Source organism: Pangasianodon hypophthalmus, chromosome 7, assembly GCF_027358585.1.
Source record: "Pangasianodon hypophthalmus isolate fPanHyp1 chromosome 7, fPanHyp1.pri, whole genome shotgun sequence".
Lineage (NCBI taxonomy): Eukaryota > Metazoa > Chordata > Actinopteri > Siluriformes > Pangasiidae > Pangasianodon > Pangasianodon hypophthalmus.
The window spans coordinates 25061295-25349652 of NC_069716.1; the positions used below are offsets into that span (position 1 = coordinate 25061295).

Genomic DNA, 288358 nt, shown 5'->3' on the forward strand with positions numbered 1-288358 from the left:
TCCTTGGGGGGTAAGCTATGCATCAGCCACAGGCACGCTACATTTTGTAATACATGCCTGTTTTATGCCTGCTGCATTAGTGCGTCAGTTTGTCATTTTCTTTAAAAAAAAAAAAAAAAGCAATGTTAAGGAGAAATGGTATTATGTTAAATAAAGGGCCATATTAAGTATTACACCTCATTTCTTTTAAAATCATCATATGAGCTGTCTGGCATTTCACCAACAGAGACAGTCTGGAACAACTTTCCAGCCCATTTACTTAGAAAACAGTGGAACTGTAAGAATTTATGCTATTTTAGTGTTTACTGCTCAATTATTATACTTATTTTGAAGGCATCTAGGTGATCTTTTTCCAACCTTCAGAGTTTTAGTCTCAGAGTCCTGTTCTTGGCTGACAGGAGTGCAACCTGATGTGCTCTTCTGCTGCTGTAGCCCATCCACCTCAAGGTTCGATGTGTTATGAGATGCTTTGCAGGTGTTCCTAATAAAGTGGACAAGGAGTGTATATATCTGGACGTAAGAACACCATTTTTAAGAAACATATTCCCTCACTTAATTAGGTATTTTAACCTTTAATTCCCTTAATTAGGTATGGGATTTGAAATTTTGTGACTGTGAAGGCCTTTTATCCTCTATAACAGTCAACTCCGTAATTATTGGCACCCTTGAAAAGAATGGGTAAATACAGCAAATCCTACACACAAAGATTCATAAAGGTTCTCTTGCTCGAACAAGCAAGAATACATTTTCAAAAACAACATCTTTTAAATAATATAATTTTATCTAAAAATATACAGTGGGATCCAAAATTCTGAGAGCACTAGTGAAACTGCTTCTATTTTGCATTCTTTTCTAATTTAATACAACAGTTTTCATTACAAATTATATTATTGACAACATCTTTAGTGAGAAGAAGAATTTTTTGGAATATCTACATGAATTTCAGAGTTTCTTAAAATTTGGTGTGTCCCCTTTTTGCTTTAATGACAGTGTGCACTCGAGCTAGCATGGACTCCACAGGTTTGTATAAAACCTGTGGATCCATTTTAGATCAAATCCATCAGTGTGTCGTCTGAAGACACGCTTCAGTAGAAAAGATTATGCATGAGGAAAATCTGACCTCTTGCTTACATATAAATAGGGAGCTAGAAATAGGGCAGAACCTTGAATATTAAATATTAAAAATATGGAACATTTACTTTCTTTGTTTTAAATATTTCAAAATTCTAAAAACTTGTTTATTTTCAGATTTTCAGATTCCAGATTTTCAGTGTGGTGTCAGACTTTTGGACGTCACTGTATGTGACAAAATTATTGATACCCCTAAAGATCAAAGACAAAAATGATGTGATGTGATGAATGCCAACCAACTGCATATGAAGACCTTCTAGACATAGCACAAAGAAATAATAATGAAAGAAAACTATTTTAAAATTGGTCTCAGTCTCCATAAACTCCATAAATAATAAATAATAACACAAAGCTGCAAAATCAGTTTGGTTCCAGCACTAAGATGCTGCTGTTCCTTTACCAAGAACTACTGATGCCATGGGCTTGGCCAAACTGACTACCATAACATGACATGAGGTGTGAAAATTATTGATGAAAAGTTCATTACCTATCCCTTGTTCCGAATTCGTAAGCGTGAGACCAGGTTGATTTGTGTTTACATGTATGCATCGGTCAGATGTTTTATTCTAGTTGTGTTCCAAAGTCACTTACAATGAGGCAGAAGACAGATCTAAGCACAGATCGCTAACAGAAAGCTGACACTGATACACATGATACGACCTGACAAGACAGTTGTATCGGGTCAGGTGACACCCACTGTGCGCCAATGAAGTTGTGTTAGCATTAGCATTAGCGAGTACATAGTGCATGTGTGTGTGTATGTGTGTGTGTGTGTGCTCAATTCATATATTGTTACACACACGTTTCTGTAGAGAATTGTTGACAGTAATTGAGCCGTTCCAGCCAGGGATCATGCTTTTGAACACATCAAAAAAAGAAAGCCAGATCTCTGTGATTTTCCCAGAACAGAGAGAAAGTGAGAGATTGAGAAAGTTCATAAATCTCCAAATTGGTATGGACCTCACTAACACACCAAAGCCTCTCAGACAAAGCGCTGTTTGATTTGCCTTCTCTGTTTGCCGTTTCCAACCTCTCTTTTGTCGTGCCGAGATAATCTTAATGACTTGTTTGACTCACCAGAACTGCTTACAAAGAGGGATATTAGTTACTCTGAAACAGACATTCTTACACATGGGGAATGTTGTAGTGTAGATGTTGTCACTATTCAAACAGTTTATAATTCAAACAGTTTATAATTATGATGAAGGCGCTGTGGGTGTAAATAATTAATTTACACAAGATTAACACAATCAAAGGCTCCATGCGAATTCAATTGAAGAACTGTGTATACATTGGTGTGTGTATTTGCACCACTGTGTGTGTCTCAGCCCAGCCCTGAACGAGGACCCACCACAGCACAAAAACATAGTTTCCCCCAACGTCAGTATCAAACGCAGCTCCAGCACTGCTGGATCGGTCATCATATGAATAGGACAGCATTAGCCGAGCCCTTAATGCCCGTTTACCAACATCTGTAATAACTGTTAGACGAGTGGTAATCCCATAATCTCCGGCTCCATTAACATATCCTCCATTAGCTCATTCAGAGCTGAAGGAGGCCGCTTCTCCCTCCTGGAGGTCTCCACGCCTGCTCTCGGGCTGCCTGGGTGGCTGTGAAGTCATGCTGCTGAATGTGATATGTACATGTATGTGAGGGATTAGCGCTAGTCTTGTCGATGTGAACCAATCGAGCCATATTCTCAGCATAATTGCAATGGGCGGAGAAGAAGGGGATCCATTAGATTGTTCTGTTTGCTTAGCAGACGTACAACTTTTCATTTTGTCCCTCTTTAAGCTCTGAGGGACTTTTGTAAAGAGGTGCATTTGTGTGTGTGTGTGTGTGTGTCTTAGAAAAAGAGAGAGAGAGAGAGTATCAGGGATTTTTTTTGTCCCAAATCTTCTGCATGCTAACCAAACTAAGCACTACAAAGCAAATGCCTTAAAGTCTTAGCACAACAGACTCGCTGAAACCGCGCTGGACATTTCAAGTGATGCTCGAGAGAATGGCCCGATCGGACCACACAACTCTGAGCTCCGCGAGAGAGCCGTTTTTATAAACCTATAAACACTCTGAAAAGGCCCACTCGTATTTCTGGAATCTCATTTCGACACTTTCTGGATCAAACATGCCGAAAAAGTACTTCAGATCAAATGGAAATGTTCGAAATTGTGTCAGAGGAGAAAAGGATTACTGACAGGCTTACACTACAACTAAATAGTTTCTTCGATATGGCAGGTTTTTCCTTTTTTTTCACCCTTTGAACAGCTGATTGAACTGTCGCATTGGAACTCGTGCTGAAGCTGTGGCTCACTTTTAAACGATGGAGCTGAATTAATTCTCTGAAATCATGAAACTCTGGAAACATACTGTATGTGTGGTTTAAAACCAGAGGTTTAGTAGCCAATAAATTCTACATACACTCATCACAGGTTTATTTTAATAATAATAATAATAATAATAATAAAAAGAAGAAGAAGAAGATAATCCCAAGTGTATCTGAATATTGGGATTATCTTCTTCTTCTTCTTCTTCTTTTTATTATTATAAAAAGAAAAAAAAATTAAAAATTGTGTGAATTTTTTAAAATTTTGCAGATGTTATTTTTAGTTTTCTCACTTGAATGTTTTTTTTTCTGTTTTTTTTTTTTCAGTTCAGAAAAAAATGAAAGTTGATGCAGTTGTTTTTAGTTTTATCATTTTCCCCCGTATATCAGGCTCATTATTTAAATAGTAAAATTAATAGTATATTTATTAGAACCATAGAGATTTATTTTATATTCTTTAATTTTCCACCCTAGAATACATTAGATCCAAGTTAACACTGTTTATAGGAAATGCGTTTTAGAGTTATTGCATTAAACTTTGCATTAAATTTAACTTTGCATTAAATCTATTTAGTCCATGTGACTAATAACAGGCTAATAACTATAGGGTTAAAAACTTTGATAGGGTTGGCTGATTTCCACCACTGTCCCCAGACCCCACTTTGAGAACCACAGGTTTAAACTAAATGAGACTGAAAAAATATATAGATTTAAAAAATGATATTTCAGAATGAGGTGTGACCTGAAATATACTACAGGATTTTAAAAATAGTAAGTGCTGATATTTGGATAAAAAAAATGAAAAGTATTTCTGCATTGTTCTGATAATCTACTAAACTATTCTCTTACCCCTAATTTCCATTTTCCAATTTCACCTCTATTTCTGTTCAAACACTTTTTAACAGAAGCAAAATCCTTTAAGGTTTGAGGAATGTGATTAGACCAGAGCAGGGTGGCCATTATTTTAACCACCAGACATCAGCTACAAGAGTCAGTTCAATAAAATCTTAACTGTTAAGTTATGAAAGCAGCTGAGATATGGAGTCAATTTTTTTTTTTTACTTTAATGGTGAAAAAAAGTAAAAATGATGCAATCTGAGAGGAAAATAGAATCAAAAATAAACAGTAGCAAAAAAAAAAGGTGTTAAAAGGGGATTATTTTTCTCAATTGCCTGTTTTTTTTTTTTTTTTAAAGATTTATGTAACTTGCTGAAACATCATACATTTTTGTCACTATTAAAGTCCACATTTTTGTTTTCAAAACCAACAATCCAAAAAACAAAACTACTCTGTTCAAGTATAACATCGTGTTTCACTTCTAGGCTTAATTTCATTCTAACATCTAATAATGTTATAAACTGGGGATTGTGTTTTAAATCAGGCAGATTGTACTGTTTTTTTTCTCGTATTGATTGCTATACTGTGTAAATCCCCCTCACTTCATCACTCATGGAGTTGAGGCTTGTAGCTTTTAGAGCTGTAGTTTGTATTTCAGGTCTGTAAATGATTCAGTCCTCCAGCTCCAGCTCTCCGGCTCATGGCTCATGTGTTAACTCTGCTTTAACACATCTGCTGTAAGCAAGCAAGAACACTTAACTTTCTTATGTCCTAATTAATTAGCTTAATTCATGTCGAGTTTACACTGTGTCTTAGCTGAACACAGATGTGGTGACAATTCAACATTGTAAGTTTCCATGTCTAGAGACATTGAGTGTATTAAATTTTTACACATACTATTGAATGAACACCTACATTGCTTAATACAGTGCTTCATGGACCGATTTTACACAGTGTGTTTCATTTTTTACACTAATGACTGTCCAAGTTAATTCAGTGAAGGTGGTAATGCAAGAGTGGCAAGAAAAAAACTCACTTTTTTCCCCCTTCACCCTAAAAATACTTTTCCTCAAACCAAATAAACTTCCCTCTTACCTTAAACAATGTTTTCCTCACTCCAAATAATTTTTTCTTCATCTCAAATCATTTTCTTTCTCTCCAAATAATTTTCCTTCACCCCAAATATTTTTTCTTCACCCCCCAAAAATTTTCCTCACCACAAATAATATCTCTCTGTCACCATAACTGATTTTCCCCTTTAACCCAAAGAATATTTTCCTTCCTGCAAATAAATTCCCCTTCACCTGAAAGCATTTATAGTTCCATCTTGAGCCTGAAATCACTTTCTTTCCTAGCACAGAGTTTAATATCACTTAGCGACAGCTTGTATCACATCTACATAGTAAAGTTAGCTGTCTGTCGTGTTTATATGAACGACATACATGCACGCAGTACACTTGCCGCACAAAATATAAAAAGCATAATTGTATGTGAAAGCTACACATACATATGACCATATATCCATTATTTAATTTATATTATATAATTTTGTTGATATACAGCTTTTGACTGTGATTTTATGAAACTTCTTATGTACAAACTGAATACTTAGTCAAATAATGTCTTTTGAAATGAGTGTTTGATGATTTAGTAACGTAAATGCACAATGAATGCTAAACTGGCTTCCTAAAGGCTTTCCTTGCTTGTTAAAAATGTTACCAAACATGTTCTCATTTGATTAACTAGCCTGTATTTTTTGGGCTAAGGGATAAACGTCATTGTAATTTTCATTGTTGGCTGAATTATTCCTTTAACTGAATATTGCATGAGTTAATTAACCCTGTACAAGATTTTTACACAGGAACTGGAACGTGACTGATTGGATGTTGAAAATTGGATGTTGACGACTGAAAACCTGGTCCTTGGCCCCTGTATCTCTCTCTCTGTGGGTGGAGCGCTCCGGGTCTGGCAGGGGGCAGCACCACCCGTGAGCGACAGATCCGAGCAGCTGGTACGACTCAGTCATGCCTCGTTAGCCTGCGCCGGTGTGGGTGTATGCTGGAGGGAGGGAAAAGGGTGAGCAGGAAAGAAACCCCAGCTCTGCATTTCTTACATCACACCAACTGTTCGCATTTTCAACGGCGACCCCTCCTTTCTCCTGCTTTCTGATAATGCGCTGGTTAACAAAACAGTTTACAAATCACGGGTGATGCATTATCCCACTGGTCTATGGCGAGATTTATACGTAGCAGAGGGTTGGGTGAAGACCATATGGAAGCCACAACATCCTCATTGTTTGACTTGTCAAAGAGAGACAGCAGTTTAAGGATTCAGCGTTTAACGCATAAAGACTCGTACAATGCAGCACAGGATGCAGCCGGACGCTGTGACTGCCAAACCCTAGCAATGACAGACAGGCACTAAACTTACTCACAATGTCAGTGTGTGTATATAGTCATGATGGAAATACACATTATAATATTAATTGAAAAATAACATCTGAATCAGAATTTTGCTTGGGACTCACTGTAGGCTGTGAATGAAGTCTTTGATGACTATAAATGGGTAGGTTTCATGATAGGATATATGCATAACACTCACTTGGATCAGTAAATATAAAAAGGAAAAACATGACAACTTAGGCTAATATCACATGTAAGAAATAAAACACAGCAGGGTGTGTTGTAATAGGAAAATGATTAAAGACAAGGTGAAGTGGAGTTACTGAACACCAAAGTTTCCTACAACAGCACAAAGTGTTTTATTCCTTTTATACCACAGCTATTAGCCAAGGGTTACAATTTGTAATTTATTTAAGTATTTTTTTTTATCCATTTATAGTTACATTTAATTTTACGGGACGTCCATGAAGCAAGTGTCCTGTGAATGAGCTGTTACTATAGAAAAGATAACATAGAATAAGTGCATTAATCTGAACCTGTGACTTGCCTTGAAGCCAGAACTACTGTCAGAGCTGCTACTGTAGAAAAATAATCAACCCCCTCAGACAATTCAACAGCACTGATGTATAAATCTATATAATAAGTACACTATATTACCTGCTAATGGCTCTGTTCCAGTCTTCAGGGTTTGAAGCAAAAGGCTAACAAAGAATTAAGGCTAGTATCTCATTTGCACCTATTTGTTTTCATTTGTTATAAGAATCAATATCCACTATACTATGCTAGCTCATAACCAAGTCTGGAATTTAAACAGGCGTTAAAGTGATGGTTCATTCATTACAAAATAAGTGCAAATCAGTGACAGCTAGCATGGTTAGCACCATCCATTAGCTTTCATTCATTATTGGCAATATTAGCACATCCCCTATAATATATACTGTACATTAAATATATGTTTACTTAACTCATAACTGGTCATGTGTAGTTCTACTTTAATGATAGCTCATGAGATTTAAAGGAGATTATAATAGATATTTCATCTATAAAATGGTGATTTGGCTAACAGTGCATGAAGATTAGCGTGTCACATGACAACATTCTTGTACCAATTTTCACTAATTATTAGCAACCATTAGCACGATTACTATAATATACATTATGTATGTTTACTATAACTCAGTACTTGTCCTGGGATTCAAACGAATATTTAACTAAAAAAGAACATGATCTGGCTAACATTGAATACCAACAATGCAGTCACATTACAGGAAACTAGCTAACTAGCTGGCTGGTGCTAACTTTTATTCATCAACTGAATGTTTGTAAAATTGGAATAGATGGAGGAGGTATGTGTGTTTTACTGATCAGCATAACAACATAACAAGAATTTTCAATAATCTTTTTTCTACCAAGAAGATTCATGGTAGTGAATATTATGAGTTTTTTTTATTAATGTGACCTTTGCAGTGATTAAACATTGCAAACATTTGCAAGTAAAATTAACCATCAAGCTTAAATCCTAAAACATGTACGGCATAACACTATGGTATATTTTAGATGCATAAATGCCATCACTAATAATGGCGCAGTTTGCATGTAATCAAAAGTTAGCTAAGCAGGGGTTCTCTGTGAAGTAAAGTCCGCTAGCCGATCCATCAAAGCCCATCTCCATTTCTCTCTGCTACGGCTAGTGGAATAACGTGACTTTAACTGGATCATCTTTCTCCTCCTTTCAGGGAGCCAGGAGCCCTGGGGAGCTGACAATAGAGTCTTTGAGAGGGTGAAAGGAGGCCCGCGCTGGTCAGAGGTTAACCTGGGCTTTTGCCTGATGATAAATCACTGGCTAATGAGGCCTGCATTGTGGCTGCTCACTTTCAGAGGCGCTAGCCTGCGCTTGTAAAGCCGACAGAGCTAATGAACTGGCTGCTTTGAAGCGGGGAGGGGGAGCAGGAGGAACAATATTGACTGGTTGCACGGAGCAGATGTCTCAAGCCGAGCGACTAGTAAATGTACATTTGATGGAGAAAGACTCTCGGGGTCTTTGGAGGAGGTGGGGTCCGATTCAACGGGGGGTGAAGCTGAGGCTTTGGGGTGGTGGACTCTGGACTTAATGAAACCACTTAGGGAAGTTCATTTTAAAACAAAGGGGTCTGACAGTGAATTGGGACAGGGCAAAGAGTGAAAGGTGCCGTGTTTGCTTTTTTAGAAAGCATCCTGCTAATGGTTAGCCTTAACATCGAATGCTTACTTCCTCCTAAAGTTGTTAGCTTTTCTGTGGAAAGTCCTAAAACTGCTTTATATGTAAAGATGCTTTTTATTTATTTTTTTTAACAAAATAATATCTACACTTTTTTGTAGCTCATAATAAAGGACACCGTTTCCAACACTTTATTTTAACACTGATAAAACTACAAATTTGCTTCAGATCAAGAACAAGTGACATCTTTATCTAGATTTGTCAATTCATAAAAGGAAATTAGCTCAGTGAGCTTTAATGAGATCTAGGCACCACAGATAAGCCACATCAGTGTGCATTTCACATTGACATTTCGTAACAAATTCTTATTTGACACACATCTAAGCAGATTTCCCTGTGTGTGAGTGTGTGTGTGTGTGTGGCATGTCGCTTTAAGAGGAAGCAGGCTGGTCCTTTAGCCTCCAGTGAGACAGACGGATGGAGCCGAGCCAGCGCCGAGTTGAGCTGATTAGCATATAATTGCTCCTTTTGTATTAAACACAAGGAATTAGCCTAATGTTCAGCCTGCTGTTAAGGACTGGTTTCCCATTCATTCAATCATTCATTCATTCGGCGAGAGAAAGACAGAGTGAGATGGAGAGAGAGAACCTGCTGGGCTCTTGTAGAGATCTTTTTTAGAGATCTGCCACTATAGAATTAATAATACATGGTGAAATAATGCTACGTGTCAAGGCTATGGACGGAAAATATCTTCATTGTCACTTTGCAGAGGTCAATTTTAGAATAACTGCAATAAAAGTGATGTGTAAAATGTTAAACAATTTCATTAAACGTGTTATAAAAGGTAATAAGTTGAAGCAATGAAAGTTTTATGAAACTCAGAGAAAGGTCAGATGGGACCTTTAATATGTACAACATTACTATAATAATAAATTATATATAATATATTTCTTTCCATGTGCCAGGTTCAGAGACTGAAGCATAAAAACAGGCAGAAAAACAGATGTATAGTATATCTATATTATATAAAGTGTTCTATGTATAGTATATATATGTACTATGTAGTATATAGTAATATATATTAATATATACTATAGCATGCTGGAGTAAAAAATATTCCAAATCAAGTTAATATTTTAGCAATAGTACAATGAGATGCCCTTGTGCCTTTTCTTTTTTTTTTCTTCTTATTCTTCTTATTCAGTTTATTTCTTTATTGCTTATCATAAGCATAAAATTACAAGTGGCTTGATATATCTGATATAACTGTAACACCTCACATCAGAGCAGATCAAAGTCTTCATTATTTATTAACATTTAAACAAACATCAATTAATACAGTTACATTAATTACCAATAAAACTGCTGAAGTGATGCAGAAATTGTTCATGATAACGAGTGCAGTAACTAGTGCAATTAATAAATTAATCAACAACAACAACAATAATAACAATAATAATAATAATAATAATAATAATAATAATAATAATAATAATAAATGTCATGTGTTACCAGTAGAACATTTGTAGCTATACATTCGTTTTAAAAGTTTTTCTTCATCTTCTTCATTTTCTTTTCTTCGTTGCTTCTTCCCTTTCTTATTTTTTCACTTTCTTTTTATCTTCTATTCTATTTTCTTCTTGTTTTTCTTCCTTTTATTTTTAATCTTTTTATTCTTTATTTTTCATCTTCTTTTCTTCTTCTTTTTAATTTATTTTAATCTTCTTTATCTTCTTTTTCATCTTATTCTTTCTTTCTTTCTTTTTCTTCATCTACTTCTTTTTATCTCCTTTTCTTCCATTTCATTTTCCTATTTTGTTTTCTTTTCCTTCTTTTTTTCTTTTTCATCATCATCATCATCTTCTTCTTTTTTATTATTATTATTATTATTATTATTATTATTATTATTATTATTGTTGTTATCATATTTGAATCTTTCAGGAAATTTTTATGACACGTTTATGGTTGAGGTAATCAGCAATTAATACTATGTGTAATCTATGTATATAAAGGATTATAACATTTTACAATACTTTAATACTAAACACTAGTGAGCACTTGCACCATTTTGTCAAACTCACTTATTTTTTTTTCAGGGCACCAGACAGTTTTTCTCCGAGGCTGTGTGTCTGTGCGATTACTCATCACACTGACCTGCGCTGCATTTCCACGCTGTTGTAAATGTGTTGTAACATGCTGTCTCTGCCACGGTCCCTGCAGCATAGTTGTATGGTGAGTGTGTGTGAGTGCGACTCTAAGCTGTGCGTGTGTGTGTGTGCATGCGTGTGTGTGTGTGAGCTTGTGGTCAGTCGCAGCAGGGGTGCTGTGAGGTGTATGTGAAGGGGGTTTGAGGTGGACCCATGCCAATTACAGCCTTTTGTCCTGTCTGACTCGGTGATTGACACCGGCACTACCCTTTCCCTCCGGCCTCTGTTTGGGCCCGGTGGCCATTCGCTGACCTGCGCAGAGTCGTCAATGCATTTAAACGGAATTAAACCTCTCAGTTGACTTCTGCCTGTGTTAAACAAATCCGTACTCATGGTGGTATCCCTTGTGTTGGTTTGTGTGAAGTTCGAACTTATTACAGAGTGTAACTTTTGGCAACTTTTCACCCATTACGTGTTATGGTCACATGACCACTGAAGTTTGCGGAAATTCCAGTTATGGACATATGAACACACCCAACAGACACACACACACACAAACACACACACACACGTCTCCCCCAAAATGACAATGACATGGCCCACAAAATGCTCTAATTACTATTTGAGATCTCTTTCTGTCCAATTTTTCGATCAATTTATAAAAGGAACATCGCCTTTCTGCGCTTCCCTGCCAGCGAGCGTTTTTCACGCCAGCCTTTGTTTTCATCCCGGAGACAGCTGAATGAACGCGCTGCGAAATGAGAGCATAATGACCCCAGCAACGGTGACAAAGCCTAATTGGTCACGGAGGCCAGTGGCTAATGAGGTGAGAAACCGAACCCATGGGTGTGTAACGACTGTATTTTCCTCCGCTTCTTCGCCTTTCGTCACAGCCCTGTGTGGCATTTTTAGCCAACTAAAATGGCACCAGATGCAACAGGGCTCAGACATTTTGACTTGAATTGGGAAACCATATGTTCGGATAAGTCATGGTTTCCCCTTTCCCACAGGCAGGGGGACCAGTGCGTCTGTGAGGAGAGTGCTGGTGGCCAGGAAGCATCTTTAACACTCGCTAAGGCTGGATGGACAGGGTGAAGGAAAAAGAAAAGTTAGCTGACAAACTCAAAATTTTTTGTGTAGATATTTTGTACATTCTACAGCTTGGCATCTAATTTAGAAAGAAACATCTTCAACCACATCCTATCCAAAATAAATCTATATTTTTTTTTACTTATTTAATTGTTTATCTCCGAAAAGGCTAGTGCAAAAAAGAATCCAGAAGAACAAAGTTTTTTTTTGTGAAGACTGCCTGCTCACTTGAGCGTCCTCGACTCCAGACAAGTGAAGTTATTCTCCCCCTTTTTTTTTAATATACTGCACTTGTTGCCCTTGTGAACCTGTCGAGAGGCACTGAATGGAGTGAGAGGAGTGTCGCTGGCTCCTGAAAACACTGCTGACCATCAGGGGAGAAAAGGGGGACTCCTCTCGCATTCAGCGCCTAAGATAACAGCGCACAGAATGATAGACTTCTCTGGATTGTTTGTTCCCTCCGTCTATTGTCCGCCTTCCTCACCCCCCCCACCCCCCCTTCTGACTCAGTGGCTCTCTTAGGCGCACTTGAGGGGGGCCGTCACAGGTAGGAAGGCGAGCGAGCTCATTCCTAACGCATGCTTGATTGCTCCCTTACACAGTCGCCCTCTCAGGGCTGTGAAAAGAGCCCGCGGCGGGGCTGGCTGAATAAACTCCTACTCGCTTCCATAAACTTTTTCTCATCCCTGAATTTTCCGAGGATGTGAGCAGCGCCTGGCGGCTCCCAGGCCCGGCTCGGGGGATGCGTTTGAAAAGAGAGGGGCCGTTGGGGAACCAAAGCCCCCCCAACCCTAAAGGTCCATCCCTCCCTGCACACACACAAAAGCAGAGGGTCATTAAGATCCAACAGCAACGAACACTGAAACGCTACACTATCTTCTTCCACTTGCAGGTAGAAACCCGGCTAAACACACATCCAACAACTTACACCCAAGTTACTCCATTAAAATTGTGATATTATTTACAAACAGAGTGTCAAATAACTGAGTGACCTATATCATGTGTTTGCACTGCCGTGCTTTTGATTTCACTGAAACGTGCAGGTGGAAATGTGCTCATCATGTCATTACATTTAAGCTGACAGTGTGTTATTACTGTGTTATTACTGTTATATAATAATTATATATTATTAATTAGAAGGAATAACACACAGCACAGTCCATAGTGTGTTATTCCACTTATACCACAGCAACTCAGTAACAATTCCATTTTAAATTCATTAATTAAACAACACACCACTGTTTATAGTTAGATTTAATGTAACTATCTGTATGACAAGTTGTTATCTTATTATCGCTTATGTTATAGCAGCTGTAAACAGTCGTTCGCTCCCCGGCCTCTCCTGTATTCTCTCAAGACAAACTAACAAGACAAAAAAACCACCAGCTTGTCATATTACCAACAAAACAAGAATCTGTAAAGTCTTCTGTCCTGAAGACAGCATCAAATTTTACGCGTTATATGAAAATCCAGACTTTTTCATTGATCAGTCAGGTGTACATTGAACACTGAACCCTTTTTTAAATGTGCATTTTAAATGAATTCTTAATAAAAAGGACACTTTTCAGAATTTTTATTTTTAACATTTTAATTTGCAAGTTTTCTAGCACAAGTATAACCTGCTCAATAAAAGTTCAAACGCATCATTCAAAAATGCGACAGCGTCTAACAGTGACGGTCTTGGGGACAAGTGAGAGCTACACAATGCTAATGGCCCCCCGCTAGCTGTCATTCATTATTGCCCATGTTGCCTTTTAAAGGCTACAGAGTTTATAGGAAACACATCGCTGTTTGTTTGCTTCCTGTTTGTTGGTGTTCTCTTGTTAATGAACACAGCGAGACAGCAGAACTTGCTGTGCCATACAGGAGGACCATTAGCATACGTTAGGGAGAAGTTAACCATTATCGCCAAAGTCAAAGGAGTTTTAGCTCGCCTTCCAAAGCTAACGCTGACCAAACCCACTTTAATGGACTTCATGGAAATGGATGAATTGTGGTTACTGTCTCCAAAGAAGTCGATCCATCTATCCATTTATTTTGCATACTGCTTATCCTACACGGGGTCGCAGGGGAGCCTGGAGCCTATCCCGGGGGGGACACCCTGGACAGGGTACCAAAGCTCATCAGATGATGATGAAAAGGAAGAAGAGACGCCAATTTTACCATTGCACCTTTAACGGGAATGTACAAATCAATGTGAGCTAGCTAGCCAGCTAGCCGATGGGCTGTAAAGTGAGTGTAGCTTCTTTGGGATCTAGCTAGTAGAGCAAAAATAAACAGAACATTTGGCCCCATTGTGTCTGAAATGTCGCTTACACAATATTAAATTCTTCTTTATAGAACTGTTATATAAAAGCAATATCACACTTACACTGAGCTACAGCACTCAGCCTGTGGGGTCATGCCTACGCTGAATCACAGCCGTGCAGATATTCGGTATAACCACACTGTGATATTGCGTAAGTAGCTTATAGAATTCGGACAAGATTTTATTGGGATCATGTCTTACAGTGGGACAAGTTATAGTCTTAAAAGACAGCTGAAATATTATATGCCATATTATACCTGTTGGTTGAAACCTTTCACAACTGCTTGACTGACTATACTGAACTAAAAATATATACATATTTATTTATGCATTTTAAATACTTTTAGATCTGTTCCGCTTAAATTTAACTCAAATATGATGTTTCAAGGAATGCTGCCTGATGCTTGGCGAAATCCCTCAGGATGTGTGGATGTGTGTCACACTGAGATCAGAGATGGTTACATACACGACATAGTGGAGATTTATTCATAGTGGTGACCCGATGCTTATTCAGATCTATTTCAGCTCAGCTGGAAGGGGAAACATTAGTAGAACAGAATTTCTATAGATGTAGTGCATTGCTGCCTCACAGCTCCAGAAATCCCAGCTCTGTCCTGATCTCAGGTTACTGCCTGTGTGGAGTTTCACTTGTTCTCCTAGTGTGTATGTCTGGGTTTCCTCTGGATTCTCCAGTTTCCTTGCACCTCCCAAAAACTTGGATTGTCGGATTGGCTATTCTAAAAGTCTGAATGTGTGTGTGTGCATGGTTCCCTGTTATGAACTGACTCCCCAGAGTCAGGAAACAGAGCTCTTTACTTCTTTACTTGACCAAATGACCCATTGAAAGCAGATTGCTTCAAAACTGATGAGCACGAAGAAACAAATCTGTTGATTAGTTGGCCCATAAGTGCAAAAAAAAAAAAAAAATCTCAAACTCAAATCTGGAAATTTGAAAACATGACATGAGACAAGAGTTAACAAGAGTTAATGTTGACTGTTGTGTTTTTGGTTCGTTAATGTGTTTTGCACTTAACAAGCTACCGTAGAAATGATATTGATCATTGAATATTGTTCAAATGAAAAACACTGGTACACACTGCACTTTTTCTCCTTATGCATTGCTTAAGGAACGATGCCACAACGTACACGTGATGTTGACACTATCAGTGTTGGGCGATGAACTCCACTTAACCAGCAGCTTTATGTGCAGCCTCTGTGTTTAGCTGCTGGACTGTGACTCCTCCATCTGCTCACGCTAATCTAGCCATTATTTAGCCACTGACTGCTCCCTAATGCTGCCGAGCCCGCCCGTTCCTGAGCCAAAGCCGACCCTGAATAGCAGCTTTCACCCTGAGTCCTGGCACAGCTCACATGAAACCGACACCATGATGTTGTCAGTTCCAACTTGTTTTTAATCCAAGGTTTTTTGGATTAAATTGGACAATAAAATGATTTGATGATAAATTTCAGAGGTAATAATTCAATTTATCACTGAGTAAAAATAGCAAGTAGAAATATGATATTCCCATGTTAATGATTTTATTAGTTAGTTAGTGATATATTAAGGACACTTTGACATTTTTGTTTGGAACATTTTCCAACTTGTTCAATTTTTTTATACAGTACAGTGCAAATGTTTTAAGCACATGCAAAGAAATACTGTAAAACAAAGATGCCTTCAAAAATAATGAAATTAAACATTTCTACATATTAAAAAAATCCACTATAAAGAGCAGTAAACAGTATAAACAAAGTCAATATTTCACATGACAACCCTTTTATTTACCCTTTAATCCCCTTTATTTATACTTTGTGCAATTTTATAAGGACATTTTCTGGTAGGTTTTACTGAGCATCTTGGACAATCTGCCACAGTCCTTCTTGAGACTCTGAATGTCGTACTTGCTTCTGTTTCTGCAGATAAAACCTGAATTATCCTTTTTTTTGACTGAAAAATGGTGTATTAATAGTGTTTAATATGTTAAACAATAAACTGATAGTGTGTCCCTAATATACCACTTATAAGATCCATGTTTTGTTGGAAAAGTAGCATTTGGAAATCAATTTTTTTGTACAGATTCAATAACGCAAAAGTACTGTACAGTACTGTACATGCTCCGAACAAACATAAAGACATTATCTTTGAGTATAAAGACAGAAACTGCCTTAAAACCCATGAGCTTTCGCATAACTAACAGAAACTAGCAGAAGTAAAAAAAAAAAAAAAAAAATGTGGACTTGATGAGTTGCTTGTAATTACAGACAAACTTTAGCTGTTTCATGTCTGAATTTCTATCTTTATGTGGATTGTTTCTCAAATTTTATTCTTTTGTTAGTTTACATTAGACTTGCAGTATTCTACATTGTAAAACCAGTTTCAATGCATCAGTGAGGTACAGTATATGAAGGAACATAAGATGCTACATTATCATCTGTCTTTAAACACAAACTTCCCCTCTTCCCAGAATCCTCTGCCACATAACGAACTACAAGACTTTTATACCTGATCCATCACATGACTTTGCTAATCAAACACACTTGTTCCTAGTCTTTGGGGCACTACAAATACACACCACAAACCTCGGTTCATCGTTAGAGCTAATCACGAGTGATGTACCAGGCCTTTACTATTGAGTGCAGTCTCTTCTATCCAGCATGGACCATTCCCGCAGCTTGATCAAAGCATGACATTGACCGTGTGAGGAAAGTACACCGTCCTAGCGAGGTTTAAGACATGTTTAAGCAGTGTTTTTACCACTTAATTTGTTAAACTTAGTCCTTATACAATATGACTTTTGTAGGAAGATAGTCTAGGCAAGGTTAAAAAGTTTTAAAAAGATCATATACTTATGATTTCTTAAAGATGAGGTGCCAAGGTATGTTAGTTTAGCCGAAGCTGGAGTTTTTAATCTGTTCTTTTTGCCACAGTGACACCCAACAGATTTTCCCAGATATGACACATAAAGAGATAGCTAGCTAGCTAGCTAGATAGATAGATGGATAGATGGATGGATGGATGGATGGACGTACTTTATTGACCCCAAGGGGAAATTTGGGAAGGGCTTTACCATTTGTACAAATTTTAATTAGAGGAAAATACATTAATAAGAATGCTTTAAGGTATGACAATGGAACTTATGGATCTCCTATGAGTGTATTTTGGGAAACGAAAATGTATCTACAAAGTCAGTGTGGATCTGATACTCACATGGGAATAATGCCATGATTCCCATATGAAATGTACACCTGTAGAGCATGTGTTTTTAATTTCACATTTGATTTTATCACATATATGTCACATATATGTCATACGGGTTTTATTTTACACATGATTTTTATTTTCACATGATCACATATTACTCACATAGTCACATAAGTGGAAAAACTCCTGATCAAATATGTATGATTTTTCCATAAGAGTGTATCAGGGGCCAGTTTCATTAAAAACATAGGAGAAGGTAAATCTAAAAATTTAGTGTTCAACGTGATGCTTGTTCCTTTTCAGGAGATGATTTTGGGAATCAGAATCTTTATTTACCAAGGACAAGATGTACTAAAATTATCTCAATGTACAGGTGAAGATTTAAAAGTTAAAAATACAGTAAAAACATAGAATGAGTGAAATAAAAATTGGAAATAGTTGAGAAACATGTGCTTATTTTCAGAGATTTCTGGATAGTTTAGAGTCTTGTTCAAACGACGCGTGAACACCATGAGCAGAGGCTCGGCCCTCCCAAAGATCACAGAACTCCTGTGCTTTAAAGCCACTGATTCATAATCTGACTTGTCACTGAGTCACTCAGGGGTGGCGCGAAGGATTAGGACAAGTCCCATAGAAATATGAGAGACAGAGAGGGAGAGCAGCTTTTCATGCTCATTATTATTGGCCTTGACCCCATGTGTCTCTTAACCTCAGAGAGGCTCAGTAAGCCTAGATCAAGGCAGAGCATTAGAGAGGGACAGAGAGGGATGATGGAGGCAACAAGAGAGAGGAAAGACACAGGACAGACGAGAACAGATTCATAAAAGCACCAGGTGCTCAGGGACGGGATTTACACACCGTGCAAGCTGCTGTCCTTTGCAACGGAAACGTCTGTTTAAGTTGTTTAAGGTTTAAGCCATAAGACTTTAAAGTGATAGCTTGAATAGGTTTTACATCCAGATCTTTACATCCAGACTGCTTAAAAAAAAATTCCAGACTTTTTATGTTCAGGATTTTATGTCTGGAATAAAACATGACAGGACATACTGTTACAGGAAAATAATCAACAACAGGCCTATCAATATAGCAAAAAGTGCTTTATTCCTCTTATACTACACCTTACATGACAATTTGCAAATGCTAACACGTTTTATTGATTAATGAATGACATGTCATGCTTGTTATCCATTTATAGTTACTTTTAATGTTGTGGAATGTAAAAACAAATGTTGTGGAATGTGTAAATTTGAAATTACAACGTTTCCCTTCTGACTGGTACAAAGTCCTGACACTGGAGACTTCTTCCAAAATGTCATATAAACATCTTCTCAGAAAAAAACGCATCAACAATTACACATTTCTACGCATTTATGTGGAGCATCTGCCAGACAAGTCCCATGCAGTTGTTGCTATAGAAACGGTAACACATCAGAAAGATCACATTAATATAAAGCTTGCACCAGGAACTACTGTCAGAGATGCTGTTACTGGAAATCAATCAACACCTTCTGACCAATCAGAATCAAGAATTCAACAGTACTGTGGTACAGTATAAAGGTCATTAAGTGTATCATGTGAGGGAAAATGTGAAACGATGAACAAGGCTGAGTTAGTTCAGGAAAAAATTAGGAAAAACATTTTCCTAATTTCCATACCAGAAATGTCGGAAAGTGAATCCCTTTTAAATCCCTTTTTGAATCCCTGTTTATTATTATTTTTTTTTTAGTTTTGCACTGGAGTTACTAGGCTCTAACGTAGCTAACAAAAAAGGACAGGAAGTGCACACTCCTAAATCTAAGTCATCACACACTCACTAAAACCGGCTTTGTTGATTTGTTTAGTACCTCATACTTGTTCAAAAAGGAACAAGTAAAGGAAAGGTTATCTAATAGTTGTCAGTATGAAATTATTATATAACAAATATAAGACCTTTAAGCTTATTTCTAGACATATTTACTAATTTCAAGCTTAAAATGGTCTCATTCTATTAGCAGATAATTTTGCTTCTTTCTAGAAATAAATGCTTGAATGCTTTATTTATTAAATGCTCATTCCGCTGTTTTATGATGTACAACTGTGTTGGTGAGTGTGTGATCATTTACACGTGCAGAGTGCTAAACTGTTAGCTAACTGGTAGGTAAGAGAGAAAGCCGTGTACATTTAATTTTTGGCTGAATTATTCAATTTTCAGCTAAGCTGAAGAGCTGTAGATGAATATCTATTGGTTATGTAACACTGTGTTTAGTACCATTAAAGTAAACAGCGGTTTTGCAAATTGCAGAATGAACTCAGGAAGCCTGGCCTAAAGTCTGAAAATGAAAATTCTATTCTATAAGTAATTCACATAATAATATAGTCCCAGTTTCATTTGTATATCTATTTTTAAAATACATATTGTATGAAAATTCATGCATAATTGGTATAAAAAACTTTTACGCACTTTATAAAACTCACAGTTTGAATGATACTAAATTAGCACCTATATCTATCTATCTATCTATCTATCTATCTAGATAGATAGATAGCCAAAACAAGCACTTTCAAAGGTGATAAAGAGGAACCTATTTCACAAAAATAATAAAACAGAAAAACAAAGAAAAAAATTGCTGATTAATTACTGCTGCATCTAGTGGCCACTGGTTCACTGAAGTAAATGACAGAACCCTCTATCCACACACACACACACACACACACACACACACACACACCTCCTTATCTCATTCAACTAAAGTTGCCCATTAATTAATCTCTGTTTTTCTCTCCAAACACCCCTTCTCTCACTTTTTCTCTCTCTTTTCACACTTGTTTTTACACACACTTCTGAGCACCTCTATGGGAAAGAAAGCTTCCCAGTGCATCTCGAGTGTCTTAATTAAAGCTGGGAATAGCGAGCAGGCCCAGCTTATTTGGGGTTCCTTTCTTACTCTCTGAGAGACGTGAGAGGGAATTGTTCGGTCGCACTTTCAGAGCCGCACTTGTCCAGTGAGGCTGGTGTAAGGTCCTATTAGGATGGACGACTCGGTGGGAGTGGGTCTCAAATTAAAAACGGTGAGACCTCTCCATGGCCCACGTCCTCTGCCCTCATTATTGCCAATGTAAGAAAGGGAAAGCGAGAAGAATGTAGCATCTTAAAAGTCCTCCTTCACACAACACTTGTTGGTAATTAACAGAGAGGCTTTTTATAGAGAGCTTGTGTGTGTGTGTGTGTGTGTGTGTGTGTGTGGGTTTGTGGAGAGGATTTTGGCCGAGGGCACTCTAAAGGAGTCACACTCTTTGTTCTCCGTCCAATAGCTGTGATTTAAACAGTGTTTCATTCCTCCAGAGAAGATTCCACTGATTCGGACAGATGTAGATGAGACAACTGGTGCAGAATTAATAAGAACACAACAAAGGCCTTTTCTACAGATGCACAGACATGTTAAAAGGTGCAGAGACATGTCATGCTGGAATTTAACACCAAACTCTCAGTGTGATGATGAACATCATCATTAAACATACAATATAGCAGTCTTTACATTTTATTATACATTATTTTTTACTAGAAAATACTACGCAGATTTATCTCAGAATTGTGACTTTTCTTATCATTTCATGCAACTATGAGTTTTTTTTTCTTACAATTGCAAGTTAATATCACACAACTGCAACCTTTTTATCTGATCTTATCTTTTTATCTTGCGACTTAGTGCTTCTGTTGTCGAAAATCAAACAGGAACAAAATGCGGAAAGTCTCTGTATTCTCAAAAGCCTAAAAAATTTACAGCCTAAAATTCTAATATTCGCATTTTGAAAATACCCGCATTACCCTACCATGTTACTATGTGTCTTGCAAGCCTGACTGTGTTTGTAGTGAAGAGGTTTCACAAGCCCAGTAAGTCTAATCATATGTCGTGAAAAAAGCACAAACTTTACACATGAAGTGGGCAGCACTCAATATGTTAAAAAATAGCTAAAATAATTTATTATATATCGATCTTAATGAAACAGTGAGGTGGTAGAGGTTAGCTAGATTAAAACAAGTTACAGAGCATACAGAGCATTCGAGTTTAAGTTTGAAACCTTGCTATGCAGCGTATGCTTATGAATGAACGTTGATATTCAACATATAGGAGGTGATGCACATAAGTTGCATGCAAACTTTTTACTGTGAGACTGGGTTACAGGAATAGGAAAGCATGTCTGCCATGTTTGTGTGGCTTGGTTAGTGGTAAGGGATAGCTAAATATGCAGAAGCATGAAATTGCACTATCTCACAATTGTGAAATAAAAAGATATACCAAACTGTGTGATATATCAAAATTCTTTACTCAAATCACACACTGATTTTAGTTCCTGATGGTAAATTAGTGCATCTTTCACCAAGGAACCAGTGACGGTGTGTAAAAATGACCTAATCCTAACTAACAACAACTTTATTCCTAATCTCTCAAATGTTAGCTAGCATTACGATACAAACAAGCCGAACGCTAATAGCTAGCTGTCACAATACTAACTTAGAAAAACAGACTTAAGTTCTGGTTTTTACTGTACTTAAGTCTGTTTTTCTAAGTTAGTATTGTAAACAACTCCTGGTTTTTCAGTTGTAAAATTAATGAACTTAGGACACCAAACAGATTTTGGCTGATTGACTACTTTTGGATAAGAGGGAAAGTTGTGTATATTTCATTTTTGTTCATTCATTTCATTCTTCGTTAAATTTTCAACAGAAAATTGTTGGATATTAGCTGAAAACAAACGTCTCTTGGTTCAGTCACTCTATGTTTGGTTCCTGTAAAGTCACACAGAATGGCAAGAACGCAACTTGGCTCCAGAGTAATTACATCCTACAAGAGTAAAGCTCCTCATTCATAATACAGACTTAATACACACTTTCCTTTGCAGAGGAATCATCCGTTTAAGTTCCTTAAGGTTTAAGACATAAGAATGTTTTTTTAAAAATTAAGTGGTAATTTAAAATTTACACCCAGATTTTTAAAAAACGTTTCCAGACTTTCTCTGGCTTTCAAATAAAGAAAAAAAAAAAAAAACACAATGGGGCTTGTTGCTATAGGAACAAAATCAAAGACAACCCAAATGTTTTATTCCACTTTTAATGCAGCAATTTGCCAACCATCACAATTTTACATATGTTAAAGAAAAACATGTAATACTTATCCATTTTCAGTTACATTTAATGTTGTGGTGCATCAGCAAAACAAGTTAGGTCCTGTTATGACTTATGTGTCGATACAGTCCTTTCTTTGCGCAGTCTTTTTTTTTTCTGTCTCTTGAAACCAATGCCTCAAATCTTCACTGTTAAAAAGTAACAATTATTTGGATGACAATGGAGAGCCGGGAGGTGGTGGCCTGCAGCGTGAATGAGAGGAATCACATTTTGCGGGGGCATTACAGAATAATTACACATATGGCCGGATTGGCGGCATTCACGCTCTCTGACAATATTTTAAGGATTAAAGATGTTGGCGCGGCCCTCTGCCAGGGGCCGGGCTCTTTGACGCATTCAAATGCAAAAGCACAGTGTTAGGCAGGGGCCGCTCCGTCTGTCTATACGGCCCGATACCCGTTTGGGAAGAGTGTTTCATCCACCAGACATCAGGCACTTAATACCCAAATCTATTCTCACACATAAAGCAGTTAACAAAGACACCCAGGCTCTTTGGTGTAAAAGTAATTATCTCTAAGCTAATGGAGGCACTTCTCTCGAGCCAAACCTTCTGTCAGCTGTAACAGGTAGCAGCTTTTTTCCTCTGCTACAAAACCGTAATCTGGAATGTCGCATGCATGACATGGAGCAATTTAATTTGAAATACTTGTTGAATATGAAAGCAGTGAATGGATGGGTGAATTAAAAACGATATAAAGGAAAAGAGTAAATATTAACAGAACTTGAAGTATTTTGAGATATTTTGTAGGCATTCATGTAATGAAGCTTATATAGGGCTGTAGCAAATCTATAGTTGAAAATTAAAAATCAGGCAGTGATTTTTTTTTTTTTTTTCAAAATATTATATTGTAGATATATTAGGCTTATTATAAAAGGTATATTGAAATCAAATCAGCACCCTTTCCTCTATGTGAGTGCATGTTTTAAACATTCCTACGCAATTAATTATAGACAGAACTAGATCAAATATTCTAGTTTTCATTAGATTTCATCTTCACATGAGTTCTGGCCATTTTGGAATACATTCATTCTTTTTTTCCATCCCATCCAGCCTGTGTTTGAGCCATGAAATTCCCTTTTTGTTGATGTTTGGACATGGAAATTTAGAAGTATTCATGCCAAATACAGGCATGAAAAATTGATGAAATTACAGTCTGTTTTGGTGAAAGGGCTCGAGCGGGTGCTGGACAAAAGGCCTTGCGGGTCCGATTGGTGGAGTGCTAACAGGTGAAGCACTCCGATGTGTGCCGGTGGCACGTGAATGTGGCTGGACAACAGGCCTCCTGCTGGGAGGCCATAAAGGGAGGGCACGCACCATCAGCATGGAGACACCAGCCGAAACGAGCGCTGCTTTTCAACCCCTGCTAACCTTTGGACTTCATCGGGTGTTTCAGATACGGCATGTTTTAGCAAAGCAGAGACTGGCCAATGGGAGGCAATGAGACGACCGGATGCTTTAATTCGGACAGGCCGTGTTTCCGAATGGGCCTAACACGCGAAAAAAGCGTGCGGTGCACAGGAAATATCCACGGGTTCCCCCCTTTTTCCTTTTTTGCCGTTTTGTGCAAGTGGGTGTGTGTGACTACGGCTCTTGTGAAATCTTGGAACAAAGCTAATTTGAAGCTGAGTGTGGATGAATGGAGGACAGGTTAAGCGTGCGACTCTAATCTGAGGGAAGTCATGCCGAACACTCTATGGTTCTAAAAATGAATAACAGACTTCTAAGCAAAAGCTGTTATAGTGTGAGGAAAGTCACTGTTGGTTTCGTTTATCTATGGTGAGTCTATTAAACTTGGCTTGTGAAATTTGCTTTATGGATGACTGCATCATTTCAGCCACTCTGTCTGTCTTCCCAGTCGCAATCAAATCAAGGTCTTTCTGAATGTAACACTGATGAAAAAAATACATCACCTGAGAAACTCTCATCATAACATTCACACTCACCAATGGACAAGATAAAATGTCGAGGGATATATCCTTGGAACCTGTCCACTGCAGAAGAGTCTCATAGTAGTAAGTCTAGTAAGTCTGCTGCTCATACAAGGAGCTTCATCAGCTATATCTCCTATAGACAACTTCAAATCTTCAAAGAAAAGGTTCTGCTGTAAATGACCCAAACCAAATCTCAAACCAAATACCTTTAATACAATAAACATCAAAAATGATATCATCATTTTCAGTAATAGTACATTTGCATTGGCCATTACCAAAGTGTCAATTATCAATACTGTTCTTTATAATTAACTAATGTAATTAACTTTACAGATATCAACTGGATTTATTGTTGCTGTTTTTTAATCACCATCATCTTCAGTGAGTGCTTTATCCTGGTCAAGGTTACAGTGGATCCGGTGCATATCCTGGGAAGATTTGGCATGAGGTGGGAAAACACTCAGGCTGGGACACCTTGCCTTTTACTTCTTCATTTTATTTGTAGCGCTTTTTTGTCCAACATCACCTTTTTGAGTGAAACTGTGCACACTTGAGATAAAGCCACCTGTTAAGCATGGGACATCCATCACGACACCCTTACCAAAGCTCTGGAAAGCCATTTTCTGTAGTGCAAGGCAAACCAGAGAATAAACCAGAGAATAAAAAATGAGTGTCTCCACTATTAAGGGTTTCCTTCAACCTCTATTCCGATGACCTTTGCCCTCCATGAATACAGCAAAGTCTTAAAATGAAAGTTTTCAATCTTTGCATCTTGCTCAGCCATGGGGGAGAAGGGGAGGGAGAAAGTCTTCCTTTTTTTAACAGCTTCCCCCATCAGTCCCTTTGTGTTCCCCCTGCCACTAATAGTCTTTAGATTCACCTCTCTCGCAGTGAGGGTTATAGACTGCTCAAAGACTACTTTTGTCACAAGTCTGAAGAGTGATAAGGGAAGAGAGTCAATAGCTAAAAGTAGCTAATGAAAAAAAAATGGGGACATTTTCTGAATGTTGGCATCTGCAGAAAAAGAACAGCTCATACCTGACACATTTGCACAATACACAAAACTGTCACAGATATAGCAAAGGAGGGAGATCCATGTTTTATTCAGAATCAAATTTAGTATCTGGGGTAGAAAAGGTCCCATAAAAATGTTGGGAGGGTCATTGGGAGCCCCCTTGGCCCTTTGTGCACGGGACCCCTCCTCATCTGAAGGAGGAATGATTTCATGACTGACTGAGAATGAAAAACGGCCCTCGAGATGGTCACTCGAGAAGCCGAGGCTCCGTTTCTGTGACTCTCTCTCTCTCTCTCTCTCTCTCTCTCTCACTTTCTCTGTCTCTCTTTGAGCTGTAACACCTACATTGTATGCAGAGGGGCAGAAAGCAGTGAATGGCCTCAAAAAGAAAAACCCCATTCACTTCAAGGCAGCTGGGCAGGCCAAGTGTTCATGACGGCCTCTTTACTCATGGATGGGTTTTGTGCAAAGCTTGATGCGAAGGCCTTCGACTCTCCTATTCTCTGACTTAAGACGGACTATAAATTCATCTTATAGCAAGTGGAATGGTGCCCGTGGCATTCTCTCGGCTCTATCTATGGCCCATGGTGAAGTTCTCTACTGAGATGCTTTTAAGGCTCTTTGGGCTGACTTCACCTCGGTTTTCATCAGGACCTCTGACAGGGGTCTGAATAAATAGTAGGCTTTCAAAGGCGCTCTTGAGAACGTATTCCAGAGTTCAATAGGTCCTGCTGAAATCTAGGAGACCTTCCTGCCCTCATTCTTGACCATCAGTGGACAGGAGAGCATCACACTCAGTCCGAAGTGGCTGTTCACTTCATGAAGTCCCTGAAAAGAACTCAAGTTCCTTTTTTCTTTTCAATCTCTGCCTTCACTTTTAAAGCATTGTGCTTCACTCTACTATGTGACTACTCTTTATTCTTATCCGTTCTTTTTTAATCATCTTTTAAGAAAGAGAGCTGCATGACTGCTGCAAAATTAAATATTGGAAATTCTTTTGCAAAAATGCTCAAATGATTCCAATACCTCTGAGATCTCTTTGTATCGTGTGATTTTTTTAAGCAAATCAAGGCTAGTGAATAATACACTGGTGATGATTAAGGTCACATATGCACCTGTTGAGCTTTCTTTCTTTCCTCTTGAGGAAATATTGCTTGCAGAGATTACCATTAATCTTTCCTGCACACACAGACATGGTGAAGTGGCTGCACCTTTTGATGTATGGAAGAAACAAGGCTTTGGGGAGCAGGAGCAGCTTGTTGCCACTCTTTCCCCCAGAGCTGAAGGGGTGGGAAGCCAATATCAAGGCCCTCTACAGGAAGTGTGTGTGAAAGCATAGCGCTGTGGGCATTCCTGCTGGATTCGGCATTATCCTTTCCGAGACCCGAGAGCAGGAGATCCGAGAGGCAGCCAGAGCACCCCTGCCGATAATGGCCCATGGCTTTCAACCCCGCACCGCACAACACACAGGGGGAGATTAGGATTAATCTCAGGTCCGGCATGCTGATATTTACACCGTTTCTCACTCCTCGAATGGAGAAGCCATGCGGTCAGTACTGAAGACGAAGGTGGACAAAATGAAAGTCTAGGTTGTAGATTAGGTCCAAAGACAAAAGCCAGGTTCAAAGGCCTGTTATTTTACAGGCAGCAAGGATGGGAAACTACTTTGGCAGCAGACACTGCAGTCTGGCAGCTGTCTGCATCACCATCTGTTTGAGTAATTGTGAATATTAGAGGTCATAAAGCAATCATATTCAGTTTAGAGAAAGCCCTAGGAAGCCATAACAACATAATTTAGTAACGTCCCTGCTACAAAAAAGCCAATTCAACTTTTAAAGCATATATCTCATGGATCTGGACAAATATTTTTTGACTATATATTTTGTTTGACAGATTTTGTGACTTTAGTATTATAAGTTTCTCACTGAGGTTAACACTGAATGTCAGATAGAATCAAATAATACTAAGGTCCGAGTATCCAGATATTTGTCTGGCACATGTACAACCACAAAACTGCTCCAGCATTCACACTTCATTAGCTTCATTTTATTTTGCTAATTTATTAAAGTTATTCTTACACATTTCCTTCTTAAGACTTGAGTTAGCAAGCCTTGGACTAATGGGTTATAGGAAAAAGCTGTACCACACAGACCCAGCTTTTCAAGTGACCACATACCTAAGAGTTCCTGGATCCTTTCTTCTAGGGTGGTCTGGGGTTAGACTGGTCTTAAACAAGAACTCAAACCCCAACAGAACTCAATGGTTAATAAAAACAAACCCTCACTTAGACAGCAATACAATACAGTTAATCACTCACTTAACTATGAATAACTTTACCTTAATAATGTAACTATACACAACTATAAATAACCAAGGCTTTAAACAGTGTGTTTGCTGTGTTAGACAAACAGATGGTCTGCAAAAGATGGAGTGATGAAATGGTGGTCAGAAGACAGAATAAAGATCATGACAGCTGATTCACGTTCATCAAATGAAGTGTTTGTGAGATGTTGATGTGTGCCAGTGAGACCTGTAGTGCGATGGGATTATGATATAATACTGTCTTTTATTATGACATGTGTGTTATGGTTCAACACAGCAAGTATAGAGATAACAGGTATAAATCTGTTGGTAAAGAAACTGTTAAAATTATTGATAAACATAAATACAAGTTAGTGTGTCATAATAAACGTAAATATTGGTGTATACGGTATAAATATATGGTTTTTAAAGTGGTGTTGTAGAATGATGCTGCAGGTTGCTACTGTTTACAATACTGCAGCAAGTCATTGAGATGCTACATAAAGTCACTGAAACCTTGCTTTGAAAATCCTGCTCTTTTCTATATTGACAGTCTAGAACAAAAATACAACAAAACGGCACAGAAGGATCTCTACTTCTGCCCACATCAAGAAATCCAAATTCTATAACTACACAAATTGGAAACTCTCCCAGTGCTACATGGCTTTTCATAGGATCTTTGGACAGTTAAGTGTTCTTAGCTCCATGAAGAGGTCCTACTTTGAATTATTTCTGAAACACTCAGTTGTAAGGTTCTACATAATACTTTTATGGGCTCCCCAGACCAAACAACCGAAGAACCCTTAAGTGTTCTAGATTTAACCTTTTTTTTTATAAAGGTTAATAAACACGTTATAAATGTGTGTTAGTGTGTGTTTGCACGTTTGAACCTAATATTGAATATAATAAATAATGCTATTTTTCCAGTGAAATTTTCCAGGGAAATCTGTGTGTGCTAGAAGAATAAAGGGAAAAAAGTTGTCATTTTTGCACTAAAAAAGATTAGTGCAACAATTTTGCATGTATATATACATATATAAAGTTTTGGAGAATTAATTTAAAATGTTTACCAACTGTCCAAAATAATAAAAATGTAATTGTACTAAACTTTGCTATACTCATATGCAGCTTTAAAAATGTTTCTACTTTTAAAAAAAATAGTAACATCTAAAGTACATAATTACAACCAATATACATACATCATAATAAATATCAGTGCTTCCTGAAATCAGAATAGAGTCATGAATGAATTCAGCACAGAAGAGACTTTGAAAATAGCGAACAAAGCCTAATAATGTGGGCTGTGTGTGAAATGGCATGGTGTGACAGTTCACATCATTAAAGACCAATTACACTGCCATTGCACATTTAGTGCTGCTCCTTCAGCGGGAAAGAAGCTAAATGTTATTGTGTGGCTTCCCTCTCTCCCCCCTGTTTGCTTATCCCTGTGAGAAAACCCATTTACTTCCCACTTTTGCTTACATTTTCCTCATATAGTTTTCAAGCAAGGGAACGTGGAGAAAAGGAGCACACACACACACACACACACACTCACTAGGCCCTACTCACTCTCCTGCTTACACCCTGAAAAGGCAAAAGTTCTTCGCTGTTATGCAAATACAGCGATCTGTAAATGCTCGAGTGAGAATTATATTTGAATTAAATGAGGCTTTGCCTTTCTGCGACAATGAATTGCAAGCCGTGTTCTCAATGGCCGGTCCCTGAGCCGCGACCACGCTTATTATGGCCCTGACGAAATGTGAACTGACACAAATGCCGCGGCTCGCTTACAATCCGATTACTCGGCTAAAACGCATCAATGCTGGCCAAGCCACCGGGCGCTGGCGTCCCCCCATTCAAGCGCAAGGAGAACAAGCCCGACTCCTCCTCACGAACGCCAACGCCCCAAGCCTCGAACTCACGCTCAGCCCATCAGCCCGCCTCAATGGCAGCCTTTCGACAAGGTGCTTTTCCCCCTGCTCAGGTCTAAAACAAAGCAGGAGATTGTGCTGATGGACCCAAACAGGCCTTCACAGGTTTAAATAGGGAAGCTCTCTTTCCAAAAAGGCTGCACTTTGAGTGAGTGTGTGTGTGTGTGTGTGTCTGTGTGTGTCCCATTTCTCATTGAGTGGCTTTGCCAAATGCTACCCCTATTAAAGTCGTACTAAAGAAGAATGCCTCAGGTTAGCATGACCCGGGTTCATTTTCTTTGCAGTAAGTGATCGCCTGTTCAGAGTAGGCCCTTAATTTAAAGCGATGTTGACAACCACAAAGATCTCTCCTTTTCTGAGACTGCGTGGCAACGCTATGGCTTTCCCCAAACGCTATTTAACTGCTGACATTTACATGTTCTTTTTTCTTTCTTTCTTTCTTTTTTTTTTCTCCACCAGAACCTGCCAGGTGGTGGGCACTTGGATGAAGCCTACAGGAGAAACGTTAGAAGATTCAAATGGGAAAAATTGCATTAGTGTGCGACATTTGCATGTTGCGCACTCTCAGGACTAGTTTAGATATGATGCGAAAACATCAGGGCTTCTTTTAAACCTCTTAATGTGACATTAATTAAATATCAGATATAATAAGGGCACAGAGATTATGTGATATAAAAGGATAGAAGAGGCTAGAGGTTCCAATATGCAAATGAAGACTCGGCAACAACGATTTACAAGGGGAATGAGGTCAAGTTGTTTAGAGGTGAAGGCATTTCCAATTTAAAATATCTAAATATGGATTTTTAAATGATGGTAAAATTAGCACCTCTGTGCTTTTGTGGAATAACTGTATCAAGAATGATATTATTATAACACTAAAAGAAGTTGTAGGTAACTATATAGAGTTAAAGAACAGACATTGTCAAGGATTTTGATCTGTGACACGGTGACATTTTGAAATGCCCATAGAGCCTGCAAGTGGAAATACACTGTGTCATGTAGATGAGTCTATCATTTAGTCAGTCTCACAAGGGTCCTAAATGCATTATAGACTCCTTGCTTTGTGTCGTTCAGATTAGGACTAAGCCTATGATTCAGTTCCCAAGATTTGCATTTGCATTATAGACTGCAAATACAAGAATGCTTTTCTAAACCGTACAATGGTTTTGGTAGCTTTAAAAACAGATATTGTTTATATATCTTTACATAATTATATAATATCATTCATATATATATATATATATATATATATATATATATATATATATATATATATATATATATATCTGTGGGATGTGTTGGTGATGTGGACAGCGCTCGCCAACGCCATCATCAAAACATCAACTGAAGGAAAATCTTTTGGAAAAATGGCGTTCATCACTCTGGTCTAATTCCAGACAATTGTAGAATTGTGTAGTATGCAAACCCATAAATAAACATATGTCTAAAATGTCTAAAATAGCTCAAAAATGTCTAAAATATGTATAAATATATACATAATAAAGTATATATTATTTATATGATATATAATATATGCTTCCTTTATAATATATATAAAGGAAGCAGGCAAGACTAAGAAAAATCTATAATAAAAAATGTTATTTTTCTTATGGTGAATATGGTATTTAAAAAACACAGAATTTATTTATTGATTAACTTATTCATGTTTATTTCTCTCTCTCTGTGTGTGTGTGTGTGTGTGTGTGTGCATCATTTTCTAAACAGCTTGAGGGTTAACCACACAGTGATAATTTTAGGAAAAGCTCATCATAACATCTCCCAGTACAGTGTGTTTAACAGTGTAGGAGAAAGTACAGGGTGAAGAGAAAGCACAGGCTGACAGGGAAGTACAGGGTGAAAAGGAAGTACAGGGTGAAGAGGAAGTACAGGCTAAGGAGGAAATACAGGCTGATGAGGAAGTGTGAAGAGGAAGCACAAACTGAGGAGGAAATAAAGGCTAATGAAAAGGTACAGGCTGATGAGGAAGTGTGAAGAGGAAGTACAGGCTGAGGAAGATACATAGGCTGACGAGGAAGTACAGGGTGAAGAGAAAGCACAGGTTGATGAGGAAGTACAGGGTGAAGAGGAAGTACAGGGTGATGAGGAAGTACAGGGTGAAGAGGAAGCACAGATTGATGAGGAAGTACAGGGTGAAGAGGAAGTACAGGGTGAAGAGTAAGTACAGGCTGAGAAGGAAATACAGGCTGATGAGGATGTACAGGGTGAGAAGGAAATACAGGCTGATGAGGATGTACAGGGGGAAGAGGAAGCATGGGCTGATGAGGAAGTGCAGGCTGAGGAGGAAGTGCAGGCTGAGGAGGAGGAGGAGAGGAGAGTGTAGCAGTGTAGAAGGAGGAACAGGTGCAGTGCAGTGGATCAGGATGAAGGAGCGTTAGTCCTGCGCTCTCCGGGTTTAATGTGTAATGTGGAGTTAATATGGATTTAATGGCTGTCAATGCAGAGCTGCTCTCCGGCTCCAGCTCTAATCTCCCCAACACACACACACACACACACACACCGAGGCTTAACGTGTTAAACCCCCTTACATTGCATGGACAGGATTATTATTGTTAAATCAAAACCTACTGGATACTATAATCTAATATAAAAAGATTTTAGATAGATAGATAGATAGATAGATAGATAGATAGATAGATAGATAGATAGATAGATAGATAGATAGCCTGATGATCACATCTATCTGCGCAACAGAGTCAGATCCCCCACTCTCTTGGGAACAAAGTGCCATTAGTCACAGGCATTACAACATCCCACTGGCCACGCACTGATTATTATTATTATTATTATTATTATTATTATTATTGCTGTTGTTGTTGTCAGACATTTTACATTTTTATATGTTAAAAAAACCTCTCCAAGTAAGTAATGCATAAATTACACATAAATCAATTAAGAAACATTTGCAAATGACAGAACAACAGATAATATATACATAAATAATATGAATAATATTAACAATAAATAAATAATATATATACAATAATATATATACATAAACAAATAAATATACATAGTACAATTTCTTATAGGTAACTACCTTAACAGAAGCTGCCAATTATTATTATTATTATTATTATTATTATTATTATTATTATTACCATTATTATTATTATTTCAGCACTGGTTATTTTTGCTTGTTCTCCACGCTGCTGAATCAGACAGCAAGGCCTGGGACTGTTCATTTTTAAAGCCCATTTATTACCAGGCGACTCGTAAAAAAAAAAGGTCTGGGATTAGTGCTCTTTCTCTTTACGTCTTCGCATGAAATCAAACCAAATCAGCCGTAAATTCTGTGAATCAGCAGCTCACACACTGGAAACAATGTAAACAAACAAAAGGAAACAATGTACCTGGAAAAGATGAAGAAAAAATGCTAATAACAAACTAATAAATAAAATACAATTATTTATTGTAAATAATACTTTTAATAAATAATTATAATTGATTTAATAAATAATACTATTCATTAAATAAATGATATTTATAAAATACTATTTACAACTATTATTATTATTATTATTATTATTATTATTATGCTGTTTTAATGATCTTTTTTTCCTTTTCTTGCCACAGCCAAAGATCCAGCCTCCTCTGGGCTTTTATATACATTTAAACTGCCTTACATCTGTATAAAGCTGTTAAACAACGTGTGTGTGTGTGTGTGTGTGTGTGTGTGTGTGTGTGTGTGTGAGTAATTAATGAATCTGATGACTCCACTCAGTGCTTCTGAAGTCTCATCTGTCATAACTTACTGCACTTTCAGTTCTGGTCCAATCAGCGCGCAGATGTGCGCGTGAAGGCGCTCAGGGAGGAGAAACTCTGCTGAACTTCATTGTTTGGGGCTTGAAAAGGCTTGAGTAAGCTCGTGCACTATAAAAACCCCTCTTAGAGAGAGACAGGCAGAGAAACAGACAGAGAGACAGACAGAGAGAGAGTGAGAGAGAGAGAGAGAAAGAGAGAGACAGGACAAGGCTGGAGTTCTTCCACTGCAGCGTGTGAACAGCAGCAGCTTCTTCTGTTTTTATACACTCTTTCATATAAATATATATAGATTTTAGTTGTGTCTGTTCTCGGGGTCGGTGCAGAGATGTTGCCCGGCGTTATTGCTCCTCCCGCCATGTATCCCAACCTGCTGTCTCTGCCGCGGACTTTGCGCTCGGCCTTCACGGCGCCGTCCAGCTTCCGGGTGGAGGACCTGCTGCGCATCGGGCGCGAGACCTTCCCGCCTCCGCTTCCGCCGCCCGCGAGCCCCAGCTCCCCCGAGACCGCGCGCGCTTCCTCCTGTACCGACAGGAGCAGCTCACCGCCGCAGACCACCGCCATCAGCACGACCACACACACCCACACACACACACACACCGAGCCCGGATACCTGAAGTTCGGGGTGAACGCCATTCTTGCACCAGATACCAGAAACGGTAAGGCTGTGACAAGTTCATAACTAGTTACAAATAATAATAATAATAATAATAATATGAAATTAATAAAAACCTCATAAATAAATAATGAAACAATTAAATAGATTATTTATTAGCCTATACAGGTAATGTAATAGATGTTGATAAATAAATAAATATCATGCACACTTTTTATTATTACTGCATAGATATAATGGTAAATAATAAATAAATAAATAAATAAATAAATGTAATAACAGACTTAAAGTGTTTTTTGTATGCAGATAATAAATATAAATATAATAAATATATATCTCTGTAAATGAATGAATGAATGAATGAATGAATTATTAATAGATTATATAGTAACTTGATAAAAGTTAGTTTAAAATTGAATAATCAATTATAGATAGATAACAAAAAAAACAAATATTTTAATAGATATATAGTAAACCAGTTAGTTTTATGAGCCTTATGAACACAATTGCTCATCATAGTTAAATAAATATATAAATACATACAAATTACTAATGCACTGATTCGTAAGGCAAGATTTAGGTTTTTATTTCGTCACATTGCTAACTGAAAACCCTGCACTGTACAGTACACACTGATTGTAATCCTGTGTGTTTATGAAGCTTATTTTGTGTGTAACAGCATCGTCTCCACCTGCACTGCATGGCATGAGCCCTAAACACTTTCCCTTGCCCTACTTCGACGCGTCATTCCATCCGTTCATCAGAGCTGCCTATTTTCCCGGTGAGTCACTTTATTCCTTATTTTATTACATTTCCTGAACAGTACTCGTCACACAAATGGCTGCTTAAAACAGACTTTAAAAAAAATTCTGCTTTTCAAGTTAATTAGATTCCTCAGTGATGCTGATTTCTTGATATAACACAGTCATCATGTTTATACTGACTTACTGATTGCAAAAGAAATCATAATTATAAAGCAATCAGGACATTTTGAACATTAACACAGCTCCTGACAGCACTGGAGTTTTGTAAGGGCCATGATCGTGAAATCGTGTCTCGCCAATTTCCAAGGCCCTGTTTAGCAAAGTGCAGTGACTGCTGACATTTTGTCCTCCTGATCTACAAATTAGTCCAGATTTTCACGGTCCAAATTTAAGGCGGGTCCCTTCTCTTCATCACCGCCATTTTCCCACCGAGCCAAACGCAGATCACCCACAAAGCTTTTAGCACTGTGACCAATTAGGGCAGCTCCCTCTGGGAAGCCACACACACACACACACACACACACACACACACACGGTATAACTAGAAGCTGTCAAACACTGACATGTTAAGCCTTAACTGTGTAGAGGTATGTGTATGTGCTGCATTTATATGATAATGTATGAAAGATGTAGAACAGTCACCTATATCCAAGATTTCCTCAGTTTTCGATGATATATAGCTACATAGCTGTCAAAATAGTACCTCACTAGCTTTAATAATCTTTGTTCAGATTGAGATTGGGCTATTTTGATTAAAAAAAAGCCCAATTAATGAGTAGTTAGCTTAGGCTGCGCTATACACCACTAAGTGGAACAGTAGCCAAATAGAGCGTTAAGCATATTTTTGTCTCACATTAGTGCTAGCATGTTCTACATTACCACACGATATAAGTTTTTTTGTTTTTTTTTTTACCATCACCTTGGGAGTCAAGCTCGGAGTTGCCTACAATGCCTTCATCAGCGTGACCAATTGGGTCAGATCCCCTTTAGCAGCCCCCCTCAAACACACACACACACACACACACACACACACTCACACACACTCACACAGCGTTTCCTTACACAGTACTGCTGATGGGCATTTACCAGTCATGGACTAATACCCTATTAGTCGCTATTCAGGGCTACAATCTTCTCACAAGGCCTTCATAGGACACCTAAGCAAACACTTGATGCTAAAAATAAAACCAATTCTTATAAAATGGATACAAAAACAAAACTTGGTTTAGCCAGAGAATGAATGAGTAGCGTTGTCTGTCAGAAATGGAAACTGAACAAAAACCAGAATAAATCACAACTAGCTCAAAGTTCTTTTGAAGCACATAAGATTAGCTTGAATAACAGAAGTTTGCTAGGATCCCTTAAGAATATTAGCCATTTGCTAGCTATCTGTGAATGTGTATTAACAAATAAAGCTGGATAAGAAACATAGCAAAAGAATTACTCTTTCTTGGCTCGATATAACAATATATCAAGATAATTAGGAAAATAGGGATCCCTGTTTATGACAGAAACATTTTTAAGCATTTAGTGTTAAAATAAATTATGGCTAGTTTGTCCATTCTGTGATTTTCCCTTAACAAGTTAACAAGTCAGCAAAGGAGCCAGTTAGAATCGACTATTTTTGGTTTAAAAAAGGGTCATACATTCATAGACCACATTTTAAAGTACTTGAAGTGCAAAAATATAATATAATTGAGTAATCCGATTTATTTAGGACATTATACCCAGCTTGCTGATTCTAATGAATGGTTAAAAAAAACATAGCATCAGGCTTTTGGAGGCTGTACAATGTAGGTTTAGGTCTATATCACTCAGCCTATAGCTGATGCAAATAGACCTTTGAAAATAGCTTGGAATAGGCTGGTATAAGGCTAAAATAAATCCCTGCCATCAGTATTCTCCAAATGATCTTGGCATGCAATTGTGTTTAGTTTCGAAGTGTAAATCCCCTTTTTGTCGCCATAATATATGGCTTTAGTGGCCTGTCTTAAGCCTTTTTTCAGTTAGTTCATTACTACACAATTACCGTGCACGCTTCATTAGCGCTTTGTATCCTCCACCGGAGGAGACTGAATAGCTACTCGGCCTTTTTTACCATACCAATGCTTTTGGGGAGCCAAGCAAATGTGCTAATTAGTTGCCTCGTTCCACTCAAATGGATCCCCTTCAATAAGGTTAGAGCAGGAAGAATTGACTTTGTATACATCTGCCTGTCTCTATCTGACGGACTCAATGATGCCTCTTTTTTAACAGCTTCAAACTCAGTGGTTCCTATACCGGGAACCTTCTCATGGCCACTTTCGGCAAGGGGAAAGCCGAGGAGAGGCATGCTGAGGCGGGCCGTGTTTTCCGACGTGCAGCGCAAAGCTTTGGAGAAAATGTTTCAGAAGCAGAAGTACATCAGCAAACCGGACAGGAAGAAGCTAGCCGCGAAACTCGGCCTGAAAGACTCTCAGGTAGGTCCTACATGAGATAAATGCTAGCTAGCTAAGAAGTGTTTCCAATTCTCTGAGCAACGTTGTTTGAGGCAAATCTAAAATCTAAACTCCTTCATATTATGTTGACCCTCCTAGGTAAAAATATGGTTCCAAAACCGAAGAATGAAATGGCGGAATTCCAAAGAGAGGGAACTTTTGTCTTCAGGTGGCTGTCGAGAACAAACTCTGCCAACGAAGACAAACCCTAACCCAGATCTCAGCGACGTTGGGATAAAGTACGAGAATCTCGACAGAGACAGCCCACATGGTGCTTTCTACCATCCTCACATAGGCAAAGATCTCGAAAACGGCTCCGATTCACTCCTCACGTCTCCGTCACACTCCAGCAAGAACTCAGACTCATCAGATGATGAAGAAATCACCGTATCGTAGCCACACAAAAAAACAAAAAAAAAAACAGACTGTGATTTGTGTCGAATTAATCCTCAGTTCCAAATGGGAAAGATCTTACAGGGGGGTTAGACTGAATCAAATTGAGAGACATTCAACCCTTGTTGAAAAGTTTTGGCACCCATGAGCAGATGGCTAAATAAATGTCATGCATCAATGTTAAGATTTAAGAATATCTTTAAAATGTTAAAGTGATAAAACCATGAGAGATGTGTTTGCTGATCTGGCAGAATCATTTTTTCGTTGCTGGCTTAATTTGCAGTGCAGTCTACAGATTAGGGTTTGCATTTGTCCCATACATTTAAGATCTTGCACAAGATGTGATTAGGTGACAATGGGAGGACTTAGAAAAATTAGTGTACTTCATAGTGAATCAGAGACACATCCATGTTACCAATGAACAGCTATTAATTAGCTATATCTTTACACTATACGGAAATTAACATGATGGAAAAAAGAAAACAAAAAGATGAATATACATTAAACATTCAGGCTACTAATTTAATGGCCTTTACTGTGGCTGCGTTTTTTGCAGCCGTAACATTTTGTATACTACTTTGTATGAATATATTTGGAATATTTTGTATGGAACGTTTTATAGCCGAACAAGATTCATGCCTTTCCTGCTGATATTTTTTTCCTGTTTAGATTTTCCATGTTTAATCTAAACTATGTAGATGCTAAATGTATAACTTAAAAGTCATATATTATTTTGTATGTTGATGTTTGTAAGGATGAAATGTATATACTTGGGGAAAAAATATTTTTGCATATTAAAATCCAAAGGGAATGAGGTTGGGTTTTTTCTTGAACATCTCTCAAATCACTTCAAGAACACATAATAAAAATGATAATAGCATAGTGGGTATTTTGACACAAAATACTACACAATAAATCTTTTAAACAACAAAATAGCCAAAACATTGTATGTATTTTTGAGCAAATTGGCAAAAAAAAAAAATAAATCAAATTAAATTATATGCAAATATAAATGGGCAGAATCAAATTAGGCTTGGGCAAATGACAACATTTCTTTTTAAAATATTTTAATCAAATAGGTCTAAGCATGGGACAGCTTCCCTGGTTAGTTAGATGAGGAATATTTGATAGACCTTTATGTTTTATTTGTTGATTTTATTTGAAACAAATCATAAATCAGCACTCTAAAGACTTCAGATAGGAAAATGAAGCATAGAATATCATTCACATCCTTATGAATATGAGATGGGTCCCAAAAATGTTTCCCAAAAGCCTTGATCAGTCATCAGGATTCTGATCATGTGGTGCTTAATTATATGTTTATATAGGGATGGAACTGTGTAATAACCACACACCCCAATATTACAGGTGTCAAAATGAATAGCATTAAATAACATTTAAAATGTTTTGCTTAGGGAAACCTCTAGATTACTTTTTAATATCCTTGTGTATATTATACACCTGTAATTATGTTTTAGGCGACATCATATTTATTCCTCTACAGTATAACCATAAATAGTACATTTCAGATTTTATTATCATATTATATCATAGTATACTCTATTATCATGTAAGCTACAAATGTCACTGAATAATGAACAAATGAGAGAATCATCACCTTTATTCTCCAAGGACCAACAATCTGTTGAAAAAATAAAACTGAACAAGCTGTACAAGGCAGTAGAAAAGACAACTGTACATCATTTACTCTATTTACTTTAAAGAATTGTTAGACAACATCTTGAATTTCTCAAACAAGGTTTAAAATTTACACACATATTGTACAAGTGAAAGTATACAAAAAGAAAATTATGGCATTATAACGTTCAGGATATTTCACAGACTTTTGCGAATCATGTTGTTTCTTTCCTCTTCCATTTACTATCTGAACATTTATAAAAAAAAAAAACAAAAACAAAAAAAAATGTGTTTGAAAAAGAATTATTAACAAAATGGTGTGCTAAACAATGTGTCAGTATGAGAAACCACAACTATGACAGAAAAATTGCATAGTGTCTCTTTAATCAAAAGGTCCGTTGAGAAAAGCTCAGCATCACAAGTCCGACGTCGTGCGTCGCATGAAAGCTCGAAAAACTTCATTTCTCGAGCGAACAAAGTGCAGACGTCTAAACAAAAGCAGTGCAGAGTGCTCCTTTGAAACTGCGTGAAAGTGGACGGCGGGATAATTCTCCGGATCGGGCCACTAGACACGCCAGCACTCGGCTCTGGAGAAAACAAATCACTCTGGCTCAGAGGACTTTAGATTGGGCAAAAGAGTGCCAAAGTCTGTGTGTGTGTGTGTGTGTGTGTATGTATGTGTGTCTTCAAAGTGCTTCTGTGTATGGAGACTTAAAACAAGAAGTCTTTTTTCTCCTCTCTTGGCAATTCACATAATCAATTCACACAATCACACTCTCCATTCAAACAAAGGAAACTCTCGTAAAACAGGCAGTTATCACTGTCTCAGAGAATTAGTTGAGATTAAAGGAGCAGTTTGTAATTTTTCAAAGTGCTTCTAGACCTGTAATAATCATATAATTTCTATGGAACCTCTGAAAAATAGTCATCTGCAGTATTGATACTGATATTGAACTGGGTGTTTTCTTAATTTTTGAGCTTCTGTTTATATTTTTCCGGCCCAGAAAATGGCTCTAGAACTGTTCGACGTACGCATCACGCAAGGTATATTAAGTTTTCACAAAACGAGTGAGCTTTGCTGAGGGTGGAGGAGAAGATTTGTAAATATTGGAATTGAAATTGCAAATCACAGTCAGAAGACAGATCTAAAATTACCAACTGCACCTTTAAAGCACCATAATATGAAGAAATTGTTTGAAATTTACCACTCTACTAGAAGCATTAATGATGTAAGGTATTCCAGCATTAAAATACCAACACCCTGTTTAGAGAGGTATAACATAGCACCTTCTATTGTACTTCCTCACTCGTCATGTAAACACAAAGCTATTCTGATTACCTCATGTTCAATGAACTCATATTACTCTTATTGGCTTTGATTACAAACGTGTCGCACTCAGACATACCACTTAATGTTGCTAACACCGTGGTATTCTGGTGTAAACATTTCCAGCATTTAAGATTCCTACTGTAGATACAAAAGTAGTAAGGCATTAGGAAACATTAGCACCACATACGATGTTCCATATTGTGCACGGAAGCTCATAGAAGAGTCTATATGATAGTTTCCTTGATTGCGCATGTAAAAAATTAGTTGAGTCTAAACACGGAGTGAAAAATGGCCTTAAATCTGCACTGTGATGTTATGAAATGCATTTCTGGAAAACAGTGAGAGGCTGAAAATAGTGAGAGACTGCAGTGCAAAGAAGTCCTGAGAAACTGCACCGAGAAAGAAACACGGTTATGGCGGCACCTAGTGCGCAACTGCACAAAGTACTAAACCTCAAACTTCAATACGTTTTTGAACACACCCTCTGTCGATTTTTTACGTTAACATTTCTGTGTGAGATTCCCATCAGTGAAATTTGTTAGATCAACTCAGTATTGCTGTATACTTCTCTGATGTATTAGTTTCTTTTCAAAACTGAAAAAAGTGAATAGATCTTATAAAAATTAAATACATAAGTCAACCAAAAAATCTTCTGAAGAGCATTAAAAAAACTGATATGGTAGAAAATGCCCTAAACTCACTGCGAAATCTATGAATATGCAAATCAAAATTCAATGAATATGCAATTTGAACAATTTGGCTCTTATCATTAATGATGCAATAACACCTCACTTTCACATATTCTGTAAGACATTTGGTAAAACTGCTGCAGTGGCAGTTTTTGCAGTTTGACTAATCTGTGCACTCAAATGAATTCCCCAGAAAGGTTTTAATTATTAAACAATGATTTAAAACTTTAAGGTGACTTTAAATATTCAAAATTATTATAATAATTTTTTTTTAAAGCCTGCTCCTCCATTTATACACGACATCACACCTTATATTTTTGCTGCGTTCGACTAGAGGTCGCAACTAGTAATTCCCAACCTCCAACCAGGAAATGCAAAAGAAAACACCCAAAGATCATCAACATAAAGACATATACGCTCGTTAAATCTAAAACAATAGTATGCAGTTTTAAGGAGGAAAATATACATCAATCATTACAGTTAACTGGCTAGTTTGTTGCTAACAAAAGACGAACCTAGAAGTGTCTATGTTTTTCTTTCACTTCATATGTTGAAACACTGAGGTTGAAAATGGCGTAATTCCACTTATGAGGTAAGTCGAACGCAGCATTATTGTGCTGGCTAAATTTCAAGCTAGCATGATGGCTAGTTATAAAGGCAGGGCAGCTTTATGGCACTTTGTGTAAATATAGTTGACAGGAAACAGGGTGTGCAAATTGCTACAGAAATCGATATTAAGGGTTTCTGTTATACTATCTTTGTGCTGCGAGTGATCACGAAGGTCATGGTATTGAGCAATTCTGATTTGTTATGGAAAGTCAACATGGACGTGTTTAAAACAACGGCTAACTTTAGTAGCAACGACTCATGTGCTGAAGTGTTTAGTCCACAGTGAGATTAGCAAACTGCCCGATGCTTCTAAATCAATCCAGACCTATTTTTTTGTGAGTCATATGTTTCCTACACAGATTGTCCTGTTCTATATGCTGTTACTGACAGTAAACTCTTCTCTTCATGGAAGACTAAGACATATTGCTGTGCTGTTCACAGTGTAGAGTCCAGCAGTGGATCCTGGACGTCCTCGCCGTCACTGCTGCTGCTGGGAGTCGCTGTCGTCGCTCGGTGGGCCGCTGCAGTGAGCCGCCTCCTTTAGCCTCATTAGCATATTCATCTATGATGATAAGGAGAGGTCAAAAGGTCAAATTGTCAGTGTAATCCGCAGCAAAAACAATGCAGAAATAATGTTTTATTCCTCTTATACCACAGCAATTGATCAGTGATTACATGTTATCACTTCCTTTACAGCAGCTATAAACATTGTCCTGTCACCAACCACTCTTTTTTCTAAAATGCTTTAACTCTGACTTTTACAAAGCTCTGACAATGGAGACTTCTTCCAAAAAATGATAAATAAATGTCTGTATATAAAAAAACTTCACTATAGAAATATTTTTTGTGGCGTGTCCACAATGAAACGCCATCGAAAGTGTGATTTGTCATGTAACCGTCACTACTGTCAGAGCAGCTGTTATAGAAAAGGAATCAACACCTTCTGACCAATCAGAGTCAGTAATTAAAGAGAGGTGTGATATGAGAATAATTACATATCTTCACATAATGAAGATTTATTTCTGTGCAGCCCGAGGACCTGAATCATGTCCCAATAATTGTTGCTAAATATTTAATATGGTAATATTTGCATCAAATTAGACATCATGGATGTTAGATAATTAGAGTAAAAGGCAGGCTGTAATCTCACCAGCGGGTCACGTTCTGCCCCCTCCGACGTGATCTCTGTGCCCTGTGTGCCGGGTTCTCTGGGGAAGCCGTCAAAGCCCACGTCCTCACGCCGCAGCTGGAGCAGAGCAGGACACTGGAGCTGGTGGAGCCCGGGTGGCCACGGGTACGTCTCTATCACCCAGAGAGACGGGTCCTCCCATGATGCCTTTCTGCCATACAGCTACATCACACACACAGACACACACACACACAGGCTAATTTACTAATGCTGCTATGTTACTTAAAAGAAAGATCTGCAGTCATGATGAGGTATAAAAGATGTTCAACATGACAGAAGTGTCAACGTGTGTTGCGTGTTCTTACCTGCAGACCCTCACGGACTGCCTCTAGCATGTAGGGAATGATGGAGTAGTTCCACAGGTCTGTAAACCAAACCTGAGAACCCTCGACATCCATGGGACAGGACAGGAAGAGGCGTGGTCCTGCAGAGGAAGAAAGAAGTTGAGATAACCTGCATTCCAACACTGATTACCACACCCTTGTCGACTTGCACTTACTATTTCATTGTGTTACACACAAGGGAAACTCAGGAGCGAAGGTCATCGAGGGCACATTCATTCAAAATGACCTACAATGTCTTTACACGGCTTTATTTATACACATTAGGATTCATCTGACTTGCTGTAATTGAACTCACCGATGGTGACATCAGAGGAGCTGTGTGTCTCCAGGAAGCGGTTGAGATGCTGCCAGACGCATGGGATCCACTCGGTGATCTTCACCAAGTAGGCGTTACGCACGCGACTGTTCATCTCAGTTTCCAGAAGCTTCCGCCTCAGAAAACGACCCAAGAAGCCCTTCACTGGTTCAGTGTGATTAGCACAAAGCAGCCATCTGAAACAAAAACATGAAGTTAAAACATCAAGGTATGAGACCTGCTTAAAATGTACTACAAGGTCGACGATTCATTTCAAAAGTTTGCAGACCCTTCTGGGTAAAAGAATGAAATGTACTTCTATTTTACAATTTATATAGTAAAAACATTTAAATTTCAATGTTTTAAAAAGGAAATGTGTGTGAATCCAGAATAACTGCTGATCTCTAGACACATTTAATCATATCAGAGTCTGTTTGTATTCAGATACGGATTTTGTCTGAGTGCTATAGCATTATCCAGAGACTATGTAAATCTGAATTTAAAAGGTTCATTATTAATTATCATTAATTAAATTCATAATTATAAATTGAATTATGAATTTAATTTATAGCTCAGACAGTGTGTAAAATGCACTTCTGTTAATCTATATATATCTATATATCTATAGCACCACATATGTATATATATCTATATATATCTATAAAGGCTAAGACAAGATAAATTACACCATTTAATAATAGTCTGTGCGGATCAAGATGGAAGCTAGAAGCTAAGAACAGTGCAGGACAGTGCCCTCTTGTGGAGAGTTTGAGAGGCACCAATAGACTGTGATAGACATTCACTGAGGTTCCAAAAGGGGAGTATAGAATAAAAGATAGACATGCAACAAATACAAAAGGTCAGGCTGTGGAATGTGTGTAGTAACAGTGCACCAAAGAAATCCTACCTGAAATTATGGTGAAGTTGCAGATTCGGGGCGGACGTGGATGATGACGTTTGGTTCATAGTGCCGATTATATAGGGGCTGTGAACACACAGAGATTGATCATTTATATTATCCCCTCAAAAAAAAAGAAAATCACACTGCCATATTAAGAGGCAAGTGGCTGAACTGGGAGTTAAGTAAGGAATAATACATTAGGGGGGATGCAGTTAGAGGAAAGTAATCAACAGTTGAATGGGGTGATGAGGCCCAATGAGAAGCAGAGTTACTTTTACTACCTTGCAGTGTTTCATTCCTCCTACACCAATGAGGAACATTTAATTTATTAATGAATGACATGTCATGAATGAGACTTTTTATCCATTTGTAGTTACATTTAATGTTGTGGAATATCTGCAAAGCAAGTTAGTTCTGATTATCACTTATGTTATAACAGCTGTAAATAGTCATTTCCTGAAGACTCCTTCCACTCCTCACAGAAAGATTCACCATATCAAATATATGCTATTCTTTATTAAATAAGAACATATTTAAAAAAAAAAAATTATTATTAGACTTAGATAATGCTGCATATCCTCTGTGCAAGTCGCTGTGAATGATTACGACGAGCACATTAATGTGATCTGCCTGTGATTTGTCTTGCCGAGGGAACTACTGTCAGAGCTGCTGTTTTCGAAAATGCATCAACACCTTCTGACCAACCAGATTCCAGACTTCAAAAGTGCTGTGGTATAAATCCAAGGATGATCTGTAGTGTCTAGCTGTACACCTACAAGTTAGGTGTGTGTGTAATAAAGTGAGCAGTGTACACAGTGTACACAGTGTATACATGTACACAGTGTTTTGAAACCCCAATGCTGCTGCTGCTGCGTCTGATACACTCGTACCAGCACCACAATGCCACTGTATACCTCTAAAGTGACCTACATGGTGTGTGTGTTAGTGTAGGTATGAAGGTAAAATGGATATAAAGCAGTGTGATCCAGTTTTTCCAGTGGTACTACTGACCAGCAGTGGTGTTTGCAGTTCAGAAAGCCGTTGAAGATCTCGCTCAGAGAGCCGACATGATGCAGGTTTTCTACGATGACGACTTGAGGCACACCCACGGCCCGTGTGCTGCTGCTGCTGCTGCACTGCTCAGTCAGGTTAGACAGGTACTGCTTCAGCTCCTAAATAACATAATTTCACTGTTTAGCTTTACACCAATATCTAACAACAGACTCTGTGTAGTATTCAGATCAGTGCGGTATACAGGTACATGCAGAAAGAGTGTAACAGCTGAAAGGAGGGAGTGGCTAGGAACGACCCTTTCATGATTAAATACGCTAAATGTGATTAAATACAAATAAATATTTGTCACAATTGCATCTGAATTCATTTTCATAAAAAAATTAATTTGTGGTGAATTTGGCAAAGTCATAGATTGCATAGATAGTTACATATTTTTTAAAAAAATGTTTTAAGTCTGTTTCACCTTGCTAGACTTGTTATCCACATTGAAAGTCGTGATGAACTGTTTGTTCAGCAAGTATCCCTCCATCAGCACCACATGCTCAGCCAACCTCGCGGCCAGGAAGCTCTTCCCGGTGCCTGATGGTCCAGACAGAACGATGAGCCGGTGCTCCTGGAGCTGAGAAACGTAGCGCTGCAGGATGGGCTTCGGGATGAGCGTCTCAAACACCAACGCATCCTCACTGTGCTGCTCAACACCTACAGAGGGACACAGAGAACACCATATCCAAATTATGCTTCTATAGTTTATATACATCTACAGTGCATTGCAAATGTTTTCACCCCCTTGAACTTTTCCATATTCTGTATTTTTTACAACCTGGAACTGAAATGGACTTAACTAGGATTTTCTGGCATTAATCCACACAAGACAACCTATATTATAGGTTATAATATAGTTTTTAAAATCATTTACAAATTTAAAAGCCGTAAATTAATTATTCTGGAAACAGAGTATTTTTCATTAACAAGCTACAATTTGTAGCCTGTTAATGAAAAATTATATTTTTCATTTATTAGTACATTTTGTCAGTAGCTATTTTTATTGCCCTGAGTGGACTGAACTATTTTGGCCTCTAAATGGAATAATAGAGACTATTTTTTAAATTAATTTTTCAATTCAGTTCTGGTCCACATTATTCTGGTACACATTATTTCCCTTGGATTGACTTTCAAAATTTAGAGTACTTTAAATGAGGTAATTTGAAATAAAATGCTAAAATAGAAGGTGTTCAAAAAACTTTGACTAGTGTAGCTGTATATATAGCTAGCATGATGGTAAACTTAGCTTTAGGCAAATTCTGGGAGGATCCGAGACCATAGGAAAGGCTTTTGGTGCTCCATTTCCATAAATATTAATTCTATTCATAAAAATCAAGGTAAATAAAGTATTCTAACATACATGTGACATCTGCAGTGCTATAAATTCTAAGTAGATGGAAGATAGTGCTGTCTTTCTTTCCTGTCTTTCAGTTTACCTTTCAGCCTGACGGAGATGGTGTCACTGTCTCCCACCAGGTAGCCACAAGGCAGCAGCTCTGGTGTGTCGGCTTCGCTGGTGCGCTGAACGTCTCCGATACCGTAGCTGAGCACACTGTCTGTGTTCAGGCCCAGCTGTGAGACTGGGTCTACATGGATAATGTACTCCTGCAGGAGAGCCAAGACACAAAGCCAGCATCAGACACACATACACACACATATACACACAAACGTGAGGGAAAATCTTCCCTAAATGCTCTATCCACCTTCATACCACATTACTGCTGAATTCTTGATTCTGACTGGTTCGAAGGTGTTGGATTAATTTTTGGTTAATTATGCTGAAGGTTTCTTAGAAGCTTACTGCACCTTGAAGAGGCGCCGGACGACACCATCCAGAACCTCCCATTTGGTTTTACTGCTGACGCCGATGCAGCCAATCAGGAAGTCGTGCTGCCTGAACTCCTGTGAGGACGAGATACAGAAGCACGGCTGAAACAGAGACCAGTAGATCACACACTCCATCAGTTCAGTTCCCACACACATCTAATCTAATGTCCATTATACAACTAGCAACACTGCCAGAAACTGCTGCCAATAACTGCTTTTTTCATCGTCTTATTTCTCAATCTGGGATAATCATATTGGCTTTACTATCTAGAGGGTAATTATCTGATCATAGACTAATCATAGACTAGAATTCCATAATTTGAACATTTCACTTAGCGAAATTATTTAGGAACAAAGGCCGCATTCCCAGATGGAGGTGACCTTTGGGGTAACATTGCGAACACATACAGCTCTGATATTTTTTACCATTTTATTTCTCTAACTGGGAAAATTACATACACCGCACCATCTAGTGGTCAAGATTCTGTTTAATACAATTTCACATTATTTAAGGTTTTAATTCTTAATACTGACAATGCCTGACAAAAAAGAAATTTAACTGAAGCAAAAAAAAAAACAAAAAAACAAAAATCAGTCATTTAAATAAGATGGTAAATCATCAGATGCTAAATATTTACCCGGTGAGGTTAACTTGCTAAACAGCTACAGATTAATCTTTAAGAAAAATTATATAAAAGTGACAGTTACTGCTGCTGCTGATGGCAATGCTGTCTCAAAAACATCTTACAGTTTAAATAAGATGGTGTTAGGATTTCTGTGCTGAATTTTAGAAACTAAACTCTGTGTGTAATGAAGAGACGAAAAAAAAAGTCTGACCTCTTTCCACTCCGGGCCTCTGTCCAGACTCACTACCACCTTAACATGGTGTCCCTCTTTACGAGAGCCGCCATCTCCACTGTCCTCCAGCAGCATGTCTGAGAGTGTGTGCACACACACGCACACATATACACACACACATAAACACACACAAAGTCTGTCAGAGTGTATTAAAATAACATTTACAACCACACCGATTTACTCTCTCTGAGCATGTGTGTGTGTGTGTGTGTGTATACCTAGGCTGGTGGACTCAGTGAGGCTTGACTGAGTGGACAGGCCGAGGCCCGAGGGACACACAGATGCCTGTGATGTGGTTGTGCTGCAGCTCCCCCTACTGGCTGTTCTCAGACGCTCATTCTCCACTTTCAGCTTCTCCATCTCCACCTGCACAAACACAGCACACAAACCCAACTCGAAACGCCACGCTACACACTTATAAAAGCACCACAAAGCACACATGCTTAAGATTATTTTACTTCCTATGAGCCCAGACTACAAGGCTTCCTTTTTAAAGGTTTGACTGATAGGAAAAGTTAGTCATCAATACTAATATCAATTTTGCCACTTAATATAAAACTCGTGGGGGCTTGCTGTCATGGGAAAATAATCAAGGACAGGGTGGTGTAACATGGGCTAATGTGAGACCGGATACTGTTACCACTGTTATCACCTCCTGAAGTGTGTTTTCCTCTCATACCACAGCAATTTGCTGATGCTACCATGTATGATGTCATAGTCTTTTTCCCCATGTATACTGACATTTAATATTGTGAAACAGTGTAACAGCCTTTCCCTCACCAGCCTCTCTTTTTCCTCTCTTGAAGATAATAAGGAAGTTAATTAACCTGCATGCGGTTCATGGACTCTCGGAGCTGGTCCAGCTGATGGGCGGAGCTTAGAGCCTCCAATCTGATGTCAGTCAACTTCATCTCCTTATCACGCAGCTCACTGCGCAACTGCATGACCGTCTCCGTCTCACAGTCTGTACACTCCGAGATCCTGGTTCACACACATACACACGTACAGACACACATACACACACACACAACACCAAAGATTCATCACACCAAAGATACATCACAGACAAATACAAACACACACAAACAATACAGCAGCTGTGTAGTAGGTTCTCGTAGCACACGATGTTACACATCCTGCAGTTAGTAATCAATTAAAGGCACATAATTAGTGCATGTAATTATGCAAATCATCAACACTTAACACGTATTAGTAGGTCAGCTGAACTTTCAATAATTAGACTGTTTCACAATAAACAGGTTTTAAAACACAGTAGGGTCCAAAATTCCAAAAAAAAGTCCAAAATATATATATAATGCTCTTTAGTATTGCTCCTTAGTCAACATAATGTCATATATTGCTGACACGAGAAGCGCACATGCAATATGTATCTGATTTTCACCCCATCCTGCCAAAATAATATAATAACACTGTAGTATCTTTATGACTAGAAGCTGCTGGACTCAGAATTTTGGACCCGGCTCTAAAATGTGTTCACTTCTGGACATTTAGCAGTGTCGTAATAAGGTCATGTGATCACACCAAAACAGGAGGCACATCCTAGTGCTTTATTACGCAAGCTTGCAGGGAAGTGTGTCATCACTGAAGTACATGATGTGGCACAATACTGCAGCAGCTCTCGTGATTTATAAAGACAGATTTTGATCAAGTTGTGATTAAATTTTTTATTTTAATTTAAATTCTTTTTGTTTTAGTCTCTGTTACCGTGCCAGAGAGCTGGTCCTGATGGGAGCACTGTTACAGCCCCAACCATTTCCATAAATGGAGAGCGATGAAAGGAGAGGGCTACACATACACACACACACACACACACACACACACACACACGTACGCATGCACAACACAACTGTGAGCATTAAGGACCATCAATGTTATATTAACATATACAGACTTTAGCTGGCGTTATATAGTTTTGTGCTGATAATATATTTTTATATCACCACTAATGACCATGCTGCTTTTTTATGTGACATTTAATTAGTTCATTTGTGTATATTACACACCATTTCTCAGTTCTTGGCCAGTATTGGGGTTCCTCAGACTTATCGACACTGGTGGAAATTACACCATTATAAATTACATTATAGCTAAAGCCCATTATAGCTAAACCACATTCAGTGTCATGCTATTGAACCCCTATAGCACTAAAGCACTATAGTGGAGCAAAATATAACACGTTGTGGAGCACTAGTTATAGTTATAACACTAGGGGGCACTAGTTATATACTTAAAGTGATTTTTTGTGATCATACACAGTTGTGCCTGAAAGTTGAAAAGCCCAGGTATGTGTGAGGATGAAGTCTTACAGTGAGTTGGAGTGTGAGTGTCGGATCAGTGATGTCCCAGTGGAGTGGCAGCTATACGGAAGTCTGGGTGATGAAGGCACAGAGGACTCATCCATCTCCTCAACGTCTGAATGAGACGAGGCCGACTTTGGTGCCTTTTTCTTGCCGAATGCCTGTTTGAAGGAGCTCCTTAGCTGAAGGAGAGAAAATACGGCTCATTCTAAAGCTGCACTGGTGTTCAGGAGAAACCGAGTTTCTGTAGCTCAAACTAAAATTCCTAAACATAGGAGTTAAAAATAACCGTTCTTCCTAAATGAGTGTAAATAATAACTCTTAATACTGATTGATTTATTGTGCTGCACAATATTGGCTCTTTAAACATGTTATTATTGCAACATCCTGTAAATTTCTTCATGTTGCATAAAAACTGGTTTCAAAGGTCGCAGGTAATCACAAACATAAAAGACAGACTCATGCGTGTTTCATAAAACTGCCCAAACTTGTCGGACTTACAAACAGCTCAACGGTGACTAATCAATCATGATCTACATCTCAGTGCCATGAGCCAGATGCAAAAACTTACCTCACAAACCTATCCGATGAGAGGTAAGCACAGAGAAAATGAGAAAAGTTCAATATACCACATTTAGCTGGAGCCGTTAAGAGCTTATGTTATAATGGAAGAATGCATTGTGGGTGTTTTTTTACATTGAACTATGGTGAGATCAGAATTAACAACAGAGCTGCTGATCCATGAAACTGCAAAACAGCTGAGTTAGGAGAACATATTTAGACTTTATATAATCTTTCTAATACCTGTGTAATAAATATAATAAAATGTAACCACAGGATGCATGCACATGTAACTACAGCTTATGCAAATACATTTGTAACACGGGGATTATAATTATATTTGTATAAACTACTGAGAGTTTTCTTTCCAGTTGCATCAGGATACGTGTAATATTCTACCATAAATATTGTACAGCTTTAAACAGTGTAACTTCTATACACAAACAACGGTCAATAGAAAAGTGTAGCAGAAGTTCATGCAAACGTAATTACTCAGTCAATATAGACTTGCGTAAGTCACAACATGTACACAAGTCACAACATGTACACACACTGTGATCAAGCTGTACAGCACAGACCTCCTCTGTAGTTACACAGTAGTTGCATGTGTACTTATGTGCATTATAGAAACCACTAAGATGCACTGAATGGTGGCCGTGGGCCAGAAGGAGTGATGAAGGCTCACCCAGTTCTTCCTCTTCTTCTTGCTGTTGGCGTCGAGCTCCAGGCTGGAGTGACTGGTGAGGCTCGACACGCTGTCAGAGGAGGGCTGGCGCTGGATCTGCTGATCTGCTGCTGCTGCTGACAGAGGAGAACCAATGGAGGAATCTACAGAGAGATAGATAGATAGAGAGAATTTGTTTAAACAAAAAGAATAATACTTCTTTAAATAATCCAAACTGTTACAACATCGGATTAAACCTTTGTTCGGGGTCTCTGGTGTGTTAATGATTCCGCTGATGGCAGCCTGAGCGACTGTGTTCTGCTTCTTCAACAGCTCGATGGTCTTCCTCATTTCATTCAGCTCTGTGTCCTATACACACACACACACACACACACACCATACTTAACTCGGGCTTTATCAGTGAGCACTACATATACTGTTACACACATACACATGAATGTACAATAAAGTGAGGAAAAACACACTTCAGGGTATGATGCTATAGGAAAATAATCACCAGCAGGGTGGTTTGACACGTTAATAATTTTTTTGATCAGTTAACAGTTACGTTTAATGTTGTTAACACTCATAAAATGTTAGTTCCTGTTATCCTTTACGTTATAGCAGGTGTAAACATTTGTTTACACACCTTGCCATGCTACTGAGAAACCTCAAAGCGCAAAGCCCTTTGTCCTGAAAACTTTCCCATTGTGCAAAACTTATAGTTTTACCTCAGGTACAAAGCTCTGACACTGGAGACTCCTTCCACCAAATACTAACTAATACATCTCAGAATTAAGAATTCAACAGTGCTGTGGTAGTAATAATTGTTAAAACACAGTTACCTTCTGTTCTGCTGTCGTGGTTAGGCTCTGCAATCTGATTGTCATGTTGCCCAAGCTCTGCTCAAACGCCGCCACCAGGTGAGCCTGCACACACACACACACACACACGCACACACACACACACACACACACACATTATTGTTGTCATCAAACAACATAACAACAACTCATCCCTGTCTGTCCAAACACAGTTGGTTTGTTTGGCCACAGGAGCATGCTGGGAAATGATAACCTTTTGCAACCTGCCTGAGCAAGTACCAGCACACACTCAGTCCTCTTCCTGCATGGAACATTTTGTCTTGTAATGAACAGCCTTCAGCTCTCAGCAAAATTACAGCATTCATGTCCACTTAAAGTGGTGCAAGATGGTTCACTGGCAGAGGTTGTGCCAGGATTGTGAGACTTTATTCTGTTCTTAAAGTGGTTCATAGATAATAAAAAGGCATTTTATAACTATCTTGTGTGTATTTCTTGCTATTATGAGCTCCAACATGCTGATAGTCCAGTATTGAGAGATTTTGCTTCATAGACACTCAATTGACAGCTTTATAGAATGCTCTAGAATGTTCTTCTCTTACGAGGATATATTCTTCCTCCAGATCTCAGCTCAAATACTGTTGAATGCAAAAGTTTGCACACCCTTGTTGGTTTCCACAAAAGTTAATTACTTCATACAAGCTACAAAAATGGTCAAATATTATATGTTAACAAATAATTAGTAAAAATATGTACTATAACTATCAGTTTTCATTTATAAGTGTGATATAAATAACCTCTAATAACTTGCACGTCCACCCTTTTCTTTGCTGACTGACGTCATCCTCTTTCATATTCTTTGAACAGTGGTGAACCTGTGAGTTTTAATATTTTCCCCCATCATCCTCATTAACTTTTTAGATGTCTGTAGACTGAGATGGTCAGGTTAAAACTTTGTTTCCAAATATTTGCAAACTGTGGAACTGCATATTTTAGATTGTGGTCTTGCTGCAGGACATATCCACTGTGCAATTGTAAGATTTTGTCTTTTTTTTTTCAATAAACTTCAAAATCAATGATAATATCTGAAAAGATGTCAGCAGTGCTCCATCATTCCTTTATCTCCTGAAAATGCTTATTTCAGTTCTCAAAACCGAGCTGCTTCATAAACGTTAATCTTCGATGTCTTCATGATCATTACAGCAGACGATGTTAACGAGGTCCTGTCTTCTGCCCTTCATATGCACCTCAAACTCTTCTCGAACTGTCTCTACTCACTAAGAAAAATAAATACAAACCACAGAGTAGATCCAGCCAAAAGCCTCACGCTAACCACCGAACAGTTCCTCGAACAGTTTGAACCTCATTCATTCAATGAACAATACACAGTTGGATTATATTTGCCAATACATAATCACGAACAGCATGACTGTACAGGGTCATCAGTAGCCTGGGCGCCTGGGAAAAACAGTTTTCATTCAGAGTTTCCCCTAAGTAGGTTCAACAACCAGAAAAAAAATAAACCCAACTCTTACTGACTTCTGCAAAACGACATTTTTATTTAGTATGCATCTTTAAATATAATGTGTAATGAACAATGACTCTGTATATGGGTGGACGTCTTAACAGGAATGGAAGAGTGAAGCCAAAATGTCTCTGACGTCCTCTAGTGGCTGGCTGGAGTACAATTTTTAACCCCACCCATTCCAATGTAAGTGAATGGAAAACAAGTCAAACTTACATTTTAAGCCAAACTTACATCGCCACAAATTATGTTCGGGAACAGTGTTCTACTGTGTACAAGTTCGGCTGACCTCGATATCTCCACTAATACTCCCAAAATAAATGGCGCCCTGTTGTCCACCCATATACTGTATACAGTCATTGGTATCAACACACCACCACTTGCTACACTACGCACATTGTCCGAAGCGCAATCTGATTATCGTTAGAACAGTTTTTACAAGGTGGATTAATTAACATGCATGGATGACAGATTCATTTCAGTCCAGTCCAGCGCAAAGCTATCATCTGCAACAAGCAATCAACTCAGCATTTAATATAACAAGAGAAAATAAAGAAGCTAACCAGATACAACTATCATTTTTACTTGGGATGCAAGAACAGAACACCACGGCTTATAGCCAAGATGTTCACCAACTACTTGCTGACTTTTTTCTCAAGGTCTCAAACATACTATGCTACTTTAGAAACTTTATCAGGAGAATAATAAGGATTATTGCTGAGTTGTTCCCATTAGTCTGTATTAAGGCACTTAACTAGCTCACCATACATTATTACATTATGCTAGTCAATTAGGTTTGAGGCGACCAAAACATTGGACTGGGCAGCGCACTGGAGTTTCCACTTGCCCACTGGGCTAGCTTCTAAATTTATGATTTGTCCACTACAGAAACACAACTAAAACTCACTAATGCATCCTGATATCCAAGTTAAAAAGCTCAGAAATAAATAAATGCTAGAAGGGCTGCATAATAATGGGTAAAATGTACTTGGGAAACAACCATGCCTTCATCTCAAACAAACACACGCACACACTCACACACCGACAATCCTATCACACATTATTGAGAGGTGTGTTGTGTTTAGGCACGCTTGTGTGTGTCATGCTTCAGACGACCTAAAGCAAACTCCTACAGATCTCCACACTGCCAGGAGACGAGGCCAAGAAGTAACACTGAGTACATTGTGTGTGTTTCCTCTTCTCGCTCTGGGTGATAAGAGGCATTTCAATATTTATAACTAACCCTAACCCTAACCCTAGGTTTGTTTATTTCTGAATAACAAAAGGAATAATTAGCTTACACCCAGACAAATTATGCCTGCTTCTTCATACAAACAGAGCCACTTGTTTTTTTTTTATTTACTCAAAAAACAAAACAAAACAAAACAAAAAAACAACCACCAGTGGTGACACACTGTCAAATTAACACTGCGGAGCAGATGTACTTGATTGGGTGTTAGCCTATTACGTCATCGTGTACTATAGAAGCTCAGAGGTACCAACAACACTAAAAAGATTCTAAAAAAATTTTTAGAAAACAGAAAAACTGAATTTGACCACAAAACCCCTAGTGTATTATCAGATAATGATGCAGTTTTAGGAGATTTCAGCAAACTCCTATACACGCATCACAGTGTGTGTACTCACGTTGGCACTTAGCTGTGTGGTGAGTGTTGACACCTTCTCCTGAGACGCTTCCAGCTCTCTCCTGAGCTTTCGGATCTGAACAAACAACAATGAAAAAAATCCAATGAGTCACATATAAATAGCATACTCCAGTGTTTCCAGTCCTGTTCAGAGGAAACCCAAAGCTTAAGCATTTTTGTGTGATCAAGATTGTGAATCATCCAAATCATCAGTCACACTCTTGGCACACTTGAGACATAAGGAATTTATTTAAAAAAATATTTAAACAAAAAAACAATTCAAATTCTGCCATGATTCTGTAATAAAAGCCTCTGATTTTTTATTTCCTCTAAAATATTTTTTAATATTTTAGAGGAAATATTACTTGTCTATGCTTAACTGTATAGAGAAAAATGGGCAGAAATATATATTATCTCCAATTGGAACAAAATGTTTGATATGTATGGAGTAAAATTTGGTGGTGTGCTGTTATAGGAAAATAATCAACAACTGGGTGGTGTGATGCAACCTGACATGAAGCGGAGTTACTGTAACCACCCTAAGCTGATTATTTTCCTATAACAGCAAGTCACATAGTATTTGATTCTTCTTTTACCATGGCAATTTTCAGAAGATTATACTTTTTTATTTATTAAAAAACAACATGATATAATTTTACCCATTTTTAGTTACATTCATTGTAGTGGCATATCCACAAAACAAGCTATTTTTTTCTGCTGTTTTTCTGTGTCTAATTCTTCTGCTACTGTTATATGGAAATAATGCACACCCAGTGGGTGTGATGTGGAGCAACGCGCAACAGAGTGCCGCAACCTCCCTGAAGTGCGTACTTTCGTATAACAGCTGTTGCTTGTTATTCCACTTATATCACAGCAATTTGCCAATAATTACAATGTTTATTAATGAGCAACATATCACACAATTTAATAGTTTATTGTTAGATTTAATGTTATGGAACGTCCGAGAGACAACAGCTGCGATAAACAGTCATTCCCTCTCTCTCTGTCTTAATTATTAGCCTTAGATTATGTGGAGCATCGGCCATACAAGTCCCTGTGTATGAGCTGTTACTATAAAAACAATCACCTATTAGAATGAGCACATTAATAATATAACCTAATCTAATCTAATGTAATCTAATTTAATATAATATAATATAATTAATAATATTAATAATAATAAATAATAGACCTGTCGTTCGTGTTACAGCTGGAACTATGGCCCGAGCTGTTATACAAAAATAATCCACACTTTCTGACCAATCAGATTCAAGAATTCAACCACACTGTGCTATAACGACAATTAATCAACAGCTTCTGAGCACTAATGTCTATTATTAATTCAATTTGATCTACAAATATATTCTTAATCTGTTATAAAAACTACTACGTCCTCAGTCTTGCTGCTAATGGCCTCTTTGTGCTTATAATAAGGTCAGGATTAGAGGCTCGTGCTGGCTCGGGCTTAAATAACTTCAACTATGTACACAAATCCAGGAAACACATAGTTTCTGTCAGCTAGTGTTAATATAGAAACTATAAACAGGGAGATATTAAAGAGTCACACAGCTACAAGAAAGTGAGTATGACATACTAACATTCAATAAAGCACAAACAGTGTTCCAATGCTCTGAATGTTCTAATGTTTAACAGCAGTAATTAAATAAATAATAATAATAAGAAGAAAAAGTTAAGGATCTCACCTCTGACTGAGACTTCTCTTCAGGCTTTTGAGGAGAAAGAGAAGTGAGACACTGATTATTTATAGAGTTGAATTTCTGCCCACTGGGCCTACTTAATGAAATCGTAGAATAACTCTTTATTATATGATCTCATCATGTAGGCTTAACGAAAAATTTAATGTATTAAATTTCACCCTGGAGACATGTACAAACAAACATCTCTTTTATTGCATTACAGGCAGTGATATTCTGTTACATTTAACCCTATAGGACTGAACCGTATGAAGAGTAATTTAGGGATAGGTTAAATTATTGATTTATTGATTTATACCAATTTTCCCCTTATCCTAAATAAAGTAGTCCAGGTAAGGTAATGTTTGGGTACAAATTCTGGTTCATTAGTTTTGCACTGTGGCTACAAGGCTAATGTACTGATAGAAGAATCTCAAACAGATGTGCCTGGGTGGTTTCTGAATCTATGACACAATGTTTTGTATTTTAAAAAAATTATATAAATATATATGTATTTAAGATTATAAAAGCAGGTATACTCTGATATTTTATAAAATGGTTTATACATAAATAGCGCTTGCGTGGACAAATCAGTACAATAAGTGGATGTAAATTACATGTCTGTGCTATTTGTTTTTTATTCAAAGTTGCCTGGTGGATAAGTAGGGGCTGTAGGCTTACAGACACCAGCATTTTTTTTCTTCTCGCATTCAACAACCAGAACTACAGACGTGTCCAAAACCAAAGTGTTTATTTGGTTGTATATTTAAACAAAATGAATTTCACAGTGATGCGACACACCAATAGCATACAATACTCGTTTCTGCCACTTTTACTAGTCAGATTAATTAGCTTGCACAGATGACATACAACCTTAGACTTGAAAGTCTTTTATGTGCGATGGAAGGACTTACTGACTTTTTGTCAAGTACATAAACATGACTTGCTACCTCAGACACTTAGAAAAGGATACTGGCTATAGCAGAGTTGTGGCCTATACAAGAATTTATATATTTGTTTGCCTCTGTATTAATAAACGTAATTGGGCAGCACATGGGCACTTTCACTTCTCCAAACAGGTGATAATTTCAGTATGCTGGTTACTAATTTCAGTATGCTGATGCTAATTGGTGGTCATACGCTTCCAGTACATTTTTACAAATATTTGGCTTGTAGCTCTTGTGGAAAACTAATGAAGCACCATTTGGACACAAAACTCCTTGACACATGTAGTCAGGCTTTTTAAAAATGAACACTATCTGACACTAGCTGTTTTTAATCACAAAATCAAAACAAAAATAACCCCACGCTTCATTGTTTCTTCCAAGTAATAGATTACTAAAGATATCTTCTATTATCAACAGTACAAAACCTACTCATTATATACAACAACATTCATCATCATTTATCTAGGACATGTTTTGACAGAAGTTACAGGAGTGTCTGTCCTGAGCGTGACTCACCGTGGAGTAGACAGAAGACGTGTTGGACACCAGAGACAGAGAAGAGCCATGCACTGAAAGACAAAGAGAGCGAATGTAAATGAAGTGAAAGAATCAAGACCAAATGCCTGATAACATTCATCTCATGACAAATTCAATAAGCATGAGTGAGTTTAAAGAGAGGCTACCACATGCTGACGCGTGATGATGTACGTCAGTGCTTAGTCAGCTGCTGGTTGGAAAATGATAGTGCATTAAAATTCCATCTTACTAATGACCTGGAGAGTGTTGTGTTGTGTATACATCATCGCGAAAATGGATGTCATATGGCCCTTTAAAAGAAACTTCCCAATTAACCTGCTAAGCAGACCAAATGACATCATCGACCAGTGACTGGAATAACAGGGTTTATAAACCCCCTCTTCAGAGACGGCCACACAGATTAACAAGCCGATAAACCTTTTAATAAAAAGGAGAGAACAAAAGAGCTCATTCAGCACGGCGAGACACAGCGACACGAGAGTGCAGAGCCACGATACAGCTTTAAACTTCACAAACTCTTGATTTTTTTTTAAAGCCTGGCATTTGTTTCATTGAGAGTAACTAAACACGTGAGGATAAGGTTGTGGTCCTGGCAGCATTCTGAAATAAGAAAGTGAACTAAAACCTATGAGAAAATAGCAAACTGAAATCAGATCTGTTTATTATCAGGCTGTGTGTAGGCCAAGTCGAGTCGTTCAATCAGTAAAAATCTGTAGGGATTATAGTGAGTGTGTAGTTCAGTGTAGTCGAGTTACAGGATTTGTTCAGCCATTAGAGAAAATGACAGAGAGGTGAATAGCTGGAAAGGAGCTAATCCGTCTGCATCTGCACAACCTAACGAAACCTCAAACCTGCCATCGGCCCCTCGGTCACAGAGGAGTGAATCACGCAACAGCGTCTGTTCTGAAGCCTCACTGCTAATTTTAGCTAATGTAGTCAGCTAACCTGACAGAATTTCTGATAGTGTTTCCAAGCCATTCTTATAAATATTCATAAACGTTACTGCTAATGCTACCAGACAGCTAATGTGAAGTAACTAGGAAGGATTGTAAGAGGATTTTTAAGTCATTATTACAAGCCTTCATAATCTTCACTAGCTAGGTAACGTGAGGATTTCTGAGAAGAATTTAAAGTCATATTTATAAATGTTTTAAGTGCTTGACTGTAGCATGAGCATACTGTTACTGCCAGACAGCTAATATGAGCTGAACTGACAGGATTTCCGACAGTGCTTAAATCATATTCATAGACTTCACTGCTAATCCTGCCAGACACCTATCATGAGCTAACCTGACTGGATTTCTGAGAGGATTTTTAAGTCATCACCACAAGTCTTCATAATCTTCACAGCTAGGGTTAGCCAGCAAGCTAATGTGAGGATTTGTAAGAGGAATTTAAAGTTACATTTGTAAATGTTCATAACAGTTGCTCCTAACAGTAGCTAACGTAAGCTCACTGCTATTGCCAGCTAGCTAGCTAACATAAACTAACCTGGTATTAATTTTGTAGGTTATATTCAGAAATATTTGTACTATTCATTGTTATGGCTAGCCAGTTAGTTAAAATGAGCAAACCTGACAGAATTTCTGAACGTATTTAATTCATATTCATATATATTCATAGACTTCACTGCTAATTCTGCCAGATAGCTAACATTAGCTAACTAGAAATCAAAGATTTCTCTGAGAATTTGTAAGTCATTATAACAAGTCTGCATAATAGTTAGCTAAAATGAGCTAATTTGACCAGATTTCTTAGAGGATTTCAAAAGTTATTCCTAAATATTCATAATCCCCAGTAGTTAGCTAGCTAACATGGCAGTAAATCTTTAGGTCACATTAGTAAATCTTTGTAATTTTCACTGCTAAATCTAAATAGAATGCAGGGACAAAGCCTCTCTGAGTTTGCTAATCCATGGGCACAGACTCAATGTAAACAACCAATACAATCATGTCTGTGTTGTGCGATCAGAAATACTACCATTGCATTTAATACAACATTAAACATTCAGTTTTTTGTCAGCTATATGATGAGCCAATAGAAATAAGACAGCATGATTAGTGGTCCTCAGGAATTCATCATTTTCTCTTGACATACAGTTATCTCATCAGTTTGATTTGATTGTGAAAAATCATTGCCTAGAGTTCATCATAGCTGAGCTAATGCTGGCATACACTAGTGCACTTTTAGCAAATATTAACACAACTACAAATAACCTGAGTTTTGGAACACAGGTCATCTTGTTTAGCCATACATCAATGTCCAAACCTTTGCTCCATTTAGCAATAGTTATTAATCTTTCTTTTTAAATTCTCACTCTGAGATTGAGCTCCACTGTTCATACTTTCATAATTATGTTGGCAATTTACAAGCACAGATTATTGCCACAAATAAATTTTACAGATTTAAAGCTTCATTTACAAATATCAAGGTAAATGTAAATTTGTGGAGATGTTTTACAAAAAAAATATGTATAGATGGAGATCAACGACTGCTCTTAGTCCTTTATTATAAGTGAAATTACCATTATATCATTATAAGTGAAATTCTAATCACACACATCCTGCAGATGTGGTAGATTAGGTCAAAACAGCTGGAAAATTCCTTTAGGGTTTGTATTTATATTACCCAATACTTACATGCTATATAAGAATATGTATTCTTTTTTAATTATATAAAATTATTATTATTATTATTATTATTACGCTCAATAATCTATTTTGTATACTAATATATGTAAATGAACTGAATGTGTCACTATTATGTATAGACAAATTTCTCTTTGACTATAGATAAAGAAGCGTAGATTAAATTATGTAGATTAAAGGCAGGTCTGACCTTCCTCCAGCACCTCACGGAAAGATCCGGAGCCGCTCATGGTGCGGTTTTTCTCCACCAGAGTGAGTGTGGCATTGCGTAGACGAGAGTCGCCGTGCTGCTCTTGTGGCCCGTCCTGATTGGCAGAGTTGCCTGAGGGCCGCTGGGTTGCCAGGTTTATCTGCGCAGCTATGGTGGGACTGCCTGAAAGGGCAGAATGATCATAGAGGTCAGAGCTCACACAAAGAGGTTCTCAGTCCAGTCTGTTGACAATTGGACCATCTATATTTTTGTTTCCTTCCAGCATAAACATCCCAAATGTTTTGAGTGGAAACTTCTGATGTAGATTTTCAAAGGTCCAATACCAATAACCTTATTACACTGAATTTCAAAAAAGATTGCATCATTCTTCATTAATATAGACCAGAATAATGTGTGTTTATTGACTGCATGTAGTGGTGAGAACTGTATGAGGTCAATATCTGGTGTTCAGAGATGACAACAATTCACTCTGTGTTAGGATATGATATATATATATATATATATATATATATATATATATATATATATATATATATATATATATATATATATACACATATATATATATATATATATATATATATATATACATATATATATATATATATATATATTCTGTACAGGTCAATATTAATAGAGTTTTCTTTTCCCATCATGATTATTCATTATTGTTATTCATAATTCACATAAAGGTCACGAATTGCATGGAATCTGTAAATATTTCTTTCTGTAATTTTTTAACTTTAATATTGATCTGCTTAAACAAGTACAAAGTGCATAGCTGGCTGTTTGACTGGAAATGGAATTGTACTGTATATTTTCCCATCATTTTTGTTTGCCACCAAATCATTAAGAATGACCATTTGATTAAAAACAAAAGGGTGGTCTCTGACTTTTACATAGTCCCGTAGTTCTTGTTAGACCCTTCGGTTTATCAAACGGAAATCTGGTCAAAAAACTTAAAAGCATTCTTGCAATTGATTGTTTTGCTTTTTGTTTCAAGCTTTCATTTACATTTTTTGCCCTTAAATGAGCTTGACATCCAGCCAGAACAACCGCTCAACCCCGTAAAGGCAACTCACGAGTTATACATAGTTGTAACAGAGAGAGTAAGGTCGGTTGGAGGTAAAGAAAGGCTTGTTAAATGTTTTTATTGCTTCAACTTTAGTTCACCTGGCAGTCAACAGAGAACAAAAATAACAAACTGCTCCTTTAATCACTTTCTCCACTTGTATTTTAATCTGGTACAAGTCCTCTGTGAAGCACACTGAAAATGTTTGGTGGTATATAAAAAATGTTTTAATAATATAGTAATATTAGTATTAGTATTAAATTTCTCTAAATGTGTGTTTGAGAGTGTAAATTTAGTGTACCAATGGTAGTGAAGTTGAAGCGTGTTGCTGAAGGTGAGCTGAGGGTGGAGGCAGGTGAAAAGGGGGAGGAGCCTGGTGAGTCCTGAATTCCACCATTGGGATGACAGTTCAGCCAATCACGTGAGTCTTCTGTGCCCCGCCCTTGTGGCAGGTGAGCATACCTAATGAAAAAGCACACTGATTGGCCGGGTTAAGTACAGAGAACTCTCTCTGTCTCATATACATATATTCAAATACTCTGAAACAAAAAATGCAAACGGTAGCTCCAGGACAGGGACACAACTTCCACAGTATATGCATAAGCAGTGGGCTTTTTGTTCTGTTTGTTCTATTTTCACTACAACACACATTTCTGTTTGCTTCATAAACAAGAAAGCCAGACATTCGCGTCACACAAATTTTAGGATACACATAAAACACAAGCAATCTTTAGAGCAGCAGGCCGGTATGACCACACACAAACACTTTTACCTGTTCTGCCTCTGCGGCAAGATGTTACAACAATTTAGGGCTAACAGCAGGAGAAGAGAAAGGGCTATCGGGTACATGGGGTAAGGGTAGACACAACAAGGAAGTAAAGAACGTCAGATAAAGAAAAAAACAGATGGATTAAGATTAAAAAAATAAGGAAAAGAGGATGAAAGATCATAAGCTGATATAAGTTGTTTTCCATTGCACCAACACCTGAAAGGATCATTAGTGCGGAATATGCAGCATCATGTTCGGCCACAACACATGTACAGCCAAGACCAAACAAAGACAGATTAAAGACATTTACATGAAAAACGAAAGAGATAATATGTCATAGGGGTCCATTACATGACTTAAGAGGAACAAAAATTAAAAGAACATAGTGCAAATAACCATGAGGGCTAAGACATATAAGAAAAGCATTCCTGTCTTTCAGGTACCACTACATATAGGTGCACCCTGGCCATCAGTGGAAAGGAACCACCACAGGACCACCGCTAAGCAAATATTATGTGGGTGGTGGACTATTCTCAGCAGTGAGAAATGATATGGACGTGTGTGTGCTGCTGGTATGAGTGGATCAGATTTTAAAGACATCAGTGTCACTGAGAAACAGACCACCAACACAAAATCTCCAGCCAATAATAGTGCTATGGTCGGATTGTGCCACATACCCTGTACTAAGGATCTAACTGAATATACATACATTATTCAGAATGAACAGATCATTTGTTCTAAAAAAGATACAAATATAGATATGAATGAGAGGTACACTACTGTTTTTTTTGCCAGAAAGGTTCAGAAGGTATCTGGTTGAGACTAGACATGTTCATTGGGTCTGGGATTCCGCAGGATGAAACAAAAAAGCCGCAGTAGCAGAAGGTTTTTTAATTTCGAGCAAGTGGCCAAATATGACATTCATTAACATGCCATGCGTTTACAGCTTTCATTCATTCTTCCTTAGCAACTGCCTGGTCAAGGTCATGGTGGTTTAAATTAGGCTACTAGTTTGTTTATATTTTGAGAAACAGAACCAAGTAAATTTGTTAGAAATTCAATTTGTTAAAAAGGAAGGTACAAGCAAAAATTATAACGTGAGCAGGATTAAAAAGAAAACACTGAGCACATCTATAGTTGAGACCAATTAGGAAGTTGATGCAACTGAGGTTGAAGAACTGTTAGACCAATACATAATATATCATCATAATATATCATGGAAATTTGGAGGAGGAAACAGATAAAGATACATATAGTGCCACTGTGTTATATCCCTACACTGTACACTGTGCTGTGCTTGTTCAGTATCCTTGATGGATGTGGTAGAGGGCTGCTGATGTTTTTGGTTGTTATGTAAGTACCTTCAATAAACATTTCAAATCTATGGCTCCTGTCTCACCTGTCCGATTGGCCAGTCCGGATGGTGCCAGTGCGGTCAGAGCATGTCATAAGCGTCTCCTCTCTGCCCAGAGACGCCTTCATGCTATCACTGCTTGTTGAGTTCTGCATAATTGGTAGATTTTCACCATGCAGGAGACCACGTGTGCTTCCGCTACTGACTGGTGGTGCCTCAAGAGTGCAGGTCTGGATGGAAGTTGTGTGTGGGTTGGAGATTATGGTGGAGTTCTTCATGTTCTCAGAGGTGGTGATGGCGGTCGGCTTGGTGCCTGGTTTACTCCCAAAGAGTCTTGTGATCAAGGAGTAGATGAGGAAGAATGGAAGAAATATTGAGATGTGACAGCTAAGTGAATGTCCTAATATTAGAATTGAAACTGAATCACTAAGCATTCAAATTAAGCAACACCAGAACTTAAACTGGTAAAAGTACAATTGTTAAAGGTATAGTACAGTGGTATTATAGGGAATACACACTGTCCAGAAGTCTCTCTGGCTCTTTATATGCAGGCTGCACACGACCGTACACAAGGCCATTTCCTTTCAAAGTAAAACATAAGACCAGAAAGACAACATGGCCAGATAAGTTAAAAAGCGACCACTTTTTCTCATTACTTCATGAGTCGTCTGGTCGATAATATCAGCCTATCTTAGGTCTGGTTCACCGCTGATACACAAAGTAATCAGTCAAAGCTTAAGCAAATACTGGACTCCAACTCTTAGCTTCTATCATAGCCCCTTCCACTGCTGACTAAACACACGCCAAGCTAAGCAGACAAAAAATCTAAACGAGTCAAAGGATGTTGAAAGTTCTCTACAGGCGCTTTCACACCTATTAGTCTGGAATCCAAATCAGAGCAAAATTTGCTACTTTTGGTTTGTTTCTTATTTGGATTGGTTTGTTGGCTCTTTGCACATAGTTAAACAAACCAAAAAAATAAAAAATAAAATAAAAACATGGTGAGGGGCATGTAGAGCTGAAAATGCACCTATAAAACCCCTCCATTCACTGGTCAGATATAAAGAAATGGAAAAGGATAAACAAACCTTTGCCAAATGCCTGTAGCTATCATAAAAATCACCTAAGCACAAAGAACCTAGAGCTAGTGCTCAATAAGTTGCTAGATAATTATAAAAATATCTAGTTTAAAACATTTGGTGTACCACCATTTATCTTCTCTTTTTGTTCATTGGTCCAAATCTCCACAACAGATGGCATATCAGTGCCTCATGGCTCAGTTTAGAAGCTTGCATGTACCATGCTAGAGTTTGACTGGAACTAGATTGAGACCACTTTGCTCAGATTTTGGTCTATACCTGAGTGTGATTGCTGTGTGACCTGTCTAAAGAACGGCACCAAAGAGGAAAACAGACTAGGGTTCGATTCAAATTCACTAAACACTGCATAGGTAAAAGCACCCTAAAAGTTTCTACTCTACTAGTTCATTTGACTTGGTCAGTGCTTTTTATGGCCTTTGAATATTACAGTTGGTGGTATGATCTGTCTTTCATTCAAACTGACAGTAAAAATCTAGTAGGGTAAAATAGTGGTGACTTATTAAAGGTGATGCCAAATCACTAAAGGTTAAATTTATGGCTTCTTTGGTTTGTCACTCTGTTTGTTACAGAACCCTACAACAGAGGGTTTTCCTTTCAGAGAGTGCTCCAAATGGAATCTGTTTAGGAAGCTGGGAGCCCTAACTATCTAATGAAACCTTGAGGAACCTGTTTTTCTAAGAATGTAGAGGTCCCAGCATCGCACAGTTTATTATGTGCCACTATTTACACCTTATAAACTCATCAAGTGATAGCAGTTGATTCAAGAGAAATGTGTGAAAAATGTGAGAAATGTGAAGCGTTTGACATTCATTATGTAACTGCAGATGAGCAACACGATTAGTGCCAATTAATTTAGTGATAACCTGTGCTTAAGAACCATTGCCATTTTAAGGTATTGGAATTGCCAGTAACTGCAAGTAACTGCAAGTTCAATATGAGTAGCATATTTGGGATGAAAGGTCTCACCTGCGCAAGGTAGGGGATGATGTATCTGAGCTCTTCCCTCCTGCCTGTCTACCTGGCAGGCATTGAGCACCACCACTGGCTTTATTTAGTGGTCCCAAAGCTAGGCTGTCCGTGTCCGAGAACACTCCCTTCTCCCGGTCTGTCTGGTTGGCACTGGACCTGGCCAGGCTGCGGCTCTTTGGGTTGGGTAGAGTGGCTGTGCCTTTGCTAATGGGGCTAGCATCGATGGAGCGACCGGTACCACGGGTAGTGCCTGTACTGCTGTTGGAACGACTAGGCCGAGGCAGACTCCGGTATTGGAGGGTGGTTCGAGTACTCGGCGGAAGGTACCCGTCATCGACACTAGTTTGCTTACTCACTAGACGCGATGAGCCAAAGCCTATGGACTTAGGGATCTTCCCCAGAGTGGCAGAGCCACTTGTTAGTACTGCACCGCTGGCAGTTATTGTTGCTGCACTGGAGGTTTTCTTGAAGCCGAATGTGTTGGTGGGTGTGTGGGAGCCGGAGCTTGAGGGCAGCTTCTTGCTTTCATATGTAGGTATCTGTGGTGAGAAACGACTTTTCTCTGACACTTTGGCATCGTCTGTTTTGCCTGCAAGGAGATAAACAGATCACAGTAGCATGAGCAGAGTTGGAACATGCCTGAACCTCACACTTCACTGATGCTGACAAATCTATCGTATGCAAGCTGCAACTGCCACACGTTACACAATGTAAGGATTACAGTGTCAGATCTGATGGGTATCAGTGTGGACAGCTCTTGTCTGCTAGGTAATACCTCACATGAAGGCTTGTTTTTTTTACTCCTAGCATGCAATTTAATTAAAAAACAAACTTGAAACTGACAGACCACTTGTCTGAAAGAAAAAAAAAAATCAAGCATAATCTTAGGCTAACTGTTATTCCACACTAAATATCTTCTTTAATTTCTGATCTACTCCCAGAAATTGAATTTTTTTACAAATGCTTGAGACATGCTCAAAATTATTTATTTAATAAAAATTTTAGCTTCTTGTTACTATTTTGCTTTGTTTTCATTATTACCCCAAGCATCTATGTCATCTGCTAGCTAGACATAGCCATTGTTTTATGCAATGTTACATACCATTACTGTGGATTTTCAGTGGGCTGCAGTTCACTGGAGTCGGAGTCTTAGTCCTTGGACAGGTGATGCCCAGCTGGGCGCTCATGCCGCGCCTCCAAGAACCTGTTTGAGATATGGTGTGCGGTTTGCGCCCAGTTAAACTGCGCTCTGATTCGTCTGAGAAATCAGATGGGTTGCACCACTTTGCGCTGGTCTCCATCTCAATGCCTGGGTCTGAGCAGCCGTCTGGGCGCCTGAGGTCGTCGTTCCAGGTGGAGCTGCATCCAATGGCAGAACGCTTCTCGGCGTCTGTCTGGAGCTGATCAGGAAAAAAAATACATGAGAATTTCCAAAGATCATTTTCCTTAGTCGAACTATTCTAAAGAAATTTCTCATCTGTTAAAGCCAACAGAACAAAAGCTTAAAGCTATTTGCTGGAGGTGAGGAAGTGATTCATTCAATCAGCGTGTTAGAAATGAGTCACAAGAGCAGTGTTTCGAGCCGGATATTAGCAGTAACAGCTAATTTGTGTCTTGCATCAACACGATCAAATGCCATTGCAGGTTTAGATGATGTGGTGCAAAGCGGGAGCTCCCAGGCCCCTTACATAGCTCGTCAAATAAACAGTGCTGCTATATCTCAGCACTTCTTCAGACCTGGCCAAGATTACATCATCCCGCCTCAGAGCAGGTCATTGTTCAACTGCTACTGAAAATACTCATAAAACATCATTGCCAGGGAAAGAATTTTAATGGCCTCCAGTTGTTATCAGGCCAAATCCAAAACACTGTTATCTCAACACTCATATAATAAATTCAGTCTCTGGCTCAGGGGGAAGGAATGAGGGAATGCAAGGGAGCTGATAGAGAGAGAGAGAGACAGACAGAGAGAGAGAGAGAGAATAAGAAAGAAAATCGAAGAAGGGTGAAAGAGAAGTAGAGAGAGAAATATGGAGGTGAGAGGTGAAAGATTTTTGGCTCGAGTTTAGGTTTGCAAGTGTGTGAGTTTTAAATCATACAGTATGCTGGCACTCGAAACAACATCTGAGACCACGATGCCAGGTAAATCTAAACATGGTGGTGTCTGTCTTTTTTCTGATTGGAGAAGTTGTGTTACAGGCAGGTCTACATTATATGGTGATGGCTGTATGCTAACAAATACATTGCATTAAGGACAGAGGTTCATCACAGTCAAGTATTTATAGACAGCATAATCAAGACCAGTGGCTGTAAATAATGTTGACATTCTCAGTGTCAAATAAGGGCCTTATATATATATAGCCATCCTACTAAACGTGTGGGTTTGTGACTATTTAACTAACAAACCAACCCACAATAAGTAAGCTTAAGTAGAAACACAAGGCCAGTGGTACAAGTCCTTGATACAACAACACACAGATGGATTGTGCTTGTCTCCACTGCATCAGCCAATTAGCCCCGCATATGCTGACCTGCCCAGATCTCATAACGGAAGCAGGTAAGCCAGTCAGATGAGTCATGCTAACAAAGTCAGCACATGTACCAGACACAGTTGCTGATAAGAGCCCGCCAACGTTTAATCAAATAAGTAGCACCACCACCAAACCTCCACCAGAGCACCTCTGAGGAGATCAAAGCCAGGTTTGTACTGTATGTAATAACAAACAGAGACGATCCTGATTAAATTAAAAGATTAGACTGAGAACAGTTAAAGGTTTATGATGCCTATCCTGTCTCTAAACCCAAATCAAGTTTCCATTGATGACCAATCCGAGATAACTAAAACCAGCAGTAAACAGATGGAAGCTGAGACCACACGCTATTCCATTGGGACTCCTTAGGGGAATGAAACCAACAAGTCCAGATTTGTGGTTTATTTGACTTCAGGTGTTGTTAATGTTGGTGATGGGAATTCTGGCTCTCTTCAGTGAGTCAGATTATTTGACTCAGCTCACTGATAAAAGGCTCACTGGCATTTTCTTTTAAGACCGTATGACAAAGTATACAATATTATGACCAGCGATTGTTTTTTTGGCCTAACTATGACTGATACTGTTAAGACTGATACTGTTAAAACTGATCGCCTCACCTAATAAACTCATTACAGTGCATCTTTAACCTTCCTGTCATACTGCCTCATACACACAGCTGAGAGTCAAACACACGGCTCACCTTTCATGCTAACGAAGGTTCAAGGTTCATATATGTGAGTTGGCTCTTATGGTTCACCCAAAAGAGCTGGCTCAAAGAGCAAACTCATTTGCAAACAACACACAAATGACTAGTAGATGTACTCCAGGTGAACTCAGGACAGAAACAAAATCTGGGTATCAAAAAATGCATTGAAACTTGAAAAATGACCTTAAAAGGAAAACATGGTGGAGCAATGGTCTAATGGGCCTGCATGGTCTGACCAGCTAACAGCTGCCAAAACACAGACCGAGCTGGTCATGCTGGTCGACCATCCTTGCCAGCTGGTAAGTAATTTTCCAGCTTCCTCATTACTTGCCCATTATGTTTAGGTTTTCTTACTGCCTTACTGCTGTGCTATTTTTTTTAACAACAACTTGTCGATGAAGTTGCATTAATAGAGATCATTTAGGATGATCTCTACTAATTATCCAGTTACTAATTATCTTTTTTAATTATCCAATTAGACCAGCTCAGCCTGTGCATTTCCAGCTGGAAGTCAGTCAGACAAAGTTGGACTTTTCAAAGTTTGCCCTACTGTGAGTTTGAATCCCAATGATAGCCCTCTGTGATTGGCCCTATGAATGTGAATGTCAGTATGGACATTCCTCTTTCCAGTGTGTATACAGAATATGTGTGTATACTTATTCATAAACAATAGATTAGTTAGCATTCTCCTCCAAGCGTGTTGAGCAGTTCTGTACTATTACATAGTGTTGCATTCTAATTTTTGCTTTACATGCTCTGGAGGAAGCACATGTTAGCCTTGACCATCCCAACTTAGAGGCTGTGTGATAGGGGAGAATGACTAAGCTGAATGGAAAATTGTGTAAACATGAACAAAAAAAATGTGACTTGTAATAAAATCTGTCTTTGTTTACAGTAGTCTCCACTTTGGTTTTGGTGATCAGGAATTACATCCGTTGTTACCCTGCCTACTGAGGTTTAGAGTGACCTCAGCTGGCAATTGAAATTGGAGTTAAATTGTTCAGGAGCAGAATTTGCAATGATCCAAATCTTTTGTTTTCTTTCAGCCTATACTGTATGAACTGTAAGTGACAACGACAGAAGTCTGTTTCCTATTACAATTCATGTACATTCCGGTTTAGACAGTTGAACCAGCATGATGTGATGTCTGTGCTGTGTTATTTCCTTTGCTGTATTACATGTATTATATGTACCAGATGGGCGCATATAAAGAGGATTTGTGTCTGGGAAACAAGGACATCTGGTCGTATGCCAGTTAGGCACCAGTGAGTTGTCAGGTAAAAAGCTAGCTAGCATAATTACATCCTAAAAATTATGATACTTGATGCAAACCTCATATTCCTGCATGGCAATGCTGGAAGTCACTTTGTACCCTTCTATTTGGTATTCTGTCTTCACTTGAAAGGCTGATGTAATGACTTTTCTACAGCTATCAAGCTTTTTATTTAGTCCTCTGTAATTCACAGCCCAGGTGTATGTTATCTAGCACAGGTGTGTGTGTGTGTGTGTGTGTGGAGCAGGTACAGAATAAAATGTGGACCAGCTGGTGGTCTTTGAATATCAGATCAGCTTTTTAGAATGATTGGCCAAGGTGTGTTTCTCAGATTTGTCCATCACTCACCTGCTCTTCTAGGTCCCTGCGTGGAGCAGATGGAGTGTTGACGTAGGAGCTGAGAGACGAACTGGTGTTGAGTTCATCTGTGTCTAGAGCGTCGCTGATCCCACTGCTGACTGAACTGCTGTCGTCCCAGCTTAGAGAAAAAGAGGAAAAAACACAGAAATTAATAATGCAGTCATGGAAAATTCAGTTATTGAACATTAATATTATTTACATGCTGTGTTTATGTTAAAAGACAATGCATTACAATGCATTGACACTTTATAGAACAGAAAATGTGACTCACAAATGCACATTTTTGTGCAAAATAAAAATAACAAAAAAAAGAGTAAAAAAGCACAGAATTAAGAAGATGCAAGTGTCATTGCTTCTGCACTCTGCTTAAGAGAAACTACTACTTGAATTTCTACATACTTGTGACATTAGGCCTGTCTTTATCCTTCTAAACCATTCATTTAACCCAACACATCATCCTCTCAGCCTGTTTTACAAGACGCAGCCTGTCAGGATCCAGTAAAATATTCAGCAAAGTCCACAGCTCCTGTCAAACAGGACAGGTGCTGTTTCTGTTCCATATGAAAGCCTATATTCACACTGACAGATGCAGGCAGATAAGAAAGGACCACGTCAGCGTGTACTAAAGTCCTGATTTATTAAAGCCTATATAGAAGTCTGCCATAGTAAAGATCAACTAATTCAAACCTGATCCAAACTGATCCAAACTAAACCCCTGTCCTGTACATTTTATTGTTTTCCATACTCTAACACACTCACATAGACTCTGGGACTGGTAATTAGCTGATTAGTTAATTAGTTGTGTTAGAGCAGAGGCAACAACAAAATATTTAGAACAGGCGCATTCCAGGACCAGACAGCTGATTAACTATTTTTTTTTTTGTGAGTTTTTTTGCATTTCAAATGTTTCAATCAATAGGTTGATTATTCATTTACTCGTTCATCATCAACAAGTGCTTGTCAGTATTGCTTATCCCAGAAACACTGGCTGTGAGGTGGGAATGCACACTGGATAGTACTATCCGCTAGTCTATCACATGGCACCATGCATACACACGTTCACACACTCATTTACAACTAGGGGCAGTTTAAAGCAGCCAATACACATACTCGTTCAAGCAGCCAATACACATACTGGCTTGTCTTTCAGAGGTGGGTGGAAGCCAGAGAACTCAGAGGAAACCCATGTAGATACAGGCTGGGATACATGCACAGAAACTCCACACAGACAGTAACCCAAGCTCAGGATCGAACCAGGGACTATCTTGTTATGGTAGCTTAATTATTATATTGATTATTATTAATAAAAAATATCATTAACGAAAATATCTTTATACACCATGTGTGTAAGGACTAAGCATTCAAATGAGCATTAATTAAAAGAATAAAATCGAACCAACTTGTAGTAACTCCTAACACTGTTTTAGCTTGATGATATCCGTAATCCCTGACCTGTTTGCATTAGCATGAGGATATGTTTTTTATGGAGACTAAAATAACTTCTGTAAATCACTCAAGATAATAATAAAAAATATGAAATGCATTAAAAATTAGTCTGGGTCAGTATTGTCAGGGCTGCAGTTACACCCTCTGGCCAATCAAAATCAGGAACTCAAAAGCAATGTGGTGTAAATGATTGCAATTATTGTTTTCACTGTTAAAAAGTGGGCTGAGTCTACAAGAGAAACATGTTAGACTGGTGTCATGTGATATGGCTCTTATCCTACCGAGTAATATAGAGCTATACTGGATCTCCTTAAGACTGTTTAATCAACTAAATTATTTGGACAATCCACTGACTAATCCAGTTATTACTAATTACTAATAGGTTTGGATAGCTCTAGTTATAAGGCAGTTACATACAATTCATCAAACAAGTCAACAATTTAGAAATCATTTCTTGTTGGTACTTCAGGCAGAGCATTGTAAAGTTCACTATATACTGCATAAAGACTCGACACCCCAGTGAGAGCCAGTAAAAGTTGTGAATTAGTAGCTACACATGCTAGTGTGAAGAACATACTGGTTATCCATCCACTGAAGCGGTTAAACATATAACAATGCTAGCTTATGTCAACATCTGTGCTAGCTGCTAATCCTGTCCATTAGTCGGAGGTATTTATGCACAATGTGTTGAAACTTTGAGCTAATAAGTGCCAAGGATTAGCAAACAAACCTGCCTTTTAGTCATAACACAAGAGTGAGGTGCCACAAGGGTTCTTATTCACATATTAGCACTTTCAAAAGAAGTACAACCCAACATGCCCATAGTGAATTTCCCAAATCCATCATGTCTATTTTTTATTATGTCTTGAAGAAAGTGCCCTTGGCTGACGCCTGTCAAGGAAAATGCTACACTTCGCCAACTGCAGAATAGCACGTCTGCCTGGCTTCCCTGTTTTTGCTGTGTGAAATGCTGTCCCCATAGGGGCTATTTCTTTCTTTCTCTTTGCATGCAAGTTTGTTTTGGGTCCATCGGCCATCACGTGTCGTGTGCCGTCAGGTGTTACAGACACAAACAAAAGCAGTGAGGGGGAAATGAGATTGGGATCAAGAGAAGCATACTTTGGGAGTATATTAGGGGAAAAAAGGACTGGAGTATGTTGAATGCAATTCATTTAGACACATTCAGAATGAGGGTGCTTTTCAAACAGAAGCCTGCGGTTGTCCTTTTCCGGTTTGGAGAGTTCTAGGCACATATTAAAAAAAAAAAAAAACAATCTGTCTTTTCATTACAAAGTGAAAAAGAAAGAGGAGAGAGAAGAAGGTGTGGGTGTCAGAGATGCCAAAGGTGGGTCATAGAGTGGTACTTTTCCACACATTTGAAGAATTCACCCTCCTTTCTTCCCATCCGTCTCCTGTCTGTCTCTCTTTCTAATATGGCCAATAAACTCTCTCGCCACTCTGCCCAAGAACAGCCGAGCCTCAAGTATGCATTCGAAAACACCGAGATGAGAGTATATATTAAACTCTGTTTGAAGTCTTTTCAAACCTCGAACTCAGAGATGAATTCTCCGATGAGGGAATTTCCTGAAATGTCTGACTGTGCATATATAGGTTAGTTGACAGGATAAACAGTCGAAAAAATGAACCAGTATTACTTTTATTATACGGTAAACCTGAGCTCAAGGTATTCTGAAGCATCTAAACAAACAAGACAGACCACTATTCTTTGTAAAAAAAAAAAAAAAAAAAACTCTATCTCCATTCAACCTGTCAGGTCACCCATCAACAAAACCAGACATTACTCAATAATATGCATCATAATGAATCAGAAAATTAATTAACTCTGCACCGGCAGGGTAGACAGGTGGTCAGATGCAGTGCCATACTGACGCACAGGAAAACACACCTACCTCCCCCCACACACACCTACTTCAGGAGACAGGATTAGTGCCATGCCCTAAAGTCAAATCCAGTGAAAGCATGACGGGGGAGTCCATTGGGCAGGAAACGGGGGAGGGGGTCTGCTTTGTTAAAGAGAGTTATTAAAGATCCGGCAAGTTCCAGCCACACTGCCCCGTCTGGTTTGCTTTGGATGGAAGGTTAATTAGTTCTGCACCGATCACCATCTCTCAGACCAGAAACAGCCTGAATAACCTTTCCAAATGTGTCAGGATCCACGATGAGAATCTGCACACAACTTTGGAAGTTTCACTACAATGGGCTCAGAGGAACAAAGCTAAACAAAAGGGGAATGAATAACAGAGAAGCTAGAACCGTGCGCAGTTGAAACTCACATGGCAAAACAAATGTCACAGCACTTGAGGATATTTTCATGATACATAGAATGTATCCAAATTAATTTTGGGGGGGTTTTGTTAAGAATACAGCAGAGCCACATAAAGAAATAACTGCACGTTCAGAGATTTTATATGTAACATTTATAAAAAGTTAAAGAATTTAACAAAGGAGAAGGAAACAAAAATAAAACATAGATGTTTTTCATTCAATGAATATCAATGAATAACTACAACAAATAGATGCTAACATTCACGCAATCCGTTACTTGTTACGGTGAGTAACAATGTAGTTATTAAAGTACTGACATCTGTCAATAACCACAACATGAAGTACATAAACTGTAAGATCAGTATCATATCAACAGTGTCATATGTCCTAGCCCTATCCAAGGCAATGAATTTCAAACTGTTTAACATCATTTGAGGATAGAAAGTTCTTGAATCTGTCAACCAAAACACATGAATAAGCTGTCAAACTGTCCACTAAGCCTCATAAAACTATCTGACCACTTGTACCTGAATGCAAGTTTTTAAATTATATACAGTCACAATCAACCCCAGAGAGGTCGCAGGTATTTAGGACACAATATTCAGTTTTCAGTACTCACTACCCAATACTCTGTACCCAGTATTCAGATTGCAGTATTGAGTACTTGGTTTTCAGGATTCAGCACTCAGTATTCACCAACTTCAAGTACTTAATATACAGTACTGTGTACAGTAGTCCATACTTAATGTACAGTACTCAGTTCTCAGTATTCAGCAATTCATCCCTAATATTCAGTAATTCATGCCTAATATGCAATATTCACCATTGAGTACTCAGTATTTAATACTCAATACACAGTCATTCATATGTAATATTCAGTCTTCAGTTTCAGTACTCAGGACTTAGTACTTAGTCAGTACACACACATCTGTACTCATTAAGCAGTACTCAATATTTAGTATTGTGATGTAAATACAAAACTGTTGCATTAAAGTAATTTAAAGCAAACTACTAAACTCAACTAAACTAAACAACATAAACACAACAGAAGAGTCAAAATGAACAATGCCATCAGACCCACTCACACTCCTTCTTTCTCTCTCATGCACACACACACACACACACACACACACACACACTACAACAGTCCCACGTGGCAAAGGAAAGCGTCCTCATAAATCACTGAACAAAGGAAAATTCCTGCTCACTAGTCCGGAGAGACGGCGGTGGAGCGGCCGCTGAAGCTGAGCTGCATGCCGGGGAGCTTCATGTGTTCACCTCCACTCTGTCTCTCCCCTTCCTTCTCTCCCTCCCTCCCTCCCTCCCTGCCTCTCTTTCTCTCTCTCTCTCTTTCCCACTATCTCTTCCACTCTCTTGCCTCTCTTTCTCTCTCAATCCCTTTGCCTCTCTTTCTCTCTCTCTAGAATGAGAAATAGAGAGAGAGAGAGACCTAACCTCCCTTGACACACGCGCATACATACACACACACACACACATACACACCAGCAGGAGCCAACCACAGGTTGAGGGGTGTGGCTTGAATGAGAGAGAGAGAGAGAGAAAAGGAAGTAATCTGATCTTAGAGTTAGTAGAGTTAATTCTGATAGGGATCTGATCGGGTTTAATAAATCACAGATTGCTAAAATCATAATTTAATCGCATCAGAAAGACAAAGCAAACCTAAACATCTGGAACATCAAGTAGATTTATATATATATATAGTACTCATGCATCTACTAATGGTGGAATTGCCTGATTAAACAGCCAGTGAGTGTAGCAATGAGACGTGTACTTAATAAACTGACCAATGGAATAAAAGCTACAGGAGATTCATAAATACCACTGCAAAAAAGTGTGACATGTGTAAGACACTCGAATCACGAATACTTCCTGAAGCTCACAGCTCAGCTCTATAGACAACGTAACATCTGGAAAGACAGTGCAGTGCAATAAAATGTAGTGAACAGTGATAAATAAGTCAGTGACCATCTACTTTTACACCTGACATAAATCTAAAGTGGCAGTACAGGTTAGACGCAGACGGGTTCTTACATGATGCAGACGGTAAATAAAACAGGCAGTGTGGATGTGAAAGTGAAGGTCAGAGAGAGATGGAATTTATTCATTTATAAAATAAACAGGTTGCTTCATTTAGCCCTTTAATCCTTGTATTAAGGTCTTTAATAGCACAGCACTGTCGAATTCTCAAATCTGACTGATTTGATTAGTTTTCTATAACAGCAGCTCTGACAGTAATGTCGAATTCTCAAATCTGATTGGTCAGGAGCTGTTGATTAGTTTTCTCTAACAGCAGCTCTGACAGTAATGCTGAACATTCTGTGAGGAGACATTTAATTTGCATTTTTGGAAGGAGTCTCCACTGTCAGTGCTTTGTACCAGTCAGAACTAAAGCTGTAACTTTACGTTTTCTGACACTCTAAAGCCTTCAGGATGGAGGGTTTTACGGTTTCTGGGTAACATGACAAGCTGCTTTTTTTCTGTTCGTAATAACTTTGATAGGGAGAAAAAAAAGGGATGGACTGTTTATAGCTGTTATAATGATGGACTGTTTATAGCTGTTATAATGTAAGTGATAACAGGAACTATCTTGTTTCACAAATGTTCCACACCATGTAAATGTAACAACATATTGATAACAGCATGGCATGTCGCACTTTAATAAATAAAAACAATAAATGACAAGAAATTGCTGTATTACAAGAGGAATAAAACACTTCAAGACATGCTGTTATAAGAAATAATCAGCTTTATGGTGGTAACATTAACTCACCACCCTGTTGTTGATTGTTACCAATGGTCACTAAATCAACTTTATTGACATAACTTTGCTTTTGTGCTTAACAAGTTTTTGTTTTTCTGCCAGGTAGGACGGAAGGAAACCTGTCTGTAAAAGGTGGAGTACATAGTCGGTCAGCCTCAGACACTATGTCCTTATCTGCGAAGCATATAATACCTTTAGTACACAAATAGGTTACATTGTAATTGGATATTTGCACATCCAGTTTCCAACTAGAAAACTTTTGGCAAACTAGAGTTTTCTTTGAATACGTTACTGGGGAGTACGCATGATCATTTACAATTCAAGCCAATTACCTCTTCTGAAGAAAATATATTTTTGGCCATGACTAGTATTAGGTATCAGACTCTCTAGCAGAAGCTAGAAGTCTGACTTGCCAGACTATATTGTCAACAAGCCAGACTAAGGCTGAGTGAACACTACACAACATTCAAAATCTCTGACCCTTTCACACAACATGAATCTCTTGTGACCAGCTGTTTAGTGTTGTAGGGGTGGATGCCAGGATTTGTGGCACAATACAGCAGATGAATTTGATTTCGTCCCGGACTCTCATTGGCTGTTTCTCGTCACTGTACTAGCTACAACAAGTCACAGAGGGGTTCACAGTACATAATTCAACGCTGAGAAAATCAAATCAATCTGAGCCTCTAAAAATCGCAATGTGCAGACACATAGACATATAAGACATATTCACTGTGATAATCAAAACTGATTCATAGACAAAACCATACATAAACTGTCCCTTTTTAATCTAAATTTACACAGTAATTTGACACAGGAAGGAAATGGTACACACTCAACTACTCAAGTCACGGTTCTAGTATCATATGAACAAGACTTAATGTCTTTCACACAATAAACTGGGAAGCTGAGATTCCCGAAAAACAATAACGAATTTCATCTGGTCAGTGGGATGGCCTCTATGGCATGGTTAACACAAACATTCAACCAATAAAGTTTTATTAATATCACATCAACTCATGTCTAGTTTATTTAGAGAAGTTATGTGTCATGTTAGCATCATTTCTGACTACCGGGAAATAGACAGTAGATACCATGGTGAGTTAAACATTTATATAAGCATGGCTTTTTTATTTTTAAATATTTAAAACTATGTGCTTTCTTAAAATTCAATATGTATACATTTTTTGTCTTTACAATTTGTGTAATTCTGTGTTGTTCTGAGTAGCATAAAGTATGGACTAGTAAATATTTAAGCTGCTTGGCTCTATAGAAACCCAGCCCAATTAGTTTGCTCTACAAAATCTCGTTTTTTTTTTTCCTAAAAAGGACTTTTCTGGGTCACTTCATTTGGTCAAAGGTCAAACTCCCCTAAGCGTTGGTGGAAGAGTAGGATTACCAACAAACGTTTGGGACGCAGCTCCGTTGGAAATGTTTACGGCAAAAGCACGCAGTTTTGGGTTTGAGTTTTAAACACTGGCGATGGATAAAGATGGACCAAGAATGCAAAGTTGTTTTAGAAGCATAAACCAGCATGAAGGCAAAAACAAAAAAAAAAAACACATCAGGATGTAATCAGGCAGAACATGCAAACAGTTACTGCTGTATATTTAGCGACGTTATGAGGTTTTCGCCATCATAAAACAAAACAACCAGGCACGGACACACACACACATGCATAAACACAATCTAGTGCATGCGTCCAAACCTCCTCAGCCAAGCATGTGTAATGACATAGATTCCAGAGAGCCGAATGAGTGTGTGGAATCCAGAGTAGTTCCTGTCTACGCTTTGTCTCTGTCTCACCCTCTTCACCACTCCAACAGGTCCCACTCCACGTTGTTCTCATTTAAAGACTTTTGCTCTCTCCTCTCCCTTCTGGGAAAGGCAAGGTGTAATTTGCATACTTAGTCCGTTGTTCTTTTGAATATGGAAACTGTTTGGAAGAGACACTGTTTACAATGGCACGGTTTCATGTGGCATCATTTCAAAATGACCAGTGGGAGCGTGGTTTGAGCTCGGCTGTGCTACAGTGGACCATCTTCGAAGGTCGTACCCTGGGGAACGCTGGGGAACAATGATCCATGCTGTATTAACACAGGCTAGCAGTGTTGAAGGTCAGCATTTGCATTGGGTGAAGAAGAACGTTCCATATGGTGGCCTGATGCTGTGGCTGTATACTTTGTGGAATGAGAGTGTACATCATTTAAACAGCGGTCATTGTGGAATGCTCTGCTTTTGAAAAACCTTTACACTAACATGTCTGAGGGTGGCATGGTGGTGCAGTGGGTAGTGTTGTCATCTCACATCTCCAGGGTCCCCTGTTTGATCCTGAGCCCAGGTTACTGTTTCTGTGGAGTTTTGCATGTTCTCCCCATGCCCACATGGGTTTCCTCTGGGTTTTTCCGGTTTACTCCTACCTCTCAAAAATGTGTGTATGTGGCTTGGCTGTAAATTGCCACAGGTGTGAATATGTGTATATGGCTCCTTGTGACAAACTATGTGTCCCATCCAGTGGGTACTCCAACCTTGTGCCCAGTGTTCAGGCTTCATATCCACCAGAGCCCTGAGCAGAAAGTCGCACTCACTGAAGATGAATGAATGAATGAATGAATGGCATGTATTTGGCACATATCAGAGACAGGTCCACTTGATCTTCTTAGCACTTAATGGTTTTGCTGAATGACCCAAGCTCTAGGAATTAAACTCAACCTCCTGAACACTACCTCAGATCCTCAACTACCGAGCCATCATAGAGATTTTAATTCTTTATGCCAAGATGCATACTCTGCCTCTTGGGAAACCCTGGACCAGTTCAGGTTTAAGGGTTTTGCTTAAGAACCCTGCTAATTCTGCTAGGACAGCTGATTGTACCACCAATCTCCAGACTATGAAGTATGGTGGGAACTGGAGTGCAACCTTCAAATCAGACTTGGACATAAGCATTTAAGAACAGGAAAATCCTCTTCTCTGTCAAATCTTCCTGCCATTTTATTTGGACAGACAACAAAATGTGAACTTTCACCTACTACTCCCTGTTTACTATCCCACCAGTCCCTTTGTTTGAAAGACAGCCTGCAAACAGTTTAAGAACCGAATGCTCTGAAAATTTATGAAAATTCCAGACATTCACATGTTCATTTCACTTTCTGGCCCTTTCAATTTCAACTTCTAACTAAGAACTTTAGCCACAAATCTACCAAGGCTCAAGGCAGTGAGTCTTGCCAGACTTTTTGTTAACTGGTTAAGCTTGGTAGGATCATTCAGTCTCAATAGAAGCCATCAGTAAAAGAGACTAATGGATTAAAATATAAATGCAATGGAAATAAAACATGTCTCTCCACAATACCCCTGTCAGTTGCTTTCTTTTACAGAAGGTACTTACCTTATATCCACCGAGAAAAAGTGTGAACAAACACAAGGCTTTACAAGTCATATGATACAACTGGACTCACTGGGGGTGCGAAAGGACCTTCCTTCATTCCTTCACTGTCTCTTCTTTATTAGCACCTGAATAGGCAGTTGGGTGGGCTGGCACTTCAGTGTTATTAAGCCTATTGTCTGAAGGTGCTCATTAGCACCGCCCAGAATGTGAAACCCTTCCACTGTCTCTTTCTGGAGTGTAAAGACGACACACAAAACTGGAGTCAGGCTGGACTTTGTGTGTCTCATCATCAGATCATGGGGCCTGTGGCTGTGGAAAAGCCAGCATGTGTCACTACCATCCAATCTTAACAACAAGAGTCTGAAGATTACTATAAGCTTCTTGCAAGTCAGTACTGAATTCCATGCTAATCTTTAGTAACTGCTTTAACTTGGTTAGGGTGGTGGTGGATCTGAAGCATATTATTTGATGTGAGGCAGGAATACATCCTGGATACACTCTGGTGTACACACATCCAAATACCCATTCATACCTAGGGGCAATTTATCTTAGGGAATCCACCTACTGGCACATTTTTGCTTGGTTGAAATAGACCAGTGAAATTGGAAGAAACTCACAGGAGAATATGCAAAACTTCACAGACAGTAACCCAAGCTCAGCATCAAGCAAAGGATCCTGGAGCTATGAAGTGGCAACCCTACCCACTGCAACATGCTGCCACCTAGGGTTTTAATTCCAGCTTATTTTCCACCAATGTGAGAGATGACAGTAAAAGTGACAAATGACTGCATCATCATTATGGCTCACAATGAAGCCACTGTTTAGTCCACAAAAAAAGTGACTGCATTAACATTTTTCTTTCATCCAATCAGCTGTTCTTATATTAGGTGTAAAAAAAAGTCTACGATAATGCCAAGACAGTGACAAAAACAAAACAATTTTATTCTCAGCTGATTGCTGACAAGTTCCACCGTGGTGCAGCAGGTAGTGTTGCTGCCTCCTAGCTCTGGGGTCCAAGGTTGCATGGGCTGTGTGGGTTTCTTCTGGTTGTGTGGGTTTTCTCTTGGTTCTCTGTTTTCCCCCTACCTTCCAAACACAAGCCAGTAGGTGGACTGGTGACTGTAAATTTCCCCTAGGTGTGAATGAGTCGTGTGCATGGTGGCTGCAATAGACTGGTGTTCCATCCAGGATGTATTCCTAGTGTTCCTGGAATAGGCTCCGGGGAGCAGTTACTGAAGATGAATAAATGAACAAACTGTTGACAAAAATAGTAACTATTATAAAATATTTAAAAAAATCCTCATGTTGCTTTTGATGGCACAAACTTAGCAGCAACAAACTACTTTCCTACATTTTTCATGTTTGTATGTATGTATGTATGTATGGTTCATATAACCATCAGAAATGAGCAAAAATCAGTGCTGAAAGCCAGCCACTGAGTACCATTAGGTCCTGTTGGTGCTAAGCTTGACTCATACCATAACTCATGCACTTGCAACCTTTTGTATGAAACTGGTGGCCAACAGAAAAGTTCTAATACTTCAGATAGTCGCAAGGTTGAATCAATAAACAGCTATCCGGTTTGTAGCAGAATCAAATTTGCAGCATTTAGCTACTTTACAGAAAGCCAGATTCACTTATATGTATCCTATATATCTATATCCTTAAGCAAGTGTTAAGGACAAAGGAAATGAGGAAGAAACATTGAGAGGAACCAGACTCTCAAAGGGAAACCATGGAGTATAGTAGGATTATAAATCATTCCAGTATACAGGTGTAGACGGGTAAAGTCAAACGGTACTGTGATAAATGGATCTTCAGTATGAGCATATTGTGATCAAGGGTCATAAGATTATAAGATTAGTAAATGACTGACTACTTTTCTTCAACAAAACCAAATAAGAAACTCCCACAGCCTCTACACTTGCCCTGTAAATGGTGTTCATTTGCATTGCAAGATTTAAATCTGATTAGGAGCTGATTGATGACGAGCTCTGAAGTGCCTCTGCCTGGCTGTCACTCATTCAGAATAAGCATCAGCAGGGGGAGAGGAAGAGGCTGAAGAGGCCATTTCCTCCAGCTGATGACAGATAAGAGGGGTCACACTGCCTCATTCTCTCCATCTCTTTCTCTCCTGGTTGTTTAGAGTGGAGGTCCACTGTGCTATGTTTGCTAAGCCCCCCTCCAGAGCCGCTCTCTTTCATTCGTCCAGAGTTATGCCACAGGGGGGAAGTTAGCTCCCTTTTTTCAGTTGGGTTTGTTGCCCTTATCTTCGGTTCCATGACCAACAGACGTGCAAATGCGCTCGGGATGTATGGAGAATCTGTTCATCCGAGGCTGCAACTCATCCAGAGCAAAACAACATGTCGGACTGTGTGTGCCATCTTGCTTGTTTCTCGTTATTCCAGTTTGAACTCTAATAAGCTCAAGATGCTTTTCTAAGACAAATCACAACACAAAAAGCCTCTGTCTATAGCGAGGCTTCTTCTAAAAAATTTTTAGAAACAACGCACTGCAGTGAATTAAGAACAATCTCTCAGGATCTCTCTCTCTCTCTCCCTCACTCTCTTACTCTCTCTGTCTCTTCAGTTTCTTTCTCTCTGAAGCAGTAACAGTAGCTTTAGGGCTTTTTGTCTCAGGCTCCAGCCAGTATTAGCAGCATTCGGGGTCACCCTCCTCCCACACACACACCCTCACAAGCCCACACACACCCTCACACCCCAACCCACATCTGGATCTGATCGCTTTAAGGATCTCTTAGCTCTTTTACATAGTTATGAGGCAGGTACCTGCTTGGATCTGGATCCTTCCGCACTTTCCCCGGCAAAATAATTCTTTTCGAGTCGACTCATTCGATTCTGTTTCTTAGCTGCGTGTCTTCGGTGTAGTGATCACAATCTAAGCCACTTACATTGGTGTGATCTTGTTTGCCATTACAAAAACATCAACAGTTAAAATATTACTGGAAGAAAATGCAAAATCAATAATGTAGCAGTCTACTCCCAACTACAAAGGGGAGCTACATTACTAATGCTAGCAAAGCTTCATTTGATCAGCTTCATTCATCATATATCTTGCATATTGCGTGCTGATGTCTTTCTGCTGTGTATAGACGCTGAAGGATTTGATAAAACACGACCAACCTAGTAAGCAAATCATAACATTATAAAGAGGAGTGACAAGATGATGTCATCAAATGAGCTCCAGGCAAACACATGCAGTAAGACTCGCTATGTCCTTATTTACTCCAAAAATCTGTTTCCATTACCCTTTTCCACATCTGCACAATTTCACAAACATGTTGAAAACCCTATTAGTGACAGACAGGAAGTCACACAAACACATGCACACAGATTCGTCTTACTGTCTTTGTAAAGACCTTCCACTGATATAATTATTAATGCAGCTAATTCATTTTATGCTACACCTAAAGCTAAACCTAACCTTAGTAACCTAAAGAAAACAGTTTACTTGTTTACAAATAAAAGCTGCAGGTTTTGAAAAAAAAGAAAGAAGTTTTCCTTGTGGGGACCAGCCAAAAGTCCCCACAAAGTCAGACCTGTCAGACATTTGTTCCCCACCAAAATATAAACACTATCCCCACAGACCCCTCTCTCTTTTTTTCGTCACATTGAGGATAATGTACTTTGGTATGAACAGTGTGGATGGTGTTGCTCATGCGCTCCTGTGTGTTTTGATCTCTGAAGGCCAACACAGCGCTATACAAAAGGTCCAGACAGAGAGAAGTGTGTATTTCTGAGTGCCTTTCTGAGTGTATCTGCTCTCTCTCTCTCTCTCTCACTGTTAAGGCACACTCTGCGTGTTGCGTGTGTGTGTGTGTGTGTGAGGACAGCCCCTTGGTGCCACAGGAGCGTGAGACAGAGAAAGACATTTGCTTCATCTCCTCTCAGTCTGGAGACCTTGCCATCCCTCTCACCCTCTTTCTCTCTTTCTCTCTCTGTCTCTGTCTCTCTCACACACACACACACACACATACTTTCTCTCTCTTTCTATTTCTCACCTTCTCTTCTCTCTCTCCTCTAATTTTTTTCTAAATCTCTCTCTTTCCCCTGATCTCTCCGCCACTCTCTGATTCTTTCTCTTACTTCTAATCCTCCACTGTCTGCCTCTTTCTTTTATTCCACAACTCTCACTCTTCTTCTCTGTGCCCCTCTTCAGTTCTCATTCCCTTTTTCTCTCCCACTCCTTCTCTCATCATCTCTCCTTTTCATCCTCTCTCTTTCTTTAATCCCATCTCTCTTTATCTCTCATTCCCTCTCTCTCTGTGTATCTCCTCGTTTTCATCGACTCCTCCTTTTATTAAACCCAGATCCATTTTCGCAAGAAGTGCATTTTTCATTTTCAATCTCATCTGTTTTGACGAGATCTTAAACTTTCAGTTCAATGTTCTGTTGCAGTTTGGCTTATAGATCAAAATCATAATTTAGTGGGGGGGTTTTTGGAGCTCCTGAAAACTCCACACATGACACACCAGCCACAATACCACAGCACAATCTGTTCTAACCCCCACTATAATTCAGCAAACCATGCAAACAGAAAAACACACCACCCAACACATACACACAGACACACACACACACACAAACCTGTACTTTTAAAATGTACTTTTATCAGTTTTATCTCAAACTGACTTGTTTATGTGGGTTCTGACACACTGTTGCAATCAAAAATGCCACAGAGCTAAAAACACTCACAGCTCCATCTTGAAGCTGAATCACTTTTTTCTGAGCACATAATTTGGGATCACTCCGAGCGAGCATCAGACTCAAGATAATAATAATAATAATAATAATAAATGTTTGTTAGTCATAATGATTCAGATTTTTTTTTTTGTATTGCATTTGCATTTTGTTCCTGTGTTTGCATGGGTTTTTTCTGGGTTGTCTGGTTTCCTTCCACTTTCCAAAAACATGCCAGTAGGTATGTTTTTCCCCATGTGTGTGTCAGTGTGTGTGCTTGATGCCTGAGATGTACTAGTGTCCTATGCAACAGTTCGCATGATGGTATATTGATTACCATAATCTTCCATTACATGTAAAGGCTTAAGTATACTCACTTTTAACTACGCGTACACGTACGCAAGATGGCTGCCGAGAATATCCTGTGGTCATTCTGAGTGTTAAATATTAGCATGGTAGCTCCATGGGAATGTTAGCAAAACAAGAAGCAAACCTCAGACACTAGACATGTCTTGAATAATCAGTAACATTTGGGGTAGGTGTAAATTTCACTTTTGGCTCAACTTTAAGTGTCTTGTTTAAAAGCTCAATAGCGGCTCTGTGACAGCTGTGGGATTTGAACTCAGAACGTTCCGGTCACTGGTGCAGAAGTTGAGCCACTACTGCTGTAGTTAATATCAGATGATCACGCTGCGCTGCAGTGGCTGGTGTCACGAGGTGAGTATTTACTTTCCATAGCTGTTGACAGGAGCGTTGGAGGAACTACAGAGTGTGTGTGTGTGTGTGTGTGTTCAAACGCTTTTCTGAAACGTGAGCTCCTGTCTGGCTGACTAAAGGGTCTGGGAAACAAGACTGAAAGAAAAAACTAGGGCAAATCCCTACACACCCAGACTGGATACCCTCCAAGACATATACACAAACACACACACACACACACACACACACACACACACATGACATCAAAGCCCAGAAATATGAACATCCCTATATGGACAGGATGTTAGAGAGGAATTCAGATACCATATGCAAGGTATGATGTCATTTTCGAGTGTGTGTGATGGTTGGTTTGTATTTGAGTGCATTGCACGAGTATGTGTTTGTGTTTGTGTGTGTGTCACAGAAAGTCCCCCTAAGGTGATTTTGTCATATTTAAAAATAGGAAATAGACCTGAAGTGCCAAAAAAAAAAAAAAAAAAACACAAGAAAGTCCCAACACACACACTCACCACCCCCACTACCAGTTACTCCAGTGTGTTACACAAAACTATGCTGAAGGGCTCGTCTTCAGTTTACCAGACAAAAGGACACACATACACTACAAAGTGAACACTTGATAGCATTTACACTCTCCAGTTTGTCCCGCTTTCCCGCCCAAGTCTACACCATCTTACCTCGAAATAACTTCAGCTGAACGTCAGTAAATTAGCTTTTTTTTTTAAACACAAATCTTTTATTCACACAAGTACACAACTCTTTTTTTCCTCACACAGCACAACAAATTTACATTTTCAGTCTGAAAACACTGCCATTCAATACACAACACTGCCAATGAAGTACGGAATAAAACACTTTGGGTTGTGCTGTGATAGGAAAATAATCAACAACAACAACGACAACAACAACGACAACAACATGGTGCGATGTGGACTTACTGTTACTGTTATAATGCCAAAGTTGATTATTTTCAAACAACGGCAAGTGTTTTATTTCTCTTATACTACAGCAATGTTTACAATGTTTATTTATTCAAGAACAACACATCATACTTTTTTATCCATTTACAGTTACGGTTAATGTTACGGAACATCCCACATACAAGTTAGTTCCTGGTATTATTTATAGCAGCTATAAATAGTCGTTCCCTCAGCAGCTTCTCTTTTTTGCTCTCTTTTGAAGTTAATAAGACAAAAAAGTGCAGCTTGGTACAAAGATAACCAGAATATTGTCCGACTTGAAGACTTTCCTGTGCCGGAAAACGTAAAGTTACAGCTTTATCTCTGAGTGTTACAAAGCACTGACACTGGAGACTCCTTACATCTCCTCACAGATAAATTCACCATATCGAAACTTACACATGGCTTAAATCCGTTTATGTGAGAAGAGAAGAGAAGATGGATGACTATCACTCGCACTGTTTCATCATCAAACCCATAAGTGGATTCGATAAGAACTGGAAAGAAAACACAGCGCTAATGATTTATTACCCCACCTGCTATCAGGCAGCTCTTAGAGATCCAGGTCTTTAAATTATACATGATATCAGAAACTTCAGGAATTCCTGCTGGATTCCTGCCCTGGAGCAACATTTCAACAGGACTTAGATCATCTCTGCATCGGGCGCATCACTCGGACTGGAGCACTCAGATACTGACAGATACTGGGCACTGACTTCCCAGAGTACACCTGGACGATCTGGAGAAAATGTCCTTATTAGGTCAGTGGTGAACATTTGGTGTTCAAATCCAAAGACAGCTCTCTGAAACAAATATTTATCACGTCAAGGTGTGTGTTCACTCTCCAAAGTACACACAGAAGTCTGGGGCGTGATACCGGTTCAAACCGGGGGAACACACCTCAAATACTCTATGCTCTGTGATATTTAATTTCAGTTGCAGAATAATAGGTGACATATGGAGAGATTATTTTGTCTAAAATGTGGCAGAACCAAAGCAAAAAACCTAAAACCCTTCCCCCTCCCGGACTCTATTTGGTTTCTTTAGATGTTCTTTCAGTTTGCTAAGCCCTGAACTAGCATGAGAAAACAAGAACACACATCTTCTCAAATTAACTGTCAACTTGTGCCATGACGTCAACAAGATCAGCTAATTTCAGAGGTGCCAACATTGCTAACAAGAAAATCCCAGCAGGCAGACAGAAAAAAACAGAATACCACAAAAATCGTAAGCATATGTTGGTGGATGAGGTAGTACGCCAAGCAACAGTAAGAAGCCAACAAGACAAAAGTCCAGTATAAATCTACTTAATAATAAGCAGTTCCTCCAGTCCTTTCCATTTTACCCACCATCTTGTTGTCTCTTGTCTCACAAGACAGATGATCTTGAATTCAAATTTCACCTAGATAAAGTTGAAGTGAAATTAACCGCTACCATGTCTTTCCCATATCCCCTGTCCTTTCCCCTTCAGTGAGTTGCTTTTTTTCCCCCAGGTGAATTTTATTTGCATTTGGTCTCACTGCTGCTTTAGCTAAGAAAATAGGAAAGTGTAGATTAAACTATAGGCTAAACTGTAACTGTTGTTGTCTTTGTAATTTCACTACTTATGTTGATACAGCTTTTAAGGTGAAAATCATTAATCACTGGAACAGTTTTATTGCCAGCTAGCAAGAAAATTAGCTTATGAACAAACTAGTCAACTAGTCAATGCTCCTTCTAGCTCTGTACTCTACTTGTGAAACTGATTGTTGCACTTCCGATTCAGTCAGAATGAAGAAAAAGCATTTTTAAAGTGTTCATAGAGTTTATAAAGTTGTGTCTAAGTTGTTTGACTAGCTGCTACCTGCTACTGTAGATCGGTACACACACAGAATTTAGTTTATATGTTCGTTAACATATTTCTGGTCATGGACTGAATAAACAATCAAATCAGGTGTATTTCATTAACATAGACAAGTACGGAATAACCCATGACAGACCATGTGGGTGTACGGGGGGTGTGAGGTGGCACGGCACAAAGCAAACCCGAAGTGCTTTATTTTCATATAATTGCACGGTACAACAGTGTTGAATTTATTAATGAAGGACACTTAACACATTTTAATGGTTTATAGTTAGATTTAATGTTCTGGAACATCCGAGAGACAAGTTAGTTCCTGTGTTCACTTATGTTATAGCTGTGATAAACAATCATTCCATCACCATACATCTCCCTCTCCCTCTCTCTCTCTCTCTCTCTCTCTCTCTCTCTCACATAAATCACAGCTTGTCCTTTTACCGTGAAACCAGAAAACCGGAAAGCGTAAACTCCTCTGTCCTGAAGACTTTCCAGCGCTGGGAAAATTTCGCATAGCACCATGACTCTTAGAACTTAAAATCGAGACTCTTTGTTAAACTACACATTTTTAAATCTGTTTATTATTAGTCTTAAATCAAATGAAGTGTCCACTGTACAAGTCCCTGTGTATGAGCTATTACTATACAAACAATAACATATTAGAATGAGTGCATTAATATAAACCTACTGTTCATGTTACAGCTAGAACTACTGTCCGAGCCTTGCTGTTATACGGAAATAATGCACACCTTCTGACCAATCAGATTCGAGAATTCAACCTCGCTGTGGGATAAACGTCAATTAATACATGTACTAACATAGTTGGTTACATTGTTAACATTATTTATTGTTATTAATGCTGACGTTCAAGTCAAGTCAAATAGCTTTGTTGTCATTTCAACCATATACAGCTAGTCAGTACACAGTGAAATGAAACAACGTTCCTCCAGGACCAAGGTGCTACATAAAACAAACACAGACCTACAGGAGACTACATATATTTACATAAAGTGCACAGTGCAAACAGCACAAGACAGTACAAAAATATCAAAACAAGCCAATGGGCACAGTAAGTAACAATATTCATGGTTTGTTCATGTTACTGAGTATTCTATTGCACGTAGCCGGATGCAAAATCAATACACACCCCTGAGTGCAGGGGGTCATTGCAATTTTTTTCCTTTCCAAAGAAATACTAAACTGTAGGATCTATGATGATACTTTTGATATTTTCTCTCATGTTACTAATATATATTGATGTATAGTTGTTCATTATGAGAACAGATACACACACAAAAACACACACACACACACACACACAAAAAAAAAACAACAACTGGACCCTTCTAAAAAGGACTGGATTCTGCCTCATGTGTAAGCTGCAGTGAGTAAAAGCATAAATGTAAAACACAAACACAGGGCGTGTTAACATCTTCTTGTGCTTTATCCTTCTGAACCATAAAAAAACATGATCGAACAAAATCCTCAAGCATTTTTCACCCCTTCAAGATATAATATCTCTCTAATAAAACATGCGCTTCCCTCAGATCTCCCTCACTGAACACACACACACACTCACACGCAAAGCCGAGTGTTTCGCATGTGCCGATCTTCATCATTTCATCGCTTCCTCTCGTTTTATCTGCTGCTTTTCGGCTGCGCTGTTCTCTTGTCTCTGTCAGTGAGTCAAGCTCTCTTCAGACGCTTTTAATAACGAAGAAGACAAAGGCTGCCTCAAATTAGTTTCACTTATGCATGATCCTGAAAAGGCGGTTTGAGTGCATTGTTGATTGTTATTTGGTAAAGAAGCTCCAGGCAATCATGTACACGCATACACACACAGCAGACACACAGACACACACACACAGACACACACACACTCAAATGTAGACATAACAAGACCAAGCCAGACGTTTATGAACCAAAAGAGGAAAAACACAAGCTGATGATTATGTGTGTGTGCGCGTCATTAAAAATTTTTAGCCAAACAATAGAGGCTCTGTTACTACAAAGAGACACACTGCAACATGAGGACTGACCCGGCTATGATCACACACACATTATGTACATACTGTATTTCCTTGTGAAGATGAAGTTAAAGATGGTATGTGGTGATATGTAGGCCTGATATGCTAATCATAAAAATAATGAAAAATAAATAATATATATATTTCTTCTTCTTTTTTTTGTTGTTGTTGTTGGTCTGTAGCTTCTACTGTATTTTTAACAGCCTAACAACACAAAATGTTTGGAGTTGCACAATAAATAATGTATGTTTTATACAATTTGTTATTTTAATTTTGCACTTTGCACAAAATTAATTGTTACTTGATTTAAAGGAGAAAAAATCATTATTGTAAAAAAAAAAAAAAATTGTTGCTTACACTTGAAAAATTCCAAAAACAAGCAAATTACTGTAAGTAAACAGGACTCTAATTTTGCATTCCTGGGATTTAATTTGCTTACAAAAACAACTCAACACATGGTTTATGTGACGCAAACTCTGCAATGCTCATATTCACTATAGGTTCATTAATATTCATAACAGCCTCATTAATATTCACTCTAGCCATATTGATATTCAACTCAACACTAATATTACATTACAGCTATTAAAAGTTTAATGCAATTAAATTATAATTATATAAAATTTTAAAACTCGTGTGTGAGCGAGTGAATGAGTGCATATGATAATGCCTGTGAACTTGAGTGGACACAGGTAAAGAGCTTGAAAGGTCAAAGGTCAAGTCCTACCTGTCAATGTCAGTGTGGCTCTCGCAGTGGAGGAGCGTGGAGGAGTGTTTGTGTGTCCGACGTGTGTACGCATTCAGCCCTCCGTCTGTCATGTAGCTGCATACATGCATGCATACACACACACACACACACACACACACACACAAAATAAAAAAATCAGGGATGATGTGTGTGCAACAACATGATATACAAAAGACATTACACACACAGAGACACACAAACACACATCAATACTCTCAGATATTCCTACCCTTGTGGGGACATTTGGTAAGACATAAAATACTAAATTGGAAAATCACATTGAAGAATATTACATTTACGAAATTTTAACATATTCTTATAAAATTCCAAAATAAATATAAATGTATTTTTTAATTCTATCTAAGGATATTACGTTTCAAATTTCTTTCATTTTTACTGTTTTAAAAACATATTTTGTTTTATAGTCACATACACACACACACACACACAATAAAAAAAGAGTCATGTGAGGGCAACAACATGATATACAGAACACTTCATACACACACACACACACTGTATGTTTATTTGTATCTAAGAATATTACATTAATATTTTGTCTTATAGACAGTCTCTCTCTCTCTCTCTCTCTCTCTCTTTCTCTCTCTCTCTCACACACAGACACACACACACAGACACACACACACATAGAGTGCATGCAAAATTTTCTACCTAACTAACAGCTAGCTCAATTAGAATGAAATAAACTGTTTTATTATGCACCTTTCATCTTTAATCATCTAGAATGACTGAAGAGCAAAAGTAATTACAGAGGACCTTGTACACCCACACACACCCATTATAACAACCCCCACACACCCATTATAACACACACACACACAAACACTGCGATATAAAGTGATTTAAAACCTATTACCTGTTGTGGGTCTCCTTATCTAGAAATAGTTCATAACACGGTACTATTGAAGTTTCTGATAAAACACAGCACACACAAACCGCAAAGTCTCTCACCTGCTTTTCGCAACACACTGAAGGTCCAGGAAGGGATCTAGAGATGAAAAAGTCCGCGGCGAACCCTGCACAGTGCACCGGTTCTTCTCTATCAGAGTTTTATTACACGTCTATTAGCAGACTTATTCAGGCATTATGTCACGTTTTATCAGTAATTAGCCTGCTAATATTTTATTGTTGACTCTTCCAAAAAACCAAACCACCCTGTATGCTGAAGGTGGTGCAAAGAATTGATCCACAGCTGCTTGATAAACACTCCTATTTACTCTGCCTAGTCACACACTCTTTCTAAATATTGACTAACTTCAAGCTGTCTTCTGTGCATGCACAAACTCCTCGCATATGAACTGCTCCTATTTAAAGAGCACGTCAGCAATCATCTCATAATCCAACATAATCGCAGGCCGGGAGAACAGAACTCACCCTGGGGCACATACAGTATAATGGAGGTGAAATGAATGAGTATGTTGTCCAAGGTGCAAGAAATTCATGTCCATGTTAGTGTAAAACAGAACCAAACAAGGAGAAAAAGTATCATTGAGATGCCAGTGGACGCAATGAGCACCAACATCTGCTCCAGATAAACAGGGCAGTCAATTACTCATGAACTCATGATGCAATGACACACAGCTGGCCACAGCGCTGAGATCAAGGCCATGATGGTTCACCCTGACATCACCCTGGATACATTTCCATAGGCTGAAATCAATCACATGGTTACCCTACATACTTGGTTTACGTCAAGGTCGGGTTTTATCACATGGTTGTCATCAGCATTATATATAACGTAGTGGCCTGGGAAAACCTTTCACATGGTGGAAGTGTTACATTTTCTACTATACGTAGTTTGGATAAGTACGGATTATTGTGAACTGGAATATGTTTTTCTTTTGCATGTATTTCAAACACAAGCTATCCGACAACTTGCCCAAAGCGTGACATTCACTGTGTGAGGAAATCAAACATTTAGCTAGCAAGGGTTTAGATGCTTTTAGCTAAAATGACTAATTTTACCACTGAATTTGTTACACTGGCTATTACACTACACAATCTCTGAAGGTAGAAAGTATAAAAGTTTTGGTGAAATATATTTAAGGTTGAGAGTTTAACCTTTTCAAAATTATGGTACAGGCAGAAAAACTCAAGTTTGGACTGTTTGTCAGAATTCAACCACAGCAACGTCTGATTTTTCCAGAGGACCACACATACTGGTATTTTCATGACCATCAGGGATATCCATACTCTCCACTGCAAAAAATGACATCTTAGCAAATGAAAATATTCCTATCATAAGATCGATGATTGTTAAACGTTTTCTAGACATCTTTATTAATTTTAAGCTTGAAATCCAAAGAATGTGTCAGGTATCTCCCCCTCGTTCCGAGCGCTGCGTGCAGAGGCGCTCAGCGCGCATAGCAGCCCACGGTGCTATGGTGTTACTCTTCCATGTTGTTATGTGTTTGTTTATATTGCCACGTGTGTTTTTGTTTTGATTCATGTCTTGTCTCCACCCAGATCCTGTCATTGGTTGTATCCTTTGTGTGTCTTGATTACTCGCGCCTGTTCTCAGTTTGCCCCTTGATTTGTTTGTGTATTTAAACCCTCGTGTTTCTCTCTTCGACGTGAAGTATTGTTCAGTGTTTGCCTGCCTGACATTATCGAGCCTTTCTGTTCTGTATCACGTTACTCTTGGTTCTTGATCTTGTTTCGTTTCCTGGTTCATGTGTTTGGATTATCCTTGATATTGTCGTCTGCTCATTGCCTGACCTCTGCCTGTGTACTGTTTCTGATTTTGATTCGCACTTTGGATTTGTCTGTCTGGTCTTTAAATAAAACGCTTAACTGTATCTGCATCCGTCTTAGCCTCCCATTCCATGACAGAATGCCATTCCAACTGTGAAGCATGGTGGTGGCAGCATCGTTTTGTGGGAATGCTTTGCTAGAAGAGACTAGTGCACTTCAGAAAATAGATGGAATCATGAAGAAGGAGGATTACGTAGAAATACTTGAGCAACACCTCTTGTGAGACATCAGCCAGAAAGTTGAAACTCGATTGCAACAGGGTCTTCTAGCAGGACAATGATCATAAGCATGCCTATAAAAGTCGTAACAAAATGGCTTAAAGGCAACAAAGTGAAAGTATCTCAAAGCCATGACCTGAATACACAGAGCAAATCCGTGTATCAAACTGAAAAAGTGTGTCTGAGCAAGAAGACCTATAAAACAGACTGAGTTACACCAGTTCTGTCAGGAGGAATAGGCAAAAACTCCAGCAAAGTATTGTGAGAAGCTTGTAGAAGGCAAATCCCAAGAGTTTGATTCAAGCCACCAAATACGAACTAGGTATATATAAACCTAGTTATATATATAATATTGACCAAATGAAATTCTGATATAGTAAATAAAAGCTGAAATAAATCCATCTCGTAGCTATTATTATGAAAGGACCTCTTATAGAAACAAAGATACTCTAACTAACTTAATACAGGAAGTGTATGGTAATGTGAAAGTAGGTGTATGCAAACCTTTGGCTTTAACTGTAAAGTTGACTACGTTCAATATTTTCACTTGTCTCACAGTTGTCATTTTTTAGTCGTGCAGAAAAAAACAATTTTGCTTGATTTCGTACAAGTAAAAAAGTATGAAACAGTACAAACACTATCTCCTACGTTCATCCTACATAGTCATACTAACCTTGATGAATTTGAAGCATGAGATCATATGGGAAAAAAAGTGTTTCTTTTGTTAGTTGAATTTTAAAAATGTATTCCAGGATGCTTTTGGTACTGTATGTAGCTTAAATACTAAAACCAACATGTATAGTATGCTGAATTATTACTTAGTTTTGCTTTGCATTTTATAGTGAAACTGTGTTTTAAATGTACTCCACATATATGTACTGTTCTGGCCAGCGTTCAGCATCTGCTTCTAACTAGAACAGAGTGACATCTTGACTACAATACATTCTTTAGCCTTTATAATAGGTAAGTAAGTAAGTAAATAAATAAATAAATAAATAAAAGCACAGGTGGTAAAAAAGCGAGTGAGACAGTGTGTGTTTGAAGAAGGGGAAGGGGCCCAGGTATAGCAGGATGGAACAGTAGGGAAATCCTTTAGGCTGTAGGATGATGGATGAATGGAAGAGTTGATGGATGGGTGGATAGACCAGAGCGCCCTGTGCTATTCAGCTGTAAACGGGTTCTCAAAATCCACCCTCAGGGCAGATCCACTTAAAGGTTAAAGAGGAGTACATGAGTCTGCAGATATAAGAAACAGACACTGCACATATTATGTTCCTGGTTTTTTTTCTTCCTAATGTAATATAGATATTAACCTCATCTGGAACATGACAGACGTCCTGATATGAGGGCGTATTTCAAGTATGTTCAAAGCAAAAAAAAAAAAAAAAAAGCCAAAATGACAGGAAGTGACTTATCAACGTGAAACAGGAAGCTTGTAACACACACCTTTTGTGACGGTGTCCATGACTCCAGGCTAAAGCAGATACTTTACTGTACTTAAATGTGTGCGACTGCCGACTCTTTGTTCAACACTGGGTAGACTTGACTAATCTGAGACTTGTTAAAAAGGAAGGTAAGGAGAAAGTCCAAACAACATGTCATTTTTATGATGATGTTATAATTTATGACCTTCTGCACAGATGCAGCTAATGAATCATCAGGTGTGTATAGACAGATAAACAGATTAATAGCTGACTTGTGCAATAAAGTGATGGTTCACATTATGCCACAGCAATGTTAAATTCTCAACTCTGATTGGTCGGAAGGTGTTAGTTAATTTTTCTATAGCAGCAGCTCCAAGTGCAAGGCAAGTCAAACGTTTATATTAATGCACTCGATGTAACACATTATCGTTTCTATAGTAACGGCTAATTCATAGAGACATATAGTGAACACTCACAATATAAGCCTTGTAATAAACAAACTAAAAAATGGGTATTTAACAAGAAGAAAATATACAAATGTGGATTTGAAGTTTTCTGTTAGGAGACGTTTATTTAAAACATTTTTGGAAGGAGTCTCCAGTGTTCAGGACAGAAGATGCTTTTTTTTTTTCTGGAACAACTGTTTTTCTTGAACGTGAGGGAATGACTATTTCTAGCTACTATAATGTAAGTGATAACAAGAACTAACTTATCTTTCAGACATTCCATAACATTACATGTAAATATATGCAGATTGACAGTATAATGATATTCAATTTTATCACATTTATAAGTCTTTATCAAAATGTTGAGAACATCTGAGAATCTATGTATACAGATGTCCATTAAGGTTCTCCATTATTATTTTCTTTCAAGACACCTTGAGATAACATAGTATTATTCAAGATCTTAAGAAAATGTTGTTTTTCCAATCCAAATACTGAAACCATTGATAGGCGTGTAAAAAAAATGCTACGTAACAAGTTTCTAGATGATTTATTCCACTACGAGGAGAAGGATTCTTCACCTTGCCCTGTTAGGACACAGTTATTTAGAGATTTCGATGGCCTTCTTTTGACCAACACACATCTACAAGCCTAATCACAAAGTTTTTCTCTGTGAAACAAGTTTTTATCTTGAAATCGCTAGAAAAAGTCACGACCTCGAGATAACAAGACAGAAAAAAATTAGTAAAAAGGGTTTGACCTTCCCTTATCTAATGTGTCGCTTTAGATAAACGTCATTTATCATCCAACTATTTGGAATGTTAACTTATTTTTAACTTCATAAAAATATAAATCCAAAGCTTGCTGATTCCAATCCTAAAAAAAAAATCAAGCAACTGTGTCAGGCCTGCCATAAATCTACACTCAGTGTAAGGATGTTTCTTTTTTTTTTCCTCTTTCTTTCTTTTTCACTTTTGGTTCTCAGCTGAAAGGTCCTGAAATTGTGAGGTTTAAATTGTGCTGTTATAGCATTGAGTTTGCAATGTGCTGTTGGCGGTTAGTCAAAAATCTGCCATCAGTCCCTTCTCTTTAAAAAAAAAAAATGCTGGCTATTCTTAACCTTAAACTCAGACAGGATTTTCCCCTCCGATTATGGTAAACCGTAAATGTCGGTTTTTAAGAACATGAATGTGTTGCCAACTTAAGCAGCACAGCAGCAGAGAATCAGTGTGATGTTAGTTTGTCAGTAACACGAAACGTTCAAACCAGGTTATACACTGGCCCTGACCTGGCAACCCTCCATCACTCATTTAACTGCAGTTCAAAAGGGCAAGAGGACTGAGTGAGGGGGATTAGAACGTCGTCAGAAGCTTCCAGAAGTTTCCATTACCAAATAAAAGTTTGCGAATATTGATGCTCGTTTACAGCAGATTGGCATTTTTGGTATAAACATGTTTTATTTAATGTCATTGCAAAAAAAAAAAAGCTGATGCATAGGTTTGGCTAGATCTAAATAGTTATAAATAAATAATAAGTAATTGAATAATAGAAGAATGAATGAATGAATGAATGAATGAATGACAGTTTTGTTTGACTCATTTCCATCACAAATTTATGTACATCACAAATTGGAGGTGTTTTCTCATTGGCTTCTCTGACTTTTCAAAAAACGGACCACTGATTATTATTGTCTAGCTTCTTCCACCATTCTTCATTCTTAGCTAATTTTCACATCCACAGTTATACATATCCAATGGATTACATGAAACTATAAAAACTTCCCTTTAATGTGGCATAATTTTCCATAAAATATAAGCTCTGTATTATTCAGAAGTAAACTGAGGTTCACTGAGGTGTAAATTACTGTGTCAAAAACTGTGTCATTAGGTCAGTAAATCTGTGTAATTGCAGTATTTTTGTCTGTTTTTTTTTTTGTAACATTTCATAAGCTTATCTGTAAAAATCACACATAAGAAATTGTTGCCAATATTTGTAAGATATTATCTTTTAAAAAATTATTTCCATCAAAACCAAATTCCATGGAAACCTGCTTCCAGAGAACCGTGACCACACAACCTGCCATCATGTGGTGAACTGATTGGCAGTTTGGCAGAAACTAGGACTAAAAATCATAAGGTTTTTCTCAGGAGCACTGATAAAATATGCATCTAAGGTTACACTAACAACTGCAGATATTCTCTGTTATTTTTTTTTACATTTAGGAATGACCTTAAATGGTTAAAAATTTGTATTTGCTGTAGGTTGTGTGCAATCTGGATGTCATGTGTGTGTCATGCTTCATATTAAACCATCTAAACTGAAAAATAATATAAAAATAAAAATGAAAAATATTTGCCAAATAACGAATAACACACTTCTGGACATGCTGTTATAGGAAGCTAATTAACAGGTACCACCAAAAGTTGATTATTTTCTAATAACAGAATGTCACCAAGAGTTTTATTACTCTTATACCACAGCAATTTACCAGCACTTACAATTTTTATTAATTAAAAAAATAAAATATTGTACTTTTTCCCCCATTATAGTTACACTTAATGTTTTGGAACATCTGTGAAACAAGCTAGCTCCTGCTATATGTTATACTTACATTATAGCAGCTATAAACAGTTGTTCCCCCACTAGCCTCTCATTGTTCTTTCTTTTGAAATTAATAAGACAAAAACAAAGCGACTTGTCATATTACACAGAAACCACAAATCTCCTCTGCCCTGAAGACTTTCCCATGGTGGAAACTATACTGACAGTAACAAAGCACTTACACTGGGGACTCCTTGCGTAAATGATGCAAGTTACTGTGAATTAGAGGTTACTATGACGTATTAGAACAAGCGCATTAATACGAACCTGTGATCTGCATTGCACTACTGTCCGAGTTGCTGTTATAGAAAATGAATGACCAATGACCAATCAGAGTCTAGAATTCAACAGCACTGTGTTATAAAGGTAACATCGTCTTCCTGTCTGTGTCTGATAGAAACTGAGACATCTGGATTCTCACATGGAGAATCGCTGTATAGTAATAAATAAAATCAGTGTTGCCAGGATGATGATGTCAGAGGGAACATGTGCCATATCTGTGGTTTATACATTTCTCTGTTCATGTACGCCTCATCATGACTAAACACTTATTTCCACTCAGTCCAAAGGTTGCTATTGTTTTCCTGAAGTAGGTTCTAACTGGATATTCTGTCTTTCTTTCTGTCTCAGTAGAAATCTCTGCTCCTCTGTCTCAAATCACTCCTGTGCTACACATGACTATCTAGTACCAATGAGGAAGGAGGAATATAAAAAGATGAGGAATATAAAAAGATCATAAAAAGCATAATTGAAATATTCATGCCATCATCAAAATTAAGAGCTGTCTTTGTACATGTGTGGACTAAAAAAAAACCCTCTCTGTAGCACAGAACTACATTTTTACTAGACCATACCACTGAGCCTGGGTCAAACATTTCCTGACCAAATTTTGATAAATTTAAAGTCTAAAATTACTTAAGAGAGTAAAAGTGTAAGCCTGCATTGCCACTATGCCTCTCCAAGTTTGTCTCTTGTGGGAATGGCCTATCCAGCTTTGTTGAGACAGATAAAGACATAAATAGATAGATGTACTTTATTGCTCTCTAGGAGAAATTTGGGAAACAGATTAGAGGTTTCACCAAGATATGAACTCAGATCACTGGAGATTCAGAGACCAGAATGCTAACCATTACACCATGGAACTACTGGGTGACACAGTGGCGTAGCAGGTAGTGTTGTGGTCTTTACAGCTCTAGGGTTCCTGGGTCAATCCTGACCTCGGGTTACTGCGCGGAGTTTCATTCAAGTGGGTTTCCTCCAGGTATTCTGGTTTCCTGCACCCTCCCAATATATGCTCTTGGACTGGACTTAGACTTGGATTACGCTAAATTGCCCCAAGTGTGAACGAGTGTGCAAAGACATGCTTTGTGTGCTCTGGAATGAACTGGCGTCCCATCAAGGGTGTATTTCTGCCTCGTGTCCAATGTTCATTGGATAGCGACCCTGACCAGGACAAAGCATTTTCACAAGATGGTTGGATGGATGAATAGATGGACATTAATAACTAGTAGTAGCCATTTTTATAATGTATCCAAAAATTTACACATATCACAAAATTTATTCTTTAAATGCTTCTTAGTATGGGATGTGACAACGCATCACGATGCAAAAATGTGACAATGTACATCATGGAGACATGCGACTCACACTCCATGATGGAAATCAGCATTCAGTTAATTATGCATCTAATGCGACTGCACTGTCTGAACAACATCGGTCCCAATCTGTGCAATACATAGAGTTAAAATATAGAATCGTGCACGCTGGGCCCGATATCGCCGGATCACAATGACCAACACACATTATACGTTATATGGTTACACAACCATTTCCTAACCATTGAAAAGAGCTCTTTGAGAGGCTGTCAGGCATTTTAGCCGACTTTGGAGTTCTATTTCTGCTACAGAGCTTATTATGTTTTAATCAATCAAAATTTTCTCCAGGTCAGAGACTTTGTTCATTCAATCAAATTTTTGGGTGAACTTATAAATTTCTTTAATTATTTTGAAGATATGGTGAACCTGTAGTACATTTTGTTTACAATATTAGTACAATGTTTACTCTGCTCTGCTCAATTTTTGATTTATTTAGTTTTATTTTACAGACAAAGATGTCTTTACAGTCAGAATTTTTATTTATTATATCGTGATTTGAATCGTGACCTAGTGAATCTTTACACCCCTACCTCTTAGCATCGCAAATCCTTGCAGTTTTTCTTTAAAGTTTTTTTTTCAGTTATTGTGCCAAACACTATTGAACAGAAGTACAGAATTGTGGAAACTTCAGAAAACCATAACAGTGGTCCAAGGAATTACTGTGTCAAACATTAAGATTAGATCACATCACAAAAATCTCAATTTAAAACCCAAACCCATATAGCAGAAGTCTCGCTTGGTTTTATCAGCCATTTTGGTCATTTTAATTGATTGGTTCTAGTGTATCATTTGAGTGTTTACAAACACTTCGCTCTTATAGTTCAGGATTTGAGACAGCTTCTCTCTCTTCTCTTCCTCACTGCCCTCACTGCACTCATCTCTGAGGAGGCAACCCAGAATATTTCTCATGACCCTTCACTCGTGTCTTCAGGCCACACGCTGGTGCCCAGAGGGTTTCTGAGACGTACTTACACACACACGCGCACACACACACGCACACACATGCAGAGATGTGGATCAACACTTGTCAGTTGATCCTTGTTGACTGATTGCTCCAAAAACTCTGTAATCATCAGGACTCCAAATCATCAGGAATTCAGGATATTATCCGCACTAGCCCATAACATTTACCAAGCTATTTGGGACAGCCGGAGGGTGTGTGTGTGTGTGTGTGTGTGTGTGTGTGTGTGTGCAATTTTTCACAAATCCTGCCATTTTCAGTTAAGGTTAAAAGTGTAGCAATGCTTCATAGAGGTCATTTTTTAGTAGTTTCTTGACCATAAGAAAACATATTATTCAACATGGATTATTTTAATGGTTTAAAATTGCATGTTCATGTGCACGTTATTGCACATATTGTAAGGTATATTGAATTTGAAATGTGCAGCAATATAACTGCAACGTGCTATTTTTTTAGTCCAAATTCTACAACTTTAATTCATAAGCTCACATAATTTATCATTTTATGGGCTGCTGAGCTCTGAACACGTGAGAGGCTTCTGGCAGTGCTCCTAGGCAAAAAAGCACAAATAAAGAGTTAAAGTGTGAAAACGAAGTTGGCATGCACACTGGATAATTACACGCTCAAGAACCACGGCTAAGGGCAAGGTACCCGCTCGGGGTGGATCAAACTGCACACGCACTGCAGACTTGGCTGCGTTACTGAGCTTAAAGGTATAATAAGACTGACTTGAAATTCAAATTTTACACAGCCCATAAAAAATGTATATGGGAGTTATGACAAGTCAAGCTTTCATGAAAAACTAGAGCTAAAAAAAGTTGATTAAAAAAGGTGCACTGGACTGCAACAACACACATCTGGAGCCATCTAGAGGATGGTGAGGAGCAGTGCGTGTTTGAATTACAGCATCATTTTCAGGGCTTCCATTCACACATATAAACTTCTTCTCTTTTAATCTCTGATGTTAGTGTGTCTGTATATGCTACGTGTTTTACAGTGGAGGTTTTGGCAACTCGAAAAACTAGGTGAGAAAAGTCTAAAGGTGAATAACTGGTCATTAAGTGCTCACAATCAAGGAAGGAGCAAGATCAGCTTCAGCATCAAGTTTTTGCTAGCAAACATGCGCTAAACAGCACAAACCTGCTTGGACTAGCATTAACATCTTTCATGTCCCAGATGTTTTTCTTCACTAGCCAAAAACATCTATTTATGAACTGAATTAAGGTCGGCCAGTGATTTGGTTTCCTGTTTGAGTCTCTCATAAGAAAGAGGAGATCAGATATTTCATAAAATTACACCAACACTGTGCCTTTTCATGTTTGGGAAAGAAGCAAGAATAATTAACAGGATCGATTTTACACAAAAGTTATAATGTGCATTTATTTCTTTAACCGATCCCAGATTAAGTATTATTAACCTGTAAAAATTTCTTCTTGGGCATCAATAAAATCCATCCATCCATCCATCCATCCATTCCAAGGAGCCATCAGCGGACACGGCCTTATATTCTTCACTCTCATAACTACATACTTTTTCCTATTAGTTGAATTATATAATTCATAATAATTATCAAATCTTATACGTTCAGATGAATAGCTGAATATTAATCTGTGACTGTAAAGGGTTAAATCAATTCTATAATTAAATAAATTATATCTATTATTATCACATTAACACAACTAGATTGACTTTTCCTACATTAAAGGAAGTTTTATTAAAACATAGAATTCAAAGCAACTCTTTCAAGCTTGTTCTAAACTATTCAGTAATTAATGTTTAGTATTGTTACTATTACATTTTCTTTATATAGCACATTTTAACACTATATATCATACAAAATAGCTTTACAGAAATTCGGGCCATCACACCTATATGCGGTTCTTCCCCAAGCTGTTGCCACAATGTTAGAAGAACGGAATTGCTTAGAATATGTTTTTATGCTGTAGCATTAAAACTTCCCTCAGTGGAACTACAGGGCCCAAAATCTGTCATGGTTTGCCAAAGGTTGGTGCAGAAGAACTCGAGTGTCCTGCACAGATCCCTGATCTCAACCCCACTGAGCACCTTTGGGATGAACTGGAATGCTGACTGCACTCCAGGCCTCCTCATCCAACATCAGTACCTGATCTCGCTAATGCTGTTGTGGCTAAATATGAGTAAATCCACACAGCCACACTTCAAAATCTAGTGGAAAGCCTTCCCAGAAGAGTGGAGGTTATTATCGGCAAAGGTGAGTCTAAATCTGGAATGGGATGCACATGTGGATCATGGTGATGGTCAGGTGTACGCATACTTTTGGCCATATATTGGAGTACAGTTCATGTACACAGCACTGCTAAAATTCCATATTCAGTGCAAAATTGCAAATATTCTTTTTTATTGTCTAGAATAATGACTTGCACTGTGAGTGAACAGTAATACAGCCATTCTGCTGAATATTTCATTACTTTAGTTTCTTTTTATGATATTTTACAAGACGTCATACTTCCCATGCTTGATTCTTCAAGCAATCATTTGTGGTGTTTGATTCACACATGCACACACTCACCCGCTGGTGGCGCTGTCCATCCTCACACTCTTTCCCAGGATGTCTCCATCGCTCACGTAACCAGCGCTGTCTGTTGTCATTCCCTCCAACATCTCCGCCTTGTTGGAGCTGTAACCACTAGTTAACGAGGGGGCGTCGCCTGCCTGAAGACGTGGACCAGATGTACCAGGTCGCCATGGAGAGGCCGAGACAGGGCGGGGAGTGAGGGCGAGCGAGCCCCTCGTGTTGATCTCTGTGGTTATGCAGGCATCAAAAGTCGTCTGCAGGGTGCTGAAGGGGAGGTAGGGGTGGCAGATTTTAGACACACACACAGACTCACACACACACACAGACACAGCCAATCAGCTTTAATGTAAACCACAGGGATTTTCTATGACAGAGCGAGAGATAAAGAAAGCAAGAAACAAAACACCAAAAGGCGATGACAGTGTTTCCTGGCCTAAATGAGCACCCCACCAGGCCAGGGCTTCAGTTTCCTCCTTTAATTGACTTGGGAATCAAGATCTTGCTTTTAATTCGGGGGTTTGTGAACGGCAGGGGGTTCACCAGCCGATTTCATGCCTCCAAAGGCCTCAGACATGCATCAAACTCACTACAGCAGAAATGAAGAAAACAACACCCAGTCCCTCTTTGAAACAGCTCTTGATGTCAATCACATCAACTCCCCTGTTGGCCATGCACATTTACCACAACTCGTGATGGAACGGTTCTCACGGATGCTACAATGGGTCATATTCTTTTGGCTTTGCTGTGATCTTGTAATAAATTCATGTTTTATTGCTGCCCTGCTGAACTGAAGTCATAGATAGGACTTGATCTGAACACTTACTGTATGCTTTAACACCAAACATCCACTAGAGGGAAATTAATAGTCCGACAAGTTGGAAACATAACTAACCACATAACACATGTAAATTTATGCTGAACAGCATGTTGTAGTGTCCCTGTTCTGATCAGGAGCTCCAGTTACTGGAGTTTCACTTGTTCTCCTCGTGTCAGCATGGGTTTCCTCTGGGTTCTTTGCTCTCCTCCCAACTCCAAAAAATTAATTTAACTTAATTGCCTCTAGGGTCCTTTTGCTCCAATGTACTTTATTTTGGTGTGCTTTATTGATGAGAAGTACTGTGAGTTTACTTGTCACTTCCATTTAGTGCAAAATATTAGTGCTTTGAGATGACCCTACCCTTCAAAATTAGCTACTACATACGGTATGGGGGCAGTCGTGGCCTAATGGATAGAGAGTCGGACTTGCAACCCGAAGGTGAACCTGAAGGTTGTGGGTTCGAGTCTCGGGTCCGGCAGGGATTGTAGGTGGGGGGAGTGAATGACCAGCGCTCTCCCCCACCCTCAATACCACGACTGAGGTGAGACCCTTGAGCAAGGCACCGAACCCCCAACTGCTCCCTGGGCGCGGCAGCAAAAAAAGGCTGCCCACTGCTCCGGGTGTGTGTTCACTACTGTGTGTGTGCACTTGGATGGGTTAAATGCAGAGCACAAATTCCGAGTATGGGTCACCATATTTGGCCACAAGTCACTTCACTCACTCACTGTATAGTAATTAGAGTTGAAAGATGGCTAAAATGACTCACCTTACTTTGAAAGAGGATAAATGGTACTTCAATAAATTTGACAATTTATTGACAAGTGATCCTTATGTAAAAATAACGCAGATACAGAATGGGGAGAAAGTGTGATCTTAGTTACTCTGGCATGGTTGTTGGTGCCAGGCAGGCTGAAAAACAAAAACATCCAGTAAGCAGCAGTTCTGTTGGCGAAACGCCTTGTTAATGTGAGAGGTCAGAGGAGAATGACCAGACTGGTTCAAGCAAATAAAAAGGCTAGGTAACTCAAATAACCATTCTATACAACCACGGTAACCAGAAATATACCTCAAAATACACAGCACATCAAACCTCAAGGCTACAACAGCAGGAATCAACATCAGGTTCTACTCCTGTCAGCCAAAACAGGAAACTGAGGCTACAGCAGGCACACATTCATTGAACCCGGGCAGCTGATGTTCGGAAAAAGACCAGGTTTCATTATAGGCAGAGTAAGTCAATATCCTATAATTCACCAACTTTTGCTAAGGTTAGCAATACTTCCTTCTGAGATAAACCTCCCAGATGTCCCATAGCCAAGTCCCACAGCTATGAAGCAGCATGATAGGGAGAATCCACTGCACTGCTGTTTGTTGACGATGTATTATATATCATATGATATATGTAGGTTCATTTATCAGTATAAATGAAAATAAATCTCAATGAACTACAGAGATAATATTATTAATGCAGTCAGTTTCCTTTTCAGTCTTTAAAATGCCAGCAATTATACAACGTGATATCACATGAAAGACAGTGATACCCAATATTCAGTGTACTTGCTTCAGGTGTGCTTGGAGCTGAGATTGTGTTGAACTTGTCATCACCCTAGGACAGTGTTGGGAAACACTATGTTGTAATTCTATTTTTATCATGCCCTCGTCAAAGTGCCATTTGCCTTTGGGGAATTCCCACCACCATCGTAAGGGCTGCTCTGTTCATTTAGCAACTCCTGTAAAGTTTGATGATAGATGAGCCCTTTAAGGCTCAAGGGAACATAACTGTAAACTTAAGGCACACAACTTACTCAGAAGGCATTTCAGTATGATGCAATATTCATTTCAAAACAATGATGGACAAAGCTGGAGCAGTAAGTAAGCAAAACTTAACATATGATTTGCTGTATTCAAATTTCTAACCTGTTAGATCATTTTTGCTATATAATTATTGGTATATTTCATATGGCATACTTTTAATGTTTATGCATGGAAATTTAACTAGATCTGGTGCTCTAATAATCATAATATACTAGAATCACCAGAAAAGAAGAACAGAAAATTTTGTGTGCAGACTGTAAGAGGCAAGGCCATTAGATGATAGGCCTTTTATAGGTGTCCAAGCAATTGCCAGAAGCAGGAAGTGTCACAAGTCACACCTATGGTTGCCAAGTCAACTCAAAAGACTCCTGAGTAGAAGAATTCACCCCATCGTGCAGAGATTGTGAGCTTGAATTCCCATCACCCTCTCCACTTGTTAGCTGTCGTATGATAGGGGAGAACTGACTGGTAGGTGGGAATTGGACAAGACCAAATATGGGAGAAAATCTGGGAAAATCCCCCTCCTCCCCCCAAAACCAAATAAACAGATGAATAAATAAATATTAGAAAATCCATCAGGTAAAGACACACCAGATATGACACACTAAAGGTACTGTTGAGGGTACCACCCCAGCGACAAGGAAAAGTCTAGTTTGTTATTTTATTTCTGGGGTGTACGAAGCAAGGACGTAATTCAGGAGTATACAGAGCTACATTGTGGATGCAAATTAGGAGCAAAAAGGGTGAATAATTTGGATGAATGATGTGAGGAACAACATGGTAATTTGTCATTTTTACTTACTGCAAAAGTTAGAAAATGAACTACAGTACATTCACATACTATAGTAGATCACATACATAGAGTATAGAGTAAAAAATACAGTGTATAGTGCAAGATCTGAGAGTTGAGCTTTCTTCTCTGTCCTGCTGCAGGCAGAGCCAGTATCATGGAGTGAGTGTGACTAAATACCATGCACCACTCTTTTCATTAAACATTTTCAGACTCACCTGTTGATCATCAACCTAGACAGTATAAAGAACCGGATTTTTTTCAATGGTCAGTTGGTTAAGAGACTAAATCAGACAAGGTTATGCTCTGGTTCTCTTGGCCACAAACACACTTAGAAATGGTGAATGATGGTTGGCAACTGAAACAGTGACTGAGGAAAAATGGTAAAAAAAAAAAAGAGCAAAAACAAAAAAGAGATGTTTTTTTGTTAAATGGAAGCAAAAGTGATCCTCCAAATGGGTTTTTGGCTTCTCAGCCTTCTGGTTGATTTAACAGAGATATTTTTAGCAGTTGAAGTTGAACTTATAAATGTTCTAGTGGGAGCTGTTCTCAGACATTATATATAAACCATAAAAGATAGTCTTTATAAATAACCCGAATGTCACGAAACTGACACCCTATTAGCTTCTTTGTTTTAATAAGTTCAGTCTGGGTGATCTTTAGGAAAATTTACGTTAAAGCATTGCTAATCAGCTGACGGATTAGACAAATGACAACAGTCTGCGTATAAAACCATATGGTTCCAGTTGCTGCTCAGATTTCCACTGTTGGCTCCACACTGGCTCAGAAGGCTTTACTGTAAATCGCTATCATCACTTTAAGAAGAATGCACACTCAGACACCCCCATACACTCCCATTCATAGGCATGATATTCATTCTCTCAGGTACAAGCTTATAGTGCGTACATACACAAATTATCAAAAACTTTGGCACCAGAACAGTTTGCCACTGGCGACTGGTCCTAGGTTGCAGTTCTATAGTTTTGGATACTTGTTTAAGACTGGCAGCAACAAGACTTTATTGTATTCAGGGGAGGAACTAGCAGGACTGTAGCTAGTTGGTTCAGTATACTACATAGCAACATGTAACACCATATACACATACCAACAACTACAACTACAAATCAACGACAAGATGCGTTTTGTGCTGTTTTATTTCTCAAACCTGCTCAAACGTTTAAGTTCAAACTGTCAAAAATGTATTTTTCTGATCTATAGGGTACAACTTTACTGCTTTAATAACGTCTTTACAGTGCTCTTTTCATTTCATTAGAATTTTGTCAAAATCAGTTGCAGTTAAAATATATTTTAAATGTCTTTTTTTTCCTGACTGGTGAAATATAAAAAGCCATTTGTTTACAAGCCTTTCACCCTATGTTCATACTAGCAAGCGACAAGTTTTTTTTCCCAATAAGAAACAACAGTAGCTACATATAGCTTCTAAAACTAACTAGTTAAACTCAAATTAAACGATGCACTACTCAGTGTGAGAACTGGTTGTCTGATTTACATTACATGCTAGGCTTTGTACTAGCTTCGTTGACAGTTTAGCAAAGCAAACTAACCGTATTAGCTACCTACACTCACCAGAGCCACTCATAGGCAAAGGCAATCTCTGCTACTTCCTTCCAAACTTTATTTTTCTTTATAATGTGTCTGTTAATGAGAGGTCATATATGACAAGATAAGATGAAACCATGGTTAGAAGTTTTCCTTATATTTTTGCACAGCAAAGTGTAACTGGGAACTAACTGCATAGGAACTAAAGTTAGGAGTGGGAATTGAAAAAATGTTGGACCACACACGGCATATGATTGGGCCAAGGAATCATTTGAGGCAATCGTTTGGATTTGTCACTTTACTGCATCAAAGCTAATTTGTATAAAATCTAAAATGAAATGTCACTTGTTGTGCTGCCACGTTGTCTCAGAGATTAGAAAGAAATGTCCCAGGACTTGAACTGTTGGCTCCTACTGGTGGTGTTTCCTGTTTGTGAATGTACAACTCTAAAATACCATTAGAGTAGAAGTGTGTGTATTCCTTACCTGTGACTGATATGAGTGACGTGTCTCAGGCTGGACATAGTTTCCTCCAGGTTTTGTCTCAAATCGGCGATATTCTTCACTGTCCTCAGTCTCCTGCTCTCCGAATCCTCGCCTGGAGAGACAAACCAGCTGGGTTTGAGCCACTCTACTACTTTCTGCTAACCCAGACACTGAAAAAATGCAGGACAAAATTTTTTTTCCTAAAGCTATAGAAAGCGAAACCCGATGCTGCTAATATATCCTCAAAACACTCCGGGTCCAGATCAGAACCAGAAATACTAAGCAATTCTTTTCAATATGCTAGCTCTCTCTCTCTTTTTTTTCAACTAATGAAGAAATATGAGGTAAATCTCCCAGCATTAGCTAAAAGAGCTTTTTGTGCTTTAGTAAGAGTGCGCTAATGCTAACAGGATCAGCCCTAGTCTGAGCGAATAAGACTTCTGCAAATAAACACACACTGTGTACTGGTGTGTAAGTGGGGATTTGGCTGCTTGGATTAAGAGCCGCTTGCCGATCATGAGGGGGCCACAAAGAGCTCAGAAGACCACACACTCGTGTACACACACACTGTGAAAAGCATGTTCAGGAAAGACTGATGGCCTGGTGTACATTCTGGCAAACTAGCACAAACAACTCCATTCAGAATGTCAGGCTAATGCTAACATTTGGCTAGCACCCTGCTCACAGCTCTGGAGCTGGTTGGTGTAGAGCATGAGAGGAACGTACAGAGGGAGAGGGATAGAGACCCAGTACAACTTAGGTCCCTGAATAATTTCTTCTGAGAAGCAAAATCATTATTTTCCATTTAATCATGACGGATGAGGTTTATTATTCAAATATGTCATGTTAAGCTGTGTAGTTGATAACGGTATTTTTAAACGTTGTTAGCGCATGTTAGCATATATTGCTGTGAAAAGTTATAGTAGCTACAGCACAGTTACTATATCATCTATAAAATCTGCTTTAGCTAGCTAGACCTTTTGTGCAAACTTGACTGTCAGTCTGTCAGTAGTCTAGCTGGCTAATTAACATTAGCTAATGGTAGTATTATCTCACCTGTGGAGGCTAGCATTAATAATGCTAGTTGCTAGAATTGTAGCTTTCTTGTAAACATTATCTATTGTTGATGTTATTTCACCTGGCTAGCATTGATAATGAGAGTTGCTTCAAGTCTAGTTGGCTAGTTAACATTAGCTAATATTAGTAACGCCCCAGCTGTGGTAGCTTGCACTAATAGTGTTACTTGGCCTGGTGTTTTGTTTTTCTCAGATATCTACTTTCAGGAACAATGACAAGCGGCACAAACAGCATGATGTTTAGACTGTAGTTTAAGGAGACTAAATACACTTTCTCAGCTCGCTGCTGATTTAAAATGAACCCATTAGCTAGTTAAGCGTCAGACCAATAACACTTCTTATGGAAGTAGTTAGGGTTTCGCTTTATACTTTACTCCACAAAACCTCCTTATAATTTTGCTTTTCAAAGCTAGTAAAGAAAGAACTGACCAAGGGAGGATTTAAATCTAACAAGGGATTAAAATGTAAGGAATAAAACATGACATGACATGCTGTATTTTATTTCTCTTACAACACAGCAATTGATCAATAAGTAAAATTATTTCATTTATTAAGGAATAACAAATCATACTTTTTATCAGTTTATAGTTACGCTTAATGCTATGAAACGTCCAGTGTTGTTTCTAATACACTTCCCTCTTAACTTTAAGTAGAAACTGATAATTTGACAGCTTTTTTGTAGCCTGGATCATTAGCACAGACCCCACTTGAAGCTCCTTGACCTTAACTTCTCAAATCATTAACTTGAAGTAACATCCCTGGTGTGGAGAACAAACATAAACCAGTTTAAAGTGAAACCAAACATGTTAAGACATGACATGTCTACAGCAACCATGAGTTCTCACACAAATATACACACAGACTGTGTGGATGTACACATTAGCACATTGTCTTACTCTTGTGTTTCTCGTAAATATCCAGCATAGTCAGAAGGATCTCCTCATTAACACGTGCAATGCTGTCCCATGCACCTGTGTGTTGGCTTAGATGCAGCTGGTACATATGGCCTTGTGTGTGCATGGCCTCACACTCCCTGTCCACTTTTTGAGCTTTCTCAGATGAGTTCTTCTCCTCTAATGGACTTCTGCAGGAACTTTCTTCTAATCCTGTTGAGATACTCAATTCTGGAGCTTCATCCATAAAAGTTTCTTTTGAGATCTCCGACATGCTGCGACTCCCAGGAAGGCTTGGAGATGCACAGCTCAAGGAGATGCTGTCTCTGGCTCCTGGATCCTCAGGATCAGGTTTTCTGTGAGACTCCATCTCGATGTGGTCAGTGATCTTCCCAGTGTGTGAGTATTAGCTGAGGTATCTTCTGATTTCTGACTCCACTCTTCTATGCCCCTTCCGGTAGGAACGGGTGGATTTTCTGACACATTTTCCAGCTTTTCCAAAGAAAACGAGTGATCAGTAGGAAAAGCTCTTGCAAGGATGGTCCTCCCTTTTCCTCTCCTCTGTGGAAAAGAGAGAGAGAGCGAGAGAGAGAGAGAGACAGAAAGAGGGAGAGGGGAAAAGCCAAAGTGGCGTTCCAGTTTCCGCGCCAGCACACTTCCCCTGCAGGGTGACTTTCTCTTCTCACAGAAGACTGTCAGACTGAGAAAAGACCTCCACGCCTCCAAACCCACACTCACAGACTACCTCATATACAGTACAAGCCAAGTCTCGCACTAATTAACACTTGGCTTCAGTCAAATTATTACACATATAAACTGTGCGCGCATTCCGAGTCTCAAACTTGACCTCACATGACCTCATGATACACACACTCACACACACACACAGGCAGATCGGCCTTGGCAACTCCTTGACATCCACAGCCTTTATCATGCAGATGAGCTCCTTTTCTCTCCATATCCAGTGAGACACCAGCGCTGTGGGATTCGCTCAGCTAGATGCAGGACACGCAAAGAACCAAAGTCCGTGCTCTTCCTGCAGAATTTAGATCAGACGGGTCACTTGAACAGACTGCAGCTTTTAAAAGTGTTGAAGTCAACGTCGTTCTCTGTCCCATACATGATCCATTGGGCTAAAGACTTAGTTTTGCTGTATCTTCTTCTATTTCTACCACTTAGCCCAAACGTGGCAGGTTACGGTCATCCAAGTTACGGTCTTGAGCTACCTAGCTATTTACGTTACATAGGTAATGTACAACTACTGCAGTGATGCTAGCCGGCTATTTAGCTATTTATCTTTAGCTACATTTTGTTTAGCTACATTTTGCAAGCCAGATACCTACATAACTTTTATGGTGCTTTCACCAAGCTAGCTATGTACATTTAGCTAAAGTACTACAGCACCCCCTAGCTGTAACACGAACTAGCCTTTTTTTCCACAGCATTGTTTATCAAAGCTAGCTAAATAGTTTCACATTTTTGTAGTTATTTATTTCAGTCTAGGACATAATGTGATATTACCTGACATTTAGGTAAAGAACATGTGATCACAACCTAGTCCATCATGACATGGCTTCATTTTTAGTCAGTTAAGATCTGACTGATCTCATGTATTGTGGTGCTAGAGTTTGAGATTTGCATCTCCGTCTAATGTACACATTCACATCTGACCAGTGTGAGCTAAAAGCCTTTTACCTCTCAGGCTTTCCAGAGACGTGTGGATGGATTTGCTGTGAAGGACTGATCTCTCCTTCTTCCCTTCTCCTTCTTCAGTCACGCCGGTCTTATCCACGTCTGTCTGAGACCTACGATGCACAAGAAGCAAATAATCAATTTATTTAGCACCTGCTGTTAGCAAATTTAAGACTCAAAAACTGTTTTAGGTTTTATCTTTGCTTTTAGTAGTGTTCATGATTAAATAATTTAACATCATCTTCATTTTTTGTAATTTCTATTATTTTCTATTATCTATCAATTCTATTTTGTTGCATTTATTTTTTTATTTTGGTTTTTTTTGTGCTTTTATACATTTTTACTGTAGATTTGATATTAGTATTAACTATATAAATATGTAATTAAGCACTATGTTCTTTTTTTGGAATTTCTATTAATTCTATTTAGTTTTTATTTAGGTATGTATTTGTATTTTTGCTCATAAATTTTTTTTAGGTTTTTCTTTTGCTGTAGTTTTGTTGTTAATGTATGACTAAATAATGTAGAATTATCTTCCTTGATTGGACTTTCTATTAATTCCATGTGGTTTTTTTGTATGGTTTTATTTTTACATGTGAATTGTGTTTTTTTTTCTTTAGGATTTATATCCGCTGTACCTTTGCTATGAGTAAGTAATTTAGCATCATGTTCCTTTTTTGTAGTTTATATCAATTCTCTTTTCTTCCTTACAGTTTAATAGTTATTGAGGAAGGGCGGAGAATTAGCTGGCTGGCTATGAAGAAATTGAAGAGAGTAGAAGTATCTCTATGGGAACAGATGGGCATGTCTTTGAGCACTCAAAGAGGTCAGATTTTCACAGATATTCTGTCAAGTTAGCTCATTTCTTACTTAATTTCTTAAAATATTATGAATATAACTTAGCTCATGTTAGCAAACTATACTGTATAATATTATCAGTGTAGACTATGAACACTTATGAAAATGACTTTAAAATATGACCTGAAATCCTGTCAGGTTACCTCATGTTAGCTAGCTAATAAAATATGTGAAAATGCATGTGCATACATATGAATGGTAATGACCTCATTCTTCTTGCTTAAGGATTTGGACTTTTACAGCTTTTACAAGCTTAAAAACCACTCTGCAAGAAAAACTGCATCTGATAATGATACATTTACTCTGATAATGAACTTGTCTTTAGCTAAAAAAAAGGGGAATATTAATATTAAATACATGTGCGTTGACATCTTCCCAGTTAGTGAATAAGCTACATATAACGTAAAGGTGTAAACTGCACATTTTCCTGAAGTTGGCTAGATATGTGTTTGCTATGTGGGTTGTTTTTTGGATGATTATTTTTACTTCTATTTGAGTCATTATTTTGTTTAAATAACATTATTTTTACCTGATTGATTTCTTGGGAACTTGTCATTACCCATGTCTGCATACTCAAATCTATTACCCCACCTGTACTCAGATTCTGTTTAGCAGTGTGAAGGTGTAGACACCATAAATAACATCTGACCTGTACATGAAGGGGGCGACTGTAGCCGTGTTGGGATGGCTGTGCTGTGTTTGAGGAAGCTGAATGTTGTTTGTATTGCTGGCCTGAGTGATACTACTTGAGCTGTTCTGACTGCATCGTCCTTCTGTCAACACCAAACTAGAAGCAGAATTAGAGTTCTTGTTCTCTATCGGACATTTATGCACCAATGCAGCACCTCCAGCTCTGAAACCACGAGAATGCTCCACTTTTCCACCAGGGAGTGCAGCTGAGTTCTTTACCACCCCTGAGGCCTTAGTGGTTTGCCCCGGTTTGGGTATACCACTCTGTGATGACCCATCTTTCTTAGCGTTGCTATGGCTCTTGGTTCCTTTGGGAATCAAACTGGATTTTTTACCATCAGCCAGTGTTGGAGGTTCAGCCCTGTTTTCTTCTCGTTCTTCAATAATCAGGTCTTGCTCAATGCCAGAAGACCGTTTTGTTGTTTTGTCTTTACTGTTTGTCTTTACTTTGTCTTTGTCCTTCTCAGCAGCCTTGATTTTGGGCACCAAAGTCCTACCCAACGTCCTCTGTGCAATACCTTTCAGAGCCAGCTTAGGACTGGAGTTACTTGCCATCAGAGGTTGCTGGTTGCCCAGATGGGCTTCAGGATGGACAGGACAAATGTTTGCTTCATTCAGATCTGGATTTGAAGCTTCAGGGTCATCTAGAGATGCAATGCTGGATGTTCGAGAAGACGGTCTGCTGTTAAAGAGCTTCAGCTTGTCTAGCATGGACTTTTGGGCGATTACTTTGGGAGGAACCTCCAGGGAAGCTGAGGAGGGTTGTTTGATGGACAGACTAGAGGAGGTAGCACTGTGCTTGGCATTGAGAGACTTACTCCTCCATCCTTTGGTGCTGGTGGTGCCAGTGGTGCTGCTAGATGGAAGAACAGGAGAACTGGGAGGCCCTTGGTCAACCATTACAGGAGATGGACTTGATTTATCTGTAGGAGGAAATGGGACATTTGGGACAATGGACTTCTTGATGATGATGATGATGATGATGATGATTATAAGGTATCATAGGGAAAAAAACAAACGTGTTTCCACCAAGCTTCCAGAACCATTTGAGGAAGGAAAGAAGGTAAACACTACCCAAGAACTCTAGTAGAGTGGAGTTCCTCAAAGGGTTCCAAAACCTCAGTGGGACTCATGTTCTGATACAAACCAAACTTCAGTAATCACACATTATATTAAGGAAAAAGGTGGGTTTGTCATTCTATGAAACTTTAAAACATTCAACCAGACAGCCAGACTCAATACAGCAAAATCCAACCTCAATAATTCATGTTTCATAGAAAACAGGATAAAACCCTGGAGCAGGAACTACACAAGTTCTTGGAACTGCAAAAGAAATGTTCTACAAAATCTTCCTGGGATCACCTGCACTGAAATGTGCCCAATGAGTTACTAATAAAGACAACTGAAAAATGTGTCCCTCTTTAGGTACTATTAAAAGTTAAAAATTAAAAACATAAATGTACACACAGCCAACAGGGAGGATCACAGTAGGCTAGATTTCTATTTCTTGCATTTACAGAGATCTTTTTAAACTGTACAGTGTTCAGCATCACCAGTACTTAGTACTTAATAATCTTCATACTTGCACAAGTATATAACAATTTGCAGAAACAGCAATAACTAATAACAATTATTATCACTATTAATAGACACGGGCCATGCTATATCAGTAGAGAAAGCTTTAAAAAGCTGATCCTGATAACATAAAACGAAACTTAAACCTAAACATAACACATTCATTAATACTTTAAACTCACCTCACAGTCATCCAGACCTGTTTCTGGGCTTAATAATCGCACATCTGGTAATAACCCAGTATTTGCATCGAAGACTGGCAAACTCCTCAGTCCACTATTTACTATTTTCGCACGAGTGAGGCAGTTTGACGAAATATACAGTATATAAGCCAAGTATTCAAAATTCAAACCCAAACAGCTAGCAGGATTGTGTTTGTTTTTGAGAGGTTTTTTTTTTTTTGGAACAGCCAGCTCCTTGAGTGAAAGAGTGCTCACAGAACACAGATGACTCATGGGTCACTTTAGGGAATAAATGAGGTGGTCTATTTAATTTAATTGGGTTGTGTTCATGTGAACGTCAGGAAAAATAAACAAAACAATTGCTGTGGATCTGACAAACTCTAAGCAAAAAAAAAAAAAAACAGTATTACCATTACGTTAGAAATATTTATTAATTTAATTTATCAAGCCATCAAATAGATTTTAGCTAGCAGAACATTTATTTGAACATTATGTTTGTTTTGGTTCCTATAACATTTAAAGGCAAGTTCCTGGATATTTTGGGAGTTTCATCATGGCATTTTGAAACGTTTTAACAACAACAGGAACCAACAACCTTTAACATTTAACCATTTAAAAAATTTCCATAATGATAAAATCCCATATTGTTACAAACAAGAACCACTTTGTGAAGTGAACCACAACCACATCACATGTTTTCAGAACATTGCAAAAATTGTTATTTTTGTAACATCACTGCTATACACCACTATACAACCTGAAAAATGCATTATTAAAAAAAAGTCTAAGGTCATTCTCTAATAGATGGTATACTGTCCAGCCTTTTTCAAACACGAACCATCCAACAGATGTTGATTATAATATTCTTTTTTTTTCCTTACCTTTTTAATGAGAAGACACAGAATCCACAATGGCCCTAAAGTGTTTGATAAGATGGACTAGAAAGGACTGTTAAGTGCTCACACTTGGATGTTCAGCTACTGTAAAAGGAAACTTTGGCAGCTGCTGTATGGATGCCCATTCACACACACAGAAAGTGGGTCAAATGCCCACTTTCAAATGGTAACGAGGGCATGAAAACTGCTCTCTATTGGAGTTCAAAAGCACCGTTTAACTACATGGGAGTTAAAATGCTCAAAGGAACCTTTAAGGTTTTGAAAATGTGGTGATACTTTGAACACACCAGAAAATGCTGGTATAAAAAAAGGAGTATTTACTGAACCATTGAGAAAAGTAAACTTCAGAGAGTAAATGGACCCAAAAGCATGAATCAGGATCAAACACAGAGGAGGGGGAACTAGCACTGCTTTTTCTATGCAAAGTGACAATAAAGAGCAACATAATTAAAAGACCAAATATAAAACAATTTTAAAAAATTAGTCAGAAAACCATCAGAAGGAAGTAGAGAATAAATCACAACCAGCTATCAGAGAATATTATCAGCACATTTGGTAATATTCTAAGAAGTTTAGACATTACAAACATATTGTTTATGGAAATTTGTTTTTTAAAAATGCGTAAAGTAATGATAGTTTGGTTTACAATGTTATGCTGCGCTAATGCAATATTCCATGTTGGGCAAAAAACAATAAAATTCCCAATAACATTGAATTTTGAATGTTGAACATTGAAACATCGAATGTTATGCAACAAATCCAACAAATTCTAAGAAGGTTAGAAAAATAATGTTCTGAAAATGTGATTCAATGAGTCTGCTTCAAAATGTAATTAGAATATGTCATTAAACAGCTGCAGCAATAACGCTATAGAAATGTACTGTTAATGTTTATAAGGCTAAACATGCTGGAGCAACATTTATAGGAATGCCTCGAAATGGTATATGAAATCTTTTCCACAACAAAAACAAAAGTTCCTCCACAACGTTCAGAAAACATTTTGCTAACCTAAACTGGGAATTAGCTAGCAATCGATTTTGCTTCCTAATGTTACTTGAAGCCATTAACACATTGAATCTATTCTCATATCCATAATTCTGACAGATTTCAGTCTTCAGTTTTCAATGTTTTTAGCATGAATCACTTTAAGTTCAATTTGAATCGCTTCATCTGTAAATGCTATTAGTATGTAGGCTAATCAGATTTATACCACAGTTCTGTTGAATAATCAAATCTGATTGGTCAGATGGTATAAATGAATTTTCTGGCTGCAAGACAAATCAAGGGTTTATATTAACGTGCTAGCTGTAATATGTTATCTTTTCTATAGTAACAGCAAATTCATAGACTTGTACGGTGGGCACTCCACATAAACTAAAACTAATACTACATGTATTTAAAAAAAATAGCTATTTAACAACAAAAAAACATATACTCATTGATATGCTGAAGTTTTCTGAGGAGATGTTTATTTAATGTTTACAGAAGGAGTCTCTAGTTTCAGCATTCAGCATTTTGTAACACTTAGAGGTTTTTCCGCCATGTGAAAGTCTTCAAGATGAAGGACTTCGCGCTTTGCGTTTTCTCAGAAATTATTTGCATATTTTGCTGTCTTATTAACTTCCAGAGAATGTGATGAAGCGACTGTTTACAAATGTTATAGCGTAAGTGACAACAGGAACTAATTTGTTCCAAAAAATTATATATGACTATGAACATAGGAAATTTGTAAACGTTGGCAACTTGCTGCTGTATAAAAGGAATACAATGCTTGCTGTTATAAGAAAATAATGACCTTTGAGGTGACAACAGTAACTCAGGCCGCATCACACCACAGAGTCATTGATTGTTTTCCTATAACAGCATGCCCCTAAGTGTTTTATTCCTTACTAAGGAAAAGGTCAGATGAGATGCAGACAGATATACTGCATAAAAACACATCTCATAAAAAAAAAAAATTGTTCTCGTTCTGCAGAACACAAAACCTCCAGCCAATACATGTGAGCCAAATAAAATAAAAGGAAAGAAATCCTGAGAACGGTCCATTGCAAGATAAATCATACGGTTAAATTCCACACACACATCTGGGCAAGTTAGTGAACACCTGGAGCATCTTAGAGCTCTTAGAGCCAAAAGCTAAAGAGCACACAGTGCCTTTGAGGTTCACCCTCGGGGTTTGTGAAAAATGTCCAAATTACAGATGAGGCACATCATCACTCAGGACATGGAATAAACCCAATATAATTTCAACAGGGAAATTTACAAGCCTATAATCCAAACTAAGACAAGCACAAGGCCCTGGCAGGAGTTTTACAGTCTGCTAGAAGTCAGGTGTGGTCTTACCTGCGGTAGTGGCGCATGCTGAATTTCACTTTTTTTAAACTTAGCGTGCCACTGTGCTCTCTCTCACACCCACACATACACACACACACACACAATAAACCAGGTCCTGATTCAGCAGTGGAAAATCAATGATTAACTGTCCACTCTGCGTCAGAGCCGTCGTGATGTCGTGTGTGTGTGTGTGTGTATTGGTTGACATCACTGGCTAGCTTCCTCTCTGTAGTTTAGAGGAAACTGAGCATGTTGTATTTTGGGCTAAATTCTGAGTTTATATTATAGCACCATTGTATCCTTCTGTAAATTAATCCAAAAGTATGAATGCACATTCACCAACCTCATTCACTCCCTTCTTTTTTTTTTTCATTATGTGCTCTCATTATCCCAGCTCCGCTCTCCCCCTCTCTCTCTCTCTCTTCTCTTTCTTTATCTCTCTCGCTCTTTAATTAAAGCTGAATCAAAGGACAGTGAATGAGTGCATACCACAACCAGCTGCAGCTGAGAGAACGTGCTCTCTCTGACACACCACCCACCCACACAAACACACACACACACACACACACACACACACAAGAAAGCAACCTTCATTTACAGTCTGTAATTTCTATGTTGAAAAAGAGAATGCAAAAAAAAAAGAGTGACTCTGTACAACCCTGAAATTTAAAATACTTTTTAAAAAGTGTGAGGCACGTGTCATGACCACAAACACACACACACACATACACACACTGCACAATTTCCAAATCAAGGCCTTCACATGGAGGGCCAAAAAGGTGCTACTGAAAAGCACATGGGATTAGAAACAACACAACGCAAGAGCTGTCGACTGGATAAAACAGCAAAGCAGACAGTGAGGAAAGCAGGCAAAATGTAATTTGTTTGTCTGAAAATATTTCAGACTTGACATAGCCAATCCTACAATCAACTGCACATTGTGTAAGACTGGGAAAAGTCTCTTTGTTTTAAATTTTCTATTGCTTTTTTTTTTTAACTGTGACGCTAACACTTTCATATATCACTTTTGTGTGAAGTGGAGAAGTATGTGCGCAAAGCTGTTGTTTTTTTTTTTATCCCACTCCCAGATGCTCCTGAAGGAATTCCTCCTACAGTTATAAGGTGTTCTTTCAAGCTAAATAAAAATGTTAAGAAATTCCTTGCACTGTAGTAGCGTGAATTCTGTCATGACCTACATTGTGAGAAAGAGTACTTTCGGAGTCGCGGGTTTGCACGTCACTATCTATTCCCACTCAACTAATTTAGAGTCAGATCAGCAGCGCTTGCCAGGTCAAAGAAGCCGATCCAGAGATATTTTCGGACGCTATCGAGGCTGGAATAGAATGTGGCGGAAAAACCTCCTGGGCGGCACATTCTCCATCCAAGGAAGACTGGTCACTGAGGCTTGAGGAGGACTCTGTGATGGACATGAGCTTCCATTCTGCGCGCTCTCAGTTCCAGAATCCGCAATTTCAGATGAACCAACGGGCTATCCATACGAGTGCACTGGTACGTCCAATTACGCTATTTAAAGAACTGGTACGTTCTTACACAACGCTCTGATACACAAATTCATTATTTTGCACATTTCTTGCACAATTCTATTTATTTTTATGCAGCATAATAAGCATTGAAGCTGGAAATGTAATTAGAAACCTGTGTATGGTTGTTAAAGTGGGGTTTGACGCATTCTTTGCTGCACAAATAAAACAGCCTAGAAATAGCTATGTCTTGAATTATTTTTTGCTTTAACCATGGAAAAGACAACTAATCATCTATTTTTTGGATGACTGGTCACCTAGTAAAAACGAATAAGTAGTGCAACCTTTCCTACATACCATGAGCCACTGTCATAGCCCTACCATTGGTCCATGTGATCACCCCAAAGAATATTAAAGTGAAAACGCTGAAGTGAGAATGCTAATGTGAGGACACTAAAGTGAGAGGGGTCGGGATAAAAGTGTTGGCTAAGGGATGTGATATAATTTGCAGCTATTATATTGTGTATCATTTATAGAATTCCTACCTGAACTTGACACATGATTATAGGAGAACTCAAATTCATCTATAAATGCCACACTCAGTTTTTTTTTCACTTAGAAATATCATTTTTTTTGCTTGAGCAAAATAAACAAGCATTGATATTTCACTCAGTACGAGGTTGAATGGAGGAGTTTGTGTACCTGTGCGCTGCGAGCAGGTTAACGTCGGGGTTTTAGACTCGTCACGATGTATGAAGCTCTGGCTGCGTCTGCTGCTGGATCTCCTCGGCTGTATCGATGGAGCTGGAAGTCTAACACACCCACATACACACACACACACACAGACACACAAACCCAAACAGACAAACACACTCACCTTAGCTTCAGAGCTACAAAACCACACTGTGTTCTTCTACTTTTCTTTTCAAGATCACCTCTTGGTGATGCTAACCTTCTGGCTACTCCTTTCTAATGACATAAGGCTAGTTTACTCATCATAGACAAGAACCTCAGCAGCTTTATATTTCTTAATGTCACCTTCTGATCATATGAACATGAACAAATCAGCCATTCAGAAGTTTTGCATGCTTCTGTGGTCCTGAAGGCATTACAGTAACACGGCATCACAGCTAGAGGGAGGTAGTGTACCAAGAACAGCAGGAGCATAGCAGTCACGTGGAGACACACACACACACACACACACACCAAAGATCTTGCTTACACGCAGCATTTGTACAAGTGCAGGAGGTCATGCATTATTTGGCACTGTGGAGTTTACTGAACACTGTGGGGCTGACCTATTGGACTTTTTTGGAGCGACACACAGCTTGCGAGATTTACTCGGAGATGAGCCTCTGGATGGATGAGATATAAAGATGGAAATAGGGAGAGAAGAAAGAGATCAGAAGAGATGAACCCAGCATGAAAAAAAAAAAAGTTTTATGTAAAAAGAAGTTAGTAAAGAGAAACGACAGCTAATGAAAAGCAATGGCAGATAAGAAGTGTAATGTTACCATGTATGTGTGTGGTGGCCTGGGAAAACCCTTCATATGGTGAAATTTAACATGTTGTTATTTAACAAGTAATACAGAAGATTACAAATTATAATAATGACCTTTACTATGTCTATCAACCTTTATTCATAGCCAACAGACTGACAGACGATTCAGAAGTGTTATCCATCACATATTCAATTACTATATTGTTTATTTTATATAAATAGCGCAAATGATATTTATGCATTAGAAATCCTTATATTTACATCATTAACTATTCAAAGAGCCTTTGATAATAGTCTTTGATGCAATCTCTATACAGTATTATCTCAGCTGAAATGATCTTAACCTGATTTAATATTATCCTGAGCTGATAGGCTACCTCGATATTTACAACCTCATAAGCGACATTAGTAACACTTTCTCAAAGAATCATGAGTTTACAATGAGAAATGAGTTATCATTCTGATTATCGGCATCAACCACATCAGTCTCTGTCTCATCACCTGGAGTAAAAGTCACTCACAGCCTTTAAACATGAGCCTCATCATCATCATCTCTTAACTCTCTTCAGGAAAACATCAGTGCTGAAATATTCAGGAATTAATTCAGTCCGTTCTGTTGGCTATATTTCTCGTCATAATTTTATTAGGTAATTTAAATATTTTAAAACTTTGTTCGCCGTTATTTATACAGAGTGTGGAAGTGATTGTTGATTTTCGATGGGTTCTTCCAAGCAGCCAGACACATGTGCACTATATGGCAAAAGTATGTGCACACCTGACCATCACAATTATAGGTGCTGTTTGAACATTACATTCCAGATGTAGTTTTCCTTTACTGTTATAATAACCTCCGCTCATCTAGGAAGGCTTTCCTCTAGATTTGGGAGTGTGGCTGTGTGGATTTGTGCTCAATCACCCACAAGAGCATTAGTGAGGTCAGGCACTGAGGTCGAGCGAGGAAGCCTGGTGTACCAGTTCATCCCAAAGGTGTTCAGTGAGGTTGAAGTCAGGGCTCTGTGCAGGACACTCGAATTCTTCCACTCGTACCTTCACACACCATGTTTGGTCCTCTTAGCTCCAGTGAAAGGAAATTGTAATGCTACAGCATACAAAGACAGTCTGTACAATTTTGTGACTCCAACTTTGTGCTAACAGTTTGGAGAAGAACCACATATGGGTGTGATGATCAGGTGTGCACAAACTTTTGGCCAAATACTATTTATCTACTATATAACCAAATGAGCAGGATAACTGAGTGCCTATAGTAATAATGCCATCTGATAATGATCATGATCCTCAGTGAAATTCACTTCCTCTTCCACAATCTCACACTCCTCTTGTTTAGTGTAGTTATTGTGTAATGTGAAGTTACACATTCAGTCCTGTGTATTTATTGTACTGTATTACACTTGTCTTTTTTTACTGATAATTGTCATGGTTTCTCCATTTGAACTGCAACAATTGTCATGTGCTTGTGTTTGTTTTGGTTTCTGTTCTGGTCCTGTCTCCGCCCCTGGCCTCTCATTGGTCTGTTGTCTGATTGTGTTCACCTGTTCTGTGTTAGTTCTTGATTCGTTTTAGATCTTGTGTGTGTCGTTGTTTTGTTGCAAAGTCTTACTATGCATTATCGTCATTAAGACCCATCGTTGTTTACCATCTAAGAAAGTATTTCCTTGTTCCTTATTTTTCCTTATTTGTTGCATGTTTCCCTCACATTTTAATTATCTTGGCGTGACAGGGCCAACATACTGTTTTTCATAATCTTCTTTTTCTTCTCCTAAAAATGGTTTTTTAAATTCTCTTTAACACTTTAATCTTTGAACATTTAAGCCTTTTAACCATTAAACATAAAGTGTTAGGTTTTTAACATCTTAAACATACTTTTTAAGATTTTAACCTTTAACCTATAACCTTTTAGAATTTTTGCCACTACACGCTTAACTGTTAAACATTTTAAAATCAATGACAACAAAACAGTATAAGATTGTTTAACTCTTTTAGCGGGTCTAGCGCACTCTGTCAAGCCAACATCAGAGTTCATCCATGAACTTTAACCTTCTAGCCTTGTTTAACTTTGCCTACCTGTGTTTGGACCCACACTGTAGAATCTGCTTCCAAGACCCTATGTACACAGAGCCAAAAGTTTCAAGGGTCCTAATGTGCTAAGGCCACATGTCTTCATGGGCCCATGTTCCCTCCAGATGATACATTAATTTGGAGTCATAAGGTTCATAAAGTCTCAGTACCTTTCACAGGACCCACTTGTGTAAACGCATTCCTTTTATAGTTTCAATGTAGTCAAAAATACATTGCTGTATAAGTGCTAGATACTTATGCTAAAATGCTGAAATAGAAATGCAGTGTGTGTGTGTGTGTGTGTGTGTGTGTGTGTGTGTGTGTGTGTGTGGTCCTGTGCAGTGTGTTTAATCCCTACATACCTGGACTGCATGTCTTCTTGAGTCTTGAGCACAGATGCAGTGGTGTTGTGCTGCTCGTGCTCATGGATGTGGCCCGGGCAGGGGGGTGCATGGGGAGTGCACCAAGGGGAGTGTGTCTGGGCAGGACTGGCACTCCGGACACGGGCAGTCTGGAGGATGTGGGTCTCGTTGTTCGCCTGCTTCAGTGATGCATGTTGCTGCTGTTGTTTGTAGCGTGATAGGCTGAAAAATAGGCCTAGGATGGCTTTCAGATTGCCACTGAGGATCTCTGGGAGGAAAAAAATAAATAAATACAGGAATCAATAGATGAGCAGCTACATTAATTCATTTATCCTGGTGGTGGATCCTGAGCCTATTCTGTACAGAACACAGGAATACACACTGGATGGGATGCCAGTCTACTGCAGGTTTGTCATCTTTAAATATATCTAATGTTAATTACTAGCATTTGAATAACAAGGCATTAACATGACTGCAAGTCCTGTAAGCTTCTAATGGTGAAATTAGCACTGGCACAACCTTTTCAAGCTTTGGACTTTTTCTCTCTCTCTCTCACTCACACACACACACACACACACACACACACACACACACACACACACACATCCACTTACCTTCAGCACAGAGTCCCTTTATATTCACTCCTTTAGCTGCCAAAAAGCCAAGACAGGCATCTATGTTCTCAATCTGCAACACACACACCATTAAACAAGCGCTATGAACCTGCAGTCATCAATCAGAAAGACCTCAGCAAGCTTCATCCACCAATACAGCCATGTGTGTTAAAATATAGCACACTATAACTGCCAGTCTGAAGTCAAGGGCAGATGGACCTCAATGGGACGGCTCTGCTTTTATGACTCTTTCTTAGCCCTCTCCTACTGTGAGTGAGTGTGTGTTTGTGTGACAGTACAACATAAATCCCTCTTTCCGTTAGGAATACAGATGCCTGTGTGGTCCTTAATACCAAGGCCGTTAAGATCACTTTTAAACGTTGCCGCCTCTTTAGAGGGAGCTCTATGTATGGTAAGATGATTGGTATCTAATCACAGAATCTGGGGATATTTATAGTTATAGTTTTATTCCCCTCTTTGGGATTAAATAGACAGCATAAAATCAAAGCTTACCATTTGAGAGCGGCTTTCAGGGTAGCCGTTTATGTCAGCAATCTTCTCGTTAGCTTGGATGAGACACAGAGTCAGGGTGAGTTAGTGTGACAGACAAACTTGTATAAATTTGTATAAATGTATACACTGCAGATTTATACTGGATTTTTTAAAATAAAGATCTTCACATAGTATGTGAGTGAATGGATGGATAGATGGATGGATGGATGGATGGATGGATGGATGGAAAAAGAAATAGGTGGATGAATAGATGGATTGGTAGACTGTTAGACAGATTAATGGATCATAACATGGATTAATGTAAGGATAGGTGGGTAAATGGATGGATAGATGGGTTGGTGGACTAATGGGCAAATGAATAGATAAAAAATTGATAGATATACAAATAACTCAGTGGATGAATGGATGACTGGATGGATCAAAATATGGAATAATGAATAGAGATAAAAGGAAATACTATCAGTGGGTAAACAAATGCATGGATAGATAGATAATTGGAAGAACAAATAAACGGATTGATGAATAGATCAATGGATTGTTGGATGGGGAGGCACAGCTAGCTAGATAGATAGATAGATAGATAGATAGATAGACAGATTAATGAATGTATAATAAGTTGGATAAATAAATGGAAGATGAATTTATGGATAGGTGAGTGGATGGATGGGTGGATGCACTGATGGATAGAAGAACAGATTAAAGGATTATGGGGTCAACAGTATAGAGGGATGGATTAATATATAAATGAACAGATTAATGAATAGTTAAAATGGATGGATAGGAGAGTGGATTGAAAAAACTGAAGTATAGATATATAAATGGAAAGAGGATAGATTAGAGGACTGGTGGATAGCTAGATTGACATCTTAATAGAAAACTTAATTGCTGGATGGATGGATGTTTGGATGGATGGATGGATGGATTCAAAATCTCCTAAAGGGTTAAAAACTTTAAACATCTCTGAACTTTGTGTTCCAAATTGAGCTTTAAGATCAAGTATTGCCTAACTGAACACCCCAAAAGGTTAAACGCTTAACAAAAGTGTTTAATTGCATAAATGTTATTTTGTTTTTATGCTGAAGATCTAATATATGTAAAAAAAAAAAAGAAAAGAAAAGAAAAAACATGCCTTGTTCTCTGTATAACATATGAAGAACTTTGAGCCACATTATAAATGAGTAAAAGGTGCTATAAATAAACAATTAAGGAAGCTTAGCACACTAATCCTTTGTTTCTTGCTAATTTTGTTATTGTTAAATCTGCACCATCAAAGAAATATAAAAGACTTTGAGCCACATTTTAAATGTAACAAGGTGCTCTATAAATCAGACCAAACATGTCAAATTGTCATAAAAGGCATAACATGCTGACTGTAGTGCTTCCAAACCAGACTCCCCATTTAAGTGCTCAAAAATAAACCAAATTGTTCATAAATAAATCAAAGCAGCATAGTTTTCACCCAAATGAAGCTGTTCTCTGTTAGTTACATTAAATAAAATAATAGTCAGGATGAATGTGTCTGTGGAATCAAAACCTCCTCAGAGCAAGCAAATGAACTGAGCACTGAGAGGACAAATATCTGACTCATGGAATTTGGATGTATATTCATTGAGCGGGTCAACAACAACAACAACAACAACAAAAATCAAATTCAGACCATTTCTTTACCTACAACCTGGATGATCTCAGCCAGAAGTACTCCGTCCGCTACGTCCTGCTGTAGGTCTCTGATCAAACGCTTATGACCTGACTTTGCCAGGTAGTGGTTTGCCCAGTCTGTGTAAATCTGTCCATTCAAGAAAAAGAGAAAGTCAGCCAGACATGAGTAATTCTCTCTTTTCTAGACTAACAGACTGGTATAAAATGATCACAAGCACCCGGGATAAAAGGATAAGAAAACACAACCCACAGTCCCTATTCCAAAGACTGGCATTGTTATTAACCTTCCTGTGGAGTCAGTCAATAAGAAGACTCATTTCTCAAAGTGCATGACTTCACACACACAGGCAGACACATTTTTCAGTGGCTAAGCCATTTCATTACACTGTCCAAATAACATGAAAATGTACTCTGGTACACAAGTAGACAAGAAACAATCTGGCTAGATGTGATGGTAAAAGAGACATAATCCTAGAATAATCTATTATGTGATAACATTACACTATTTCACGCTATAATAAAAACAAGTAGAACTTGACGCCAGCGGCGTTAACGGGAATACTCCCGCTGCCAACATGTCTACTCCTTGTTTCTAATTTGTATGACTCAAATACCCTTCAAATATACTTCAAACAGGTAGGACACTATTGAAGAAATACTACTTCTGACATTTGACCTTGCTTTGACCTTGACTCTGTTTGTATCAGTTCCTGAATCAAATCTGTTCATCCGCTGGTTACATTGATAATTCCATATAAATCCAACACACCCTTAAAAAACTCATTCTAGAGATATCGTGCTGAGATGTACGGACAGACTGATCCGACCGATAGCAAAAATCGTAGATAGCCAAAAGATAGGCCTTGAGTTCCTGAGCATGAACATGTAAGTAACATCTCTGTATGACAAACAGGAAGGAAACTATTTAAAAATAATTGTCAGATATTTGTGCTTGCTGTGACCTTGACCCTGTTTGGATCAATTCCAAAATCTAATCAATTCCTTTGCCAGTTACAGTGATATTTCCATATAAACCCTACAACATTCACAAGGATCTCGATTGGACATGGATAGACAGATGGACAAAGACGCAGGATGGAGATAATCCAGTATTCACTTATATGGTATATTGATTCATTTTCAGTAAGAGCTTTATCCTGGTCAGGGCCACACTGACTCCGGACCCTGTCTTGTGAACTCTTGGCACAAAGCAGGAATACACTGCTGGGACAGTCTGCCTTCACTAAAGTTGAAACGTTCGAGGTTCGAGTCTATACAGCGATGAGTCAATCGAGTCCATCCATGTAGTTAAATGCGTCATTCTGTTTGCCAAAGAGTGTGACCTTGCTTCCAGAGCATGATTCACTACTGAGGCATCTCTGCATCATATCTGAAATTACAATCCACTGTTAACCACCAACAAACGCAAGTAGATGCAATCCACTCCATTCTGGATCTAAGAAGCCTAAATGTCCATCTTATGTGTGGGCGGTAAACAAACTTGATTGGTGGTGACCACAGCACAGAATACAGCCAATTTCTCTGCTTTTACATCTGTCCCGAAAACTCTCTCTGCAACACCAAGGTCTGTGTGTACTCCTTTATCAGGAAAACGATCTGCTGGCTGGACACTCCCAACGGCAAGTGATGAGCCAGGCAAGAGTCCTAGAACTTCCACACGTGATATCAAGACATAAGTCATTCAGGAAAAGAGTCACATGACTCCATCGATTATTGTTCAGTGACATGAAGCACAATACTCGTGCCTAACAAGTTTAACTAACGGAAGACAGAGCCGTCTCAATCATGGATGCAGCCATGGAATTGCGACACACATTGCCTATATGCGGAAAAACTTTGAATGTAGAAAACGAGCCCCAAGGTCAGCATACTAAGATCCTTAAAATGAAAGCTAGATTCAAGTTGACAACATTTATACTTTTTTTAAGCCATTTATTTTTAGATCACTAAAAGATGCACGTTAAAATAAATTAGTGTGACTGACATAATTTTAAACCCAATAAACTGAAGTGACCTTATAACTGTAATAACTGTAACAACTATATCAATAGGATTTGAACTTACAACCATCTATGACCATCACAGGACCCTGGATTATTATAACTAGGGTTATAACGTTTATTATCTAAACATAACATAAATGTATTACCTAATTCAATTGTTTCTCAAGAGTTTCCACCCTTAACATTGCACATAAGCACATATATATATATATATATATATATACATATATATATATATACATATATATATATATATATATATATATATATAAATATACACACACACACAGTCAGTCTCTGTGGGGGGGGGAAAGTGTTTATTTCTGAGCTCTGAGGCTCTGGACTACTCCACCCATCCTCTGAAAGAAAAACCCGCGGCCTGGCATCGATTCTCCCCTGCGGTGCTTCTAATAATCTCCAGATCCGTGCCTTAGGCCTGTGGTAGGTTGTGGCTATGTGTGTGTGTGTCGTTTATATGGACAGAAACCAGTGAACACATGGATTCAAACCTGTAAACTTAAGCTCTGCAAGTGTACTAAGCTCATATTTAACACCTTAGCAAAAGAAATGGTTGCCACACATCAGTAGTATTATTGTTTTTTTTTTTTCGGTATCTATACTAAAGTCCAAATATGTCATGAATGAAGGAAACTCTAACAAACATCCCACTTACTTCATTCCAATAAGAACAGATGAAATGATATTTAACAAATTATTGCCTTTTATTTACAGGGAAAGCAACTGGCTCTGAAAAAGTGCAGCTCTGAGCTTAAAAGCCGTCTCCCACCAAAACAAACTCTACACCACTTTTTTACAGCCTCAAGTTTTCCAGCTACTTGTGCCAGCTTAAAAGGGGACAGAAGTGCAAAACTCAGAGCTATATATAGTGTACGGGTTTGTGTTGGAGTATATACATGAGAGCAAACGGAGTTTATGCTGGAAAATAAAAGGCCATGTGTGAGCATAGGTCAGGTTTCCACTGGAGACTGGCAGAGTGTAGTGATACAGACAGAATTTATTTTATATCATAAAGTTCCCACAATTTTGGACAACATGGTATATATATTTTTATAGACATTTGGTCTCTGCAAAGCAAAAGCGGGTGTTTCACAATTGAATAGACTTCACGCATTTTTAAAGTGACAAAAGACAAAAGCAGATTAAAAGCAGCCAATTTTAAACATCCTAATCCAATCAAGGTTTAGTAGGAGTTATCTTAAATCACTTTGTGATAACTAAGCACATTTTTGGAGAAATCAGACCTGTTAACACGTCAGCCCTCCCAATAATTTCTCATCTTGATAGGTTTTTCCAGGATTCCAAATCCAGCTTATTGTTCACACTAACCCTTTTCCGCTTACTCGCCATTAAATTCCCATGTAAAAGTAAAGGCATGGAAGAAATACTTGAGTGATGTCAGCTACCTAATTTAAAAAAAAAAAGAAAATCTCTCTCTGATACTCTCTGACTTCTGCCTTAGTTTCAAGCCCATCACATCCAACCATTGAAGCAGCCTGAAGATTAAGAAACTCTCATTTTTGTTCCACAGAGACCTCTTACTCAACAGTTTTGAGATGAGTAACACTTTACGGAAAACACAGAAAACACAAAGTTGCCTTTTTTTTTTTTGCTTACTGATGGGAAAAAAAATATTCTGCAAATTTCTAATAGCCTCCCATTTTTTCCCAGTATATCTGATCACACAACAATCATTCCAGCGAGATTAGATCACCACTGCTTTGCTTCTCAGTTCCTATTTAATCAAATCAAATTTGTCCTTTTGTAGTTTGTCCTTCTGCTTGGTTCATTAGTGGCTGCATCATTTTGCATATAGATCAGTTTTTATCCACCACATATTTGCTGGACATGTACAGAGTGACTATTTAGATTCACTGTACTGTTTTTCTAGCTTCCACTACAGCTGATCCAAGCATAATTCATAAGTACCAAAAGTTCTTGTGTATTTTATCAGCACTGGTAGTGAATCAGAGTCTCAAACATTGATGTAGTCTACCTGCAAGTTACACACATAGAGCGTCCGTTATCAGTGTTTTAGTAAAGTGTGTAAATGTTTTCGAACAAAAATATTCGTGTCAGAATTACAGAAGTTTCAGTAACATTGATTTTTTTCATACTCGTATGTTGCATATGTTGATAAATCGTATACTCGTATGTTGATCAGTTGTAAATTACTAAACTCGTTCACGCCACGTCCACAAAACTCTATAATCCTGAACATGGCATACACTAAATCTTCCAGTAATGTAGCTCAGCCAATGCAGTGCTTCAGCTAACACAGACATACTAACTCCTCCTCCTTTTTATATGGCGCCTCCTTTTTTTTTGGCCTTATTGAATGTGTAGTCTTTATTTGTTTGACAACATTTTCATTAAATGTGTTTGTGCAACTGAAATAAATAAGCTATTTAAACTTCATACATAATTTATATATAAAATTGCAGTACCTCATGCCAATTATACAAATTGAAGCCTTACAATCAATGCTCATACTGGTGAGTCTCCTTATACTGTATGTAAATTTACACCAACTCTTATAGGATATGAAAGTTGTTCTGAACTAACTGGATTTTCATGAACCACATTTCATGTTTAAATGCTCCTGAACAAATAAATTAGTTCATATCCAGCTTGATAAATGAAACCCATGGCCCATATCCAAAGTTCCTACTGTAGGACTCAAAAGGGTTAACAGGTGATATTTGGTTCCACATACCAGCCCCACTATGGATGCCCCTGCCCTACTATGGATCCCACATGGCCTTGTGCCCACCTGCAGTGTGGCGGGCCACTACTAATACAGCGCTGTAGTAAATCCTCCACTGCCATGTGCGCTTGTGTGTTTTGTAATACTATAATGACAGGGCAAGCGGAGTAGCGTTTCATCCTCCTTACCACATGAAGAACTAAGTTCCTCGCTGCAGCAGGAGCACAGGGCAAAATAAACACACATGCACTCACACACACACACACACACACACAATGCAGCTGTAGACTCGGTGTGCAATGAGACAGAACATCACATCTGACCAGGCCTGCCTCTTCTAGTCCTAAAAAAAAAACATTTTCTACTAAAATTATTCAGTGGCCACGAAAATAGTCAGGTCTTAGTCATCCAGCACAAACAAACTTTCAAGATCAAGTGGCTTTAAGAGGAAGAAATAAGCCTCATTGAACACGATGTGGTTACGTGATGTGATGTACAAAATCTGATAAAAAAATCTGTTTAGTTTCCACCCTTGCATAACCTTTCATTATACTGTACTCTTGTGCACAGTGGTGTGACTATACAATAGCATAACAGTATAGTACAATAAGAAATGCTGTTAATGTGACACTAAATAAATACATCTAAAATAAATCAAGTCTGCTTGCAGAATCACAGAGATGTTTATCTGAACTAGAGCCTGTTATCATGTAGTCGTCTGATATTAAAGTTATGAGGACTTACTGTATCAGCGTGGGTCGTAATCATGTCTCTTTAAATGTTCTACAGTAAACCGAATTTATAAATACGAACCCATTTTCAAACAAGTGAGGCACCAGAGGGCGCTACACATTCAAGGAAAGAGATTTTTAAACAAGTAAACACATGTAAAGTACAATTACAGTAGCTGTTATTAGGGCCGTAACGATACAATCTATCGTATTGTTTTGTTCGATATGAGGCTCTCAATTAGATACATCAGCGTATCGAAGAATACAATACACTCTGCATAATAAAGTAGACTGTCCATCATAAAATACTGCTTATATTACGTGAGGTGTAATAAACATTTAAAACTTAATCAAACCAACACTCCTTCCTCATGGGTTTAAAAAGAACACGCTTCTCAAATACACACTGTTTTCAGGCAGAACTCATGCTAGCATGTTAGCGTACTAGCTCCGATATTCGATACATGTGTTAAGCACTTGGGCTTCCCGGTACATTAGTGGTAGACCTGAGGTGCATATTTAGGCAATGTTTATTTTGCTGCATTAAAAGACATTGAGACACCACCGTATTGAAATCATACTGAATTTGAATTTTGTGTCAAAATCGTTAGTTTCTCAACAATGCCAAAGCTGCTATAGTTGCACAACTATAGTTTCACTCAGTAGTGTATAGTACCAAAGTAGAAATACTTTACTGCCGTACTCAAGTGTATTTTAAGGCTATTTCTGCAAGGTTTCTTCCAACTTACATTTTTACTTCACTACATTTTTAAAAGCAAACGGATAGTTTTAGTGTGATAAATATACCCAGATTCATTCATCACTCTACCGCTGGCCTTTATTCCTAAGTACGCAACTAGTGTTCACTAACCACACAGATTGCAGTTGAGGAATAAAGTAAGGAATAAAACACTTGAGGCGTGCTCTTGTTGGAAAATAATCAAAATCAGGGTTTCTGATATTATGGAACGTCCGCAAAACGAAAGTCAGTTCCTCTTATTACTTACGTTATAGTAGCTATAAACAGTCATTCCCTCACCGTCCTGTCATTTTTTTAACTGTTTGTTATTAAAAAAAAAGTCACGTTACTAAGAAATCACAAAGCCATCCATCCTGAAGACTTTCTCTTGTCGGAAAACTAAAGGAACCTCTGACTCTTACAAAGTGCTGACATTGGAGACTCCTTCCATAAATGCTATATAAACATATAAAGTTGAAGCCGCCTAGAGTACTGGAGTCATCTTAATTTTTTACCTTTTTAATGGAAACGACTGGCTCCAGTTTGCATAGGACTGAAATGATCAGACTGACCTTCACAGAACTCACAGAAAGACATTAGGAGATGGGGGGAAAAAACAACATTTGATAGAAAATTATGTCAGAGACTACACCACCTATAAAATAATGGAATTACTACAACTCTGTAATAAATCACATGACTGCCGTAATGTGAAAGCGGATTACGCTACGATTGAATGAACTTTGATTTTGCATTGATACTCCAACCTAAAGAAAAAGTTCACTACATTTATAAGAAATGCTGCCTCACCTGTCATATTTGATTAAAAATAAAATATACACACATGCACACAGGACAAACCTAAGAGCCTCATTAAAACTTTACAACGCTTAACCAAAGCCTCAACTGCCTGCAGGTGTGAGTTAATCAGCACACACTGCTGAGTTTACGCTTCCATTACCACATTTACGGCTCCTTACTTTTGCACTTTTCCATATTTTTGAGAAAATTGCAGTAAGTAAGGAGCACTGACGCCTTTTAACGCAAAACATGCTGCTCTGATTTCTAATCTCAGATCTTTCATCACACACACTCACTGTAATAAAACAGCCGAATAAACCTCTGAGACAGAAGCAGGAGGATGACTTCGCTCAAACCTGTGGATCTGTAGACGTTTCGTTGGTCGTGTGGCTCTTTCTCTGTGGTGCGCCGGTGCTCTGGCTGCTTTTCCTCAGACTGGAGTGGTGTGTGAGCTTCGCACCGCTGCTCTGAGTCATCCGTGTCTGAATGTGAGGCTGAGGAATGGGCAGAGCGCTGTGCACAGGCTTGGGCAATCCTGACTTCATCTTAGGGGTGACCAAAATGGCTGGCATCTTCTTCTCCTCTTGTCTGCTTGTCCTGTCTTCTGCTGTCCAAATGCAGACAGGACTGGCAGAGCTGTGCTGTGCTTTTACAATGGCACAAGCACTCACACACACACACACACACACACAAACACGCTCACACACTCGAGTAGGAGTGGGACTCGGAGCATTCGTGTGCTGCCTCAACAGCTGGTGCGAGTCAGTGGACTGCCCCTAGATGCCTAATCACTCTCACACACACACACACACACACACACACACACACACACACACACACACACGCAGAAGTGGTGCAGGGAAGCCACACACTTTCACACACAGTCCTGACCTCTACAAAGACGATCACCACAGCCTGCTAAATTGAGCTCTGAGCTCCTCAGCTAGTTGTGTTTTCTGTACAGCTCTGCAGCACCTGCTCTCACTGGATTAGAGGGCGTGAACACTGAAACGATAATGTTCAGCATCTGTTCAGATCCCAGAGAGCTCTCGAGAGGAATTCCCTACTCAAAGAGAGTGTGAGAATCCTGGAGTCACAAGTGCAACACTTGTTAGATGAAAGACTGTTCAGCAAGATCTTACCAACTATTATCTGCCCTTTTCCACCAGTCTGTAATCATTTCAAGGAATTAAAAAAACCTGAGCAACCTGAGCAAGTGTAGGATTTTGTAGCTCAGTTTCCTTTAGTATAAATAGCGATCCAATCTCATCAGAGTGTAAAGGGTTCATCACGGTTCCCTTCCTGGTAATTTACGCTTTTCTCAGTGATGAGCAGATTCATCTCAGGTTATCTTAATACAGCTTACTTTGCATAACTCACATTTTTGGGAGCGGTTTGGTTTATTGGAACAGCAAGCAGAGCTAACCTCCAGTACAATGGAAACATGTACTATACTCACTCACTCACTCACTCACTCACTCGTTTTCAGTAACCACTTTATGCTTGTCACGATGGATCCACAGCCTAGCCTGGGAAAACTGGGCATGAGGCGGGAATACACCCTGGATGGGATGCCAGTCCATTGTTGGGCACCATGGAAATACACTTGGGGCAATTTATCATATTCAATTCAACTACTGGCATGTTTTTGGGCAGTGGGTGGAAACAATAGAACCCGGAGAAAACCCACAGGGAGAACATGCAAAACTCCACACGGACTATCACCCCAGCGCAGGATGGAACCTGGGACACTTAAGCTGTGAGGCGTAATTACTACCTGCTGCACCACCGCAACTATAATTCAATGGAAACTACTCTGTGTGATAAGTAAAGAATAAAACACGATGGAGTGGTAACAGCCCTTCAGGCTGCATCACACCATCGCTGATTATTTTCCTATAAACACATGCCACACTGTCATTTATTCCACTCATACCACAGCAATTTGCTAATGAATACATTTTTTATTCTTTCCAGAACAACACATCATGAACAATGCATCCATTTATAGTTACATTTTAAATGTCTACAAAACAAGTTAGTTCCTGTTATCACTTACGTCATAACAGTCGTTTTTTTGTATTCCTGCTATAACCTTATCCAAAGTAACTTCAAAGCATTCTGTTGCATAGCCAGATGAAATTGTCACCACTGATCTTGTGAGCTAAATCAAACATTACTTGTTCTTGGTTCCAGACCAGCAGCATTTTTCATGCTGGAACTGAATCGATATCACTAGCCAAGAACTGCATTTTTTGTGGTGAAAAAAAAAGCACAAAATGGTTGGGATTAGTCAGATCTGGAACCAACACTGCCATCTTGTTTATGTGTCAAAAATCGACTTGAGAGGGATTTCCATCGTTGCTGATGGATATTCAAACTCGCACATAAGAAATCCTGACACTATAAATTATGGCTAAGTATCAGAGGTGGGAAAGCTGGCATATGGATAAAGAGATGATCTGATAAACGCTGATGGAATAAGTGATGCTATATCAAGAGTGTGTTCCAGTCTCCCCATGACTGTATGTGTTTGGCTGGTGCTCTTTTGATGATGTCATCTTGTTGCTTCTTCTCAGAATATGAATCTGATTCGCTTTTGCCTGTTTGGATGGAAACATACCATACACTCAGACGTGGGCAGGATTAGTGAGCCATTAGTGAAGCGGAGAATGTGTCTTAGGGGAAAAATTAAGTGACAACCTGATGAGCCTTGGGCATCAGATCTGCAATTGCCTTCTCAGTCAGCAAAACTGAACAGGCAGACGGATAATTTATTTCAATATGGTCTAAAAATTTCCTGCATTTCATACATACAGCGCTATTTCTGAAAACAAGGTGAAATAATTATTAAAAATGAACAATTTAAACGTAGTTAAAATGTAGTTCAGGGTCAAACTGATCCTAAATCCGCCTTCATCTGACCGAATTTCAGTCAGTCGTTATTTAATAATTTTAGTCAGTTTATTATTGAAGAGTAAGACTCAACTTTTTGAGGAATTCATATGAAACTAAAATCTGCTTTAAATCTCAACATTTACTGAAATTGTTATGATACATGTTTTAATTATGATACATGTTTCTCTCCTTCCTGCCTCACATTTCTTCACTCACCAAATCTGCCATGTTTCACCTCCGTAATATTGCTCATTTACGTCCCTTCTTACATATCAATGACGCTGAGACACTGGTTCATGCCTTCATCACTTCTCGACTAGACTACTGTAATTCTCTTTTCTATGGTCTACCAAACACAACATTAAATAAGCTCCAATATATCCACAACTCTGCAGCTAGGGTTCTCACTTTTTCTAAGAAATCCTCTCATATTACTCCCATCCTACACAGACTTCATTGGCTACCCATTCGTTTCCGTATTCAATACAAGATTCTCCTTATCACCTTCAAAGCACTTCATGGTCTCGCCTCCCCATACATTTCTGATCTCATTCATACTCACTCCCCAGTTCGCACATTACGCTCTTCAGATACTGGTCTACTGTTAATTCCACGCCACAGGTTAGCATCGTTTGGTGGACGAGCGTTTTGTATCTCTGCCCCCACACTCTGGAATTCTCTTCCCAAAAACATACGTGATCTTTCTTCATTACAGGATTTCAAAACCCACCTTAAAACACATCTTTTTCTTTCTTGTTTTTCTGATCTCTGACTGTATGATCTGACTCATGCCATGGATTTCATGTTTATTTCCTTTGTTCTTTGTCTGCTGTCATGTTTATCTATTTTCATATTGTAAAGTGACCTTGAGTTTGCAGAAAGGCGCTATATAAAATAAACTTATTATTATTATTATTATTATTATTATTAATTATAGCCATCTCTAATGACTAAAGCTACAATCACACCGGACTGGATGCAAATAAAATCTGACTGCAGTGCTTGCTATGTATTGTAAGGAGCGTGTCCGTCTACCACAAGGTTCACCTTTTAATCGTGCAAGTGTGGATTTCACATATATACCATATATTGGTTTTACAGTATGTCTGTATACCTAGCTATCTAGATGGGCAAATTATCAAACAGCAGATGTGTTATTTCAATTTTTACTGCAGTTTGGCCGCTACTTGTTTTTAATTCAGGAAGAGCACCAGGACTCCCGAGTGGCACAACAGACAAACATTCAATCTATTGTTGGGAGATCGTATGTTCATAACCAAGAGAGCAAATCTGGGTGGGCTTTTTGGGAGGGAGGGGAATACTGTCTCTCCCCTGTCAATCACAGCAACACTAGCCAATCATGGCCATCTGTGAGCTCATGTAATGTATGTGGAAGAGGGCTGATAGCGCTCTTTGAGTCTGTTTGAAACTATGTGGTTTCAACGCATCTTGGAGGAACGCATCTTGTGGGAAGCACATGTTAGCCTTCACCCTCTCCGGCTGCTAGTTGTCATATGATAGGGGAGATCTGAATGAGAATTGGCAGGTGAACCAATTAGCGTAAAAAATGGAGGGAAAAAACTCAGGAAGAGCTGCAACAGTTTGATAAACTTCTACTAATTTTGCAGATTGGGGTTACACATTACACAGAACTTAGATACTGCTATAAATAACTTTTTTAATTTTTTTTTAATCTATGTGGCCCATTATTCGCAGTATGGCAACACTAATTAAACTCCCAAGTTACGAATGGTCATCACTTCAAGGCTGCATCTTATAATTTGCATAAAGATGAATCCAGCTCAGACAAGTTCTCACTCCTCTCGACCCCACAATCTCTTGAGCATTTTTTCCCCCAAAAATGAATGGGTGCAAAAAAATCACATGGCGAATTCACATTCAGCATGCATGATATTGACTCCATGTGTCCTGCATTATCATCCCTATTACTTTCAGTCGAGAAGAACACACTAGTTTGGATGCTAATGAAGAATGACGGGATCATTTTTGAAAAAGATAATTTGATACAACAGTTCTTCGTAGTTGCCTCACAAATATTCCAACATTTTATACTAACAGTGTATTGATGTGAGTGAACGCACTCACCTCCCACTTTATAATCCATGTTAACACATTTAAATTGTAAGGGGAAGGATGTATGTGTTTATGATGTACAGTATGTGCCTGAATTACTTCTTCCTTTCTCTGAATTTGAGGAAAAATGTTGGCAAATTCCTGTGCCTGATCACACTTTCTTTAGCACCCTGAGGGAGACAGTGCTTGTTCATGCCCTGATAGCCTTCTCTTGAGCTTTGGGAGGATAAAATTGTGCCTAAGCAGCATTTTTTGTTGTTGCTGTTGGGTTTTTTTTGGTGCCTGTGGATTTGAAATCAGTAACTCCTGCTGAGTTGAGGAGTAGTGCCCAAAAACCATCATGTCCTCCCGCTTTAACCTTTTAAAAGAGCTTTCATTTAAAGCAACTAGATGTCGCAACATTTGAAGAAAGTTAATTCTTGGCATAGCTGTTCAAGAAAGAGCTGTGCTAGTAACTGTGCCTTACACAAGATTCTGAGAAAAAAACAAAAAGTGAAAGCACACACACACACACTCAACAGAAAAAACTTTCAGCTGTGAAAGCCTTTTAATTCATTTTCCTTATTTATCTATTTTTAAATGATATATATGACAGGTCATTTCCATACCAGTGATTTGCTCAAACCAGAGCTGTAGAGCTGTCGATGGTAGTGGTGCCCTTTAGGCGAGAGTGTGTGTGAGCTGTGGAACACACTGCACTCATGGGTAATTTCCCAAGTGTGTATCATCCAGTCACAGAGAAAATCACCTCAGGCTGTCAGTGCTGTCCTCAGTAACATGTCAGAATCAAGTCTGAGAGTCAAACCGACCATGCATTAATAAATGGTAGATATGTTCTCGGGGTCCATAAACATTAACAAGTTTGCTTGATCTAAAGTATACATATCTTAAAAGACTCAATTACACATTAAAGTCCTACGCTGTCTGTCTCAAATGATGTCTGACATCAAAGTTTATCTAAGCTATGAAGAACCAGATAAAGATGGTACTTGAAATGAGACAAAATATACAAAAAAATTTTGCCCATTTTACTGTACAGATACAAGTGCCTTGCATAAGTTTTCAAGCCCCTTGAACTTTTCCAAATTTTGTAGTGTTACAACCTAAAAGTGAAATAGACCTAATTGGGACTACATGTCATGGATCTACATGAAATATACCCTTATATTGAATTGAAAGGAAAAATCAGTATAGTTTGCAAAATTATTTACTAATAAATAATAAAAGTTGTGACTACGTAAGTATTTATCTCCATTGCAGTGAAACCCACATAATTGTTCTGGTGCAACCAGTTTCCATCAAAAGTCACATAATTGAAAAAGGTGAATGAAGTCGACCTGTGTGCAATTAAAGTGTCATGTGATCTCAACATGAATACACCTGTTCCAGGAATACTGCAGAGTTTGTTAGAGAACATACTTAAACAAACAGCATCATGAAAACCAAGGAGCTATCAAAACAAGTCCGGGACAAAGTTTTAGAAAAGTATCAACCAGGGTTTGGTTAAAAATAAATTCCCAAATTTGGAAAATCCTGCACAGCACCATTACATCAATTATTTAACAAACTGAAAATATATTACACAACTGCGACACACCTGCCTAAAGGAGGCTGTCCAAGAAAAGTCAATGACCGGGTAAAGAGGAGATTAGTCAGAGCAGTAACCATTGTAGTCCCAGGCAATAACACTACAAAATCTGGAAAAGTTCAAGGGGGTGAATACTTATACAAGGCACTTAACAGAGTGCAAAATTTGCTAATTTGAGTATTGCAGGTGATTTACAAAGAGTAATTACATAAATTAGGTTCTATGATAAATTGTTCTTGATATCCTAAACAGAATGACCTGTGCAAAATTTTTCCATAGACCCTGAAAACTAAAAATTGTAGTAGACATTTGTAAAATGGGTTAAATAATTTTTTTTGTGAAAGCCACTGCCATTTTTTAGGTTGTGATTGTGTATAATGTCACAAGTGTCAAGTGCGCTTTCAGACTTTTCAAGCAGTCATTAAAAAGTCTGTTAAAGACGTGAATGGATTTTATACGTCAGAAACTTTTAATTACTATAATTCCAACGTGACATGAATGCCATATAATAATGAATGACAGATATTTAACATCAGTGGCATTTAATTAACTCATGGTAACCACATAACTCTCATTTACTGTCCTCTCTCTGCAGTTTGTAGGCATAGCATATCTTTAGAATACACTCATTGGCCTCTATATTGATATTATAATCGCACTATTGGTAATCAGTACTTTGCACACTTTCGGCCTGGCACCCATTCCGGGACCCTCTGGCACATAGCAGCTGGATGCCACCCGTAACAGGCTAGTAACAACCTGAATATAAATGTTATATTTCCTGTGACATTTGACAAATACAGAATAATTAAAACCATGTTTAGCACATCCTCTAGACCACCCAATCATGACAGAAGAATGATTCCATCAACACCAAAACTGTTGCATGATCCAAATCTTAATCTACCCTCCATATAAGACCTCCAGACTCGAAATAAACAAAGTGAAGTTTAGATCGTAAAAATAACGTTATGAGCAAATATGGCAAAGGATAGAGTAATAAAAACGTACCATAATGATAACTGTGGGAGGTAGGTGTAGGTTGCTAAGTTGACGCTTCAAATAAACACAGTATGCAATGTGGAATCAATTTGACCAACCAGTGATGTTAATAGAATGGGTTTAGTGGCGTAAACCATATAAATACCCACTGAGCAAAGCACATTTTTATGTATTAGTGTTATGAACCAAAATAGCAACGTGTAATGGGTACATCAGCAAACACCTAACAAACCATGTGTGACTTAAATGTGCTGAAATGTTTGCGTTAAATGGTCCATCAAGCCACCAGTTTATATTAATAATGTGATTCTCCCATTGTCCAACATAAACTCCTCTCAGAAATTCTGTCAGGTTAACACAAAATAGATAGTTGGCTAGTACTAGCAGGGGAAATGGATGAATATAACTTATATATGTCTCAGGAGTCCTGTCAGTCTAGCACATTAGCTTGCTGAGTAGGCTTAGCAGTGAAGAATTATGAATATGACTCAGAAATCTTCTCAGGTTAGCACACATTAGCTTGTTGGCTAGTAACAGGTTGGCTAGTAACAGGGAAGATTCATGAGTATGACTTAGGTACGGCTCAAGAATCCTGTCAGTTTAGCATGTTAGCTTGTTCAGTAGTCTTAGCAGTGAAGATTTACGAATAGCACTTAAATACCTCTCAGAAATCCTGTTAGTTTAGCACATGTTAAATACTTGGCTAGTACTACCAGGGATAAGGTAAGAACAAGACTAAAATATGCTAGCTTGTTATAGCTTGTCTTAGCAGTGAAGATTTATGAATATGAAAAATTCCTCTGAAAAGTCCTGTCAGGTTAAAGCATATTAGATATTTGGCTAGTATTAGCAGTGAAAATGTAAGAAAATAACTTAAATTCCTCTCAAAAATCCTGTCAGGTTAGCTGATGTTAGCTAGACTTAGCAGAGAAGAGTCATGAATATGACTTAAATTCCTTTCAGAAATCAGGTTAGCATATGCTAACACTTTCTATACTGACTGATTTGACGTCACTTGACTCTGATATACCAATCACTCTGATCTTAGTAACATTATTACAAAATATTAAGCTAGGCTTACAGGGAGAGTTAAGGCTAAACTCTAAAAATCTGTGAGGTATGAAGATTATGAATACCAGTCATTCACGTAAATCAGAGCTGGTTAAAGAGCATCAATGGCACCTCACAGACAAGAGAGTGTGTGAGATGAGGAACAGGCTGCACCTACAGATAAATCCCCACATGTACACCGTCACTGAAAAAAATTGTTTCCGGTTCTGAATGTTCATAACTAAAAATAGACACATTCAGAGACCCTCAGAGTGACCCAGATGACAACCAGAGGTCTCTAGTGGCTCTTGATATTTTGTTTATATATTGTTATATATGTTTGTTGATAATATATTGTAACACACATACACACACTGTGTGTGTGATTAATCCTAGCTGGTGTTCCAATGGGAGTCAATGGTGTGTCTCTAATGGTTTAATAGTGACTTTAGTGGATCTAACTGACTAGGCATCTTCAGTGATGCCATTCTTCTTCTGTTCGTTTTTTTTTTTTTTTTTTTTGACCCTGCTAGCATCCAGCAAAAAAGTGGCGTAGCTGTGGGCGTGAACAACCCCCTCCACCCCGAAACGATGCTTAATCATGGGTTAACATAACACACATACGGCACAGCTGAATATACATGTGCCAAATAACACTTTTGCACAGTAATGTAGCTGTAAGGATTTTCACAAACACCTGTTTCATAGTTACGATTCCATATTTAATCGCCCCCAAACATCCCTTATTTTTACAGCCTGTGAAGTACTGCAAGTTTAGTGCAGGAGTAGAAAAAGAAAATGTCATTTCCCTCTCTTACAAGCATCTTATTTGAATATTTTCCAGTGGAACTTCCATACAGGTGTTTGGCAATGTTATTAATATGGCAAGAGTGATTGACAGTAGATCATTCCTTCCATACAATTTGTTGGGGGTTCGATTCCCGCCTCCGCCCTGTGTGCTCAGAGTTTGCATGTTCTCCCCGTGTTTCAGGGGTTTCCTCCGGGTACTCCAGTTTCCTCCCCGAGTCCAAAGACATGTGTTGTAGGCTGATCGGCATCTCTTGTCTGTAGTGTATGAATGGGTGTGTGAGTGTGTGTGCGATTGTGCCCTGCAATGGACTGGCACCCCCGTCCAGGGTGTCCCCTGCCTTGTGCCCCGAGGCTCCTGCGATAGGCTCCTGGCTCCCCGCGACCCTGTGTATGATAAGAGGTACAGAAAATGGATGGATGGATGGATGGATTTCCTGTTCCCCCGCTGAAATGAAGACCTGGCTACACCACTAGCTTCCATCCTCAGCAGCAATATAGAAGATGTTGGAAAAGTAATACCTAAATGATTCTCTTGCATGTTTTCTGTTAGAACTGGACATGTCGAGGTTGACCCAGATTCTGCTGTGCTTGGTTTAATGATTTTCTGACAGTCTGAACTAAAGACTGGTTGGTTGGTTGGTTGGAGACTCTTCTTGTGTGTATTATCTGACAGAACCCTGCAGCACCACTGGCACATGCTGTCCGTGTGTCCAGCACTATGCTGGCCTCTTGATCAGCTGAACGCTGTTAGTGACAGACTACAGAGCTTCAGGATGCAGACTGAGAGAGAGAGAGATACATTATCTCAACAGAGCTGTTAGTGCCAAAGGCATCAGTGGAGCTCTGTCTAAAACTCAAAGAATGCTACATGCGTCAAGTTATTACCGAGAAATGGGTGAAGGAAAAAAAAAAGATGCTGGGAGGATTCAAAAGATGTGTTACTGAAATTTTGGCTGAAAATAGTTTGTATTAGGCATAATTCTTGATTGATTAACGATTTAACTGTGTGTTGGTTTAATGTCATTTTTATAATAAAAGCATAAGATGAACATGCACGACCATTTATTAGCACAACATAAAAGTAAAATTACATTTCTGTGTTCCTTTTAGACAAAAAGAAGAAGAAGAAAGGATAAGAGATACGTAGAATTAGCGTCTGCTTTGCTCAACTAACAAATTCACACACATGGAAGCAACATGAACGTTTGCACCACAAAGATCTTTAGCCTGAAAAGGTTCGAGTGATATGAGGGGTAATCAATACTCAAAGTATTGGCTCCTTCAGATATCACACTTAGCGAGTATTCTTTGTATTAATATCTCTATAGCAATAATAATAAATGATAAGTTAGACTTGAAAAAGTTGCAGTATCTAAGTAAAGCAGGATCTTGGAACTGAATTGCAGTCTCTCGGTGGATTGAGGGACCTGTGCTTTTAGTGGCTGCGTCAGAGGAAGTTAAGTGCCATCGATAGAGAGGATATATAAATAGGAGTAGATAACTGAGCAAAGCCCAGTGGCACGTGAGGAGGCACTGGCCCAGAGGAAATAGACGTGCAAAAAAGTGCACACACACACACACACACACACACACTCTGTTGAGGAGATTAGACAATCCGTCCTTGAAAAGAAGGCTACACTTCACTCGTTCTCAGTGTCAAGTACAGACAGGATAACACTCCCTCCTTATGTAGTGAATAAAGTAGGCTACGTATAGTGAGTCACCATGAAAAACCAATCGAGACACAGCTAACCTCAGCCACTTTAAATTAGCGCTGTCAAATTCATTGAAAAACTTGCATTTGAGTTTTAATGCAAGCTATTTTATACTTCCACAGTCAGAATGCACATAAATTATAATAAATTTCATGTATTTAGCCATCGCATGTATTTAGCCATAGTTTTTGCTGCTAATATCTAGTTTCTTATGTTACCGGGGATCCGAAAAAAAAAAATCTGCCCCTTTCAACTCGTTTCAACTTTTCAACTCAACTCTTCACACGTATTTCTTTAATTGCTGCTCCTTAAACACACGGTGAGATCCAATTCAAAATGAATTCATATTCACTATATATGGTCACTACATAGGATATAACATGAATGCCATTGTAGAGCATAAGTAGTGCAATAGACTACATGTCTGAGAGAAAGTCATATGAAATTCAACAACTAAAACAGAAAGACACGAGTAAGTACCTGTTTCTACTACTATGTAATATTATACTTAGGATGTTTTTATTTCATTATAGTTTGATCAAAATATGTAAAATATTTCATCATACAGTCATTTATTCCAAAGCATGAGAAATCTATACTAGTTTTTGATGTTCTGAAAGACATACATTGCCAATCATATCTCTCCAAATGATAGTGGAAGTTTTGAGGTTAAGATTCAGGATCGATTGGAAGGCGGAAAGGTCAAATCCCAGCAATTCCTCCAAGCTGCTATTTTTGGGCTCTTGAGTGAATCTCTTAACCTCCAACAACTCCAGGGGTGCTGAACCATGGCTGACCTTGATCTCTAAACTCAACTTCCTACTCAGATGAGACATGCAAAGAAAGGCATTTCATTGGACTGTGCATGTATACGCAAATGAAAACTGACCAAAAAAAGGCCATCGTTCTTCACGTCCTTCCTGAATCTTCATCCAATACGGCATTTCACAAGCAACGAATTAATGAACTAAGTACAGGCAAAGTTAAATAATTATATTTCTAATATGGATTTAAAAACACCTATTGAGTTGGCATTCCTGATGCTGTCTGGAACAATATTCCAGGGGCAACCCGCCACTGATCCTTGAGAAACAGCAGACCTGCTGAGCAAAATGCTTAAAAACAGAAAAAAAATCATTAAAAGGAGGAACCAGAATCCAAAGTAGTTGTAAACTGCACTACTGTCTCTGCCAGTGAAAGCTGAATTAAGTCTTAGTGGAAAGGAGAAAAGAAAGCACACATGTTAAATCGATCTCCAGCTAATCCGGTGAGCACGGCAATATAAAAACAAACCGTCCGATTAATGTCGAGTTCTGGGTTTGTCGATTGTAGGCTTCAACACTGCCAAGCGCTCAAGGCTTTTGATATTGACTAAGACACATGGCTAATTCTGAGCTCAGCAATGCTCTTAAAACCTAATTGCAGGAAACACACAAAACTCAAATACCATCAACGAATGATGTCATGCCCAAGAGCTACTTACCTTATTGGCAATGGATCAACTCGAAATACACAAAATTACAAGTGTAGTATAGAAATGTACACTTTAGGAAGCACTAGGAAATCATTATTTGAGTTGTGTGGGCCAAACAGGGAACAGATTTACACAGAGCGTGAGTGTCGTAAAAAGCCAAATGTTCAAAGGGTGGTGAAGGATGTGATAAAATTAGCTGATAATCACATTCTGTATTACAGTCAGGAAATGAGAGAATGCCGGCGTAAGTGGAACAACACACATTACCACATTTTGTGGGGAAATTTATATACAATCATAAACTTTTTACACCATATTTATTATAATGTTCCTCCTTAACACTGTAACTGACACGTAAAGGAAAATTTTAAAGTATTTCTAAAAAATTCCTGCACATTAGATATGTTTTTCACTATTAGTTGAAACTTTAATGCTTATAAAATAAGGTACAAAAAAGATCAAAAGTTTACACAGGGCATAAAATTACAGGTTCAAGTTGGTCTCGTAAATCCACAAACATAAAACCTAAGGATGCATCAACACCTTTTATTCAGACCCAGTAGGAGTACATTTTTTTGGTTTTCGTTTAATACGAGTACTGATACTGATACTGAAATGAGTAACCTATTTAGTATTCAATCAGGGAAGTCATGGAGTGTGCTGCTAACAACAAACTCTTTTGTGTTGAGCTTTATGGTTAAGATGTTACGGCTTTTAAACAGCATCTTTAATAGAGAGTGTGAGGGACTGACAGGCACAGAGGCCACACCTCCATCATTAAGAATGAGGAACACAGACCACACCTACTTCAGTGAGACTGACAAGCACACAGACCACACCTTCTTCACCGGGTCTGATAAATACAAGGCCACACCTCCTCCTTCACTGGGTCTGATAAATACAAGGCCACACCTCCTTCAGTGAGACTGACAAGCACACAGACCACACCTTCTTCACCGGGTCTGATAAATACAAGGCCACACCTCCTTCAGTGAGACTGACAAGCACGTAGACCACACCTCTTTCCCTGAAACTGAAGCACAGAGGCCATGCCTTTTTCACTAGGCCTGAGGAACAAAGGCCATCCCTCCATCAGTGAGACAGAGGCAAAATGGACACAAGCAGAAAGAGCACATCTCCTCAACTAGGAATGAGTCACAGAGGCCACACCTCCTTCACTGGGACTGAGGCACAGAGGCCACACCTCCTTCACTGGGTCTGATAAATACAAGGCCACACCTCCTTCAGTGGGACAGAGGTAAAACGGACACAAACACAAAGAGCACATCTCTTTCACTGGGACTAAAGCAGAGGTCACACCTCCTCAACTAGGAATGAGTCACAGAGGCCACACCTCCTTCACTGAGACTGAGGCACAGAGGCCACACCTCCTTCACTGGGACTGAGGCACAGAGGCCACACCTCCTTCACTGAGACTGAGGCACAGAGGCCATGTTCTCTCCACAGGGAAGAAAAAAAGCCAAAGGAAAGTCATTTTATTGCATTTCTATAATAAATAGTAAAGTGGTAATAAAAATGTGGGTGTGTTTAACATTTAAAAATATGCACATTTTTGAATTTGCAGTCTGTCCTATACTAATGAATCCACATAATCTGATCTCAGTCATAACTCAAGTTAGAAAAGGTAAGCTGCTGGTTTTGGGATCAAGATAAAAAGTAAAAAGAGGAAAAAACAACAGCAAATATGCACAATATAAAATCCCTTCCTTACACGAAGAGTTCAATTACTACTCTAGTGCCATCTACAGACAGGATTTCTTCAGTTGTTTTTATTTCTGCAAAAGTTCTAAGATTCAAAATAGAGTCCTAATGAAGCACATGTTGAGGAAACAGATACTCTAAACGTGAACCTCAGGATCCGTCGCAAGTTTGCTTAGTTGGGATTTGTAAATCAGGATGATGATTCAAGCTGGTTTTGTGTCAAAGGACATCAATCCTTGATATTTTACACAGTACAATACTTAAACTAATCTCTGCTTCCCTTAATTTTAATTAGTCCGACATTCCTGAGGCTTCATCTATTATTTAGAGAAGTAAAGCCATGTAGGGAGGGGCTGTTCTTTGAAACCAAGCACCACCGTGGTGGTCGTCTCACACAAACTCACACTTAAACCCCCTCCTCCAAGCCAAGAGTCTCTTATTTATTAACCAGGCCTGTTCTCTCTGCTATTGTCTCTCTACTCCTGAAAAGAAGCCGGAAAAATACAAGTCAAAATTCAGTGCACTTCACTTCATAGACAAGTGCTGTTTTTCAGAACTGTCTCTTAGAAATTTGTGCCCAAATTGAAAAATATCGATGATTAGAAATTAAGTTGATAATTTCATGTTTGAGAAAGATTTTACAAAACCAATGACAAGAGTAGAATTCGTCCTAGCGCAATACCAGCACTTCCTCATAGTCCTAGAATAACAGCATTCTCTTAAAGGCAGTAATGATTTCTCAAATCTGATTGGCCAGAAGGTCATTTGCTATAAAAGCAGCCCTGACAGCAGTTCCAGCTGTTTATATTAATGTGAATGTTATATGTATAGTTTCTATAGTAACTTACTCTCCATGTAAAACCCTGTCGCCGGTTCATTGGTTGTCCTTCCTTAGACCACTTAACCACTACATACTGGGAACACCCCACAAGACCTGCCATTCTGGACATGCTCTGACCCAGTCATCTAGCCATCACAATTTGCCCTCGTCAAAGTTGCTCAGATCCTAATGCTTGCCCATTTTTCCTGCTTCCAACACATCAACTTCGAGAACTGAGTGTTCACCTGCTGCCTAATATATCCCACTCCTTGACAGGTGCCATTGTAACGAGATAATCAATGTTATTCACGTCACCTGTCAGTGGTTTTAAGGTTATGGCTAATCGGTGTATATCCTGATATATAACATTTTCCCTAAAACTGATGAAAGAATTAACTATACCAAATAACTGCATGCATTCATGACTGCTTTTTGATGATTATGTGAACTAAACACCTGTAAAACGTACTTTTTCTTTTCCCTATTATTTGGAAGCGACATTGAACAGAACTATCACAAATAAGAACAAGAGAAAATATAACACTGTCAAAATAATTTTTTTGGAATTTGGCCAGCGTGTACAATTAACTCATCATCTTGGACATCATCACTTAACGCAAAATCACCCAACAATGATGACTGGTCCCTGCAACCTCCACATTAACGTTTGGGTCAGTCTGGGTGACACTTACATGAAATGTTGAGTCAAACTTCTGAATTTCTTAGTCGATTCTGAACCATCATACCAGCATGAACTATTCCTACAGAGGTTAGCTTGAGAAATTTGGATAATCTTCAAACCTAGATGTTTTCAGTGCAAGTACACCAATCAAGTGCACCCTGCATGCCTGAGTAGTCATGTCCTGCTCATGTGGGGACCCAGTGACTGATCAAAGCAGACGAGCCAGCAAGTGGAACTTGAAAGAGTCTACTGGTTTGGACAGGGACTTGGAGCTTATTAGTTACAGTTCAAGCAACAGAAGAGACTTTTGACTCCTATGGGTATGAAATTCTGTATTAGGAAAATAAAATCAAATGCTTTATATGAATAACTCTGAATAATATGGCTACAACAAACAGGACTATTCTATTTTTGCATTTATTAATTTGGCAGACGCTTTTATAAGTCCAATCCAATCCAAGCACATGGCTGAGCATTAAGGGTCGTATTCAACAATGGCTCTCACAATTCTGGAATTTGAACTCACAAGTCACATCTGATGAAAAACTCAGAACATCAACCATAGCATTCTTTTCTTCAACGTGACTAACAGCACTATTATGTCCAATGTTCACAACTAGCTGCAATAATGGTATTTAAATCCCCCTAGATGCTAGGCACAAGGTCTTCAGAAGCCGTAATGCTAGCCTAAAACATAGCTCACTAAGCAGGCACTCTAACTGCCAAGTTCAACTAGCATCTAAACCATCTTGTAAATGTTGTTTCCATTACTAGTGGCTAAAGCAAAAGTTAAGTCACAGAAGACCAGTTCCAGTCCTGGATTGTTTTGGTGATATCCTCACTCTAACACACTGTTACGCTTGGCAATTTGGTGAGATATGTTAAGTGTCTTTGAGCAGGGAAATCAAAATCTTTTTCTGGACTCAGACACTCCAGGTCTTGGCAACCTTTGGTTAAGCGATCATTTCCCTAAATACAAAAATGAACCCATTAACAACCAAATTACCCAAGACTATTCATGTTTGCTTGTTAATTTTTGCATAATATGATGTAATGATAACATTTTGGACTACCTTAATTGATGGTCATGGTTTCTTCAAGATGATCTGAAACGTGTAATTTTTATCCAAGGCTCCATAGACCATAAAATATTTGCATTTGGAAAATATGTGCCTAGGAAAGGTTTCAGAAGGGCAGTGATTGTGCATTTTTATGGAAATGCTTGCAGCTGATTAATGATGTAGAACAGGTCACCGGGTCACTCCATGTTGCCGTACCTTCAGAGGGCATGGATGGTCATTCAAGGCTGAGGGAGTGCTCGTTACACCTGACTGGCATGAGTCATTAGTAGTAAGGATTACTTAATCCACTGGAATGTTTGTAAAATGTTCGAATAAAAATCAGATCCCAAGAACCATGGAAGATTTTCACACCAAATAATATTTAAAGGTTGGATGAAATGCATATGAATTCTCAAAGGGTAAGTTGAGTGGATAAGTAACAGAAGTGCCAACATTGCTAACCAGAAAATCCTAGCAGGCAGAGAAATAAAATTCAACCACAAATACATTAGCATCTGTAGCAGGAACTGATATTTTTTTCAGATGTGCAGAAGAAAACAGCAACGCAAAATTCTGGTGTGATCGTTACATAATAATAAGCATGCACTTTTTTTATGAACCAAAGAGACCACAGTGCTGCACACTTTGTCTCTGTTGGCATGCAAGAAGGAGACGGCTTGTGAATTCACCTAGATAAAGTCTGCAAAGGTAACCGCTACCCGAAACAAACACGTCTTTCACGTCCCGTGTCCTTTCCACTTCAGTGAACTGGCTTTTCCGGTGGATGAATTTTATTTGCGTTTGGTCTGACCGCTCGCTTTAGCTGAAAACAGAAAAGCGTAATTTTCAGATTTCTCCTATATTGCTGTAGCAAGGAGTCAGAAATTGTAAATGCTAGGGCTTAACCATAGATGCTGGTACCTCTGAAGCATTTAATAATCATAAAGGAAATCCAACTTATTACAGAATAATAATAATAATAAAAAAGTCAGGTCTGAAAGTGCTAAGCACCGAACACTGACCTTGTGTATTAATATAAGACAATGACTAGAAGCAAGAAAAATAAAGTGAATACACAGTGTTGCTATGGTAACTGTGATACAATGCGTTGCAGTTGGTTATTCAGATGTTGTTCAGTAACTCTGTTCAGTAACTCCTGATGAAGGTGTAACATTGGAGAATGTGTAATGGTTCAATGGGTCAAATGGAATGACCAGAGAATAATTGTTAGAGTAGTCTCTAATGGTCTCTAAATATTATACTTCACAGTAAAAAGTATAGAAAACCAAGAACATAAAGAACAAGCAACACATAATAGAAAACGCAGGAAAAAAAAAGAAAAAATAGTTATATAGATATCGTAATTAACTATATTATTACTGTGACTTGAAAAAAAAACAAGATAGCCCTATATATTTGCAATAGAAGTATACGTTATACATCCAATGTATATCCCTCCAACAATATATCACTTTTTTAAAAAATATTTTACATATTTTTATACTCTTAGAAGTGTTTGTTGAGATGAACTGATACGTATAATGATAACATTTGATGCAATAAGATGCAAATGGCCAAAACTGCAAAGGCCACAGCTCAGCCCTTTCACTCCCTTCCACTTCGGCTGATGCAGGAAAAAAAAGATGAAGAAAAATGATCTGAATTAGCATGACAAGAAGAGCGAGGGACTGAAATCACAATGATGTCCTGTTGAGAGGGTAACAACCCATGGCACAGAGAGCGGGGGATCTCACAGACCAAGCAAGCCAACAGGCTACATACAAAACTAGACTAAACATCTGACATGAACTACTAATATTCTGACTGAACAAAACCCCAATTGCCCTTTGATCACATGGACACAACTAAGTTTTATGACTTTTTTAACTTTTCATCATGCAGTACCAAGCTAAAATGTAGCTAACACACACCTTGTGCAGTATAAAAAAAAGGAATCCACTAAAAAAGAAGAAAAACTTGCATCATGATATCATGTTTATGTCTCTGCTTAGAAAAGTATCTACATTAGCTGAGGATGGATGCAAAGCTAACCACAAGTCTTCACAAAGTCACACCGACTCAGTGATGAATGTAGTACGTTACAATGAAATCCTCTGCTTGACCCCAGGGATAAAGACTCCGAATGGGGATCACGGCTAACGTGTGAAAAACTACACACCCACAGCCTGCACTTCCCACAGGGAGGACTGCTGTCTCATCAAAAAGCCTTCTTTCCCTTCTTCTCTCAACTGTTAGGCTAGCACAAATCTTTGCTGGATTCTCTGTTTGAACTGATAAAATTCTAATGTTGTTCTTTCATTAAAGTATTCAGACGTGTTGTGAGGACAGATTTTCATGACTGTCTGAGACTGGAGCGAGTGTAGCCTTAGCACACAAATCAGGCACTTCATTCAAATGTTCAACACCTGCCAGCTTTATCATTATTATTATTATTATTAAATTTATTTATTTATTTATTTATTTATTTTCCCCAATTTTCTCCCTAATTTAGTCATGGCCAATTTCCCCCTATCAGGCAGCTCTCTCCTACCACACGACAGCTACCAACCAGGGAGGGCGAAGGCTACTACGTGCTTCCTCTGAGACACGTGAAGCCAGCTGACCACAAAGAAAGATTGGTGTAACTCTGGCAGTGTGGACTATGTTTGGCTTTGCTGTAGCTTCAGAGGCAGAAAATTAAGACAATCCGAATCTTGACTTGTGCGACTTGCCTTGGTTCATATCGCGAACCAGCAAACATCCCAAAAAATAGCCAAGTTGTTACTCTTAGTTATATTGCAACATTGGAATATTGTCAATTTTCAACACGTCATAAATCTGGTTTTTAAAAGCGGCAGCATTCCAGCTGCCTTGCAGCCACTTCCTGCAGGATTACGTGTAAAATATGATGCCGTTTGAGGAAAAACGCCAAGTGTGAAAGTAGCCCAGAGCAGCACAGACACAATTATTCCATTAGATTCCATTCATTGACATTAACTTGGACAGGAATTGCTTACGGTTGAATATTTTACTTACTGCATCTGATACCTACAGCAGGACCAAAGACATTCATTCATTCATTTGATCATTCGTTCATCCATTCATACATCTTCACTAACTGCTTTATCCAGGTCAGAGATGCACAGATCTGGAGCCTATCCCGGGAATCCTGGGTGCGAGGCGGGATTACACCCTGGATGGGACGCCAGTCCATCACAAGGCACCATGTACACACCAATTCACACACTCATTGACACCAGGGGCAATTTAGTGTAGCCAGTCCAGCTACTGGAATGTTTTTGGGAGTTGGGAGGAAACCAGAAGAAACCCATGTGGACACGAGGAGAACATGTACAGCAAAACTCCACACAGATAGTAACTCAAGCTCAGGATCAAACTAGGGACGCAGAAGCTGTGAGATGGCAACACAACCCACTCCTCCACCCAAGCAGGTACATAACACAGTCATTTAGCATGAATTCTCTGTCAAAATCCTTCTTGTCTGGGACAGATGATCATTTTTTAGTTCAACAGTAGGTCAAGTCAGGACTAAGACCAAGCCGGCCAGGTTCACTTTGGTTTGACCTCATGTGTGTCACAAGTAGAGTATTAAAGAGAGTATTGCTTTTGGAATATACAGCATTTAACTGATGGATCGTAACCACGCAAATATAGTGTACCTACCTTTTATATTTCTCCTAGAAATTTTAGATCCTTGAGACTCAAAGGAGTCGGGGGCTGGTTTGGGGGTTTCCAGATGGTGATTTCCACTGACAAATCCAACAGTGTAACTGCCAAGGTGGCCAAGGGGCCTGTTACCACAGCTTTTTTTTCCCCACTGTTAAATCAACGGAATGAATAAATAATATACTTGGCTGACAAAAAAATTTTATCAAAAGGTCATCTGAATGTTAAGTTTAATATTAGTCATCTTCATTAATAATTTTTGTGATGTCTGAACAGAGGATTGAAAAGATTCAAAGGTGGGAGAAAGCTAATCATTAAAAGTAGAGCTGTGATTAATTTGCTATTTCAGGTTCAACCTCAATCCGCCTGATTTCTCAAGGTTTTGGTGCAAAAAGTGTTTTAATTCAACGGTGTCTCAACTCAAGCAGAGGCAGAAGAGCGCTTACGTAAATGAAGAATATGTCAAAGTTTGGGCTTTCTTGGAAAACAATTCAGTGACACGAAAACAGCACCTTACATTTGGTTTTCAATCAGCAGGTGGAAAATATTAAAAGAAATGCACTTTGTTACTATACTTAAGTAATATTTTAAGGGATTGATCATTGAAAATTAATATTTGTACTCATGTTCAATTATATTTCCCTGAAAATAAACATATTTTTGAAAAAGTCCATTTATTATTATTATTATTATTATTATTATTATTTTCATTTACCCCTTTCAAGTACTTGTTAAATCTCAAACAACATGACCTTTTTTTTCTTTTGCCCAGCCATAAATTCAATTATTTTTCTGTGCGTTATATCCTCATTAACTAGATTTCACAGCTCCAATTAAATCCATGCTGATTTTTATGGACACCACAACCATTCACCTTTGCACAATAATTGCTTATTAGTCTCATTTGCTCTTAGAGTTAATTTAATAAAATAAAATTTGTTCATATTAAAAATGCACATAAATGAGGACAGCATGGTTGGATTTCTTTTGATTTCATGCAAATTAAATAGTAATAGAATGATAACTCCTAGGGCTGCAAGATATTGAAGAAAAATGTGATATGTGATAAGCGGCACAATAATGCTATAAATGTGTAAAATCAATTAAAATTTTATACATATATATCTGCGTCACCTATCTGCGTCACCTTCAAACCTTGACTTTTCGTAACTCTTTGAAGTATTAAAATCATTCAGTTATCTCAAACCCTTGCGATACGCACATCACGATATTTACATTTGTGATATTTCGATAATTTCGATATATTGTGCAGCCCTACTAACTCCTGACCCTAACCTTAACTTCTGTAGCTTTTCATAGAAATTGTGCAGTTTACAAATGTGCAAGTGTGAGACCATGTTAGGAAAAAAAATCCCAAATATGTCTTGATTGAATTTCAGTTAAAATTTGATGTTTTAAACAGTACAGTGTAGACACTTTTTAACTTTCACTGAAGTCTAAATAAATAAAATATCCACAATTACGTACCTGCTTCAAAGGACATCCAGATACGATGCTACACAATCTTACATTTGAATAAACAATTAAGTCATCAGAGATGAGCCATGTTTATATATTTAAGTTTAGAGTGAAGCTATAATATCATAACCTCTAACTTTCAGAAACACATCTTTTTGTTGGCTTGTGCTAAATAACACCAAATTACACTAAAGGAAAAAAGGGAGTCTGGATTTCAAGATGGCCGCCCCCATAACATTACAGTGTTCAGGTTTATGGACTACAGTAATTCATACTGTGTCCTAAACCACTGAGTGGCAGATATTTGAAGTGGCAGATATTTGGCTCAGATAAACGTCTATTATTGGTTAACTACATTAGCTACATTAGCCTTATAGCTCATAAAGCATAAGATTGACAGCAGATGTATTGGCTGATCGACTACTTTTGGGGTAAGTGGAAAATGGTGTACTTTTTTTCTCTCCTTAACTATTTTTTTAGGCTGGACTTATAAAAGGAAGTATTTTTTGTAGCTTATATTCTTTTACTAAGACAGCAGGAGTGTTCAGTTTGAATTTATGGTGAGGTTTTGGACCACAAACTAACAGTAACATTTTCAAATGACCCACCATCGACATATGTTTCTTAAGAATATCAGAATAGCTTCAAAATATCCTTTAATTACAGACTGAAGAAACCTGAAAAAATAGTAATTCCAGGGTTCTACCTTATAGTGCTCAGCTTTAGCTCCGAGCCTTCAAACTGTGTGCCAAGTCGTCACGCGAGGAAAACTCAAAAACTCCCAAAAGCACCGCAAAGTTAAGATCAACATAACTGAGAGAGAGAGTGTTCAATGTGATGCTCACTCTACCATTTGACGATGATCTTTGTGCCTTGACGCTTTCAGGAAACTCGACCTAGAGCTGTTGGCGTCCCAGTTCAGCCATTCTCGTGCTGGAGTTTGATGAAGCTTCTCCTAAGAATCTCAGCTGTCTTTGAGAGTCATGTGAAGAACGGGCTTGATGTACAATGGCAGTCTAATTTCTACAGAAATGCAGAGTTCGTCAGTTCTCCAGCGCAGATAAAAAGATTAGACTCAACGTCAGACGCACAAGTAAACGGTGCTGACAGGTCTAACTCCTCACCATCTCAACATCTATTCATTATTGTACAACGTTCACAGGAGTATTAGCACCTCTAATGTGCGCACAAATGCACACACACAAACACACACAGAATACAGGGAATAAAAATAAAAGTGAAATACCGAGAACAAAGTGTAAGTCATGGGTTAGCGGGAATGGCGAGAACAGCCTGTTCTTTGTTTAAATGCCAGGACATGGCCCTCCCGCAGTTATTATGAATGTGCTTCTGAACCACAGGAGAACTGAGCAAACACTCTCCTTCCGTACCAACACGATAAATGTGTGTGACTGAGAGAACACGGCCACGCACAACCACTCTTAATTCATCATATAAATCCAGTATGTGTCCACATGTTGGTACATTCCTACAGTATCACTATTTACTGTGTGTTGAAACTAAATAGAGGATGTACTACTAACAGAAAATAACTCATTTTACAGACATTCTGCAGTACTAAATGCATCTATAAATGGATAAAAAGTATGCCATGTCATTCTTTAACAAATGAAAATGGTTAGCATTGGCAAATTGAGGAATAAATCACTTCAGGACATGCTGTTATGGGAAAATAATCAACTTTGGGGTGGTAACAGTAACTCCACTTGACAACCACCCCATTGTTCATAATTGTTCTATAACTGCATTTCCCCCTAGTGTCTTATTCCATACTTAATACACAAATTAAGTAATACATTATCAACTGCATCAGTTCCAGCTTTCCAGAAAGGCGAAATAATACCAAATTGCCCAAAGGAAAAAAAAGTTAGCATAGTTATCAAAAATATTTGCACCCATAATGTTATAGCGTTCGGCTTGACTGGAAATGTTTTGTTCATTTATAAAAAGCAGTACTGTTGTTAATATTTACAGAAAAGCTTTAGGGGTGAGATAAGCTTAATTAATTAATTAATTAATTAATTAGTTGCTAGCCAATACTAGCCTTGCAGCTCCAGTTTAGCTGAACAACTACATTTAGTCTCATTGGACACAGAAATGTATATAAATGTAATTTCTACCTTTAAATGCATGGGTATTGCAGCAACCGCATAAACATACCGTAGGTCATCAGTGATCCAGCACTTACTTAATGCAAATTGATCTATCAGTAGGGGGTTGCTAGCAGGGATTAGGTCCCAGGTTGCTAGTGTCACGGTCTGCGAGCTCTGGATACTCAGGTCCCCCTGCATGTAAAGCCTTTCCAACACCCGGCGATTCGTTAGGCCCAATCGCCCTCATTTATCACGGCAAATTAGCTAATCAGTGTGACAGCCACCACGGAGCGAGGCTTCATCAAAGCTCGGCTGATTGCTGCACTCCCAGCTGTTACGTACAGCGGGGTCTGGAGGAACACAGCCTATAAGAACAGGCACTCCAATGCAAGAACAGATGGGAGAGCTGCTTAAATATTCCTTCTCATTCATTCAACACACACACACACACACACTCATGTTGTGGAATATGTAATGAGCAGAAGTGTGCATGTACTACTCAGAATGCCTAAACGCACACTGGAAGGATGGAGGTATGTGTTATTAGTATTAGTAGTAGTAGTAGTAGTAGCAGTAGTAGTATTCCTTTAAAGGAAAACATCCACGGAAAAAAATCCAATTCCCACAATTTTACCGCAAATGTAGTTTGTCTGATGACTGGCATCATTTTCTACTTGAGCTATCAAGCTAACGTAGTGCTAGACAATCTCAGGCAAACTTTTTTCTATAAATACACGCCCACATCTTCATACACTTGCTTCAAAAGATCGCTGTCAAGCTACAGGAAATCATTCTTTAAATAAACAATTGTTTCAATAGCAGGGAGATTCGGATATTTTAAAATGAAGTTCAGTGTAAGTTCAGCTATCCGTAAGTTAAACTTTCAGACTTTGGAATGAATTTAGTCCATGAGTCTGAAACCACATCAGGACTGGAACTGGTTTGAAGCAGATATATATAAAAGAGAGGTTTAGGGTGAGACTGATTTCCATTACACAGTAGCTATGTTAAACTTGTAACTTGAGTGCAAAACTAAAGAAGGAAACGTCACCAATCATCAAACGCATTTTGCTTAATCACATACTATTGAAAAGGAGAAACATTATGTATATTTGATTTGGATTTTTTTGTTGAATCATACTTTTAAATGTCCCAAAATTATCTCACACCAAATGATATCATGCAATAAAAATCCAATATTTTTTGTTGTTGGATTTGAGACCATTTTTTTGTCATGTCTGATCTTTTTTCTGAGATGTATCAGAAAAATAAATCCATGTAAAACCATGTTATACTTTGCACTTCAAGCTGTGATGATCCTGAAGGCTGCGTCTTACCTTTTTTTGGTCTTCCAGAGTGTGAGTCGCAGCTCGTCTCTGCTGCTGGTGACGGCTGTTGATGTTCTGGCAGGTTTCTGATCCTACCTCCATCATACCCAACACCAAAATAAGCTCCTTCAAACATCAGTCATCTTGATTAGATGGCGGTTTTAAAAGTTCAACTGACAACTTGTCCTTGACTTGGACTAGGAGTTTCATTACTGTCGCACATCCTCGTATCTCACCTTACAGCACCTGAACGGGCACGAGAAGAAGTTTCACACGTTTAACCAAAGTTATGAAGTTTAACTCACACTTCATACTTCTCACACAGAGATACAGCTAGCCTTGTGGTGTTATAGTGGAAACACACTTGAGTACTGTTAAGCATGTTAACATAAAACCAGGCACTTTTCTAAGCTCTGATAATATTATATTCTACTTGATGCAGTGAAGTCAACAGAATTATATTACATGTAAATTAAATTTTCCTCAGAAAGAGAGAATGTTGTTTGCATTCAGGTTTGTTGCTTACATTCACTCCCCTTGTCTTTGTTGTTATTTAGTATGTATGGAATAAAAAAAACCAATGAGGTTGTGTGACGTGGTGTTACCATGCAGAAGTAGATTATTTTCTAATAACAGCATGTCACAAAGTGTTTTATTCCCCTTACACCACAACAATTACAAGCGTCAATTTATTACAGAACGTATAACATACTTCCATCCATCCACTATCGGGTCACAGGGGGGCCTGGGGCCTATCCCAGGGGATTCAGGGCATAAGGTGATGGGTGTCAACCCATTGCAGGGTAAAGTTGCGTACACATTCACACACTACAGACAGTTTGCCAATCTTTGGACTGAAGTACCAAGAGGAAACCCCCAACCATGGAGATGCACTAAGCCACCCGGCCCCCAAGCAAGTTAGTTCCTGTTATCAAATTATTAAATTACGGCAGCTATAAACCAGCCTCTCTGTTTCCTGTCTCTTTTAGTTAATTAGACAAACGCAGCTTGGCATGATACAGAGAAACCGGAGCACCCACCATCTTGAAGACTTTACTGTGGTGGAAAACTGTTTCAAAGCACTGACTCTGGAGACTCCTTGCATAAATGTTAAATAATCATCTGCTTTCTCAAAGCTTTACCATATCAATGATTATATGTTTGTCTTTGTTATATAATAACATGTTTTTAATCCATGCAAGTTGTTACTACAGAAAAAATACTAGAACAACGTGTTAACATAAACCTGTGGTTTGTCTTATAGGCGGAACTACTGTCAGAACTGCTGTTAGAGAAATTTAAAAACAGCTTCTGACCAATCAGAATTCAGCGCTGTGGTATAATTAATGAATATCAGCATAGCTGTGATTCGGCCGCAGGCACAAGGCCACAGGCCGAGCGAACCAGGTATTCAGTATAACAGCACAACTGCGAGTGTGATATTGCTTTTATATAACAGTTCAATTAATTCAACAAGAAATTAATATCAATGAACAGTATGATACAGTATGGCCAAATATTTTACTTATTTTTGCTCTGTCAACAAAAACAGTTCCCAAAGAAGCCACAGCTGGATAAAGTGTTGCGTGTTGCCATGTCAACGCACACTGTAGTAAGTGTAGTAACAGTTTCAATTTAACGAACTCTTGCTAGAATTGAAATTTTGAAGAAGTGAACACAGATAAGCGGAGTGATACACACAGTGAAATGTCCCAGTGCTGTTATACTAAATATCAGCATTCTTGAACTAACTGGTCTATAATGTCTGATATGACACATACAGGATATAAGTGGTACTAGGCATGAACAATATATCAAATGCATCATATCACAATATAAGGCATTTCAAAGTATTGCAAAACTTATAGTTAACAAAAAACTGCTGATAAACTATTTGCACAAAAATAAGATTCAAGATTCAAGAACTTTCTTTTGCAATGAAATGCTTAGTTTGCATTACATAAAGAGAAATAATAATAAATGAAATAATAATATAGCATGAAACAGGAAATATAAAGATTATGGTTAAGACATAAACAGCAGTGGTGGTAAAAAAAAAAAAAAAGATGCAGTAGAAGTGTTCTTGCTCATGTTTACATGGTGAGGTATTGTTGGTGCAGGATTATAACATCCAGTCTGGTACTTGTTACTGTGAGAAACAGTAGGAATGATAACACAAAGCACGTCTGAGCCCCTCAACCCCAAACCCCAGCACTTCAGAACCAGGAACCAGCCTGAACAGTGCCTCGTTTCATTCACTAACCTGTACACCATCAGTGTGTGAGAGTAAACACTCACCCGTGCACGCGCTCCCTCTCCACTTTCCTCTGTGCAGAAACCCGCACGAGCGCCGCGCCGCTGCTAGAAGAGCGCGCTCGTCACGTCACCGACTGAGAGCGGCTCCCATTGGAGGACAAGCGACGCTTCACGATGCGCCTTGCGTTTCCATGGAAACCGTGTCGCAAACGAAGCTTTCGCCCTCTAGTGAAAAAATGTGAGAACTACATCAGAACACTGACTTCCGGGTTGGGTTTTTTTCACGTACATCCGGGTTTTTATTTCCGATAGAAGGCGCTCGCGAGAGAGTTTTAAAAATGACCAGAGGGTAGATGAAGGTGTAGAAGTGTTTCCAGAAAAAAAAGAAAAAATAATAATAAGAAGAAGAAATAAGGAATAATAATAAAAAAAAAAAATAACAATAACAGATATTTAATAATAATAATAAAAGAACTCCCTCATTTTTTTAATTCAGCGTTACACTCTTAAAACTCTTAAATTAAATATAATATATAATATAAATATAGAATAAAACACTCCAGGACATGCAGTTATAGGAAAATAAGCAAGCACGGGGTGGTTGGGCACGTGGCTTTATTTTTCACTGGTGATTTTCTAACATTATTAGCTCTTTTTCACACGTGCTAACACGTTGTTTACATGATGTCTCATGTGTCTGCTTGAGATCATGTGCAATCTGATCATATATGATTCACATAATCACATACACTCACATAACACTTTATTAGGAACACTATACTAACACGGAGTAAGGCCTCTCTTTGCTCTCGCAACAGCCTCAGCTCTTCATGGCATGGATTCCACAAGATGTTGGAAACATTCCTTTGAGATCCTGGTCCATGTTGACATGATTGCATCACGCAATTCCTGCAGATTTTTCAGGTGTGCTTTCATGCAGCGAATCTCCCTTTCTACCACATCCCAAAGGTGTTCTACTGGACTCAGATCTGGTGACTGGGACGCGACCGAAGAACACTGAACTCATTGTCATGTTCATGAAACCAGTCTGAGACGACTTTTGCTTTGTGACATGCTGCACTGTCATGCTGGAAGTAGCCATTAGAAGATGGGTAAATTGTACCATGAAGAGATGCACATGGTCAGTAACAATACACAAATAAGCTGTGGTATTCAAGCGGTGAGTGATTGGTATTAACGGGCCCAAACTGTGCTAAGAAAGCATTTCCCACACCATTACACTACCTCTACCAGCCTGGAGTGTTGACACAAGACAGGTTGGGTCCATGGATTCATGCTGTTGACACCAAATTCTGACCCTACCATCTGTGTGCCTCAGCAGAAATCAAGATTCATCAGACCAGGCTATGTTTTTCCAGTCTTTATCTGTAGCGTTTCAGCTTTCTGTTCTTGGCTGACTGAAGGTGAACCCAACGTGGTCTTCTGCTGTTGTTGTCCATCCACCTCAATGTTCTACATGTTGTGCATTCTGAGATGCTTTTCTGCTCACCACAATTGTACAGAGTGATTCTGTCAGCTTGAACCAGTCTGGCCGTTGATCTCTCTCATCAACAAGGCGTTTCCATCCGCAGAGCTGCCGCTCACTGGATGTTTTTTCTTTATTGCACCATTCTGAGTAAACTCTGGAGACTGTTGTGTGTGAAAATCCCAGGAGATCAGCAGTTATAGAAATACTCAAACCAATAATCATGATTATTGATCAGATCACATTTTTCCCCCATTCTGATGGTTGATGTGAACATTACCCGAAGCTGCTGGCCCGTATCTGCATGATATTATGCACTGCATTGCTCTGCTTAAAGTGCTCTGTGAGTACATGTGATCTTTATGGAAGGGGAGTGAGAGAGGAAAGCTTACACAGGATGTTTTATTTGTGTATCTTTTTTTTTCTTCAAAATCAGAAGGGGGCACCAAAGAGCACATGTACTTCAACCTGGTTCCAAATTTCCATGAGTAGTAAAGTACTGGTGAGCTGTGCACATTCTCACTTTAATCTTAAACACATTTTGCCTCTATAACTGAAGGATTTTTATTTAGGTCACACTTTCTGCCAATTTTTTTTTTAAATCCACCTAACTGGAAACTCCGTGTCCCCCATCCTCAATATTCAGCTGATTATAATCTTGGAAAATATAAATCAAGATCTAAGATCTATGGTCCTTTTTCAAAACCAGGTTTCCACATTAACCAGTGCTATAACTTTATTATCAGTACGATGCTATATCATATCAGGGATTTGATTTGTCAGGCTGATTTGCCCCCTCACATTGGGTCGAGCTGTTTGTCTGTTATAAAGCGAGTGAATTAGAGAGCTTTAATTCAGAATAAAACCCAGCAGCAGCCTCTCAGAGGTTCTGATGGGATCTGGGGAAATCTCTCTTGGCTCTGGGCCTTAAACGCAGGATTAAAGCACTGGCAGTGAATAGAAAGGTGAGATTTAGCATACCTAGCTAGATAGTCATTTTTTGGAAACACATTATCAATGGGTAAATATTTACGATTCGTTTGTATTCAAGTTTTCTAAAAAAAAAAAAAAAAAAAAAAATTATAGTAAGGCGTGTGATATTTTTATCCTTTACATTTTCTGTGAAATAATAAAGCCATTTACTATGTGACACCAGTTTAATTATCTGCAAGAAGGTGCGGTTTAATTTCTGATTAATATGGGATGGAAGTAAATTCTGTAGAATGTCGATCTCCAGCAACCTTCAACTATTTTAGCAAAGCAGGCTAGCAAGTGCAATAACTTAGCCTGCTATATAAAGTTAGCCTAGCTAGGTAGCAAATGTTCTTTCTTTCTTTCTTTCTGTCAGCACTATGACCCACTGATTCTGTCACTACTCTTGTCAATCATTTTAGCAGTTTGTTATTGTGTAACATGACTGTTTAACACAATCTTATCGTGTAATTTGATATATTTTGTTCATTTTTATATGAACGGAAATGATTGCTTTAATAAAACATTTTTCATCCGATTCGTTGCTCATCTATTTCACTCTTTCACATTTACGTATGATACTTTATTTGGCAATAAGAGTTACTGCTTTTACAGCAATATACTGCTACCAATATCCATCCATTTTCTGTACCGCTTATCCTACACAGGGTCGCGGGCAGCCTGGAGTCTATCCCAGGGGACACGGGGCACAAGACGGGGAAGACCCTGGACGGGATGCCAGCTCATCGCAGGGCAAAATCTCACATGCACACACCCATTCGCACACTATGGACAATTTGGAAATGCCAATCAGCCTATGATGCATGTATTTGGACTGGAGGAGGAAACCGGAGTACCCTGATGAAACCCCCAATACATGGGGAGAACATGCAAGCTCTGCGCACACAGGATGGAGGCGGGAATCGAACCTCCAACCCCAGAGGTGCCAACAACCTGCCAGTTCTGCTCCAGTTATTAAGTTATTGTAAATATACCTGGTAATCCTTAGAGCGTGTTCATCATTTAATCGATAAGCAAGGACGACTCATTTGACAAATACAATTGTCCTCAATTCCTGCTGTCTTTAATTCCTTTAACTGTGTCCTCAGAGGGAGGAGCTAAGAAGCAAGCAATAGAACTCGTAGTGTAAACTCCGCTTCACAGCCCTGTACAGTAAAATGTGATGTCTACGCCTAGGCCCGAGTTCATGCATTAACTGATTATGAAGCACTTTTCACTGTCATTCTTGTTATCGCTGTGGGAATATTTCAGATTGTGTCCCAAGAAAACCTGCTTCTCTCTGCTTCGCAAGGCATATTTTATCATTTTCCTACTTTAATTCTCTCATCTTATCCTCACGAATAGCTCATTAATGAGCTGCTGTGTTGATTCAGGTGTTATAGAGCTGAGAAATGTGCAAAGCAGATGGAATGAAACTGCCAGTGTTTCTGCAGTATTTTGGTAATGTAGCGTTTCTCAATCCTGGATCTGCTCCTGGTAATCTTGCATGTCACATTCGATCATTTCCCTGCTTTAACACACCCACTGTAAACTCGTGTGAAGCCTGGTAATGTTTTCATTTTTAAGTACAATTTGTTTGAGGAGATTTGACTGTTGTGCCTTTATAGGCAACGGAGACTGGATTCATTAAAGAAATTTCCTGAGTCAGTCGGGTTTAGCTTTACAATTACACTATTTGTAAAGCTGTTCACTTCCTGTATTTACTACTAGCCACTTGGCATTGCTTAAAGCAACAGTGAGGTATGGTTTGCCTACATAATTTAATTGCACATAAAATAGCAGAAAAAATACCATAGAATTTGAACCAAAAGCAAAGCAAACGTTTGACACTAATTTGTCTTGACTGAGCGATTACTTTGGGGCATTTTTTTAAATCGGATAAACCATTGTCAAAATAAGAAACAAAAAATACTGCAGGTAGAAAGTAAATCCACAGATCAGGTTAAATCACAGATTTTAATGTGAATAAAAACATATTCATGTACAGTACTGTGCAAAAGTCTTAGGCACCCTATTTTTTTTTAGTACAAACTTTGTTATAGATTTTTATTTTATGACTTCTACATTATTGATTCAGTACAAAAATAACATTTTAGATTTCCAAACATTAGTTTTCTAGCACAAAATTAAACGTTACAGAAAAATGTTTGTATGTCAGTAAAGAAAGCAGCAGATTATATAAGAGACACTTTTCAGACAAAAAAACATAATGAAGGCTGCTGGGTTTTGCTGCAAAAATAAGAAGCAAGTGTGAGAGTCAAAGTCTCCAGAAGAACTGTGGCTGCTTCTGCAAGATGCTCAGTAACACTTACAGCTCATTTCCTTATAAAACTGCACTAATTGTACCTGATACTACTATTTTTTTTAAACCAAATATTGACTTTGTTTCATTTATTACTGTTTACTGCTCTTAATAGTATTTTTTTTTATTTAATTTCATTATTTTTGAAGGCATCTTGGCTCTACAGCATTTCTTTGCATGTGCCTAAGACTTTTGCACAATACTGTAAATAAACTCCAAGTTGACATTATCCATGAATTGTTAATTATTTCCTTTGTTTTTAATTGTTCACATTTTTTACAACACCTTTTCAGATAAAACAACCTTATACCTAGTGTCCTTTATGTGTATTTTTGCTATCCTGTCTTATTTGCTGTATATTGTGGTTAGTGTAATATTGTGAGCTCCTCACACTTCCCTGGAATACCAAACCCTGTCCACCCTGCCCGTTCACAGATAGTCCTGAACGCAAATGAAGTCTGTTACTCTTCTAGCTGCTCTGTGACAGTTTTACACAGGCTCAGATGAGCTTCATACACTCCCCCTCACTGCCAGGACACAACCCGAGCCCTGATTTGAATACTGAGGAGTCTATAGATCCTCTATACAGATTCAGTCCTCCTCTCTCATGAATACAAAATGCCAGTTTAATGTGCTCTTTGATAGACTGCCTGCTCTGGCGGTACACGTTCGTGCCATGGCCTGATGGAACGACAGGACAGTCAGCAGTGTGGAAATGAAGGTTAAGACTGGAGAGAGAGAGACGGATTTATCATTGTTCGGTTTGTTGTTGTTGTATTTTTTTTTTACCTTGGCTTGGTGGACATATTAATCAAAAGATATCAGGTTCTCAGAGTTCTGAAGTAAAGGATACATTTTCTTACATGAGGGTTGTTTAACCAAATGAAAGGGCTACAGTTGTTTTTCAATCCCAGTTCTGTAATAATACATCTGACTTGGATTTAAATTGTGTCTTGGAGCAGAAAATACAATGGATAGGGACCTAAGAACCCCAGAACTTTCCTGTTTAAGTTGTTAGTTGTTTGTGAGACTGTAGACATCTACAGTAGTAACTCAAGGGTTAACTGGAAGGTTGTAAGCCTTCATTAACACATACAATATAAACTGCTTCAAATATTTCATAATACTGGTCTGAAAAGCTAAGCAAATGTAATAGGAGCATGCTAGATTATGGATGGATTACATGTTTTATTGCCAGATTATGGATGGATTATATGTTTCACTGCCTGTTTAAGGACTCTGACTACTAAAATGCACACAGAGCCAGAGCCAAACTGTGATGTAGAAACAGAGATAAGACAGAAATCTTAAGACTGTTTAGATACTAAATAATGTATGTAATTCATCTAAGTTTGGAAATCAATTTGTCTGAATCATTTAAGACACATTTAAATAGAATTAATTGCTGCTATTTACTAGAGCTGTAAATCCAGTCACTAGAGCTGTACAGCTCATTAATAGAGCAGAGCCGATTACTAGAGCTGTAGACTAACTTACTAGAGCTACAGCCTATTAAAAGAGCTGAAAGCTCATCAATAGGGCATCATAGCCCATCCCTAGAGCTGTAGCTTCCGACACTAAAGCAGTACAGCCCATCATTAGAGCTGTACATTCTATCACTAGATTCAATTATTAGAACTATTAAACCCATCACCTGAGCTTAATTGCATCAGCAGTGCTACAGCCCATCACTAGAGCAGTAGAGACCGTGAGTAGAGCACTAGACTGCATTAATACAGGTAGAGATTTCATCATCACTAGAGCTGTAGATGCTATCACTGGAGGTGTAGACCATCACTGGAGTTGGAGATCCCATTACTAAAGCTGTATAGACCATCACTAGAGGTGTAGAGAACCTCACTAGAGATGTAAAGGCCATCAGTGGAGCTGTAAAGTAAATTAGTAGAGCAGTAGATTCCATTATATACCACCATAGAGCTATAGATCCTTCACTAGAGTTGGAGATCCCATTACTAGAGCTGTAGAGACCATCATTAGACTGTAGATCCCATCACTAGAGCTGTAGAGACCATCTGAGAGCTGTAGATCTCATCAATAGAGTTGTAGAGATCATCATTAGAGCTGTAGATCCCATCTCTGGAGCCCACTAGAGAACACGAGAGCAGTAGAACCCATCACTAGAGTTGTAGATCCTCACTACTGGAGCAGTAGATCCCATCACTAGAGCTGTAGAGACCATCATTAGAGCTGTAGATCCCATCTCTGGAGCCCACTAGAGAACAGAAGAGCAGTAGAACCCATCACTAGAGTTGTAGATCCCCACTACTGGAGCAGTAGAACCCATCACTAGAGTTGTAGATCCCCATCACTGGAGCAGTAGATCCCATCACTAGAGCTGTAGAGCCCCTCAGTAGTTCAGTAGATCATTTACTAGGGTAATGGGGCACTAGTGTATTAGAGCTATAGATTCCATCATTACACACCATCTGTAGTGCTGTCAGGGAAGCAGCAGAACCAGTCATCAGAGCTGTTGATCCCATTAGAGCTCCAGAGCCAAACACTGTACCAGAGGGATAAAGCCCATCAGCAAAGCAGTAGATCCTACCACTAGATCTGTTGATGCCAAACACTAGCGCTGGATAACACATTCTTACTGGGACTTATCAACAGCCCAAGCAAGCTGCATTAAAAAGCAAAGGAAAAATCGACTTCTTGATTGTAATGATGCCAGTCCAAGAGAACCAGACAAAGAAACTGGCCTTGGGCAGAACATGGTCAATATGCATGAGACATTAAACTGCTGTGCTCCGCTGGCTTTATATACTGAGTATGGATGGTTTTAATCAACTGAGTATATTTGATATTAAATTCAGTGGGAACGCTGGAGGATATGCCTGGGCTGAAAAGAGGTATTGTCGGAAAACAGTGACATTTATTGCTGGAGCCATCCTCAAACCCACAGCTTGCCTGAATATAGTCACGCAGGGATTTCAGTGCTACACAGCTCGTATGGTACTGTGTGCTTTCGCTTTTCAATCCCTTGTTGCATTATTATGATCAAGGCTCTAATATTCAGATGCTACTCAAAACTGTATTCACTCCTTATCAATGACTGTCAGGCTGTTCTAGGCCATCTCTGTTAATTTTATAGCAACCTAGATAAAGATAAAAATAAAGATCTTAACGCATACAGGAGACACATGCATTGCACTATACATACATACTTTTAGAAAATTCATCTTAAATGTTTGGTCTTCTGCATTACTGTGTTGGTTAAAAGAAAATCCAAAAAATTTAATGTTTCAGAGAAAACTTTCTATGCTATTAAATAAAGGAAGATACTACGAAAAAGGCCACTTTTCAGATAAAAGCATAGTTGCATCATGGATGCTTGAAATAACCTACCAGGCAATTTCATTATAAAGGTATGTGACAGTGTAGGTGGCATGGTGTTGCTGTTTTACATCTCCAGGGTCCATGATTCGATCCTGAGCTCAGGTTACTGTCTGTGAGGAGTTTCACATGTTCTCCCTGTGACCGTGTGTGTTTCCTCCAGGTTCTCTTTCCGGTTTTCCTCCCACCTCCCATAAACATGCTGGTAGGTGACCAGGCTACACTAAATTGCCCCTAGACATGAATAGATCTGGCTAGTTTCTTTGCTGGCTGGAAAAATTAGCCCAACCCCCAGAAACAGAAGTGCAGCCCTTTTTTTTTAGAAACATAAAGAGAATGTTGAAGAAATGTTATATATTTGAGAGATGGAGCCATGCACATAGAGTGTCATGATTTTTAGTATTGTTCCATCTTTAACGAAAATGTAAAATGTGTCTCCAAGATTGAAATGCATGATCCTCAGACATTGTTTAGATGCTGTTTAGAGAGATTACTGTGAAAGTCATTGCTTGAACCGCAAGGGGTAAAAGCATATCATCAGACTGAAGCAAAGGCAATTTTTTGCGTTCGCTGTGAAGTAATACAATTCTGCCTGGATCTGTGTTTTAAAAAAAAAAAAGAAAGAAAAAACGTGTAATGAAGAATAAAGATGGTATACACATTGTCATTCTGTACTGCACATCTTGGCAAAATGAGTCTTTTAAATATAAACCCAAAAACAAGCAAGGTCCACTTCACCACCTCAATATGCATGAGCTTATTTTGACCAGAGGAGACGAGTGCAAAGCCGCCTGCTGTGATTGTTTTTTTTTTTTTTTTTTTTTTTTTTTTTTTTTTACGAGATTGTCGCTGATGCAAAATTGAACATCATAATTCCTGAAACAAGGCTCTGGTAGCCTCCATCACGTCGCTTGGCCCTGAATTCACCACTCTTTGGACACGAATGCCTAATGGCCCTAACAGCCTGCGCTTCAATTTACAGCTGCAGAAAGATGCATATCACAGAGGCACACTGTCTAGCGCTCGGCGAACCGTTTTCTCCAAACATATACCAGAAAATGAGCTATTAAAATGCATGAGAGGGCTCTCAGTCTACTAAACGCCCTGCACAAAAGAGGGTATTTACATGAGCGTTCTAGACGACTCGTAAATTCACCGCGAGGTGTTTGAGATGGATGACATTTAAGGGGACTCCCTGTCACAAGAGTGGACTGGAAAGTGGACGTGTGTCACTGATGCAGATTATTGGCTTCCAATCTCAATTTACAGAACCTGCTTCCTGTTTTTGAATGTAAGGCTGCTCATCAGTCTGGCCATGGATTAACTGAACACAAACAAACTGGGATTAAAAGTGATGGTAAAATTTGGTTAAACGTTAAATTGACACGATATTTATCAAATGTAGCTGGTCAGGCAAGACATAGTATCTGATGTCGGAAATTTGCTCATCTCATCTCATTTGCTCATCTCAAAACACCTCATGCATTTAAATAAGACTTCTGACACTGTATCTATAAAAATGGACAAAAGGATGTCACAGCACTAAAAATAATTATTGTAGCCATCCTTAAGCAAGAATGACTTTCTTCCACAGAGCAAAGTTTTATATGGCTCCTTCCAAGCATCAGACTTAGACAGGAGATTGTGAAGGTGATTCTTTACGTATTCTGCTATTATATGAAACTGTTCATATACAATGTCTTGTAAAGCCGAGGTTATGATGACAAACTGGTAGCTATAAAGCTCTCTAGTGGCGTAACATAGAAGCGTTCACATTATCGTCAAAAATTGAATCCTGACAATATCACAGCCGGTGGCCGGGAGTCCACGACAGAGTAACTGGCCGTGAGTGGGAGGAATAGCATTACTCTCCTCTGAGAGGGTTACAATGTCCTGTGATGTAGCATGAGCAGCAGTTCAAAAAGATATGATGGCCAGCTTCATGTGTCTCAGAGGAAGCATGTGTTAGCCCTCACATTTCCAGTTTTTAGCTGTTGTGTGATGGGGAAGAACTAGTTACTGGGAAGGAAGTGGAAATTACTAAAATTAGGGGAAAAATGTTGAAAAAAAAAAAAGAAACACTGGTAGCTAGGGGTAACATATAACAAATGTTTTTACTAGTTGATCAGTAATTCAAAAAGTAGTCAGCTAGTCATCTTTTCCATAGTTCAAGAAAAAACTCATTTAAGATATTCATATTTTTCAGTCAGTTAGTTAGTGCAGGGCCCGGTGGCTTAGTGGTTAGCAGTGTTTCTGCACACCTCCAGGCCTGGGGTTCGAATCCCGCCTCCGCCCTGTGTGCAAGGAGGTTGAATGTCCTCCCTGTGCTTCAGGGATTTCCTTCAGGTCCTCTGGTTTCCTCCCCCTGTCCAAAGACATGTGTTGTAGCCTGATTGGCATTTCCAAATTGTCCGTAGTGTGTGTGTGTGTGTGTGTGTGTGTGTGTGTGTGTGTGCGAATGTGCCCTGTGTTGGGTTGGCACCCCGTCCAGGGTGTCCCCCGCCTCGTGCCCCGAGTCCCCTGGGATAGGCTCCAGGCTCCCCTGGGACCCTGCATAGGATAAGCGGCATAGAGAAAAGACGGATAGTTAGCGCTGTTAAATGCAAATAAACAATAGCAAAGAACATCATGTTCAACTCTGGCCTCAAAGGCATCCATGTCTGGATCAGCCTTTGTGAGCTGACAGGCTTTAAATTAGTCAAGTGGGCACAGAATGCGTTCTTTCACACAGCGCTGGCTACAAAGGAATTTACTACGCCAGCATCCAAGGACATTATTCAAACCTTATCAAGCTTTTTTAAAGGCAACAAAATTTGGAGGAAGTCCTTCAGGAGCAGGCAGGAAGTGTATACAAAGTGATATGAAAGTTCATTTGACCTGCCTCACTACTGTTCTTTTCCCTGCCCTGACTAGCCGACATCCACACAGTGTATGCAGCACATACTGCTATCTGTAAGTCAAACGCCGGTTAGATACATCACTAAAGAAAATTCCAGACTTCAAACATACAGTAACTTGGCTGATAGACTGCATTCGGAGTAAGTGAAAATCATACATTTCATGTTCCTGAAGTTGTAAAATGATTCAATGAGTCCTTCGAAAATTGCAACTACACCTTTAGAACATGGATCAGGCGTGTTGCATTAAGTTGGAACTGTTCGGAAAGGGATACTGGACAATCCTGGTCTGGAACATGCTGTTACAACAATGCAATTACTATAAAAATTAATAGCATATGCATATAATAAACGAGTATGGGATGAGTGCCAAGTGAAAGTAGTGACGGAGAGCCTGAATTGGAACCTAGCCTTGTACCTTCTCTTTACACCTTCTACTAAGCTGAAGCGTTTCCTACCATCCCTGCCGCATGTATCACGTCCACCCTCGCTCCTTCCAGAACCCTCTGACAACATCAATGATTAATGACAGGAAAAATAATTGAGCCAGCAAGGAGAGAGACAGAGGTCGGGAGATGACTGGCAAGCCGGAGAGAGGCTGGGGGCCTAAAGATCTATATCGGGACACGCGAGGCATCGTTCAGTCATCTGTCTATGCTTTATCTATCTCTCTCTCTTTCTCTCACCTTCCCCAGGCATTTTTCTTTCACTGTGGCCTTCAGGAAAAGTCACTCATTCACAGCGCCAAGCACAAGGTGCAGCCAAGGCCAGAGGGCCACGGATCAATACTTCATTTGCTGGGCGAGATTTACTTTCCTTCGCTGTATCAAACTCATCAGATGTCGAGAAGAAAAGGAACAGGATTTGGTGGAAAACTACACACATGGCCTTTAATTTCCCAGACATATGAAAGGTTTTTAGAGGGCACGGCCCATTACGAGTCCAATCATGTGCACAAGGTCGGGACCTAAATATGCTTGAAGCCCAAATCAGGTGTCTTTGAAAAGTGTTTTTTAGTTCTACAACCTCTGTTTTAGTTAGAATAGCAGAGGTAAATATATCGTCTGCACATTAAGTCAGTCTGGAGTATAATTCAGCTGGATCAAGCATTCTAATACATTATCATTTCTATAGTAACAACATACACAGGGACTTGTATGTGTAAGTTTTCTGTAAGGAGTCTCCAGTGTCAGTGCTTTGTAACAGAGTTAAAGCTGTAAATTTATATTTCAGACATGACAGAGGACATTGAGCTTTGCGGTGTCTCTGTAACATGTTATATAAGACGTTTTTGTCTTACTTCAAGACAAAGAAAAAAAGAGAGGCTCGTAAGGGAGCAAGTGTTTATAGCGGCTATAACGTAAGTGATAACAGGAGCTAACTTGTTCCGTGGACGTTCCACAACATCCAAAACAGTATGATGTGTCATTTAGTAATAATTTTTTTTTAAATGTTGTAACTATGTTATAAAGCAGGTCGTTGTGTCTTTATTATAGTTCAGGAGACACTGTCATACACTGAAAAAAAAATCATGGATAAACGTATTTAAATTAAGGGCAGAATTTCCACTTGATAAAATATATACTGTAGTTTCAATAAAAAGTAAATAAGTAAATAATGGCAGGTTTCTGTGAAACTCAATAAATATAAATATGCACCTTTACGAGCTTAATTTATTGTAGTAACATGGACATTATACTAATATGTAAAAGCGACATATTTTACTTAAATGGTACATAATTTAAATACGTTGATCCATGAATGATTTTTTTCAGTGGTACATCTTTTTGAAGTGCTCAGCTTTGTTTAATTTACCTCACTAGACAGGTTACGTCACTTCATCACCCTGTGACACTCTGACATACCAGAAACACACGGACCTATGCACTGTAAGTCAGTCTGGAAAACATCTTAACACAACCTATGTCACTTGACATCAAAACTGATGAAAGCTGGTCTTTATGATAGCTGATGCTTGTTGGAATAAGCCTTTAAGAATGTGTATGTAGGTTTATGTCAGTTGTCAGAAAGGGTTTATGTACAGCAGCCTTAGGAACCAACCTTGTGTAGGTGTTACCCTTTGTTTTATACATTTCTTGCAGGCAAGTTTATTTTAAATAATGCTTAATATGCTTCACATACTGCTGGTAAAATGACAGTATTCTTTAAGTATCATCTAGTGAAGGTTTAGTCAATGTTTGCATTCACTGCTGTATTTATGCTCAGGCATTGAAAATCTCAGGCCTTACAGCACTGTTTAACTTTGAAGCATTGTAGTTTACCTTATAAGTTGCTTTTTTGTCCTATTACGGCTGCTTTGATTATGGTAATGATGCTAATTTCTCATAACCTTCATGTAAGGACTGGTGCTGGAGAAGCACACTACGGGAAAAGAAAAAAAAGTTATATAAAAATTAAATTATATTTTCTCTCTCTCTCTCTCTCTCTATATATATATATATATATATATATATATAGAGAGAGAGAGAGAGAGAGAAATGCTGTAGAGCAAAAATGCCTTCAAAAATAATAAAATTATATGTTTCTACATTAAAAATATACTATAAAGAGCAGTAAACAGTAATAAATGAAACAAAGTCAATGTTTGGTGTGACATTTCTTTGTTTTAAAAAAGAAATAGTAGTCTCATGTACAATTTGTGCAGTTTTATAAGAAAATGAGCTGTAAGTTTTACTGAGCATCTTGCAGAAGCAGCCACGGTTCTTCTGGAGACTTTGACTGTCGCACTTACTTCTTAATTTTGCAGCAAAACCCAGCAGACTTCATGTTTTTTGTCTGAAAAGTGGTCTCTAACAAATTACAATTAAGGCTAATGTAACAATTATCTTATCGGTTGCATTCATTGTATAAATCAAAGCACATGCTATATGCAGCAAAGCACTCATTATATACTCAGGAAAATACAAGACAATATTTATGTAGCTTTTCAGCTTTTCAGTTGACCTTCAGTGTAGGACAAAGCATGTCTTGAACAAGCATGACAGGCTTCTGTTCATAATCAAATTGAATTCAATGCATCCATGTGCCTTAGAGGGAAATTACAGAATAATCAACCTTGGAGTTATAAAGCAGCAGTTACACCAGACTTCTGCTTCACTATTTTCAAAATCCATTGATTTTATGTGCTACTGGCAATCAGATTTTATACAAAGCATAGTACTGACGTTAGCTAACTAGCTTTCGATAGGTCTTGTCTTTTGTTTTTTTGTTTTTTTTAGCAAGATTTTGTTTCTTTTAGTAAACACTAATTATTTGTTAGCAGTTCCTTCATTTTGTTTATTTTCAGAAGGAGGATGGTAAATCCTACCCTCTTATTTTCTATTGGCTCACGTTTTCAAGCCGTTTCCGAACATTTGGGGGCCCTAAGAGACATCTTACTCAGGGTCCCCCAACATACACCAATCATAAAATTTTATATGAAAGAAAGAACAGAATTAATACTTCATTATCTTGGATGAGGGAAATACAGTTGAATAAAGAATAAAAACAAAAAACAACTGAACAAGATACTAGCTAGCTCTAGATACTAGATAGCTACATGTAGCTAGTGACTCACTAACCTTTTCAATTTCAATTACGTCAACAAGCGGAAGCAAGAAAGCAGATGAGCTAAATTAGCATTAATTTCTTATCAGTGGTTTGGGGTTATCTCTCCTCTCCTCTCTCCTGCTTTTGACTTTTTGCATTTTTCCACGCCAGATAGAAATGAACTCTTCATGATCGCCGCTTCTTCATGATCTTTACGAAATTAGTTGCGTACGTTGTAGTTTCTATACTTTTCACACCACAAGAGGGCCCCCTGCGACTGCCTGATACTGATCATTTTTGTCCAAATGATAGTAAAGTGTGTAGCAAGTTTCCTTTTTACCATTGAAAATCCTTCATATAAATATCACGCGCACTGCTAAAAAAAAAGATGATACTACTGAGCTAGGAAGACAGAACCCATTTCTATAAAGCATGGGCTTCACATCCTTGTAGATCACTACACCCTGGAAAGACTCACAGCAAATTTAAAAAAATAACAAGAAATCATTTCAGGACACCTGGTACACATTACACAGCCTCACCTCGACCTGTGATATATCGCTTTATCCTTGCACTATCATAAATGATCTGTAAAGAGAGTTATGGGCGCTGAAAAGGAAATGGTGATGCATAGATATAAGCTCTGCTTAACTTAAACCAAAAAAATATAGCACCCATTCAGTCAGAGTTTATTTGTGTTTGGTTTTAAAGCTGATTGTAATCTACACAACAACACTAGCTAGAAGGTAAATGTACCTACAATCATTTCACAGAAAAAGAACTTTATTAATCATTTGGAAGGTCAAACTGTTTAAACTTTATTGCATGTTTGGTCATCAACCTGGCAAGTACATTTTATTGAAATGCCATTTTTATGTATACGGTATCATATATGAGAGTCAGCATCAGAAACAGCCGTGTCCCTGTAAACTAGCTCTGTTAAGGTGCGTGAACAGTTTACTATTGTTTACTATTGATTTCTGCTTTTTATGATGATTAGGGAGAGCATTACTTAATGCCTAAATTCTCTCCCCCCCCCCCCCCCCCCTCCCCCCCCCCCCCCTCCAGTGTCCATTTCAGCAATTGCAGATGACATCATTACAGTTACTGCCTATAATTATTGACCAAGGTCAAAGGTCATGGCACGTCCTTTTCTGAGGGGTCAGACACAATGTTACAGAGGTCAAGCAAACAGCAGTGTTGCATCATTTATGGCATGTTTTGTCCTGTTTGCACTCGATGATCTACAGAGAGGTGAACTGACGCATCATTATGATTATTAAACAAGCATCAATCATGAAAAACATAAACAACGCGATTCACTTGTTGACCCGATTCATGTGTTGCTTTTGAGCGTGGCTCTGCAACTAGGGCTCAGATGTGAACATTTTTGGTGCCAAGAATTACTTATTTATATTTTCATCTCTAACCATAGTGCATGTGTAGCAGCCTGGTTTATATTTCGCTTCTCTCAGATGAAACATTCAGGTCAGAGTAAATTATTGCTGCATTTTTTTTTCCATGTGGCTTTTTTCCATTTTTATCAACCCCAAACTCTAACTACAGAGAAATAAAATTAATAAGAGCCAAGATATTTTATATAAATAAACTAGAGACAACAAGTCGGAGGAAGAGGTTCAACAAGGTTCACAACTTTAGCAGTGGCTGATTTCAAAGCTTTATGACTAAGCTGCTAAAATGATTACTATGCATTATTTGATAGTCAATGTTAAAACAGCTATGGACGTGCATAGAAGCCATGCATGAATATTTTTCAATCCTATTATCTTCTCATGATCTTGACATTTCAAAGTTTAATGAGATACATATCAAGGAACATAATCTAATGTTCATCTTTTTAAAAAAAAAATTAAAAATGATGTACACTGCAGGTACTTCATGGATTGCCCTTCAGAGTATATGCATCGGTTCCGTGCAGTATATCCGGTGCTGTTTTGCATACCTGTGAGCCTCCGCAGTATTCTCTTTATTTTAATCTCACCGAAACTCACTGAAACTGGACAGCTGAAGACTGGAAAAAGACTAGGTGACTTTTTTCTAATCTTCAGCCGTTCAGTTTAGGTGAGTCTGTGCCCATGATAGCCTCAGATTCCTGTTCCTGGCTGACAGGAGTGGAACCTGATGTGGTCTTCTGCTGTTGTAGCCCATCCACCTCAAGATTCAATGTTTTGTACATGCTGAGCTGCTTTTCTGCTCACCGTGGTTGGAAAGAGTGATTATTTGAGTTACTATATCCTTCCTGGCAGCTTGAACCAATCTTGCCATGTTCCTCTGACCTCTCTTATCTCATCAATTCACCCACAGAACTGTCGCTCACTCAATGTTTTTTGTTTTTCGCACCATTCTGTGTAAACTCTAGTCAAATTCCCAGGAGATCAGAAGTTTATGAAATACTCAAACCAGCCCATCTGGCACCAATATCCATGCTAGGGCTAAAGTCACTGAGATCACTCTTTTTCCTTATTCTGATGTCTGATATGAACATTAACTGAAGCTCTTGACCTGTATCTGCATGATTTTATGCTTTGCGCTGCTGCCACATGATACAAACACACACACACACACACACACACATTATATCAGTATTTATTTAGGGGAGATTTTATTTTAACATTAACAGTTTCTATATTTCACTGTATTGATTTCTGTATTCCATAGATATCAATGGAATAATTGGGCTTGTACATACAAGTTTGTTCAAGGAGAATATCTAAAGACATGACAACACCTGTTAAATTTTGGGGTATGAACTCTACTGTGGAGGGGGTTGCGTCTTTATTCACAGAGATGTTCACAGCATGAAGTTCTTATGCTCTGCACAAACTGTGTGTGTGTGTGTGTCTGTAGTATGTATTAATTCAATCTTGACCTTGATCAGATTGAGACAGCAGGACACTGATTCAATTCAAATTTACTGTCATTGCAGTTAATGAAAAAATTCACCAGCGTCATGCAAATGCAACATGCAAGGTAAAGAAAACAATACTAAAATGCCCTACAATGACAAACAGTGCAAGAGAAGCACTGCACAGAGCAGGAATAGAGGACAGCGCTATAAAATTTATTAAAGCAATGTCCCAACAACTGCTCGCGTTCCATTAGAAGTGAGTTTTGAGTAAACCTAAATCACTTCCTGTTCTTTTTTCAGTAGCAGATAACACAGTGAAATTCTTGTCTGTACTAAGCGCACATTCTACAGATGTGCTATATAGAGAATAAGTTGAAAAAAAAAAAACACTGGTGACTTACTACTGTGTAACATGCTGTATGTAATGTCTACAATATGTTAGTAACATAATCAATGACGAGGAGGACAGATGTGGCCCGGCACAATGCAGACATACTGTTATCACCCTGATGTTATATTATTTTCCTATAATATTATGTCCCGAACTGTTTTATTCCTCTTATACCACAGTGATTTGCCAACAAATGCAATTTTTATTAATAAAAGTCTGACTAGTTGTACTTTTTATCAGTTTAGTGTTATATATAATGTTGTAGAACATCCATAAAACAAGTTAGTTCCCATTATCACTTATGTTATAGCAGTCACAAACAGTCATTCCATCACCTTTTTTTATGACAAAAAAACACAGCTTGTCATGTTAGAGAAACCAGAAAACACAAAGTGCTCCATCCTGAAGACAGTGGATTACTTACTGACTGATACAAAAGGCTAACACTGGAGACTCCTTCCATAACTGTTAAATAAATGTCTAATTACAGAAAGCATTGTGATATCAACAATTATATATATTATATATTTTTCTTTGTTAAATATGTAAATAAGTGGTTAATATAGAAGCAATAACATATTCAAACAGGTGTATTAATATACATAACATACTTGTGATATGCTAGAAGTCAGCACTGACGTCATAGCTGCTGTTATAGAAAATTAAAAATCAGAATCAAGAATTCAACAGTGGTATAAACTGTGGTAAAAAAAAAACAACAAAAAAAAACATAACCATACAGTGTCAAGTAAATTCTGACCAATTCCGAATAAACCACCCAAAAGCTATGCTAACTAGCATTACACCTTATGCGTTTATATGGAATGCTATGCAAAAACAACGTTTGTCAAGTTATTTTGTTGACATAACAAGACAGGAAAGCATGCATGGCATTTTAAGGACTGTAGTATGCCTGTAAGTTACTCGTCTTTCACTTTTATCAGAAATAAACTATGAAATTTTCCTCAGTAGCTGTTTCACAGAGTGTAAATGGAGCACCTGTGTGTTTTCTCTCCAGCTGTTATGTTATAGACACAAGCCATGGTGCATTCTGGGGAATTGGAGTTTATTGATCAGTTTCCTCGGGATGATGGATCTCTTCTCTTAATCATTACTTCGAAGGTCAATGCACGGCCATCTGTTCAATGTAGCCGATTGCACTGTATTGCTCTGAAAACTGGTTTTTGTTATTTGCTGAGTCTTCTTCTTTTTTATGCTTCATGCTTTGTATCATTTTTAGCCCCAAGTGTATTTAGTCCTATCAGGACATCAGGAGTACACAAATATGATTTTGTCTCAAATAAATATGCTTTGCTTTTGGCAAATGTTTAGGGAAAGTATTATCAGATTCCTGAATATTCTGTCCTGTGAGCCAGACTCAGATGTAACCATAACGCAGATATTAAATTTCCATATTGTAATAAAGACCTAATCTTTTGTCACAGCATCCAATAGGTAAGGAATAAAACACTTGGGGCACGCTGTTATAGGCAAATAATCAACTACGGGGTGGTGTGATGCAGCCTGACATGAAGTGGGGTTAATGTTACCACCTAGAAAATGATTATTTTCCAATAACAGCACATCCCCAAATGTTTCATTCCTCGTACATGACAGCAACTTCCCAATGATTACAATTTTTACTTACTGAAGGATGACACATTGTACTTTTTATCCATTTACAGTTACATTTTAATGTTGTGGAACAGCCACAAAACAACTTAGTACCTGTTATAATGTACAATATAACACCTATAAATAGTCATTCAATCACCAACCTTTTTTTGTTTGTTGTTAACTTCAAGATATTTTGTTGGGTCCCTGGAGGACTAGTGGTTAGGCCACAGCGCTCTTACCACTGCAGCCCGGGTTTAATTCCCTGCCAGGGAACCGACCCCAAGCCACTGGGGTTGCATGCAACAGAATGCTCTCAGTGCCAGTCCCAAGCCCGGATAAAAATTGGGGAGGGTTGCGTCAGGAAGGGCATCCACTGTAAAAACTGTGCCAAATCAAATACGCGGACCAGTGATCCGCTGTGGTGACCCCTAATGGGAGCAGCCGAAAGAGGAACAACAACAACTTCAAGATATTTGGTTGGCATGGTTACAAGTGTTACAAAGTGATAGAAAGTGCTGAAACTGGAGACTTCCCTTCCACCAAAGTTAAGAAACCTCTGCACACAGAAACCTTCACTATATCAACGCTTATGTGCTTTTTAATCAGCATCCACCATACAGCTCTGTGTGAATGAGCTGTTACTATAGAAACGATAACATAATAGAACAAGTCCATTAATATAAACCAGTAATTTCCTTGTAGCCAGAACTACTCTCAGAGCTGCTGTTACAGAAAATGAATCAACATCTTCTGACCAATCAGAATTCAACAACACTGTGATGTATAGTGTATAATACAATAACATTTCTATTATAAGCATGTTGATGTTTAGCTAAAGATCTCGGTGCACAAGTGTACTGATCTAGGACATGGTCTTGTGATTAAAACCCTGTAAGCAGTGAGAAAGTCTGATCCTAGATCAGCACACTTACTCTGAGAGTCTTCATAAACACAAGCTTTGTTGTTACAGTCAGTCATGCTGGAAAAAAAAAGAAAAAATAGAATGAAAATCCTTTCAGTTTATGAATAGCTGCTCTGGCTGAAGCGAACATCAGTGTGTAAGTGATGCTCTCTTTTCTCAGCAGCAGCAGTGTGTGTGTGTGTGTGTGTGTGTGTGTGTGTGTGTGTGGGGTGGGGAGAGGGGGGTGGAGAGAGAACGGATGGTGCCACACACTTTATAAAGGTTCCACACAGAAGGCATGAAACACACATTGCCGCCTGGTTGCCATGGAAGTGAAACCTTCTGTCAGTGTGTCTTCCCTGCCTCCATCACCCTGTGTTCCTCAAAGAATAGCTCTGCCATCTCTCTCTCTCTCTCTCTCTCTCTTACATACACACACACACACACACACACACACACCTATGTCACACATCAGCAATGACAAGTCCCTGCGGAAAGAAGTAAATGAGCGCTTGACTCAATCATGTGTGTGTGTGTGTGTGTGTGTGTGTGTGTGTGTGTGTGTGTGTGTCTGTGTCATTTGCTTTTTTATAAAGAGATGATGTAAGTCCAGTTTTTCTGATTGCGATCAGTCATTAACACCCAATTGAATCCATTTTGGTGCCTGATCCTTAATACAAAGAAAATGAGGATCATTATTTCAATCTATCCAAATTGACCCAAAATAATCACAGAACGCCTAAATAGTCTTATACAGGCCTTGACCACTTTAATACAGTACAAATCTGCATGTTTTCGTTTTTGGTATTAAATACTTTTTTCCATTGCATCTTTCTTAAATGAATCAGTATTCTTTACAAGATACCAGTATATCAAAGTGCAGATGGTTGTACTTCCCTTGCCTTGGCGTATTATCAGTGCTACTGTTGTGCTCTCTGACCCCAGTGGTAGTGCGCACTCATTACACTACTGCTCTCTCGGGCTCCCCCTCCTTATCCTTCTCTGCCAAGAGGGAAGTATAGAAGGCCATAAGTGCCAGAACCGATGGAAAAAAAAAAAAAAGCCCCAATCCTCTGAATGTATAACATTTTTCCTGTACAAATTTAAACAACGTACAATAAGAATACAATTTTAATACATTTGCATATGCATAAGGAAACATGGCAAAGTTTAAACATATAACCCTATATGACTTCCTCTAAAGACAAGTTTAAAAATGCATTTATTAAATTTACAATAAAATGATTCTCAAGTGTGCAATATTTATTACAAGCAATTATTTATGGCCGCTACAGAAATGGAAAGACTGCATAGTAATAATACAATACTGAAACATCAAACATATCTCAGAAACAGAAACACTTGGGGTGTGCTGTTATAGGAATAATCCATGACAGGGTGGTGTAATGCAGCCTGAAGGTGATTACTTTCCTACAACAGCATGTCCTAGTGTGTATTATTCCTCTCATACCACAGCAATTTGGTACCACAGCAAATTGCATTTTTATTTATTGAATTTTTTCTGTCATATTTATATCCATTTATAGTTACATATAATATTGCAGGACATTTGCAAAACAAGTTAGTTCATTCTATCACTTAGAGGACTTATAAACATTTGTTCCCTCACTAGCCTTGAAGTATATAAGAGAAAAAAAGCCACGAACTGGAACTTTGTCTCTCCTGACGACTTACTCATGGCTCAAGTCACAGCTTAGTCACTGACTGAAACTGGAGACTCCTTCCATAAATCTTAAATAAACATTTCCGACAATATTTCAGAAAACTTCACCATACCACTATCATATACTGTATATTTCTTTGTTAAATAACAACACATTTTTAATCCATTTATTAGATTGTGTAGAGAGAGTCCCTGTGAATTAGCCGTTACTATAGAAACGATAAAGTATTAGAATGAATGCTGTGCTATGTATATTAGTTTATTACTACAATAAGACTCATGTGCTAGAAGTGTAAACCTTGAAGGTCATAACAGTGGTTTTATTTTTTAACAGTCTCATCAAAATATCACAGCGAGGTGTCACTTCACATGATTTTACTTTATTGAAACATACTTTAAACGTATTACAAACATCAGGAGTACAGGCATCATCACAAACAAACGTCATCAGTAGGCTATTTCTCAAAATTCAGAAAGTTCTTCTTTCTTTAAAATTTCCAACATTCCCATGGGCACTGCTTCTTTTTTCCAAGTATATATAGTTCTCAGTCTTTTCGAGTGGTTTATAATATGTTTGAAAAGTGTGAGCAGGTATATCACACTGGTTAATAATTATTTTGCATTGTGTTTTACATATTTTACATTAACAATACAAACTGGTGTAAGTGATATTCTACTGAATATCCCATACATAATTGTCCTCACTGTTATATCAGTGTTTTAGTCCTATAGTTTTTACCTGTGTCCACATTTCTACAGATCTTTGACATTCCATTAATAGGTGTTCTGTCGTCTCACCATGATGACAAGTATGTATGAGACACTCTGTAGTGGTCACGTTGCAGCCTATTTTACGATATTTCTTGCAGAGAGTTTTCTACAGAAGCTCTGTGCTGCCATGCATGAAATAAAAAATCTCATCAATATCTCGTTATAACGAGAAAAATATCACGTTATTACATGAAAACGTCATGTTATTATGTGAAAAAAAATATCATGTTATTACAAGAAAATGTGATGTTGTAACGAGAAAAATATTACATTTTTATGTGGAACAGATCACGTTATTAGAAGAAAGATCACGTTATTAGAAGAAAAGATTACATTATTAAGAGAAAAGATGACGTTATTACAAGAAGTAGATTGTGTTATTATGAGAAAAACAAAAAAGTTTAAAAAGCATTGTGATATTTGGTGAAATAACATGACGTTTTTATCGTAATAACATGACGTTTTTATCGTAATAACATGATTTTCTCGTAAAATGATGTTTTTATTGCAATAACGTGATGTTTCCTCGTAATAACTTGATTTTTTCATAATACCGTGATGTTTTTATTGTAATAACATGATGTTTTTATGATAATAACGTGATGTGTTTATTATCATAATAATGTGACATTTTTATCACAACAACATGATGTTTTTTATTATAATAACACGATTTTCTCGTAAAGTGATGTTTTTATTGCAATAACGTGATGTTTCTTTGTAATACCTTGGTTTTTTTCATAATAACATGATCTTTTTATCATACTAACATGATTTTCTCATAATAACGTTTTTATTGTAAAAACATGTTTTTCTTATAATAACCTGATGTTTTTTCGTAATAACGTGACGTTTTTCTCGTAATAACATGATGTTTTTCATGTTAATGAAATGACATATTTTCACATAAGATATTTTCACGTAATAACATAACATTTTCATGTAATAACGTAACATTTTCATGTAATAACGTAACATTTTCATGTAATAACGTAACATTTTCACGTAATAACGTAACATTTTCACATAACAACGTAACATTTTCACGTAATAACGTAACATTTTCACATAACAACGTGATTTTGATGGGATTTTTTTATTTCATGCGTAGCAGCACAGAACTTTCGTAGTCCTCATACTGAGATCAGCCAAACTGAATTTTACCTATTCAACAAATGTTTTTTTTTTTTTTTTTTGGAAAGTTTTGTCCCTTTTGGCCATCCACCACGTTGGTTCACCTCCTCGGTGTTAATGGCATGGTTTAGCAGTGGATGAAAAGCAGCCGTGTTGGCCACAGCTCCTGTGCTCTCTTGGCCCTTTAGGCCTTCCATAACCCAGGCTACTGCTCCGTCTCCCTCCTTCCTCGTCTGTCTGTCGCATTTCAGCCGGAGGAGCCTCGGGGTCGAAGGTTCTGCCCTGCTCGCCTCGACCTCCACCTCTGCACGGCTCCCAAATCTCTGATTATCCGATTACAGGCGCCTCGGACACTTTAGCGGACGAGGCTCGCGCGTTTGGAGCTGACGGGAAAAAAGGTAATACTCGACTGGTTTTGTGGGGAAAAAGAAAAGAAAGCGGAGGCACAAAGCGGCGGGTTAGAGGTGGCTGCTCTGCTCGTCATGCTCCAGGAAGAAAAGATCACAAGCTTTTCTGCCGCCGCTGTGAGGGTTTTTTTTTTTTTTTTTTTTTTGGAAACATTGAAACATTTCGAGTTTGTCGCGCGGGTTTATGTGTTCATTCAGCATCGCTCGTGCTTCTTTAGATAAATACCGAATGAGGAAAGAGCGGGAATCATTAATAGCTTTAATAGCGCCACGGAGCTCATTGGCTGATTTTTTCCCCCTTTACAAGCCAAATGTACAAAAACATTCATTAATTTTGAATTTAGGTGTCTCTTTGCTTTCATTTCTGACATTGTTGACATATTTTGCGACCTTGGTGCACCTTCGAGGGCAGCTTTTTCGCTTAAGCGAGGTGTTTGGAGGCCAGGCTCACAGTCGAGCTTCAGAATTATGGAGTCCGGGCTTCGAGTTTTAAATAATCGATCTTTTCCATGTTTATTCTGCCCAAATGATCCCTGTGCAGTGGTCACCGGGGTCAAAGTTCAAGTTTGGGGCGGAAAGGTTGGCCTCGGCCTTGTAGCTAAACGCCTGTGTGGAAGATTTACCTCAGAACGAATGACCTGGAAGCTAAATTGGGTCAACTAGGCTGCATGGGTTATTGGAGCACTGCCTCAGTAATTGGGATTCATTATAAAAGGAAAAAAAAAGGGGTAATAAACTGTACTTTTCCTTGTCACTAGGCTACTACATCTTTTGTACCTGTAGGGCATGTCTTTTACATGGAAATGTGCTTGTTATTTACCTATATCTGTATGTATTTATTATCCTAAATGCTAATTAAAGATACAGCAATGGTCCTTAAAGGAAAAGTCCACCCTGAAATACATTAAATATATTTGTATTGAAATATTTGTGATGTGTTTAGTGATTCTGGTGCTAATTTGTTGGATGATACTGTATTTTCGTTATCGCTTGAGAAGTTAGCGTTTGTGTCTCGCTGATGTCACGGCAGACATTGCTGGAGCATTTACAATGGCGTTCAATAGAAAAAAAAAATCAATCTCAAACATAAGGAACAATACATGTTTTGTTTTAGAGCCTAAAAACAAAAGAGCAAGAGTTTTCTTCCCTTACACACCATTTTCAAGTGATGTTCAACGTCATATTAATGAGAAATTCACCACAGAATAGTGGTCACGTCAATGCTGGACTCAAAGTTCCAGAAAGCAATGCAGCTATACGGTGCAGTTTCCCTGAGTTATGTCTACGTCTGTATCTACGTCTTGGTGGTGATGTTGGCATGAAAATGGAAGCTTTGGAAGCTGATCTGTTTGAGCAGAGTGTACAGATGCAGAGGTGAGAGAGCTGGACAGACTAAAGGACTAAAGTGCCGCTGCATCGCTGTCTTTAGGTAGAGATGAAATGAGGCGCTGGCACCGCTTTCAGGAGGTAGTCTAATAACAATGCAGGAAATCTTTAAAATGAAAATAGACCAATATGTCGATGAAAGAAGTGGAAACTAAAATAAAGTCAGCTCTGAACTTAATTAGAAAATTCATCCTGGATGCCATTGAAGCTCATGTATTGATTATATTAAGTATTAGATTAGTATGTGAGTTGTTTAGGGTGGATTTGTAATTTAATTCTGTTCAAAAGGTGTATCCTTGACAAGTGTTTACTGTAAAACTTCTGAGCTTTGATTCTGAGAGTGTAGATACGGATCATGTTTACGGCATATTTTATACTCAAGTGGAACATTACAAATAAACGAATGCTTCTGCTTCTCTATAGCTGAGGAAGTGCACAAAATGTTCAGCCTGGCATACAGTTGGTTCTGTCTGTGTGTGTGTCTGTGTGTGTGTCTGTGTGTGTGTCTGTGTGTGTGTCTGTGTGTGTGTCTGTGTGTGTGTCTGTGTGTGTGTCTGTGTGTGTTAAGCCAGTAATAACAAGCCATAGGTGTCTATGTTCGTCTCTATAGTAAAGTATGGCATGTTTGCCCCCTTCATCACCATTATAAATATTTACCTGCCTCTAAACATAAAAAGGGTACTAAACTGTACCTTTCCTTGTCACTGGGGTCAAAAGCATATACCTTTTGTACCTTTTAGTATTTATAATTTACATGACAAAGGTGAATGTTGTATAGCTTTAAAAATAATCAGACCTTAAAAATAAAATCCACTCCGAAGGAACCTATGTCAAATATATACTATATATAAATGCATATTTTTAATATATTTGAATATTAAAAAATATTTAAAAACACAGCACCAACCATCAAATTAGCACCGGAATCATTAAACACTGTAAAAATATTGCAGTATAGATATGTGTTTCAGGGTGGTGTTTTCCTTTAAGGTTCATAATTAGACCTTAAGGACCACTATTGTACCGTTCAGGAAGCATTTGTATTCGCATTGTCTGTATCTTGAGGAACAAAAATAAGTCTTTTTTCCAGCACGGTGTGGGTAAAAATGTTTCACTGCTCAGTGGTGTAAATGCTGAACGTGATCTTTGGTCATGTGTGTGTACATTTTACATTTTTCACTCAAGTTTTTTGTTCGTGTGTTTGTTTGTTTGTTTTGATGTTGTGCATAGCATGTTGTGTGTGTTGTAATGCATGGGGTTTAGGGTAAAAATAGACTTCAGTAGACCACAATATTTATCCCGATCAGTGTTTTGCGGTGGATCCGAAGCCTATCCCACGAACTCCGAGTGCCGGACTAATGAGATGCATCATGCACATAGACATTCACACATTCTTACATAACTAGGGGTGATTTAAAGTCACCAACTCACCTACTAGCATATTTTTGACAGGGGAAGGAAACCAGAGAACCCAGAGGAAACCAGAATATTTAGTGCTAATTTTTATTTTTATTTAAAATGAATCATTTTAATTTAGCAAGGAAAATGCTAGGGGAATGGATGTAATACAAAAATAGATTTCAGCATCATTCAACTAGCTGTTACAGATAATGATGATCTTCAGTGCTATAAAAGCCCTAAAGATATGTGTGACACTCTCAGAAAAGCATATTGTTGCATAATATATTGCGATATTGATATTTTATTGTCATATTGCACAGAGGCTTCTGTCCTCAATGGGGTCTTTCTTAGCAGAATGTAAGGGTTCCCTCCATCTCTCATCATCCGCTCTCACTCTCCCTCAGGTGCAGATTTGGGCGGCGGGCGTAGAGTGATGCCCGCTGCGTGGCGCGTTGATCCTGTTGCCCCCCGCTGACCTGCCCATGACCCCAGGAAGCGGCGTTATGGCGCGCCGAGGCTCCTCCCACTCTAAGGTGACCATCACAGTAGACGAGTACAGCTCGAACCCCACGCAGGCCTTCACACACTACAACATCAACCAGAGCCGCTTCCAGCCTCCTCACGTGCACATGTGAGTGAACATCACTTCCTGTTTCTGGCCTCACGGCTGCTTTGTGCTTCGCTCATTGACCGGATTGATCCGATTGATCAGTACTCTAGGAACAGACATCTGGCAGCTATTTGGGATGTGCAGCGCTCCAGGTGGCCTGGGGGTGTGGTATTGTTGGAAATGTAAATGGGAATGAGGTGGGAGTGGGGGAGGGGATGTTAAAGATTTTTCTGGGTAAATATTTTAGAGGGTTTTTTTTTTTATATGTGAGTGTATATAGAACTGAAAAATTTCTGACTTGCATTTTTAGGATTCATCATCTAGGAAGTAATTTTACACAGTAGGGTCCAAAATGTCTGAGATTTTTTTTAAATTTTTTTTATTTATTTTTTTTTTTTATTTGTATATTTGTGTCATTTTGCAAGTCTTAAAAATGGGGCGTTAGTCATTAAGAAGTAACAATAGTTAGCATTGTTTTAGCATTTTGAATTAGATATGTAGTGTTAGAATGACGTAAAAATGACGCAGTGCCATGTGAACTGAATATTGTTACAGATTTTAGGTTCATAGAAGGATTTCTGAAATGGCTAAATGGCTCAAACAACAATAATATTAATTTTAAATATTCTGGAATAACCATGAACAATTATACAATATGCCATATGATACTGCAACATTGCTGAATTCTTGATTCTGATTGGTCAGTTTTCTATAACAGCTGCTCTGTCAGTAGTTCCAGCTGTTAGGCGAGTCACAGGTTTTTAAATTATTGCACTCGTTCTGATTTCTATAGTAACACCATACACAGAGACTTGTATGATGTGAGCACATAAACAGATTAAAAAAGTGTGTAATATTTGATATGGTGGAGTTTTCTTTGAAGACATGGTTATTTAGTATTTATGGAAGGAGTCTCCAGTTTTAGCACTTTGTACCAGTCAGAGGTAAAGCTGAAACTTTGTGTAACTTTGTTTTCTGATGCAGGAAAGTGTTTGGACTTTCAACAACATAAAATGTAACTGTAAACGGATAAAAAAGTGTAGGTCATTAATAAATCGAACATTCCAATCATTGACATAGTGCTGTGGTGGAGGAAGAGGAATAAAAAAAAACAAAAAAACTTTAGAACATGTTGTTATAGGAAAATAATCAGCAACAAAGCTGGTGTGATGCTGGGTTACTGTTAGCACCCTAAAGTTCATTAGTTTCCTGTAACAGAATGCCCCCAAGTGTTTTAATCCTTATTACGTATCTAACAAGGACAGCATTGTCAGCGAGAATGCGTTAAAATATCGTAACTACTCCTGTGTCAAAGTTGGGATAATTGGCCTCAGAAAAAGTGTGTCTTGTTTGGAAAGCAGCATAAGGATAATTGTCTTCTAAGCTTCCTGACTAATTATAAAGCTCTCCAGTGAGATCAGATGCAGATAAGTAGATTTATTACTTATTTTTATTCAATATTGATAGAATCTTAAATCAGCATACCAGTCAGGGATTTGGAAATTGAAAATTGGCACGCACATGCCCGTTGTTGAATAATGCATACTGAATAAAATTCCCAGCCTAGTCAAAGAACCTCACCGCGTCTTGTACACTGCTTTCACTCTTTAAAAATCTTTATACACACACACACACACACACACACACAAACACACGTGAATGAAAAGATACTGAGCACTTTGCGTATAAAAAGCCCAGCTCTTTCAGCTCCCAGCGCCAGGTTCCCATCGACGAAGTCACGATGCAAGGTTAACGATGATGAAGACATCCGGGCATGTGCCTCGCAAGGCTGCCATCATGTTCCTGTACTTATTAACCAGGAGAGGGGTCAAAGGTTAGTTCAGTTGATTAGCCGTTTAACAATGCCTCTTTGACCCGAGGGGCAGAGCTCAGCTTTTCACTGCCGAGCCTATTGACCGCTGATGATGATGCTCTAATGACGGCAGGAGGACGAGGAAGAACGGAGCAGGCTGATTAGAGCAAACCTCCAGCACAATTAAAGGCTCTAGAGGGAAAAGAAGTTGGGAAAACATGGTTAAAGTGCTACCAGTTTTACACACTGATATCTCTAATGAGATTTGCATGCCTCTTATATGTGATGTAACTTTTGTATCGTGATGGCTGTGAATTAAAGTGTACATGAGAAAAGATAAAAACAAAAACACGGTCGGTTATTAGACCGGAAAAAAGAAGAATGATGATAGGCCAAGCTTTGGAGAAAAAGCAAGGAGCAAAATGTCAACAATTTCGAACACATCTCTATTTAGGTTTAAATCAGAAGTCTGAAATTTTCCATAAAATGTGTATATTTTAATCTTATGCAATTAAATATACAAAAAAAAAATTAGCCGTACCTTTAACATACAACGGGTTTTTTTTTTTCTTCGTTGGCTGAATCTCCAATGGTGACCACTACATCTAGTATGTAATACCCTATGTAGAGCGCATAAGTAGTGAACAGAAAGTCATTTGGGATTCTGCCTTGCTGTTGGATTGGTGACCAAGTATCAGTAGAAAAAGTGTATACTTTTATTCACTTAAAAACATATTTTAGTTTTCCTTCATTGCATCTCTCATCGTCATTGCGATATCTAACTCCTTTCACGCGTCACTTTTTTTAAAATCCATATCATCCAGCCTTAATCTTGCATCCTGTGTGAATATAAAGCGCGACTTTAATAAATGTCCGTCAGTGCAGCAGGCGTTTAATCAGTTAATCAGCAAGCGTGATTGCGTGATTGTGCTATTGTGCGATTTTGATTGACGGTTAATTTTTTTTCTTCTAATTGGCTCTCAGTACAGACCGTACGCAGATAAAGTGTTGTTCATACCAACGAAATATCCGAAGCGTCCGTCATTTCCTGATTGCTGTGATGATTAATAATTCGGAGGTAGAAAGATGACTCAATAAGGCATGTGGTAGAAAGTGTTTCGTGACACAACAGGCGAAATCTTATATTATATAATCTTAAATTATAAAAATCAGAGATGTCTGGAACTGTATTAACTGATCAGACCACTCCAGTGGGTTAGTCACACATGTAGAAGATGGATGATACTTTGATGAAACAGGAATTATTATTATTATTATTTTTTTTGAGATTGCAAGTCTCAATTCTTGAAACAGTGTTTATAATGAACAGCGTGTGTATTTGTTACATTTTTACACTAGTGTAGCCGAATGATGACTCATTTCGAATGAGTGATTTGGACTGCAAACGCTGAAATCCTGAGCAAAATCAACTGCTAATTAGCATAAAACTTAAAGCATACATGAAAGAGTGCATGAAGTTAAAAGGAAAGCGGCAATATTAAAGTGTGGTTAAATAATTAGTCAAGAGTAACTCATAAGCCACTTGTGGGTGAAAATGGGTCTTGATGATAAATGCGCTATAGACGTAATGCTTCACTGGCGAGTTTTGAGCGGGACGGCTCATGCAGCCATGACTCACTCACCCGATTCATTCATTTCATACATTGTTTAGTCATTGGAAATTTAATATTCAGTGCATCATTTTTCAATTTTTAAAATAAATTTGTTGCTTCTCACAACAAGCAGGCATTTTTTTTTTTTTGATTACTCACGTTGTTTCTCCCTTTTTTTTCTTCTGTAGATTCGCTGTACTTCAGGTGTGTGTGTGTGTGTGTGTGTGTGTGTGTGTGTGTGTGTGTCGGGTCAATGTATGTGTTACAGCGTCGATGCTCATTGGTCACTAAGAACGAATAGTAGGCATGAGACAGAATTTCGTTGTCTTGAATATCGCAATATGAAATACCGGCCTGATGAATTTTGCGTGTCTGAGTTGCATGGTTAAATTTCTGTTTAATATTCATTATGAGCTCTGGATCCCTGGATGACTAGTGGTTAGGCCACAGCGCTCTCACCGCCGCAGCCCGGGTTCGATTCCTGGCCAGGGAACCGACCCCAGCCACTGGGGTTGCATGCAGCAGTGCGCTCTCAGTGCCGGTCCCAAACCCGGATAAAAGTTGGGGGTTGCATCAGGAAGGGCATCCGCTGTAAAAACTGTGCCAAATCAAATGATCCGCTGTGGCGACCCCTAACAGGAGCAGCAGGAAGAGGAGCAACAACAACAACAACGAGCATGCTTACTTAACAGCCCAAAAGTTTAAGCGTTATGGCACGTGTGTCAAACATAAGGACAAATCTGGCCCACAGCCTGGTTTCATTCAGCCTGTGTGAACTTCGAAAAATAACACTGAAATGGTCCATAATGCACTACTGCTCGATGTTTTCACACTGTCCAGAATTCACAGCAAATCCGAAGATAGTTACCGTAAACCACTGTATATACGTCCACTCCGGTTTCTACCGTGGCTGGCTTGAATGCGTTCTGAAATACGGGTTAAAATCAACTACCTGTGTGCTGCGCTTGATGTAAGTCACACTCGCGTCTAAAACGATTCAGAAGCCCGGCACGTGTTGTGCTTTTGGGATGGATGAAGAACTATACAAAATAAAATCACTATTGTTTTTCTCATCTGCACAATTAAATTGGAAATTGTGACGCGCTCGTGCATTTCAGGTGCATGTCAGACAGCAGTAGGAGCATTGATGACACAAATTTGTTTTTTAGCCTGATCATTTAAGGCCCAATCTACTATCAAACAATCTTTCTGTATTAATAATGTTCCCATGGAATGCAATTATGATTCCGATCTACATTTCTTATAATACAGTGTATCGATATTGCAGTGGTTCCATTTGTTTTTATTACAAGTTAAATGTATTAAAATTTCATATTTTGTTTGTGTCTGTATCGCCTCGTGAAGCGTGTATCAGGTTATGTCTCGTATCGTGGCTTTAGTGTATTAGGAATAGTAGTGCTCTGGTTTATGCACTGCTTGCCTGAGTGCAGTTGCTGCTGCATGGATGATGCTCATAAATTGCATTGAGAAACGAATCGAGATCACTTTTTTTTTTTTTTCTTCCCCCAATTTTTTGTGCAACCCTATTTTCGAATGGAGCAAGTGTTTTAAATATAGCAACTTGGCCAGTAATGGATGCAGTTCGTTCTGTGTCTTTTTTTTCCCTACATACATCATACAGCAAGATGTTGGAGAGAAAATGCATTTAGCATAAATGTGCATGAATCACTCGACTACCAAGAATTGATTTTTATTTCATCAGTTAACACTTTAAGCCCAGATGAATGTACCGTATAAATGTGTTTTAGGGTGCAGAGATGGATTTGTGATGTCAGAATCTTGATAAGCATATAAATAAATCATGGGCCATATTCAGACTCTTTTTTTTATCCTTTTTGGTGTTGTTCGAGGCCTCTGGTGCATTAATCGATCCCAGCAGGGCTATTAGACTTTTTACTCCACTACTTTGCCCTAATTTTGGACTATTAGTAATGATAATTGGATTTGGCATCGTGTTCCTTTGCTGTTTTGTCTCTCGGTTGTATGGCTACTAGGTTTTTTTTTTTTTATACCTCAGTGTGCTTGTTGTTATTCGTCTCTTGTGGCTTGTCTTCTTGTTCTGTTCTTTGCTGGTTGGTTTGTGCTTTTGGCTGATACGGAGAAGCTTGGAGAAAGCACTATATAAATAAAACGTAACTAGTTTCCTCCAGGCTGGCTAACTCGTGTGAATATCCTGTTTTCATTTGTTAATAGAGTCTGCAGTGTGTGTGTGTGTGTGTGTGTGTGTTTGAGGGCACTAAACCTCTGCAACTCTTTGATCAAAGTCCTTCACAGGCGTCTTTTCGAGTAATATTACATGGAATCAAGACATGACATAAAGTAAATACATTGTTTATAATAATATTTGTATTAAAAAATACAGAAATTTATGTTTATTTTTTTTAGGGCCTTGTTAAAAAAAAAAAAAAAAAAGAAGCCCTGATTCCAACATCCAGCACTACTGTGTGACAAACCTAGTGTACAGTGAGGCAGTAATGTACAGGTGACGTGAAATGGCAGCCATCTGGACATATTTCACTATTAATGATGATAATTAAGGTTTAGGTTTATTTTGTTATTTGCGTTGGCCCATTGTGCTTAAAATAAAATTAGAAGCTTGATTTCGTGTTTACTTGCCATGGTGTGCTGCTGTTGAGTGTCATAAGGGTTCTATGTAAATTATTTGGACATCAATAGCAGCAAATAACTATTAATCACTGTAATATTAAATAAGGTTTTTATTTGGTTATGCCTATTACTAACATTTTTAAACAAGACCAGGAACTTACAGCCCTCGTGAAGTCTCAAGACCTCCGGCTGCCGCTAGCATACTTTGGCAAAGGCACTCCTGATGAAGGGTCGGGAACTGCTTGCTGGCAGTGGCAGTAAGGAAAACTCAGCTGGATGGTGGAATTTTTCTCCAATGTGGTCACCTGCCAAATTCCTCCCACCAGCCAGATATCACCTATCATAGGACAGCTACCAGCTGGGGAGGACAAATCTAAGACGTGCTTCCTCAGAGGCATGAAAAACTAGCCAATGACATTTTTGAGCTGTAGCTCAATCTGCATCACAGGGCAGGGAAATCGCTGTCTACCCTCTTCCACATACTTGAGCTCATGGATGCCTGCGATTGGCTAGTGTCACTGTGATTGACAGGGGAGACAGGGTACACCATCCCTCCCACCCAGAGTGTGTGACCGATTCACATCCCTGTGGCTGTGGCTGTGGCATCATCAGTATTTGAACTCGCGATCTCCGGACGATGGGGTAAACGCCTTTCTGTTGCACCGCTCACGCCTCGGATGGTGGATTTTTAAGTGATTCCGAAGATTCGTAGTGTTGCTGTCTTTTGTGTGTCTGGTACAGATTTTCCGTGTCACTTTTTTTCCGGATTGAATGGTTGACTCTTTTCATCAGGTTTAAATCCTAAGTTTTCTTTTGCACGATGTCTGCCATTTTCTTCCTGCTAGAGTTTCTTTTGTTTTTCGGCACTACTAATGCTTTACCATTTCAAAAGGGTACATTCAGGAGTTGAATGGAAAAAATTGCACTTACTACACCAGCCAGGTAGGCAGCGTTTTTTTTTTTTTTTTTTTTTCTTTTCTTTTCTTTTTTTAAAAACCCGTCTCGGCTAAAAGCAGTTTAAAGATGGCTGTCTGTGAACAAACCTGAAGGCACATCAGGCTGTACTGCATGTGTCCTTCACAGCCCGAGCGAGAGGCTGCCGAGGCATTTGTGTGATTAAAATGCTCAGTTTTCACAAGGTTTAGCTTATAATGGACACGTGAGCGTGCTTGTAAAGCAGCAGCTACACGAGTGGCATTGTTCACATACTTGCCCGCGTACCTTTTGTACATCTGGAGGATTAAAAGCAAGATGCACCACAGAACAGGTCACAGTAGAAACATCTCTGTCCTCCAGGTTTCCATATCAACACAAGATGTTTATCAGTTTCATGCCAACTATTCTGGGACTCGTGCTTGTTTCTGTGCAGCAGCATAGAAACGTTAAACACACGGACACACCCTTTCTTCTTTATTTCACTCTCTCTTCTTCCTTTCTCCCTCTCTTCTCTTCTCTCTTGTTTTTCTTTTTTTTTTCTTCTTGCTCTTTCTTGCTTATTTGCTTTCTCTGTCTTTTCTTTCTTTCTCCTTCTACCAGTTTTCTTTCTTTCTTTCTTTTTCCTTCTATCATTTTTCTTTCTTTCTTATTTGCTCTTTCTTTCTTTCTCATTTTCCTTCCATCATTTTTCTTTCTTTCCCTCTCCTTCTTTCTTTTTCCTTCTATCATTTTTCTTTCTTTCTTATTTGCTCTTTCTTTCTTTCTTTCTTTCTCATTTTCCTTCCATCATTTTTCTTTCTTTCTTTCTCTCTCCTTCTTTCTCATTCTTTCTTTCTTATTTGCTTTCTTTCTCTCTCTTTTTCCTTTCTTTCTTTCTTTCTTTCTTTCTCATTTTCCTTCTATCATTTTTCTTTCTTTCTTATTTGCTTGATTTCTTTCTTTTTCTTCTATCATTTTTCTTGCTTTCTTTCTTTCTTGCTTTCTCATTTTCCTTCTATCATTTTTCTTTCTTTCTTATTTGCTTGCTTTCTTTCTTTCTTGCTTTCTCTATTCTAGTAGATTATGTGAAGCAGGCCTCAGTGGGTTTGTTGTAACTGTAATGGAGAAATTGGATTAGAGTAGTAGTAGGTCTGGTTTGTTCAGTGTGCTGCCGTTGTTGTGAAGTATTTAGTGCAGCATCACCGTGCCGAATGAACACATGGCTGCAGTCTTCCCTGCGTATAGTTAAAGGAAGCAGAAGTCCAACATAACACACACTGTGATGATACTGTACACTGCAATAAGAGGTTTAGGGATTAGTGTAGTATGAAAATGTATGAGATGATGATGATGATGATGATGATGATTAGGCAGTGAGATCCACTCTCTGGTTCTGTTGCAGGGTGGAACCCATTCCGTATGATGCCCCTAAACCAGCAGGTCACACCCGTTTCGTGTGCGTCTCCGACACACACTCGAGGACAGATGGCATCCAGATGCCGTACGGCGACGTGCTGCTCCACACGGGTGACTTCACTGAACTCGGCCTCCCGTCTGAGGTGAAGAAATTTAACGACTGGTTAGGTGAGGACCTGCTGACATCTCCGCTGTTCTTCACTGAGTTATGCAACCTGCAGCAGCACACACTCTAATATATCACACACTCTGATACAGCACACACACTCTGATCCAGCACTCGCACTGATAGAGCACACACACTCTGATACAGCACTCGCACTGATAGAGCACACACACTCTGATACAGCACTCGCACTGATAGAGCACACACACTCTAATAGAGCACACACACTCTAATACAGCACTCGCACTGATAGAGCACACACACTCCAATACAGCACTCGCACTGATAGAGCACACACACTCTAATACAGCACACACACTCTAATACAGCACTCGCACTGATAGAGCACACACACTCCAATACAGCACTCGCACTGAGAGCACACACACCCTAATACAGCACTCGCACTGATAGAGCACACACACACACTCTGATACAGCACTCACACTGATAGAACACACACACACTCTAATAGAGCACACACACTCTAATACAGCACTCGCACTGATGGAGCACACACACACTGATAGAGCACACACACTCTAATACAGCACTCGCACTGATAGAGCACACACACTCTAATACAGCACTCGCACTGATGGAGCACACACACTCTGATACAGCACTCGCACTGATAGAGCACACACACTCTAATACAGCACTCGCACTGATAGAGCACACACACTCTAATACAGCACTCACACTGATAGAGCACACACACTCTAATACAGCACTCGCACTGATAGAGCACACACACTCCAATACAGCACTCGCACTGAGAGCACACACACTCTAATACAGCACTCTCACTGATAGAGCACACACACACACTCTGATACAGCACTCACACTGATAGAGCACACACACTCTAATACAGCACTCGCACTGATAGAGCACACACACTCTAATACAGCACTCGCACTGAGAGCACACACACACACTCTAATACAGCACTCTCACTGATAGAGCACACACACACACTCTGATACAGCACTCACACTGATAGAGCACACACACTCTAATACAGCACTCGCACTGATAGAGCACACACACTCCAATACAGCACTCGCACTGAGAGCACACACACTCTAATACAGCACTCGCACTGATAGAGCACACACACACACTCTGATACAGCACTCACACTGATAGAACACACACACACTCTAATAGAGCACACACACTCTAATACAGCACTCGCACTGATGGAGCACACACACTCTGATAGAGCACACACACTCTAATACAGCACTCGCACTGATGGAGCACACACACTCTGATAGAGCACACACACTCTAATACAGCACTCGCACTCTAATACAGCACTCGCACTGATAGAGCACACACACACTCTAATACAGCACTCGCACTGATAGAGCACACACACACTCTAATACAGCACTCGCACTGATAGAACACACACACACTCTAATAGAGCACACACACTCTAACACAGCACTCGCACTGATGGAGCACACACACTCTGATAGAGCACACACACTCTAATACAGCACTCGCACTGATAGAGCACACACACTCTAATACAGCACTCGCACTGATAGAGCACACACACTCTAATACAGCACTCACACTGATAGAGCACACACACTCCAATACAGCACTCGCACTGAGAGCACACACACTCCAATACAGCACTCTCACTGATAGAGCACACACACACTCTGATACAGCACTCACACTGATAGAGCACACACACTCTAATACAGCACTCGCACTGATAGAGCACACACACTCTAATACAGCACTCGCACTGATAGAGCACACACACACACTCTGATACAGCACTCGCACTGATAGAGCACACACACTCCAATACAGCACTCGCACTGAGAGCACACACACTCTAATACAGCACTCGCACTGATAGAGCACACACACTCTAATACAGCACTCGCACTGATAGAGCACACACACTCCAATACAGCACTCGCACTGAGAGCACACACACTCTAATACAGCACTCGCACTGATGGAGCACACACACTCTGATACAGCACTCGCACTGATAGAGCACACACACTCTGATACAGCACTCGCACTGATAGAGCACACACACACACTCTGATACAGCACTCGCACTGATAGAGCACACACACTCTAATACAGCACTCGCACTGATAGAGCACACACACTCTAATACAGCACTCACACTGATAGAGCACACACACTCTAATACAGCACTCGCACTGATGGAGCACACACACTCTGATACAGCACTCGCACTGATAGAGCACACACACACACACTCTGATACAGCACTCGCACTGATAGAGCACACACACTCTAATACAGCACTCGCACTGATAGAGCACACACACTCTAATACAGCACTCACACTGATAGAGCACACACACTCTAATACAGCACTCGCACTGATGGAGCACACACACTCTGATACAGCACTCGCACTGATAGAGCACACACACTCTGATACAGCACTCGCACTGATAGAGCACACACACTCTAATACAGCACTCGCACTGATAGAGCACACACACACTGATAGAGCACTCGCACTGATAGAGCACACACACTCTAATACAGCACTCGCACTGATGGAGCACACACACTCTGATAGAGCACACACACTCTAATACAGCACTCGCACTGATAGAGCACACACACTCTAATACAGCACTCACACTGATAGAGCACACACACTCTGATACAGCACTCGCACTGATAGAGCACACACACTCTAATACAGCTCTCGCACTGAGAGCACACACACTCTGATACAGCACTCGCACTGATAGAGCACACACACTCTGATAGAGCACTCGCACTGATAGAGCACACACACACTGATAGAGCACTCGCACTGATAGAGCACACACACTCTAATACAGCACTCGCACTGATAGAGCACACACACTCTAATACAGCACTCACACTGATAGAGCACACTCTGATACAGCACTCGCACTGATAGAGCACACACACTCTGATAGAGCACACACACTCTAATACAGCACTCGCACTGATAGAGCACACACACTCTAATACAGCACTCACACTGATAGAGCACACTCTGATACAGCACTCGCACTGATAGAGCACACACACTCTAATACAGCTCTCGCACTGAGAGCACACACACTCTGATACAGCACTCGCACTGATAGCGCGCACACACACTGATACAGCTCTCGCACTGATAGAGCACACACACTCTAATACAGCTCTCGCACTGAGAGCACACACACTCTGATACAACACTCGCACTGATAGCGCGCACACACACTCTGATACAGCACTCGCACTGATAGAGCACACACACTCTAATACAGCACTCGCACTGATAGCGCGCACACACACTGATAGAGCACACACACTCTGATACAGCACTCGCACTGATAGAGCACACACACACTGATAGAGCACACACACTCTAATACAGCACTCGCACTGATAGAGCACACACACTCTGATAGAGCACACACACTCTGATAGAGCACACACACTCTGATAGAGCACACACGCACTGATAGAGCACACACACTCTAATACAGCACTCGCACTGATAGAGCACACACACTGATACAGCACACACACTCTAATACAGCACTCGCACTGATAGTGCACACACACACTCTGATAGAGCACACTCGCACTGATAGAGCACACACACACTGATAGAGCACACACACACTGATAGAGCACACACACTCTGATAGAGCACACTCGCACTGATAGAGCACTCGCACTCTAATACAGCACTCGCACTGAGAGCACACACACACTGATAGAGCACACACACTCTGATAGAGCACACTCGCACTGATAGAGCACACTCGCACTGATAGAGCACACTCGCACTGATAGAGCACTCGCACTCTGATACAGCACTCGCACTGAGAGCACACACACTCTGATACAGCACTCGCACTGCTAGAGCACACACACACTCTAATACAGCACTTGCGCTGATAGAGCACACACACACACTCTGATACAGCACTCGCACTGAGTGCACACACACTCTAATACGGCTTTCGCACTGATAGAACACACACACTCTGATAGAGCACTCGCACTCTGTGATACGTCACACACACTGATACAGTGCACACACTCTGATACAGCGCATGCACTAATACAGCACACACTCTAATACAGCACACACGCTCATACACCATGCACACTGATACAGTGCACGCTCTGGCACACACACACACACACACACACACACACCAAACCCTGCTGTTTTGTGGAGCTGATTTTGCTGGTATTGATCCACACTGAGCTATCCAGGTTTGCATTAATTTTACCTGTATTTTTCAATCACATATGAAAAGTTGCTGATTTAGAATTTGACGTAGTTTTAATAGGAATGCATCTTTACTAGGCTTGTGAGACGTGTGTAAAATACCATCGTCCTATCGTGCCCTCTATCTGGCGCCGTTTGACAATGATATCGCCTGTGGCTTTGAATGGGGAAAATAAGAGGGCGTGGCCAGACATGTAACATGTCGTGTACGTGTTACATCATTACAGCGGAAAAAATACCGGAAACTGGTTACGAGTCAGCTGTAGCCACAGTCACTAGCATTAGGGTTTTTTTGTTTTGTTTTGTTTTTGTTTATTTCAAAACTGAAATCAGGACTGTAAATAAACGTAACAAATTATTAGCTGTAATGAAGCTGGTTAGAAAATGCTGTGTGGTAGCAGCACAGTACTTGGCTGAGATACTTGGCTGAATTCTTGTATAGTGAAGTTGCCCTGATTTCACTTTCTTAATTTAAATCTCCGTTCATGTTTCGGGAGCGATGACATTCACAGCTTTATCTGTTCGGCAGCAGGGACAAGGGAAGCTAAGTCGCACCAGAGAAGGTTATTAAGGTTTGTTTAGGACACAGAATAGGTGATAAGGAAACGCATATTACGAAATACAGCACTTTATTTTTGTCGACCTTAAAGCTGGAGACACCACGTTTTCCCACGTGGTGTGTCTATTAGCGTTTCCCGATACTATCGTCACTCATCCCAAGGCTAATCAATACCAGCACTGTGTTGGGTCGTGCTCATACCATTCTCATTTACTCTCTGATACCAGCATCTGATACCACGTGATACTACGTGATATAAGCCTAATGAACAAACGACACCTAATGACAGCGATCCGGACGTATATATCGAGATTAGCGATCAAAGCAAAGCAGTGTGCTCTGAGAAAATATCAAGAGGAAGAACTACAGCATCATCTTTCACTACAGTTAACCTGATAAAACATCTAATGGTAGTATCTTTAACAGAGGAGCGTGAAGCAGTGAACTGAGTGTGCGTGCATGAGAGCAGTTCACTTCTGCGAGCACTGAGCACTGAGCCACAGCATAACTTCCTAAATGAAAACTCCGCACGATCATTCTGACCGCAGATCGTTTCTGATTCAGATAACGCAGGCCGAACTTTAACCCTGAACATCAAGGCTTCACCGCCTGAATGTATTACAAGGTGTGTAGCAATCTCAGTGTAGCCCCGTGTTCATCTCCTACACATCTATACACTAACAGATTTATGAATGGAAACCCCTCTTTTGGCTCGAGCTCTTGTTTCTTCATGTCCCGCAGCTCAGCTCGTCTCAGAGGATTTTGCTTGCTCAGCGGTTTACAAACCCACACATCGATTTCACAATTCATGTAGCGTCCTCAGTACCTGCCTGCCATATGGCCGCTTTGCTCTTCTAATTAAAATGCCATATTTAACTTGTACCAGACCCTCACTGCCTCCACACACTGCCGCCGCCGCCACTGTAACCACTGTGCAGGATTCGCTTTCTTCTCTTCTCTCTGTCTTTCTGTCTTTCTGTCTGTCTTTCAGTCTTTCTTCCTGCCTTGTGTGCTTTCTTTTGGTCTTTCTTTTTTCCTTTTTTGCTTTCTTTCTATTCTTGCTTTCTTCATTTTTTGTTTAATTCTTAATTCTCTTTAAATTTCTGTCTTTCCAGTTCTTATTTGTTTCTTTCTTGCATTTTTTTTTTCTTTGTACATTTTTTTCCTTTTTGTCTCTGCTACATTTGCTACTTTCCCCCTGTTCTTGCTTTCTTGCTTGCTTTTAATTTTTCATTTCACTATTTCTTTTTCACTTTTGTAAGTCTCATTTAATGCCCCAAATAGTTACTTTTGTTCCTCTGAGCCCTTTCTTTCTTTCTTTCTTGCTTGCCTTCTTTCTGTCTTGCCATCTTGCTTCCTTGACAGCTTGCTTTCATTTGTTTTTCCCCTTTTGTTCTTTTTCTTTTGTTTCTTTCTTTTTTTTGCATTTCTTTCTTTTTGTTCCTTTTCTTCCATTTTGTTATTTAAAAAAAATTTTTTTAAATAATTTTTTGCTTTTCCTTCTTTTCTTTTTCCATTTTTTTTTTACCTTTTTCGCTTTCTTTTTTCTTTTTCGCTTCTTCCCCTTTTCTTTCTTTTCCTTTGTTTTTGCTTTTTTTCTTTGTCCCTTTTTGCTTTCTTATTTCTTTTTCTATTTCTGTTCTAGTTGTGCTCTTTTTTCATTTTTTTTTCTTTTCCCCATTTTTGTTTTCTTTTCTATTTTCCTTTTTTGCTGTCATCTCTTTTTCATTTTAAGATTTGTTACTTTCATTTTTCATTTCTTTCTTGCATTCCTTCTTGCTTTCTCGATTTCTTGATTGCTTATTGTATGTATTATATTCCTCTCAGGTCTGATACCAGTCTTCAGTATTGGATCTCTGCATTCCTAAGCGTTCGTCACGTCTCTGGGGTTATACTGTTTCTTTTTAAAACCTCATCACTTTACCAGCACATTTATCCTTGCCTGGATGTGAGACTCCATCAAAGTCTAAATTCTCTGCTCTGCTCTTCTGTGTACTGCAGAATGAACTGAAGCAGGGAACCGATTGTGTGCGTCTTCACTTTGTTTTGATCGTGTCTCGTCTCCGCCTGCAGGAAGTCTGCCCTACGAGTACAAAGTGGTCATCGCTGGGAACCACGAGCTGACGTTCGACAAGGACTTCATGGCCGACCTGGTCAAGCAGGACTACTACCGCTTCCCCTCGGTGTCCAAGCTGCGGCCCGAGGACTTTGATAACGTTCAGTCTCTGCTCACGAACTGCATCTACCTGCAGGACTCCGAGGTCACGATCAAAGGCTTCAGGATATACGGGGCCCCGTGGTGAGTTACGCATCTGTTTATCTGGAAAAATCAGTCTTCTCTTCTTACATGTCCAGAATCAGGAGCGGCTTTAAAATATTCACACAAACCCTAAGTCTCATGCTTACATCTTTAGTTAAATTCCTTTTTTATGTTTTTTTTTTCTTGTGTCCGTTTTATGGTTTACGCTTCTGTCTCTGAAATGGGCAAGGACAAACCTTTCAGCTATGGCACTTCATCAATAATGTGATGTTTGTCCTTGGTGCGGTCCCTCAGAGAAAAATTTAATTAGTGCTTATTTTAACAGAAGAACTGAATGGGAGTTATGTTTGGACTTCCTGATTATGAACTATAAACGAGAGACAGGAAGTTCCAATAGCTTCAAGTCCTTGGCGATTAAGTGGCTATTGAAAACCTCCTTTACTTTTGGCTTTCGTGTTTTCTATCACATGTAATAAGCTTTTGAATGGTTCTGTTTTAAATGGTTTTCTTTGATTCTTAAAGCCTTTTATATACTTTTAATGACTTGTAGTCAGAATTTTAGCTCGGCTGCTTTTTATTCTCAAGTTCACCATGACACAGTTAGACCCAGCAAAGCCATGCCATGCTCTGCTGACTTCTAGCTATGCTCCTGTAAGGCTAAAATAAGGCCGGCAGTTGCAGTCGTCTTTAATGGAGCTGCACAGAGCTTAATGTTTTTCTGCATCAAGGCCATTTAGCATTGCTCTGTTGGTTTTAAAGCAAAGGGCCTTTTTTTTTTTTTTTGCTTTATTTCATTTAATTGTATTGCAGTTTGGCTTTTGGAGATTTTCCGATAAGAAGCCTTGGCTAATGCTTCTTCATTTATGCTAAATAAAAGTACTACTGAGAGGCTCTGAAAGCTGCTCTGAGAGATTGGAGGAAGTTATAAAGGCAAAGGGTGGGGTTACCAGTTATTAGGGAACGTACTATGTTCAGAAAAGAGGATGCAAACTTTTGAACTGATGTTTTCTTAACCTACAGTATTTGACTGTTTTTGCTACTTGTGTTAATATACTATGAAACGTAACACACTAAAGGTGTCAATAGACTAAAAGTGTTTTTCCTCCTCTTCGTTTTGTCCTAAGGGTATACATACTTTCGCACTCATCTCCGCTGGTGTTACGGTTTGAATTTTTCACCGTATGATAACTTGCTTCGGCGTCGCAAAATGAATCATCTATTTAAAAATGCACAAGACGGTAGTGAAAATGTAATATTTATTATGAAAAATTTTGTCTGTTTGCACATCCTTGCATAAATAAACTAAAAGTTCAAATCCCGTAATTGTTCTTCTGTCTCAAAGAAGATATATTTTTTAAAAAGATATATATTTTTAATCAGGTAAAAAAAAAAGAACAGGTCAATGGCAATAGATAGAAATGTATTTTAATCTGTATTTAGAGAGGAGAAAAAAAAAGAAAAAGAATTCAATTCAATTTTATTTGTATAGCGCTTTTAACAGTGGTGAGGTAACCATCTGACCATACCTACACGTCTTTATGTTTTGGATTTTGTCTTGAATAAGATGAATGGATTGTAGTTGGAGCTATAGACAGAAATGCATCCATAGAGCCAGACAATGACAAGAAGATCCAAGCAACAAGCGCAGTGATGTCAGAGACGTACAAATACGATTCCCTCTGCTGAATGAGGAAGAAATTCAATCCAGGACACGGCGATGGGATGATATAATCAAATATCAGAGTCGAACAGGTAATCAGCACTAATCCCTGACAGACGACAGTATCGCTCATTTTGGAAAGAGAACTGAGTGTGCAATTTTAAACAGTTATATGTGAAATAGAAATAAGCTACTGTTACTCAAAGATTGACATTTACTTATCCTGCTAATAAGAAACTTAACGGCAGTTGACCGAAAATATTCTGAATTCTGAATATAGCAGGCATCAAATAAATGAACAAAAGTAGTCGGCAACTTAAGTCGAAAGAAAGGAAAAACTAGACAAGATACAGGCTGTGTCATAAAAGCATTTATTTATGAGGTTTTAGTTATCACAAAAATAGCAGAAGTACAACTAAATCAAACTAATGCTTGTTGGTGGCTAAAGTATGACAAATCAAAAATAATTTCAGTGTACTGCCTCTTCAGCCCCCCTTTTTTTTTTTCTTTCTTCCATCGTAACGAATGATCATGGCGCCCAACATGGGGAGCAGGATGATGTAATCTGACTCTGGTCGTCTGGGTTTTGTAGCCTGTAAGCCACGTTTATGCCAAAGGTGTCCTGGATCAGCTTTTTAAATGTGTGAGGAACAAGAATGAGAACGGGGGGGGGGAGAATAGATAATCTACGTGATTAGTCAAAAACATGTTCGTCTGGCAACCCTGCTGCAAACACGTGTTGGTAGGGGTGGGGGTAATTATTTATCATTGCTACAATTATTTTTTTTAAGTAATATAAGATAAGGAATTTGTTGCTCATTTGTTGGCACAACTAGTTGTTTGGTTTCTTTAACCTGCTAGTTAAAAGGTCAAGTCCGCCATGTTTAGGAATCGGAAACCTTGAATTTCTTTTATTGAATTAATTGTCCTCTGAAAAAAAAAAAAAAAAGCTGAGGTCCTTATCCTTTACTGTTAAGAAATGTGTTTGAATGGACCTCTTTGCTTTGTGTGTGCCAAAGCTAGCAGTGCTTGCTGTAAGAACTTATTTAAGAGACAGACTGTCTGAGCTGAGGTTAAGGTGGAGACCTTCAGCTGATACAGTTATTCAATTTAATTCAGCAGGACAGAGTTATAGTGCATGGAGACACACACACACACACACAGGCACAAAATGTTATATCCTTTAGTTAAGCAGTTGTCTGTCAGCAGGTATAAGGTTTCTGAGGCTCACCTTCCTACTTCATATCAAGGCTATGTGAGATTGTGACGTGGATGAAAAGACCAAGGACGGGACCACGGAGACCAAGAGTGATAGCAGCCTGGAAAATTCGTTTACATTTATGGATAGTCTTAATCGCAGTGCAAGGCAAGTTGAAAGCTTGTCTCAGGGGAAAAAAAACCTGTAATTACAAAAATGTATTTTATTTTAAGGTATAATTTTTGTTCCTCTCCGAGATTGCGCTTGTTTTCAGGGCATCTCTTTGCAAATCCGACCATATGCCCTTGCTATAGCCCATCATAAATATGTTTTTTGGGTCAAGGCCTGTCCTCCAACAATTTTGTTATTTTCTAAAAAATGCTCTGTGAGAGTACTTGCAGCAAGCAGTACCCAAAATTGCAAGCAGAGAAGAAGCAAGAAGACCTTGCACAGAAAACCAAATATCTTTGGCTCTCTGGTCGCTGAGAGGAAATGAGATTCTTGGTTCGGAGCAGGCAGAAGCAGCCATGTGGGGTCGAGGGAGGAGGGGGGGGACTCTTTCGGTCCTGCTTTTTCCCAGACTCTCCCGCAGGAAGTGGCCTTTGTTCCTGAACATCCTGCCTCTTTGTTGGGATTGTGGATCAGACGTTGGGCTGACCCAGGCTGTGCTGACCTTCCTGACCCCGGGGCCCCAACAAGCACCGAGGTCATTTCCACTGCCTCATTCTTCTCGGCACAAAGAGCTCAACCAGGCCCGACTCTCTCGGCGATGCTCGTCTGTGTTGTGGGGCCAACAGATACACAAGCTCTAGTTTAAAAAAAAAAAAAAAAAAAGATTATTTATCATGCTTTCATTTCATGGTGGTTCTGACCTTTTTCTGCTTCTGACCCAGACAAGGCTGATGATTATTCAAACAACGTTGTTCCAGATATCTTCAATATCCCACACATTTTTTTTTTTTCTAAGGCAACTCGCATTTACAAGATAACTTACAAGATGACACAGACTAGCATAAGCTCCTTAACATTATGCTATGTGTGATATACAGCTATATAATATATATTCCCACGAGCAGCCCCTGTGATTGGTTCGACTAAGGAACAAGCTTTACACCCGGCTTTTGCAAATCAAAGACTTTCCCTCTAATCCTCTTAGAGAAGCAGACAACAGTCATGTGACCTTGGTTCGCATTGAGTGCAAGCTTTGTATTGCAAAGCCACAAGTGAGATATTATTTGGGGGAAGGAGGGGATGTCGTTGGTGTTGCCATGGAAACCATAGCATGGCTTTGTCCCCTGGAATCATGTATGTTATGGTAAGCGTGCCAGCGAGGGTTGTGGGATATCGCTTTGCTTTGAGCTGCTGCTGGATTTTGGATTTTCTCCAGCGGAAAGCAAGATACGTGGTATCAGTATTTCATTGCTAATAGTTTGGATACCTTGGAATGGACATCCAGAGTGTATTCCTACCTCGCAACCAGTGTTCCTGGGATCGGCTCTGGGCCCACCGCAACCCTGACCGCTTACTAAGGATGAATAAATTAATAATAGCTTGGAATGTTTTCATTTATATGATCTTCACATAGAAGACCGTAGCCGAGTGGCTGTGCAAGTCATTGGAGCAGTTCAGATTTTAAGCAACCCTACGTCCATGAACACTTGTCAGTACACCGACAATTATTCCTGCTCCCAGCACCATCCTCATGAGTCCCTGTGTCTTCCATACACTAGTAATGAGCATTCAGTATTGTGTTGTGTTTATTTGGGATTCAGATAGACCACTGCCTGTTGTGAATTGAACAAATCCATCACTCTTTGTCCCTATGCCAGTAATTGGCTCTACTGGGTACTTTAGGAAGCTGTCATTGTTTTTTGAACAATTGTTATTGGTTTCTGAACCCAGCGGTAACACTGGAGTTCACATCCTTTACGCTGATGCTTCTGCTATGTATGCCTTAATCTAGCAGACAGTCAGTCGTGAACAACACTGAATAGGTGATAAATTCACATTCTGAATAGCTGTAAACCAAATAGCTGCCTACATAAGCTGGAGGCATTATGCATAATTTAACTGAGGCAGCCTTACACGAATACCTGGCTTAAGCTTTAATTCAGAGAGCTGTGTGTGCCTGACAGGTATCCAGATAAACGACCCCCTTTTTGAAGGTTCCTTCCCTGCAACCCAGCTCAGGTTTATTGGACAGTAAATCGTGTGAAACAGTGATTTAAGTATTGATACAGCATTGGACAGGGTCTGGCTTAGGAAGTGGATGCACTACAGTTCTGCTGTGGTTCCAAGGCCTGATTAGGAAAAGGATATGCATCATTAGATCTGATCAGCACTTGAGTGGCTGCAGAGCAGATTGGGTATGGCTTTTTGAGTTTGATTAGGTTTGTGTTTCCAAGATTACACTGATCAGAAAAAGAAAGAAGACAAAGCTGTTCTTTCTGTATGCTGAAGGTTCTATGTGGTTTTACATGAGCAGATTATTACCGTATATTTATATTTTCTATTTATATTTTTTATATGAAAGCAAACTGTTAACAAAAATATAGTATTACAGTTGAACAGTGCAGTCTTCTCTAGACCATCGGGACTCCGTTTCCCAGCACTGTGAATTATGAAGTGACTTCTGGTCCACCTCCCAACCCCCTCCCTGGCACAGTCATTTGTCAGGTGTTATCACCTTGGTTATTTTCAGACCTATGAGTGAGGGCTTGGCCTTTATTTTCAGGCAATACATTATTACCTGTATTACTAGAAGCTTTTCTATTGAATCAGACCTTTTCTAGGGACCTTTTTAAAGGTAGATAATACATTTGGCAAAATGGTTGTAAAGGTTGATCCTGAAACCATCTCCTGACAAACAGCCTATGTTAGACATTGCAACCAAGCAGGTAGTACTACGCTGAATTCTGTTATGATTTTTTTTTTTTCTGTGGCTAGACATTGTAAAACTCTAGCATCTGGGACAGAGACTGGCTGGCTAGGGTCAGTGCTGAAAGACTGAGAGTAAATTAAAAGCATAATTATAAAGGGGAGGGGGAACCTGGCAAGAAATCCTGAGGGGTCAATCACAGCCAGACAGGATAGAACTCAACAAACAAATCAGGAAGCCACATTGCCTACTAGTATTTCCTCACAAAGGCTTTTTAAAGCTCCCAGATTCAGAGGACTACTCCAGGATTGTAGAGTTGGAAGATCAGCCCAGACTTTTAGAGTCAGGCGAATAGATCAGGCTTCTCTAGTCAGGGGGGACCGGCCCAGGCTTCTCGAGTCCCATGTCGACAAACCCCTGGCTTCTTGAGTTGGGGGACCAGCCCCTGGCTTCTTGCCATGTGGGACCAACTCCTGGTTTCTAGACTCACAGGATTGGCCTGGCCTTCTAAACCAGCGGGACTGGCCAGGAATCGGAGGACCACTTCAGGCTTCTAGACCTGTAGGACTTTTGGGCTTCTCGCATCAAAGGTCAAGGCTTCTTGAATCAGAGGTCCAGGCTTCCTGAAATAAGTATCTATTAAATATTCCTGAGCAGAGAAATTCTTAAATTTCTCAGAGAATTCTTAAAATTCCTCACCAGCCCCATTTAGACTGGGAGTGACTTCCTTAAATATTCCTGCACAACTTGTACAGTTTCAGATGGGTATGAAAGTCAGAGTTTAACTAAGGCGAACTTATGCTTTTTCCAGATACAATATGGAAAAATGGTCTCATTGGTAGCGCTGGATTTTTGTAAAAAGAGGTGAATAGACTTTTCATAGTCTTATCAACAACACGTCAGCACATCAGGCTTCTGCACAACTAGAGTGGCGATTGATAGGGGGAAGGGGGGTCATTTGTCAGAGTTAGTTTTGATTTGTAAGGTTGGTGGTTCTTGATATGAAAAAATTGTCCTCATTATGGATGTACTTGTTAAAATGTTGTGAATAAATGTCAGAAGTGACAAAATAGACTAAATTTAGTTAAAACATTTATTAATCTTTTAAAGAATGAACAAGATCACCAGGTCCTGGGGGAACATGGACCACTAACCCTGTGCAGAAACAGTGTGGACAGGAAATCCCAAAGCCCTCTCATTTCCTCTCTCTTTCTTTCTCCCCTTGTTCTCTTTTAGTCCTCGCTCTCTTGCTCTACTGCTCACCCTGAAGTGACCCTGTGACCAGTCTCTGTTTGTCTTCTCCAATATCACTTTTGACATTGTCTGTCTTTATCTTTCTTTCTCTCTCATTACTCTCGCTCATTTTCTTTCCCTCTCTTTTCCGCCAACACTCCGTTAAGGTCGGATAAATATTTCACTGAACTTTTTGTCTCTGAGAGGCTGAAGGGGTTGACGTGGATGATGTCTAGAAGCTGTATAAGTTCTAGATTGCTGCTCTGCTTCATAAATAACCTGAAGGGCCCTGCCTATTTGTGTGTGTGTGTGTGTGTGTGTGTGTGTGTGTGTGTGTGTGGCTGGGTCAGGAAGAGTTCACTAACCTGAAGTGCTGAGGTAGCCAAAACACACAATTGCTCTGTGAAGGCTCACCGACTGACAGGTTTGACTTCATTCTTTCTTCGTTAGGACTGTATGTTTGGAAAATTCAGATGCATATTATTCCCATATTGTTTTGAAACAGTGCCATTTCTAGATTTAATGAATTATGCAATGCTCCACCTGTACATTTTGCACATTACTCTAGTTTATCATTGCTACCCTATAGCCATGGCTCTTACAGACTCTAGACGCTAGTTAAGATTTATATTTATTTTGAGTTGAGGATCAGATAAGACAAGGTTGGTCTTCAGGCTGTACCAGGAATTGCTGCTTGCTTCTGACATGGCACATTGATGCCTGTGTTTGATCCTTCTGTTTCTCTACTGGCAGGAACTAAATATCCCTAAAGTCTAGTAAGAAGTAATTTTGTACGATGTGGAGCATGGGCTCAAAGCAGCTGCTCACCTTTATTTACTCTCACATCCATCACATACACACACATTCTTTCACTGCTATCATTAAAGAGGTTTGCATTGGCCTATTGTGTTCTGTGCATTATATAATGCCTATAGCAAACCCTAAGGATTTTTTTTCTTTCACAAAAAAGAGACTAAAATAATACTCACACATTATTCAAATTTCACACCATTTACACATTTGAAGGAAAAAAAAATCTACATTCGTATGTTTAAGGTCCCATGTTTCTAAACCTTTTGGCCAAATGACCCTTGGTGTACAAAAACGGGTCGGAATAAATGCATACCATTAATGGTACTGCATATTTTTGCATATTTTTAAATTATCTATCAATTTTCAAGCTAAAAACGAACTGGCTGAGACTCAAATGCTTTTGTATTGGACACACAGTGCACTACCTAGGAGCCACGGAACCATTTTTATGCCCTGATAGTGAGCTTATTGTATAGTGAATAGGAAGCTTTTTGAGATTTGAGAACTGTGTTGAAGAGTTGAAGATGGCTGATTTTCACATGGATGTTGAGTAGAGAATGACTTGTAACACATACACACCAGCAAGTTAACACCAGCAAGTGACAAGTGGCGTGTGTTGCTTGTAGATTTTCTCTAATGGGTGTGTAGTGATCGATACTATTGCTTTTTTTTTTTTTTTTTTTTTTTTTTTTTTTTTTTTTTTTTTTTTTTTTTTTTTTTTTTAGTTCCAATGAGAAACCGTAGTAGCTATAGCTAGCTAGTTAAACCGAAATTAAATAAGGCACTAATCAGTGTCAGGATTAGGTGTTGGATTTATAATGTTATGTGATCCATACAGGATTTGTTTGGCAGAGTAGCAAACAATTCTTCAATAATGTCTCTATAGACATTTAATGAGGTCGTATATGACCGGATCAGATTTTTAAGTTAAGTTTTTCTTCTATTTTTGTATGTCAGATTTGAAATGGGAACCAGTTACATGTAGGAACTAGAGTTGTCAGTGGGGAACTGAAGAAACGTCTGACCACACACACCACATTCGAGCCACTCGTCTGAAATCGTTGCTTTACTGTGTCATATCTATTTTGCGCAGAATTGAGAAAATCTTGGTTCAAATGTCGCGCTGTCACTGAAATTGTGGCTCTAACTTACTTTAAAAATTACCGGCCACTTGTCACATTGTCCCTATTGTCCCTAAAATATTACTAAAGAATTTTATGATAAAACATTTCACTATTGTGACTGTTCTAAGATTTGTTTTATGCATTTATGATCACATATGATTTGTCAGTATTGTAGTTTAAATGTGATTTATTATATTTAATGGCTGTTTTTTTTTTTTTTTTAAATACAATCTGTTGAATATGTCTGGTTGCATTAGCTGATTGTCCAGTTTGTTGTACTTCATTCAGAGCAGGGGGTCTGGAGCTGAACCAGCATGAGCTGATGAAGGACACATGTTTAGGCAGAATATGTTGATGGAGCCGGCGCTCTCGCTGCTTATCTGACGGCCGGGTTTGTTTTAGTGAATGATCGCAGTCTGACAGCTCTTCCTGGACGTGAACTCATACAGGCTGTCAGGCCGCACAACCTGCCACAAACCGCAAGCTGGCAAATGGGGGGCTTGGGATGTTTTTCCTCTTTTCCTCAGCTTGTATTTATAGAGTTCTTTTGTTTCTTGTGCATAGAGGCAGGAGACTGGGGTAACTCGGAGAAAGAGTGCTTGAAAGACAATTCGTTGTTTCTTTACAGAGACAGTAGACTAGCTGTTCTAGCTTCTGGTTTTGTTTATTTTTCTTTTCTTTTTTTTGTTTAAGGTTACATAAGCTGTGTAGCTCGTCAATTACATATTTGGTTGAACTCTTGCGTTCAGCAGCACAACCAGTACAAGATGCAAATCAACCCTTTACGGAATACTTCAGTGTATTTTTTTCTTTTCAGTCATTATGCACTAATTTAAATAAGTGTGTATGTATAGTGTATTGTGTAAAGTACATAGAGTGTAGTGTCTGTGTGCTTTTGTAATCTAGAAAAAATTGTGTTTTTCTTCATCTAGAAGGTTAGTATGTGTGTGTGTGTGTGTGTGTGTGTGTGTGTATACATTAATAAAATCCATAATCATTCTCTAGAGGTGAACAGATGCCTGACACACTAAATGGCTTGAGGCTTGTGCTTCTTTACCGTAATTGGCAGTCTGCTCCCGGATTCTAACAAGATCCTCATAATATAATTCAAGAGAAAAAGAAAGCGTGTGGTTGCTCAAGTCCCTCAGTTCCTCCAGTGATTGCTCAGCGTAATTTATTACATACAGACCTCAGTCAGGTCTTGTGGTCTTCAGGAGACTGCCCTCTACACACCACCACACACACCATCGCACACACCACCCACACATTCTGTTAAAAACCCGCCGAGATCCGACGCCCTCAGGTCACAGTGCTCCACGTGCGCTAAAGCATGTCCATCAACAGTCAGATTGTTTCAGGCCGTACCGCAGACCGATACAATACACGTACTGTGCCAGAACCCGCTTCTGCATTATGAAAGCAAACCGTTTGAATCCAAGGGTGTGTTGACGCTGCTTTCATTCCTTTTTCATTTCGAAATGAAAATGTCGAAAGCAATGAAACAGCTTTTTGTTATTAATTTTTAAATAATGAAAAACAAGCAAAGGAGAAATTTGAGAGCTGTTTGAAATTTCTACATGTTCTTTTAAACCCCATAATGGTTTTGAACAGCTTATTTGTTTTGTTTTTTTTAATTATTATTTCATTTTTTTTTCCTTCACTGAGTGAATTCTGTCCTGTCTCTCTCTCCTTGTTTTGCCACTGCAAAAAAATAAATAAATAAAAAAAATAAAAAATTATGAATCCTGTTATTAGCATGGAGCTCCTTCGAGACTAATCAGCACTTACTCCGTTAACTTCATACTTTGGACTTTGGTTGTTTAGCTGTAAATATAATAGATGGTGTTTGATGATGAATCCGCAGCAGTAATTAGTGTAATACAGCAATGCATAGCAATGGCTTTAATGATCATTCTGATTCATGTATTGAATTCATGATTATGAAATAAAAAAAGCCTACATTCCCTCAACCATGATGACTGCATAATAATCACATTGATTGCGGAATGTGCTTATTAATTGTTGATTATAAAGAAAATTAATCTTTAAGAATGTATAAATAAATAAATACATTGGGAAATGCTGAGGTCATACTGTTAAACAATCTAATTTGGGGAGCTTGTGATTTAAAAAAAAAAGATGATAAATAGGGATGTATTTTGCATGTTAATTGTTCAATCTCAGCTAACAATATCACGATTAAATATTTTATAAAAATGAGCTTAAAACTTCTGAGAGTGGTAGTTCTGTCCATCGTGGTCTTCAGAATGAAAATGAGCACGAGAGCAGATGTATACTAAACTGACATGTGATGCATCTTCAGATTGCCCAAAATTAGAAAACGTAAATGTTTGCTAGTCACATTCCACGTGACAGAATTTTCTCAGGAGCTCAAACGCTGCCCAAAAATTTGGCCTGCCTCATCAGCCTTCTTTCCGATGGAGAAGCATCAGGAGTGACCTTATTCTGCTGCATTCCTGATAACGATATTGTGTAAGGAATCAAGCACTCAGAGCCGTGCTTTTACGCGAATATAATCAGCCATGGTGTAGTGTGATGAAATGGAGTTACCGTTCCCGTCCCGTGGTTTTCCTACAGCAGCATGACTCGAGGTGTTTTATTCTCCCTTATAACATAGCAGATGTGGTATAAAAACAGTACATTGCCTGACTAATAATCAGCTTGTGTTTAACACAGTGTACACAGTGTATGAAGGTGTGTTGTGTGTACAGACAGTCGAGTTTTAGAAGTCAGTAGTTTTCTGGTCTTTGAACTCTGGCTTTCAGAGTTAACATTAACGCTGGATGTGGCAGGCCGTGCACTAAAAGCCCCGCTTATTCCTGCCTCGTCTTTATATTTATCTTCATCCGTCACTCAGCATTACTTCCCAGCACGGGACCCTGACCTTTTCCCCCCACCCCGACCTCATCCAAACAGCCTGTCAGCGTCGTCTGGCCTCGATCAGCCCGGGTCTGGACTGGGTTAGCCGTGTTAGTGCGGCCTGTCGGTGGCGCCGTTCCCCAGGGCAAATAAAAACTCGCATTAACAAGCTCCAGCTCAGCAGCGCTGACAGCGTGATCAATCGGCCGCCTCTGACTGTGACCTCTGCTCCAGGGTCGCTGCTCGGGAGATAACCTCTGCTCCATCAGACAGTGGCAGTGGCCTTGATATCTGATAGCGCAAACACATTATATATAACATTTTCTTTTGGGTTTTCAGCTACGGCCCTGGTGTTGCACAGCTCTAGTATAGAAAAAGACTGATGTACTTGGGGGTGTGTGTGTGTGTGTGTGTGTGTGTGTGTGTGTGTGTGTGTTTTCCCAGGACGCCCTGGTTTAATGGATGGGGTTTTAACTTGCCTCGTGGTCAGTCTCTGCTGGACAAGTGGAACCAGATCCCTGAGGACATCGACATCCTCATGACTCACGGGCCTCCTTTGGGTAAAGTCTACTGCATTTATCTAATCTGTGTGTGTGTGTGTGTGTGTGTGTGTGTGTGTGTGTGTGTGTGTGTGTGTGTGTGAGAGAGAGAGAGTATGTACTTGTATTTTTTTATTAAACCTAAAAAAAAAAAATCTGAGAGAATTTCTTTCTGAAGTCTTAATTTAATTACAGGCTTCATGTGTTGAACTGCCTTGAGTTTTTTTTTTTATTTATTTATTTTTTTTTTTACATATGAATGTATTTAATTTCTTTCTTTTTTTTTTTTTTTTTTTTTTTTTTTTAAACACATTAAACCCTTACCTATATACCTGCACAGACCCTGTGTATAAACATTAAATGATTTGGGTTCTTGGTTTATGATTAGTGGGGGGTTAAAGATTAGGGTTAATGTTGCATGTGTAGGATTATGGTAAGGGGTAAGGTCATCAGGTCATGGTGATGGTTATTGTCATGCTTGTGTGTGTGTGTGTGTGTGTGTGTGTGTGTGTGTGTGTGTGTGTGTGCATATGTTTAGCCCTCTGGGAGGACTGAATGGCCCCATAATGAAAAGAATACATGACGATTCTGACCTTGGAGACATTTGGCTAGTTCTCATAAAAGAAAGTGCTTTTGTTTTTCTGTTTTTTTGTTTTGTTTTTTTTTTTTTAAAAAAAAAAAAAAAAGACTTCCTTTTGAGTATTGCAATTAGACATGATGTACCAACAAAACCTTAGTGCCGTATTTATATTCAATTGACATTCACTTTGATTTGCACTGAAACCATTTAAAAGTGAAAAGAAATGTAAAAAAAAATCAGCAAGTAGATAATTCTCTGATATAATGCGCTAATATCTAAATGATTAGCTGTTCCTTTGCAGCTGTAAATTAACGTAAATCTCATTGTTATGAAAGCACACGGTGTCACTGCTCCAGGAGCACGGAGGATACACGTGATCGGCTCAGACACGTGGTGTAACGTATCGTATCGGTCATATCACTCAGCTCAGATACTGTACGTTGGACAAACTGGGCCGGGTTATATCAGAGTGTATGGGGTTTTTATTATCTCTGTGCTGGTGGCTTCAGGGTTCCGAGACTGGGTGCCTAAGGAGCTCCAGAGAGTGGGCTGTGTGGAGTTACTCAACACGGTACAGAGACGGGTCCGGCCCAAACTGCATGTCTACGGCGGGATCCATGAAGGTGACACCCAACATTCACACTTTACACTGTACACAGTTTCCTGGTAGTAGCACTCTAGTACCACTGTTATTTTTGTGTGTGTCCACCCTCAGTATTTCCCAATGAACTGGTCTGATTTCCTCAAATATTCCACTCAGAAGTGTATTATTTTCCTATAACAATACAGTCCAAAGTGTGTTATTCCGCTTAGATATAACACAAAGCCAATGATTACAGTTTTTCACTTATTAAAGAAAGACGCATCATGCTTTTTAACAGTTTGTAGATAGATTGAATGTTATGGAACGTTCCATTAATCACTTACGTTATAGCAACCGTAAACAGTCGTTCCTTCACCTGCATCTCCTTTTCTCTCTCTCGCTCAAAAACCACAGAATGTCATTTTAACAAGAAACCAGAAAGCATAAGCTCCTCTGTCCTGAACAATTTCCACGCTGGGAATCTTTACAAAGCACCGTGACTGTTACAAAGCTCTGACACTCGTTCCATAAACGTTCCATAAACGTTCCATAAACGTCTCGTAAGAAAAAAGTCACCACATTAATGATGTTAAACAGCACTTTTTTTTAAAAATCTGTTTATTATTAATCTTAGACCAGGCCCTGTGTATGAGCTGTTACTATAGAAACAAGAACATATTAAAACGAGCACATTGATATAAACCTATTATCCATGTTACAGGCGGAGGTACTGTTATACAAAAATAATGCACACCTTCTGACCAATCAGATTGGAGAAGTCAGTCGTGGCGTGGTATAAAAAGAAAAAAAGATAAATAATTTAAACCGTGGCCAGGATAAAGTTACAAAAGTAATGAATGAATAAATAAATAAAGTCTAATTGTGATGGCCTTTCATGGTGTCACAAGCTTCATATCTAACAGCGCGCCAAAAACAAACACCAGAGGCGATACACTCATCTTTTGCTTAAAAAAACAAGATTAAATAGTAATGTAAATATCTAGTATTCTGTGATTTGGTCCAGATATGTATAACACCTCATATGTGACATCTAGACCTTAACATACTTGGACCTTTCTGTTGTTCTGTCTCTCATCATACAGGTTATGGCCTAATGACAGACGGATATACAACATTCATCAACTCGTCTACGTGTACAGTCAGTTTCCAGCCCACCAATCCCCCCATCGTATTCGACCTTCCCAACCCAGGAAGCTCGTGAAATTCCCCCTAATTCCCTTCCCTTTTTTTTCTACTCTCCAACTCTTCTTATCTTTAAAGTAATGGTCTTTTGTACTGCTTGTATTTAAAAAAAAAATGAATGCATGGATATGTAATATTTTTAAAAAATAAGATCATACCATTTAAATAATGATTTGCTGGAGAAAAAAAAGAAGAAAAAATGGTGAATTCATATTTATGCTTCATTTGTATTGGTTGCCTTGTTAAATTTGTTTTAGTCTGTATCTAAAGTGCATTATAAGGTACCATATGAGGCTCAGCAATACTTTTTCACAGCAGGAGTGTATTACAGAACAAAATTTCAGTCTGGTTTTTTTTTTTTTTTTTTTTTTTTTTTTGAGCTGAGGTGTAAGACCTTGATTTGAGGATTTAAGTTGCTCGACTTTGAGTCTCGTAGTTCCCAGGATGCTTTGTGGTTATATTTATTGGTTCGATCGAAATCATTTCATCAAACTATTCTCCAACCCGAGACATTTTATTTCGACTGTAATATTCAGAAAAAAAAAATGGCTGAGGTTTCACGAGGTACTTGCTGAAAATCGGTTATATCTCCGTTTCAATTTTTTTTTCCTTTTTCACTCCTGCCATATTCTATTTCTGACAAAGCTGCCTGGGTAGGCGGCATTTTCAAGCCACCTGAAATCTAGGAAGGCAGCATTGCAGTGTCCCAGAATTCACAAAATGTCAAATCCGTTACCCTGACAGATGGATAAAAATATATACAATATTGTGAAAATCTATCAAACTATCATAAAAGTTTCGACAATTGCTGTGATATTTAAAAAAAAAACATAATAATAATAATAATAATATTGGCACCTGTTCAGGTTTGTGCTGTTGGAATTTTGATAGCGTTTTTTGTATTTTAGTTCTTGCTTCGCTTGTGATTTCTTTAAGCTGAGACTTTACCTTCAGAGGGTCTGTTCTACAAGATCGCTAAAATGTACATATATTTTTTTTTAATCAAGCCAAACGTAAATGTCGCTTCCACAAGGAGCTGAAAAAAAAAAATCTTTGCAGCTGCTTTGAGCCCATGGTTATTATTATTATGGTTATGGTTTACTTTCTCATCTCCACCTGGTGGATCGTGTTGTGTTTGTTGTACGTCGCGCAGACAGGACAAAAAAAAAGTATATATATTGCCATGATGTCATTGGTGCCATTTGTAAATGCCTTGTTTCTATGTTCATGAGACTTTTTCTTAATTCATCGTGTCATTTAGCTGACTTTATATGCAAATAAAAACTGCAAGATTTTTATCCCATGATTGTCAGTTTTAATTTTCAACAAAATCACAGACATTGTGACATTTTGCTACTGTAGTTTTGCACAAGAGCTGCAAAGCATAATGTTGTAAATGTCTAAGGAAAGCGTATAGCTACCAGTTTAGCATCATGCAAACTGGGAGTAAAATCATCCCATGCTTTTACATGTGTTTATTTGGTTTCTTTGGATTAGCATAAAAGCTCTGGATTCTGTTCGAGAAGAGGATACCGGTGAGAAGGTGAAAGAGCCGGACAGACTGAAGGACTAAAGCGCCGCTGCGTCACTCACTTTAGGTAGAAAGTTGAATGGCTTTGTGGGTAATGCAGGAAGCTGTTAAACACTGAAAAAATATATCAACATGTCAAAAGAAACTTAAACTAAAAAAAAATACATTTTTCATTACAAAATCAGTATTGGACACCATTTAAGATCATGTATCAATTTTAAAAATTAATATACAAGCCACTCGGGGTGGATTTGTCCTTTAATTCTGAGCTACAGTAAACTTAATCTTTAGGGTTGTGGAACTAGAATTTTGGAACAGTTGGAAAAAAATTTCTAAATTTTCTTTGTGCCCCGAATATTTGTGTATATTTCGCTCCATGCGTCACCTCATTTTTAAAATCCTAAAGATTTTTCCGTCGTTGGAGACGTTTATGGGTGTTTTTGTCACAGTGCCAGCGTTTAGCATCACCTCCGATTGATCAAGTCCATTAATTACCCATCATTGGCTGGATTTAATCTGCCCAGTCGACGCGAGCGACCGTGACCTCTCGCGTTCTCCTGACAGCTGCTATTGATTGTGGGAAATTTGTCAGCTCAAGGAGCGAGACGTCGGGGGTCGTGACCCTGTGTGTCCATGGCGACGGATGGAGACTTGCTTGATCACTAGCTGCAGTGATTCATCGCTCGGCCTTGTGGATCTGCAGGCAAACAAAAGCCGATTTCTTCAGACTTCACTTCTTTTTCATGTAGTTCTTCAACTACATGAGAAACTACTTTAGTTTTTTTTTCAACAAAATTTCTTAAATACTTCATTTCTTGTGTTTTTCATATATGTCTTAAATTTGTATTTAGTTTTTCAAAGACTAAATATAAAAAATTAACTGCATGTTCAAGCACACACAGCAACTGATTAAATATTTCCAATGGTCCATGGTCCAATGTCTTCAGACGGAATGGACGAGAGCTGCTACAGATATCTCAGTCTAAGACTAGACAGCTCGCATCACCTGGATTTCATTTACAAAGTAGGATTTTCCGCGATGCTCCTCCAGACGCTCTCGAACGTCGATGCAGAACCAGCGCTCTATCTCTGATTTATGTCTATCTAGATGTGCAATGCTGCTACCTTTTAAGGTAATTGATGACCCATGAGCCTTTGCTGTTACATACATTACTCTGTCATCTTTCATTTGTGAGCTTGTAGCATTTGACTGCTCGTAGCTCGAGTTTGTAGAGAACTAGCATTTCCTACAGCCCATGTGTTTTCTGTTGTCGCTGTGTGTTATGTGTTAGCAGTGTAGGACACAAAATGCTTCAGTTTCTGACTGATTGAAAATGGATACCTCAAACCCTTCGGGAAAGTAACCGGAACTGCTTTTTGCTGTATGGCCTCCAGTTTGGATAAAGTTAAAACTTTATAAGAACAGCTTTGGAAAAGTTCTCTCACATCTGGATCATCCTACTGGCTCCTAATGGATGTTGTGGTAATCTCTCAAGTGCTACAGATGCTCAATTCCCATTCTTATAAACAAAACGAATAGCCAGGTAATTCTTTTATTTTTTATAACATAAGCTGTAACGTAGGAAGGCTGTCAGCACTCGGAAGCCATGCATATATGGATAAGGACACAAACACACATGTAAGCTATGAAAGAGCACTGGAGACTATTATTATCATCAAAGCAAGCTGAAATTCCATGTTACACACTGTTAATAAAGTTAACATTAAAAACTGCAAGATGTAAGAGCATGGTATTCCAGGCACGTCAGTATTCAACACATTTCAGTATTCCCTAAACTTCAGTATTCCGTACACTTCAGTATTCCATATGCTTCAGTATTCTGTACATTTCAATATTTCATACACTTCAGTATTCCACACACCAGTATTTCATACACTTCAGTATACCTTATGCTTCAGTACTTTGTACGCTTCAGTATTCCACACACTTCAGTATTCTATATGCTTTAGTATTCTATACACTTCAGTATTCTATACGCTTCAGTATTCTATACGCTTCAGTATTCTATACACTTCAGTATTCCACACACTTCAGTATTCTATACGCTTCAGTATTCCACACACTTCAGTATTCTATACGCTTTAGTATTCTATACACTTCAGTATTCTATACGCTTCAGTATTCTATACGCTTTAGTATTCTATACGCTTCAGTATTCCACACACTTCAGTATTCTATACGCTTCAGTATTCCACACACTTCAGTATTCTATATGCTTTAGTATTCTATACACTTCAGTATTCTATACGCTTCAGTATTCCACACACTTCAGTATTCTATATGCTTTAGTATTCTATACACTTCAGTATTCTATACACTTCAGTATTCTATACGCTTCAGTATTCTATACGCTTCAGTATTCTATACACTTTAGTATTCTATACACTTCAGTATTCTATACGCTTCAGTATTCTATACACTTCAGTATTCTATACGCTTTAGTATTCTATACACTTCAGTATTCTATACGCTTTAGTATTCTATACGCTTCAGTATTCTATACGCTTCAGTATTCTATACGCTTTAGTATTCTATACACTTCAGTATTCCACACACTTCAGTATTCTATACGCTTTAGTATTCTATACACTTCAGTATTCTATACGCTTCAGTATTCTATACGCTTTAGTATTCTATACACTTCAGTATTCCACACACTTCAGTATTCTATACGCTTCAGTATTCCACACACTTCAGTATTCTATACGCTTTAGTATTCTATACACTTCAGTATTCTATACGCTTCAGTATTCTATACGCTTTAGTATTCTATACGCTTCAGTATTCCACACACTTCAGTATTCTATACGCTTCAGTATTCCACACACTTCAGTATTCTATATGCTTTAGTATTCTATACACTTCAGTATTCTATACGCTTCAGTATTCCACACACTTCAGTATTCTATATGCTTTAGTATTCTATACACTTCAGTATTCTATACACTTCAGTATTCTATACGCTTCAGTATTCTATACGCTTCAGTATTCTATACACTTTAGTATTCTATACACTTCAGTATTCTATACGCTTCAGTATTCTATACACTTCAGTATTCTATACGCTTTAGTATTCTATACACTTCAGTATTCTATACGCTTCAGTATTCTATACGCTTCAGTATTCTATACGCTTTAGTATTCTATACGCTTCAGTATTCTATACGCTTTAGTATTCTATACACTTCAGTATTCTATACGCTTCAGTATTCTATACGCTTTAGTATTCTATACGCTTCAGTATTCTATACGCTTTAGTATTCTATACGCTTCAGTATTCTATACGCTTCAGTATTCTATACGCTTTAGTATTCTATACGCTTCAGTATTCTATACACTTCAGTATTCTATACGCTTTAGTATTCTATACACTTCAGTATTCTATACGCTTTAGTATTCTATACACTTCAGTATTCTATACGCTTTAGTATTCTATACACTTCAGTATTCTATACGCTTTAGTATTCTATACACTTCAGTATTCTATACGCTTTAGTATTCTATACACTTCAGTATTCTATACGCTTCAGTATTCTATACGCTTTAGTATTCTATACGCTTCAGTATTCTATACGCTTCAGTATTCTATACGCTTTAGTATTCTATACGCTTCAGTATTCTATACGCTTCAGTATTCTATACGCTTCAGTATTCTATACACTTCAGTATTCTATATGCTTTAGTATTCTATACACTTCAGTATTCTATACGCTTCAGTATTCTATACGCTTTAGTATTCTATACGCTTCAGTATTCTATACGCTTCAGTATTCTATACGCTTCAGTATTCTATACGCTTTAGTATTCTATACGCTTCAGTATTCTATACACTTCAGTATTCTATACGCTTTAGTATTCTATACACTTCAGTATTCTATACACTTCAGTATTCTATACGCTTCAGTATTCTATACACTTCAGTATTCCGTAGGTGTCAGTATTCCGTACGCTTTAGTATTCCATAGGCTTCAGTATTCTGTACATTTCAATATTTCATGCACGTCAGTATTCTGTATGCTTCAGTATTCTGTAACACTTCGGTATTCCACACTTCAGTATTCTGTAACACTTCATACTGTTATGAAATACCGTTTGTGTCTGGGCTGGTGCAGTTAGGAGTCCTAGTTCCTAGCTTACATTTAGTAGATTTTAGGGAATTAAAATTTTCAACAGTTTATTATTTTTTGACATAATATTTCATCATAATTTGAAATGACATGTAGATAAATGAAGGTGCTCTAATATTTGTTGGAAAAGATGAAAATTTCAATCCGAGCCAAATGTGAAGCTGCAAACATTCCTCGGCACTCCTCCTATCTTTCTGGCTTATAAATCAAGTCTAGTCTTGGCTCAGGTCATCGAGCTGATGGAGGGATTCTGATTTGTGGATTTTAAGCACTTGGTTTGAAGTCCAGACCCAACAATGACATAATGCTGAGCATCACAGAATCAGATATTGAAAAGTTACAGTTGATCCATTAGTTTTTTTTTTTCCCTTTGAGGCATTTTGGAGGGCAATTAAAGCACCAGGCTTTGTTCAGTGACATTTTCATTCAGATGAAATGTCAGTTGTCTGGTTTTGATTTGTCATTGTGGCACTTTGCCATACAAGCACTTACTCTCCTTTTTGCTTGAGTGTGTGTGTGTGTGTGTGTGTGTGAGAGAGAGAGAGAGAGAGAGACAGAATGGCAGAAAGAGGCAGTCTTTATGTTGAACACTTTTACTGCTCTCAAATGTTTGTAAGATGCTAAAACGTGTCTCCTTCTTTTGTGCACCACTGAACTCTTAAGTTTCTTACTTACATAATCATGTGTATCATGTTAATCAGTAAATGCTGCATCTTTTTCGATGTACTGTAAAAAAAATATAAATTATATAAAAAGAAGATTGAGTATTGCTTGTCTTATAAATTCCTCAAATATGTATTCCAGAATAAAATGAGATTTGCTAGAGAATGTACAGAATATCAGTTTTTAGTCATCTTAAACCTTATAAAATCTATCTTTATTATTAAACCTTTTAAGGGGAGTGAAGTTGAAGAGAACCTATCATGTTTCAGCATGGAAATACATGCCATGTTATGTCATTTTACCAGTAGAGGGGGTGGGGTTTTCAGGGTTAGGGGGCGTTTTCTTATTTGCATATTCAAAGAATCTGGATTTTTGCATGAGGGTGTGAAGCGTAGGTGCTGCTGTACCTACACTTGTGTTGCTTGTGAAGCTGGCATGTCAAGCGATTCATAATTTAACAGAGAATAATTGTAGAAGAATTCTCAAGTTCTGTATAGTTTTAGGTAAAATGTAGAATTGTGTAAACACAGCTTATGCCTGTTGATTAAAGTTGATCCAAGTTTTCCTTTAATACACTTTACATATTTAAAGATATTTTTACTTTTACATTTCTGGTAGTGCAAACTTTTTTTTTTAAGTACATAATTAGACCTTATGCCATAAGGATGCGCTGAAAATCTCAGCGGGAAATCCGAGCTAACATTAAACACATGACAGGGAAATGTTATTACATCATAAAACCTAAGAGCCAATCTGGATCCAGTATGCAAATACAGGCTGTTATTACATCAGTTTAACAGAGGAAAGGGTGAACACGTGTGTGTGATTTGCATATTCACAGAATCTTAAAATACACATTTTTACACATCTTGCTCTCTGCGTGATTTTGCATCTTTTCCATTTGTCTGTGTGGGTTTCCTCCAGGTTTTCTGCTCTCCTCCCTTTTCCCAAAAACACGCTGGTAGGTTGATTGTATGTTAAATTAAATGTGTGTGAATGTGTGTGTGTGTGCATCGTTCCCTGCAATGAACTGGCATCCCGTTCGTGGCGTGTTCTCGCCTCACACCCGCTATTCCCGGGATAGGCTCCGGATCTAGTGCAACCCTGACCAGGATAAAATTCTTAACTGCCTGATACTGTGAGTGACATGACAACTCTGAGTGTTCAGCTCCCCCTTGTGGTGGGAAACAGCAACAACAATTTTTCATAACTCGAGAAGCTAAGTTTATTTTAAACAAGTTTAAACTCTGAATAAATAATATCTCCTAGAAAAAAAAGCAATTTTTCCAAGGAAATGATGGGGAGATATATTTTTCTTTCTCTTATGTTCAGTCAAGTTTTATTCAAGTTACACGGTTTAACCATTTAATCCTCACCTCCTTAATTCCCACAGCAAGCAGCACAACATTAAACTACACAATAACAATCAATCAATCAATCGAGTAATGATTTTATAATGGCTCTTTTCATTAGTCAAGTGAAGAGAACAAATTCATTTTTACAGGTGTATTATTTTTTTACCTGCTACATAATAAACAGAGGGAATATTATTCAAAAGATAAAGGAATACGCTACTTTTTTAAATAGGATTTAATATTGTATCACATCTTACACTCTTTTATATTATTTAATCTCTATGTTTTGTATTTGATACAGATTGTAATTAAGGTGATAATAATGCTACTATTTATTTATTTATTTATGGTAAAGAATGATTATGTGCTAGGAAGTTATGCTTCGAAGAAAAAAATATTCTTTCACTTATACAGGTATAATTGGATAAAAATAAATAGATCTGGATTTCCTCCTGATGCTCAGGCAACTTTGGTTATTATACTTGTTATATTTCGTGTTTTCATTAGAAATGTTGTTTCTGAAACAATAACAACATGGCTGGTTTTCTAAAATCATATTTCTGAAAATATCACATATTACATTCAGAATGTGCTGCTCCAACCTTCAAACCTACAGTTATCTAAATCAACACTGGTTTTTTTCAGCATTACATGTATAAGTACACTGCTACTCAAAGATTTTTGATTATCCAGATATATTTTTTTATATTTTAATTACTATTAACACCACAAAACAAAACATAAAAGTACACAAGGGCAATTATACCTGGAAAAATATTAACAAATATTTCACCAAGGACCTACATCTTTGTATTTAAGGATTTAACTGGTCAACCTTTAGATCCTAATTCACTCATATCTATATGTCTATACATATATTTTCTTATTTTGGAGTATTTAAAATTAAAGTTTTGCTTAGTTTGGTTATTAAAAATGCTAAAATGTAGCAAAGACTGGACTGGAAGTGGACTATTTTGAAATGAAAGTGAGCTATATGAAATATTCTGAATCACACATACAGTAATGTGCAATGCTAATGATGCAGAACAATTTTAAATCTTAACTATGTTTACATACTAACTACTACCTGTTATTAATATGAGTTCTGAGTGATATGCAAAAATTCTGAAAAAAAAAAAAAAAAAAAAAAGCTAAGCTAATAATCCATACCCACACAAAGAACCACACAAAGCAGACTGTTTTTTTTTTTCTAAAAGTGTATTATGTAAGCAATAAAACACTTGGGAACATGCTGTTACAGGAAAATAATCAACAACAGGAATTTTTACTATCCTGATGCTGACTATTTTCCTAAAACAGCACATTCCAAAGTTTTATTCCTCTTACACTATAGCAATTTCCCAACAATATCCTTTTTTAAATCAATTAATGATAATACATCATAATCTTTTATCCATTTATAGTTACATTTAAATCTGCTATAAACAGTTGATCCCTCACCAACCTCTCTTTTTACTTTTCTCTTTAAAGTACAAAGCACTGACCCTGGACACAGATTCCCAGATTCAGGAATTGTACAACACTGTGGTGTAAATGTCACATATAAATGCTCTGTCTGCTTTCACAGTTAGTAAGGCTGTTTGATACCAGAAATTTTGGAGTCGAGTCTGATTCTGCTTTGAAGTGATGGGAAATGATAGTGTCGATTCCACACAATCATTTTCTCGATTTTCAATTCCAAAAACTAAGTCAGTGCAACAATAATTAAGCACATGGAATGGCTTAGAACTGGTATGTGCTGTATATCAAGATATATTGCTACTGTTATGTGTTTGAAACTGAACACAGGACCAGTGATTTGCTAACTGTATTTTATTTTTTATTCTTGAATTTGAGTAAAGACTGGAGTTCTATACCCTTAAATATATATATATATATATATATATATATATATATATATATATATATATAATGTGTGCGTATATATATTCAGTCTAGCATAACCTGTTTTCAAAAGAGAAAAAGACATGCTACCATCAGTCAGTTAACATCTCAGGAGATAGATCTTAGCACATATCGGAGTTTCAGCTATATAGTAATTAACCACATAAAGTGATACTTGGTCTATATCAGGCTTCTTCAATTCCATCGCTGTGCGGAATCGAGTCCAAAGCTTCTGGGAATCTTGATTCCCAAATGGCTGGAGTCGAGGAATCATTTTTTGGAATCAAGGATCTTTTTGGGATCGACTCATAGCCCTAAAAGTTTGTAGAAGTAAGAACATAAGTGGGAATCATTCTGATTTAAAAAAAAAAAAAAGAAAAAAAAAGTTTATTCCGGAAAAAAATGGACTAAAACGAAATTTCCGAAGTGATGTAATTATCAGCTAGGAGTGATATTCCTGCATCAAGAATTTCCAATTTCAGGCTTGACTCTCTCTGAAAGTGGTTTAGTGAGATTGGGGGTCAGGCGGTAAATTAGTGTGAGGAAACAGCAGGCTTTGTGCAGAAAATGAAGAAATGAAGAGGTGTTCAGCTTGAACAGGACTGTGTTCAAAGTGTTGAATAAATTGTGGAGGATAGAACTGAGGGATCGGATGTATCTAATCACGCTGAGTCGTCTGTAAAGAGCACTTTGACTAATCAGTGATGAGCGATGTTCTGCTGTCCTGAAGCCTTCGAGTTAAACTACTGGAAGTGTGTGTGAGTAAAATAAAAGCACAGGAGTGTATTTCATGCTTACTGATTGCTGTTGGAAAATCTTTGATTCGCTGATTGGATCGTACAACAATGGCAAGAAAAGGGAAAGTGGTGCAGAGAAAGTGCAAGAAAAGAAGCAATGAGAAAACAGCTACTCAGTGACATAGCCTAGCTAACATTAGCTTTGTTTAGCTAATGATTGTTAAACGTTAAATTCCGTTATATAGGATTTGGTTTGTGTTGTGCTACAATCCCATAACGTTTGTTGTTTTGTCTCTCAGAAAATTCACAAAGCTACTGAGCTTACGTCTTGGTGCAACACTCCTTCGACACTAGAAATTGTTTTATTGTGTATAACACAAAAGGTTACTGAGGTGAGTCTGATGCAGAAATACTGCCATCTAGTGAAACACTGCATTATTAATCTGTACAATCAGTGTTGCTTGATCAAAAATGACTAAAGGATGACTAAAATATAAAACGTTGTGAACCACAAAGACAGCAAAAACACCACAGCCCACAGCATGTACATCTTTTTACTAATTTTATTTCAGCTTCTTATGAATTTTCCAACAGGTTTTCCGGACAAATCAGTGTGATCTTGTACTGTTTTTATTTTGCTAAGTTTATTCTGTTCATTGCCATGCAAACAGGTACGTGTAATTATTTAGCACTTGTGAGTGTGTAGGTCATGACACAGTGAGCATGTTGCAAATATAATTGATCTAAAACTTGCTCTTAATTACCCCTAAGATTAGCATTTAAGATTTAATGGTGTAATTCCCCAACCTTTAACAACCTTTAAGAAAAGACAACTCTTAATTCCATGTTTTTCACAGGTATTTGCCTAGTCATAATTGTACCGTTTCACCTTTTTAAAAAAAAAAAAAAAAAAAAAAAAATTCTCTTATAACTGCACAATAGCTTGTAGGAGTCTGCTTAAAAGTATGTCATGGTGGGAATCCCAGCATTCCTCATAATGTAGTGTAAGTGTAAGTGTAAAGACACTCCTTTACCTTTATCTCAGCTGATCCTAATATGAGTAATATAAGCATTTTCTTCACAGCAGTTTTTTCACAGATTTAATATTTCCCACATCTGATCCTATAATTCATTCAACACATGCCAGTCAAAACTGATCCAGAGCAGAACCCACACTCTAAACGTTGCTGGGTTAAAAATAACCCAATGTGGGTCATTTCAGAAACCCAGCGCTGAATACAATATGGATGACCCAACAAGGTTGGGATATGATGTTGACCCAGATGTTTTCAGACATGATTTTTATTTTTTTTTGATAACTACTACATAAAAGTAGTGTCTAAAATATAATTCAAAATATATTACAACACTGAACAATTACTAATAACATAAACACAATAAATTATATTAAATAGACCCCTGAGTGAGACACGTCACCCTGTCAAACCATAGTGGAAGTCTATAGTGATTTTCAAGATGAAGAATTTGTTTTCAAAAACGTCATCTTGTGCTGTTTGGTCAGAATCAGAAAAGAGTTCATAAACACCTTCGTTTTTAGTGCGTACTCTCGAATAGTTCACCTATCCCAGCCAACAGAAGACGGTTGTGCCTGCAGGCAATTAAGGAGGATAATTGATCCAAAGAGCTACATTTCTGCAATCATCTCAGGTAAGTAGCTAAATATCAGTGAAACGGGCTTGCTAACTAGGAATTTAACAGGCATTGCTTGCTAGTTAGCTAACATTCCTAATATACACCAATCAGCCATAACATTAAAACAACTGACAAGTGAATAACATTGATTATCTCGTTACAATGGCATCTGTCAAGGGTGGGATATATTAGGCAGCAAGTGAACAGTCAGTTCTCAAAGTTGATGTGTTGTAAGTAGGAAAAATGGGAAAGCGTAAGGATCTGAGTGACTTTGACAAGGGCCAAATTGTGATGGCTAGACGACTGGATCAGAGCATCTTCAAAGTGGCAGGTCTTGTGGGGTGTTCCCAGTATGCAGTGGTTAGTACCTACCAAAAGTGGTCCAAGGAAGTACAACCAGTGAAGCGGCGACAGGATCATGGACGCCCAGGGCTCATTGATGCACGTGGGGAGCGAAGGCTCGTCTGGTCTGATCTCACAGAAGAGCTACTGTAGCACAAATAGCTTAAAAAGTTAATCTGGTTATGATAGAGAGGTGTCAGAGCTTGCTGTGTATGGGGCTGCGTCGCTGCAGACCGGTCAGAGTGCCCATGCCGACCCCTGTCCACCGCCAAAAGCACCTACAATGCCTCGACAGGTCAGAGCTGTTTTGGCGACACAAGGGGGACCTACACAACATTAGGTGGTTTTAATGTCATGGCTGATCGGTGTATATCGCTTTAACAAACTTACACAGCTCACCTAAAGAGGGGGAGTTGCCGATAATGGACACTACTACTAAACTTTCTTCAGCTTACAAATGAGTTCATGGCATCTGTTTAGGCAGCGCCTCGTCTTTCGCTGCCACGACGACGTCCTCGATGTTGTAATCGTACTTTACATTATGTCTCGAATGTGCCTACACACCACAAAGTTATAGCATCAAGATAGCTGCACGCCTTTAATTTCTCTCTAGTATCAACGCTCAGATTTCTATGAGATGTGTTTATATGTCTGGTCATTACAGACTAGGCCACCACTTAGCCACTGACAGGACGCAAAGCCATAAAGATCTTCTAGAGTTACATCATTTGGAAGTTTTAGCGTAGTTGAATAGCACTTCCTGTCTTTCAACGGACACAATTTTAGCTGATATTAATCCGAGAACTAAATAAAATTCTTGAGAGATTCTCATCAAATAGCGTCAGGATGCTAGGCTACTCATAGCCCGGTTGTGCGAGCAAACACCAGCAGGGTTTTGTTTACAAAACCAATGGAGTCTAAACCAACCAAAGGACAATGTGATAAATCTAACTTGTAGTGAATCTCATCCTAGGGGCTTCCATGGATGCTAATCGTGTCAGGTATTGATTCAACCAGTGTCTTGATTCAGTTCCTGTCGATTTTATCTCTCACTTCCATTGACTGGGTTCAGCTAGAGTATGTTTGTTTTGTCACTTGCTGTTCCAAATAATTCTTCATGTTTTCTAGGAGACTGAGGTCCAGGGATCTTAGGAAATCTCCACAAATGCTGTGTCATGAGCCTGACATGGCACCAGCGTCCACATTTCGAAATCAGAGAAATCAGAAATGTGAAAGTCTACACAGACAGGTGGCAACACTACTCACTTCACCATTCTATTGCATTTTAAATATTTGTGTTTTTTATATCATTATTTATAATATTGTATATTCTGTTATCATTTATGTTGTTGTTACTGTATGATACAGCAGAGAGCGGCCACTAGGGAGAGACAGCGCCCCATCATTTCCACATCCAATCCAACTTTTCTTTCTTTCTTTCTTGTACTTTTGTATTCACTACATTTCTAAACCTTTGAAATGAAGGCTAATTAATCAGTACAAACTGATATCACTGCACAACGATGTAATGAGTGACATGGATTCGTTCATTTTCTTTCCTTTTCTTGCATTTCTGGAGTTTAGAAGCTTTCAAACAAGCATGTAGTGAAACCTCACAGCTTTCTCAATACCATACTGTTCTACACCGTGTACCAAATGTGAAAATCTTATTTCAGATAAACATATTCTCTAACTGCATTATATGATATCATGGTGGTTTGATAGCAGCCTAGGCTGATGCACTGGAGCTCTTTTCATGTAGAACTGCTGTGTGTTTTGCTTTCTGTAACCTGAAGGAAAAAAGAGAAAGTATTACAAAAAAGTATAAAAATGAAGACACTTTGGAAGGAAAAATATTAGCATGTTATTGAACAGATGCTAAATAATTCAGCAAACAGCAGGCAAAGTGGAGCTGAAATGACAAAGGAGAGTAGTGAGAGGGGAAAGGTCATTTACGCCGAAGCTCTTCTAAACAGCAGGAGGTCAGCTGTCAATCAAATGTCCTGCAGTGACATCGCTGATCTACTATGTGTGTGTTTCAGACTATCTGAGCCTACATTATCTCTAATCTAACCTACCCAAATGAATGTAAATTTGGCCATACTTGATAAATGATTCAAAATTCTACTACATTAATATATCCTGCTGCTGAATTCTCAAATCTGATTGGTCAGAAGATGTTGAGTCATTTTCTATAACAGCAGCTCTGACAGTACTTTGCTGCAAGGCAAATCACAGGTTTACATTAATATGTTAAAACTCGATCTAATACGTTGTTGTTTCTATAGTAACAGCATGGATATACAGGGACTTGCATGCTGATGCTCGACATAATCTAAGACTAACAATAAAAATGTTATTTATCAAAGAAAATGGTCTGGTGAAGTCTTCTGTAAGGAGATACATATGTATTTAAAAGTTATGGAAGGAGTCTCCAGTGTCAGTGCTCTGTAACACGCTGTATCAGGCTGTAATTTTCAGTTTTCCACTACAGGAAAGTCTTCAGGTTTTTTGTCTTGTCTACTTCAACAGAGAGAAAAAAAGACCAGCTGGTGAGGAAGCAGCTGTTTATAACTGCAATAATGTAGGTCGTACCAGGAACTAACTTGCTTCACAGATGTTCCACATCATTAAATGTATCTATAAATGGATAAAATGTACAATGTGTTGTTCATTAATAAAAAAAAATGTAACTGCTGGCAAATTGGTGTGGCATCAAAGGAATAAAACTTATCCTGAAACATATTCCTTACATAATTTATCACGATAAGCTAGTGTCTCATGATGCAATATGGCTCTAATGGCCAGAGATTTAGTTAAAGAAATAGTTTTGTGAAAAATTATATCAACAAAACTTGGCCTTTATGCCAAATACAGTGGATCAGCCATGGCATGTTTGGTGTCTGATATTTACTTCTTTAGTTTTTCACTGTAGCTAATGAATAATGTTGCTAACAAGTAACAAAAGTCTCTCATATCCAAACCATGTGCCCAAATATTCTTATATTCTTTTCTCATTTTTAAATAAATGAAATTATAAAACAGCAGAGAGAGAACATAGCTATGTAATTAACTTCACAGCAAAATGATACTGTCTTCTAGCTTTCTGCTGCAATTCCACATCTTGTTTGTTGTGCAGAATGATATCAAACTCTCTGGACGATTCTGGATGTCCAAAATGGCCGCCTCCATAATGTTCAGCTACAGTGTATGTTCTGTTCATGTTTATAGATTACAGTAATGCTGCATCCTAAACCACAACAATTAGGGAGATAGACCCCCATTATTTATTAGGTTATTATACACTTTATGGCCAAATATTTGTGGACACCAGACCATCACACCCATGTGTACCCATTGCAAACCCATGAGCATTAACATAGAGGTAGCTCTTTACTGCTGTAATAACCTCCATTCTTCTGGGAAGGCTTTCCACTAGATTCTGGAGCGTGGCTGTGGGGATTTCTGATCATTCAGCCATAAGAGCATTAAGCGAGTTCAGGCACTGATGTTGTGCGAGAAGGTCTGGGGTGCAGCTTACATTCCAGTTCATCCCAGATGTGTTCAGTGGGGTTGAGTTCAGGACACTCGAGTTCTTCCACAGCAACCTTGGCAAGCCATGTCTTCATGGAGCTTGCTTTGTGCACAGGGGCATTGTCATGCTGGAACAGGTTTGGGTCTTTTAGTTACAGTGAAGTGAAACCTAGACAATTGTGTGCTTCCAACTTTGGGGAAAGAGCACGTGTGGGTGTGATGGTCAGGAGTCCACATACTTTTGGTCATATGGTGTACAACAGCCAAACATGTCTTGGCTGGTTAATAACGTCCTGGTTAGGAGGAAATTCTGTCAATTTGATGTCAGTGGATCAATCTTTTAATGGTTCAGTATATTGGTAACAGAGCATAAAAAAACACCAACCTATTGTTTTTAGTAAAAGTTTATTATATTGATATGTATTTCTTTTTTCTGTATTGTCCATGTCTGAGAAAAGGTTAATAACCACATGGTTGTGAGTTTAAATCCCACTGAAAAGTCCCACTGAATCTTTATTACAATAAAATAAAATAAACATTCACATTTAACCCTCGACTGCTCAGCTCTGTGCCTGGATTGGAACTAATCTAATCTAGTTCTTATATATTTTCTCTTCCATGTTTAACAGCCATCTGATTTTTCACACCTCAGAAACACACTGATTTATTTTTCTGATCCATGCACCTGACAATCCTGGACCGTTTTTTACACGGTCATCACACACACATATTATTTTACCGCCATCAGCTTCAGCTGCTTTGATTTGCACTTAAACAACTTTTTCTGTAAACACTCATCTAATAATGAAATATTCACCACGATTGCCCTCCATTTCACCACCTCATTTCCAAAACACCCCCTCCTTCCCTCTCTCTTTTCCTTTCACGTACCGCTCAGACCTTTTCATCCCAAAAATAGCTTTTTGGAAATTACAGGCCTCTGCGTTTGTTGTGTGACCAAAACAATTATGAGAGTCTAAAGAGTCGGCTAATTAAAAGGTAATTTTGTCTCATCAGATCACCACCATCTCTCTCTCTCTCTCTCTCTTTCTCTCTCTCTTGGGCTGACTGTGGGGTGGGGCGGCCCATCAGGGCCTGATGTTTAAATGGGCCGATGCTGAACACATGCAGAATGACAGGACTTCCTGCTGAGATGATTAGCGCTGCGCTAGGCTAACTGGCTCCATTTGCTCAGGCTGCTGTCATTAGTGCTTATGCAAAGAAGGAGCTGTGCTTCTCACCTGCAAGCACACACACACACACGCACACACATATAGGGGCTGTTTGGGTAAGCAGGAGGGAGGAAAAAGATGGACCGCCACCTGACATGCCCACAAACACACACACACACGTTACTGCATATCAAATCTGTGGTGCACGTGCTTCTCTTTCTGAATACGTATGTGTGTGTTTTCTCCGGAGTCCTGGAGAAGGTCGACCACCTTAGCTTAGCTCACTTTAATAGATGACTTTGCCGCACAGTCCGTTTCCCTGTGTCTCACACACACACACACACACGCACACACACACACACACACATGCACACACACACACACACAGGACATCATGCCCCAGGACACACAGCCCTGAGTGAATGGCCACAGCTGGTGCTGTTACCCTGCAGTGACCTCACACACACACACATGTGGTTTTATTCTTCACACTGGTTTCCAAATCACAAGGATTTTATAGCTGCACAAAAACATCAACACAGTATTTTATAAGAGATTCAGCCACAGAAAAGAGTCACTCCAGTAACTGTGTGTTGGAAATTAACTACTGCCATGTAATATTACTTTTTAGAAAACGTGGGATGTTTGTTTTTAACATTTAATTAGAAAATCGATTATAAATGTGTATTAGAAGATAGGATTTAAAAAAAAATTGGCTTGTTTCATCATGTAATTCAGAAATATTATAAATATTATGAAAGTATTTGAACGGTGAAATTCATATAGTATATGTTCATTCACACCTGGCCTTGTGTGTGTGTGTGTGTGTTTCTGTGAGATTCCCATTTCAAGTGTAAAAACTCCTGTCTGTTCACATTACTGCTGCCTCCTCATCACCACTGTCTAATTACCTTACAAACAGCCTACAGAGCTATGCTTCTCTCTCTCTCTCTCTCTCTCTCTCTCACACACACACACACACACAGGTAGTGGTGTGTGTCCAAACAGCATGTGGCAGCTCAGGACTGATCACCGGGGGTCAGAGAGGCACCAGAGCGGCCGCTCAGCTGAGACCGACACATCAGCACCAGATTGTTTCTGACACAAGAGCTATCCAGTGTGAGGTGACGACAGGAGCACGGGGTGAACCTACACGCTGCAGAAACACTGTGAGAAGAGGACAAGAAAGATGGAGAGACTGTAGTGGTGTCTATTCTCCTGTTATAATGAATAACTCAGTGCATAATAAAATCCATAATAAATCTGAATGGAAAAGTCAAAAATAGACAAAGATGCCTGGAAAAAGTATTTTCACTGGAAAAGTTGGCAGATCAATAAAGAAAACGTTTTAAATGTTAGTTGGCATAAACCATGACATAGCAAAAGCAGAAGACTCGCTAAATATTGAGTAACAAATGAAACAAATGAGAAGCTATTTAGGCAAAATACATTATGTATCAAGATCATGCTCATTAAAATACATTTTATTCTGATCATCTCTTAAAGAAATGGTTAAGTGAATAAACAAAACATATACGCGACTTTTCATTCCTCCAAATGTAGCCACACGTTTTGTCTTTATGTTTGTTTGTTTGTTGAAAAAACAAGGCTAACGTAGCTACCAAGTACACCTAAAAGCTATAAAACCATTCCCAGACCTCGACCTGCTACAAACAACTTCATTAAATATTTCTGCAAAACGCAAGGTATAGTCCCAGTTTTAAAGAGATGACATGATGCTTCATTTTTAGTAAGGTGTGACCATGAACTAAGTTTCTCAAGACCTGTTTTGTGATTTTAAAATGTGTGAGGCAGAAATCTATTCATTTAGACCACTGTGGCTACAGGAATCGAATCATGGAGTTGATTGGTAATATTACACTTCTTGGAATGATGCATAAGGACATCTTGGAATCACCAGTGTTCCGATATGGATATACCATGGATAGCCTGTGCAAACTTAAGAGAATTCCCAAATAGAGTTTTTGCCTGTTCCTGTCAAATAATTAACTGGAGACTGTGTATTAAGTATGATGTGTTACAATATATTAAGTTGTGGGATCAAGTTACAAATTCTGGCCAAAACATAATAATTTGTGGACATGAGATAAGCAGTTTTTGTGGTGATATATTACATAACTAATGGCCTCAATATGTTAATTCATGGTCACGCCTTATTAAAAATAAAAATAGTCAGGCTTCATACATTATATATTAATGTTCATAGAACTACATCATCATCTACATACTGTATCTTTTGGTTTTCCAGGACAACTTCCAGTTTTTCCGGGACAATTTATTACCAAGCTGTGCTTATAAAATATGCTACTAACATTACTAAAGAAGTGGATGTGGTTTGATTCACTCAAAAGGGAGGATTTTGAGTGAGGCTTAGTGGTTAAAGGGTTGCATGGTGCGTGGAGTTTGCATGTTCTCCCTGTGCTTCAGAGGTTTCCTCTGGTTACTCTGGTTTCCTTCCCCAAAGACGTGTTGTAGGCAGATTGACATTTCCAAATTGTCCATAGTAAGTGTGTGTGCGATTGTGCCCTGCAATGGGTTGGCACCCGTCAACAGTGTCCCGGGCCTTTTGCCCGGAGTTTCCTGGGTTCGGCTCCAGGCTTCCCTGCGACCCTCTGTAGGATAAGCGGCACAGAGAATGGATGTATGGATGTTGAGTGAGACAAATTTTGTAGCTTTGGTGCAAAACTAACGAAGCAAAGATCATCTTGTGTAGATGATCGATTATATTTAAGGTAATGTGGTAATGAATTAAATTTGATGTTCGCCAAACTAATCTTTTAAATCATCAGTTTTTAGTTTGTGAAAACATCTGGGAAGACTTCATTTGAAAATATGGAAAGTTAAAGGAAAAAGTTTTGTTTGTCAAAAATGAACAGTAGACTATGTGTATTTATTAATTATGGGCTATGCCAGGTTGGCTGACACAATGATGAGTCCTAAAGTGTGTGTGTGTGTGTGTGTGTAATGGAGGTCAGCGTGTTGCAGACGTGATGGCCAGTGCGGTCCCTTGTTGTTTTTACCTCCATCCTCGGCTCGGCCCTGCACTGCCTAATGCAGCGTTAATGCACCGCTGCTGGCAGCTTAATTACAGAGCCGCGCCAAACAAAATGGCACCAGAAACTTTTTCCATCCTCCCCTACTCGACTCGGAGACGGGCTACGTGACGCCCACCGGCGGGCCAGGGCTTCAGGAGCCCGGTTAATGAAAAACACATTAACATGCATTAGCACTTAGCATAATGCTCAAACAAAGCAGAACCTGAGGGGAATTACTAACTAGTCATATTTAGTCATATTAAGGTAGACCTATCAAAAATGCATGTGAGTGAGAAAACAGTTAAAATTTTAAAGTGGACTAGAAAACAAAGTTAATAACAGCTTTAATAAGTAGGCACCAGAATTATTGGCACCTCAAAACAGATAGATGGAGACAGATAGAATAATTTCCCACTCAATTATAAAACTACTTATCTTTTCTGTAAAAAAAAAAATCATTCTTCTAAAAAAAAAAACTTGTAAATATTTCACACTTTTTACATTTTGGAGCGTGGCTGTGGGGATTTGCCCATTGAGTCACAAGAGCATTAGTGAGATCAGGCACTGATGTTGGTGAGGAGGTCTGGGGTTCAGTCGGTGTTCCAGTTCATCCCAAAGGTGTTCAGTGGGGTTGAGGTCAGGGCTCTGTGCAGGACACTCGAGTTCTTCCACTCCAACCTTCACACACCATGTCTTCATGGAGCTCGCTTTGTGCACAGGAGCATTGTCATGCTGGAACAGGTTTGTGAAGTTCCAGTGAAGGGAAATTGTAATGTTATAGCCTACAAAGACATTCTATACAGTTGTGTGCTTCCAAATTTGTGGCACCAGTTTGGGGAAGGACCACATATGGGTGTGATGGTCAGGTGTCCGCAAACTTTTGGCTGTATAGTGTATATTCAATTAAATTGCTCTCAGTCTCCAGAAATTCTATTATAACTACTTCAAATATTTTACAATTCTACTTCAACTACATGTTAGCTTTTCATCATGTAAAATTTCTTTTTGATCAAACACTATGGGGAAATTGAAAAACTTTCAATATAAAAAGACTGTTCAGTTGCAGTCTGCAGGGGCATGATGAAAAAAGTCTGGAACAGGCTAGAAAAATCTGGTTTTACCAGGAAAAGGGTGCATAAAAATACTGTACCTCCAAAATTTCAAAAACAGCTGTTCAATGCCACCTCCATAACAACTCGACAAAGAAACTCTTTTTTGTGAGCAATATACAACATCTAAACTTCACAAATTGTCATTGATGCTACAATTGGAGTCATGTATTGCAGTCAAATAAGACCAAAATCAAATTTTTTGCCCATAAGTGTGTTGGAAGGCATGAAATTTGGGACATCATACCAGGTAAAGCACAGGATGCCCCACTGTATAACACGCTGGGTGGAAAGTAATGAACCACATGTACTCTCGTTACAGTATTTGAGTTACGTGGAGAGATAATAGATGATATAGCCTAGAGGATCATGTGTAGGGAACATCGCTATTGATATTTCCTATCGATAGCTAGAAAGCTAATTGTGTAGCTAGAAACACGTAACAATTAACATGAGCTAGCTATGTAACTAACAAATCTAGCAAGCTACAAAAACCCCAACAGGATTTGGCAAAGTTAGCTAACCAGCTAATGTTACTTTTGGTGTTCACTTCAACATAGCTCACTTGGTTAGTTAGCAAGTTTAACTGTTCAAAAATGCATTCCTCATGTAGAATATTTTCGGATTAGTTTTCTCGGTTGTAGACGTTTAAAAAAAAAGAATTTGTAAAATAATTACTCATGTAGTTTTTCCCACCAGAGAATCTATTTACGCATGCTTGAGTAATTTTCTTCATCACTTCATTACTTTTACTTTTAATAACTAAGGTGAATTATTAGCACAGTAGCAGAACTTTTACTCAAGTCAGTGTGTTTTGTTTTCTTACCAACACTGAAAATATGGTCTTGGATCAGTGATGCTTTGGGTTTGTTTTGCTGCTTTGGAAGATCGATGGTATCATAAATTCAGCACCAGGATATTTCAGCCCAAAACCTGGATGCCTCTGCCAGGGAGTTACAGCTGTATATAGATCTTTCAACAGGGTAGTGACCACAAAATATTTTCCGTTGCTCATCACAGAATCCAGATTTGAACCCTATGAAAAATTGGGGCCTGAAATATTAATTGGCATTAGTGTTTTATTTCAGATTGTCTGTCAGGTTTTCAGAAACTGATAAATGCTGCTATACAGCCTATTTTATTCAGATTTTCTTCATTGAAAAAGACAACCGACTAAAAAAAAAGACAAACATGGATATTGCATATGAAAAGAGAATCAGAAGCCGAGGCCACGAAATGGCTAATGTTGCAGTGTGCAGAGAGGAAAGAAATGGCACAAGAAATCATCACCATGATTGCGGGAAGTGTTTTGTCCCAGTATATCAAAAATCAGTTAATATTTTGGATGTTAACTACTTCAGTCACTGGCTAACCAAAGTTTAGATTGAATTTCTCTGCCTGTTTATGTGATCCGATGTCGGCTAGCTAGCTACTAAAAGCCAGTACCTTTTCTATTTTTCAAAGCATTAAACTTAGCAGTTCTTAGGTACTATTGAAGACTTTACAGCTGTCAAGCATAGTGCTAGCTAGCTCAGGAAACCAACATAAAAAATACCTGTATGGTGTCACTAAATCATTTTATACCCAAGTTTTATTTAAACCACAACACTTTTGAATTCTCAAATCAGAAGATGTGGATTAATTTTTAATAACAGCAGCTCTGATGCCAGTTCTGGCTGTAAAATAATAGATTTTTCAAATATATATATATTAATGCACTTGTGATACATTGTCATTTCTAGAGTAACAACTCACTGACAGGGACTTTTATGATGGAAGCTGCACATGATAAACAGATTAAGAAAATGTGCTGTGTTTTTTTTTAATAAAGAAGAATGTGTAATCATTGATATGGTATATTATTTAAAGAATATATATAAATTTATGGAAGGAGTCTCCAGTGTCAGTGCTTTGTCATGCACCCCTGGCATGGCTTATAACAGCACATCTCTTCGTGTTTTATTCCTTACTTCTTACAGACCATCTTCGAAGAAATGTTCTACAAGGAAGCTGCTCGAGTCCTGGGCTAGACTATGGTGATTTATTTAGTCTATGTCTCATCATACTCTTTTCAGCTGTTGTCTCTGAACTCCAGCTTGAGTTTGGTATTGGACCATGTGCTCATCAGAGCTCTCAGCAACCACATAAAATAATTAAACAGCTCGCATCTGTTCCCTGAGCCGTGATTATTCCATCATGAACTAATAAGAGCCGAAAATAAATCTTTTGAAGGACAGTTTAATGAGCACTAATCATTAACTAGACAGCACCATTATATTTAATAACCTTTATGAATATTGTGTTTAAATGAGGCTTCGTTGCCATGGACGTTTATGCCTGGATGGGCAGAGTGTTTGAAAAATAATAAGCGTTCGCTGTTTGAAGCCGTGTCTGATCAATTGACGAATGCTCTAATGAAATGTTTGGGTTTTGGCCTACCTTAACTCGAGGTAGAATGCAGTGTATGTGTAAGGAAGTGTGCACAAACACTGCTTCATTTGCAATATGGAGACATGGAAACGGCCCATTAGAGACAGAGCTGTGTACTTCTATGTCAATTAAGGAAATTTTTTAAACCTAATTAAGCATTTGAGTGGACAAATCAGGTTACTGTCAGTCGCACGGAGGTACGAAGGGATACGAAAGTCTGAGTTCATTAATAAGAACTGTTTCATTTCATCAGTTATCTAAAATTACTGCAAAATTTCACTAATTAAATGTCATCTATCAAACAGGTTTGTTTATTAATAAAGGTCCAAAATCGTGTATTCTCATTGCCTGAAAACAGTAGAAATGTTTAAGCAGTAGAACACGAGAGGAAGTGTGTAATCATGTATTCTGTTTCTTTTATACAACAGTACAAATGTAATGACATTAGCAATAATTTCTATCACAGAAAAGCAGTTTCACCATAAGCAGTTTCACTTGTTGCTATGCAACCGAGTATGGTAAACGAGTGAATAAACAGTTTTTGCTGAGACTAAACTAGCGATTAGTCTGTAATTTTCATTAGCCAACTTTTCATAACAGCTAATATACACTCATTGGCCACTCTACGCCTGCTTTTCTGCTCACCACGGATGTAAAGAGTGGTTATTAAAGTTACTGTAGTCTTCCTGTCAGCTCAAACCAGTCTGGCCTCTGACCTCTGTCATTAACAAGACGTTTCTGCTCACAGAACTGCCGCCCACTGCATATTTTTGTTTTTTACACACCGTTCTGTACAAACTCTCCAAACTGTCGTGCGTGAATCTCAGGAGATCATCAGTTTCACAATCATATCACAAACAAAGACACTGAGATCACATTTTTCCCTTATTCTGATGTTTGATGTGAACATTACCTGGAGTTCTTGACCTGTGTGTGCATGATGTTATACCCTGTGCTCCTGCCACGTGATTGGCTGATTGGATAATTGCAGGAATGAGCAGGTGTCCAGGTGTAACTAATAAAGTGGAGGATGAGTGTGTGTATAGTTTCTTACTAAGAATTCTCAAAAGTTAAAAAAAAAGTTATTTTTGGGTTAAAGCTCAGAACATGCACTGTGTTCATGTAGCTAAAGTGGTGAGTACACTGTTGCTAGGCAACTGGGAAATATGACTAAGGCTAAAAATTTAGCTAGCTACCACTTAGCCGTTAAATCTTTTATACAGACAATGCAAAGCAAAATGAAACCGTCAGAATTGTCAACAGTTACCTAAGATGTGAAGGTAAATTATGAAGAAACAACTCCAGAATACTAAAATTATCTTTTAATTACTCTTAGCGTAAACTGCAAACACGGGTTCTACCATTGAGAAACATGTACTCTGTGTCATGACCCGTGACACAGCGTATAGGCTAACCTTGCTAATAACTAGCGCTAACAATATAGCTAGCTTGTGAGCTTTTTTAAAACAATAATATAATGAAACAAAATTTATTATGAGGTGAAGCTAATAATTTTCTATTAGCAGAATGTTTTTGAATGTTACAATTCTTGGATCATTTAGTTACAAAACTAGAGTTTATGTTCTGAGAGTGTGTTTGGACGTAACCTTTATAAATATTTCTACTGGTTTATAGGAACGTTCTAATAACGTTCAGGAACGTTATTTCTATTAAGTTGCTGTCTAACCTTCAAATAACGTGTCGAATACTGAATGTTTTAATAGCGCTATCTTCCATGAGGGTGTAATATTGAAACTAAACACCTTTGTGATTAGATTTAAAATGAATCCCTTAATATTTGAATCATTTTACATTTCCGAATACTTCATTTAAATTCATTCATGTTTAAGTTGCATTTATTTACAGCCATACATCTCCATCACACCACTGCCTGACCCTCTCTTTCAATAAGTGTGTGTCCATGTTGGTGATTGAAATCCGGACATAATTTCAGAAGCTTTCTAGAAAGTCAATTATCTCCGCCCCCCCAATCTTGGATGCTTCATCCATTACCTCTGAGGGAAGAGCATGACAGAAATATCATGGCAGAGAGATGCTAACGTTACTTAAAATAAAAGGCGTCACGCTGTTGGCTGATGGAAATGAAGCCCTGCGCATCTTTAATGGCGCTCGACTGCTGTGACAGGAAGCGGGTGCATCGGCGGCGGCGTCAGTGGTGTGTGAGGCGTGGACAGAGCCCAACCTGAGAGTCTGAGTGCCCCCTCCCCACTTATGCACACACACACTTCCTGTTTCTGTCTTTGGCTCACTACAAGTGTGTGTGTCACTCAGTCTTCCAGCTGGGGCATTTGGGAAATGCCAGTGAGCATGGGCCGCTTGCTTGACTAGGCGCAGTTGCAGAGACACATGCACACACACACACACACACACACACACAGAGTCGGGGAGTGCTTGGGGGGTGGACGATTCAGATATAAATACACACATTCTGTATCATATAGGCACTGCAATCGGGAGACAGATGGAAAGACGAAGTCTCGTGGCATGGACGTGTGCTTCAATGAGTCAATCATTCGAGCAGAAATTGCCCCACCATCGCCCTCCTGCCCTTCATCGATCAGTGTGTGTATGCGAGCACGCGCATGTGTGTGTGTGTGTGTGTGTTTGGTTCTGGCTCTGTAAATTTGCCTCCAGTTTCAGCACTTGTCTTTATTTTTTTGGTAATCTTTTTTGTGCGTGGAGATACATTCATACATTCATACTTAAGGGCATGTGTGTGTGTGTGTGTGTGTGTGTGTGTGTGTGTGTGGGTGGGTGTGGGAGCATCATTGACAGGGTGAAGTCTTAATTAGCTCAGCGCAGGGTGGCCTGGGGATGGAGGCTGCTGCCCACCATGCCATCAGCACACACAGAGCAGAGGGCACAACCCTCTCAGTGCCATGCCACAGGTGTTTCCTCCACACACACACACGCACACACACACACACACACAGAACGTATTGGAACAGCAAGGCCAGTTCTTTTGTTTTTGCTATACACTGAAGACATTTGGGGTTGAGATCAAAAGATGAATATGAGACAATTTCATTTTCCCATCTATTTCATGGTCAGAAATATTGGAACATGTGACTGATAGGTGTTTCCTGTTGCCCAGATGTGCCCTTTTAGATTGTTTGTTTAATTGTTTAAATAATTAAAAGTTCTGAATGTCTATTCTTGGTTTGAACCCTGGGTTTCACCTGTGAAGACTGCATTTGTTGTTCAAAAGGAAAAACCAACATGACGACCAGAGAGCTGTCTTTTGGGGAAAAGCAAGCCATTTTCAAGCTGACACAAGAGAGAAAATCAATCAGAGACATTGCACAAGCATTGGACATGGCCAGTACAGCAAATTGGAATGTCCTGAAAAAGAATGAAACCACTGATGTACTAACAACCAGACATGGAACAGGTCGGCCAAGGAAAACAACAGCAGCTGATGTCAGAAACTTTGTGAGAACTGTGAAGAAAAATCCAAAAACAGCAGTGGCCATACCACAAGATGCAAACTGCATCAGCAGTAAGTATCAGAAGGCCAGATTGGAATTCACAAAGAAATACAGACACGAGCCACAAAGGTTCTGAAACCAAGATTAACCTCTACCACGGTGATGGAAAGGCCAAAGTGTGGAGAAAGAATGACAGAAGCATGGCTCAAGCATGGTGGAGGTAGTGTCATGGCTTGGGCTTGCTTGGCTGTTTCTGGAACAAGCTCACTAATCTTTATTGATGATGGAACTCATGATGGTACCAGCAGAATGAATTCAGAAGTCTACAGAAACATTCTGTCTGCCAATTTACGGAGAAATGCATCCAATCTAATTGGGAGGAATTTCATCATGCAGCAAGACAATGACCCAAAGCACACTGCCAACAACAAAGGACTTCATCAGGGGAAAAAAGTGGCCAAGTCAATCAAAAGACCTTAATCTAAAACAAAGAACAACTGACAAAATCTGCGGTACAAGCCATCAAAGTTTGGTGATGTCAGAGGGTCACCAGCTTGATGCTGTTATGGCAAGAGAGGGATACGCAACCAAATATTAAGTGTTATTTACTTTAAGGCTATCTGTTCCAATACTTATGCTCACCTAAAAATTGGGTGGTCTGCCACCAAAGGTGCCATGTTTGAAGCTGTTTAACACATCTAGATATCAGGAATATCAGGAAGATGAAAGCTGAAATTCTGATCTATCATCTCACATTCATCTCACATCTTCTGATCTCAAACCCAAATGTTCCAATACTTTTGGAGGGAACTGTATTATGGAGCCTCTATAACAGCTTAATCTAGGTCAAATCAGGCTTACGTCTGTAATTCTCTGAGATCTTCCCCTGAGAGTGTGACTTTCACAGTTACGGATCTGAGATCAGGTCATGTGTCACATTGTAACAAGCTACATACATCTTCTGTGACCCTGAACACTAATGTGTGTGCTGAAGACAGCCTGGAGGATTACACAGGAACACACACACACACTCACACACTACCATAGTCTGCTGAAAAGCCTGAAGATGTTTAATATCCCATGAGGGACAAAAATCCCCAATCCAAAATGGCAACTCACATATAAGAAAGCTCAGCTGTAATGTAATGAAAATATACTGAAGCAGCAAAGGAAGTGGTGATAGAGACAGTGATGGAGAGAAAGGACATGGAAATAAAACAGGGAGAGGGAGAAGAGGAGCAAAATAAGAGAAGGGAAAGGAGGGTAATAACAGAGAAAGAGAGAGTGTGGTGGAAAGAAATACAAGGAAACAGAGAGAAAGAAGAAAAACAGGTAAAAGAAAGGGGAGATGGAGAAAAGAGAGTGAATATGAGAGAGAGAGAAATGAAGAAGGAGTGAAAAGGTAACAGGAGAAATGTATGCAGAGAGAGAGAGAGAGAGAGAGAGAGAGAGGAAGGCAGTGAGAGGGAGAGATGAAAAAGCAAGCATTCAAAAAGAAAAGGAAAAAAATTGAAAAGTGACAGACAGAGAAAGAAGAAAGAAGGTGAGGGATAGAGTGAGAGATGAAGAGAAGAGAGAAGGGAGAGAGAGGAAAAGGGGAAGATGGGAGGAAAAAATGATAGAAAGGGGAAAAAAGGAAATTGTAAATGGGCAGAGAGAGAAAGTAAGAGAGAAAGGCTTTGGAAGAGAGAAAACGTGAGAAAGAGGAGAAAAGGAAGAGAAAGGAAAAAGGAGACTGAGTGAGACAGAAATTGAGAGAGAAAACAGAAAGGGAGATGATATGGAGTGAAATAAGAGAATAAAAATGAACAAGAAAGGAAAGGAGAAAGAGAGAGAAAATAGAAAAAGATGAAAATGAAATTTTCATGAAAGCAATTTCCCCCTGGGATTAATAAAGTTCTTTGAATCTTGAATCTTGAAATGGGAGAGAAAAAGGAAAAAGATGGAGAAAAGAGAAGTAAAAATGAAGGAAGAGAATAAAAATGAACAGGAAACAGAGGGAGAGAGAAAAAAGAGGGAAGAGGTAAAATATAGACAAAAGGAGAGTTACTAACTGAGAGGGAGCAAAAGCAAAGAAGAAAGAAAATGGAGAGTTAAAGAAAATGAGAAAGAGAAAACAAAAAGAATTAAGAGACAGACACAGCAAAAGAAGGTGGAAAGAGAAAGAGAAAAAGGAAAGGAGAGGGAGAATGAAGATCGAAAACAAAGATTAGAAATGAGAGAGAGAGAGAGAGAGAGAGGGAGCAAGAGAGAGAGAAAGAGTGAAAGATAAAGAAAAAACAACAAACAGAGAGAAAGAGAGAAAAAGAAATAGAGAGAGAGAGAAGGAGACAGACACAAGGAGTGAGAAAGAGAGGGATGAACAGATGAGAGGCGGAGGACAGGACATCCCCCTGTGTCTCTCTCCAGGCAGAGAGAAATGTGTGTGTGCAAATGCGGTATGTGTGTGTGTGTGTGTGTGTGTGACAGAGAGAGAGAGAGAGAGAGAGAGCACAGCTGTGTCCCACTCTGTCCTGTCACAAACACTCACACTCAGTACCACTCGCTGCTCATTAAGGACCCTGTACAGGTCAGTGGGTGTCGAGGTGTCCACCCCACACACACACACACACACACACACACACACACAGGTTAAAGGTGTCCCCTACCTCATCTGATCAGCTTGTAGCTACAAAGCCATTCTCTGCTCTCGGCAGGCTCTGCGCTTCTAATAAAGTGTTATTCTCACGCTGGGCCTGATGAAGACGTGACCTTTCACACACACACACACACACACACACACACACACACAAACCCTCCTGATAGAGACACTGCATATATATTTTTCCACATTCAAATCTGCCCTGCGATCAGCCAAATATTAATTTGAAATTAAAAGTGTCATATACTATTTGAATTTTTTTTTTTTTACTCTGTGGAATGAAATTAATTTTAAAATCATTTTTACTTTCCCAAAACAGCTGCTGTAGTTCTAAGTTCTTATTGTCACTGAAAACCTTCAGGAAGTGCATTTTTTAATCACACACACGCGCACACACACACACACACACAAAAATCAGTTATATGAAAACAAGCTGCCAAAAGCAAATTTTACAAACACTTTATAATGCACTATTTTCTGCTTTAACATGCACATCATGTTGATACAATTTAATAGTTAGTAGCTATAAAGAAGCTTGATACCAGTTAAAGCATTAGTATATCCATTTTTCTGATTGGTCAGTAGGTGTTGATTCATTTGAATTCTTGAATCTGATTGGTCAGTAGCGGTGCCTTTTTTGTATAACAGAACGACTGGGACAGTAGCTCCAGCTGTATTTATATTAATGCACTTGTTCTAATTTGTTATTGTTCCTATAGTAAGAGCTCAGGGACACACAGAGACTTGTATGGTAGACACTCCACAGAATCTAAGACTAATAATATACAGATTAAAAAATGAGTTGTTTAACAAAGAAAATCATTGATGTATTGACGTATTTTGTTCTGAGACATTTATTTAGCATTTATGGAAGGAGTCTCCAATGTCAGAGCTTTTATCACGCAAGTTTCCCAGCATAGAAAAGTCTTCAGGACAGACGAGTTCATGTTTTCTGGGTTGTTGATGAAATGACAAGCTGTGTTTTTAGAGAGAGAGAGAGAGAGAGAGAGAGAGAGAAAGAGAGAAGTTGAGAGAATGACTGTTGATCGTTAACGTAAGTGAGAACAATAAATAAATTAAGCCTCATAGACGCTCCGCAACATTAGATGTAACTATAAACCAGTAAAAAGTGTGTTGTTCATTAATAAATTAAAAATTGAAATCATTGGGAAATCATGGTATAAGTGGAATAAAACACTTCAGACAATGTGAGTGTTTTGTTATTCAAAAAATAGTACACTCCGCTTCGCGTCAGGCCGTATCAAACCACCCCGGTGTGTATTATTTTCATACAACAGGTGTTATTGCTTACAACGTACAACTTATCTACAGACTTGCATGGTGTACATGAGACAATAAGCTTTTTTTTTAATGTGTGTAATCATGGATATGGAGAAGTTTTCTGTGAGGAGATGATTATTCAACGGTTTTGGAAGGAGTCTCCAGTGTCAGAGCTTTGTAACTGTCAGAGGTAAAGCTATACTTTTTCTGACACAGGACAGAGGGTTTTTGCAGTTTCCCGATAATTGTTTTGTCTTATTAACTTCAAGAGAGAGAAAAATAGAGAGACTGGTGAGGGAATGACCGTTTATGTCTGCTATAATATAAGTGATAACAGGAACTAACTTGTCTCACAGATGTACCACAACAATAAAGGTAAGTATAAATGAATAAAAGGTACAATATGACATTCTTTAATAAATCAGATTTTGTAAGTATTGGCAAATTGCTGTGGTATAAAAGAATTTAAACACATCAGGACATGCTGGTATGGGAAAATAATCAATTTCACGATGGTAACAATAACTCCGTCTTGTGTCAAGCACAAGCACACTTGCATCACACCACCCCATTTGTTGATTATTTTCCTGTAATAGCACACCCAGAGTGTTTTATTCCTTACACAATACATGCACTTGGACATTATGAAGTGTCTTCAAGGCATTGTAAATAACAGCTGTTAAAATATTCGATTTTTTTTATTAATAAAATGTTGACAAATGATAAGTCCTTAATCATCCTACTTAAACTCATTTATGGGATCATCAAGGCCTACTAAAGGCCTAAAAACTCCTCAGGCAGTCAGACTGTGTAAGAAGTGTGTGTGCACATTATTTACAGTCGACAATGCCCAGTGGAGCATAAGAACCCAAATAAAGCGATCAAATGAAACTAGATCTGGACGCAGACGGGACGCACCTCACCTAATGTAGCTCCAGTTAGTGAGTCCAGCAACGGATGTAACTTAACGTTAAGTTACACAGCCACTGAACACGGCGGAAACATGCGGAGCATCTGGGACAGTGCTGGAAAAGCATCATGGGCCTACGTATATAGCGTGGCCTTGTAATGAATCGTGAAGCGCCAAATGCGGCATTGTTAAATTGCATTAAAGAGGTGGACTTTGGAGAGAAACATGGTGTTAAAAGTGTGTGTGTTCCTCAGAGCATGCACACATTCTACATTTGAACACCATTAAAAAAAAACAATGTGGGTCGAAAATGTGCACATACTGCACTTGCACCTGCCCTAATCGGCATAACGCAATTATTGCTGCATATCTACTGTATAATGGATCAGATTCAGTGATGCCTAATGCCTCGAACTGTCTCAAAACCACTCAGTAAGCTCCCTGTTGTTGCTGAACCAAGCCAATCCTGTTTAAGATTACCTGTGGCACCTGAGAGTCTATTTTTTTTATCTGTTCATCTGTTCAAGGTAAGAAAAATAATAAATAAAATGGATTCCTTTATCAGAAATATAGTACATATTATTGAAAAAGGAATGCTGTAGTTTGCAGGGGTAGTTATATTTTATACATCAAGAGGTGTGGGAAAACGTATATTTGCTAAAGCAAGAATTATGCATTCATCATTTATATATTTATTAATTTTTGGAGGAAATTGTGTCTTTCTGACTTTTTGTTGATCACAAAAAGTCAAATTGATGACACAATCTTTTCGGAGAATAATTTCCATTTTCACGTTCAATATTTGACATATTTTTAACTAATATTTTAGAACTAGGATGCAATAAAGCATAAGGCTTAATAAAATTATATTGAGCCTCATATTTGTCATATAATAACCTCATAATCCATCCATTTTTCTGTACTGCTTATGCTACACAGGGTCAGAGGGAGCCTGGAGCCTATCCCAGGGGACTCGAGGAACAACCCCACCAACCCATTGCAGGGCACAATCTCACACACACACACAATTTAGAGATACCAGTCAGCCTGCAGCATATGTCTTTGGACTGGAGGAGGAAACCAGATTACCCAGAGGCAAATATCATTTTTAAATCAGTGTAGATATTGTAGAGAGAGTATTCAGAATGATACTCAGTGCAGATCAATTTAAAACACCAACATAGTGAGACATGTAGTTGAAAGTTAGTGACCAGTTAACATTTTATCATATTCATTTAAACTTTCGTCAGTCACAGACATGACTAAAATTGTCCACATATGCTAATTATGAAGGTTTAAAAAGAAATTAAAAAACACTTTTATGTACTTAATTGGCCCCACAATGATTTACTACTGTAACAACCTTCTCAAATGTCCACTTTTTCCTACTCTCAGAAAGGACAGCTAGCATTACCTCTTATGACGTTCCTGCATTCAAAGCTAACACACTGATCTGCTTGCTACATGAGCCGTATTGTGGCTGAAAATCATCCACTTGACGCTCCTTCACTTGATGGTACTTAGATTCCACGCTTCTCCTCATTAAAGCAATAAAACAACCGAGATCTTGAAGCAAGTTGCCTCCTTCAGCTCCGAGTTCAGTGGAAGAGATCAGATTAGCATTGAGAGGGTTGATGATGATGAAGAGGAAGACTCCAGCCCTAGAGAAGAGCCAGTGAAGAGGAAGATTGTTCAGTCAGATATGTGAGAGCATAAAGTGGAGTTAATCAGTGACCTAGGATATCTGTTATATATCAGAGTCTGAGTCTAACACAAACATACACTGTCTTATAGCACAGAAACAAGCTGTTGGAAATTCCTGATAAGTCCTGATTGTTGCGCTTCAAAGAATGGTGTAAAATATTGCCTATCCAACAAACCATGATGTAAAAACAATTTAATGCAAGCTGAACTCAAAGTGTGTAGGACATTAGAGTTGAGATAATCCATGCGATGCCATGCAATATTGGGCAGAAAAGTGTGAAATTCCCGATGAGGGCGGACAGTGTCACGTCATGCGTGGATCTGTGACTGGTTCAGTGAGCACCCACAGAGAGTCCTGACAGACCAACTGAACCGGAATTCACCTGAAACCCAACAACAGTGACAACATCAGTGATATCTGTCCCCAAAATACAGATGTGGTCCATAATGTCCTGCTGGAAGGGAAACGTTCATAAACATAGATAATAGATCTTGTTGTTGTTATAGTGCTATTTCAGGGCTTGATACTGACCAGTTATCCTTGGCAATAAGGTTTAGGTGATCTGATTTAATCATTTGTGGCCTCTTGTTACTCCAAAACATGGAAATAACAATCACTAGATACAAGGCTGGGAAGTTACACAAATAGAACAAATGTTGGCAAGACTTCGCAATGATTATGAGCTTGAACCAGCTTTATATATGTTGTGATAAGTGTAGAAGAAGTGTTACTATTTTGGGCAGGGAGAGACAACAGTCAGCAAGTCCTTCTTGCTGATTATATTGTTCCAATTTTATTGTTCACAAAACATGTTTTATATTCACATGCATCATTTGTTTCCTGATACTCAGTTATACCTCCCCTCATCTGAATAACACGTCCCAATCCTGTCAGGTGAGAATTCTACCAGTGTCTTGAGGTAGTTCCTGTCAGTTTTAGCTCACTCTTGCACTGGCAGGGTGAAATTCAGCTAGTCCATGGATTCCTACTTTGGTGTTTTATCTTTCTCTCTCACTTGGTTCCCTGTTGGACTAGTGGCTAGCATGCGGCACTCTCATCGCCATGGTCCGGCTTCAATTCCTGGTCAGGGAACCAACCCCAGCCAATGGAGGGTTGCACCAGCCAGTGCACACTCAGTGCCATTCCCCAGCCTGGAAATGGGGAGGGGGGGTCTGACTTACTCACTCAATCATTTTGTGGCCTCTTATCACTTTTCATGGCAACTACATTTTCTTTTAATTTTTTTAAATAATGATAATATTAGTTGCCCTGGGTTGGCACCCCATGGCACTGCATGGGTTGACACCCCATCCACAGTGTCCCGTGCCTTGGGCCCCGAGTCCCCTAGGATAGGCTCCAGGCTACCTTGCAACCCTGTGTAGGATAAGTGGTAAGGAAAATGGATGGATGGATAGATAACAATAGTTGTAAAGTTACATTATTATATTGTAATGGAGAGGATGTAGAAGACATGTGAGGATTCATGTGCAGAAAGTTTAATAACAAATTCAAGCCACAATCCAAAATCAGTGTCAAAACAAGGTCAAACAGGGATGCACGATAAATTCATAAAGACAAAGGGTAAATCTGAGTAGCTGTTACACAAGGCAAGGAGCAAGAAGACAAAAATAGCAATCAGTAGATACAAGACTAAAAACTTACACAAATGGAGATGTTGGCAAGACTTCGCAATGATTTTGAGAGTCGGCTTTATATCATCTGTACACAGGAAGTTGTGATGATATGACCAGGCAACTCAAAACATGGACCGTGCACAGGATGCTCTTGTGTAGAATACTGTAAAACCAACAAAATTGTTCGTCTGTGGAAACAAAATGACAAATATCCCCTCCATGTCACAAAATGAAAACACTTTTGGAAGTGCTTTGGGATGGTAACACACCACTCAGCCATATAACAGCACACCCCAAAGTGATTTATTTCTCTTTTGCCACTTTATCACTATCTGACCTTAAGGAATTACTTAATAAGTGCCTTTTGGATATTGGTCACAATTACATGACAGTCACTTCAATGGTCTTTTGAGTAGTTAAGGGCCTACTTGGATTGCTTTCTGATGGGAAAATATACACTTCCACATAAAACTTTCAAAGGTTTCAAAGAGGGAAAGCCAAAGAAGTGTTCCAGATTGAACTTTTTTTATACAAGTGTACACGCTCCTGCAACAACTTGATTTCAAGTAACAGTTACTTTGATGAAAAACTCCAGGACTGGAAATACCACTCATGCTGTAAGTAAATAAAAGAAGGTGTATAATAACCCACCCATATGTGACGCGTCTTCATCTTGAGATGAGCCTTATCTAATTACATGTTATAAGGACGCTACATTTAAACAGCGCCCTGCTGTCGGCTTAACGTGGGGACTTGCCCGCTTATGACTGTGTCAGGCCTCATCCTGAGACGCACCTATCTAATTAATGCATAACGTGTGGGAAGACATATCATCATTGCGCAAAGGAAACACGGCCAGCTCCAAGTTTCACTCCAGCAAGCTGTAATTATTATCTGAGCTCTTTACATGTATTTATTATTATCATATGCAGGAGACTCAGCAACCCTTTGCCTGCTTCGTTAGGTTGAAGTGGGTGCAGACAGTTGGAGGGAAAATCTCCTACCTTCACTCCTTTAAAACATTTTGAAAGGTAAATAAATGACATCTGGACACTTGGACATGCCTTAGACATTTTTCTAAACTAGTTAGCTAATCTCTCTAAACATTGATCACTTGAAAATAATACTTACATACTCAATTAGACATTGAGAAGAGGGATAAGAAATGAGAAATTCAGCACCAGGTCTTATGCCTACTTTTTTAAGACAATAATTCTATATGAAAATCAGAGAAAACTTTATAAATTGTTTTAATAAATTAGTAAAGGTGCTTCAGCTAAGTCTCACCTAGTTAGTTAATTGTATTAATGGCATTAATTATTGTATTATTATTATTGTACTAATGGTATTATCATATATGTTTTGAAAAGTAAAGTGTGTTAGGTTTTACTTTGAGCCAAGTTACTTAAATAATCTTAATATAACATGGATATCAGATGAACTATACACATTTTAGGAGAATTTAAACAGGGCTTTGGAAAATACTTGAGCAATTGTACTTTGTTATACATAAGTATTATTTTGGGGTATTTATATTTTATTTGAGTGTTATTGAAATTGAATACTTGTACTCTTACCTAATTACGTTTAGGTAAAATAACAAAGCATGACTAACTTAATTTCATCAGTTAAAAATGTTTATCCTTTAATTTTTAATACTTACGTTCATCAATGTTTTGTCTTTCGCTTGAGAACATTTTTGGCTGGATACATCTATTTTTAATTGAGTACGTTTTTGACTCATTATCTATACTTTCATCCAGGTGTGCAACCTATTGACATTTTGCAACAATACGTTGCTATTGGTGGGTGCAACTAATTTATTTTATAAAAAACTTGGTGGTGTGCTCTTATAGGAAAATAATCAACAATGATTATTATCCTATAACAGCACATACCTATACCACAGCAATTTGCCAATGATTGCAATGATTTCTTTATTAAGGTGTGACTTTTTATCTGTTTATAGTTACGTTTAATGGAACATCCACAAAACATTTTCATGCCTGTTATCACTTCGAATATCATAGCAGCTATAAACAGTCATTCCCTCACCAGCCTCTCTCTTTTCTCTCTCTTGAAGTTAATAAGACAATAAATGCAGCTTGTCATGTTACTGAGAAACCACAAAGTGTAAAGTTTGTGAAAAGAATATGCTGAAAGGGCCTATTATATAGCCTCCTGAAGGCTTTCATCTATCTGAAAACGTAAAGCTACAGCTTTACCACTGACTGTTACAAAGCTCTGACACTGGAGACTCCTTCCAAAAAAGTTAAATAAATGTCATAAATAATTGCACAAAAATATTAGCGATGTTGCAATATGCTCAGGTTTGCAAATGGTTGATCAGATTTAATTTAAGCTCTGCCTTTGTTGACTCTCTGGCACAAGGGATTTTGTCACTCAGGCTGTGCGTGTTGCCAGATGTTAAGGGAAAAACCCTCAGAAAGCGCTCCGTGTTAGGCTGGTAGACACTGTAGGTGTTAAATTAACACTGATGCTGTTACTGTGAACTTGATGATCACTGCAGCAGGAAGCGGAGAGTCTTTGTTAACCTGTGTTAGTGAACATAGGGAGTGTGTTATCCCTCGAGGATGGCCTAATCCTGTATTAAAACCTTTCCCATAGTGCACAGCTAAAGAAATAGAGAGAGAGATATTTGCAGAGAGAGAGAGACAGACTGGTGTAAAGATAGAAAGAAAGAGCAAGATGCTCAGAGATAAAGATAGATATATAAAAAGAAGGAGAGTTATAAGGGAGAGATGGAGGAGGGTTTGTGGAGTTTTTGAATCCTGCTGATATGTTACTTTATCTTTCTCCATTGGAGTTGTGTAGAGTGGTTGATAATCCCTTTCTCATCCTCTCCAGCCGTGGTTAATCTCTCCTGCACTGCAGTCGGTTCACCAGAAACCCTGTGGAATATCAGAGACTGGCATCGGATTTTAAATCACAGCTGAACACAACAGACACACGGCACAGAGTTACTTTATTAGAGTGACTGTTAATACAGTACCATGTGGAGAAGCCAGGAGCTGAAGCATATGTCAGTGATGAGTGATATGTGGCACTCTCTATGCTGTTCAGAAGTCATTTAGGCCACAAAACAAGTCTGTGAATTTGCATGTAAGCTCATTACAAGATTAAAATCAAGGTTGAGATATAGACCTGACTGTGGTTTTAATAATAATAGGCCCTTTCAGCATATTCTTTTCACACCTAACCCAGTGTGACTCAAAAACATTGCATACCTGCACTTTACAAAGCTGCATCAGATGCTTTTTATTTATAGAACTCGTTTTGCTGCCAGTATTGCTGCTACACATATTCCTGCTACACTACACAACAGTTTACTGTCTGCATTCTGTATATATATTGACCTGTGTATTTATTGTTCTGCGTATACTGACCTGTGTATTTAAATTTCCTGTGTATTTATTGTTCTGTATATTTATTGTTACATGTATATTGTTCTTGTATTTATTGTCCTGCACTCATCTCACGCTGTTGTGTATTTGCACTTTTTGTAGTCTTGCAGTTATTCAGTTATTGCAATTAGTCTTGCTGTTATGTGTTGCACCATGGTCCTAGAGAAACAACATTTCGTTCCAATGTATACAACCTATATAGAGGAATGACAATAAAAACCCAATTGACTTGACTTTTTTCCTCGGCTAGCTAATGGGTAAACATTACATTAGCCTAAACATCACACTACCCAGCTAACATACTATATAATGGTATCAAAACCTCCCATAATGTATAGCAATTTTTAGCAATTCTAATAGTCCTGGTATGAGGACGGGTTCCCTTTTGTGTCTGGTTCCTCTCAAGGTTTCTTCCTCATATCATCTCGGGGAGTTTTGACTTGCCTCTGACTTGCTCATTAGGGATAAATATATAAATGTAAAATTTATATCTGGAATTTATATATTTCTGTAAAGCTGCTTTGTGACAATGTCCACTGTTAAAAGTGCTATACAAATAAAATTGAATTAAACTGAATTGAATTGAATTAATAAGACTCCAAATCAGCAATGATAAGATGGAAAATGTGGTCACCAACAAATAATTAGAACTGTTAGAGCTGTCTAGTGGTTCTTAATGGATTTTAATGTGTTAGTGGTAGTCTTTAATGGAATATATCATTCATAATGGTTCATGTAGCTTTTCTCATTTTATTCTGATGGTAATCATCTACATATATAAGGAGGTTCGATTTGGTTTTGGTGTTATTTAGTAATAACCAGAAAATCTCCTTTGGAAACTTACAGGAATCTGATGGAATCCATAAAACCAATTCTCAGTATGTGAAGAGATTTTCCTAATGAAATATAATTTGTTGTTGTTGTTGTTGTTGTTGCTGTGGTTGTTGTTTCAGCCGGCCATTGTATTAAAGTCTCTTCAGGAAAGCAACAATTTAATATCCTGTCTTCTCAGTGCACATTCATACGTTTTGTAAGCAACACCTTACGAAACATTAGCATGCTATCTAAGATATTTCTTTTTCTCAACCAGTGCGTGTTTTTCACCGAATCCTAAAGCGATGACATCTGTGCTTTTTTTGGTTACAGCTTCCAAACCTGATAAATGTTAATAAACCTTTCAGAAAACTGACCAATGAAAAACATTTCTTTACATCATAACCAATCAGATTGCATGCTGGGGGAAAAACAAACAAAGTGCAGGAGGAATATTTTCGTTCGTCTTTAATGAGTGAATGTAAGGAAACTTACGCCAGGTTTAATTGAATGGGAGTTTAAGGGATGATGTGACGTTGCCATACAGTCAAGCTGAACGCACTGCACTCTAATCTTCTAGATAGCAACCTAAGCTATGGTAGTTTGTTAGCTGGTAGTAGCTAGGACTGATAAGAGTGTTGTTATGGTTACAGTGTGTGTGTTTTTGAGCTACTTTTTTAATATTAGCACAACAAAATGTGTTCTGGCTTTTTCTTCTGAAAGTAAAAACACCATTAGTTAGATTAGCTTGCTAGGGAGAACACTCATTAAGCTAAATGTAGCTAATATTGAAGCAGGTTATTTTATTTTATTTGAGTCTAACTTGCTCAGTAAGTCCACATGGCCAAGTCACATTCAGCATTCCTGTCAAATAAGCAAAGTGGGGAGAAGATACGAAATCATCAATAAAGATAAAAAAAACACCTTATGAGGACATTTTTATTATTCCAGAGCCCTAGATGGTGACCTCTACAGCCTAATGAACGTGTGCAGATATACTGTATATACTGTGTGAAGTATGACGTATGCAAACCCTGTGTTGCCTGTGTGTGTTGGGGTTGAACTACTGTGTGCTCATTTCAGCTACACAATACCTTTAATTAATCCTTTTACAAACATTCGAGAGAAGCATGTAAAACACACATCTTAAATTGTCCCTAGACCAAAACTGACTTTTCAACTGCGCATACATTTTTTCCTTAATTCAATATTTTCCCCTCGCTGTCAGCTATACAAAATGTTCCTTTAAAAAAAGATTATTAATTAAATTAACCAACTCGAAGCAAAATTAGACTAATTAGCAACCGTGAGACATTCACACTCTTAGATAATAGCTTAATTTAATTAAATACAACATTTCCCCACTCAGAGAAAATATCATATTAATTAGCTGCTTGAAAGGACACCGAACCTCTGTCCTAAATTAGCTTTGATTTCGACTCACTCATGCTCGAAATTCTCAGCGATTCACCGAGACACCTTCACAGCTGATCATCCGTTACACACCCACTGTGGCTCTGACTCGCAGTCCGTGAGTCAACTTCATGAATGCTTTATATAAAAAGCTTCCTTGGTTACTGCCAGGAACCAGCAGGTTTATAGGGTGTGCTTTAAATGTCATATTATTCATTTCATTTTCCATCCAAATATCTATTGTTTGAATTTGCACATTTGATTATTAGTCAGAAATATTTCATATAAAATTGTGCACAAGGTAGCCTATGCAAAAAAAAAAGATATCTTTAAAAGATAAAATATCACGAATATAGGCAAACTGATCTAAATATTATAGCATTATTATAAAACACACATAATTATTAAGCCTATTTTAAGAATTTTAAGAATGAACAATTCAATATTAAAGAATTCAAGTCTTATTAGCAGATCATTTTGCAAAGTTCGACATTTTATTTCTAGAAAGAAGCAATTTTAAAATTATATGCCAATAGAATAAGATCAAGCTTGAAATCAGTAAAAAAAAAAAAAGATAAGAAATCTAAGCTTAATAATCATATAATCATAAATTATCCTTTACTGGACAGAGTTAAGATATTTTCACTTGCTAAGATATTTTTTGCAGTGATAAGGCAAACCTACAGCTGAAATATTCTGTGTATGATGGTTACACACAGCTTACACACAGCTTACACACAGCTTACAGCTTTATACAAGGTTAGAAATGGGACATGATCCATTTTAGAAACATTTACAAACTGCTGAGAAGAATTTTTACTAAAGAATCGGGAATCGTGACGCTAAGATGAAGGGCGGGGATAAACACTGCTTCAGTATGTTTCATGAACGAATTTCAACAGCTGTTGGTTGATAAGATATTTATATGATAAGAGTCTGATAAACTGATAAGTGAAATCACTATGTATGTTGCCATATTGGATTATAAATAAATAAATAAATAAATAAATAAATAAATAAAGGTGCTACTGATTTGACACATCAGATCACAGCCTCACAGCTCCACGGTCCCCGGTTCCATCGTGAGTTCAGGTTACTGTCTGTAAGGAGTTTTACATGTTCTCTCTCTGTCCATTTGGTTTTACTTCAGGTTCTCCACTTTCCTCTCACCTCCCAACATCATGCTGCTGGGTCAATTGGTGACTCTAAATTGCCTCTATGTACGTATTTCTGCCTCATGCCCAGTTTTCCAGGGACAGGCTCGGGATCCACCGTGACCCTGAACAGGATAAAGCGTTTACTGAAGATTATTATTGTGTGATTGTGATGAATGTTGTGTATTAGATCAAACTGTCAGCCAGTGACGCTTGACTTACTCCTCATTCCTCATCTTTCTTGCGATATCACTGTCTGAGTAGTTCATAGTTAGGTCTCAGGTTTCAATGCCAATCATGTGATAGTAACTCCTCACTCATTATTAATGTTATTAATGCACATGGATCACTGATCAATGAAACTGAGTTTAATCCTTTGAACCAGCTTAGAGGTCAAGAGGTATGACCGTTAAGCTGAGTGTTTTTCATTTTCTATACTTAAACCGTCAAATCCATACATCAGAGCAGGTCCTAAAGAGCGATGACGCTGGTTTGATGTTAAATCAGTGAGACTGATGTCCTCTTTAATGACGCTAGCGCTAACAGTCATCATGAATATGAATGTTTTGAGTGACATGACTCACGTGACCATCTACAATGTATACATAAGATAGAGGAGTATAAAAAAGAATTTTTTTTGTATTTGAAAAAAAACATTGTATGGCTCAAGTTTAACTGCTAAGAAACTCTTTATTGCAATCATGATGATTGTCTTGGAATTTTACTCATACACACACACACACACACACACAGATATATATATATATATATATATATATATATATATATATATATATATGAGTAAAATTCCAAGATAATCACCAGGATTGCAATAAAGAGTTTCTTTTATTCACTATATATATTGTGAATAAAAAATAAAAATTAATCAGTTAGTTAAGCAAAAAAGAATTAGAAACATGAATGATCCAAGCAGTATGTGACAGTAAATATTGGTGTAAGAGAGCGGGATTATTTAAACGTTCCTGTCATGTTTGAACAAAGACGTCGACTCAGAAGCGGCTAATGGCTGGGAGTGTAGGCCAACGCTGAGGGACAAACACACACACACACACACACACACACACACACACTCCTGGAGGACATACGCTGATCGTTTCTGCATGGCTGAGCAGTATGACCTGCGGTTGTGGGCCAAAGATGCCCCTCTCGCTGCTCACCGCTCCCTCGCTGGGGAACACTAACCCGGTTCCCAGGGGCTCGAGGCTCGACCTGAGGCCCATTTAGGAAAGAAGCGCACCTTCCACACAATAACACAGCTTCATCTGTCATTCACACAAACTGCTAAAACGGCAGCAGGGTGCGGTGTCAGATACCATCAGATCAAGAATCTTCACATGGCGAGTCTGTTAACGGCTGTGATACTGTACTACAGTAGAGTCTAGGTGAACAATTCTAATCTGCTTTTATTTCAGCAGAGAGAACTCATTTTATTCCCAGCTGTTTGAGAAATCATCGATGAAACATATCAGTGGTGTGACGCCATACATATATTCATTTAAATGACAACATGACAACAACTACCATATTTACTTAATTTACAAAAAATCTGACATGCTTCCCTATACTAAATAACGAATAAATAATCCAGGTTTGAGAATGAAGAATTAAGATTTTATTATTTTATTTTAAGCATTAAATAAATCTTAATTTAAAGTTGATGGCAGTTGATGGGCTGTCTTTAAGTGTTCATGCGAAATTTATATTATTGTAAATTAAGCTGTAAATTTGACCTTTCAGAGATGGGATTAATTTTTCAGAGGGAAGAATTTATGGTTTGTATAGACACTTCATATTTTACTGACAAGTTCATAACTGCCCTCAGACATCCATTATAAGTTAATTTTGAGTAAATGGGATTTCTGTTGTTTTCTCAGCATGAGAGTTTAGTTTGAAAACCTCTACAGTGTTAGTACAGGTTGATTCCAGTGATTCTTATACAAGCCATCATGTATATGTGATATATATGCATAGTACTTGTTTATGTAAGGAATAACACACAACCTACCATGTGGTTATACGAAAATAATCCACGCCGGGTCAGTGTGATGCCCTGATGTGTTAAGATTGTTTAACTGCACAGTCTATTGTGTGTTATTCTGCTTATACCACAGTGATTTACCAACGATTACAATGTTTAATTTATTAATGAATAAAGAGCATGGCATCTCATTGTAGGTCTATGAACCTCATTTGTTTGTTTGTTTGTTTTTTTCAAAAGGACTAAAACAGATTTCTCATTATCTTCATTATCTTCATTATCTTCATTAAATCACAACATATAGTGCCCAAGAGATGATTTGCTCCATGTTAATTATTCAAATTTTCCCTGATTGCAAATTTGTTTTCTTTCACACTTGCATTAGAAATAATCTTGTAAGGTTTTCAGCTGTAAATCTGTTTAAAAATGGGATTTGATTCCGCTAATCCTCGTTTGAACAGACATCTTGTGAAGCAGTGCAGTCTGTGTTTATTAAAGATCTGCCTGAGCGATACATTAATTCCAGTCAATAAGCAGATCTTCATTAATCCTTGTGGAATACTGCTCATCCCTGGGGAGGTCTATCATCACGAATAAACGCCACCCCCCCCAGTCCCCCCAGCCCACACATTCTCAGAAATTATACACAATCTAATACATGAGTGCACAAATGGATGTTCTGCATCGTGCCGTGATTCTAAAAACCGCTCCATCCTATTTGTGGTTGTGCGAAAACTCAACGTCCGTGTGGGCGAAGGAGACTCAGGCGAGTAGACTGCGTATGCAATTTGCCCAAATCTCCTTTTTTCGAATGAGTGTGTGGCAAGGAAGGGCAGATGATGAGGATGAGTGCGAGGAGAGGAAGCAGGTCACGGCAACAATGACAGGGCCTCAAGGCCCCCGGGCCCCCCGCTGATCTCCCATCTGCAGTCATTACAGAGACTAGTCAGACATGAAGAGAAAAAGCCCCGCTCACTGCTCTCACTGTCACACGGCCATCAGGCAGGACAGCAGAGACGGAGAGAGAGAGAGAGAGAGAGAGAAAGAGAGAGAAAGAGAGAGAGATGTCATGTGGTGATTCAAGGGCCCTGCCCCAAACATCCCCTATTAGAAAGAGAAAGAAATACAGAAAGAAGGAAAGAGAGAAGTGCAAAAGGGAAATAGAGAGAAAAATGGTATGTGATGCTTCGTGGGTCTTTCCCGAAGCCATCCCATATAAGAGGCAAAAGAGAGAGAGACAGAGAGACAGAGAGAGAGAAAAAGAGAGACAGACAGACAGACAGACAAGAAAAGAGAGATGGAGTGATGTCATGTGATGATTCAAGGGCCCTGGCTCAAAGAGACAGATATAGAAACAAAGGCTGGGAGAGACAGAAAGGAAACAGAGAGAGAGAGAGAGAGAGAGAGAGATTTCATGTGGTGACTGAGGCCTTCCTCAAAAATCCACATTAACAGGAGCAGAGAGAGAGAAAGGAAACAGAGAAGTAGACAGAAATGAATTGTGGTCCCCTATAAGAGAGAGAAAAGAACAAAAAAAGAGACAGAGGGAGAATGAGAAAGAAATAGAGAGAGAGAAATACAGAGAGACAAGGAAGGAGTATGTGTGTGTGTGTGTGAGAGAGAGAGAGAGAGAGAGCTGAAGAGGAAAAGAGATAGAAATATAGAGAAACGGATAAATAGACATGAAAAAGGCTACAGGTTTCTTTATGGGTCTTTCTCCAAGCCATCTGAGGGGAAGAAAGGGGGATACTGAAGGACGGAGAGAGATAGAGAAAAGGAAAGAGAAAGGGGAGAGATAAAGAGGAGGACAGAGAGAGATGGAAGAACAGAATGTTTGGGAAAAAGTTCATGGAAAACTACACACGTTCCTTCTTCACTAAAGGACAGAAAAAATGAGAGGCAGAGAGAACGACAGAGATTGAAAGAGAGAAATTATGAAAACAGTGCGTCCTGCTTCATTTGCTTTTCCTCAAACCATCCACTATGAGACAGACAGACTGAGACTGCTTCACGTCGGGCCACATCACACCATGCCATCATCGATTATTTTCCTATATCCGCATGCCACTAAGGGTTTTATTCCTTGCTTTTACATCTGATCATATTATATCTGATTTTTTTTTAATTGTGGGAACAAGGAATTCCTTGTCATATTAATTCATTAGTAATAAAGCATAGCACATTATTTATTTCACATATTTACTACACAATTACTACATGCTCGTGGTTTTCTCTCTAGTTACTGACCTGAAGAACCTTATTTTAAAGTGTTACCAAAAAAAAAAAAAAAAATCCCCTCACCCTGCTCATCAAGTAATGGTCATGATGGACACGGCCTGCTGCTGAGCTCACCTTTGATGGATTAACTCCAGATGCCGGTGAACGCGACAACTTAAGCTGGGAAAGAAATGGAGTTTCCAAAGCCTCCCAGCAGGAGCCGTGATCCACAGGACAGTCCTCCCAGCTGAACGCCTCTGCAGTGTATTTCCACCACCAGTAGGGGGCGAGAGAGGATAAGTAATCAGGCCGTGACCTTTTGAGTGTGAACGCTCTGGAGCTCTCCAACATGTGAATGTTAGAATTGCAGGGAGCAAGCAGGTCGAGCGTGAGAAAGGCCGAATAGCTGATCAATTTCAGTTCAAACCGCAATCGTGAGAAGCTTTTATTAGACCTTAACATTGCGCACATTTTCCAGATCTTTTTGAGCTGCATGAATACTGGACAGTCACCGATATCACTGCACACACACTCGCTGGGTTGGATAAGAGATGAGAAAAAGCGACGCCAGAGTTCAGCAATGAAATGTTCGCTATATGAAAATGTCAAGGTCTCACCCAGTGTGATTATGCCGTTCCCTTTGCAAAAGCAGTACTACGTTTTTAGCATTTCATTGTCCAGGAAGTTGTTTTCGAGATTCTTTGCATTAAGAAGTTGCATTAGAACTCTCTTTTAGTTTTGTGCCACAGACTAAAAACAAACTACAAACTTTCTCAATTCAGCAAATGCGAACCTTTACTCTATTTCTCTACTCTCTGTTTGTTTTGAGCTGCTAATGCTACATCAGTTGGCCTTGATCATTTTTGCTTTAATACTATAACATAAGGGAATGGTTCAATGAAAAATCAAATGTACACTATTTTCCACTAACCCCAAATCAAATCAATCAGCCAAAACGCATTTGAGCTGCTGCGTTTGATGTTCGATGTGAGCTTTATCAGTTTTGCACTGAACTCATGACGCTAATGTAGCTAATAGAAAAGTAAAGTAAAATAATCTAAGTTGATTTCACCCAAAAACCCAGTGATGTCACTGATGCGGTTTAGGAAGCAGCTAACTGAAATCTATAATCACGAACAAAACTTCACAGTGTAGTTAAAGGCTGTAGTGTTATGGGGGGCGGCCATCTTGGACAGCCATAATTACTTTTTTTTTTTCCTTCGAGCAATTTGGTGTCAGTTAAAAGGAACAAGTGGTTACTTAGTGGTTGTGTTTAAACTAAAGGAGTTTTACAAAATGCTTTTCAGTGTAGGCAGAAAGTGTGTACCATCAAGACTGAAGTTGTGAAGATGATAATATATCTCCACTTTCAACTTAGATATGTAAATATAGCCTATTCCTATATAGCCTATTGATTTAAATATAGCATATTTTACAAAACTGTTTATTTTAAGAGATTAAGAAGCTTATCAATGCAATCTGAAGCAACTATGTGAAGATTTTGGCCTTGCATAAGTATTGACCCCCTTGAACTTTTCCACATTTTACCATGTTACAACCTGGAATTGAAATGAACTGATTACGGAGTTAAAGGTTATGAATTTGCACAAATATACCATGATATTGACGTGGAGGCGGAAACAAGATAGTTCGCAAAATTATTTACAAAAAAAAAAAAGTTGTGATTGCATAAGTATTCACCCCCTGTGAATCTGCTAAATTAGTTTTGGTGCAACCAGTTACCATCAGAAATCACATAATTAGTTGAATGGAATCAACCTGTGCAATTTTGTTTAGATTCATGACATAAAACTCTTAATTAAGTCCATTTCAGATCCAGGTTATAACACTACAAAATGTGGAAAAGTTCAAGGGGTGAATACTTATTTCATTAATTTTACTTGAAGTGTGCAAATGTGATTTTTTTTGTGAGTTGTTTCTTTAAATATCATATTTCTAAATATAGAAATTATATAAATATCTATTATATATGCAAGGAGACTGCAAAGAATAATAGTCAGTACTATTATTCTGATGTATGTAAGGAGTATAATATTAAACTTCTTAAGTCCATTTCACACCAGCTAAACCTTGCCCGGTGCAACCTGGTGTGTGAAGCAGCAGCTGTCGGCAAAAACAGTAAGCGGAACAAATATTAACCCCTGTGGCAGTCATCAGGCCAGATGAAAACGACAGGGTGAGCCTAACGCTAGGAAAGGCTAGCACAGGGCGGGCAGGGAGAATCCGCCGCGCTCAGGCTTTAATTTAGAGGTGAGAAGCAAATGAGGCCAGACGCAGCCGAGCTCCTGCTCTGCTTCAGCCGAGAAGCTGAGGTCACTGCTCACTTCACACCCTCTCAGCACAGGGTGAGGAAGAGCCGCCTGGCAGGGGTGAGGATGGCAGAGTGTGTGTGTGTGTGTTTGTGTGTGTCTTTAAGAGTCACTGAACCCAAATTGCTCACTGAGCGTATTGCTGAGCCAGGACAACTCAATATCACAAGGTGTTAGAACAAGTAACAGAGATTTCATTGGATTTTCTATGAATGAAGAAATAAGAAAACAAAACAATCCTCATTTAAACTGTGTAAGTCACACAAATTTGTAGAAAAACAAGTGGAGTAGGATAAATTCACTTGAGTAAATATGTATGCAAACCCTAAAAATCCCTCAATTCACATAATTTTCATTTCTTAAAATGTAGTTCACTTTAATTTAATTAGTTTTTTCATGATGTGAAGATATTTATGTCATTTATGCCAGCAAAAAAACACTCAATCCCTCAGAGGATATCCCTTATTCTTTTGACTCCTTATCGCCTATCTTTCAAGGAAAGAAACCCTGCCAACTTTTCTTCTTGGTTGTAAATAATGGCGTAACCAGAGAGGTGTTCATGATTGGAGATTGGTGTTGATCAGACTCTGATCAAGGTGAAATATTTCCATATCATCAGGTGCCAGAAGCATCAAGGTGCTTTGGAGTGTGCTACATTTAAACAAGCATGTTTTCTTTTGTCAAATAAAGTCAATAGGAAGTAGAGATTTTTGTTTCTCTGGTTGTTGGACAAGTGGAGTAAAAAAAAAACTCTGGTGATGGTTATTTCAACAGCCTATTGAACCTGTTTTTCCTCTGGGCAATTGTGAATGAACAACTGATAGCCTGGATTTGTAATCGGCTTGTCCTGGGTGATCAGGTTACTAATTTCTCAACCATTTAATTATAGAATTATATAGTCATCATACAATTCCAGAGATAACTTTTAAAAATTGTGATTCACAATATCACCATGTAGATCATCTGCCTACGTTCTTAGTTTCCAGCCCTGATATTAGCCACGCCCCCTGTTGGAACAGAGCTGCTTCATTCTCCTTCATTTCCTTAAAAGGAAATTCTCAAGTCATAAAAACACAAGGGGTGGAGTTGGTGCGATTTCTTTTACTGAAATTGCAATTCACCTCACACCCAGCTAAATATGACAAGCTGCTCCTTTAACATATTTATATCTACTACTACATTTCATTTACCTGGATGACCCATTAGCACCGAGGCTTTTCTGTGAGCGCATTACAGTCCTTGCTCTCCGTCTCAGAGCAGTCACAAAGCATCATGGGGGTTTGATGATGGTGCAGGGGCTGGCAGGCAGGGGGTCAGAGAGACTTTACCGTCTTCACTACAGCTCAATCACAGAGACCCCCCCCGGGCTGTGAACTCTACAAGTACGAGTCACAGCACAGAGGCACGAGTAAATAACCGCAAGGTTTAAGTGCAGTGGATGGATCACTTTTCTAATATTCCAGTGAAGGTGTGTGATGAGGTTTAAAAAAAAAAGGTTGCTGAGGAAAATCAGGATCTCAAAGTATCCTACAAGTAATCTATCCTTTTATTCACAAAAAGTATTGTCAGGGAATGAACTTTGCACTTTACAGGTGATCAACATATGCACACGAGTACAAAGAAAATCAGCGTTTTTCAAGATTCAAGATTCAAGATTTTTATATGTCACATACATAGTTATATATAGTATATAACTTGCAGTGTAATGAAAACCTGGCCTACTCCTCTTTAGACTGTTCATTTAAATAGTAAACTGAAAAAAAATCAGAAATGCATAAGAAATAAGATAATAAGAAATATGAAATATCTGTTCAGAAATGTACAAAAAGGGGAATAAAAAAGAAGCGGGAGAAATGGATGTACATGCCTTGCTTATTTTGCGTTTTCCAAAACTCATAAATCCGTCGGAAAATTTTATAAATTTATAAATAAATGAGGCCCAATGTCCAAGTAAATTACAATATGTTTGGTATTCTGAGGAAACACATGATGAACCCTGTTGAGCATTATGGACTTCACACACTGTGTGTGTGTGTGTGTGTGTGATGGATAAAAAGCATGATGTTTCATACATTAATAAATAAAACCACAATTATTGGCAAACTGCTGTAGTATAAGAGGAAAAAAACTTTGGAATGTGCTGTTCTAGGAAAATAATCAACTTCAGGGTAGTTAGAGTAGCTCTGCTTCATGTCAGGCTGCATCACACCACCCTGTCATTGATTATTTTTCTATAACAACATGTCCCAAAGTGTTTACGTATTAAATTATATTATATCTGAGTATCCTGTGCATGCATACACACACACACACACACACACACACACACACACACTGTGATAGAATCTTGTTTGGGAAATATTGGATGTTTTTGTAAGGACATCATGTTACCTTTGACAAACATACACACACTCAGCCTTACCACTGCATGCTTGCTCAGATACACACTCACAACACACACACACACACACACACACACACACACAGACAACGACAGAATCTTGTTTGGGAAATACTGGATTTTTGTAAGGGCATCATGTTACCTTTGATGAACATACACACACACTCAGCCTTACCACTGCATGCATGCTCAGATACACATTCACAACACACACACACACACACACAATGACAGAATCTTGTTTGGGAAATACTGGATTTTTGTAAGGGCATCATGTTACCTTTGATGAATATACACACACACTCAGCCTTACCACTGCATGCATGCTCAGATACACACTCACAACACACACACACGCACACACACACACACACACACACACACACACACATTCAGTGTTTGGAGCCATGTTTGAAGACAACAGGAGCAGCGGCCTGCAGGAAAATGGCACGGCGCAGCACGAGAGCCTCACTGTTGTCCAACACGCTCCCAGCTGAATCCCGTCGAAACTTAACACACTGTGGCTCGTCTGAACCTGGAGCTCTCCTCTGGAGTGTGTTGTTGTGACCGTGAGCCCTGGTGTGTTCGCCCAGCGGTGGGGGAGCCAAAACCCCCGCCAGCCTTCATTCAGCCCTCGCCTCCATATCCAACCTGACATAAAGGTGATGTGAAGGTTCACAAGGACTTCAAAGGCCAGGCCGAGCCTCCTGCGCAGTCAAAACTCCCGTCCTGTTTTAGATCTCCTCCTGACTACACAGTGTGCTAATGCGCTAAGGGCTAACATGCTTTCTAATAATCCTTTTTGTTATGCAGTGAAAAAAAATCTAAGACTGTTTGAGGAAATGGCATATATGGCATATTATAATACTTTGTTGATCATTCTAAGATGCTAGTCACTGGAATACTGAGGTTGAGTTAGCTGCTAGCAGATAAAAAGTGGCTTGCTAATTTCCCACTAGTGTTTGGTTTAATTAATAACATTTGTGAATTAATGCCTAGTGTTTGGATTTGTTACTATTTGGTTTTTTTACTTTTACAGTGTATGCAATTAGCTGCTAGGGCCAGTTTGGGCTAATCACTAGCGTTAGCGATTTATCACCAATAAATGAGGAAGAGGCAGAACTAAATCTCCATGTAATTAAACTGAGTGAACTAGATTAACCAATATAGATGAAATGATACAATTTAAATTAATTTGATGAAACGCTAAAAATATAAACCAAAGCACAAACAACAGTTTGTGTTGATTCTGATTACCAAGAAGTATCGTTATCGTAAAAAATGTCACAGCTACAGGCTGCATAATCATGACATTATTATATATTATGATTCTAAATTCATTTCAAGCGTTGCTGCCTTACAGCTCCAGAGTCTCCGGTTCGATCCTGAGCACAACAGCGCCATCATGAGAGACACACACATAATGGTATGAAATAGTGAGGTGCGAGGCTGGGGCTGATTTCTTTCTAGCCCAAACTGTAGACTCATGTAGCGAATCAGTGAAAATCATGTCAGGTGATTACGCAGAGTGACACGCCCCCAAGATTTGATCTCTATTTGAGCTGATATTTTTCATCCTGCTTCACTGATGCATCAGTAACATGTCATCAGCAGTGATTAAGAGGGTGAGTGTGAAACACATGGGTGTAGTGAACATGAACGAGGTGGATTATTTACTCCGTCTTAGTTTTTTTCCCGGACTTGTCTTGGAGGAGAAACTAAGTAGATCGATGAAACACACATTGGGCCTCATTTATCAAGCTGTACATGAACGGAATTAATCCTAAAACATCCCTATGAGTGTTTACACAAGAAATTTGGTATTCATGAAAATCACGTAAATTTGGAAAAACATTCGTATCCTACTCATGCTCCTAAATTTACATATAAAAAGATTAACTAATGTAGACCATGACTTGATCAACTTCAGATCATATAATTTGCATGGACTTGGATTTACTGCACTGTTATATATGGAATATGGAATATGTTGAGTTTAATTTGCTTATTTTTATTAAAAATACAGCGTTTCGCAGACACCTTTATCCAGAGCGACTTATAGAAGTGCTTTGTATTCTCTGTCAAAAACACATCGTCATGCTAGTTCAATAGGTCAAGGACTAAGAATAACATTGAACAAAATTTTGTGAAAACCAGCCATTTCATATTAGTGACTATCTAATTAATGAATATGAAAAATAAAAAAAGCAAGCCAACACAAAACCATGAATTAAGACAACTAATCATTCAATAACGACAAAAGAAATGGCACATAAACATAATGGTGTATAAACAGAGGACGAGCCGATCTATCCGTGCATAGCCATAAGCAGTAAACAAATGCCTAATAAAATTTTAATAATATTATATATAATTAAATAGTTTTATTGGCATAGTAAAATCTTCATCAAAATAACTTCCACTTCTGTCTTTCAGCTTTTACCCTCAATGTTCATTTCATGCTCACAGCTGTCAGTGCACTTTTACATTTTTTTGGACTTTTGTGGACTTCACTTCTTGCAAATGACTTGTGTCAGAGAATGAGCTTTGCACTTTACAGGTGATCAACATTTGCACACAAGTACAAAAAAGTCAGCGTTTTTCAAGATTCAAGATTCAAGATTTTTATTTGTCACATACATAGTTACAGTATATAACTTGCAGTGAAATGAAAACCTGGCCTACTCCTCTTTAGACTGTGCATTTAAATACTAAATTGAAAAAAAAAAAATCAGAAATGAATAAGAAATCAGAAATAATAAGAAATAAAATAATAAGAAATATGAAATGTGAAATATATGTACAGGAATGTGCAAAAAGGGGAATACAAAATAAGCAGAGAATGTGCAAAAATGGATGTACATTCCTTGCTTATTTTGTGTTTTCCAAAACTCATAAATCCAACGGAAAAATTTATAAATTTATAAATAAATGAGGCCCAATGTCCAAGTAAATTACAATATGTTTGGTATTCTGAGGAAACACATGATGAACCCTGTTGAGCGTTATGGACTCGACACACCGTGTGTGTGTGTGTGTGTGTGTGTGTGCGCGAGATAGTTCCCCCTCAGATCAATACATATTGGATTTTAGCATCACTGTGCACTTATAATATGATACAAAACTGAACATTTGTAGTTTATGGCCCTTCAAAAATGGCTCACAAAGATGCCACAGAAGTTGGGTCGACATTGCTGGTGTAAAGAAACAAAAATAAAAGGATTCAGGAAACCACAGCATCCCCACTGCCTTAAGTGGAGCTCACACGAAGAACTATTTCTACTTGATACACTGCTTCGACATGTGCCATTCATCTGTAACACCCACACACAGTGTGTGTGTGTGTGTGTGTGTGTGTGTGTGTATGTGAGAAAGAGAGAGAGAAAGTGAGAGAGAGAAAGAGGGAGAGGTGCATTCTGTCTGTCGCACCTATTACCCTCGAAAGCTCATTAAGAGCAACATATCAGAGGTGTGTATGAAGGGGTGTGGAATGTGTGTGGAGGGGTCTGGAGGGTGTGTGTGTGTGTGTGTGTGTGTGTAAATGGAGGTGGAAAGAGTGTGTGAGAGTGTGTGTGAGGGCTGAAGATATTGACTGTCACTTGTCACAGTATAATCAGAACCTGATGGCAAGCTTAAAACAAGAACAACTCTGGTTTTATCTTCATGTCAGGCACTCCACTGGAGTCTCATCCTCTTCTTCTGTGTTTTATATCAGTTTTATTATGGATAGAAAAAAATGCTAATGGTTTCATTATTTGATAATTATGTTATTTTGTTAGGAAATCTAATATAAGATGCTAATTCAGAGTTTGAGCTAGCAGCAAGTGTGTGCTAGCCCACTTGATTAGCTGGCACTGAATAGACGCTAACAGAAGCAAGTTTGTCACGTTCTCTAGCGTTTTGAGTTAGTAACATTTGCAAGTGTGTCATTTGTGTTAGCATTGTGAATTTGTCATTAGCATTTGGGTTTGTAATGGATCTGTTTGTGAATTTGTTTGCTAGTGAATTTGTTTGCTAGCATTTGGGTTCGTTAGTAGTGTTTGTGAATTTGTTTGCTGGTATTTGGGTTAGTAATGTTTGTAAATTTGTTTGGTAGTATTTGGGTTACTAGTGTTTGTAAATTAGTTTGCTAGCATTTTGGTTAGTAGTGATTGTGAATTTGTTTGCTAGTATTTGGGTTAGTAGTGTTTGTAAATTAGTTTGCTAGCATTTCGGTTAGTAGTGATTGTGAATTTGTTTGCTAGCATTTGGGTTAGTAGTGTTTGTGAATTTGTTTGCTAGTGTTTTATTTAGTAGTGTTTGTGAATTTGTCATTAGCATTTGGGTTAGTAGTGTTTGTGAATTTGTTTGCTAGCATTTTGGTTAGTAGTGATTGTGAATTTGTTTGCTAGTATTTGGGTTAGTAGTGTTTGTGAATTTGTTTGCTAGTGTTTTAGTTAGTAGTGTTTGTAAATTTGTCATTAGCATTTTGGTTAATAATGTTTCTGAATCCGTTGCTAGCGTTTGGGTGCATTAGTAGTGTTTGTGAATTTGTTTGCTAGCATTTTGTGACTTTATCATTAGCATTTGGGTTATTAGTGTTACTGAATCTATTGCTAGCATTTGGGTTAGTAGTGATCGTGAATTTGTTTGCTAGTATTTGGGTTAGTTGGTAGTGTTTTTGAATTTGTCATTAGCATTTGGGTTAGTAGTGTTTGTGAATTTGTTTGCTAGTGTTTTAGTTAGTAGTATTTGTGAATTTGTCATTAGTATTTGGGTTAGTAATGTTTCTGAATCCATTGCTAGCATTTGGGCTCATTAGTAGTGATTGTGAATTTGTTTGCTAGAATTTGAGTTAGTAGTGTTTGTGAATTTGTCATTAGTATTTGGGTTAGTAATGTTTCTGAACCCATTGCTAGCATTTGGGTTTATTTTTAGTGTTTGTGAATTTGTTTGCTAGCACTTGGGTTAGTTAGTAGTGTTTGTGAATTTGTTTGCTAGATATTTGGGTTAGTTAGTAGTGTTTGTGAATCTGTTTGCTAGATATTTTGATTAGTTAGTAGTGTTTGTGAATCTGTTTGTGAATTTTTCACCTTTTTCCTCCTCAGCTGGATCAGTTATTCGCTGGGAGTGAAGTGATGAGGGCGGCATCATGAAATGACAGAGATACACTCGGGTCAATAACTCATTGGAAGCCCATTGTTTTTGGAGAGGAGCTGCCAAGAGGGAAGAGGGAAGGCTATGATTGTAAAGACTGCTGAATGTGAGAAATTCCTTCATCAAACCCAAAGCCTATTCGCTGTATGGGCAGAAATAAACCATCGATATGAACTCTTGCAACTTTTTAAGCCAGGTTGTAGTCACAAAATGGTAGTTTTTTTTCCTAAGGATTTCAAAATAAACAGCTTATTTAAGCATTTCCAATTTTCTAATGTCAATGCTAACAACATGACACACCAGACTCAAAGGCTTGATGCTGAGATGGTTTTGAACCTCAGCATGAACAGAGAATCTCTATCATTTCAGAGGCGTTGAGTTGTTATGCATCAGTGACCATGTGCCATTTCCAGCTGCTCACTGCTCGCTCCATCTTTTTCTGTCTTTTCTCTCACACAGGGAGAAGCTTGCGACCTGCTAAACTGAGGGTGTGACTTCACAGTTTGTATGAGATGCTCTCGGAAAAAGACAGTGAGAGGTGAAGTAGGGTGGCATGAAGTGGAGTAGCATGTATTGTAAACGAAGAATTCTTAACCCAAATGGAAGATTGTATGAACAGTGTTAGCTTAGCGGTTAAGGATACCAGAAGGTTGTGAGTTCAAACCCCAGGAATGTCCTATAGCCACTGCTGATGCTTAAATATATTGGATTCCGCTTCACTTGAGAGTTGATTTACCTAAAATCATCTGACAAATGAATGAACGTCAACAGTTCTTACAGACAGGGAGATGGACTGTATATGAATGAATTCTTATTATAATCTTATCTAAGAGTCATTCTTTAAGAATCCTAATTGATTAAGGATGATCTATTTTTATTAGTTTTATAGACTTGTGCATTGTTTTGTTCATGAAAACATACTGTAGCAGTGTTCGACCCCGCCCTCCATCTTTGTGAATCTGTTAGCATTTGCTAATTACTCAGTAAACCTTTGTAATTATGTTGATAGAATTTGTAATAGCCAGTAAAGTTTACTAGCTTGAGTTCATAATGTTTGCAATCCTGTAGCTCACATTTAGCTCGCTTACTAGCATTTGTGAACTAGTCCCTGTTATTTTTTTAAGTTAGAAGTGTTTGCAAATTGTTTGCTACCATTTGGTTAAGTTAGTAAACATTCCCTAATTAACAACAAATGTTTATTAGCATTATGGTTTAGATGGTAGTGTTTATTAAAATGTCCCTAGATTTTTAGATATTTAATAGCATTTGTTAATTGTTACTAGCATTTTGAGAAAGCTAATAGATTTTGTTGATTTATTGCTAGCATTTTGATTAGTTACCAGCATTTGTAAATTTGTGCCTAGCATTAAGATTAGTAATGTTTAAAGTTAGTCTATAAAACTATCTTACCGTATAGATTCCTATGATTCTCCTGTCAACAGTTTGTGGAAGAACCTTTTAGCTAGCAACTTTCAGGAGAACTTTTATTTGTAAGAGGAGATCTGAGCTGAGTAAAAGGAACTAATTAGTAATGGTGTTGTCACTTCGGAGGCCTAAAACGGCATGAAGAGTGAACTGAAGGACAGGGAGGTGGTTTAGCAGCTTAGCGGTGGCCTGGCTGACCTGCGCTGTGAGAAAAGGGCCAGACAGCTGTGATTGCAGTAGAGATTTCACACAGTGTAATTACCACACTGACACCATGGACTGAAAGGTGGTGCTGGGAGTGTGTGTGCGTGTGTCTGTCTGTGTGTGCATCTTTGTAGGTGTTCCGGTTTGTTTAGAGGTCTGAGCATGCACATTTGTGTGCGTGCATGTGTATGTAGCTATATACTGTATGTATGTGTTTGTGAGTGTGTATGACTCATTTTGTGTGTGTGTGGTGACACGGAAGAGGCGAGAATAAGAGGGCTCTACAGGTTATTAGCCCTAAACACTGAGGGAGATGAACCGGCGGAGCCTGCGCGTAATTTGAAGGCCCATCAAGCCTCATCAGGAACAGCAGGGAGGAGAGTGTCTGACTTCATCAGCTCATTCTCCCGACTTGGGCAGAAAATTACAGTAATTAAAAAGCCAGATAAGTACCGTGTCTCGCTCCCGAGGCTTGGTGTGTGTGTGTGTGTATGTGTAGGGGGGAGATTCTCTCTCCGTCCCCTCATCCCTCCGTCGCCTTCGGAGGGTCCGGCCTCTCTTTCGTGACCCCCTGGCTCCTTTGTGTGCACTCAGCGCCGGGGTAATTACCGCCTCGCTGCCTCGATGGCGTATTGATCAGATGAGAAAGGTGGCGAGGCGAAATGAGACTGAGCCGGGGCCAAATCGAAAGGTAATTCAACAGCTCGGCCCCCTCAGCTCCGGCGTACCCTTTCATTAGGAGACAGCTGTGATATTGCCCGATCGATAGTCAACGTCAGATTGATCGAGGAGGCTGTCCACGAGGCTTTCTTCACCAAGCTCGATCAGTGAACACTGAACGCTGAACACTGAGCACTGAGCTCTGAACGGCGGCCTCTTGATCCTAATCCTCTCCAACGCTGCCATTCAGGGAGGACAGGGAGGAAAATAGCAGGCGTCTCAGCCCTACTCAGGTCTCGGTCATACTGTCATTGTCCTGATGATATTTCAGTTAAATAGCTGGTGGATTGGCTGTAATCATGTCTCTTTTGAGAGCTGACCGAATGAGAGCTGTCAAATTTGGTAAACAAATAAAAGCATAAAACCAGCATGTCCGCCCAACCCGAGGCAAACGGATCAATGCCAGGGTGAAACAGCGAGTCCTTCTGTTTTGTCAAGGAAAAAAAAAGAAAAGAAACATAAGCTCCACTAAGGCGAGGAGAGAAGATTGGTCTAAGCAGCTCTGTCAAAACAGTGGAAAGGTTTACAGAAAGCAGGGAATATTAATTATGCTGTTACAAACACAGTCCACTCCTTGGTAATTAGGATCACTGTCATGGAGTTTCATCAGTCGCCTGGAGCCCAAATTACATGTCCAACATATACTCACACACACACACACACACACGCACGCACGCACACGCAACATTTAATGTCAGAAGAATCCAAACTCAATCTTTCAAACTCAGCTGACAAAAAGAGCAAAGTTTTGAAGCCTAAATGAAGGAGTGAAGCGTTTAGACACCAAAATGACAAGCAGGAGTTGTTTTGATAAGGCAATGTTTTTTTTTTTGTTTTTTTTGTTTTTTTGTGGTAATCGGCAGTCTCAGCAGACGCAGACTCAAATTAATCCTTTCAGCTCATCAAAATCGAGTCATGTGGCGTCAGAGAGAAACATTCAGCACACTGACTGATTTCATTTATCAGCTCTCTGTAATCTGTTAAGATGCCAACAAAATGCCAAAAAAAAATAAAAAAAAACTCAATCCTGTCTGTTCTCATATAGGTACTAAACTATGGATTTCCTATAGCTTCCTACCTTCCTACCTTCCTGTAGCTCATACAGAATGGTCTTAAAGTCCTGGCTCTGTAACTATTTTAACAGTGATGGAAAAAGTAATGCACACTTTTGTCTAATTTTAATAAAAGGTTGTCTATAATATATCTGTTCTTACTGACTGAAGGCAGTAGGGATGATGATTTGTAACACACAGGAGACTGTACTAGTAAAGTTAATGTCACAATTAGCAATTAATGTGTTATAAGCGCACTGTATTGCCCTTTGAATACAAGATGCATCATGCGTATATACAGCATACTATACTATACATTTGAAGAAAAAAGGTTACTAGGGTTTTTCAAACATCTTGTGAAAGTGATTTGTCTCAGTTTTACATCATGTATTATCAAATAAACCTGTCCTAAAACCTGTCCTCTGTTAACCTAATAGTGTCAACAGAGTATTTTTAAGTGATTTTATTGATAACTTGTATTAAAACAGGCTTTGTTATTGAACACTTGAGCTCAGGCACACAAAACATTTACAGTAATGTGAGTTTTACAGATTAATTATCAGGTAAAGGAAAAAATGATTGAGTAATGAAATGTTTAAAAAGTGTTTTATGACCATCAGTCTATCAAAATGGTATTTCTGACTATGATATAAATTTGGGTTTTTCATGCTGTTTGTTTTAAATTTTGTGATTCTCTTTGTTTTGTAGGTTTGGTTTTTTTTTTTAACTGTTTTTGTGTCCGAGTTTTTTCCATTTCTGAATGGTGGTATCTTTTACTCCCCTTCTTAAGCTTGGTTAGAGGTCAATTTTTTGTTTTAGGTCTAATGATAACTTTTTTCTTGATCCATTTGACATTCCAGAGTTAAAACTGCTAAAGAGTTAAAACAGGAAAAAAAAAATCTGCTGATTGTTTTCACTATTTGGACACACGTCTTGAGAAATATTTAGAATATAAAGAAATATAAAAGATATATAAAGAAATATAAAGAATGTCAGGAGGGGTGCAGAGTTTAGATTTTGCTAATGAAGTAAACTGCTGATTTAGCTGTAAGAGTTATATGGTGTTATATGGTGATCTGTAAAATGCACACTTTTTGTATAGATTAGCACTTAAACATATTGTAAGGAATATAAAAGTATTATGAAACTATTAACATAGCACAATTTATACTTTAAAAGTATCACATAACATTTAGACAATATAAAATAGTAGGTGAATGAACAATATGAAATCAGTACACATACAGTAAGTGTATGAGTGAAATAAAAGGAAGTAAAATATAAGAAAATTAAAATGATAAAATGAGAAACACGGGATATTAAAACTGATCAAAATCATAATAAAATCTAAAATAGCATAATTCAAGAAGCAGGTAAAACATACAAATACATAAAGCTATGTTTATAAAAGATATAAAAATTATTATGTAATATATTAGTAATATAATATAATAATAAAATAAAATCTAATATTTGAATTATATTTCACTAGTTTTTTTTATTTATTTAAAATGATCAAAATTTTGAGCATTGATTAGTAAATTATTTCCTAATTTTAAAGCTTTGCATGCAACATATCTTGCTTTAATTTTTCCACTCATAGATTTTTTTTTTACTCTTTTATTTCTTGGTGGATTTTTAGACTAGACCCTAATTATCCAGAAAAGACAATTATGTGAAGCTGTGTTACATGATGCTAAATCTGTGCTCTTACTTTCTGCTATTTGATAAAGCATATTTGCTAACTATTTAATTATTTTCATCCCATATATAATAAGTATATAACTTCTGGGGCAAAACCTGGCCAAAAACAAACAAACAAAAAAAATTGTGTGATTTTTTTTTTCACTGAAAATGTTTAATTTAGCAATGAATAAAAAGTTAACAAACAAATAAATACTGATGCAACATGCAACATAAGTTAATGTCAAATATCATTTTTTTTTCTTCAAGAAAGTCTTGGAGGTTAAACTTGGGGTAAAGGCAGCTTTTTACTGTGTTAGGTGTTAACATGAAGTGAATCCTCACTTTGAATGATCTGCAAAAGTGTAACTCTGTTTCACACTTTATTACATTCAGTAGCACAAAACTGACCTGAGATCAGCAGTATAGCATTAAGAAGTTAGAATGATTCTCTAAAAGAGGAAATTTGACCAAGTTGAGTGCTGTAATTAACGCTAACTAAAAAAAAAAATACATGAAAAAGTGAGAAGTGTCAAGTACTTGACTCAGGTCACGAGCTGAACAAAACCCTTCATTTCTTTTTTCCCTACTCTTCTTTCCGAACAAAAGAAACACACGGCCTGTCCGTCCTGTCTGCGCTGAGTGAAGACTCTTATTCATGCACTTCATCTGAATGCTAGCTAGGGTTCAGAGAAGTGTACCTAGTGTCCAGGTCACGATGAGATGAGCGTTAATGACGGACAGAGGGTTTTCTAAAGAAAAATCCAGGTTAAGGGAAAGATAATGAGAGGAGAATGGGGAGATGATCTTCAGCGAAGGTCTGACGTTCCCCTTGACAAGGAACAAACTGTTGTCAGAAGATTTATTATGTTGGAGAAACTTGACTTAATAATAGCAATTGTGAAATGCTCAAGCAAGGAGTCAAGCTGTTATGCACGAGAGGTGATATGATCCCACTTTTTCACTTCAATGGATCATTATTTCGAGAGACAATTCAAATAACCACATAATAGGCCATTGATTATACTGGAGCTATCAGAGATAGACAGCTTTGAGCCCAATTACAGAAAAGGATGGATCCCTGTGCACGCGGTCCGGCCAAGATGAAAGAATTCCCGCAATTTCAAAGCATTGTCATAAAATCAAAAAAGGAGCTACAATATAAATGCAGTCTTATTCAAAACATCTTTACAATGGAGATGTGTGAGAGGCTAATATCTGTTCAGTCTCCTATTCATTTAAGCTGTCAAAGGAAAGGAATGCTTGTTTGAGATGAAAGGCTGAGATGAAAATGAAACACGAACAGGCGCACGCATGCTCAAATAAAAAAATTTGGCCTACAGCCCTTGCACAGTCCATTGGGCACAATGTGATTTATGTTGGAGTGGCGCCGGTTTCACTTAATCAGCTTCTGTTGACTTCAGCCTGTAACATGCACACGTGGTGGTATGGTATGTCCATTATGATTATCTGATACTTTAAAAAAAATTTTTTTACATTTTATACAAAAAAAGAAAAAAATAGTATTTTTGTCAATTTCTCACACCAGATTATATTGGTTTTTGTCTTAGGGATGATTCAGTTCAATTAAATTTGATTAATATAGCGCTTTTAAGCAACAGACATTGTCAAATCCCAAGACAAATTCCTCGTCTGTATAACATACTTGGCGAAATAAAGTGATTCTGATTCTGAAAAGCAGCTTGACAGAAATCTAGATGTTGATTTAGATCCCTAATGAGTAAATCAGAGGTGACAGTGGCAAGGAAAAACTCCCTGAGAGGACATGAGGAAGAAACCTTGTAAACAGAAGAGTCAAGACAAACATTATCCTGTATCCTCTGTATCCTCTAACCTCAGCTAGAGATGCGCATGGGACTGTTTTTTAATCCCGTTCACACAGTTAGCATTTTTGTTTGTACCTCCCTAAGATATTTTCTGCCTGACTGCGACCCTGACCAGGTAGTTACTAAGGATGAACGAATGAACACTATACTTTCATGTTCATAAATTTGGTCTTTGTTTGTCCTGTGAACTTAATGAAAGTAAAAACCTCCTGTGGTATAAGACTATCCCAGTCCCAAGGCACACTTCTAGTCCTAACTTGTGCCTTGTGAACCTACATATTTGTATTTGTATCTGTTTAGAACACATTATCTGTTATAATTGTTGAATAGTATCATCTGAGTGATAAAACAAAATCAGTTTTTGGTAAAGGCAATTGAGAGCATTCTGCTCTCTCTCTCTCTCTCTCTCTCTCTCTGCCCCCAGCCTCTCCGCCCTGAACAGAGGCATGCTGGGAGTGATTGCCATGATTTTCCTGCTCTCTATTGACACCATGGCAGGTGTTCTCTCCACTTCCTCTCTGTACATGCTGGGAGATGCTAATCCCCTTCAGGAGGTCTGGATCCACTGCACCCCTCCCTCCAATTCCCCTCAACACACCATCCCTCCATCTACCCCAGTGTCTGACCAACACATGGGCCAGGTGCATGATACGTCTTTCAAAAAAAAAAAAAAACACACACACACACAAAGCGTCTGCTTCAACCTCCCGTATCTTTAAACCATTCTGGGATCTGTGTATTTCTCTTTTCCTGAATGTAGTTGATCATGAACATGTTTGGTGTCTGAAGTTTAGTTTTGTACTTCAACAAGGCAAGCAGGTCTACATGGGGATTTTCTTTGCTCTGTTGCTACTTTCTGGAACATTTCATCGTGGAAGTTTTATTAATTTACAATACAACATCAGAAATAAAAACTCGTCTCACTGCAAGCAAGTCTGACCTGATACTGTGCTAGCATATTGACTAAGTGCTAGTCAGGTTTCCAGTAGTGCCTTTAAAAGTTTGGAGATGGAATTGTTCTGTAAAACTGGAAGTGAAAATTTGTTAATACAGACTCCACATGCTGTTTAACAAAATCGTTTATTATGTAGCTTAATCATGGCATCAGAAGCAAGTGTATAAAGACTTGAGTGTGTAGTTAACACTCCACAGCAGTCTCCTGGTAGTTGCCCTGACGTTATAGATACTGTTCTATTGGCTAAAATCACTTAATTGGTTACACACACTGCTTACACAAAGGTAATGTGGTATTTGTGCACAGGTTGAAATAAATAAAACATATTTTGTAATTAGCAAAGACACCAGAAAATTGTTTTCATAATGCTAATTGGAATATTTTAAGTAAAGATAAATAGCTATATAGCTAATAGTTCTAATATTAAGTGTCCTAACATTGCATATTGATTGGACTATTGTAATAGATAGCTAGCTAATAGGACTAGCATTATGTGAGCTAAAATTACATATTGGAGTATTGTAAGTAAACACAGATAGATAGATAGATAGATAGATAGATAGATAGTGTTATGGTAGCTATTTGGTTCACAGTACAGCATGGAGTTATCACTGGGAGTAAACATTAACCGCATCTAAACATAGCTAGCTAGCTAACTAGCTTACTCAGATAGCTTAGTTAGCTGGATAGCTCAATGCTGTAACCTGGATGGAGTCCTAAGCATTCTTTTATTAGCATTACATCATGGAGGACAAGCTCAGTCACCACAGCAGAAATGATTTTAGATGACATATACTGTACCTCATTACAAGCTACAAGCACAAATACATCTCGGTTGATTAAGTAATTTTGAGTTACATGGAAAATTGGGTAAATTTGTTAACTTAAATATTCCTTTCCCTTCCAGAAATTCCAACTACAAGCTTGCTTGTATATCGAGTATTGTGTATTATAGTGAAGTAGATGAAGTAAATTGTTCAAACTTAAATCATCCCGCATTGTTCTTCTTCACATTTAGAAATCCAGCCTTTGTGTACAGACACACACATGGCCGCTGTTAGCCCAACACGGAGCAGGTCACGCAGGAATGCCGGCCGGCTCTGACCTCACAGCTTGAGCGTGTTTCTGCATGACATTAGCGTGTGCGTACCTTTAGCCTAACACAAACACAACGTGTCTCTATTAACTCACTGCAAGCCCTGCTCTTCCAAGTCATTTAACCCAAAATGGATATTATGGAGCACAAACAATTACGCCGAATGCTGTTTGAGCGCGGGACAGAAATGGGCTATGACACACTTCATTGCGTTTAGATTATTGATCAGCTGGTGCTGTATCTGATCAGCTGTATGATTTCTATAGTAGTAGACACGAATCAGGCATTTAAAATGCCTATATTTAGAGATGCACACAAACACAATCTAAGTCTGTGTTATCCAGAGAAATTACTAGACTACTAGCTGCTACATGCTAATTTCTTCAGTCCCTTTAGCTACTGCAAATATCCAGGATGACAAGGATAAAAGAGGCCGCATGAAAGGACACAGGTAAAAAGATAAAAGTCGATGATCTCTGAGGATGGTGG

General features: G+C 38.5%; 3 protein-coding genes across 6 annotated transcripts; 2 read left to right on the top strand and 1 right to left on the bottom strand.

The window, feature by feature from the left end:
* The first annotated feature begins 33847 nt into the window (after positions 1–33847).
* dbx1b (developing brain homeobox 1b) lies at positions 33848–39383 on the top strand. The gene is made up of 4 exons (XM_026946524.3): positions 33848–34419; positions 35056–35157; positions 37397–37599; positions 37717–39383. The coding sequence occupies exons 1-4, from the start codon at positions 34089–34091 to the stop codon at positions 38011–38013; spliced, it is 933 nt and encodes a 310-aa protein (XP_026802325.2). The 5' UTR covers positions 33848–34088; the 3' UTR covers positions 38014–39383.
* Positions 39384–39613: 230 nt separating this feature from the next.
* nav2b (neuron navigator 2b) lies at positions 39614–164798 on the bottom strand. 4 transcript variants are annotated; one of them, XM_034305857.2, is made up of 39 exons: positions 164682–164798; positions 162393–162629; positions 129849–129966; positions 128181–128233; positions 127668–127740; positions 127054–127321; positions 124413–124469; positions 123817–123926; positions 116606–117569; positions 115102–115211; positions 111438–111549; positions 105965–106234; positions 93316–93411; positions 72441–72570; positions 68685–68982; positions 67580–68171; positions 65559–65846; positions 63692–63852; positions 62298–62480; positions 59439–59491; positions 57985–58008; positions 56283–56357; positions 53135–53218; positions 52547–52658; positions 52311–52453; positions 51074–51246; positions 50472–50552; positions 49574–49727; positions 48965–49112; positions 48726–48823; positions 47868–47963; positions 47498–47666; positions 46483–46718; positions 46017–46177; positions 45012–45089; positions 44105–44301; positions 43771–43889; positions 43427–43627; positions 39614–42838 (listed from the first exon to the last, which is right to left on the bottom strand). In XM_034305857.2, the coding sequence occupies exons 2-39, from the start codon at positions 162486–162488 to the stop codon at positions 42755–42757; spliced, it is 6465 nt and encodes a 2154-aa protein (XP_034161748.2). In that variant the 5' UTR covers positions 162489–162629; positions 164682–164798; the 3' UTR covers positions 39614–42754. The 4 variants fall into 4 exon arrangements, with proteins under 4 accessions (XP_034161748.2, XP_034161745.2, XP_034161746.2 ...); XM_034305854.2 differs by lacking the exons at positions 162393–162629; positions 164682–164798 and adding an exon at positions 137216–137642; XM_034305855.2 differs by lacking the exons at positions 124413–124469; positions 162393–162629; positions 164682–164798 and adding an exon at positions 137216–137642.
* Positions 164799–188730: 23932 nt separating this feature from the next.
* Positions 188731–224046, top strand: mpped2 (metallophosphoesterase domain containing 2b). The gene is made up of 7 exons (XM_034306219.2): positions 188731–188985; positions 192186–192412; positions 200763–200944; positions 207866–208091; positions 220283–220398; positions 221467–221580; positions 222644–224046. The coding sequence occupies exons 2-7, from the start codon at positions 192264–192266 to the stop codon at positions 222760–222762; spliced, it is 906 nt and encodes a 301-aa protein (XP_034162110.1). The 5' UTR covers positions 188731–188985; positions 192186–192263; the 3' UTR covers positions 222763–224046.
* The last annotated feature ends 64312 nt before the right edge of the window (positions 224047–288358 follow it).

Bases quoted from the DNA above. Each gene is read 5' to 3' on its own strand.
- nav2b (XM_034305854.2), bottom strand. From the start codon at position 137,431: ATGCCAGCCATTTTGGTCACCCCTAAGATGAAGTCAGGATTGCCCAAG. The intron at 129,967-137,215 runs GTTTGAGCGAAG...TTGAATGGACAG, and splicing joins AAACGTCTACAGATCCACAG to ATTTACACAGACTGGGCAAA. The intron at 59,492-62,297 runs GTCAGACCTGCC...TTTGTCTTTCAG, and splicing joins CCGTGAGGTGCTGGAGGAAG to TGCATGGCTCTTCTCTGTCT.
- dbx1b (XM_026946524.3), top strand. From the start codon at position 34,089: ATGTTGCCCGGCGTTATTGCTCCTCCCGCCATGTATCCCAACCTGCTG. The intron at 34,420-35,055 runs GTAAGGCTGTGA...TGTGTGTAACAG, and splicing joins TGCACCAGATACCAGAAACG to CATCGTCTCCACCTGCACTG. The intron at 35,158-37,396 runs GTGAGTCACTTT...CTTTTTTAACAG, and splicing joins CAGAGCTGCCTATTTTCCCG to CTTCAAACTCAGTGGTTCCT.
- mpped2 (XM_034306219.2), top strand. From the start codon at position 192,264: ATGACCCCAGGAAGCGGCGTTATGGCGCGCCGAGGCTCCTCCCACTCT. The intron at 192,413-200,762 runs GTGAGTGAACAT...GTTCTGTTGCAG, and splicing joins CAGCCTCCTCACGTGCACAT to GGTGGAACCCATTCCGTATG. The intron at 200,945-207,865 runs GTGAGGACCTGC...CTCCGCCTGCAG, and splicing joins GAAATTTAACGACTGGTTAG to GAAGTCTGCCCTACGAGTAC.